General features: G+C 46.8%; 62 protein-coding genes, 1 long non-coding RNA gene, 1 other non-coding gene and 5 pseudogenes across 90 annotated transcripts in view; 31 read left to right on the plus strand and 38 right to left on the minus strand.

Moving 5' to 3' along the window:
- Positions 1 to 1516: 1516 nt before the first annotated feature.
- LOC112344318 (ethylene-responsive transcription factor RAP2-11-like) lies at positions 1517 to 2911 on the plus strand. The gene has a single exon (XM_024668778.1). The coding sequence runs from the start codon at positions 1629 to 1631 to the stop codon at positions 2787 to 2789; it is 1161 nt and encodes a 386-aa protein (XP_024524546.1). The 5' UTR covers positions 1517 to 1628; the 3' UTR covers positions 2790 to 2911.
- LOC112344312 (regulator of nonsense transcripts 1-like) lies at positions 2885 to 5721 on the minus strand. Its single transcript, XM_024668770.1, has 15 exons — positions 5709 to 5721; positions 5561 to 5650; positions 5413 to 5482; positions 5278 to 5363; positions 4655 to 5227; positions 4511 to 4589; positions 4272 to 4459; positions 4125 to 4218; positions 3957 to 4070; positions 3829 to 3905; positions 3669 to 3764; positions 3503 to 3611; positions 3354 to 3443; positions 3202 to 3297; positions 2885 to 3142 (listed from the first exon to the last, which is right to left on the minus strand). Exons 4-15 carry the CDS (start codon positions 5292 to 5294, stop codon positions 2936 to 2938), a joined length of 1740 nt encoding a protein of 579 aa, XP_024524538.1. The 5' UTR covers positions 5295 to 5363; positions 5413 to 5482; positions 5561 to 5650; positions 5709 to 5721; the 3' UTR covers positions 2885 to 2935.
- A 116-nt stretch (positions 5722 to 5837) lies between these two features.
- On the minus strand, positions 5838 to 16682 carry LOC112344305. Of its 3 annotated transcripts, none has more exons than XM_024668761.1 (36): positions 16376 to 16682; positions 16237 to 16324; positions 14174 to 16179; positions 13998 to 14112; positions 13352 to 13939; positions 12997 to 13300; positions 12551 to 12948; positions 12388 to 12508; positions 12210 to 12340; positions 11552 to 12159; positions 11401 to 11503; positions 11216 to 11332; positions 11054 to 11160; positions 10843 to 11000; positions 10732 to 10790; positions 10468 to 10678; positions 10028 to 10417; positions 9698 to 9981; positions 9566 to 9648; positions 9433 to 9522; positions 9115 to 9373; positions 8701 to 9069; positions 8556 to 8652; positions 8192 to 8502; positions 8011 to 8145; positions 7789 to 7956; positions 7615 to 7740; positions 7475 to 7564; positions 7319 to 7425; positions 7122 to 7270; positions 6985 to 7067; positions 6836 to 6931; positions 6659 to 6781; positions 6520 to 6603; positions 6002 to 6474; positions 5838 to 5947 (listed from the first exon to the last, which is right to left on the minus strand). In XM_024668761.1, the coding sequence occupies exons 1-35, from the start codon at positions 16669 to 16671 to the stop codon at positions 6013 to 6015; spliced, it is 8916 nt and encodes a 2971-aa protein (XP_024524529.1). In that variant the 5' UTR covers positions 16672 to 16682; the 3' UTR covers positions 5838 to 5947; positions 6002 to 6012. The 3 variants fall into 3 exon arrangements, with proteins under 3 accessions (XP_024524529.1, XP_024524520.1, XP_024524525.1); XM_024668752.1 differs by having other exon boundaries at positions 10028 to 10432; XM_024668757.1 differs by lacking the exon at positions 5838 to 5947 and having other exon boundaries at positions 6001 to 6474; positions 10028 to 10432.
- An 86-nt stretch (positions 16683 to 16768) lies between these two features.
- Positions 16769 to 19963, minus strand: LOC9662956 (F-box/LRR-repeat protein 3). Of its 3 annotated transcripts, XM_024676907.1 has the most exons (9): positions 19574 to 19962; positions 19355 to 19456; positions 18617 to 19289; positions 18288 to 18404; positions 18132 to 18230; positions 17686 to 18079; positions 17508 to 17634; positions 17168 to 17450; positions 16769 to 17103 (listed from the first exon to the last, which is right to left on the minus strand). In XM_024676907.1, exons 3-9 carry the CDS (start codon positions 19232 to 19234, stop codon positions 16846 to 16848), a joined length of 1896 nt encoding a protein of 631 aa, XP_024532675.1. In that variant the 5' UTR covers positions 19235 to 19289; positions 19355 to 19456; positions 19574 to 19962; the 3' UTR covers positions 16769 to 16845. The 3 variants fall into 3 exon arrangements, with proteins under 3 accessions (XP_024532675.1, XP_024532680.1, XP_024532670.1); XM_024676912.1 differs by having other exon boundaries at positions 18617 to 19279; positions 19355 to 19963; XM_024676902.1 differs by having other exon boundaries at positions 19355 to 19962.
- Positions 19964 to 22009: 2046 nt separating this feature from the next.
- On the plus strand, positions 22010 to 25255 carry LOC9641729 (annotated as a pseudogene).
- Positions 25256 to 25276: 21 nt separating this feature from the next.
- LOC112344562 (pentatricopeptide repeat-containing protein At4g02750-like) lies at positions 25277 to 27643 on the minus strand. The gene has a single exon (XM_024669511.1). The coding sequence runs from the start codon at positions 27641 to 27643 to the stop codon at positions 25277 to 25279; it is 2367 nt and encodes a 788-aa protein (XP_024525279.1).
- A 2699-nt stretch (positions 27644 to 30342) lies between these two features.
- On the minus strand, positions 30343 to 31392 carry LOC9641730 (microbial Terpene synthase-like protein 1). The gene has a single exon (XM_002960852.1). It carries the CDS (start codon positions 31390 to 31392, stop codon positions 30343 to 30345), a length of 1050 nt encoding a protein of 349 aa, XP_002960898.1.
- Positions 31393 to 32006: 614 nt separating this feature from the next.
- Positions 32007 to 32945, minus strand: LOC9662958 (EG45-like domain containing protein). 2 transcript variants are annotated; one of them, XM_024668615.1, is made up of 3 exons: positions 32691 to 32945; positions 32230 to 32611; positions 32007 to 32167 (listed from the first exon to the last, which is right to left on the minus strand). In XM_024668615.1, exons 1-2 carry the CDS (start codon positions 32923 to 32925, stop codon positions 32244 to 32246), a joined length of 603 nt encoding a protein of 200 aa, XP_024524383.1. In that variant the 5' UTR covers positions 32926 to 32945; the 3' UTR covers positions 32007 to 32167; positions 32230 to 32243. The 2 variants fall into 2 exon arrangements, with proteins under 2 accessions (XP_024524383.1, XP_024524378.1); XM_024668610.1 differs by having other exon boundaries at positions 32007 to 32611.
- Positions 32946 to 33144: 199 nt separating this feature from the next.
- LOC112344226 lies at positions 33145 to 33950 on the plus strand. Its single transcript, XR_002991633.1, has 3 exons — positions 33145 to 33197; positions 33665 to 33780; positions 33844 to 33950. It is a non-coding gene; the product is annotated as an uncharacterized LOC112344226 (long non-coding RNA).
- On the minus strand, positions 33290 to 34528 carry LOC9662959. The gene is made up of 5 exons (XM_002960854.2): positions 34310 to 34528; positions 33828 to 34191; positions 33686 to 33756; positions 33523 to 33621; positions 33290 to 33469 (listed from the first exon to the last, which is right to left on the minus strand). Exons 1-5 carry the CDS (start codon positions 34505 to 34507, stop codon positions 33344 to 33346), a joined length of 858 nt encoding a protein of 285 aa, XP_002960900.1. The 5' UTR covers positions 34508 to 34528; the 3' UTR covers positions 33290 to 33343.
- Positions 34488 to 38279, plus strand: LOC9662960 (nitrate regulatory gene2 protein). 3 transcript variants are annotated; one of them, XM_024668567.1, is made up of 7 exons: positions 34496 to 34591; positions 34664 to 35089; positions 35151 to 36149; positions 36216 to 36654; positions 36734 to 36918; positions 36985 to 37208; positions 37270 to 38279. In XM_024668567.1, exons 3-7 carry the CDS (start codon positions 35277 to 35279, stop codon positions 38084 to 38086), a joined length of 2538 nt encoding a protein of 845 aa, XP_024524335.1. In that variant the 5' UTR covers positions 34496 to 34591; positions 34664 to 35089; positions 35151 to 35276; the 3' UTR covers positions 38087 to 38279. The 3 variants fall into 3 exon arrangements, with proteins under 3 accessions (XP_002960235.2, XP_024524335.1, XP_024524346.1); XM_002960189.2 differs by having other exon boundaries at positions 34488 to 34591; positions 34807 to 36149; XM_024668578.1 differs by having other exon boundaries at positions 34541 to 34591; positions 34821 to 36149.
- A 1561-nt stretch (positions 38280 to 39840) lies between these two features.
- On the minus strand, positions 39841 to 40619 carry LOC9662961 (mitochondrial import inner membrane translocase subunit TIM23-2). Its single transcript, XM_002960855.2, has one exon. The coding sequence runs from the start codon at positions 40516 to 40518 to the stop codon at positions 39910 to 39912; it is 609 nt and encodes a 202-aa protein (XP_002960901.2). The 5' UTR covers positions 40519 to 40619; the 3' UTR covers positions 39841 to 39909.
- Positions 40620 to 40669: 50 nt separating this feature from the next.
- On the minus strand, positions 40670 to 42554 carry LOC112344222 (apical junction molecule-like). The gene is made up of 11 exons (XM_024668584.1): positions 42505 to 42554; positions 42164 to 42424; positions 41939 to 42059; positions 41748 to 41893; positions 41622 to 41686; positions 41455 to 41563; positions 41300 to 41401; positions 41121 to 41245; positions 40995 to 41068; positions 40784 to 40920; positions 40670 to 40732 (listed from the first exon to the last, which is right to left on the minus strand). The coding sequence occupies exons 2-11, from the start codon at positions 42356 to 42358 to the stop codon at positions 40706 to 40708; spliced, it is 1101 nt and encodes a 366-aa protein (XP_024524352.1). The 5' UTR covers positions 42359 to 42424; positions 42505 to 42554; the 3' UTR covers positions 40670 to 40705.
- A 58-nt stretch (positions 42555 to 42612) lies between these two features.
- On the plus strand, positions 42613 to 43861 carry LOC112347082 (zinc finger protein 830-like). The gene is made up of 7 exons (XM_024677379.1): positions 42613 to 42725; positions 42780 to 42879; positions 42979 to 43120; positions 43181 to 43325; positions 43377 to 43452; positions 43502 to 43548; positions 43614 to 43861. Exons 1-7 carry the CDS (start codon positions 42640 to 42642, stop codon positions 43780 to 43782), a joined length of 765 nt encoding a protein of 254 aa, XP_024533147.1. The 5' UTR covers positions 42613 to 42639; the 3' UTR covers positions 43783 to 43861.
- LOC9641731 (mediator of RNA polymerase II transcription subunit 28) lies at positions 43637 to 44349 on the minus strand. 2 transcript variants are annotated; one of them, XM_024677392.1, is made up of 4 exons: positions 44208 to 44349; positions 44041 to 44153; positions 43846 to 43988; positions 43637 to 43778 (listed from the first exon to the last, which is right to left on the minus strand). In XM_024677392.1, exons 1-3 carry the CDS (start codon positions 44323 to 44325, stop codon positions 43854 to 43856), a joined length of 366 nt encoding a protein of 121 aa, XP_024533160.1. In that variant the 5' UTR covers positions 44326 to 44349; the 3' UTR covers positions 43637 to 43778; positions 43846 to 43853. The 2 variants fall into 2 exon arrangements, with proteins under 2 accessions (XP_024533160.1, XP_002960902.1); XM_002960856.2 differs by lacking the exon at positions 43637 to 43778 and having other exon boundaries at positions 43809 to 43988.
- Positions 44350 to 46618: 2269 nt separating this feature from the next.
- Positions 46619 to 48850, plus strand: LOC9662962 (F-box/LRR-repeat protein 3). Its single transcript, XM_024669597.1, has 7 exons — positions 46619 to 46833; positions 47000 to 47110; positions 47300 to 47387; positions 47585 to 47663; positions 47698 to 47824; positions 47891 to 48080; positions 48227 to 48850. The coding sequence occupies exons 1-7, from the start codon at positions 46619 to 46621 to the stop codon at positions 48533 to 48535; spliced, it is 1119 nt and encodes a 372-aa protein (XP_024525365.1). The 3' UTR covers positions 48536 to 48850.
- A 1282-nt stretch (positions 48851 to 50132) lies between these two features.
- LOC9662963 (KH domain-containing protein HEN4) lies at positions 50133 to 53069 on the minus strand. Of its 3 annotated transcripts, none has more exons than XM_024675708.1 (8): positions 52416 to 53069; positions 51841 to 52338; positions 51542 to 51793; positions 51237 to 51488; positions 51122 to 51189; positions 50941 to 51064; positions 50735 to 50891; positions 50133 to 50389 (listed from the first exon to the last, which is right to left on the minus strand). In XM_024675708.1, the coding sequence occupies exons 1-7, from the start codon at positions 53040 to 53042 to the stop codon at positions 50736 to 50738; spliced, it is 1977 nt and encodes a 658-aa protein (XP_024531476.1). In that variant the 5' UTR covers positions 53043 to 53069; the 3' UTR covers positions 50133 to 50389; position 50735. The 3 variants fall into 3 exon arrangements, with proteins under 3 accessions (XP_024531476.1, XP_024531470.1, XP_024531483.1); XM_024675702.1 differs by having other exon boundaries at positions 50137 to 50600; XM_024675715.1 differs by having other exon boundaries at positions 50137 to 50891; positions 52416 to 52581; positions 52638 to 52776.
- A 176-nt stretch (positions 53070 to 53245) lies between these two features.
- On the plus strand, positions 53246 to 54369 carry LOC9641732 (protein REVEILLE 3). The gene is made up of 7 exons (XM_002960191.2): positions 53246 to 53418; positions 53472 to 53529; positions 53581 to 53704; positions 53765 to 53839; positions 53913 to 54028; positions 54090 to 54149; positions 54206 to 54369. The coding sequence occupies exons 1-7, from the start codon at positions 53282 to 53284 to the stop codon at positions 54236 to 54238; spliced, it is 603 nt and encodes a 200-aa protein (XP_002960237.2). The 5' UTR covers positions 53246 to 53281; the 3' UTR covers positions 54239 to 54369.
- A 35-nt stretch (positions 54370 to 54404) lies between these two features.
- On the minus strand, positions 54405 to 57058 carry LOC9662964 (ankyrin repeat domain-containing protein EMB506, chloroplastic). 4 transcript variants are annotated; one of them, XR_002992300.1, is made up of 10 exons: positions 56960 to 57058; positions 56303 to 56899; positions 56131 to 56205; positions 55973 to 56071; positions 55790 to 55888; positions 55619 to 55717; positions 55461 to 55559; positions 55349 to 55414; positions 55018 to 55302; positions 54405 to 54939 (listed from the first exon to the last, which is right to left on the minus strand). XR_002992300.1 is itself a non-coding variant. In XM_024674336.1 (9 exons), exons 1-8 carry the CDS (start codon positions 57023 to 57025, stop codon positions 55349 to 55351), a joined length of 1200 nt encoding a protein of 399 aa, XP_024530104.1. In that variant the 5' UTR covers positions 57026 to 57058; the 3' UTR covers positions 54405 to 55302. The 4 variants fall into 4 exon arrangements, 3 of the variants coding, with proteins under 3 accessions (XP_024530104.1, XP_024530098.1, XP_002960904.2); XM_024674336.1 differs by having other exon boundaries at positions 54405 to 55302; positions 56303 to 56903; positions 56964 to 57058; XM_024674330.1 differs by having other exon boundaries at positions 54405 to 55302.
- A 130-nt stretch (positions 57059 to 57188) lies between these two features.
- Positions 57189 to 59621, plus strand: LOC9641733 (wall-associated receptor kinase-like 14). Its single transcript, XM_002960192.2, has 3 exons — positions 57189 to 58098; positions 58194 to 58238; positions 58306 to 59621. The coding sequence occupies exons 1-3, from the start codon at positions 57579 to 57581 to the stop codon at positions 59502 to 59504; spliced, it is 1764 nt and encodes a 587-aa protein (XP_002960238.2). The 5' UTR covers positions 57189 to 57578; the 3' UTR covers positions 59505 to 59621.
- Positions 59622 to 79641: 20020 nt separating this feature from the next.
- Positions 79642 to 81151, minus strand: LOC9662965 (NADPH-dependent oxidoreductase 2-alkenal reductase). Its single transcript, XM_024677453.1, has 6 exons — positions 80877 to 81151; positions 80582 to 80771; positions 80351 to 80517; positions 80207 to 80289; positions 80020 to 80146; positions 79642 to 79961 (listed from the first exon to the last, which is right to left on the minus strand). The coding sequence occupies exons 1-6, from the start codon at positions 81093 to 81095 to the stop codon at positions 79713 to 79715; spliced, it is 1035 nt and encodes a 344-aa protein (XP_024533221.1). The 5' UTR covers positions 81096 to 81151; the 3' UTR covers positions 79642 to 79712.
- Positions 81152 to 81430: 279 nt separating this feature from the next.
- LOC9641734 (BRCT domain-containing protein At4g02110) lies at positions 81431 to 86791 on the plus strand. Its single transcript, XM_024669737.1, has 13 exons — positions 81431 to 81629; positions 83578 to 83687; positions 83743 to 83832; positions 83883 to 83987; positions 84050 to 84151; positions 84215 to 84299; positions 84354 to 84420; positions 84481 to 84525; positions 84580 to 85151; positions 85204 to 85260; positions 85310 to 85865; positions 85915 to 86131; positions 86185 to 86791. The coding sequence occupies exons 1-13, from the start codon at positions 81431 to 81433 to the stop codon at positions 86716 to 86718; spliced, it is 2739 nt and encodes a 912-aa protein (XP_024525505.1). The 3' UTR covers positions 86719 to 86791.
- Positions 86779 to 87794, plus strand: LOC9662966 (transmembrane protein 205). The gene is made up of 3 exons (XM_002960194.2): positions 86779 to 87031; positions 87107 to 87326; positions 87393 to 87794. Exons 1-3 carry the CDS (start codon positions 86817 to 86819, stop codon positions 87606 to 87608), a joined length of 651 nt encoding a protein of 216 aa, XP_002960240.1. The 5' UTR covers positions 86779 to 86816; the 3' UTR covers positions 87609 to 87794.
- Positions 87795 to 88449: 655 nt separating this feature from the next.
- On the minus strand, positions 88450 to 91390 carry LOC9641735 (oligopeptide transporter 4). The gene is made up of 6 exons (XM_002960860.2): positions 90666 to 91390; positions 90480 to 90577; positions 89773 to 90336; positions 89444 to 89696; positions 89191 to 89373; positions 88450 to 89128 (listed from the first exon to the last, which is right to left on the minus strand). The coding sequence occupies exons 1-6, from the start codon at positions 91176 to 91178 to the stop codon at positions 88508 to 88510; spliced, it is 2232 nt and encodes a 743-aa protein (XP_002960906.2). The 5' UTR covers positions 91179 to 91390; the 3' UTR covers positions 88450 to 88507.
- A 47-nt stretch (positions 91391 to 91437) lies between these two features.
- LOC9641736 (quinolinate synthase, chloroplastic) lies at positions 91438 to 94161 on the minus strand. The gene is made up of 8 exons (XM_002960861.2): positions 93471 to 94161; positions 93106 to 93390; positions 92835 to 93053; positions 92608 to 92787; positions 92058 to 92549; positions 91839 to 92000; positions 91716 to 91774; positions 91438 to 91661 (listed from the first exon to the last, which is right to left on the minus strand). Exons 1-7 carry the CDS (start codon positions 94152 to 94154, stop codon positions 91721 to 91723), a joined length of 2076 nt encoding a protein of 691 aa, XP_002960907.1. The 5' UTR covers positions 94155 to 94161; the 3' UTR covers positions 91438 to 91661; positions 91716 to 91720.
- A 1645-nt stretch (positions 94162 to 95806) lies between these two features.
- Positions 95807 to 98442, minus strand: LOC112345226 (transcription factor SPT20 homolog). Its single transcript, XM_024671563.1, has 2 exons — positions 96951 to 98442; positions 95807 to 96763 (listed from the first exon to the last, which is right to left on the minus strand). The coding sequence occupies exons 1-2, from the start codon at positions 97705 to 97707 to the stop codon at positions 95901 to 95903; spliced, it is 1620 nt and encodes a 539-aa protein (XP_024527331.1). The 5' UTR covers positions 97708 to 98442; the 3' UTR covers positions 95807 to 95900.
- A 316-nt stretch (positions 98443 to 98758) lies between these two features.
- LOC9662968 (UDP-N-acetylmuramate--L-alanine ligase) lies at positions 98759 to 101487 on the minus strand. The gene is made up of 13 exons (XM_024671557.1): positions 101060 to 101487; positions 100925 to 100995; positions 100784 to 100872; positions 100688 to 100738; positions 100512 to 100607; positions 100375 to 100451; positions 100181 to 100325; positions 100038 to 100112; positions 99694 to 99974; positions 99560 to 99629; positions 99396 to 99491; positions 99225 to 99321; positions 98759 to 99126 (listed from the first exon to the last, which is right to left on the minus strand). Exons 1-13 carry the CDS (start codon positions 101485 to 101487, stop codon positions 99062 to 99064), a joined length of 1641 nt encoding a protein of 546 aa, XP_024527325.1. The 3' UTR covers positions 98759 to 99061.
- A 596-nt stretch (positions 101488 to 102083) lies between these two features.
- Positions 102084 to 110537, plus strand: LOC9662969 (callose synthase 5). 2 transcript variants are annotated; one of them, XM_024671586.1, is made up of 41 exons: positions 102084 to 102530; positions 102588 to 102688; positions 102750 to 102871; positions 102929 to 103016; positions 103068 to 103178; positions 103233 to 103361; positions 103416 to 103511; positions 103575 to 103666; positions 103722 to 103848; positions 103899 to 104036; positions 104085 to 104161; positions 104211 to 104292; positions 104345 to 104467; positions 104520 to 104637; positions 104685 to 105019; positions 105069 to 105121; positions 105170 to 105230; positions 105314 to 105395; positions 105442 to 105491; positions 105546 to 105632; positions 105685 to 105768; positions 105819 to 105910; positions 105958 to 106039; positions 106090 to 106241; positions 106291 to 106414; positions 106469 to 106563; positions 106613 to 106751; positions 106808 to 106959; positions 107016 to 107125; positions 107179 to 107304; positions 107354 to 107422; positions 107471 to 107660; positions 107717 to 107999; positions 108053 to 108168; positions 108233 to 108316; positions 108370 to 108482; positions 108532 to 108761; positions 108811 to 109608; positions 109673 to 109723; positions 109784 to 109969; positions 110038 to 110537. In XM_024671586.1, the coding sequence occupies exons 1-41, from the start codon at positions 102368 to 102370 to the stop codon at positions 110290 to 110292; spliced, it is 5766 nt and encodes a 1921-aa protein (XP_024527354.1). In that variant the 5' UTR covers positions 102084 to 102367; the 3' UTR covers positions 110293 to 110537. The 2 variants fall into 2 exon arrangements, with proteins under 2 accessions (XP_024527354.1, XP_024527358.1); XM_024671590.1 differs by having other exon boundaries at positions 102750 to 103016; positions 107354 to 107660; positions 107717 to 107828; positions 107880 to 107999.
- A 343-nt stretch (positions 110538 to 110880) lies between these two features.
- On the plus strand, positions 110881 to 111560 carry LOC112345240 (annotated as a pseudogene).
- A 131-nt stretch (positions 111561 to 111691) lies between these two features.
- On the plus strand, positions 111692 to 113635 carry LOC112344649 (pentatricopeptide repeat-containing protein At4g02750-like). The gene has a single exon (XM_024669820.1). The coding sequence runs from the start codon at positions 111692 to 111694 to the stop codon at positions 113633 to 113635; it is 1944 nt and encodes a 647-aa protein (XP_024525588.1).
- A 101-nt stretch (positions 113636 to 113736) lies between these two features.
- On the plus strand, positions 113737 to 113809 carry TRNAF-GAA. The gene has a single exon. It is a non-coding gene; the product is annotated as a tRNA-Phe (tRNA).
- A 489-nt stretch (positions 113810 to 114298) lies between these two features.
- On the plus strand, positions 114299 to 115441 carry LOC9662970 (pentatricopeptide repeat-containing protein At4g02750). Its single transcript, XM_002960196.2, has one exon. The coding sequence runs from the start codon at positions 114299 to 114301 to the stop codon at positions 115439 to 115441; it is 1143 nt and encodes a 380-aa protein (XP_002960242.2).
- Positions 115442 to 118847: 3406 nt separating this feature from the next.
- Positions 118848 to 120713, plus strand: LOC9641738 (natterin-3). Of its 2 annotated transcripts, none has more exons than XM_024671804.1 (4): positions 118848 to 118939; positions 118983 to 119036; positions 119091 to 119236; positions 119293 to 120713. In XM_024671804.1, the coding sequence occupies exon 4, from the start codon at positions 119568 to 119570 to the stop codon at positions 120630 to 120632; it is 1065 nt and encodes a 354-aa protein (XP_024527572.1). In that variant the 5' UTR covers positions 118848 to 118939; positions 118983 to 119036; positions 119091 to 119236; positions 119293 to 119567; the 3' UTR covers positions 120633 to 120713. The 2 variants fall into 2 exon arrangements, with proteins under 2 accessions (XP_024527572.1, XP_024527578.1); XM_024671810.1 differs by having other exon boundaries at positions 118996 to 119036.
- A 350-nt stretch (positions 120714 to 121063) lies between these two features.
- On the minus strand, positions 121064 to 122155 carry LOC112344685 (annotated as a pseudogene).
- Positions 122156 to 123445: 1290 nt separating this feature from the next.
- LOC112344391 (mitotic spindle checkpoint protein MAD1-like) lies at positions 123446 to 127301 on the minus strand. 2 transcript variants are annotated; one of them, XM_024669048.1, is made up of 18 exons: positions 127020 to 127301; positions 126876 to 126963; positions 126670 to 126830; positions 126409 to 126606; positions 126262 to 126354; positions 126075 to 126206; positions 125767 to 126014; positions 125543 to 125714; positions 125334 to 125483; positions 125082 to 125285; positions 124911 to 125031; positions 124746 to 124851; positions 124629 to 124698; positions 124443 to 124580; positions 124347 to 124385; positions 124135 to 124294; positions 123635 to 124087; positions 123446 to 123588 (listed from the first exon to the last, which is right to left on the minus strand). In XM_024669048.1, exons 1-16 carry the CDS (start codon positions 127257 to 127259, stop codon positions 124205 to 124207), a joined length of 2250 nt encoding a protein of 749 aa, XP_024524816.1. In that variant the 5' UTR covers positions 127260 to 127301; the 3' UTR covers positions 123446 to 123588; positions 123635 to 124087; positions 124135 to 124204. The 2 variants fall into 2 exon arrangements, with proteins under 2 accessions (XP_024524816.1, XP_024524811.1); XM_024669043.1 differs by lacking the exon at positions 123446 to 123588 and having other exon boundaries at positions 123622 to 124087.
- Positions 127302 to 129295, plus strand: LOC9662971 (peroxisome biogenesis protein 3-1). The gene is made up of 3 exons (XM_002960198.2): positions 127302 to 127622; positions 127682 to 127738; positions 127805 to 129295. Exon 3 carries the CDS (start codon positions 128084 to 128086, stop codon positions 129188 to 129190), a length of 1107 nt encoding a protein of 368 aa, XP_002960244.2. The 5' UTR covers positions 127302 to 127622; positions 127682 to 127738; positions 127805 to 128083; the 3' UTR covers positions 129191 to 129295.
- Positions 129265 to 130947, minus strand: LOC9641739 (prohibitin-3, mitochondrial). Of its 2 annotated transcripts, XM_002960865.2 has the most exons (3): positions 130428 to 130947; positions 129424 to 129812; positions 129265 to 129342 (listed from the first exon to the last, which is right to left on the minus strand). In XM_002960865.2, exons 1-2 carry the CDS (start codon positions 130894 to 130896, stop codon positions 129436 to 129438), a joined length of 846 nt encoding a protein of 281 aa, XP_002960911.1. In that variant the 5' UTR covers positions 130897 to 130947; the 3' UTR covers positions 129265 to 129342; positions 129424 to 129435. The 2 variants fall into 2 exon arrangements, with proteins under 2 accessions (XP_002960911.1, XP_024524833.1); XM_024669065.1 differs by having other exon boundaries at positions 129310 to 129812.
- A 146-nt stretch (positions 130948 to 131093) lies between these two features.
- LOC9641740 (thioredoxin Y, chloroplastic) lies at positions 131094 to 132087 on the plus strand. Its single transcript, XM_002960199.2, has 5 exons — positions 131094 to 131327; positions 131434 to 131522; positions 131598 to 131670; positions 131727 to 131831; positions 131900 to 132087. Exons 1-5 carry the CDS (start codon positions 131148 to 131150, stop codon positions 131972 to 131974), a joined length of 522 nt encoding a protein of 173 aa, XP_002960245.2. The 5' UTR covers positions 131094 to 131147; the 3' UTR covers positions 131975 to 132087.
- A 32-nt stretch (positions 132088 to 132119) lies between these two features.
- LOC112346805 lies at positions 132120 to 134224 on the plus strand. Its single transcript, XM_024676499.1, has 3 exons — positions 132120 to 132193; positions 132252 to 132425; positions 132491 to 134224. The coding sequence occupies exon 3, from the start codon at positions 132499 to 132501 to the stop codon at positions 134101 to 134103; it is 1605 nt and encodes a 534-aa protein (XP_024532267.1). The 5' UTR covers positions 132120 to 132193; positions 132252 to 132425; positions 132491 to 132498; the 3' UTR covers positions 134104 to 134224.
- Positions 134225 to 135084: 860 nt separating this feature from the next.
- On the plus strand, positions 135085 to 137224 carry LOC9662972 (brassinosteroid LRR receptor kinase BRL1). Its single transcript, XM_024670049.1, has 3 exons — positions 135085 to 135888; positions 135996 to 136537; positions 137077 to 137224. Exons 1-3 carry the CDS (start codon positions 135085 to 135087, stop codon positions 137222 to 137224), a joined length of 1494 nt encoding a protein of 497 aa, XP_024525817.1.
- Positions 137225 to 142384: 5160 nt separating this feature from the next.
- On the plus strand, positions 142385 to 143532 carry LOC9641741 (hydroxycinnamoyltransferase 1). Its single transcript, XM_002960201.1, has 2 exons — positions 142385 to 142550; positions 142718 to 143532. The coding sequence occupies exons 1-2, from the start codon at positions 142385 to 142387 to the stop codon at positions 143530 to 143532; spliced, it is 981 nt and encodes a 326-aa protein (XP_002960247.1).
- An 894-nt stretch (positions 143533 to 144426) lies between these two features.
- On the minus strand, positions 144427 to 146831 carry LOC9641742 (annotated as a pseudogene).
- A 51-nt stretch (positions 146832 to 146882) lies between these two features.
- Positions 146883 to 147929, minus strand: LOC112346712. Its single transcript, XM_024676238.1, has 6 exons — positions 147703 to 147929; positions 147635 to 147653; positions 147350 to 147586; positions 147180 to 147295; positions 147029 to 147122; positions 146883 to 146977 (listed from the first exon to the last, which is right to left on the minus strand). Exons 1-6 carry the CDS (start codon positions 147735 to 147737, stop codon positions 146930 to 146932), a joined length of 549 nt encoding a protein of 182 aa, XP_024532006.1. The 5' UTR covers positions 147738 to 147929; the 3' UTR covers positions 146883 to 146929.
- Positions 147869 to 148883, minus strand: LOC112346711 (jmjC domain-containing protein D-like). The gene is made up of 8 exons (XM_024676232.1): positions 148807 to 148883; positions 148681 to 148758; positions 148551 to 148634; positions 148418 to 148495; positions 148296 to 148364; positions 148114 to 148239; positions 147993 to 148065; positions 147869 to 147939 (listed from the first exon to the last, which is right to left on the minus strand). The coding sequence occupies exons 1-8, from the start codon at positions 148873 to 148875 to the stop codon at positions 147932 to 147934; spliced, it is 585 nt and encodes a 194-aa protein (XP_024532000.1). The 5' UTR covers positions 148876 to 148883; the 3' UTR covers positions 147869 to 147931.
- Positions 148884 to 149309: 426 nt separating this feature from the next.
- LOC9641743 (serine/threonine-protein kinase H1 homolog) lies at positions 149310 to 151059 on the minus strand. The gene has a single exon (XM_002960867.2). The coding sequence runs from the start codon at positions 150882 to 150884 to the stop codon at positions 150156 to 150158; it is 729 nt and encodes a 242-aa protein (XP_002960913.2). The 5' UTR covers positions 150885 to 151059; the 3' UTR covers positions 149310 to 150155.
- Positions 151060 to 167743: 16684 nt separating this feature from the next.
- Positions 167744 to 170245, plus strand: LOC9662973 (DELLA protein RGL3). Its single transcript, XM_002960202.2, has one exon. The coding sequence runs from the start codon at positions 168061 to 168063 to the stop codon at positions 169999 to 170001; it is 1941 nt and encodes a 646-aa protein (XP_002960248.1). The 5' UTR covers positions 167744 to 168060; the 3' UTR covers positions 170002 to 170245.
- On the minus strand, positions 170212 to 172896 carry LOC9662974 (transcription termination factor MTERF4, chloroplastic). Of its 3 annotated transcripts, XR_002992104.1 has the most exons (8): positions 171795 to 172896; positions 171579 to 171743; positions 171433 to 171531; positions 171267 to 171373; positions 171111 to 171203; positions 170691 to 171056; positions 170388 to 170596; positions 170212 to 170306 (listed from the first exon to the last, which is right to left on the minus strand). XR_002992104.1 is itself a non-coding variant. In XM_024672753.1 (7 exons), exons 1-7 carry the CDS (start codon positions 172878 to 172880, stop codon positions 170842 to 170844), a joined length of 1704 nt encoding a protein of 567 aa, XP_024528521.1. In that variant the 5' UTR covers positions 172881 to 172896; the 3' UTR covers positions 170781 to 170841. The 3 variants fall into 3 exon arrangements, 2 of the variants coding, with proteins under 2 accessions (XP_024528510.1, XP_024528521.1); XM_024672753.1 differs by lacking the exons at positions 170212 to 170306; positions 170388 to 170596 and having other exon boundaries at positions 170781 to 170920; positions 170982 to 171056; XM_024672742.1 differs by lacking the exons at positions 170212 to 170306; positions 170388 to 170596 and having other exon boundaries at positions 170623 to 171056.
- Positions 172897 to 172903: 7 nt separating this feature from the next.
- Positions 172904 to 174281, minus strand: LOC112345621 (translation initiation factor IF-2-like). The gene has a single exon (XM_024672770.1). The coding sequence runs from the start codon at positions 174267 to 174269 to the stop codon at positions 172998 to 173000; it is 1272 nt and encodes a 423-aa protein (XP_024528538.1). The 5' UTR covers positions 174270 to 174281; the 3' UTR covers positions 172904 to 172997.
- An 87-nt stretch (positions 174282 to 174368) lies between these two features.
- On the minus strand, positions 174369 to 176089 carry LOC9641744 (mitogen-activated protein kinase homolog NTF3). The gene is made up of 2 exons (XM_024672786.1): positions 175163 to 176089; positions 174369 to 175102 (listed from the first exon to the last, which is right to left on the minus strand). The coding sequence occupies exons 1-2, from the start codon at positions 175583 to 175585 to the stop codon at positions 174416 to 174418; spliced, it is 1110 nt and encodes a 369-aa protein (XP_024528554.1). The 5' UTR covers positions 175586 to 176089; the 3' UTR covers positions 174369 to 174415.
- Positions 176090 to 176151: 62 nt separating this feature from the next.
- On the plus strand, positions 176152 to 177711 carry LOC9662975 (sphinganine C4-monooxygenase 1). Its single transcript, XM_024672796.1, has 2 exons — positions 176152 to 176623; positions 176962 to 177711. Exons 1-2 carry the CDS (start codon positions 176396 to 176398, stop codon positions 177511 to 177513), a joined length of 780 nt encoding a protein of 259 aa, XP_024528564.1. The 5' UTR covers positions 176152 to 176395; the 3' UTR covers positions 177514 to 177711.
- A 204-nt stretch (positions 177712 to 177915) lies between these two features.
- LOC9662976 (protein PIN-LIKES 6) lies at positions 177916 to 180180 on the plus strand. The gene is made up of 10 exons (XM_024672760.1): positions 177916 to 178356; positions 178433 to 178512; positions 178578 to 178702; positions 178795 to 178916; positions 178973 to 179191; positions 179250 to 179315; positions 179369 to 179469; positions 179531 to 179583; positions 179647 to 179835; positions 179889 to 180180. Exons 1-10 carry the CDS (start codon positions 178162 to 178164, stop codon positions 180011 to 180013), a joined length of 1275 nt encoding a protein of 424 aa, XP_024528528.1. The 5' UTR covers positions 177916 to 178161; the 3' UTR covers positions 180014 to 180180.
- On the minus strand, positions 180128 to 181528 carry LOC9641745 (ATP synthase gamma chain 1, chloroplastic). The gene has a single exon (XM_002960870.2). The coding sequence runs from the start codon at positions 181474 to 181476 to the stop codon at positions 180331 to 180333; it is 1146 nt and encodes a 381-aa protein (XP_002960916.2). The 5' UTR covers positions 181477 to 181528; the 3' UTR covers positions 180128 to 180330.
- A 144-nt stretch (positions 181529 to 181672) lies between these two features.
- On the minus strand, positions 181673 to 186207 carry LOC9641746 (annotated as a pseudogene).
- A 5584-nt stretch (positions 186208 to 191791) lies between these two features.
- On the plus strand, positions 191792 to 193490 carry LOC9662977 (beta-glucosidase 40). Its single transcript, XM_024672447.1, has 10 exons — positions 191792 to 191902; positions 191953 to 192019; positions 192072 to 192130; positions 192199 to 192274; positions 192327 to 192401; positions 192450 to 192534; positions 192590 to 192836; positions 192889 to 193004; positions 193051 to 193344; positions 193399 to 193490. Exons 1-9 carry the CDS (start codon positions 191792 to 191794, stop codon positions 193271 to 193273), a joined length of 1059 nt encoding a protein of 352 aa, XP_024528215.1. The 3' UTR covers positions 193274 to 193344; positions 193399 to 193490.
- A 634-nt stretch (positions 193491 to 194124) lies between these two features.
- On the plus strand, positions 194125 to 198959 carry LOC9662978 (probable phospholipid-transporting ATPase IA). The gene is made up of 19 exons (XM_024672374.1): positions 194125 to 194282; positions 194343 to 194419; positions 194477 to 194720; positions 194782 to 194929; positions 195003 to 195193; positions 195250 to 195393; positions 195446 to 195624; positions 195692 to 195860; positions 195915 to 196235; positions 196290 to 196355; positions 196411 to 196505; positions 196564 to 196708; positions 196759 to 196872; positions 196927 to 197019; positions 197071 to 197236; positions 197292 to 197434; positions 197505 to 197701; positions 197747 to 198097; positions 198167 to 198959. Exons 1-19 carry the CDS (start codon positions 194271 to 194273, stop codon positions 198858 to 198860), a joined length of 3549 nt encoding a protein of 1182 aa, XP_024528142.1. The 5' UTR covers positions 194125 to 194270; the 3' UTR covers positions 198861 to 198959.
- LOC9641747 (GDP-L-galactose phosphorylase 1) lies at positions 198851 to 201009 on the minus strand. Of its 2 annotated transcripts, none has more exons than XM_024672438.1 (8): positions 200696 to 201009; positions 200262 to 200631; positions 200062 to 200195; positions 199949 to 200008; positions 199663 to 199893; positions 199421 to 199606; positions 199124 to 199375; positions 198851 to 199066 (listed from the first exon to the last, which is right to left on the minus strand). In XM_024672438.1, the coding sequence occupies exons 2-8, from the start codon at positions 200353 to 200355 to the stop codon at positions 198869 to 198871; spliced, it is 1155 nt and encodes a 384-aa protein (XP_024528206.1). In that variant the 5' UTR covers positions 200356 to 200631; positions 200696 to 201009; the 3' UTR covers positions 198851 to 198868. The 2 variants fall into 2 exon arrangements, with proteins under 2 accessions (XP_024528206.1, XP_002960918.1); XM_002960872.2 differs by having other exon boundaries at positions 198851 to 199081; positions 200696 to 201007.
- Positions 200785 to 203709, minus strand: LOC112345518 (translation initiation factor IF-2-like). Of its 2 annotated transcripts, XM_024672413.1 has the most exons (5): positions 203600 to 203709; positions 203340 to 203509; positions 202009 to 203285; positions 200975 to 201598; positions 200785 to 200893 (listed from the first exon to the last, which is right to left on the minus strand). In XM_024672413.1, the coding sequence occupies exons 3-4, from the start codon at positions 202892 to 202894 to the stop codon at positions 201021 to 201023; spliced, it is 1464 nt and encodes a 487-aa protein (XP_024528181.1). In that variant the 5' UTR covers positions 202895 to 203285; positions 203340 to 203509; positions 203600 to 203709; the 3' UTR covers positions 200785 to 200893; positions 200975 to 201020. The 2 variants fall into 2 exon arrangements, with proteins under 2 accessions (XP_024528181.1, XP_024528173.1); XM_024672405.1 differs by having other exon boundaries at positions 200825 to 201598.
- Positions 203710 to 204654: 945 nt separating this feature from the next.
- LOC9662979 (beta-glucosidase 40) lies at positions 204655 to 207011 on the minus strand. Of its 2 annotated transcripts, XM_024672397.1 has the most exons (13): positions 206674 to 207011; positions 206549 to 206615; positions 206438 to 206496; positions 206310 to 206385; positions 206184 to 206258; positions 206044 to 206131; positions 205740 to 205986; positions 205577 to 205692; positions 205306 to 205526; positions 205223 to 205254; positions 205071 to 205173; positions 204917 to 205019; positions 204655 to 204868 (listed from the first exon to the last, which is right to left on the minus strand). In XM_024672397.1, the coding sequence occupies exons 1-13, from the start codon at positions 206800 to 206802 to the stop codon at positions 204685 to 204687; spliced, it is 1500 nt and encodes a 499-aa protein (XP_024528165.1). In that variant the 5' UTR covers positions 206803 to 207011; the 3' UTR covers positions 204655 to 204684. The 2 variants fall into 2 exon arrangements, with proteins under 2 accessions (XP_024528165.1, XP_024528158.1); XM_024672390.1 differs by having other exon boundaries at positions 206184 to 206385.
- A 112-nt stretch (positions 207012 to 207123) lies between these two features.
- On the minus strand, positions 207124 to 209212 carry LOC112345522. Of its 2 annotated transcripts, none has more exons than XM_024672426.1 (12): positions 208929 to 209212; positions 208729 to 208833; positions 208623 to 208680; positions 208489 to 208569; positions 208354 to 208428; positions 208050 to 208297; positions 207928 to 207999; positions 207743 to 207871; positions 207611 to 207692; positions 207512 to 207558; positions 207378 to 207459; positions 207124 to 207321 (listed from the first exon to the last, which is right to left on the minus strand). In XM_024672426.1, exons 1-12 carry the CDS (start codon positions 209141 to 209143, stop codon positions 207247 to 207249), a joined length of 1269 nt encoding a protein of 422 aa, XP_024528194.1. In that variant the 5' UTR covers positions 209144 to 209212; the 3' UTR covers positions 207124 to 207246. The 2 variants fall into 2 exon arrangements, with proteins under 2 accessions (XP_024528194.1, XP_024528188.1); XM_024672420.1 differs by having other exon boundaries at positions 207369 to 207459.
- Positions 209213 to 210393, minus strand: LOC112345532. 2 transcript variants are annotated; one of them, XM_024672462.1, is made up of 5 exons: positions 210098 to 210393; positions 209901 to 210048; positions 209674 to 209845; positions 209430 to 209623; positions 209213 to 209376 (listed from the first exon to the last, which is right to left on the minus strand). In XM_024672462.1, the coding sequence occupies exons 1-5, from the start codon at positions 210170 to 210172 to the stop codon at positions 209276 to 209278; spliced, it is 690 nt and encodes a 229-aa protein (XP_024528230.1). In that variant the 5' UTR covers positions 210173 to 210393; the 3' UTR covers positions 209213 to 209275. The 2 variants fall into 2 exon arrangements, with proteins under 2 accessions (XP_024528230.1, XP_024528235.1); XM_024672467.1 differs by having other exon boundaries at positions 209901 to 210042; positions 210098 to 210392.
- A 720-nt stretch (positions 210394 to 211113) lies between these two features.
- Positions 211114 to 212443, plus strand: LOC9662980 (imidazoleglycerol-phosphate dehydratase). Its single transcript, XM_002960207.2, has 8 exons — positions 211114 to 211396; positions 211447 to 211568; positions 211618 to 211722; positions 211772 to 211864; positions 211933 to 212007; positions 212060 to 212122; positions 212179 to 212288; positions 212340 to 212443. Exons 1-8 carry the CDS (start codon positions 211147 to 211149, stop codon positions 212365 to 212367), a joined length of 846 nt encoding a protein of 281 aa, XP_002960253.2. The 5' UTR covers positions 211114 to 211146; the 3' UTR covers positions 212368 to 212443.
- A 22-nt stretch (positions 212444 to 212465) lies between these two features.
- Positions 212466 to 214765, plus strand: LOC9662981 (beta-glucosidase 25). 3 transcript variants are annotated; one of them, XM_024672389.1, is made up of 12 exons: positions 212466 to 212638; positions 212686 to 212752; positions 212806 to 212864; positions 212913 to 212988; positions 213053 to 213127; positions 213174 to 213502; positions 213558 to 213673; positions 213730 to 213947; positions 213999 to 214030; positions 214081 to 214183; positions 214244 to 214349; positions 214409 to 214765. In XM_024672389.1, the coding sequence occupies exons 1-12, from the start codon at positions 212483 to 212485 to the stop codon at positions 214602 to 214604; spliced, it is 1533 nt and encodes a 510-aa protein (XP_024528157.1). In that variant the 5' UTR covers positions 212466 to 212482; the 3' UTR covers positions 214605 to 214765. The 3 variants fall into 3 exon arrangements, with proteins under 3 accessions (XP_024528157.1, XP_024528153.1, XP_024528148.1); XM_024672385.1 differs by having other exon boundaries at positions 212806 to 212988; XM_024672380.1 differs by having other exon boundaries at positions 213730 to 214030.
- Positions 214766 to 216277: 1512 nt separating this feature from the next.
- On the minus strand, positions 216278 to 218723 carry LOC9641749 (delta(24)-sterol reductase). Its single transcript, XM_002960875.2, has 3 exons — positions 218625 to 218723; positions 217129 to 218376; positions 216278 to 216911 (listed from the first exon to the last, which is right to left on the minus strand). The coding sequence occupies exons 2-3, from the start codon at positions 218374 to 218376 to the stop codon at positions 216453 to 216455; spliced, it is 1707 nt and encodes a 568-aa protein (XP_002960921.1). The 5' UTR covers positions 218625 to 218723; the 3' UTR covers positions 216278 to 216452.
- A 202-nt stretch (positions 218724 to 218925) lies between these two features.
- On the plus strand, positions 218926 to 221209 carry LOC9641750. Its single transcript, XM_002960209.2, has 6 exons — positions 218926 to 219033; positions 219095 to 219149; positions 219203 to 219268; positions 219323 to 220125; positions 220196 to 220302; positions 220357 to 221209. Exons 3-6 carry the CDS (start codon positions 219259 to 219261, stop codon positions 220985 to 220987), a joined length of 1551 nt encoding a protein of 516 aa, XP_002960255.1. The 5' UTR covers positions 218926 to 219033; positions 219095 to 219149; positions 219203 to 219258; the 3' UTR covers positions 220988 to 221209.
- Positions 221210 to 223792: 2583 nt separating this feature from the next.
- On the minus strand, positions 223793 to 227608 carry LOC9662982 (kinesin-like protein KIN-8A). Its single transcript, XM_024676776.1, has 8 exons — positions 226600 to 227608; positions 226269 to 226542; positions 226167 to 226217; positions 226014 to 226106; positions 225721 to 225960; positions 225550 to 225672; positions 224718 to 225497; positions 223793 to 224654 (listed from the first exon to the last, which is right to left on the minus strand). Exons 1-8 carry the CDS (start codon positions 227397 to 227399, stop codon positions 224619 to 224621), a joined length of 2397 nt encoding a protein of 798 aa, XP_024532544.1. The 5' UTR covers positions 227400 to 227608; the 3' UTR covers positions 223793 to 224618.
- A 5880-nt stretch (positions 227609 to 233488) lies between these two features.
- Positions 233489 to 235286, minus strand: LOC112344850. Its single transcript, XM_024670362.1, has 3 exons — positions 234223 to 235286; positions 233902 to 234093; positions 233489 to 233660 (listed from the first exon to the last, which is right to left on the minus strand). The coding sequence occupies exons 1-3, from the start codon at positions 235284 to 235286 to the stop codon at positions 233489 to 233491; spliced, it is 1428 nt and encodes a 475-aa protein (XP_024526130.1).
- Positions 235287 to 245397: 10111 nt separating this feature from the next.
- LOC9641753 lies at positions 245398 to 246855 on the minus strand. Its single transcript, XM_002960877.2, has 4 exons — positions 246016 to 246855; positions 245898 to 245957; positions 245637 to 245842; positions 245398 to 245567 (listed from the first exon to the last, which is right to left on the minus strand). Exons 1-4 carry the CDS (start codon positions 246776 to 246778, stop codon positions 245505 to 245507), a joined length of 1092 nt encoding a protein of 363 aa, XP_002960923.2. The 5' UTR covers positions 246779 to 246855; the 3' UTR covers positions 245398 to 245504.
- A 142-nt stretch (positions 246856 to 246997) lies between these two features.
- On the plus strand, positions 246998 to 249761 carry LOC9641754 (LIMR family protein At5g01460). Its single transcript, XM_024671259.1, has 14 exons — positions 246998 to 247656; positions 247725 to 247810; positions 247862 to 248001; positions 248062 to 248172; positions 248226 to 248324; positions 248377 to 248499; positions 248552 to 248614; positions 248671 to 248735; positions 248787 to 248896; positions 248948 to 249062; positions 249126 to 249191; positions 249250 to 249360; positions 249421 to 249487; positions 249549 to 249761. The coding sequence occupies exons 1-14, from the start codon at positions 247307 to 247309 to the stop codon at positions 249585 to 249587; spliced, it is 1545 nt and encodes a 514-aa protein (XP_024527027.1). The 5' UTR covers positions 246998 to 247306; the 3' UTR covers positions 249588 to 249761.
- A 1347-nt stretch (positions 249762 to 251108) lies between these two features.
- The window catches only part of LOC9662984 (protein PXR1), a 1968-nt gene continuing 761 nt past the window's right edge, over positions 251109 to 252315 (plus strand). Inside the window, exons 1-3 of the mRNA XM_002960214.2 lie at positions 251109 to 251568; positions 251640 to 251715; positions 251772 to 251986. Of these exons, the coding sequence (XP_002960260.2) occupies positions 251509 to 251568; positions 251640 to 251715; positions 251772 to 251986 (351 nt within the window). The 5' untranslated portion in view covers positions 251109 to 251508. The remainder of the gene's footprint in view (positions 251569 to 251639; positions 251716 to 251771; positions 251987 to 252315) is intronic.

The raw sequence follows: 252315 nt of genomic DNA on the forward strand, positions 1-252315 counted from the left end.
CGACACGGCTCCGGTTCACGAATAAAGTGTCAGCCACCCCTAGACTAAAATCTGGAAAATGAGAGAAAAAAAAAAGCACCTCTGCTGTTCTTGGTTGGAACGAATTTGCTTAAGTAAAGTCTCAAAGATCATAAACTGAATGGACGGATTGCTGACCTACCTGTCAACTTTTCATGAAAAAGCTTACCATCATCAAAGTTGGCAAAACTCCTTTCCAAAACCCTGCTTCGCTGACCTGAAATTAAGAATTCGGTCATGAGAATTGGTGCGCTTCTTGTAGCTTACAGTATAAAATACTCCCGGCTGGATAGTAATCTTTGTGTCTAAGAAAACCATAGACTTGATGAGTTTTTTAAGGGAAATTAAGAATTCGTTTGGTGCGCTTGTTGACAAAGCTCGTTGCATGCAGTGTAAAATACTCCCCTATGTTCACATCGTCGTCGACGCTTGCCTTTGTGTCTAATGAAAAGCATAGACTTGATGACTTTTTAAGGAGAAATCCACTTGCATTCTTGTAACGATCACCCAAATCGGATTCGCGAAAAGTTTTTATTTATGATGTTAGTAAGCAAGGAAAATATTCTCACCCAGCAGCGGCTGCCACAGGAAAGAAACAATACCGACGGAACCATCGCCAACACCCATCCTTCCGTTCTCTGCTGCAGCAAGCTCTGCCGCATTCCGAAAGATCTCGTAAAAGTAGTAATACACACCCTGGAAGCCAAACTTGCCATGGATCCACAGTGTAAACTTGACGAAAGTAATCTACCTACGGGTATAAACCCCCCCGGCCTTCTTCACTCACAACCTGGAAGAATAGACGAGAAAAAATCAGAAAGTTTAGAGACCCAAAGAGAGTTGTAAAAACGAAGAATCTAAATCACAAACCAGAAAACATCCCCGGGACGAGTGCATTTGCATCCTTTTCTTTCCAGTTCTGTTGTCTCGTGTTCACCTGGAAGAAGAAAAAAGTCATTTTTTCCTTGTACAAATGGAGAAACCTATTGAAGAGGGTATGTGAGGAGCTGGGCGACGAGACCACCGCCAGCTCCAGCCAGTCCATTGATCACAGCATCCGACATGATCAGTGCGATCGCCGACAGAACAAAAACGTCAACGGCTGACGGCCAGTGAAGGTTCCCGCCGGCCGTCAGTGACGGGGCCGCATCTTCGTGGATATACCCGTTGACTCGTTTTGACCGGTGCGACAAGCCAAAAGAAAATTCTGCCGCGTTCTTGGGCTGCGGTTCTCACACTCCCTGGGAAGTAAAATATTGAGAGAATTTATCCCGCGAGCTTCGGGGAAGGAGCGCGATTTTTCTGCATTTCCTAGCTGCCATTTACAAGACTCCAACGCGATAAGTGACAAATGCGTCTACTACGTACCTTTGAGAAAAGAGAAACGCGCTTCTCGCAGGAGATCGCTCGCCACTCGCCAGGTGGATGATGCAGGCTGATCCTTCGAAGCGGCTTATAACTAGGCAATCACTCCGTCCATCATCAGCTGCACGCTCACAATCACGCAAGAGAGCTTAGAATTCACAGGAGAGGAAAAAAAGAGGGATTTTTCTTGCTTGTCCAAGCAAGAACTTAGCGTGTGTACCTGGAGTGATCGATTCTCTCCCTGGATGCCTTCTCGCAAAGTGAGCGTCGTCTCAACGTTGTATGACGTTCGCGTCCTGCACAGACTGATCGACAAGTTTAGCATGGATCCGCACCAGTACAGCAAGGCGAGCAGCAACTTATCATCATCGCCCGAGATCGCGAATTTCCCACCGCAGCCACAATCGCAGTCGCAGTCGAGCGAGGACGACAGCTTCCCCTTCTACCGCTTGGACATCGGGAGGAAAACGCGGCAGCAGCGTCGATCAAAGCGATTGTTTGAGTGCCAAGTTCTCCAGCAGCAGCCGCCGCCGCTGCAGGACCACCACCTCTACCAAGTCTCCAGCCCCGACGAGGAGGCAACCAACGACGACAGCTTCCAGAGTTCCAAGCGGCGGAAGAAGTTCGTGGGAGTGAGGCAAAGATCTTCCGGTAGGTGGGTTGCTGAAATCAAAGACACCGCTCAGAAAGTCCGACTGTGGCTTGGAACTTACGATAATGCAGAAGATGCCGCTCGCGCTTACGACGAGGCCGCCAGCTTGCTGCGCGGAGCGAACTCCAGGACCAACTTTGCGTCCGCCGGCACGCCTTTCTCTCCGTGCCAAGAGGAGGAGCTCGACGATCACACTCCGGCAATGCTGGAGGCGATTTCCATCTACAACAGCAACCAGGAGTTTACGGTCAGTTCAGGAAATCCTCCACTGACTTCACTGTCAATGACTAAAGTACCTGAGCTCATCGTCGACTGCACAAAGTCGTCGTCGTCGTCGATGCTCGAGAATTGCATCAGCTCCATGAGCATCGCTCCTCAGGAGGAAGAGCTCATCCCGAGTCCGCTCCCGCCGGACGTGGTAGCAGCAGCAGCCTGCTTCCAAGGATTTTTCTCGGTGGCTCAGCAGGAAACTGGAAGCTTGGTGAGCAAGGACGCGGACGACGATGCGATGATACAGATCAGACGCAGGAAGTACGAGCGGCAGTCATCGGCATCACTGTATGCAATGATCGGAGCACACGAACTGCAAGCAACACTGGCAGGAACGTCACCGCTGGTGGACAACAGCAGCATCGACACGACTTGGAGCGTGACTGACAGTAGCAATCTCAATCTTTTCGCTACTCTTCCGGACGAGGTTGACGAGGTAATGGTCAGGCACGAATTACCGGAGGACAGCCTTTGGGACTTTTGAGATTTCTATGACTGACTGATACCATTCTTTCACTCATTCTTTCAATCATTCTTTTTCTGTTAGAATCAACAAGCAAGCAAGCAAGCAATGTGATAAAAACTTTGACATTTGGCAAGCATTGAAAGTTGCAAAGCATAACACGTACCTCAATGAGAGTGCGGAGCAAACAATCCTTGCTCCCTTATCTCCTTGAGCCACAGATTCCAGTGACAGCTCGACTCTAGTGTCGATGCATTGCCTACCACGACGAGCCCTCGCCTTGCTCGAGTTATAGCAACGTTCATCCGTCGAGGATTTGCAACAAATCCCAAGGCACCATGATCGTTAGAACGGACAGTGCAGAAGACAATCACCTAGAGAAACAAGAGTGTAAGCCCAGAGAACAAATTTTGAGGACCGCCTAGTCAATCACCTCTTTTTCCCTGCCTTGAAACCCATCCACGGATTTTATTTCCAGCTTGCTAAAGTCCTCTGACTGCGTAAGAAACAGGTCTTGCAGAAGTTTCACCTGTTGTCACTCATTGTCATGTCCAAAAGTTTTCCAATCTAAAATCTATTTAGTACCTGAGCACTGTAAGGTGCTATGATTCCAATTCCTGCGCATCCGCCTTCAATATCACCACCCGAAACCAAATCTTTCACGGTCTTCACCACCTTTAGAAGATCGTCACTTTGAGAGAGAAGCATAGAGACATCCAACAAGAATGCCAAACCTGGAGTGCCTCTACTTCATTCTGCCATGAGCTATCATGCCGCATAAGCTCCTTGCTATTAGAACAATTCACAAAAGCTAAGGGTTTCTCCACATTCGGCCAGTCGTAGCTATACATATTATCAACGTTAGAGCAGACAAATGTCAAGAAGCACAAGCCATCTTACCCTTTGGGTGCCATGCGCTCAGCAGGTAATGGTTGTGAGAAAAGCTTCCCTTCGTAGAAATTCCTTGACGAGAATCTAGCCAGTGCAGGATGCATTCTGTGCGAGACTTGAATATCAGTTTGGTTGAAACGAGAAACTATATAGAAAACACGACGCTTGCCTGTATTGAGAGTCAAGCAACATTGGGGTCAGTCCACAAGCTTGCATATGCTCGAACAAACTGACTTCAAGGCCACACTGTAAAGATAATCAAGTTTAGAGCAGTCTTGGAACAAACGCGCGAATCACCTTGACGGCCTCCTTCGAGACAACAGTAGGAGGAAGCTGTGCAGGATCTCCAACCAAGACAAAACAATCAGCGCCACTTCTCAACAGTGGAATGAGCGTTGCCGGTTCCGTTGCCTGTATAAGAATATCAACGTAAAACCATTGAAATGTAATTCTTTCACAACGCACCTGGGTTGCTTCATCGATGACGCATGCAGTAAATCGCAGGCCATCCAGGACTGGATCACCTGCACCGATGCATGTTGCTGCTACTACGTCGGCTCTATTCGGAAGAACAAGCTTAGTTCCTGACGAGAATAGCCAAAATTCACAAACCTGGAGATGACTTCTCGACAAGCTCGACCTTCCAACTCAGTTGCTTCCTCCCACAAGGAACCAGGGGTGTCTTTGTTTTTATTTTGCCTCCGAGTTTTCGCCATTTGTTTGATTTCAATAGCTCTCTTCAGAAGCGGATGCACAGATACCCGTGCTTCAAGAGTGACAGCTCTCAGCTCCTCTTTCACCTAAGCTCGACTTTAGAACTTGTTATGCAAGAACTAAAGAATGCTCATCACCTTAACGGGTTGGCCGATTCTTACAGCCGCTAAGCCTTCAGACAAGAGACCTTCGAGCAGGTTGTCAACCGCAATGTTACTGTAACGCGTATGTAAGAATCAAAAATTAAAAAATTAAATAGGAATCATAAGCATAGGACGCACCTGTCGGCACAAGCAAGAACTTTGCCTTGTCCAGATCGACAGTGAATCCTAACAAACTGGACCAGAGTTTTGGTTTTCCCTGTTCCTGGAGGCCCTTGCCACAACGTAACTTTTCGGCACAAGGCAGCTTCGACTGCGGCTTTCTGGCTGGTGTTGAGACCTGTCTCCTTGAGAAGTTTCCGGTACGAGCCTTTGAAAGTCCCCAGCCTGGTACCACTGATGCGATTTGGCAAACCATTTGCTACATGAACGTCGTGAGAAATGTCGTTGCTGCTGCTGGTCAGCGTGCCAAAAAGTGTCTCCGACCTTATTTCTACCTGTCCGGCACCCATTACCAAGCCTTTGACAGCACTGGCAGCCTCATTCCAACTAAAAGCTTCCACTGCGCTCGGAATTTCCTTCTTCTTGGCCATTTCTGGAGGTCGTCCTCTCTCAGTGTGGTAGGACGAGAAGTGCTCAACGGCCAAGACGCAGCGCTCGTGAGACACCGAGTTTGCTGAAATGTCTAGGCGCCATTGACCTCGAGAGCTGATATCCTGTCCAGCGTTTTTCAAAACTGCAACTCGTAGAAACCTGAAGAACGTATTATATTGTAGTTTCAACACGACGGCTTGGATGTCTACCTTTGAGCTCTTTCCATAACCACGCCCTCTACAGGATCTTCATCACCTTCTAAAGGATCTTTCTGGCTAATAGCAACAATGTTTCCCTGAAATCGCAAAAGTCAACTAAAGCCAGACTTGATTGAGGCGAAGCACCTGACTGAACTGATGGTGTCTCGGCAAAAATCCACTCCCGAAGTCCAGGAAGAAACGAAAAATCTGGTGCCTGAAACACATTTGACGGGGGTGTCATAAGAAAAAGTCGCGAGTTTTCGCACCTAAAAAGCATCTTCTCCTTACGCACCGATAGATTGAAAAGCGCGTAGCCTTCGTCTTGGAGCCTCTTCTTCGGCCATACTTTAAGTCTTTGTTTCATCTGCTGCATCTCTTCATTCTGAAAGTTTAAAGCCAAAACGTGATTGTAATAAGAAAGTTTTACAGACAAAGCCCACCATTTCTGCATCTAATGCTTTGGTGAAGCGCGTGCGATAAGATTCCAGTACCAAATGCTTGCGCTGCTGTTTCTCAGCTCTCCGCCTTGTTCCTCCTCCGTTACTAGAAATATTACTCACATGTTTGGTACTCCGCCCGGAATCAAAAGAAGCACTACAATACGAGTCGAGGCGAAGTAGCGACATTGCACAGGAAAGCCGCTATACACCCTAGAACAGGGTGTGAGTTTTATGTTTTCCTGTACAAACACAAACATGAACACGATGTCTTTCGAAAATAATAATGGACGTACCTCCGGTAGTACTATTCCACAAAACTGAGCAGAAACCCGCTCACAATTCTCCTGCCCAGCTCGTTCGGTATGTGCCGGCACAGTCTCCCATCGATGTAGGCAATTGCGCTTGATATAAAAAAGTTGCTTATCGTCCTTTTGAAGCTCGGTCTTGGCAGTTGAGGAGGTTCTTGAGTGACTACCGCTTTAGCAGGTTCAGGAGCTGCTTTCTCTGACCCTCCTTGCAGATGCAACAGCTTTCTTGTGTACTGTCTTAAGCCTCTGATTGCAAAAATCACCAGCAGCTGCTCGGATAATGAGATAACGGCGGGGACAACTTTTCTTTCACTTTCTCCACGCAAAAGTCGCATCGACCTCACTGCGGCTATCGATGCCTCTCCAGCAAGAAGGCCTTCACTGATCAAAAAGTTTTTCACGCACGCGACGATCTCGTTCAGAAGCATGCTGTTCGGTGGCAAATTTTTCAGTATCACCTGCAAAAACCATTACTTTCTCAACAGAGGAATGACTATGCATACCAGGTCTTCCATGACCTTTACTTTGAGATAGTCTTGTTTGAAAAGCGCGTCCAACATTGCTTGAATATATCCTTCAATATAAGCCTGGAAGCAACAACAAACCGTCACAACCCATTATACTCAATAGAAATTTCGGCACCTCATCTGTGCCAACGCTGCGATCTAGTTGGATACGTCTTGTAGAACCGCCTTTTATGACGGCTTTTTGAAGAACGAGTGGCTCCATCGCCACATTAAGAATCCCGCGTCGAAACCCGTTAACCTGCATGCATCGAAACAATGTCAAGTGTGTCTAAAAAAAAGCGTTTGTGTTTACCATGCCATCGAAGCCGTTTGTCTCAGCCCCCTTGAGGACGTTATCCGATAGCTCCGTCACTACAGCGAAAACAATGTTGGATCCTGCCTTCTTCACCTGAAAAGAAAGCTGTGCGTTAAGCAAGGCTGATTTTAAACACGCTTTCATACAGTATTCTCAAGATCCCCAAGGTAGCGGCTGGTCCCTCCCTGTCCTCTCTTTCTCAAGCCTCTACTTAGTAAATTGAACATGCCTGTCAAAATATGCAATTACACATGCAATGTGAGATCAAGATAACGTAGCGTACCCAAAGTAAGTCCCTGTAAATCAATTGATCCATTGGCAGGATCGAAAAACACATCAAGAGAAGAAGCTGCAGAGTCGTCAAAAAGTGATGAAAATCCAGGAGGGAGGAGTTTGCTCCCTCTTGCAATGTAGATGGCTCTCATGGCGTACCTGAAAACAAACATCTCCAGGTTATTCTTCCCATATATTGTTACGTACCATGAATAATGCTGAAAACACTTCATCACGAGCTGCTTAAAAGTCAAAAGAGCATGAGAAAGCAGGACTCCGTTCAGTTCTACAGTAGCTCCTCGAACGGATGGCAACTGCAATACCCTGGATCAACACTAGTTCCTGGTTAAAAAGAAAACCAACCTTTATGACGGTATGGAGCAATGCACGAAATGTTTCTTGAGCTGAGGTATAGTCTGCACGAGGATGACCAGGTACAAAACTTGCAACAATCTGGAAAGGCAAAAAAAAATTTGAATGTGAAACTGTTAAGTGAATTAGACCTTGATCGGATGTATTTCAAATCTCTCGAAGTAGATCTGCAAGCTACTGCCCGTTGTAGAGAGTGAGGTCCGATAGAAAGGCACGAACTTCATTAACGTGTCCTCGTCGATGTTCAAGTCAAAAGCCTGGATATCTAAGTGAATAAACAAGTTATAGCCAGCGATATGGGTTACCTGTATCAATATGGACGCATATTTCGCTTGGATGGGATTAGCTACCAAGTTCGAAAGTACAAAAGCAGCATGCAGCGCAGTCGTCGTACTGTTGAGGCGATCGTGATCGTGAATTCGAAGCATTGCGGCAAAAGGAGCTCCTTGCCATTTCATGTCAGCACCAAGGCTCTGCTTACACAAAAATGTACCAAAGTGGCAACTAAACTCGAAGCTGACACGAACCTGAACTCGAAGTTGACAAATAGCATGGTCCGATGTAACGAATGTTTCAATTGAAGAAGAGGCTAGAATGGCGCATAAAAACGGCGTAAAAGGAGAGCTGCCAGATAGCTCTTCTGCGGTTAAATCTTCGATCCTCTGCAAAAGAGCATTATCCATGGATCGCTAGTTAAAAAGGACAAACCTGCTTTGACGCCTCTAACATGATAACTTTGAAGGTTGGGATTTTCAGTTCCACCTTGCAACGTGGAATGCTCAACTCTGATTCCCAATAGCTCTTCTTTGTGCTGTCCACCTTCTGACATACTCGCAGAACACGCGTTGGTCCATCCGCATACACTTCATACCCCATATCTAGTAAGTCGTCAGGATCATTTCCTCCAGCATTTCCTTGAAATGGAAGCTGCAGCGAGAAACCTTTGCTACGATGAGAAGCGGCAAAAGATTTCCACGCTTTAACTTTGTCAAGGTTTATTTCGCTGCACGCTTGTGTTCCTATCAATGAAAAATCATGAACATTCTCCTACTGAAGCATAAATATATGTTACCTGCTATAGAGACAACAAGCCTATGAGGCAAACTTAAGTCGTCCCACACGTAATCCGCAGATGCCATTGCTGGAAGAGTATCAGGCTCGGGCATGTCCTGCATTGGCACGAGTTAGAATGCTCCTACTAAGATAATCATGCATACCTTCTGGTGAAACGTGATGGAACTTGTATGAAGCCTGTTTTCAATGCGATATGGAACAGCTTCTCTCGAGTGCAATCGGAAATGAATAATCAGCGACGAGTCTTCCTCTTCCACATAAACCACTGCAAATATCCACTTCTTGTCTTCCACAAAACCGGGGCTTGAGCTCCGAAGCTTTAAGAAAAATGACCCAAGTGAGGCAGCACATATGCGACCGGACCATCGCCATCCTGCGTCTTTAAGTCGAAAACGCAAAGACAATGTTGAGCAGTCCAATGGCTTCTCTTCTTTGTCCGAGACGTCCATTTGCTGTGCATGAACAGCTGCGTTGCACATAGGATCGATAGAAACATAATGACTCTCCTCTTCCTGTTCAACGTAGAAAGTTAAATGCAATTTCCAGAACTCACGCACCTCGAGCCCAGCTTGACAAACAAATATTGGCTTGGTAGACTCATTTGCCACGGTATATCTTGCCGCTAGCCTCACTATATGTGACGGGTCAGAATCTTTTTGGGATGGAACGTGTACTCGTATTCCCAACTGAATCTTGTCCAGTAAGTACTCTGTACGTACACCTAAGCTCAATTCTGATGATCCTGAGAGGGCGTTCAAGTCGATCCAAGATGGTTGAGAACTCTCCTCTTGTCTTTTCATCAGAAGATTGCTTGACCTGAGTTATCGAATATTAACAGCCTCAGTATCGTGAGAGAAAATGAACGCAGAACATACTTGGGAAACCAGGACATGAATGAGCCTGGAATTAAGGTATGGGTCGACGTAGATGGTGGCCACTGTAAATTTTGTACCCGCCTTCCTTGCCTGCCTCAAATGTTAAAGGCTGAAGAGAGAAAGTTACACATACCATCTAGAGGGCGCTTTGGCAGCGCAAACAAGAATCGGAACTTGACTATCATTTTGCAACATATATTTGGTAAAAATAACCAGCTGCAAGGACAAGGATGAGATTCAAGACAAAGCGTCAAAGTTTTCAAACCTCCAAAACGCCATCCTCAGCTCTGTAGACTTTCAATGTAGCCAAATGTAAGCCATCTTTAAAAGCAAGCTCGATATCAATATCCTTGACGCTTCCTCCTTTCTTTGCAAGCTCTTGAAAGCGCTTATGACCAGAGCTAATGTCAATTGGATGGCTGACAAATCCGTGGTCATCGACCTTGATGACCAAAAACAACGCATTCAAGTCAGCATACAGCAGCGCTTTCCCACCTCTCCCAGCAACTGAGACTTCGTTCGGGTTACCGTCAAGAGCTTCTTTAGTACCTACACCACGACATGTCAGACGAAATCACAACAATGAAGTGCTTACTATTAATCCGGACGTAGACTCCAGATGATAGAAAATTGTAGATTTTCAGTGTCGGCAAGAGCAGTAGTTCCTGTTGCTCTTGCCATGCAATAAGAGAGCGCTTTTGCTGTTGATCGCCACTTAATCTGGTCACCGGTACCTGTCTTCTTAGCGTTCGAATCAGGAAGTTTACTCCTGCCGTGCTGGTTCCAGAAGCATTGACAGCTTTGCAAAATACAGAGCCGAAGGATGACTCCAGGCTTTTGCTTTTGAGAGTCTTCTTGAAATTATATTGCAGCTTGTCGAACAGTCCCGAAACTCGTACAGCTTTGGCTCCCTTGACGTCTTCTGACCAGTCATACGTTGTTCCATCTGCGACACTTTCTGGTCTTATAGACAACAGAAAATTACCTGCAAAAACTCTCACTAACATAGACAATAAGAATTGCAGTTGTACTTACCAACATTAAACGACAACAAAGCTTTTTTCATCTCCCCTTCCAGATTTAGCGCATCAAATGCACCCATGGAATCGTCAATAATATCTCCATCTTTAAGGCTTACTATCGCTCCACCTTCGCCTTGCTTCGGCCGACGACATCGTAGCTGAAGCACCAAACCCGTAGCGTTGTGAATTTTCACCATGGGAGATACAGTTAAGAAAATCCCGTCCTGAGAAGAACAGTTCAAAGCTTTTGAGCTCGGTTGATGGAAAACTCATGTACCTGGCTTTGTTTAGAAACGTCAATAACAACTATTGGACCAGGCGCATTCACACGAGATCCTGCAGTATAACAAGGTCAGCGTGAAACGAAAATAACTCTAAACTTGCGGACCTTGAAAAGCCTCAAGGCGTGTTCGACCAGCAAAAACACCAGGCTCGCCCAGCGATACGTTCATACTTGAAGACAAACCAGTGCCAGCCTTTTCAAGACTAATAGAAACTGAATGAGAAACCTCCGCAGGAGTTGTACCCCGTCGAGAGCGTACATGTCTTTGAAGAGACAAAGTAAATTCAATAGAACGCTGACACAAACCCACGCATACCTCATCAAGTAAGAACTTGTTTGCCAGGAATTCACTTTTCCTTCTTCCCCTGCGCCGCTTTCACGATCGAAACGGAACAGAACGTTAAGTCCAGTCTGATTCTCGATCTACAGTCAGTCATAAGGAAGTAAGGCATTGCTACAGTCTCCTGTATAATGTTACCTGGCACCTGTTCACCAACACAGGAGAATGCTTTATAGTGTAAGGTCCAGCCAAGTCCATGACACCGATCAGAAATAAGCAAGCATCCAACGAAAGCTCACTCAACAAAACTTCCACCTTCACAAAGATGAAAATGTATCAACCATAAAGACACAAAATCCATAGCCTATCTAGAGGCTTTGTACCTTTTTAAACCGGCAAAACAAAGATACTGGAAACTTCCTTTCATTGCGTGCTAGACGAGAGCTTCCAATAATCTCCATCATGACAGGATTAACGATTGCTAGCCTGAAAAGTGGTGAGTGAGCAAGTATAATTTGCACAAAATATAATCACCATGAACTGGTTTGCGCCTCGTAGTGCTCAATAATAGAACTACATCCACCAATAATCCTAGCCTTTTGGGAAGAGGCTTGTGCCAACCCTTGTACTTCTTCCAGTCGAACTCGAACGAGAGGAAGCAAATGAATAGCTCCGGCTGCTTCATGCAGTAGCGTGACATAAATCGATCCTATGTCGAATCTTACTTCTGGTATAGTAGTAGCACTGGCGACGGCAGCTTTAGCTGTCACATTTTCTTGAACGGTGGTACGCTGTGAAAATAACACAATCGGTTCAGCGACCACCTCTATTTTGAAAGCGTTTCCCGGATAACTGGCAACTACAGGAATTCCGTCAGCCAACGCCAATCCTTGCTTGCTTTTCTGGTTAATCAGATGAACCAAATGGCTGAAGATGCCATTATAAACGTTGATCTCCTCGTCGCTAGATCGATATGGTATACACTGCCAAAGTTCCCAAGGGCTATCATTCGTCGAGGATATCTGAAGCTGCCGTGACCCCTGTTCATAATGAACCCGAAGAGGTACGCCACTAGAAGTTTTGGCATAAAGAGAAACCAAGGAAAACCATTGTATATCCTTGTTCTTCTCGTGAAATTTAACCTGCGTGAAGAGAAAATCAAGATATGATGGAGTGTACAGTTCAAAAAAACCTTAAATAAAGCTCTTTCCCCTGCCACTGAGTAATGCCAAGCACCGCCTAAATGAAACTGGCCTTGAGACGAAGAGTCCTCGACAGAAAGATAAAGATGTTCTTGAGCGTCCTTCAATGCGACAATTGCCCCTGAAATGAAGTATTGAAGCTTATGAGAACAAAACACTAAAGCTTACCATCAAGAATTGTATCACGTAGAATCTTTTCAACGTTTTGTCCACTAGGCTTATGAATATTTGCCGTTTTACTTTTGGATAATGATATATGGCTTAACGGCGTCCCAATGCTTACTAGCATCTGAAAATAAAAGTTGTTAGTGCAAAAGCGGAGTTTCTGTACCTGTAGTTCATAGGTTGTCACTGCAATATTCAATCCACTGACAGCTATCTGTCCTCGCCAAGACTTTTCCCATTTGGGATCCACACCTTTCCTGCATTGTCTATTTAACGTAGCCGAGACCGTCAAGTTATCCAATAAACAGTTCATGTCGGAGGCCTTGTCGTCGTCCTTATATGAAGTATCGCCATGAAAGCTTTCCGTATCACTAGAGCTTTCACCAGTGTCGTTGAAACCAAACTGTGGGACCCGACCATGAGACCTCTCGTTTAGACGTTTCTTGTCAGACCTCAAACTGATCGCCGTGAACTGGCTTACGGCCGCTTTGATCTTGTAAGATCCTTTTGCAGATGTGATATCTGCGTGAGCACCAACCACAAAAAGTACGCCTTCCGCGGTCTCTGCAACATAAAATTTGACTTACAATCACCAGTTAAGAAGAGACTTACGTGTGCCAGCTGCAGAAAGAACCACCGAGAGTCGAGAAACTTTGAAAGACATTAAGCCCTCCACACCAAAGTCCTCTTCCACTTGCAAAAACTCGGGAGGAGTTGATTGTGATCGAGAAGGGGCTACCACCAGCTGTCTTCCTTCAGGAAATGAATACGAACGTTCAAGCTCGCTAGCGCTTGCACTTGCGCCATCAACAGAAGTTATCACCCGTTCAAGCTTTTTCCCGACACATTCAGCATAGCTGGCTACAAAGTTGAGAACATCAACTGTAGCAATAGTCTCGAATATTGCTAGACCGGCCTGCATCAGAAATGGTTAGCTCAGACAGTAAGATAAGTAGTTTACCCGTACCTCTACTTCAACTGACAAGCCGTCATTGAATGTCAATACGACGTGCATGCTCTCTGCTGTCGATGGATGTTGCTTCGCTTTTGCAAGAATTTGCTCCAGATGACAACCTGCTGTGGATATTAATCCCACGTCAATTGTTGTTGAACAGCAAAACTTTTCAACTTCGGCAGCAGAAGCTTCGGATCCGTCGAAAGCAAGAGTAAAATGATCCGCACAAAACGTTTTGAGAGAGGATTTGCACTGTCCCTTCAATACCTGCTCGAAGTTCATATTTGTGGGAACAATGGAGATCTGCATCTTCTGGAACTTCAAGGAAATACCTGTAGAAGACCAGCTACCGGCTGTAAAATCAAGGCATAAGCTGTTTACGGCCAAAATTCCAATTCCCAGGCTCGTTTCTGTATCCCCCGATTGTCGACTGGCTTCCAAGTCGCCAAAATAAACCTTGAAGGTTTGAAGGTTGAAGCTAAGATCGAGCAAAAAGGTTTCATTTGTAGAAATTGCATCATTGTCACTTTCACTCTCGGTAGTCGAATCGTACAGGTGCGAAGCAGCATTCTTAGCAGCCTCGAAGTAACAAATAAGGATCTGCAGAAAAAAAACAGCTTTCTTTCACTTCGATGAGAAACAGGCTTAAAATAGGTACCTGGACAGCAGTTGTCGCTTTGCTGATGTCCAAGCAGACGTCAAAAGACGGTGCTGCCAAGCCAGCCGTCAATGTCACGGACTTGAGAGATTCGAAGAGCGACGTGCAGTTTTCCCTGGATAGAAGACAGACTTAGCAGGATGAAATAACAGAGAGGAAAGGAAAAACCAACATACCTTTGAAATGAAGACTCCACCGTTACGTTCAAAGGCCCAACAAAACTTTCCGACTGCGTGCTGAATCTACTGCCATTTATGTACACAAGTAGGTTGCTTGCAAAACTGTCACGGTCCAAGTCGTCTTTTCGCGTAGGCGGCTGTTCTTGTAAGCGAAGAGGCCTTATCCACTGGTTATGCTCGACCGCAGGCCAAAGTGCGAACTCGATGTAGCCGACGTCTAAAACCAACGGCTTCAATTTCACATTTTGGATTGGCAGCTCAGTTTCCGATACTTCCAACGTCAGTCGAACGTTCTCAACAACGGCCGTGAGTTGCAATCGAGTCTCGGGAACAGCTGAAAAAACCAAGCTTCGGCACAACTCCATCTGTTCCCTATAAACACTATGTGCAGAGGTGCTAGCCTTGTGTATGTCTTTAGATGACGATTGTCCAGAGTGCTCGAGTTTTCTGAGTTCCGTCAAGATCGGAAGAAGCTTGGAAAACATGGCATACCTGAAGCTCATGTCCACTTTTCCTACAGTAACGATCATACTTGTGTCTGGCAGTCGATTGTTTTCCGGCGCAGTTCCATAGAAGACCACCAGGAAAGGCCCCACCAAGCTATCCAAAGATCTCTGTATCTTCTTGTCATCGCTGTAGTGTTTCCACAACTTCGTTTGCCAGTTCCGAGTTTCCTCATAATTTCTGGAGGCGTGCTTCTCTTGAAGACCGACATTGTATTTCTGTAGCGTTCTAGCTGCTTGCTGATGTTCGAAGGGCGAACTTGAAAAGAAAAGAAACCCACTCGATGCTCTGTCATTCCAACGTAGCCTACATTCCGTACTTGTTTCGTATGAAAACTTCCCTCTGCCTTCGATGCTTTTGCTCAGTATTTCTCCGCGTAAGCTACCTAGAACAAGTACTGTTTCCCTCCGATCCTTGTTTGAACGGTAGGCCACGGACATTTTCTTCCATCTGAGGCAAACCGATACGTCTCCAGCACCTACGAATACCAGAGAACCCCGGCTAAAGTCCAACGAAAAATCCTGGCTTTTTCTGTCACTTGTCTGCTGCTCTTCCCATTTTTTCTCAACTGCATCTCTGTCATATCCTACTGCCCTTAGAAACCCGGCCCATTTTCTTTTCAGAAAACCCTGCGAAACATCGTCTTGCTTCACTGCATTGGATTCCTTCAGAAAAACTCGTCTCCGTGCAATACGACGAGCAAGAGCCACTGCTTCAACTGGTAGCTTCTTCTCAAGCTCAGCGACGGATGATGATAACTTCTTAAAATGTTCTGCCCGATCCAGACGTTGAGATTTACTGCACCAGCCAACATTCTGAAGCCAATCACCATAAAGCGAACAGTAACGCCGACGGAGGATACCAGCTTCAAAGCTATCACTTAGTCTTCGTCTTGGAGACTCGCGTAAAACCTTTGACACTGCCCATGCCCAAAGCTCTTTCGCGTTTCTACAACCGGGAGACGATATTCCACCGCTGCTCGAAGCGGACGTAAGCCTCCCTGACGGCCCTTCCAACTCAGCCAGCAGCAGCAAAACTAAATCCAGCTCGCTAGAGTCCAGTCCCCCTACTGCCTCTGGGATACTCACTGTGAGTCCACAGAAAGAATCCTCCCAAACACCAAACGAAAGCCAAACCATCACCATCAACACTGCATTTCCCTCGTCACCCCTGACTTGCTCTTGCCGGCGGCTGTCTCTGAAAGTAAGGCTTACACGCGACGCGCTGCAAGCTTTCGTAGCCTTTTTCCGACTGTATACCACCATGTTGCTCAATGACCCAAACATGCTTCCCTTGAAAAATCCGCTCGGCATTTCTTCTCCGACAACCAGCTGCGTAGACGAAATACAGGCTTCGTAGCCTTGACGAGACCTGAGAGAGATTTTCGCATCGTGTAGCTCGACTTTCACAGCTGAGAGCAAGAACGATATCAGCAAAAGTAGGAAGAAACCAGTGCGGTTTTCCTCCTTTAGTTTTGCTCTCGAGTGCTCGGTAGCACCCTGTGTTGGCCAAGAAAAAAATAGTCACTTTCGATAAAATTGAAAGGTGAAAAATACCTCTGGATCGATTGACGCGAGCTTTTCCAATCGCTGGCGAGCGCCACGATCCGCAATTGTATTTTTCCAATATGAATCCTCAGGATCTCTGTAGAACTTCAATGATTTCTCTATAAAAAAAAAAGCCTATAGCACTGACCGTGCAGAGCATTCGGCATCGAGGCCCTCGATGACAATGGCGATTGCCGGCGACCCGATGAGTGAGAATGCAAGCCTCGCAGACGCAATTGAGGCCCGGTGCAGGACGAGAGGCGAGGATAGCAGCGCCTCGGCATTGACAGCTTCCGGAATCAGCTCAAACTTACCGAGACGGAGCTCCACACCAGACAAGCTCCACGAAATATCCATCGCGCAGTCATCCGCGCCAACAATCCAGCGCCGGAGCGGCCTCAACGCCGCCCGCCGGAGGCGCTCGCGCCAGCGCCATCGCCCCATCACTCCAAAACCCTCACCGGGCGCCCATAAGCCCTAGAAAACGTGGCGCATTGTAAGCATTACATGTGGACTGGAGGAGTCGGACATAGATTTTGACGACAGAGAAGAAAAACAATTCTTGTTTGCTCGCTGGTACCAACGAGAAGAATAACAACCATACAAAAATCATAGACACTATCTCTCTGGTTTGATCATCCATCTAATTCGGCAGCCACGATCTTCCAGTTGCTGATAGCGAGCGTTGATAGAATCGTTCAGCAAGGCATTGCAGAATAGCTTTGCTTTCTTGAGGCAAACACACGAAAGGAGTGCTGCCGCGAGAACTTCGATGGAAACATCCCCGATCTGGACGAGCTTCACGTTTTGCAAGCAGCGAAGATTTCCCAGCATCACGAGTGCAGCGTTGGAGATCCGGCAATACGATAGATTTAGCTGGTAAGAGAAGAAAGACGACCGTATTAAGCTTTTGAGAAGAAAGACTTGGAAGAGTTTGAACCTGTTGGAGATTTGGAAAACAGTGGACGATGGAGGTCATTCCCCGATCGCCAATCCCGCAGTGTTTGAGATCGAGCTCTACAAGGTTCTTGAATTCCGGGAGTTTTTTCTCCAGGCCAACTCCTTTGCAACCCCGGATCTCGAGCTGCTGGAGATGGCTGAGCTGCGAAATGGAGACGATGGAAGCGTCCGTGATGTTTGGACAGTACGAGAGGTTTAGAATTCTCAACTTGCGGCAGCCAGCGGCTATGGACGCAACTCCCGCATCACCAACATTCCCCGACCTGTACGTAGATAAACAAAAAAGTGAGACTTTTATGCTGGCACTCCGGGAAATCCACCTGTATAAATCGAGCTCGATCAAGTCGGAGCAATTCCTTCCAACATGCTCGATGCCATTGTCGCTGACCTTGCAAAACCCGAGCTTGAGAGTCTTCAAAAACTTACACTTCGCAATACATTCCAGTCCTGCATAAAAAAAACCACCTCTTTACTCTCAGCTTTGAGCTACACTCATACCTGCGTCATCGATGTTGCAATCGGTCACGTCCAGTTCTTCCAAGCAGCTACACCGCTCCATCAACAGTGGAATGTTGTTCTCTGTTAGAATGCGGCAAGCTTCGATCTTTAAGCTGACAAGTCCCGCGCTCGACCTTGCGATGTTGCAAGCAGTAATCTCCGTGAGGTCGAGGCAGCAAGTAAGATCAAGCTTCCGGAGGTTTTTGCAGCCATGGAAAATGGAAGCCATGCCAGAATCCGTGACCCCTCTACACTTGCTCAAACTTAAGTCGCTCAGCTGAAGACAGCAAGAGCCCACGAAGCGAAGCCCGTCGCCGGCGATCTCACAGCCAGCCAGCTTAAGTGTTTGGATCTGTGTGAGCTTTCCAACTGCTTCCAAGAGCTGGCCAGTTATCTGCGATCGTTTTTCTCACGAGTATAAGAACCAGACTCTACAGCGAACTTACAGGCGAGCAAAACCCGAGCTTTAGAAACTGCAAGCTTCGCTTCGAGAGAAACGAGATTCCCACATTGGTCACGCTTCTGCAGCAAGAGAGATCCAGCTCCTGAGAAAAAAAAAGCAGACTAAAACGACCGTCTTTTAGAATCGTCGTCGTACATACCAGCAATGATGTACTTGTACGGGTCAATCCCGCGTCTCCAACGTTGGAGCACGCAGCCAGATTCAACACTCTCAGAGACGGCAAGTTTGATAGACACCTGACGCCGTCATCCGTGATCTGAATGAAAGCACGGAAACGGTAAGCAAAAAAAACGAACAGATTTTTTTATCAGATCAACCAAACTCGAAAGACACAAGAATCAAACCAGCAAATGAAAACAAGAAAAAAAAACAGTGAATTTTCTGGTTAGATCAACCACAGTCTATGCTAAAGGAACCAAAGATGACAACACAGGAAAAAAGAAATGAGAGAGAGCTTCCGATACAGACCTCTGTGTAGGAGACGTCGATGGTGGTGAGCTCTTTACAGTTGGAAGCAAGGAAGCAAAGCCCAGCATCCGAAATACCAACACAGCCTTTGAGCACGACGACTTGGAGCTTCTTGCAACCGGCTGCCAGGCATCCCAATCCAGCGTCCGAGATCATGTAACACCCCGTGAGATCGAGCTTTCGCAAGTTTCCCAGCTGACACACGGCCGCCAGCTCCAAGTCTCCAAGGCTGTTACAGCACCGCAAGTCGAGCTCCACCAGCGCGGAGCAGTCCCTCGCGAGAGCAACAATCCCGGCGACCGTGAATCCTCCCATGCGAGCCAGGCCGAGCGATCGTAGGCGCGTCCCAGCGAGCTCCCCGACAAGGGCGAGATCCTCGTCCGTGATCTTGATGCACGAGGACAAGTCGAGGCTCTCGATGCCGGTGTGCCGCGCGAGAGCTCTCGGGAGGAGCTCCGAGTTGAAGAGGCGCATGGTTTTCTGGGACTCGGCCCCGGCCGCGTAGAAGCGCTTGCAAGTGAGACGCCACGATTTCCTGTCCACCACCTCGTCCAGCTTCTCCAGGATCTTGACGAGGAGATGGTTGCTCAAGCTCCAGATGTCGGCCTCGAGTCTCATCTCGGGTTGAGAAAACTTTGGAGATGGAGCGATGCTGGTACAGATCTAGAAAAAACTAAGGAAGCAAATCCAGCTCCAGTTAGCTCGGGATCACGCGCGAGTATAGAAACAGGAACTTACCCGATGGTTTAAAGAGTGTCTCGCCCAACTCGTCAACTTTCTACCGAGATGCTCCAAGAATCACTGAAACCATCTATTCCTTCTTTGATTTCTTGGAGAGAACTGCGAAGAAAGAAGAAACGTAAAGAACTACTTATACGAGTGCAACACACGCGAGAGACAAGAAAAAAAAAGAGAAAACAACGAGAAAAAAATTCGGAGGAGAAGCACACAGCCTACATTTTATTTTAGCCCACGAACTTAAGAACCATCCGGCTAGGCCGAGCAAGAAGAAGAGCTAGCGATGGATCGAATAGATGCCATGATCAAGGAATCCCATTTCGCCCACCTGAGACATCGATCGAAAGGGAAAGAGGAGAGCAAAGCAAATGGATTGATTGGTGAGTGAGCTCGTTGCTCGGCCAGGGCGCAACCGAGGAAGAAAGCATCCACAACCATCCCTAAAGCCCCAAACGCGGGCAACCGTCGGATGGGGCGCATCCCACGGCCACGGTCCGCCTGCGCAGGCGCAAAGCTCGTACATGGTGGAGGCCTATGGCTCGCCTTCCTCGCTCGCGTCCTTCTTTCTCCAAAAGCAACTCGGGGGAGTAAACCACTCTTTAAAAATGGCTTAGTTAACTCAATGACTTGTGTTTCATGACAACGACCTACTTAAGAAGAGTATTCCTGCCAGTACCCGACGTGTACGTTGGCATTGGCATTTCTGCCAATTTGCCGTTACATTTGACTCTGGCTTTTTACACGTTTTTGAAATCTTTATATAAAACACAAAAGGTGGACTGAAATTATCCAAATTCCAACGTAGTGGCATTTGGGAGATCTCACCGTTTGATTGAATACGGTAAATGCCCAGAAATGTCATCTGGAAGATGCAAAGTATATCTTTGACTCTAAGTTTCTCCAAGACACTATGTCACACACCATCATGTTGGTCGCGTATGGAAGCCACAAGAAACCCGATAAGGCAAGACGGATATTTGAGAAGAGATGTAGTTCTCTGGAAAAGCATTATTCGCGCACTTGCCGGAAGCAGGCATCTGGAAGACGTAAAAGCCATGTTTGGGAAAATGCCTAGGCCTGACGTGGTGTCTTGATTCAAGTGTAAGCGGCGAACGGGCGGCTGAAAGAAGCCAAGGAGTACTTTCACAAGATGCCCGACAGGAACGTTGTTTCCTGGTCGAGATCCCAATCCCTTCCTGTGGCAGCGGCAATGATCCGCCGCAGCAAAATTTCCCTTCGCCCTTCTTGATGGCGAGGAATGGGACTTCCTCTGCGGCAAAAGAAGATGTTTGATCGAATGCTTACGTCCAAGTAGCGAAGATTCATGGAGCACAAGAAATGTTTGATGCGATGCCGGAGAAGACCGAGGCGAGCTGGAATTTTTTTTCTCGCTAGCTTGTCATGTGGATCAAGGAAAGAACTTGTTCGGTAAAACTCTCGTTTCTCGGCTTTCGCTTTGCTCAGAGCAGCGAGGAGGAGGAAGCTAGAAACGCGAGCAAATGCCGGGCCGCAAACACGATGATCACGGCCTACTCGATGAATGGAAACTTGTGAGAGGCTGCCGCTCCAGAGCTCTTCCAAGCCATGGCTCACAAGGTGGTGGTGGCTTGAACGCTGATGACACGGCCTACGAATGCTCGCATAGCCGGTAATGAAAGCATTCCACGATATCAAGTCCCTGTGGCAAACATTTTTTGGGCTCGATCCATATCGCCCACCTTTCAAAACGCGCGAAAGATCTTTGGCAAGCGTCCATGAAAGCTTACTCAAATAAACAAGTTGCCAGAGATTTCCGCGATAATTACACGCTCCCGCAAAACGAAACAGAGAGCTGGAACAAGCAAAGTTTACTTTTCCGCCAGACATGGTTTCCAGAAACATTATGATGCTACTATTGGAAAATGGATCTGGACAGGCCGGGGATTGAACCCAAGACCTCCTACACCAGGTGCTTGCCCTGGTTGTGTATGTGTGCAGCTTAGTTCTAACAGCTACGTCCAAGGCGGTCGTCTCGGAGAGGCAGAGTATATCTTCCAGAGCTCTCCAGAGATTGACAAGTTCTCATGAAACACTGCAACTCTTGAGAGGAATTGAGTTTGCATCTTCCAGATGACCTTGCTGGGCATTTTATCAAACGGTGGTAGGAACTTCGATCATCCTCTTGGCCTGGAGAAGGATCAAACGCTTGGGTTACTGGCAAGCCAATGAGCATCAAGTATTTGCTCAATGGTATGCTCCTTATGTCATGGCTGGATCGTGCTGGGGTCGAGGATAGAATCAATCAGGCCTCTCCCAGATCATTAACGTACCCAACTTTGTCAAAAGATCCCGAGATGTAACTGCAGGTGCACTAAAGTCGATAGCATTGCTGATATTGAGGGAAGATTCCTAGTGACGCAGATGAAGTATGCAAGAGCATCAAAGTCGATAGCATTGGACACTGTCGAGGAAGAAAAAATGAAAGTGACAATTACCAGACGGTAGTTTTCACGGGAGAGGCCTTTGAAACACCGTTGCAGTTGGTTGCCACTGCAGGACTTCGCCATGAAAGCAACAGGGAGAACGCACTGCTACTTAATACACGGGAGGAAGTGCTTATAATCACGGGGCTGACGTGAAGTGTCTCGGGCAAGCAGGAAAGGCAAAGTTTCTGCCATGTCAAAGTTTCTGCTCTGCAGCTTCCAACACACTGGCATCAGTGGAATCTTCAAGTCCGGCCAGTTATTTGGAAGCAATCTCAAGACCAACGCACAAATCCGGAAAGGAAGCTTAAGTAAGTTGGGCATTTTTCTTTCAAGTTTCGCACTAAACTGGCCTATTAGTGCAGCTCCCTCGATTAGGATTACCTGCTGTGCTTCCAACCCATTGAACTTTGGAAACACGAAGCCTGCTGAGGCTCCAGTAAGTCGAAGCACCATCTTTCCAAGCTTGTGGAGCTCATTTCTTCCTACTTGTTCGCAGGAGAAGCGGCAAAGGAAGCAACAGCCATACCAAGGCATTCTTCACGTCCCTGACGATCGCATCGAGGAGCTTGATTACAGAGAAACGTCGTTGCTCGTCGAGGAGGTAAAGGGATGGCAGATGAAACTCGCGAGTGGCAAGGGGGAAATCAGTCCTTCGGCTTACGACACTGCTTGGGTGGCTCGAATAGCGTCCGAGTGCGACTCCTCCCTTCCCGAGTTCCCGGAGGCCCTGGAGTGGATCATCAACAGTCAACTTCCTGATGGATCATGGGGTGATGATCGTCACTTGCAACTCTATGACAGAGTATTATCCACGCTCTCATGCCTGGTCACGCTCAAGACCTGGGACATCGGGCACAACAGCATTGCGCAAGGTGTGCTTCTACAACTTTTCTTTTCTGATCTTCTGGTTATTACATCTAATCGCCTCTGATTCTTGATCACAGGCACGAAGTTTTTGCGTGAAAACATGATCAAGCTCAAGCAAGACGATGGAGATCTCTTGTCAGGTTTCGAGGTGACGTTCCCAATGATGCTCCACGAAGCCAAGAAGCTGGGCCTTGATCTTCCGCACGAGACAGAGTTCACAAGGCTGCTGGAGATTTCCACCAAGAAGAAATTGGCCAAGTATGTGTTGAAGTTGTTTGGGGATTCCTTTGGATAAACTCCATTCCGCTCCCACGACGTTGCTATACTCTTTGGAAGGCCTTCAAGACCTTGAGATCGACTGGCAGGAGATCCTCAAGCTCCAGTCTAAAGATGGATCCTTTTTGAGCTCGCCTTCGTCAACAGCATGTGTTTACTTGAAGACCAAGGACAGGAAATCGTTGCAATATGCTATGCAAGTTCAAAACTATGCTGGTAAATTGGCTGTCTTCTTCAACCCTTCGTGCTAATCGACTTTATTTTTGCAGTTCCTTGTCATTACCCCATTGATCTTTTCGAAAGTTTATGGGTGGTCGACACCATTGAGCGGCTGGGGATTGACGTCTTCTTCAGAGATGAGATCAAAGCCGTCCTCGACTACGTGTACAGGTACAATGCCTTGGTACTTATAATACTTACGAAGCTCTTCTTTTTGTGTTTGTATCAGCTTTTGGACTAACGAAGGAATCGGATGGGGATCTACATGCTTAGTCAATGACATAGACGACACAGCAATGGCATTCCGTATCCTTCGAATGCATGGATACAATGTATCTCCAGGTAAAAATAGTTTTGTGGTGGAAGAATCTGTAATTCACTAAAGTATGAAACTCCCTACAGATGCATTTGACCAGTTCTGGCTGCCTAGAGACAAGTTTTGCTGCTTTGTTGGCGAATTGTCACACGGGGTCTCTGAAATGCTCAACTTGCATCGGGCTTCCCAGGTTGATTTCCCAAACGAAACGATTCTTACAAAGACTTTCAAGTACTCCCACGATTATCTGCTGAACGTTGAGACCGCTCACATGGATAAATGGGGCAATGAAGAAAAACCTCATGGGAGAAGTAATGAGATTCAGGTAGCTTGGAAACTTATGTGTCTGTTGTTTCTACAGGTGATATTCGAGCTAGCAAATCCATTCCATGACTGCTTGCCAAGGATTTATAATAATGCTTATATCAAGCACTATGGAATAGATGATCCTTGGATTGGTAAGATTATTTATCGGTAAGTGACATTTATATAAACCCTTGTTTATCTATCTCTCACCATCTCTCTTTTGTTTAAGGTTGCCTCTAGTGAATAACAAAGTGTTACTAGAGCTTGCAAATTGGTATTCTCAACAATGTCAATCCTATCAATCTTCTGAGCTAATAGAATTGACCAAGTAAGCTAAAACAAATTTCCTAGACTAATGAATGATTCTAATATACGAATTTGATGTGTTTTTTATTTAGCTGGTGTCATTCATTGCACTTTGAATATATCCTGTCTACCAGATCAAAAGAAAATATCAATATGGTCCCTTATATTTATTATTTAATTTATGGAACTTAGAATTTAGCCAGTTGAGAATTTTCTTTACAAAGGCATGTTGTATGGGCATGTTAATTGATGATATCCTAGATAGTGCAACAAGCATTGAAGTGATCAATTCTGTCCAAAATGTGATTGAAAGGTTGTATGCATTAACATTTTAAAAATTTTACTGACACTTTCACTTATCCAGGTGGGATATATCTCTATCGCAAAAACTTCCTCTAAAATATAAGATCCATGTTCAAGAATTATATAATACCATTCTTGTTATGACTGAAACAGCTTCCAAAATACATCAAATTTTATCTTCAAAATTCATCCACAATTATCTTTCAAAAATTGTAAGCATTTCTACTTTATTTTCCTATGACTTCATAGTGTTGTTTTTTATACTAGTACACGGATCTTATAAAATCCAGAATTTCTGCTCACTGCAGAATTCAAGGATATATTCCAAGTTTTAAAGAATACATGCAAAATGCTGAAGTTAGCATTTCCATTGGGAGTCCTGTACTTATGAGTATATTATTTTGTGGTGAGCCTCTGACAGAAGAGCTATTAAACACTATTCATGATAGCAAGCCTCTCAAACTTAATAATATAATATTTAGGCTTTGCAATGATAATATAAAAGGTAATATCTATATTTAAATTTATATACAGATCACTAAATGTGTAATTTTTTTATTGATATGAAGCATGGACAACTAGCACAAGGAGTTTGGTGTTATCATCCAGGTGAAACTGAAGAAGATGCTTTATCATATCTACAAAGTTTACTTGAGAAAAACAAAAAATAACTCAATGAAAGTTATTTCATCACTCATGACAAAGATTTACCCAAAAATGTCAAAAAGTGAAATTTTGAGATGGTGCGGATGGCTAATCACCTACAATAAAACAAGACATGAGGATTTAGTATTGAAAAAATTACAAAGTTTTCTACATCAGCTAAAAACATTAGAAGGTTAACTTTGGTCGATTTATACAGTATCAAAGCACCTCCTGTGTCATCCCACGTTTCCTCTCCAAAATGTTGGACAGCAACACATATGGGGCAGTCGCCGATGGCTCCAGTTGGAAGCTCCGGAGAGCGGTGTCGCTCCCTCGCTCTACGTCGCCATGAACTTCACAAGCACCGAGCAATGTGGAACAAATCGCCGCATCAGGGACAAAAGGCATGTTGTTCATCAGATCTTGAGCTCTCCCAAGCTGTCCTGCGCGACTGAGATTATCCACCATTCCAGCGTAATGGTCTCTCGACGGGATCAATCCATGGTCGAAGCTCATAGACGTGAAGCACTGGTGGCTCTTCTCCAAGCAGCCAACGTGACTAGATGTGCTAAAGACTGCAGTGAAACTTATCTCGTCGTAGGAGAACCCCTCCATAGCCATCTCTTGAAAGAGCTCGAGAGAGCTTTCGTGGTTTTTCTTGGAGTATGAGCCAATCATTGCATTCCATGCTGCTACGTCCAGCTCAGGCATTCGATCGAAGATAGCTTTGGCCTCCTTGAAGCAGTCTTTGGAAGCGTAAGCCTTGATCATCGAAGTCCAGGCAAGAACATCTCGATCGAAGCAAAGAGTGTAAAAGGCTTTTCTTGCGTCACTCAAGAACCCTTGATCCGCATATCCATAGATCATAGTGTTCCACGAGAACTTGTCAATCTCTGGAGAGCTCTGGAAGATTTTCTCTGCCTCTTCGAGACGACCGTCTTGGACGTAGCCGAGCATCATAATGTTCCTGGAAACCATGTCCGGCTGCGGCATGGAATCAAAAGTAAACTTTGCTTGTTCCAGCTCTCCGTTTTCAACGAAGGCGAGGATCATCACGTTTCGCGAGAGCGTGTTCTGCTCGGGCATCTCGCGGAAAACTTTGACAACCTCTTTGATCTGCCCGTGCTGCGCGTAAGCTTTCATCATGTGAACCCAGGATCCAAGGTCCCACTCGGGCATTCTCTCAAAGATCTTTCTCGCGTTTTCCACCTCTCCAATGCTCGCATAGCCGGACATGAAAGCGTTCCACGATATCAAGTCCCTGTAAGGCGCAGCATCAAACATTTTTCGGGCTCGATCCATATCGCCCACCCTCGCGTAGGCCGTGATCATCAGCGTCCAAGCCACCACCGTCTTGCGAGGCATGGCTTGGAAGAGCTCTCGAGCTTTCTCGACGAGAGCACCTTCGGCATACCCGTGGATCATTGCAGTCCACGACACTGCATCCTTGAGGGGCATGTCCTCGAATAATCTCCTTGCCTCACGCAAGTTTCCATTCATCGAGTAGGCCGTGATCATCGTGTTCCAGCTTGGGACGTCGCGCCGCGGCATTCGCTCGAATAGTTTTCTAGCTTCCTCCACCTCGCTGCTCTGAGCAAAGCCGGAGATCATCGAGTTCCAAGACACGAGAGTTTTCCTCGGCATTCTGTCAAACAAGCTCTTTGCTTGATCCACATGACCATACTGAACATAACCAGCGAGTAAACAATTCCAGCTCGCCTCGGTCTTCTCCGGCATCGCATCAAACATTTCTTTCGCTTCATGAATCTTCGCGACCTGGACGTAAGCCGAAACCATCGCGTTCCAGGAGATTACATGCCTCTCGGGCATTCGATCAAACATCTCCTTCGCCTCCGAGAAATTCCCACTCTTGGCAAAAGCTGTCAGCATAGTCGTCCAGGAAACAACGTTTCTGTCGGGCATCTTGTCAAAGTATTCCTTGGCTTCTTTCAGCCGCCCGTTCTCCGCGTAGGCTTGAATCACGGCCGTCCAAGACACCACGTCGGGCCTCGGCATATTCTCAAACATGGCTTTGGCATCTGCTAGACGCCCGTTCCCCGCAAGTGCGCGAATAATGCTGTTCCAGGAGACTACATCCGGGTTGGGTATCTCCTCGAATATCAGTTTCGCCTTTTCGGGTTGCCTGTGGCTTCCATACGCGGCTACCATGATGTTGTAAGAAATAGTGTCCTTGAGAGGTATAGTGTCAAAAATGCGTTTGGCATCTTCCAGATGCCCTTGCTGGGCATTTGCTGAGAGGAGCGTGTTCCAGCAGACAGTGCTGGGATCCTTGATCGAATCAAAGATCTTCTTGGCCTCTTCCAGATTCCCGTTCAATCCATACACCGAAACGAGCTTGCGGACAAGGATTGCGCTGGGGTCGGGGATGGAATCAAAGACGCGCTTGGCATCCCGCGGGCTGCCGCATTTGCCATACATCTCCAGCAGCAGAGTGGCGAGATGGGCGCTGTGGGAATGCGCGCTGCCGCGCACGACCGCGTGGATCCGCCGGGCCTCTCCCAGATCCTTGGAGCTCCCACACGCCCTGATCTCGTGGGCGAGCGAGTGGAGGTCGGTTCCCAGCATTGCATAGCATGGTATAAAGAATATACACAAAATATTCATGTTGCTGTTAATTTTTCGTTTGTAGTTAAGCAACATATTTCTTTGTCTTGTTTAGATTCAGTTGGAAAAATATTTTGTTCAAAGACAAGCTCCAACTCCTTGAGGTTGGCAGCAGCATGATCTTGAAGTTCTTCCACTTAGATCTCGCACAGAGGCCAGAGCCTCCAAAGGTTTTCCAGCCCTTACTGCTATGGGAAAACACTTCCAACCTTCACCTATTGGAAGATTCGACTTGATCCTCTCCCCTCCACATAGCCACTGCAACAATGCTCATTAGGTTCCAAGTTAAGTGAGTCCGGTCCATGAGCAATCCAGCCACCTTGGCAATGAGCTCTTCATCCCCAAACCATGACACGCTCTCCACATAATCCGTGGTCATGGGGATCACTTTGGAGTCACAGACACTTGCAAGCTGATCAAACTTACTTCGATTATTACTTCAAATATTGCTTTGATTCCTTGGAAGAGTAGTGCTCTCCTATGGAACTCTCAGGAGGAATCAAAGTAATCTTCCCAAGTTTGAGCAGTAAAGATCTTCTTGCAAGTAAGAAATACATGTACCTTTCAAGCCTAGTAAACTGGCCACTCCTGATCTGTGTTAGTGCATTCATCACGATTTCCTGATCCCACAGTGTAGACTTGTTCATCAACAGCTTTCCCCATGAACAATGACATCAGGCCTTTGTTCAGTTTTGAATTCCTCTTCCAAAATCTATCTGCAGCTGATTTTCCACCTTGCTTGTGAGCTGCATGCTTGTATTGAGCTCGTTATATGCTGCAATCTTGGAAATTAGCAGCTATTTGCTGTTTGAAAACAAATAGTTTTTTTAAGTTTCTATAAATTATAACCAGCCTTTTCCAATTGAAAATTCTTATAAACAGTGTATTCGTCATGAGCAAGAAAATTGAAATTCACGGTAGATGTGGTAACATCAAACACACAGCTCAAATCTTCCATGGTATGCCCAAGAGGGACAAGTTCACCTGGGATCTTTTGCTGGTTGCCTACTGCAAAAACGGGCATTTTGATGAAGAGAGGAGATACCCAACCCGCACGATGATTGTGGTCACGGGCATCTGGAGTCTTCTCTCATGCTCTTCCACGCCATGCTTGTGAGGAACTTACACTACAATCCTCTCCGGCTACGTCCACTGCGGTCTCCTGAAAAACTTGGAGCTCTTCTTCCTCAATCAGATGCCACAGCATGATCTTGTCGTCAAAACGCTGCTCCTCGCCTACACCCAAGGCCAACGCCCTGAGGAAACCAGATGCCTTCTTGATTATGTAGATGCCGTGTGTGGATATTCTCAGTGCGGCCTCCTGGACGAAACCGCGAGAATCCTCGACAAAATGCCAGCCTGGAATCTTGCACATTCCATGCAAGGGACTCTGACCGCCTTTCACGAAATGGCAGACAAGAACTTGGTGTTGTAGAATGCTCATATCTCTCTCACAAGGAGGTGTTTGAAACAATGCCCCTGTCTAATCAGAAGCTAGAAACTAGGTATATTATATTATATATTAGTTTTCTAATTTTAAAGGTAAAACTGATGGTATATTATTATTTTGCTGCGTGTAATAGTAATGTTATTTCTATTTATTAATCTAATTAATCAAATGGAAGTTTATAATTATAAACATGTTTATAATTTATAAATACAAGATTAATATCATTAAATATCAACCATTAGATGGTAAAATAAACTAGAATATACTAGGACGTATTTAAAAAAGTTTATAAATTATAAACATATTTATAAATTATAAATGCAGGATTAATTTAGCCAACCTTGCCAGGACAGCAGAAAGTAGTGAGAATGATAACCAGGAGGACGTGGACGACTATGGCAACTTGTTCATGGCCACTAGTATCCAGTAGGTTGCAAAGAACACACTTGGCATAGAAGCAGAGAAGTTGTGTTAAATGGTAAAATATTTTAGAATATTCAAATATATTCTAAATATATCCTTACCACCTTTACAGGTTTGCTTAAGCAAACTAAAAGAGAGAGTCATTGTTCTTTAATTTTAAAATTATATTAAGAAAACAGTATTTTATCTAAAATTTGATTATTTTATATTTATGGGGAAGTAATATTTAAATCTAAAATAATAAACCATAATTAATCAAATATATTCTATATATATATACATATATATATATATACATATATATATATATATATATACATATATATATATATATATACATATATATATATATATATATACATATATATATATATATATACATATATATATATATATATACATATATATATATATATATATATATATATATATATGAACACTTTAATCAAAAATTGCAAAAATATGTTTAAAATATCATAGCTAGGTTCTTGTTTTCTAGCGGCAGCACACGGCCAGTGCCATGGCCAGGCTGATGCGCCAGGCCGCAGCGCTTAGGTTTGTCAACCAGATCTGAGTTTCAGGCACGAAGATAAACCAACAGCCACAACTAGTCATAGCCAAGTGAGTGCTTATATTGCAGCCACACAGCTTGATGGACTGTGAGAGTTCTTTCAGGGCTAGGCGATGATCAAGATGTCCAGGTTCTTTATCACAAGTCTAGGCGTTGGAAATCCTTCACCCAAGAAAAGCAGCCTTTTATTATTATTTGATAGAACTGAATAACAGTCTAGAGTTGGAAGGTCCCTGATTTTTCTGGAGGAGGGATCCACCCAATTCCATGGTATCTAGCACTCAACCATCCCCATTCTGCGTTTGCGGCCATCCACACCTCTACCCCATTCACATAATCCATGACGCCTTGCTTCCTGGCAAGCCCACTTGAAATGATCTCCTGCTTTGTCCCGATGAACTCCTTCTCCAAATCCTCCACCATGCTCGCCAACATGGCAATCGCCTCGTTCAAACCACACTTGTGAATGCTGGCGAGAATGGGCACGGCGTTGAGGTAGTTCCCTTTCGCCCACTCCTTCCTGAACGAGATCAAGTCATTGTGGAGCGCAATGTGGTGCGTCCCAATCTCCTCAACCTTGCGTATGAGAGGATGATCCAGCACGCCACGCTCTTCCAGCCCAAGTTGCAGTAAACCATCAAGCATAGCAAAGCAAGGCGCAACACCAGATGTGATCTCTCTCAGCCACATGTACGTGTCCAGGTTGGGAACGATTTGCTTGTGAAGCCAGTTCGATTCAATCTCAAACATGTCGAGCACCTTGGTCATAGAATTCATGAATCGGCCGGATTTGTCCACTAGATGGAGGGACAGTTCTTTCAAAACCTCAGATAACATCTTCACTTGCCTCAGCAGCTCCTGATTCTTGACCAGAAGTGCGGCCTCGTCAAATCTTCCCTTGAAAACCATCTTGTATGCGGTTGCCACGTTCCTCATGTCCGACGAAGAGATCTCAGGGTTATCCAGAATGTCATCTGCAAGAAAGAGCCAAGCGATGAACTTTGCAACGGGAACAATCTTCTCGTATGAAATGCTCGGGTATGCATAAGCTGCGAGCAATCCAAGCCTGCTCTCTCGAATAAACACAGATTTCTCGCTTCCAGGTTGCAACTTCAGAAACTCGTCACACCACACATTGATCTCAGCGTCGGCCTTTGCATCATACAGCGGATTCAGCGCTGGAGAGGCCAGAAGTTTATTACTTGCTGGTGGAATGGAGTAGCTTTTCTCCGCTGCAAAAATGCTCACAATGGATAGAATAGCCATTAAGAAAACACAACACAATTTCTAACCACGACTTCTCGGTATATATAGAGCTATTCTCGTTAGAAGCAAATTCCAAATCTATTACAGTTGCGATGTTGCCGAATTTTGCGAAAATACCTAGGAAACATCCAAAAGTCAGGTTTGAATTGCTGATTTTAAAATATTCAGTCATAAAATGTTAAGCACATAGTATTGACTTAAATGGTAGTGAATGAAGCTAGAGTATATTACCGTCTAACCACAACTTCTGGGTATATATAAAGTTATTCCTGTTAGAAGCAAATTCCAACTCTACTATAGTACGTTTGCGATGTTGTTGATTTTTGCAAAAATACTTAGTAATCTGCTTTTCTATATTGATATATATAATATACATTTAGATTAATCTATGTTAATGTATAAACGTTCTTAAACATGAATTCAATTTAGCCCGCTGGTCTTATTCAATTTGTGTTTTGGCATGTGAAAGCTGATAAATAGGCTGCTCAAAATACTAAGCACTATGCAGAGATTTAAATTGCCCCATGCTTTTATGTAACAAAAAAGGTTGAAAAGCACTTTACTCTTTGCTAGCATCTCCACATTTTGTAACACTACCTTCTCAAGCTCAACTGTTACTGTGGACAAATACTATTTTGTTTTTAATCTAGTTTTCTATACAAATCTTTTGAACTACAATATATATTCCAGCAATTTGAAGAAGTGGGTGGTGTATGGAGGTAGTCCTACCAAACACTAGAGGAACCAACCCTCTCCCTCTCCCCCTGGACCAACCCTTTTTCATTTCGTGGAGGTAAGAATTACTAAGAGTTAGAGGTAAATGGAAAAGAAAATTACCAATTAGTGAAAATTCAGCGTTTACTGGGCTCTTGGGTGGAGTTTGTCGATCCGACCACTTGGGCGATGAATTCCTGGCCAATTCCCGCCCCATTCTTCCTCTGGGAGAAGATCCGGATTCGCCCAACATCCGGATTCGCGATGCGGGTGAAGGCTTCGTAAGAGAGATCGAAGGAATTAGCGTGACAGCCCGGGCAGAGATCCACGACCCGGACGGTGACTGTAGCGTCGTTCGACCGGCATCCTCCAGCGCCAGAGACCGCGCCCTTGCAAGTGATATCGAAGTAGGCGCCGCAGAGGCCATTGAAGATATCGGGGCTGGCTGCCGCGATCAAATTTCCGGCTGGAAAGGGCCCGCGATCGAAGCCATAGCAAGCCGATGCTGTGATCACACACAAGGGGCAATCAATCAGTTGGTCGAGAGGAAGAATTGATTGAGCGCTTTGAATCGAGGAACTCACGAACGTATTCCGTGTAGAACGTTGCCTCGCCATTTCCTCCTCCGCCGCCTCCGCTACACCAGTTACACTGGCTTTGGCACCCATTGCCGCAGTAATCCGCGGAGCATCCACAGTAGCCCCATTGGCTGCAACACATGTTGTCTCCACAAGGGCGATTGCGATCACACTGCTGGGCGGTGGCCACCATAGCCGCCGCTACCAGCAGCGAGAGGAGGAAGATCAAACGAGGACTCATACTTTTTTAGCGAGGATAGACCGTGGATATGATTTATAATATGGATGTATGTAGCTAGGCTCGCAAAGTTGGAATAGAACTCTACAACCATATATATTAATCATTCCTCTTTGATTGAAAATTTCTTTGGGCGGGAGTTCCGGCGATTATACACCGTGTTGTCCACCGTTGGATCAAGGGATTTAAAAGCTCGAGGAGAAACGAGGGTTAGGGTTTATGCGCACCCAAGTTCTACTGCAGCGTCGTCGTGCTCGCTTTGCGGCCGCGCCGAGGTACGCTGTGAGTTTTTATCAGTGCGTAGATTCACCGTCGAGCCAGCTGCTTGAGGCTGCGCCTTAGATCCATGGCGCTTTCTCCAATGATCTGGCTCACATTTCTTGCCGTAGATCGCTTTTATTACGAAGTCTTTGCTCGATCCCTATGGATTGCTTCTGTCCGTATTGTTTTCCTGCATTTCTTGCATTGCCCGTGACCGCAGCACTGCCTCCTGCTCGCTTTTTGGTAGAGCATTAAACATGAAGATAGATTTGTCCCCAATGTCATCCTGGCAGTGGTTTTTTTCTTTAGAAGATTTGAAAGGAAGCAGAGAAGGTCTACCTTTATTGGTTGTGTGAATTTCCTGCCAGCGAAAACCGCAAAGAGACCCATCCAGGCCGCCAGTAGACCTTGCTTTACGTTGTCATCCATCGCTCCCGACTGATATGCCGCAATGAGTTTTTCTTATAAGAACTTTGTGCAGGCATGAAAATGGGATGCGTACCAGGTGACCCAAGAGCAAGGATGGTATCACGAAGAAGAGGAGTGCCGCCTCTAGTTTTCCATAGCACAATCCTGACGAACGAGCCATAAGTGGTGGTGAGTTCCATTTTTTTTTTCTTTCTGAAAGGAGAGCTCAGTGTTACCTTCTTTGAAAACCAGGCCTGTGAGTGCTGCAAAGAGAGGCCCGACTGCCCAAACCGCAGCGGGATTCTCCACAACGAATTCCACCAGACCCCTGTCAGCTGGAGTGGCGAAGTTGGATGCTACAAGTATAGAACCAGCCACTCCGACTGTCCATAGGACTTGCAACGCTCGCTTCAGTGGAGTGACGTAGATGTGTATGAGCAGCAGGGACACCCCGAGTGACCCGGCTCCAATCGAAAAAAGTAAGTCTTGATAAGTTGAGATCACAGACTTGACAACATTGTCTTCCGGTAGGAACGCCGTAGACGCTACCGCGACAAATGTAGCTGCCGATGTTACTAGACCAGCTCTGTACAAGAAGACCTGGAGACACAAGGAAATCATGTCACAGTCCACAACGGGTAAAAGTCGGTGGTGATGGAAGTAAGTGACACCAAATCTCAAGAAAAAGGACGATGGTCGACGAAGATTCAGGCATTACCTCGCGCACGTCGGTCGAATCAATCGACCAGGGGCCGTAGACACCATTATAGACCTGAACAGCATCGGTCTTGGACGACGAACTCTGGGCTTTACACAGGAGAATTCTGGGACCTCTCCTCTTGGCAGAGAAGGATCGTATGGAACGAGGAGCTGTTGCCGATAGAAGTAAAGGCAGAGAGGACAACAAGAGCGCCATAGCCAGTGAGATATTATATACCTACACAACAAGAACGGCTCCAACTGGATGATTAAAGTAATCACTCCACGCAAGCGGCAAAGCGTAAGTTTCCTTCGTTTTTATCTTTATTCCTCCTTGTTTTGATTCCATTTTGCTTTTCCTGGTTTGACATAGGATCCATTCAATTTGGCTGTCAATATCTACATCTCTATTTTGCGATGTCTGGCATCTTCTGCAGCATTTACTCTTCCTTTTTAGCTAGGAGAAGCTCCCTCTTTTAAACCTCACTCACTCGCGTTCTGTTTTTTTCCTTGGAGTTTTTTACTCGCAGGTTCGGATATGGATCCGTGATGCAGCAAGATGCGTCGCTGCGTGCAAGAGCATCGTCACGGTGGTACAATCAACAATGAAAAAAACACCAAGAAAAAGCGTGGCAGGAGAAAGAGGGTGCTAGTGGGTCCTTGGCTTTGTGCTACAGCAAGAAACAACAACACAGCTCCTTCGGTTTCCCAGTCGCTTCCGTATGGCAAAGAAGCTCCTTTCCCTGCATCACCGACTAGGTGGAGACGCGAAAGCACCAATAAATGGATCCCTACTTGGGTAAGCAGGTTTCTCAACTTCCTTGGCAAGATTTTGGTGAATTCGTCGTGCTGTGCATCAGATTCAGCAGATAAGTTAAACGGAGTAGTAGGGGAAGATGAATTTGGGAGACCCCAAGAGGCAAGGAAGGCTCAGGTACTATAGAAGATAGGAATTTTGTGCGAGAAAACAGGAAGCTTTGTCGACCATGGGGTGTGCTACATCAAAGATCGAGAATGAAGAGGTCGTGGCACTTTGTAGCAGTCGTAAAAGGCACGTGAAAGAAGCTGTGAGCGCTCGTCACAATTTTGCAGCGGCTTTTTCGAACTACGTAATTGCTCTCAAGACAATCGGCTCCGCCTTCAGCCAGTTCAAGGAGGCTGAGTTCCAGGACACGGCCTCGCCAACGTTTGCTTCGTCCACTCCTATGACAACCGCAACGCCTATGAAGCCTGCAAAACCTCCTCCACTTCCTCCGCTGTACGGGCCTTCGGCAACGTCTCAGCAGAAGAATTCACCGTCACCCATGGTGCTGAATCCGATGAAGAGAACTGTCAGCTTGCCACCGATGAACTTCGAGAGGAAGAAAACCTCAGCAGCGGTGCCAAAGAACGCCGACAACTCGTCAACTCCACCGGTGAAGGCTGCTCGAAGCAGCAGCAGCAGCACGATTAAGAAAAAGAAGGAAGTTTCTCCATCTCCATCACCATCGCCTGAGCCGGAACTTCGTGAGCAACAAGCAAGTTCCGTGATGGAAGAGGAGTTGACGGAGCCGCAGAAAGACGTGAAGGAGTCTTCAAGTGTGGAGAACAACGTTAAAGTGTCGAGTGAAGATGAAGATGACTGGGTTCCACCTCCGCCACCTCCTCCAGTTCCTTCCAGCAAGGCACCTCCGCCACCACCGCCACCTCCGAGCTCGTCCTGGATGTCTGATCTGTTTGAGTTTTCGCACTCAGCCGTGCCGTTGCCAAGATCAGACGACAACGAAGAAGAATTCGATGGCGAAGATCGACGTAAGCAACAGCAACTCGAAGAGGAGAAGCGTCGGAAGCTTCAAGAGGAGGAAGAAAAAGAAGCTCAGGTAATTAGTGCGAAGCATGCACGGCAAGCTAACTAATGTCCGCTTTTTTGTTCTTTTTGTGACCAGCGAAAGGAAGAAGAGGAAAGAAAATTGAAGCTGCAACAGCAGCAGGAGATGGAACTGAAGCAAAAGCAGCAAGAACAAATGCACAGACTGCCCTCAACTGTGGATGAAGGGGACGAGGATGAAGACGAGGAGGAAGAAGAACAAGACGAGGACGAATTGGATGAAGAGGAGGAAGAAGAGGAAGATGGTGAAGAGGAGGAGGAAACCGAGGAGGCTGAGCCTGAGGAAGAACCAGCGAAAAAAACTGTGAGCTATGACCTGCCAAAGTCCGACTTGAGCATTGTGACGTCTTCAAAACGAGGAGGCAACGGTGAGCTAGTTGCTGTGCTCAAGCGCATTGTGGAACCTTTCGAGGTGGCTTATGAAAGTGGAAGGCATGTGGCTTCGATGCTCGAGGCGCAGCGTGTTTCCTTCCATCCAAATTTCATTGATGGCAGATGTAAGTTCTTCTCTTTCTTTTTTTTTTTTTGGTTCGTTTTGGTTCTGCTTTTCTAATAACAGCGGTTTTGTGTTTGTAGCTGATGAAACTCATGCAAAGAAGGTTTTGAGAGCTATTTCTTGGAGCAGCAGCAATTCCTCTTTGGCCAGAGCGGCAGCAGAGCAGTCGGTATTCGATGATGAAAGTGGTGACGCGACTGGAACCCACGCCTCCACTTTAGATCGATTGCTTGCATGGGAGAAGAAGCTGTACGACGAAGTCAAGGTCTAGTTCTCCCTTTTCAAATTATGAAAGCGCGTCTCTTTAACTCTTTTCTTTCTTCCCCTTTAGAGAGCTGAAGGCCTGCGCGTAGAGCTCGAGAAGAAGAACACTTGGATACAAAAGGAGGAATCTAGAGGAGGAAATGCCGAAGCGATCGAAAAGGCAAAAGCAGCGGAGAAATTGCTGCACACCCGTCATGTCGTTGCAATGCAAGGCGTGGACACGGCTCGCAACGCCGTGCTCAGGCTCCGGGACTCGGAACTGTATCCACAACTTCTGGAGCTCCTCAAAGGGTACGCAAACTAGCTATAAAGTTTCGTAGAGCTAAGCTAACCTTCAAAAGAAACAAAACAGGCTGTACGAGATGTGGAAGAAAACTCACGAATGCCACGAAGAACAGTACAAGGCAGTGGCGGAGATGAAGAAGCTCGACTGCTCGGACGTGGTGGAGTCGACCAACAGCCTCCACAAGGTGGCGACCGAGCAGCTCAAGGTGGCGCTCAGCCGCTGGCACCAGTACTTCGGCTCGGTGGTGAGCAGCCACAAAGTCTTCATGCAACAGCTCAACGTGTACGTCAAGGTGAGCGTCAAGTCAGTGGAGCTGGACAAGGGGATCTTCCACGCTGCGTCGCCCAAGCCCATCTCCACCCTGTGCCACGAGTGGCAAATGGCGCTGGACAGGCTCCCGGACAGGAGCGCGCTCGAGGCCATCAACACGTTCGTGGCGGACCTCCAGCTGATCGTGGACATGCAAAAGGAGGAGTCGCGGCACAGGAAGAAGGTGGAGGCGCTGGAGAAGGAGGTGAAGGCGCGGGAGATTTACGTGGAGAAGTACGAGAGGAAGCACGTCAGGAGCGCGGCGGTGAGCCGGACTGTGAGCACGGACGAGAACGGGGAGGTGCCGGTGGAGGTGGTCCGTGGGGGGAGCAACGCGCGGAGCGTCGCCATGACGGAGAAGAGAGCGCAGCTGGAGGTGCTCAAGAGGAGGCGGGACGAGGAGAGGGAGAAGGCCGAGGAGCTCGGGGAGAGGTCCAAGGCCAAGACGATTAGCAGCCTGGAGCTTGGGCTGCCGAGCATCTTCTACGCCGCCAGGGCCTTCTCCAAGCAGTGCTTCGAGGCTCACGAGCGATTGCAGGGGCTGGCAAACAGTAGCATGATCATGGACAAGTGAGAGAGAGAGAGAGAGAGAGAGAGAGAGAGAGATTGACAAACAAAGAGATTGATTCTTCTTTCTTCTTTTTAGTCGTTCTTCTTTTCAGCGAGGCCTAATGCACGCCAGCAGATGCCAAGTCGGGGAAATTTTGAGATCATTGTAGTTCTAAACTTTCATGTGTAGAAACTAATGCACTGTAATTTCTCGAGAATCTGGAAAGCTTACGTGAAATTAAAGTTCTTGAATCCTTTGCCTAGTGAAGAAATGCCAAGAAAAAGTTATGAAAACTTACTGCGGCTCTTAGAAGAGAAAAATGATCTGCGGAGAATTTACGTGAAATTTACGAACAGTTTACAAGAAGAAATCGCCAAGGAAAAAGGAAAAAAAAAATTTAATGGATCCAGTGTTTGTTCTTCAAAGGTCGCTTGTTTCTGTGCGAAGAGAGCCTACTCGCTCCAGATGGTACTTCCTGGTGACATAGATGTAGGAGCCAGCGATGAGCAAGAGGACGGCGACTATGCAAGCAAACACCACACCCGCGATTATCCCTTCTTGCTTCCCTCCTCCGTGTCTTCTCGCCGATATCGCTTGCATCAAAGGAGAGATTTCCTCCACACCATCGCCATCGCCTCTGCCATCACCGTCTTCACTACCTCCTGGATCTGATCGAGCTCGCGGAGGCTTTGGACGAGAAGTCACGGGAGCTTGAGACTTCGGATGAGCTGGAGCTGGAGCTGGAGATGGAGATGAGAGAACTCTCAAGCCCGCGCTGGAAGGAGAGATAAGATGCCAGTGATTTCTCCTGCCAGCAACTGGCGAAATCAAGGAAGAAAAAGACGAAGACGAAGACGAAGGAGATCGGTGGCCTGCTGCGGCTGCAATCACGCTCCATCGAGGCGAATCAATCAAGAGAGCCAGCACCAGCATGATCAAAGTTGTCATGATATATCCTCTCGCGCTCCCTGCTGGGACGATAAGATCTCGATCGGCCTATAAGAATGATCACTCGTATCGATCTGACAATGAAAGACGGGCGCTAGTCGCGTATCAAGATCAGCGCGATGGATACGAAATGGAGTGGGATGGAGTGCCAGCAAGAGCGACACAACCACAGAATCGCCGTAGAGCGGAAGCTCTAATCAGTCGAATGACGGCAAAACGACTGTGAAGTGGTGGTAAAGAGACGCAAGACAATGTCTGCGTGGGGTGCCTTCGTCAACGGTGGGTCAATGCGAGAAGATGCAATTGACACTTCTAGAATGAAGAACAAGTGTCCTGCTTTGCATTTCGTCAACACCGGTCGCATTCAAGAACCTAATTTCTCCCTCCTTTTTGGCTTTTGTCTATGGAAGACTGATCCAACGCTGCATGTATTTAAGTTTCCACTCGGAGATTTGAAGTTTGCTGCTATTGTCTTTAGATTACTGTATAGTAGGACTGACTAGAAAATCCACAAAGTCTGAGACTTCTCTATTATATACTTGTCTGACAAATGTTATGAAATTTTGAGCTGTGCTGCTGCTCGTGATTGATGGCGCAACTTTCAGACCAAGAAAAAACAACTGAGAATCAAAAGAGAATGTTCAGCAAATTTCATTCTCCTGGCTATGCTATCAAGAGCACCTTCCACTTTGTTTTATTATCTCTAAAGCATTAATACAGGTTTGTCTTAATATAAAATTTATATCTCTAAAATACTTGGGGCAATTTGTTAAAGGAAAACAAGACCAGACTCTTACAACAATTTGTAAACAACTGAGATGTAAGCCCTCTGGTTTTAAAAATGTTTTATTTTATTAGAAGAAAAGAATTTGTTCCTAGGCAGACAAAAAAAGCGCGTTTCAAAGGCTGGGCAAGTATCTCCTTACAATGTGCTTCCCTGCCACAACGCTCCCCGCCGCAATCCCCCCGAGCGCCCCAGCTATGGCCGCCGTCCTCGGCCCCGCCGCCGCCTTGTAGAGCGCCCCAGTCGCCAGCCCCGCCAGCACCGGGTTGAGTATATCATCCGCCCCTCGCAAGTACCACGTCCCACTCTCCACGCCCGCGTACAAGAGCCCCAGCACGCCAACCTTGTTCCCGATGCTCCTCCCCGTGTGCCCGGACGCGTTTAGAACCCGGTTGAGCCTCAGCTTGGTGGTATCGTCCACCTCCCTCGACCTTATTCCATCAAAGATCCCCTTGGCTCCGCCCAGCACAGCGCCGCCAAGGTATCCCACCCCCGTGTAGTACTGGATATTCTCGCCCAGGGACCGCCGCTGGAACGCCGCCTCCTCCGTGAAGAGGAACTCGGGCGCGCTGGGCAGCCGGTAGAGATCAGCGGCGCCGCTGCTGGCGCCGCCACTGGTGCCGTAGAAATCGTAGGGATTGTAGAGCCGGATTTCCTTCTCGGCGCCGAATTTCCTCTCCTGTGCGCTGGCGCTGCTGCTGCTGCTGCTGCTGCTGCTCATCATCTTGACTTCCTTTGAAAATTTTGATCGATCGTACCGATCGATCTGCCGCTCCTGCTGGGATTGTGGAGACTCACCTCTGCGCCCCCGCGCCTCCGCCCTTGACAAACCCTAAACGTGGAAATAAAAGAAACGGATGGAATCTTTCCTTTTGGGCATCATGCGGATATTCGGATCCGACGGTTGGAATTCAAACGGGAGATCCAGCGGCTGTGAGCTGCAGAAAGTAAAGATCAAGCGATCGTCTCGTGTTTTCTGGATGTTCTACCTCGTTGATTCTCACGAGCAGTGATTTTCTTTGCGCCTCTTCGGCCGAGAGCCGACGATACAGCGCCTGGATGAGCTCTTTATCGTTTCTTGACGAGGTAATGGCTCGTCTCTCCTCGTTTAATTGGTTTTTCTCGGCTGGACGCAGGAAGTTTTCTTGTTAATCCTCCAGATTCTTAGCAATTCTCCCTCTACAACTTGAAAATGCTTACCTTCCAGTGTTGAGCGTTCCATTAACAGCTTTTCGCGAAGGCTCTGGTATTCCTTTTCAAGTTGGTTTTTTCTCCTGAATAAAACCGATAATGTTGAAATTAGAAAAGACGATAAAGTCTGCTTACATTGCAAGAACTTCTTCTGCCTGGGAGTGAAGAAACTCCTTGAGATGGTTTGCGTCTTCTTCCCGGACCTTCACTTGCATTTCCCTTGCTTGCAAAGCCTCCTCTCTTCTCTGCCAGCCTCTCTCCTGCGATCCACGGCAGCCAGCGTAAAAAAAGCAGTGATCCATTCGTCACGCTACCTGAACTTCGGTGTCGAGTTTGAGCTTATCAGTGCGCGTACGAATATCTTCTGTGGTCTCTAGAGCTCGTTGGCGCTGTTGATAGGCCAAGAACTCAACTTCCTGGAGAGAACTTGGAAGAGGTAAGCGCTGGGAAGTCGAGTTTTGCAATTTACTCTCTGCTTGGCTTGAAACCTCTCCTCGAGCGTCGCCTCTTGTTGAGCCAATTGCTCCCGCAGCGTCCTTTGCATGTCATCCAAGTCCTTTCGAGCACTAGCTAGCTGCCTGAACAAGTCGAAGCAGTGAAACTTAAGTTGGAGTGGCGGAAAGAAGAATACCATACCGACGGTATGAAGCAGCTTCATCCATCCTGGCTTGTGCAACTTCGACCTCGCGAATTCTTTTCACCTGTGTATGTAAAACGCCGAAGCTCGCAAGCCACCAACGGGGAAGGAAGAGAAGAAATTACCTGAGCATCAACTTCAGCTCGTACTTGGTTGTCAAAATCTCGGTGCAGTTTTGTCACTCGCTCCTCTGCAGTCCTTGACGAGCTAAGCTGTTGTTCTTTCTCCAGCTTCTTTTTGAAAGCGTCGTCGATCTCCTTGAGCCAGGCATCTAAATTGTTTCATCAGAGGAATCAAAGAAGTTCTTTTGACAAACCGAGCTTCTTGGGACCAATCTCCTCAGTTTGGGTCGAGGAATCTCGAGTACTTGCAGAGGAAAGAAAATGCTGGACAATGGCGATCAACTGCTGTGCAAGACAGCTGCGTTCCCCCGAGACCTGGAAGAAATCGAAACATAAACTCGAAAGCCAAGATCAAGCGCAAAGAGTTCTCAAAGCTAAAGAGGAAGTAGCGAAACTCGCCAAGGAGGCAAAGGACGTACCTCTTTTGTGATCCAGAATGGTGCTAGATCGAGACGAAGGATTTGCACCACTTCATCGCGCGAGAATGGTGGCCAAGAGTCCAATTGGCTCTCCGGGAAGAACACCGACTGGGTGAACTTAAAGCCGTAGGCCTCGAGATACTCCACAAACGTGCTCGCTAAGATCCGATCCTGGAGCGATGGCCTTGCCCGCATCGACGGATCAAACAGCGAATGGTCGTCTCCCCGGAGCTTGTGAATCAATGCCGATCGCAGCTGGCTCTAGAGAAAGAGAAAAGGAAAACCACAAAGAATGCGGGCATTTTAGCCATCGAAATCGTGGCGATCAGCGTGACAAGAACCTTGACGCGCCCGAGAATCCCAGCGGATTGAAAGGACAAGAAGAGCTGCTCTTTGAGTTCTTCAGCTGACAAGGGCTCCATTTTTAGGGTTCTTCCCTGTGTTTTTAGGGTTCTTACAATTTCTCTGTGCGAGAAATGGACGCGACCAGGAAGGCGATGTTCCGGTCGCGGCTGCGGCAGGCGGCGGAGCGCAAGGAGAAGATCGATTCACCTCTGGCTAGGTACGAAATCATTGAGAAAGAGCGAGTATCTAGGTGATTTTCTTTCTTTCTCAGGTACAATGATCTCGGGCAGCTTGTTTGTAAAGTCTGTAACATATCGATCAAGACGGAGGCTCTTTGGGGAGCTCATCTCGCATCTCAACAGCACAAAGAAGTAAGCCGAGAGAGAAATTTCTTTCGCGTTTTAGCGTAAGTAAGTTTCTCACTGTGCAGGGTGGCTGAGAGTGGGAAAAAAATTCCTTTTCTTCTGCAGGCTGCCGATGAGTTGAAAGAGCGAGCAAAGCGATTGAAAGCCGCTGCTGCTGCTGCCGAGCCAACTCGATCGACCTCAGTAGCGCAAAAATCCGAGCAAAATGGGAATAAATCCGAGGCAGTAAAAGGTGACTCTCAGCGAGGTGAGACAAGTCTAGTTGTGATCTTTTGATGCCGTGACTGAGAGATAGCTAACTTTGCAGCCGATTCTAACCGGAAACCAAGCAATGGTGAAGCTCCTCCTGCTCAAAGCAAGGATAGGACTGGACCCTTGCCTGAAGGCTTCTTTGACAATGCGGCCGCGGACATGAAGGCCCGAGGAGTAGAAGCGCCTAAGATCAACATGCAGTACGTCTTTGCCAGGTTTTGGGTGTGGAGCTAAAAGGTTTTTGCGTCTAGGGAGGAGCTGGACCATTTCCACAAGCTTATAGAGGAGGATGTCAAGGCAGTCGATGATAGGCACCGGGAAGAGGAGGTACGTATTCTTCTGTGTGGATTTCTCTTTCGCTGATAGATTTATCCAGGTTGAAGCAGCGGAAATCCGACACGAGGAAGAAGAAATTGAGCAAAGGTAGAGCTAGACTCTTGCTCTGGGTTTTCACAGCTCTGATTTTCTTTCTCTCTGTTTTTTTCCAGCCTTTGTGTGGAACGCGTTGAGATGCTTAAGAAACGAAAGCTTGAGTTACGCGACGAGACCAAGCCGGGAGACTCAAAGTCAAAGAAGCCAGAGAACTTACTTGACGAATTATCAAGCGATGACGAGAGCGACGAAGAACCGGTTTTGGATTGGCGAGGTAGACGCTAAGCCCCAAGATCAAACTCGTTAGCAAGTATGCTCCAAGATCAAACTCGTTACCAAGTAACTTACAAATTGCTTTAGACTCTCTCGAGCTCATGAATGTGCTTGAGCTTTTGCGCTTTGAGAATGTCACTCCATCCCTGGAGCAGCCTCTTCTGCCGTTTAATCAGCTCGTCTTTCGCCCTGAGCTCGCTTTCGAGCCCAGCAATTTCCTGGAGACTAAAGTTCTAAGACAAGAAAAATCGCATGGAGGAAAAGAAGAACCTTTTTCAAGAGCTCCTCTTTGGGAGGCTGGTGTTCATGCTGTACCCGAATGAAAAATACTTGCAGCTGCTTCGCCGCTTCCATGAACTCCCGGGCATGGCGCTCCACATCCACTAGAAGCGAAAAACCAAAATCCTTTGACACCGAAGAGAAAGACGTTATGTTACCGTGGTGGGAGGGATGAGTGGAACGATCGGCCGCCTGGAGCTCTCGAGCAGGGAGGCACGGCAACAATGTCGCGTCCAAAGACGCGACCCACGACTGGACTTCGTTTAGGCTGCTCATACCAAACACAACCCTAAAAAGAAAGATGCAATAAAAAAGGTACTTTGCGATTGATTTGTGATTTTGAGAGTAGCAAGATCTACTTCCGATTTTTTTTTCCTGATTACCAAGTTTTGACACAGCATCTCTTGCGTCTACCCGTAAAACTCCTGTGTTCAATTATTGTTTTTTTCAAGATTTTGCTATGCTATTTGGGTTGAGAAAAATATTTCAAAATAAAATAATAACAGTACTTTAAATTAATATTATTTTTGGTTTGCTTAAGGCACAATTCACCAAGATAAAACTTTAAGTGGAGATACTTAGGATATATTTGAATATTCTGATCTAACAGTTGTTATTCATTTAGATTATATTTAAAATTATGAACATATTTGTAATTTATAAATTTTTATAAACATGTTTTAGTATATTCTAGTTTATTCTAACATATAATGGTTGAAAATTAATCTTGTGTTTATAAATTATAAACATATTTATAATTATAAAATTCTATTTGATCAATTGGTAGTGGTTGTACAATACTCTTCTCCAGATCCATCAGTAGATAAGTCATGTTTCCCACTCCATTTCTCCCCTCCATTAGCTTTTCCATCCATTGAGAAGTTGGTTCTTCTCATTTCTACTTCCCATCTAGCTGTTTCACTACCATTATTAAACCCTTGATGCATTTTTGACCTTAGCCCATGTCCTTTGTCTATTTCTACTATCACCATGAAAGAATTAGTTAACGAGTCTGAACCACTTCAATTGTTTGCTTTGATTGTTAATCTTATTTATCGTTCCATTGACTCAACTGTTTGCTTGTTGGTGAAGTATTAGGATTTCCAAGATGTTTTTGACAAGAGAAAAGCTAGTGGTTTGCCTCCTCATCATTTTTATGACTGTGCTATTGAGTTATAAAAGGATGCTTAGCCCCCATGGGGACCCATCTACAATCTCTCACCATTAGAGCTGGCTGCCCTTAAGGAGTATGTGGACTCTAATTTGGAATCTAGCTTCATTCAGCACTCTTAGTCACTTGCAGGGGCACTCCAAATGGCTAAAATTTATAATTTCAGTTTTTAGGAATAATAATAATCTTATTTAATCAAATGAGAATTGAGCTTGTGTCATTTTTCTGATATTAAATGTAATGCACCCTATTTTTCCCTATTGGAGCCAATTAGAAAAAATAGACAATTGTTTAATGAAAAAGCTCTTTATGACTATTTATCCCTATACATCCCCCAAAGTTCTATGAATTTACAATAATATTATATTTAAATCTCATCCTATAATAACATATATTACAGTTATGGTAATTCCACTAAGACTAAAGTGTATAATACTAAATTTATATAGAAAATGCAAGATCTTCAAAATAACTTTATGTTGTGAAAGCATGGAGGTGGTTCTTGGGGTATTTTAATTATATTTATTTTGTTCATTGTAAAGTTGTAATTGGTAAATTTTTGCCACAAAAAATAGATAAAAAATGTAAGATAAAAATAAATTATTTTCACCAAAATTAATCAAAGAATATTAATCTCAATAAACAATATACTTGGTGGTTCTTTGATTTATGAATAAGTTTATGAAAATATAAATGAGTAAATGATTAGAATTTTCTTGCCAATATTTAAGAAATTATTATGTAGTAAGATAAAGGTATAAAACACTAAATATGAGAATTAATATTAATGCAGAACATTTAAAGGATGTCTAAGTTAAATTTCGTCCATTTATTTTAATAAGAAGACAATTTTAAAATATTAGTTTATAGAAACATTAAATTTATCTTTAGTTATATAAATTTCACATGCTGCTATTTATTAGGATTAACAAAATATATAACATTTATACTAACACTAGGTTTAATATTATAAAGAACTTTTACTCCTCAATATATATATATATATATATATATATATATATATATATATTATAAACACACACACACATATATATACCTCTGTGTGTGTGTGTGTGTGAGTGCTCATATAATAGTTATTTTATTAAATATGACTTGGATGTAAAGTATATACCTATAATATCCAGCCATATTTTTAATTTAATGGTTGTAATTTTATACTCTTAAACTATCTGCAGGAAACTGTCCTTGTGGTTGTGGCCAGCCTTCTTTCCTGTGCGTCAGTTGGGGTATATTTTGTCACTCAGTTTAAATCCAAAAGTCCTAGGCTAAAGTCGCTATTTGTAAAGGTGAATGGTACTACGTTGAATAAGAGTGAAAACAACCTCTACAAATTTTCAACTGTTTTAATGTGAGCAAGAGTCAAGTTGACGAATCACCATGTACGAGAGCCTTGGCTGTGGGATGCACCCCATCCGCCGGTCGGCCACATTTGACGCTGGATTGGGATGCCTGGTAGCCGGTTGCAAGAAGCTCCAAGTCGTCGTCCTCAACGGCTGTGTTGGTATTTTGGATGCCGGGCTTTGCTTCCTTGCTTCCAACAGTAAAGAGCCCACCACCATCGACGCCTCATACACAGAGGTCTCTATCGAAAGGTCTCTCTTTGCTTTTCATTTCTTTTTCCTGTGTTGTCATCTTTGGTTCATTTAGCATAGACCGTGGTTGATTTAACCAGAAACTTCTCTTTTTGGTCCTTGTGTCTTTCGAGTTTGGTTGACCTGATAAAAAAATCTGTTTTTGTTTTTGCTTACTGTTTCCCAGATCACTGATGACGGCATCATCAAACTTGCCGTCTCTCAGAGTGTTGAATCTGGCTGCGTGCTCCAACGTTGGAGACGCGGGATTCTCGTACAAGTACATCATTGCTGGTATGTACGATGACGATTCTAAAATACAGTCGTTCTAGTCTTCTTTTTGCTCAGGAACTGGATCTATCTTGACCAATGTGGGAATCTTGTTTCTCTTGAAGCGAAGCTTGTAGTTTCTAAAGCTCTCATCTGTAAATTCCTTGTGGAGTATCAATTAATTTGGTTCTTATACTCGTGAGAAAAACGATCGCAGATCACTGCCAGCTGTTGGAAGCAGTTGGAAAGCTCACGCAGATCCGAACATGGCTGGCTGCGAAATCGCCGGCGATGGGCTTCGCTTAGTGGGCTCTTTCTGTCTTCAGCTAAGCGACTAAGTTTGAGCAAGTGTAGAGACGGATTCTGGCATGGCTTCCATTTTACATGGCTGCAAAAACCCCTGGAAGCTTGATCTTACTTGCTGCCTCCACCTCACGGAGATCACTGCTTGCAACATCGCAAGGTCGAGCGCGGGTCTTGTCAGCTTAAAGATCGAAGCTAGAACAACATTTCACTGTTGATAGATCGTTGTAGCTGCTTGGAAGAACTGGACGTGACCGATTGCAACATCGATGACGCAGATATGAGAGTGTAGCTCAAAGCTGACAGTTGCAGGACTGGAATGTATTGCGAAATGTAGGTTTTTGAAGACTCTCAAGCTCGGGTTTTGCAAGGTCAGCGACAATGGCACCGAGCATGTTGGAAGAAATTGCTCCAACTTGATCAAGCTCGATTTATACAGGTCAGTTTTGTGGACTTTCCGAAGTGCCAGCATAAAAGTCTCACTTTTTTGTTTATCAACGTACAGGTCGGGGAATGTTGGTGATGCGGGAGTTGCGTCCATAGCCGCTGGCTGTCGCAAGTTGAGAATTCTAATCCTCTCGTACTGTCCAAACATCACGGACGCTTCCATCGTCTTCAATTCGCAGCTCAGCTATCTCCAGCAGCTTTGCAAACGAGTTGGCCTGGAGAAAAAACTCCCGGAATTCAAGAACCTTGTAAAGCAAACACGATCTCAAACACTGCGGCATTGGCGATCGGGGAATGACCTCCATCGTCTACTGCTTTGCAAATCTCCAACAGGTTCAAGCTCTTCCAAATCTTTCTTCTCAAAAGCTTACGGTCGTTTTTCTTCTCTTACCAGCTAAATCTATCGTATTGCCGGATCTCCAACGCTGGACTCGTGATGCTGGGAAATCTTCGCTGCTTGCAAAACGTGAAGCTCGTCCAGATCGGGAATGTTTCCGTCGAAGTTCTCGCGGCATCACTCCTTTCGTGTGTTTACTTCAAGAAAGCATGCCATGGCCTGGAGAACAGTGGGCAATATGGATCAAGCCCAAAGAGCTTCGTGGAAAGCTTTCATGTCCGTTCAAAAACGCGCGAAAGATTCGTGAGAAAGTGGCCTTGGAGCCTGAATCCTCATGATCAAAGCTTACACCCGAGTTTTCCGTGAGATGCCCGGCCTTTCACATTGATGTTCTTGCCTGCGGTGTTTAGCACATCTAGTCACATTGGCTGCTTGGAGAAAAGCCACCTGTGTGTGCTTCACGTCGATTACCTTCGACCATGGATTGATCTCAGTCGCTCAGGACAGTTTGGGAGAGCTCAAGATCTGATGAACAACATGCTGTTTCTCCCTCATGAGGCTCCAGCCAGAAGCTCCGTCGCCATATCCTTAGAGCAATCTTGTGCAAATTGCAGCATCATCTATTACTGAGCACTTCATATCATATGTGTTTGTTAGGTGACGCAGGAGAGGGCGGTGCTCGATCGGCTGGATTGTTAAGGAAAGGAGTTAGTTTAGCGCGTAAACGATGGCAAGGACAATGACGCATCAAAGAAAATGCCAAGAACAAACAAAGAATGTGCAGGCAAGCGACAGACTTACATACGCAGCGGCCAAACAAATATTTCTTCTGCCTTGCAGCCGGACCGATCGACGAAGACTCCGTCAAATCCTGGCGAGATTTCCAGCGAGAAAACCCGATTCGCTACGAACCTGTGAAGCCAGAGAAGAGAATGCGGCCCGCCGGATGGAACGCCGCTCACCAATGATTCGTGATCGGAGAAAGAAATGGATGCCTGAATCATGAGCGGCCATAAATTTCCAAGCTTAATGTCCATTACGATCCGGCGCAGCTCTTACCTAACAGAGAGGAGAAAGCGAGCGAGAAATCGAGCCGATCGCTCGCAGCAACGCGATTCCGGGATTAGGGCTCCTCAAAAACCACTGACTATCCGAGTACTTTTGGACCAGCCCTCCTATATCTCAAACTTATTTTTAACGAAGAATATTATTTCACATTTGCATAGATAATTTTTTTGTAACAAACTCAAGTTTTAAATAAATCTGAATAGAAATATTTAACAATTTCTATATAGTTTCTTAACATATGTTTTTCGTTTTACAAAAAGTTATAATCAATAACATCCATTATAGTATTTTGTAGTAATTGTTAATTTAAATACATCCAGAAAAAAATTTGAAAAATTTAAATTAAATTTTTAGATTGGTTTAATGAATAATTTAATATTATTTTATTGAGTTGAGTATTCTACTTCTTTTAATTACAATTGTAAAAGTCAATTATTGAGTTAAAAAAATATATTGGACTTCATATATGTAAATTGTATAAATATTTTCATAAAATCTAAACATATATTGTTAGCAAAGAAAATGAGCATGAAGATTTAGTGATAAAAGAGCTTTTACATTTACTTTAGCTTACTCGCTTAGCTAAACATGAGTATATTCCTTTTTTTAAAATACACGTTCAAGATATTTTTATTTAGTTGCATGGCTATTTTATTATTTTATTTTTTATTAGAAATTTTTTCCAACTTGAACAACATTTATCCAGACTGTTTTGCATATTTAATTATAGTTAAAAAATAAATGAAAAAACTGCTCTTCACAATTAAAAAAAAAGTCAACATATTTATTTATTGAGTTGGATGAGAATATCCACTATGCATTAGTAAGTATTAACACTAAATGTAATTATATATTAATGCTATAACTAACCAAATATAAATAATAAGAGTAAATATAAATTCAATAAAAAAATTAATTTTGATAAATTAAAATTCTCCTATCTCCTCTTTCTTTTTGCTTAGATTGTTGTTTCACAAAACTCAAGTCCACTAAAACGTTAGAAATGAAAGAAAAATGAAAAACCAATGCACGACACAGTTCGTATTACAAGGTGGCCTCGGTCGGGTCGTTGTGGTTATAGGTGGCCTTTTGTCACAAGAAAACAAGCTTCTCAGAGCTTCAAGGAAGTGATATCCGGGCTTCAAAGTTCCACTGTATCATGATGGAGAAGAATTAAAAAAGCAAGAGGAGGAGACATAGACGATTAAAGGCTTCTCAAATAGCTCGGCTCTTCCTGAGTGTGTTTTAAAGGTTGAGAGGCTTCAGCATGGGGAAATGTGGCTCCTTGAAGTAGCAGTAGTAGTAGTAATACAAGTAGTAGTAGCAGTAGTAGTAGCAGTAGTGATAGTAGTATAGCTCGCAGCTGTGTGGAAGATGGTATAAGGCAAAGGGTAAGGATGTTAAACAGCCAAGCTAGTGCCTAAGCTTCTCGCCCAAAACGCCTAAAGACTGAATGCAAAGTAGCATGCAAGCAGCGAAGGGAAAGGACCACAGTACCTCAGTAGAGTCCAGTTGCTTGGGTCTGTGCCGTGAACATAAACGCTTCCAGCAGGCTTTGAGCAGCTTGCGTCTGATCGGGCGCGCCAGATATCTCGATTATGCGCTTGTCGGACCCGGGCTTGGGGTCATGAAGTTTCACTTTAGCTCCAGAGATCTATAGACAAGAAACATATAAGTTGCTCGGAGCAAAGCTTGTGAAATACCTGGCGTATCTGAGCTATATTGCTCCCCCCTTTCCCGATAATAGAGCCAATTACGGTTCCTGGAATGGTTATCTCGATCGTAGTACCTGCAACACTTGCCACCAGTCCAGATCCTGCTCTGCCACTGCCAACGAAAAAAGGAGTGTCAAAAACTTGAAGCAACTAAGAATGAAGAGCATACGTTCCAAAACTGGCAGCTGTTGGTGTTGATCCAACATATGAGAGAGCGCCAAGTCCACCAGCAGCACCCTGTCAAAAGAAGATGGAATGAAGAGTCAGTGAAAAGCTGGAGATACCTGTAGACCCCAGTTTCTTGGGGTGGCGGGTATGGAAGAACGTAGACCCTGAGAACCTAGACCGGGTAGAGAAAACATTCCTGGAGATGGTTCATGCCTTGGTTCATACGTCGATGAGACAGGCACGCTCCCTTGGACCCCAAGACCCGGATTACTCGAGACATTTTTCATGTGCTCTGAAAATATGTTTGCTCTTAACCTGGTTATGATTTCAATAACAGCATCCCTGGCCACAGTAATATCCCCTACAACCTGCACGTTGATTTGTTAGCTACTTTCTTGGAAGATCACACAGTAGTTGTTACCTGAACAAGTTCGTCGTCTTCATGAGCACACTTGGGTAAAGCTTCTTTGGACAAAACTCTAATATTCGCCCGAGTGTTCCTTCTCATGTCAGCAATAATACTACCTTTCTTCCCAAGTAAACAGCCAATATTTGCGGATGGAACCAAGAACCGGGTTGTCATAGCTCCATCCTTCTCGGCACTTGGATCAGAAATCCGGCTTTGGAGTTGTAGTACAGCTTCCAAAGCTGGAGATACCTGCTCATGAAGTACCTGGAAAAATACAAGTTGCGGATAGAAAAAGAACGTAAAAGAGTTACCTCATTAGAAGTAATGTGTATGACTCGTTCCTCTGCATTGGCCACCGCGTCCGCAATCTTGATCCGAGCACAAGTTTCCTCCCGGATCGATCTGATGATCATACCACCCTTGCCGATCACGCTGCCAATCTTCTCATTCGGACATAGCAACCTTACGGCAAATTCTCCCTCGACTGGCTCGTCTTTTACCCGACCACCACCAGGGAGTCCGTGTGCCAAAGGAAACGCGGAGGCTCCGTAAGACCAAGTCGAGCCGCCAAGACCACCTAGGTGAGGAGCGATACCGACCAAGTGCCCTCCTAGCTGACCCGGAGCAATGGAAGCATTCCCCTGGGGGAAAAACGCTCCCGGAGGAAGTAACGTACCCGGTAGAATAGTAGACTCTTGAAAAGGTCCTAAATGCCCTGCTTGAGGAGGCTTGTCTCTGGGAGGATTGTCATAGAGCCGAGTCGAGATCGTCGTGAGAGCTTTCTTCACGAGAGCCAACTCTCCAGTCAACTAAAACATGGAAACAGAAAACCAATGTGAGAACCGAGGAACGAGACAAACCAAGAGAAAGATAAGATTGTTCTTGCCTGGACGAGCTCGTCAGTGTGATACGCACACTTTGGAAGCTGCTCCCTGGGAAGAACACGAATTTGTGCCCCGGATTCCACCCTCATTTGCTCGATGATCTTCCCGGCTTTGCCGAGCAAGCAGCCAATCTGGTTGCTGGGCACCAGCAGCCGCGCAGTGACATTCCTGGAAGAATCCTCGTCCTCATCAAACTCCTCGCCCTCTACAATCCTAGCAAAAACCTTGAACAGCGCCTCCTGTGACGCTGGAAGAGGTGTGCTCTCCTCGCCATTTTGCTCCTTGTCCTTGTCCATTTCCTTGCTCCCACCCCGAGGCTTACCTTCCCGCCTCTCCCTTGGCGAGATGAAAATCACCCTCTCATCCGACCCTGGAATCCCATCCGCGACCTTAATCTTGGCGCCCGTCTCGTTCCTCAGCGATTTGATGATGCTGCCGCCCTTGCCAATGACGCTGCCGATCTTGGCCCCGGGGCAGAGAATCCTGTACACCACATCGTCGACGGGAGGAGCGGCAGCCTCGGGAGTCCGCTCGAAACCGCCTCGCCGCCTCTGCCGGACGCTGCGATCGACGGAATCCTCCTCAAACTGGGAATGCGATCGCTTGTGCGCGTAGCGCGCGCCCTCCATCCCTCACTTTCCTTAGCCGCGATAAACCCTATCCGCCATAGCCAAAGATTAGGGCAAATCCGGGTAGTTAAATTCAATTCAGCTGATCGAGTTAGGGCGCAGCAAAAAACTTAAATTTCAAACAATGCAATTCGCAAAGAAAATATCGCTCGAAAAGTGTGCCATGGATTGACAAGATATTTCCAAAATATCTCCACGTGGTGTCCTTGTGGCTCAGGTTTAGGGTTCTTGAGGACGGCATGGCGATCGCGCAGCAGCAGCGCCAAATGCAGGAGAGCGATGCCGCCAGGAAGATCCGCAAGCCCTACACCATCACCAAGTCGCGCGAGAACTGGGCGGATGAAGAGCACGACAAATTCCTCGAGGCGCTGCATCTGTGAGTTCTTCCTCTCTTCTTTACAGTTCTCGATATTTTGCTTCTCCGCGTAGCTTCGATCGCGATTGGAAGAAGATTGAGGCCTTCGTGGGCTCTAAAACCGTGATACAGGTGAGAGTTCTCTTTGTTTTTTCTTTCTGTGATCCTTCTTTTTGTTGCTAGATTCGCAGCCACGCGCAGAAGTATTTCTTGAAGGTACAGAGAAACGGCACTGGAGAACACGTACCGCCTCCAAGGCCAAAGAGGAAAGCCGCACTACCATATCCTCAAAAAGCTCCGAAAGCCGGTATAATCTTGGAAACGGTTAGCGATTCTAATCCCTTCTCGTTGTTCTTCCGTTTTGCAGTACCTTCAACTGTTGCGGTGGTCGAACGATCTCCGGAAAGTCCCAGCAGCAGCGGTAGTGATGATGCTTCTCCTGGTAAGACAAGACAATTTATCCATCGTTTCTATGGTTTAGCAAAGAGCTTTTCCTTTCCTTCTTTTCTTTCCAGCGACACCAGCACCAAATTTCGCAGCAGTCTATCAATTCCTTGGGAACGTCTTTGATCCAAATGCGTCTGGCCATCTCAACGCTTTAGGTGGAATGACTCCGATCGATCGCGAGACGGTAAGCATCTCAAAGTCCATCCAAAAAAGACCAGGCAAGTGAAAAAAAACACAAAAAACAGGTCTTACTTCTCATGAGGAACTTGACTGTCAACTTATCCACCAACGATATGACTGATCACGTAAGAGGTTCAAAGAACTCGTCACAAGCTCAAAGTTGAAAACTTTTGTGCTGCAGCTAAATTATCTTTGTCCTCCCGTTGGAGTCTAAATGGCTCGCTTTTAAATTGGATCCAGCAAAGGTAAAAGGAAAAGTCTGGGATCTGTTTTGCATGGTTTATGTAAATTCCTAACTATGCCATGGTAAATATTCTAATTGATGGTTAAAGCTTACTTTTCAAATGGTAAAGAAATCATCTGAGATTTGTTTTCGGATAAACAGAAAAAATCGATTAATTATCAGCCACCATGCCTTTTGGTAAAGGCAAAGTTGTCTCTGTAACAAGTCTTGTTCATCTCATTTCTCCACATCATCATCTCTTGCTCTTTTCTTGCCGCAAGCTCCAGAGTTTTGATTTCCATTTCCATAGCACCATCGTTCCTCTCCTGTCCAAGCTGTGGATTCCCGAACTGCTCAAAGCCCAACACCAGATCTCTCTCATCTATATCCTCCACCTTGAAATCCTTGAGAAAATTCCGTCCAAACTCCTCGTCCTGGCGTCCTTGGATCATCTCCACCCCACAATCCCGCGCCCCTTGGAGAATGTCCCTGCACCATTCTGGCCACTCTGCCTCGTCTACTTCCAGGGACTCATCGTCCATGAGAGACATGATCAGGCAGTGGAGCTCGTGGTTGACCGGCAACGACTGGGTAGCTAGTGCGTTGACCCCACCTGTCTCGCCACCTTTTGTCTTGGTCCTCTTTCTGGGGGTCCGTTTTGCCCTCGTTGTTCCACCCACGGTGTGTTGGCTCTTGATGCTCATTGTCAATTTAAAACCAAAGGGTAAAACTATAACGAAACCTAAGGTCCTATTGATATTCGCAGTTACCTTTGTGCGTGGCTTCGTACGTGATTGGACGAGATATCCAAGCCAATTAGAGGGAGCTCCGTCATCGACGAGCGCGAGCTCCATCCCTTCATCCATGAAGACGAACGATGTTGCTTCCACTGGCGGATCAAACGCGAGCGTTTGAGGTGGTGTTTCCCAGGTTGATCTGAGGTCCTGTTCGCGAGAATGCATTGTTGCTTGGCACCAGTGATCACTGATATGATACGACTAGCAGCTTTGAGACCTTCATGCCTGGACACCACCTCACTCGGCATGCGTAATGTCCTGCCAAAAGGGTGTTTGAGAAGACAACTTAAAAGCCTTTTGGTACCTATCCCGATTTTCCATCAAGTCCAGAAGTGCCATTACCGGATAAATCAAGTGGTGTATCTCCATCCTGAAAGAAAAGAATATTAAAGAGCGGGAGATGGAAGAGAGCCCACCTCGTTAGCAATTGTCCAGTCGGCTCCACGATTGAGCAAGACGCGAAGTATATCTCTCTGTTGGCAGCGAACCGCGACATGGAGCGGTGTCCAGCCCGCCTACAATCCACGAATTGAAGAACATCACATCCGGAAAAAAGAAAACCACCAGATCGGACCTTGTCAACAGAGTTTACATGCACTCCATATTTTAGCAGCAGTCTCACGACACTGGGACTCCCACTGGCGACTGCATGGTGTAAGAGCGTTGAGCCATCCTGCAAGGAATAGCAAGATATTTAGACACGACAGTGGCCCCCCAGAGAAAAGGAAGAGACAAAACCCCAGACCTTGTCCCGATAGAAAACGTTGGCTCCACCATGGATTAAATGTTTGACGATGTGAAGTCTGCCAGCTTGAACAGCTTTACGCAAAACCGTAACTCCTTCCTGCACGTCACTCCCTTGAGTGGGACACAACACAAAGACTTCCTATCCCTTTTTCTCTCTTTTTCTTCTCGCACTCTCAAGTACCTCGTTCACATTGTCTTCGTGATCATCCTGTTGCATCAGCTCCGCAACAAGAAATGGCTGCTGTGGCGAGGCCAGCGTGTGTAAAGGCATCCATTTCTCCTGCATGATCCACACCCAGTCAGTCGCGTTGCCTTCACGGTCGTTCTGGATGAACTTACACAACTTCTTTTCTCGATAGTTCGGCGGTCGCACTCCTGGAAGAGCTTCCTCTCATTTCCTTTGAGATTTTCTCCCTACAGTAACAGTAAGTAGATCATCTGTCACTTTAAAGGACGAACAAAAGAAGAAGAAGGAAGAATGGAATCGAAAAAGTAAGAAATAGTGACTTACTTTGGAATAGTTTGGTGGAGCTGGCTCGGTCACCTTCTTTGCCTGTTTCGAATTTTTCCGCGTGGCCTTGCCACAGTTGTCTAGATTTTGCGAGCGCTCGGCCGAAACAAGCTCGCCACCATTGTCATCTCCGAGCTCCAAATCATCACTGAGTTCTTCGTGGCGATAAGAAGCTCGATGAAGTTGACGACCACCTTCAAAGACAGTGTGTGCGACTTCTTCTTCTTCTTCTTCGATCTTCTCCTGTTGAATGGCCTCGTCAATGATTTCGCCAAGCTTCTCCCGCAGCTTAGCCTTTTCCTCCTTGCTCCTCGACCGTCTCCCCTTGAGAACCTCTCTCCTCTTCTGCCGCTTGGTCCTGTTGAGATCGTCTTGCAAATCCCTCCATCTCTCGGGGACCAAGCCTCTAACTGGTACCTGAGCCACAAATCTCGTCCTTGCGCCTAGTGGAGGCGCCGGCGCTGGACGCTTCACAACCGACTCGAAAATCCCCTCCTCCACCTCCGCATCCTTCCCATCCGCCGCCTCCTCGTCCCTCCACAGCGAAATCTCCGCCAGCATTCTCATCGCCCGGCCGCATTTCTTGCGATCCACGCTCTGCCTGTCCGCAATCCCAATTCAATCATCGAGCGCTCCAAATCAATATCAAAATCTTACGCACTGCTGCCGAATCACAGCAGCACCGCTCCCAGGGAGCCACACCCCGCAGGCCACGAGCGGCATAGCCCAAGAACCCTAAATCTAAAAAACGCCAGGTCACCACTGCCACGTCGGCAGAATGTTAGGTCTTTGCCGCTAAAGTTAGCTACCACTACAGTTTTAGCGAGGCTAGAAAAATGCGGGTTTCTAGATTTGGTGGAGTAGTCAAGCCATAGTGGCCCCTGTCCATTTGATGTGCTTGTTCATTCATTGGGCTAGTCAAGGGAGACCCTTCTTCGATTTTTCTCCCCTCTTGCGGCCTTCCACCGTCGCGGCGCCCGCGGCGTGAATGGATTCCAGCTGCTTGGCGGTGCTTCGCGCCAAAGATCAGGTCAGTAGACATCGCCTGGCGCCAGCACCGACGACTCATCGATGATCGGAGCTCCGGATTACCTAGATTTTGCTGGAGGCGGCGCCGATCCGCTCGGCATTGCGATAGAATCGTCAACACGGGCGAGAAATAGTTCTCATCTTCCCAGGAAATAGTGTCGCAGCTACAGTCCTTCTGGAGGATTCTTAGTTCCAGCTCTAGCACTAGCTCCCATGATTTGGACAGGATAGGGGAAGGGATAGGGGGATGGAGCAGCAGCAGCAGGGATTGGTAGTGTGGCTGGGATTGGTGGTCGTGTTGCGGGCGGCATGGTGCCTGGACGAATGCAACGCGACGTGTCTACAAATCCACACGAGAGCCTGCGAGTCTTGCAAGGGCGCTATAGGACCGTTCCAGGCGTTTAGAAACGAGGCCTTCCTCTTCATTGACGCTCCTGACGCTTTAAATTCTCCGACCAGCGTCGATTCTCCCAGTGGCAGGCCTTGCGCTGTCAACGATATCCTTTGCCAGGGGCCGCCATCGACAGAGGAGAAGCACTGCTGCGCAAGCTGCGAGGGTGAGACGGTCAAGTGTAAGCTCTTTACGTTCTCGCCGTCATTCAACAAGTCCAACCAAAACACCGTCCAAGTTTTCTTCTGGAACGAGGCGGATGGTCCGTCGACCAGGGCGGTCAGCACCACCGCTACTCCTCCACCACCGCACTCGTGTTCTTCGGCCGGTTGCAACTCAACGCTTGGATCTTGCTCGAGAAAAGCTTGCCCGCCAGGTACTTGGATACGTCGTGTTTTTTTCCTTGGTTTATAGTTTCTCTTTTGTTTGTTTGTCTGTCGTTCTTACATGCTTTTGATCATGTCCTACCAGGCTGCCGGTGTAAGAAGTCCTCCAAAAAGACCATGTTCATCATAGGTGAGCTTACATTTTGATTTAACTTTTTTTTTGTTTTTCGCGACTGAATTCCACTTTTATGAATCAGGTGGAGCATCTGGTGCCGGGCTTCTCTTCGTGCTTGTCTGCTTGATCGTCTTCGTTGCAAGGAGGAGGCATCTCTCTGCGAGAAGGCGATGCCGCAGCGACCGAGCACAGATCCTCACCGACGCAACCTGCGCCTACACTCCCATGGTGTTCACGTTCAGGGAGCTTAAAACAGCAACTAAATCCTTCGCCGAGAGCAGGCTTCTAGGAGGCGGAGGATTCAGCACGGTCTACCAGGGCAAACTCCCCGACGGTCGCATCGTAGCGGTCAAGAAACTCAACCAGGGAAACAAGCAGGGAATCCAGCAATTTCAGAACGAAGTCAACATTCTTTCACAGGTCCGGCATCCAAACTTGGTCCAGCTTCTCGGCTACTGCCTCGAAGGCCGGGACTTACTGCTGGTCTACGAATTCGTCCTCAATGGAACTCTAGCCGACCACCTACACGGCGAGAAAGGAAACGGGCTCTCTCTCGAGACTCGGATCACAATCGCACTGGAAACCGCTCAAGCACTGGCCTACCTGCACTTCTACGTCAAGCCACCGATCTACCACAGGGACGTGAAGACGTCCAACATTCTCCTGGACAAGGATTTCAAGGCCAAGGTGGCGGACTTTGGGCTCTCCCGGCTCACGCACCTGGACGCAACGCACATATCCACGGCTCCCCAGGGAACTCCCGGCTACCTCGACCCGGACTACCACGAGAGCTACCAGCTGACGGACAAGAGCGACGTCTACAGCTTTGGCGTCGTCCTCCTCGAGCTCATCTCCAGGAAGAAGGCCGTGGACATGACGCGGGACAAGAAGGAGATCAACCTGGCATCCATGGCCCTCGCTCGGATCCACTCGGGCGCGTTACACGAGCTCTTCGATCCGGACCTGAGCGTCAAGTACTGGAAGCTCTTGACGAGGCTGGTGGAGGTGGCGTTTCGGTGCTTGGCGGCGGAGAAGGACGATCGGCCAAGCATGGTGGAGGTCGTCCGGGAGCTGGAGCAGCTTAGCGGCATGACGATCAGCTCCAGCAGCTCCAAGAAATCGTCGAGATTCAAGCTGGAGCACCAAAGTTCCGGCGAGCTCCGGAAGCAGAGGAGTGTGGCCAGCACTAACATGGAGGAGGATTCTCCCACGTCGGTGCAAGTCAAGTGGCCCAGCACTCACACATCTCCCAGTAACAGCAGATCAGAGATTTATAACTGATCCGAAAACTTTGGAAAAATCTTCTTTTTTTTCTCTCTTTTCTCTTCACAAAGCCTGGGATCTGTGTTTTGTACATTATATATTTATATAATGTATATATTCCAGAGAACTTTTTTATTTGAGAGTTCTTACCTACCTAGAGAACGAAGAACCAGCAGTGGTGGTACCTGGGCCTGTGGAAACACGAGGAAAACAACACTGACTAGGATGCTTAAAATTCGAGACATTAGCTGTGATGAAATAGTGAAGCAGCTGCTCCATCCGTGGAGAATTGGAGGAGAAGTAAGCTAAGCTATGGCGTGCAATTCGTAAAGCAAGCTAAAAGTGAGTTATAAATGAAGACAAACCAAAGTGAATTCAAAAGAATTAAAATGAAAAAAAACAAATTAAAACTGTGAGTGCTTGGAATATGGAAAGGGAATATAGAAATGTGCATATCAATTAGCCCAAAAGCCCTAGCTTATATATAGGAGCGAGTGGTCCAGATTGAAACTAATCCGACGGCTACCAAAATCCCATTACGCTAATATTAGTATATGGCATCATAGCCGTACACTTGGCCCTCACATCATTCCCCCCTCTCAGGATAATGGAAGACTATCAGGGTTCTCTTGTAGACGGGCCGGGATCTGGAGGAACATCAGGAGGAGGTATCGGCGGATCTGTAGATGGTATTAACTGCTCCTAATCCCTTTGTATGAAGCATTTCAACCGCTGCACATGCACAATCTCTAGAGGATCGGCCTGCTGGACGTCATGCCGAACCTCATAAACTTGTGGTCCAACTGGCCACAACACCCGATACGGTCCTTTCCACTGTGCAAGGAGCCCCTTAGATAAACCACGTACCGTAAGATGGGGAAAACGGACTAACACCAAATCATCCACTTTGTACTCCGCAGGTGGACGATGACGGGAGTTGTAGTGCCGTTGTTGTCCCACTTGTATGCGGCCTAAGTGTTTGGCAGACTCTGCTCGGACAAGTGGAAGAATGCTTGTCAAATATTGATCCCATGACTTAGCATCCGCAGCTCGTGGCAATCGCGAAGGTAAACCCAGCTCCGTTAGTAATATTGGATCATGACCATATAGGAGTTTATATGGTGAAGCACCAATAGAACTCTGCACCCCAGTGACATATGCATACCGAAGAGACGGCAAATAACCATCCCAATCCGAATGCTGAAAGTTCACATACTTCGCAATCATCCCCTTGAACGTCCGAACGAGCCGTTCCACCAGACCGTCTGATTGTGGATGATAAGCACTCATGAAAGTGTGGCGAATCCCCAACCGAGACGTCAAAACATGAAATGCCTCAGCCATAAAAGCGGGACCATTATCCGAAAGGATCCACTCTGGACAAGAATGCTGGAACACCACTCGATTGAAGAGGAAGTATCCAATAGTAGTTGTAGAGGCACTAGCAAGAGCACTAACTTCCACCCAACGAGTCAAATAGTCAGAAGCAATAATAACATACTCATTGCCAGCAGTTGACCGTGGAAAAGGTCCCATAAGATCAAACGCCACCAATTCAAACGGATGGGAAATTGCAATTGACTCCAATCGTCCTTCCGCAGTCCGAGGGGGAGTATTACGAGCTTGGCACCAAACGCAGCTACGCACATACCGGATAATATCACGTCACATCTCCGGCCAATAGAAAGACTTGCATAACTTCTCAATTACACGATGATGTCCCATATGCCCACCTAGAACAGGAGAATCATGGTAGGCATGGAGAAACTGCGGAATAAAGATAGAAGGCACCACTAGCAGTAAATGATCATCAGGATCTGTCCCCACAAAATAAAGAAGGCCACCTTCAAGACGATATTGAGAATGTAAATGCCGGAAAGGCAAGTCATCAGCAAGTGATGCAGGATTCTTAAACCCATCTTGAAGCCTTCGAATCCATGGCTCAATCTTTTGAGCCTCGCGAACCTCATCAAGTGAAGGTAGATCTTCCTCTGCACCTTGTGGACACTGAACGTCAAGTATAGCAACCGCTGACGGCACAGAATCCTCATCTAGAAAATCCACAGATGCTGGAATGACAGGCTCGTCAGAAACATGAGAAGAGAATGAAGAAGGAAGAGGAGCTCGAGAAAGGGCATCAGCATCAGCCATAAAACTCCCTGGGCAGTGAACAACATCAAAATCATATATCTGAAGCTTCAAAGCCCACCGAGCAGTACGACCAACCAGGTTCTTTCGCTTTAATAACGAAGTAACAGCAGCATGGTCACTTTCAAGTAACGTCCGAGAACCATGTAGATATGCATGAAGTTTCTCGAAACCCCAAACTGCTGCTAAACACTCCTTCTCTGTCGTGGAGTAGTTCATCTCCGCTGGTTGTAATGTACGGCTTATATATGCAATGGGACGGTGCTGACCAGGCACACTCAAGCTCTCTTGCATTAACACACCTCCAAGACCAATGTCAGAAGCATCCACGCACAAAATAAAAGGTCGAGTGTAGTCAGGATATGCCAAAACCAGAGGAGTTGTCAATAACTTTTTGAGATCCCCAAACGCCCGATCACAATCCGGAGACTAGATGAAAGATGATGTTGATGACTTCAGCAACGCTCGCAATGGTGCAGTGCGATCAGAAAGATGATCCACAAAACGCCCGAGATACTGCACCTTGCCCAAAAAACGCTGCACATCATTCACACACTTCGGAGTAGGGAACTTTAGAACAGCCACAAGTTTGTCAGGATCAACTTGCAAACCCTCACAAGAAATACGGTACCCAAGATAAGTTGTGTCCTTGGATCCAAACATGCACTTCGACTGCTTCAGCTTTAAACCAACGTCGTGTAGCCGATCCAACACTTTACAAACATCATGAACGTGCTCCTCCTACATCCCCTCCGAGTGGATCAAGACATCATCAATGAAGTCAGCAGTCACCTCCGGCATATCGCAAAGAACCTCGTCCATCATCCGTTGAAAAGTTGCTGGAGCATTGTTCAAACCAAATGGCATCATTAAGAACTCATACAAACCAAATGGTGTACGAAAAGCAGTCTTAGGAATATCTTCTTCGGCCATCGGTACTTGCCAGTACCCAGAAGCAAGATCTAGCTTGGTGAACCAACAACTTCACCCCAGACGATCCAAGAGATCAGCAGTGTGAGGAAGAGGGTACACATCCGGGATCGTTACGTTGTTTAACGGACGATAGTCGATGCAGAAACGAATACTCCCATCAGGCTTCGTCACAAGATGAGGTTCACATGCCTAAGGACTTCGCGACTTCCGAATAACACCCTTCTCCAACATCTCCTGGACATTTGCACGTAAAATCTTGATCTCCTTTGGTGACCGATGACGAACAAGAACCTTGATTGGACGAGCATCCCCAGTTGGAATTGGATGACGTGTAGCAATCTTGGCTCCAGACGATAGGTCAAAGTCAAAGAGATCAGAATACTCCTTCATGAGCCGGTCAACTGCTGCAACACAAAGATCGTCGGAGGGATCGGAAAAGGGAAGAGCAGAACATGATGGAAACACAGGAGGAAATAATGGGGGAACAAAAGTAATGGAAGTAGAGGTAAAAGTAGAGGGACGAAGAGGTACAGATGTGAGAGGAATGGAGGAAATATAAGGAAGTATGAGACAAGGGGGAGAAGCCTCAAAGTCACACTTGGAATGAGTGCGCTGCAACCAATCCATACCAAGAATGAAGTCAAAAGCTTGACTTGGCACCACCCGCAACGACTGCAACTCAAGCTCGAGATCGCCCACATGCACAACCAGGTCTGCCTCATCCCGTGCACATGCATGTGTACGGCCGTTGCCATAAAGAATGAAAATTGGTTCCACCGCACGACACAAGTGTAGATGACAACGTGTGGCAATAGGTCGAGCAATAAAAGATAAACTCGAACCTGTATCAACCAACACTGAGAGAATAATATGAGACCTCTTGTTATAAAGATGAGCTTGAAAAGTAAACACTGGATGAACTGGTGCCGAGTGAACCCCTTGATGATACTCCCGAAAGAAAGATGAAGGGGTCACTAACTTATTCACGCAAGGTCCTTCCATTACCCGTGCGACTCCTCGTTTCCCGGATTCATCTCGGTGTCCAAACCTTCCACTGCAGCAGCACCAACGGGACATTGTTGATGCCAAGGTCTCCACCCAGGAAATGGAGGTCGCCAATCTAGAAAGCGCCGACAACGCCGATAAGTATGACCAACTTCATCACACGCCCAGCAACGAACATCACGGCCACGACCACGTCCTCGTCCTTGTCCTTGGACTCGAGTAGCAGCAGCATCAACCTCCATGGGAACAGGACCATCACTCATAGAAAGTGGAGTGGAAGGACGTGCAGCAAGAAGTGGAAGAGGCGACGTCTCACAATGTTGTGCCAAGCGAAGAGCATCGTCAAGGGTGGCAGGAGCAAGTGCATGCATAAGGCCGACAAGATCTTGACGAAGTGCTGGCTACAACATTCCTAGCTTGATCCGCTCCGACATATTGGGCTCCGCACGAAGCAAAAGACTTCGGAAACGAATGCCAAATTGCATTACCGACTCAAATGACCCTTGGCGAAGACGATGCAATTGTTGGAAGGCATCGTCACAATCGTCGGCATGTCCGAAGGCGCGTTTGAAGACGTCCGGAAGATCACTCCAATCCTCACGAGTGGCCGCACTCAATCCATTGTACCACTGCAATGCCGTCCCTTGGAGACACGTGGGAAACTCATGTAAACGTCAATCATCATCCCAAGAATGATATATGGCAATCACCGTGAAGTGATCGAACTAATGGTACACATCATCCCCGGGATTCCTACGAAAGAACTTTGGCCAAACGTGAGGATTGGCACCAAGAGCAGGAGGAGTTGGACCACGTGCCGTGAATGCCACCATCAATTGAGTTTGATTGTTCAATTGCAAGTGCATAGCATCAAGCAATTGGACCAACTGCTGCTCGAGAGTCAAAGGAGGAGATTGCTGATCTGCCATGGAGACGAATGAAAAAGAAAGAGCAAAAGAAGAGAAATGACAAAAAGCTAGAAGGAAATGGTAGATCTAGACAATGCAAAAAGCTAGATCTAAACCAAAATCCTGAAAGGAAAGAACAAAAAGAAGGAAATGGAAAAAACTAGATCTAGACAATGCAAAAGCTAGATCTAAACCAAAATCCTAAATCCAAGCACTTTTCAGGGACAATCAAAGGTGCCCCTCACCTCCACCAATGTGAGTGCTTGGAATATGGAAAGGGAATACAGAAATGTGCATATCAATTAACCCAAAAACCCTAGTTTATATACAGGAGTGAGTGGTCTAGATTGAAACTAATCCGACGGCTACCAAAATCCCACTACGCTAATATTAGTATACAGCATCGTAGTTGTACACTTGGCCCTCACAAAACGAATTAAAATAAAAACAAAACAAATTAAAACACATCATGATTACTTTGAGCAGTGTTTTAAGGTTCTGTGAGTGAATGGAATATGGAAAAGGAATATAGAAATGTGCATCTCAATTAGCCCAAAAACCCTAGCTTATATACAGGAGCAAGTGGTCCGGATTGAAACCAATCCGACGGCTACCAAAATCCACTACACTAATATTAGTATACGGCATCGTAGCCGTACACTTGGCCCTCACATCATCCCCTCCTCTCGGAATAATGGAAGGCAGTCAGGGTTCTCTTGTAGATGGGCCGGGATCTAGTGGAACGTCAGGAGGAGGCATCGGGGGATCTGTAGACGGTATTAACTGCTCCTGATCCCTTTGTATGAAGCGTTTTAACCGCTGCACATGCACAATCTCCGGAGGATCGGCCTGCTGAACGTCATGCCGAACCTCATAAACTTGTGGTCCAACTTGCCGCAAGACCCGATACGGTCCTTTCCACTGCGCAAGGAGCCCCTTAGATAAACCACATACCGTAAGATGGGGAAAACGGACTAACACCAAATCATCCACTTTGTACTCCGCAGGTGGACGATGATGGGAATTGTAGCGCCGTTGTTGTCCCACTTGTACACGGCCTAAGTGTTCAGCAGACTCTACTCGGACAAGTGGAAGAATGCTTGTCAAATATTGATCCCATGACCTAGCATCAGGAGCTCGTGGCAATCGCGAAGGTAAACCCAGCTCTGTTGGTAATATTGGATCATGACCATATAGAAGTTTATATGGTGAAGCACCAACAGAACTCTGCACCTCTGTGATATAGGCATACCGAAGAGACGGCAAATAACCATCCCAATCTGAATGTTGAAAGTTCACATACTTCGCAATCATCCCTTTGAATGTCCGAACGAGCCGTTCCACCAGATCGTCTGATTGTGGATGATAAGCACTCGTAAAAGTGTGGCGTATCCCCAACCGAGATGTCAAAACATGAAATACCTCAGCCATAAATGCAGGACCATTATCTGAAAGAATCCGCTCTGGACAAGAATGCTGGAACACCACTCGATTGAGGAGGAAGTATCCAACAGCAGTGGCAGAGGCACTAGCAAGAGCACCAACTTCCACCCAACGAGTCAAGTAGTCAGAAGCAATAATAACATATTCATTGCCAGCAGTCGATCGTGGAAAAGGTCCCATAAGATCAAACGCCACCAACTCAAACGGACGAGAAACTGCAATTGACTCCAACCGTCCTTCTGCAGCACAAGGGGGAGTATTACGAGCTTGGCACCAAACGCAACTACGCACATACCAGATAATATCACGTCGCATCTCTGGCCAATAGAAAGATCTGCGCAGCTTCTTGGTGACACGACGGTGCCCCATATGCCCACCTAGAATAGGAGAATCATGGTAGGCATGGAGAAACCGCGGAATAAACACCGAAGGTACCACCAGCCGTAAATGATCAGCAGGATCCGTCCCCACAAAATAAAGAAGGCCATCTTCAAGGCGATATTGAGAATGTAAATGCCGAAAAGGCAAGTCATCAGCAAGTGATGCAGGATTCTCAAACCCATCTCGAAGCCTTCGAATCCACGGCTCAATCTTTTGAGCCTTGCGAACCTCATCAAGTGAAGGTAGATCTTGCTCTACGCCCTGTGGACACTAAACGTCAAGGATAGCAACCGCCGACGGCACAGCATCCTCATCTAGAAAATCCACAGATGCTGGAACAACAGGTTCGTCAGAAACATGAGAAGTGAGTGGAGAAGGAAGAGGAGCTCGAGAAAGGGCATCAGCATCAGCCATAGAACTCCCTGGGCGATGAACAACATCGAAATCATATATCTGAAGCTTCAAAGCCCATCGAGTCATACGACCAACCAGGTTCTTCCGCTTCAATAATAAAGTAACAGCAACATGGTCACCTTCAAGTAACGTCCGAGAACCATGTAGATATGCATGAAGTTTCTCGAAACCCCAGACTGCTGCTAAACACTCCTTCTCCGTCGTGGAGTAGTTCATCTCCACTGGTTGCAATGTACGGCTTATGTATGCAATGGGATGGCGCTGACCAGGCACACTCGAGCTCTCTTGCATCAACACACCTCCAAGACCAATGTCAGAAGCATCCACGCACAAAATAAAAGGTCGAGTGTAGTCAGGATATGCCAAAACCGGAGGAGTCGTCAATAGCTCTTTGAGATTCACGAACGCTTGCTCACAATCCGGAGACCAGATGAAAGATGACGTGGATGGCTTCAGCAACGCTCGCAATGGTGTAGTGCGATCGGAAAGATGATCCACAAAACGACCAAGATACTACACCTTACCCAAAAAACGCTGCACATCATTCACACACTTCGGAGTAGGGAACTTTAGAACAGCCACAAGTTTGTCAGGATCAACTTGCAAACCCTCACGAGAAATACGGTACCCAAGATAAGTTGTGTCCTTGGACCCAAACACGCACTTCAATCGCTTCAGCTTTAAACCAACGTCGCGTAGCCGATCCAACACTTTACAAACATCACGAACATGCTCCTCCCATGTCCCCTCCGAGTGGATCAAGACATCATCAATGAAGTCAGCCGTCACCTCCGGCATATCGCAAAGAACCTCGTCCATCATCCGCTGAAAAGTTGCTGGAGCACTGTTCAAACCAAACGGTATCACCAAAAACTCGTACAAACCAAATGGTGTACGAAAAGCAGTATTAGGAATATCTTCTTCGGCCATCAGTACTTGCCAATACCCAGAAGCAAGATCTAGCTTGGTGAACCAACGACTTCGCCCCAGACGATCCAAGAGATCAGCAGTGTGAGGAAGCGGGTACACGTCCGGGATCGTCACTTCATTTAACGGACGATAGTCAATGCAGAAACGAATACTCCCATCAGGCTTGTCTCAACCAAAAACAAGGTTCAGGGGACTCCGACTTTGAACCCAAGGCTGCATCGGAGCCATAGATTAAATCATGCACAGCATATGGTATATGCTAGCAATTAGAACCGCTAGCATTTCAAAAGGGGGAATCCAAATTGTGGATCCCTATCTCCATTCCATTGTTTCTCTTATCAATACACAGCATTCTTTTACTCGTGCTTCTTCTCTGCCCTTGGAGATCGGGCCCTTTTCTCTTTTGTTTTCTTACTAACAATAGATTTCCAGTGAAGAGGAGTTTTCTCACCTCTTCATTTGGCGACCACGGCTTCTGAATTCCCCTTCAGGTTCACAAATTCTTCCATTTTTTCTCCATTCTCTGTGCGCAGATAGCAAGAACGATCCAGAAATCTACCCATCTCGCCCAAATTCGCCCAAATTACGCCCTAATTCGTACATTCGCCCAAATTCAACACGCAAATGCCACTGCCACCATGGATCAACGGCGTCCAAGCGGTTGCTGCCCAATGCAGTAAAGACAGAAACTTTCCAGAGGAGATCTTTGAAGAATCTGCAAGCTCTCTCTCGAGATCTGCAAGTCCAATCACCGACGGAGAACACCAATGACTCTCTTTGACAAGAAACTCCAATCTACCAGCACCTTCATCAGCAAACGCCCTCAGCAGCTTCATTGGCAAACTCCATCTCCGAGCACAAGACCACCCACTCCAAGTTCGAGACATCAACCAGCGCCCTCGACACAAACCGACACCACTACCGAAACGAACCCATCTTCTGTGCAGTCGTCGACCCAGCAATCCTAGCGTTCCGACACAAGTCCAATTCCTGCGCCCACTCCAAATACCAAAGCACATCCTCAAAACCTACACCAACGACGAACCCATCACTTTGTTACCCGGTATCGGACAACTTGTCGAGGGACAACTTCACAACGCACCGTTCTCGGAGAGAGCACCAAGTCAAAACTTCGGAAACTCAGGAAAACAATCGACAAGCTCAAGGGAAAAGCCAAGACCGACATCAAAGAATTTCGATCTGGAATTTGGTGTACTAAGTGCAAGAACGAAGGACATCCGGCAAGTGACTGCAAGCTCCAAATCTCCAAATGCCAGATCTGTACCAAAGAAGGTCATGACGCCAAGACTTGCAGATTTCAAAATTCTCCAGAAGTTCGACAAGTCTCGAACTATCCCCGACAGCAGTTTCGACAACCATATCCAAATCAATACTTGGACAATTACCAGCCACCACCTCTGACAAACTGGAGACCACCGAGAAACAACTTCCAACACCAGAGTCGACAATGGAATGATCAACCTCACTACAACAACTACAACAATTACAACAACGACTACAACAACAACTACAACGATCGACAATACCTGCCGAACTGGAACTACCCGGCAAACTGAGACAACTACAACCAAGGATACCAACAATACCCAAGATACCAAAACCGAAGATACCAAGGCCAAGGTTATCAAGACCAGGCCTACCAAGGCAACTACAACAACCGACTATGGCAACCTCAACTTCAAAACCAAGGCGGTCTGCCGAGACTTGGTCCACCGCCTCCTCGACAACAAGATCAGAACCAGCAGCAACCACCAACAACAAGGATGGTCGAGACCGACGAAATACCTTATGCCGACAATGACGACTCAGATCCTCAAGTCATGGCAGTACAAACCCGAGCACAAATTCGAGCAAAAAAACAACAACAACCGGACAGAGATTTCGGAGATAGTGAAGAGAAAGGCCCTGAGAGCCCGACAAAACTCCGGGAATGGAAAAAGAAGCAGAAGTTAGCTGCCAAGATACAGCAGCAACTCGCTCTACAACCACCCGAATTAGTGATTTTAGACTCCGACAATGAAGCTCAACCATCACCAGCTCGACAACAATGCCAAGACTCAATACCAGAAAACAGACAGACACATCGTCCAACATCGACACCGACACCAGAACACAATTCGGCAAATTTCGACAAAATCCAAGCAGTCGCAGAGACTATCCTCAACCAAAATATTCAGATCACCATCGGCCAACTGCTGAAGATTGCACCCTACCTCACCAAACAGCTCACCGATCTGACATCTGCACCGACCAACACTTTGATAGACTCGCCCACACTCAACTCGACATAGACAGCTGTTGACACATTTCGAACCGAGATTCAACCAGGTGATTGTGACAATGATGTTCTGACAATCGACCTACAACTCGACAAACATCTTGTTCGAGGAGCCATAATTGACGGCGGCTCCAGCGTTAATATTATTGAAGAAAGTCTTGTTCAACAACTCAACATCGGCCCAGTTCACCCAGCACCTTTCAATGTCCGAATGGCCGACCACCGATCTGTTCAACCCAAAGGCATCATCCAAAAAGTCAACACCACCATTCAAGGCGTCGAAATACCAGTCAACTATGTCGTCCTCAAACTACCGGAGCAGACCGACGGATACTCAATTCTCCTCGGTCGACCTTGGCTCCGAACTGCCCAAGTTTATCAAGATTGGCCCAATGACAATCTTATCCTTCACGGACCAGACGGACCAACAACTGTGTCGACAAAAGCGACTAAATTGCTGTCCAGCCACAACCGACCTATTGACTTGGAAGAATATAATCTCGAAGATGGCCTCGACGACTATCAAGAACAACAAATTCTCACAGCCTACCCCGATCTCGAACCTTTGGCCGAGATCGACCTCTTCCGAATTGTCGCCGACTTCCAACGAGAACGACCCCCAATTACATCAGCACTGAAAAATCCAGTCACTTGAGATAAAAACTCGAAGCACCACCAGCATTCACAGTCGACAACCACAACAAAGTTGCCTACATTCCGTCAATTCCAGCAGACCAAAAACTCGAAAAAGTCAGCCTTGCCGACGATGGCAACAAACACTACATTGTACTCGCCACTGACATCTCGGCAAGTTTTCGAGACAAAGGCATCAATCTTCTCCGAAAGAAGAAACACTTGTTCGCTTGGAGTTATCGAGACCTTAAGGGAGTTTCGCCAAAACTTAGCCTTCACACCATCACCCTTCTTCCAGACTCAAAACCAAGAAGACAAGCAGCCTACCGAATGAATCCGAATCTGATGGAACAAGTAAAGAAAGAACTCGACAAGCTTCTCCAAGTCGAGTACATCTACCCAATTCAGAATCCGATATGGCTTTCACCACTGGTGGTTGTACTGAAGAAAAATGGCAAACTTCGAATCTACGTCAACTATAAACAGCTCAACGACGCCACCGAAAAAGATGTCTTCCCGATACCATTTACCGACGAAGTTCTTGACGCAGTCGCCGGACACGAGATGTATTCCTTCCTCGATGGTTTCTCCGGCTACAACCAAATTCACATCGCCGAAGAAGATCAGCACAAGACAGCATTCATTAGTCCATGGGGAGCCTATGCTTATCGACGAATGCCTTTTGGACTCTGCAACGCCCCATTTACCTTCCAAAGGCTTGTTACCAACACTTTCCGAGACTACCTCACTGACTTCATGAGAGTCTTCATGGACGACTTCAGCGTTTTCAGCTCGGAAGATCAACATCTTGAATGCCTGGAGAAATGCCTCAACAAGTGTGAGGAGAACAACATAGCACTCAACCCCGACAAATGCGCTTTCTTCGTCAAATCTGGAGTACTCCTCGGCCACGTTGTCTGCAAAGATGGCATTCTCATCGACAAGGACAAAGTTGACGTCATCTCAAAACTTGAACCGCCGAAGAACCAGAAAGAACTTCGGCGCTTCCTCGGCAAAGTCAGATATCACTGACGATTCATCCACAAGTACGCTCACATTGCCAAACCACTCACCTAGTGGATTTTGGTAGCCGTCGGATTGGTTTCAATCCGGACCACTCGCTCCTGTATATAAGCTAGGGTTTTTGGGCTAATTGAGATGCACATTTCTGTATTCCTTTTCCATATTCCATGCACTCACATTGGTGGAGATGAGGGGCACCTTTGATTGTCCCTGGGGAGTGCTTGGATTTGGGATTTCGATTTAGATCTAGCTTTTGCATTGTCTAGATCTAGCTTTTTCCATTTCCTTTCTTTTGTTCTTTCCTTTTAGGATTTTGGTTTAGATCTAGCTTTTTGCATTGTCTAGATTTACCATTTCTTTCCAGCTTTTTGTCATTTCTCTTCTTTTGCTCTTTCTTTTTCATTCATCTTCATGGCCGATCCGCAATCTCCTCCTTTGACTCTAGAGTAGCAATTGGTTCAATTGCTTGATGCTATGCGCTTGCAATTGAATAATCAAACTCAGTTGATGGCGGCATTCACGGCACATGGTACAACTCCTCCTGCTTTTGGTGCCAATCCTCGCGTTCGGCCGGAGTTCTTTCGTGGGAATCCTGGGGATGATGTGTACCATTGGTTCGATCACTTCACGGTGATTGCCACATATCATTCTTGGGATGATGCTCGCCGTTTGCGCGAGTTCCCCACATGTCTCCAAGGGACGGCATTGCAGTGGTACAATGGATTGAGCGCAGCTACTCGTGGCGATTGGATTGTTCTTCCGGACGTCTTCAAACGCGCTTTTGGACACGCCGACGATTGTGATGATGCCTTCCAACAATTGCATCGTCTTCGCCAAGGGCCATCTGAGTCAGTGATGCAATTTGGCATTCGTTTCCGAAGTCTTTTGCTTCGTGCGGAGCCCAATATGTCGGAGCGGATCAAGCTAGGAATGTTGTAGCCAGCACTTCGTCAAGATCTTGTCGGCCTTATGCATGCACTTGCTCCTGCCACCCTTGACGATGCTCTTCGCTTGGCACAATGTTATGAGATGTCGCCTCTTCCACTTCTTGCTACACGTCCTTCAGCTCTACTTCCTATGAGTGATGCTCCTGTTCCCATGGAGGTTGATGCTGCTGCTACTCGAGTCCAAGGACAAGGGCGAGGACGTGGTCGTGGCCGTGACGTCCGTTGCTGGGCGTGTGATGAAGTTGGTCATACTTATCGGCGTTGTCGGCGCTTTCCGGATTAGCGACCTCCATTTCCTGGGTGGAGACCTTGGCGTCAGCAACGTCCCATTGGTGCTGCTGCGGTGGAAGGTTTGGATCCCGAGGTGCATTCGGGAAACGAGGAGTCGCGCGAGTAATGGAGGGACCTTGCACGAATAAGTTAGTGACCCCTCCATCTTTCTTTCGGGAGTATCATCAAGGGGTTCACTCGGCACCGGTTCATCCAGTGTTTACTTTCCAAGCTCGTTTTTATAACAAAAGGTCTCCTATTCTTCTCTCCGTGTTGGTTGATACAGGTTCGAGTTTATCTTCTATTGCTCGACCTGTTGCCACACGTTGTCGTCTACACTTACGTCGTGCGGCAGATCCAGTTTTCATTCTTTACGGCAACGGCCGTACACATGCATGTGCACGAGATGAGGCAGACCTGGTTGTGCATGTGGGCGATCTCGACTTGAGTTGCAGTCGTTGCGGGTGGTGCCGAGTCAAGCTTTTGACCTCATTCTTGGTATGGATTGGTTGCAGCACAATCATGCCAAGTGTGACTTTGAGGCTTCTCCCCCTTGTCTCATACTTCCTTATGTTTCATCCATTCCTCTCACTTCTGTACCTCTTCGTCCCTCTACTTTTACCTCTGCTTCCATTACTTTTGTTCCCCCACTATTTCCTCTTGTGTTTCCATCTTGTTTTGCTCTTCCCTTTTCCGATCCCTCCGATGATCTTTGTGTTGCAGCTGTTGACCAGCTCATAAAGGAGTATTCTGATCTCTTTGAATTTGACCTATCATCTGGGGCCAAGATTGCCACATGTCATCCCATTCCAACCGGGGATGCTCGTCCAATCAAGGTTCCTGTTCGTCGTCGGTCACCCAAGGAGATCAAGATTTTACGTGCAAACGTCAAGGAGATGTTGGAGAAGGGTGTTATTCGGAAGTCGCGGAGTCCTTGGGCATGTGAACCTCATCTTGTGACGAAGCCTTGAAGAGGTGAGAAAACTCCTCTTCACTGGAAATCTATTGTTAGTAAGAAAACAAAAGAGAAAAGGGCCCGATCTCCAAGGGCAGAGAAGAAGCACGAGTAAAAGAATGTTGTGTATTAATAAGAGAAACAATGGAATGGAGATAGGGATCCACAATTTGGATTCCCCCTTTTGAAATGCTAGCGGTTCTAACTGCTAGCATATACCATATGTTGTGCATGATTTAATCTATGGCTCTGATGCAGCCCTGGGTTCAAAGTCGGAGTCCCCTGAACCTTGTTTTTGGTTGAGACACTCTGCTCCCCTGACAGAACTAGACACCGTCCTCGGTGCGAACATAGTCAGTTTCCATCGCTTGTTGCTGCTGCTGCTCCAGTCGATAGAGGCGACGTTTTTGTTGTGGGAGTGTAAGCTCGTGGTTAGGGACGCTGTCTGGTGGATCTGTCCCATCTTCCTGGAGGTCGGCTACCTCAGCCAGCAGGGCGGTATGATCATCCTCGAGTTTTCGGTAGCGGGTGTTGAGCTCTTCGTATTTGAATTTGTAGGTGAATTCGTGAGCTGCTGATGGGGTTGATGGCTGCTTGGAGACGATCTTCCTGATGTCCCGGAGGTCAGTGCGGATCTGCTTCATCTCTTCAATCTGAGTATCCAGCCGGTGGTTTAAAGGCTCATAAAATTCCTTCTTGATCGCTCCCCAGGTGTATATGAAGGAGTCTTGCTTGAGAAGATGCTGTGCAATGTCGGCTGGTGTTGGGAAGTAGTTTGCTTGCTCGCGGTGCATGCGTTGATCCAAGGCTTCAAACAACTTGCGGGTGCAGTAGCTTGGGTCGCGAAGTTTATCTTCGTACTCCTTCCTGATCTCATCATAATCACGGCGTACCTGACTCTGTGGTTGAGGCATGGTTGCTGCTCCTGCTCCTGCTCGGTGATCCTGGTGTTTCTCGCTAGGGTTCGCTCTGTTCTTGGTCCCGGGAGTTGAAGTTACTGGAGGCTGAATCTGCTTCGTTGGATGTGGGTGACGTGGTTGGGCCAGATTCTTTGAGGTGGTTGGAGATGAGCTTTTCAGTTTGATGGTGGATGAACGGCCCAGATGTGGCGTTGAAATTAATTTATCCGTTGAGAAATTTTTCGCTTGGAATTTTGTTGAAGGGGCGGAATTTTTGTGAATGCTGGTCGTGGTATTTGCTGGAAGAGACATGGTTGCGTGTTCTTCAAGTGATTGGCGAAGGTAGTCAATGTTTTCTTTTGTAGAACGTGTCAAGGAGGTCGGGGCGTTGAGAATGTTGTTCTCAGCTGGTGTAGAAATTGAGTTCTGGGCGATCAGCTGACGTTTTTCTTTGGCAATGTTGATGTGTTTGTGAGAAGTTGTCGGTTTTGGGGCTGATTCGAGTGGATGCGGGTTCTGGGGTGATTGTTGATGGTGGTGTGAGTTGTGTTCCTTGTCGCTGATGATGAGGTGCTCTCGGATCAGCGGTTTGGGAGCTGGATTCGCTGGTGTTTTGCGTGTGAAGCGGCGGCGAAGTGGAGTTGAATTGTTGGAGTGTTTGTTGCTGGAGCTGGTGTTGTTGGAGTGAGTTGAGCTTGATTGTTGAGATGCTGGCTTCTGTTTCTTGTTGGGAGTTGCTCCTTCTGATTTTGAGTGTTCTTCGGAGCTGTCGCTTTGTTCTGTGGAGTTCGTTTGGGTTGTCCACGGTTGCTTGTTGGGAAGAGCTTGGTGTAGAGCGATCAGCAGTGGGAAGATTACTGTGCGCATGGTCTTCTTGTTGAGTGTGGCGAGGATGGCGCGGTCGAGAAGCTTGAGAAGGAGCTCGTGGAGATGGTGAGCCACGTTCACACGTTTGCCGTCGAGTAGAGCTCCGTAGACTTCTGCTGTGCACTTGCCGATGGTGCGATCTGTTGGGTGAAGTTCGTAGTAGAGGAGGAGGGCTTTGAGTCGATCCATATGTTGCTCGTCGATGTCCTCCCATGTGAGCTCACCGGTAATTTCTCGATTGGCTTTGATGATTTGCTGTGGAACTTCTCCTGAAAATTTGAGCATTCCCTTGTTGGAGATTTTGAAAACAGAGGCGATTCTTGCTGGGCTGAGGGTGATCTCGTTGGTGCCGTCGGTTATGGTGCTGTTCTTGGGGTTGAAGGAGGCAGCCAGTTTCCTCGCTAGTTTTTTATCAGGGTGTGTTGAAAAGGCCTTGTGGAGGAGCTCAAATCCGTGGTCCTTGAGCCAGGTGGTTGTGTCGTTGCTGGGAAGCCTAGGAATATGGTGTATGACGTATCTGAGGCATCGGGGTGGATGAGCTGGCATCTTTCTCTTCATTTTCTGCGATCGAAGTGCTCGCCCCGTTAGGGTTCTTGAAACCTATAACTGTTGGTTGGCTGATCGTGCGGCACTCGATTGCTGGTGATGAACGGTCGAGATTTGTTGACGGAATTGATGTGGTTTGATTTGGCTTGATTGCAAATCAATGGTGGATATTGGTGATGAAGTTAACTCAAGTTCAACTGTTGATATTTGCTCAGGTGGCGTTGATCCAACGGTAGCTTGGGACTTACAAATTTTTGCTGCTGTTTGTTGCTGAAGTTGGTGGATGAGTTCGTGTTGAGTTGAGTTGAGTTGTATCGAACTGATTTGAGTTAAAGTTTGTCTATTGGGGTGAGTGTTGATTGTTGGTTTTGGGGTGTTTGTCGGTTTGGGTCTGAAATTTGTTGAGGTGCTGATGTTGAATATGTTGACGTGATATGGTCAAAGCTTGTTGAGGTTGACGATCTCAGTGAAGTCTTCGGCGAGTGTGCTGACTTTGGCGGTGCCGTTGGGGTATAGTTCAATGATTTTGAAAGGTCCTTGCCAGTTGGTGTGGAGTTTTCGGCCAAGTTTGCCGATGGGTCCTCGGTACCAGAGAACATGGTCGTCGACGCTGTATTTGGGAATGTTATGCTGGGATGCTTGTCGGTCGTGCCGAGCTTTTCTCTGTTTTTGGATGGCGTGAAGTGTCCAAAGGGCATTTAGTCGGAGTTCGTCGAGATGTTCGAGTTGCTGAAGCCTTTCTCGAACTGCATGTCGGGTATCAAGATTATACTTGACGGTGACTCGCATGCTTGGGACGATGAATTCAATTGGTGTGATGGCTTCTGTTCCAAAGGCGAGTTTGAATGGCGTCATGTCAGTGGTGACTTTATACGCAGTGCGATAGGCCCAAAGTACGTCGAGAAGTTTGTCGTCCCAGTCTTTGCCGGAATCGTTGATGACTTTTTTGAGGATGGTCTTCAGTGTTTTGTTCGTTGCTTCTGCTTGACCGTTGCCTTGAGGATAGTATGGTGTTGACGTTTTATGTCGGAGTTTGAACTCGGTGGCGAGATGTTCGATTGTTTGGTTGATGAAGTGGGTGCCTCTATCGGTGACGAGTTCAAGTGGTGTGCCGAAACGAGTGATGATATTTTCGTAGATGAAGGTTGCTGTTGCTTTTGCTGTGGCATGTTGGAGAGGTATTGCTTCGGCCCACTTGGTAGTGTAATCGGTGGCAACGATGATGTACTGATTTCATCGACGGGTGCTGACTTGGGGTCCGACGAAGTCGAGTCCCCATTTCTGAAATGGTGCCATTGGGAATGTTGGGTTGAGTTGTTGAGTCTGAGTTTTCGGTGGTAATCGGTATCTTTGACATGTGTCGCAGCATTTGCAGAATTCTTCAGTGTCGTGCCAGAGTGTCGGCCACCAGAGGCCGGCTTGAAGAATCTTCCGAGTGGTTGTGTCAGCAGCGAAGTGTCCGCCGGAAGGTCCATCATGAGCTTCCTTGATGATTTGAGTTGTGTGTGGCTGCTTGATGCATCGGCAAAGAATGTTGTCAATTCCGAGTTTGTAGAGAGTGCCTCCAATGATTGAGTATCGTCGGGTTTTAGCAACAAAAGTCTTCTTTTGGTCGGACGTAGTGTACTGATCTGGAACTTTTGCTGAGTTGAGGTAACTGAAGACGTCATCGAGCTAGGTTGCTGGTATTGAAACTCGGAATAGGTTTGAGTCGGGTAAGTCGTCGGTAAGTATTTCGGGTTTGTCGCCGGTGGTGATCCGGCTGAGATAATCTGCTTGTTCATGATTTTTGCCGGGTTTGTGGACAATCTCGAAGTTGTATTCTTGTAGTAAAAGGAACCATCTTGATATTCGACCAGATAGTATTGGCTTGTTGATGAGGTAAAGGATTCCCTTGTGGTCGACGAAAATTACGACTTTAATTGACAGTATGTAGTGTCGAAACTTCTGAAGTGAGTAGATCATGCCGAGAGCTTCTTTCTCGGTGGTGGTGTAATTTCGTTCAGCTGAGTTGAGTAGTCGGCTGGCGTAGTAGATCGGTTGATCTCAGTTGTCGTGTTGAGTTTGGCTCAGAATTGCACCAGTGGCGACGTCGGAAGTGTCGACATGAATGTGGAACTCTTGGGTCCAATCGGGCTTGGCAAGGATCGGTGCTGTTGTTAGTTTGAGTCGGAGATTATCGAATGCTTGTTGCTGTTCGGACGTCCATGTCCATTGGGCATTTTGTTTTAGTCCATCCGCTAATATTAGTATACGGCATCGTAGCCGTACACTTGGCCCTCACAGTTCTAAAATATTCACTCGCATCTTAATGGGCCATAAATCGCCAACCCACATGGCATAAATTATTCTTCTTTATATCATGTTGTAATTCAAATAAAAAATTTTAAGGATAACTTTTAAGCAAAATCAAACAAGATAAACTGCCCTCCACTTGGAGGCAAATGCAAAGATATCCACTCATGAACTTCCGTTGATCCATGAAACGAACAATTTCCTTCCAAAGTAGATTGGTCAAAGAAGATTCCAAACCGTTTAAAAGCACTCCCGGCTTGATCGCCTCGATCTCACCCTTCAGTTTCTAGCTCGAGTACTTTGGATTTGCTCGCACGGCATCGCCATTTTGAGGCGCTTGTGGCCAGATCAAGAATCTGCTGCTCTCGGCGGATCCACGCAACCGGCGTTGCATGCACAGCACAAATCAGGGGCTCTACTTCCCACCCTTCACAATTGGAAAGGTATTCTTATTCCTCTTCTTATTCTTAATCTTCTTAATTTTGCTCAGCTCGCACAGTTTTCCTGTTGTAAGGTTCTCCCGGTATCGAGAGTGATTTCTTCAGACAATGTGGACTACAAAGCTGGGGATATCGTGACGTGCTTGGTGAATACTCGCTCGCTGTTGCGAGGCGGGAAAGATGGATTTTGTCCACTCAAGAGGATGGATGCGTTCCATTGGAAAATTATCTCTCCTTTCTGGTTATAGAATGCATTGACAATGTCACGAGAACTATGATACACGATCCAGGCATCCCCGGATTCACTGCTTGGATTAATCATCCCCTAATTGGGATTCGAGCGTGGCTATTGAGATGGTTGAGGGTGGCTTCCAGCATCTTGCCACCAACATTGTCGAAGTAGACGTCAGTCAACAGCCTAGAACTATATAGAAGCACTCAAGAAACTTGAGAATGGACAAGAAGATGTTCGGTTACCTTAGCATTCCAGTCCTTTCTTGTAATTGAACGAGAAAGTCAAAATCTGAGAGAGACAGACAAACACACAGAGACAGAAACGTAGCACTGAAAGTCTGGACAGTGAAACCTCGCCTTCTCGTCAGTGCCTACAACCTCAACAGCCTCGTGTTTTCGCAATTAGACACAGTGAAACCTTACCTTCTCGTCAGTGCCTTCGTGTTTTCGCAATTAGACCCGCGGCAAGCCCTGGAGAATTTGGAGAAGCTGGTGTCAAGTCGTCATCTTAAAAAAGTTGCTTCCACTGCAAGATTGTCTCCAAGCATAATGTATTGTCCCTGTTTTACTTATAAACGCATGAAAAGAGCTTAATATAATAATAATTATAATAAACCAAATTTGAAAACACAAAAGTGAATATATATAGTTGCTTTCTATGGATCTACGAGAGCTTTACCAATGTTTTCCCCTCGCATCATTCCAATAAACGCCAAGGGGAAGTTCTCAATACCTTTGGTGATGGTGTGCTTTGAGACAATCTTGGATTCGGCAACCAATGGAAGCATCTCACTCACAAACTCATCGTAGTGAGTAATGTGATCATACGCAAGAAATCCCTCCATTTTAGCACACCTCCCAACGAGGTTCATCAAGTTCCTCACACCATCGGCAAGCTTCCAGTCCTACACGAAAATAAAGACCAACGAACTAAACAGAGAGAACACAAAGTGGTGTCGTCACCTTGTTATACTGTGAAATCATCCCGCTAATTGGGATTCGAGCGTGGAGATTGAGATGGTTGAGGGCGGCTTCCAGCATCTTGCCACCAACATTCTCAAAGTAGATGTCAATCCCATTTGGAAACATCCTACACAATTTATAAAAACACTATGAGAATGAATCCAAAGACAAGAAGGTGTTTGTTTACCGTGCCAAGGTAGCGTTCCAGTCCTTCTCCTTTTTGTAGTTGAACGCATCATCAAATCCAAACTCCTCCTTGAGAAATCGGACCTGTCAATCAAGAAAATCAAAGTCTTAGTTAAAACCAGCCAATCCATCCAGATTTGCTTACCTTCTCGTCAGTGCTGACGCTTCCCACCACTCGGCAGCCTCGCATTTTGGCAATCTGGCCCGCGGCAAGCCCGACGCCGCCCGACGCGGCTGAGACAAAAACTTGCTCGCCAGATTTGGCCTCTCCAATCCGGACGATTCCAATCCAAGCAGTGAATCCGGGCAAGCCTGGATCGTATCATAGTTCTCGCGAGATTGTCAGTGCAAGAGCGCCTTCTGATCATATACTCACCCAGAAAGGAGAGATAGTTTTCCAATGGAACGTTCGGATCGATCTTCTTGAGCGGAAATCCAGCTCCATCTTTCCCGCCGCGAATCAGCGAGTATTCACTCGCGGTGGCCAAGCAGGTCAAGAAATCTCCGGCTTTATAGTCCGCATTGTCCGAGGAGATTACTCTCGACACCGAGAGGACAGGAACAGGCTGAGAACAACAAAAAGGGATAGAATCTCTCAAACTTCCCAAACCCTCTAGAAATCTTCCTCGAAGTGGAATTCATAGAAATCAAATCACGAGGAGAAAGAATACCTTTCCAATGCTGAAGGGCGGGAAGTAGAGCCCCTGATTTGTGCTGTGCATGCAAAGCCGGTTCCATGGATCCAGCGAGAGCAGCACATTCTTGATCAAAACATCGCCACTCCCGGCTTGAATCGCCTCGATCTCGCCCTCGCTCACCTCAAAGTTCTCATCACTCAGCTCCTCACTCGAGTACTTTACGAGGAGGATTTGCTTGCACGGCGTCGCCATTGAGAGACTCTTGTCGCCAGGAAAACTCCGAGTGATGGCCGGACCTAAGCACGATCAATCAGGTTAGAGACAAATTTTGTGTTTTCTTGCGGTTTGGAATCTAGTTTGACGAAGGAGGGGACATTCTTTTGTTCGGTCAGATTGTTCGTTTTGCGGGTCAACGGGTTCCAAGCTCGAATCTCTTCGTTGTGAAGTAAGTGGCCATGGAATCTGGAAGTTCATGATTGAGCACCATAGCTTTTAAGCTGTCGATATATTGAATATATATCTGCGCATTTGCCTCAAGTTATCTGTGTGGCAGCCTATCTTGTTTGCTTGGTGTGTGGAGATCGAGAATGGCGGTGGAGCAGAGGAAGAGCGCGGCGGTGATTTGGGCATTTGCATTTGCGATGGTTTTGATGATTGGAGCGGTGGCTGCTAAAGGAGGTGATGGGCATGGAACTGGAGGGCGGCCCCAAACTGGTAAATCTTCCAAGAGCACTGCTGTTGCTGCTGCGAAACTCATGCCGCAAGATATGATTCTTGGTTTCCTGGGTTTGATGTTTAGCTGGGTCTGGATGTAACTTTGGATATATCTTTGGATTTCAATTGGCCTTTTTAAAAACAGCTCGCTCAGAGTTATAAGACAATTTTTCTTTAATCAAGTCTTAACCATCTTAGGCTGATTCACGCCTCCTCTGTAGCTCCAGCAAAAATCCCTGCCATACATAAGTAGCTTGAGATGTTCTTTGGAGCTTCTAAGCAATAGGTGACAAGAGCAACTAGAAAGAAACTCCCAAACATGAGATTGTTTTTGTGGCTTGACCCAGCAGTTGCGATTTCAAACAAAAACAAGCTGTAAACTTGATATACAATGATGAAAAAACTAATTGAATCTGAGAAGATATCAAGAGAACTTCCCGATGCGATATTCACTATTTGAAACATTTGACGAATATACCATTTTATATAAAATTATATATTGTGGCTAAAAGGTTCTTTTTATAAATGCAAGGAAGAATCCAGAGTCCTTTTTAGCGACAGATGGAGTCTTATGCAATGGTGACGATGGTCATGATCGCCCTAGCCAATTGCACGGTCGAATAGTGAATGGCATGGAACTGATTGTCTATGGGGAAGTGCATTGCAGCAGATCACGTTTTTGTCAATCTAAAAACCGAGCTAAAATATCTTTTTATGGATATGATCTTGGATTTCGCTTAGAATTATAAGACAATTAAGTCTTAAACATCTTAGGCAGAATTATTGATTGATGCAAAGAGTTATAAAGCATTAGAGATTTGTGAAACACAAAAAACTTTTTGGGATTGGTTGAAGATGATGAACTCCCTGCTAGTTAGACTTCTTCAAATCTAATGAATCACTAAACTGATTCTTCCAGGAAATCTTAAGCCTCATCTGTATCTCATTAACAAAAAATAGAAACCAGGTATTGTATTTGATATTTATTAATATATAATTACATATTTTTAAAACTAACTTCATGAATATTCATGATGCCCTAAAGTTGGATTTTAGACCGGACACATCCTGGGCTGGAGCATCGGTCCACATTAAAGCGATCATGGCCATCATCCATGAGAATATCAATTCATGGAGTTAAGATTTGAGAAAATCTTTATTTTGATAAATAGCAAAATCTTAACAATCCAAAAAAACTATAAATCGATTTCTGAATATTATTTATGTACAGAAAAAGCCCCATATTTCACAATTACCACTGGTAATTTACCAGTCTCGGAGGAGTTTTGCACCCCTCCATTTTATGTTGGCTAGGTTACTATTTGCAAAACACGTACAACCCGTGAATCTTCCTGATAGTAAATACCATAACCATATATGTTCCATCTTATGGCATTGTTTGAGTTGCACAGCTCCTTGTCCCTCCTGTCAAATACGGTAAAAGTGGCAGTCTTACCGTTCCATTTAGCCGTGCACCAAAACCAAGTATCCCATCTCATTTGGAATTCCCAGCGCGTGAAAGCATTGTCGTGTAGAACAATAGGGTCACACAAGAGATTCATGTCACTGCCACACCAGTTCACAACAAACACCTGAAAGTCTTGGTAGAAATTTTTTCCTGCAGCAATCATAACCATGGGTTGTAGAAGAGCTATATAGAATCAAAACTAAGAATGCCAATACTCTGCTCCTTGACATGATCATAGCTGTGATCTCATTGCTTGTATTAAATCAAAATTGCCAATATTTTGCTTCTCATGATCATGATTGGGTCTCTGTTTATAAGGATAAAACCATAGCATTGTTTAGATTTGAGAAAGACAATGGTAGAGAAAGCTATTCTGGCTTTCTTCTGTTTTTTTGGAACTTGGGAAAAAGGCCTTTTCTTTGTCTTGATAAAATAAGAAATTAATTATTATTAGTATCCTTTAGCGTTTATAAACAGGACTGTAAATCATACTTAATTATATGTAAAGTTAGTCACATTTAAACAAACCAGTTCCAGTTTGAATTGCGCTAGGGCTTTGGGAAATGGTGGGGTCTTGTGGCGGCAACTATGCCGCCACTGCGACGCTCTTTCGCGGCGTGCGATTCTTCCTGTCCGGCTTCGATCGCGCCGAGGAGTGCCAGGTGAGTGAGATTTTTGGCGACCGCCACGATTTCTCGCCCCGCCGCTGTGGTGCAGTTCATCGATGCCCTGGAGCAGCATGGAGCGAGCAATGCAGGCCAATACTCGAGCTCTTGCAGCCATGTCATCGTTTCGCAGCATACCTATGTAGGCATTTTATCATTCCATCTCTATGATTCATCCATCGCGCTTGGCAGGACGATCCGATTTGTGCTGCTGCTAGAAAAGATGGGAAGGTTCTTGTTACCAAGAGCTGGGTCCTGGACTCTCTGGAGCAATGCGAGTTAAAGAATGCAAACAGCGTAAGTTTTTCTTCGTCATTCGCTGCCTTGTGGTCTCTAAAAAATCTTCTCACGTTGCGTAGGTTCTTTACATGCCCGTCAGGGATCTGGCTGGGATCCCAGGTGCTAAGAAAGTCTGCGTTTGTTTGACTGGATACCAAAGCGCGTCTCGGCGAGAGATTGAGGTGGAGTTCTTTGTTCTTTGTGCACGGGCATGAAACACTTCTCTTGTCCTTTTGATTTAACAGGCAATGGTAGCTATGATGGGCGCATCTTTCACTAAACCGTTAGATGCTAGGAAGGTGACTCACCTGGTCTGCTACAAGTTTGAAGGTGAAACGTTTCTAGCGTTTTGTCACTTAATCTAACTTCTGCGTTCGTAACCAGGTGACAAGTACGAGCTTGCGGAGCATATGAAATTAAAGCTTGTGAACCATCGCTGGCTTGAGGACTGGTAAGCTCGGCGATATTAGTCTGCCTGTGCATATAACTTTCTGGTAGTAACTTTCTGTAGTTTAAGGACGTGGTCCTTAGTGGACGAGGCGAATTACAGGATAAGGTGGGGCATTGTGGAAGCTTTATTATGGGGCAACTAATTTGAGTGCTACTGCAGTGCCCACGACCTGGAAATTGCTGAGGCACAAGCTAAAGACGCTCAAGTTTCTGAGCAACCAAACGAGACGAATGCTGCACCTCCCGAAATCGCTCCGGATCCACCTGACGTCGATTCAGAGGCTACAACGCAACTGTGTGAGGCTGAAGACGACTGCGTTGTGGAGGGTGAAAACGTCACCAGTAAGTTCATGGGCTCACCTATGGATACCGGCAACGACAGTGCTACTAAACAAAGGGTGATGGATACCGTCAACGACAGTGCTGCTAAACTAGCAGAGCAAAGGGTGATGGATACCGGCAACGACCGTGCTACTAAATCAGCAGAGCACAGGGTGATGCCGAGTAATGCAAGGAACGAGTCGCTGTCAGGAGGGGAAAGCGAATCTCCTAGTTTGAAGAAGAGGAAAAGTTTTGAGGCGTCCAGTGACCATAAAAAAACTGGCGAGGATTCAATCAGGAAGAGAGGCAGGCCTTTAAGTAGTCTTTCGCCGCGGCCTCGTCACTCGGACCGGACTATGGATGGCCAGAGTCCTGATGCAGTGAAACAGTCCCCGTCAAAAAGCAGTAACGGTATGAATCTGTCTCTCTTGGTCTTTTCCAACGTCGAGAAATGTTAATGCAGGATCAGGCAAAAGGATCTACATTGAGCCGGAGAGAAGCTCATTTCACTCCAAGTCAGGTACACATTTGCTGGCGTAAATTTTCTCGCTGACGGAATGTAACTTCAGGATCGGCTGCCAAAAAAAGTGGCAAACACAATGCAGCGGGTATGGGCATGGACAACAAAAAGGAGGGGAGCTTCAAAAGCCGGAGGCTGACCAGAAGCGGTTCGAAGGACAGTATCACGGACGCAAACGGACATGAAACTCGAAGAAAGTCCTTATCGGGATCAGCTGAGAAACTAACTAGCAAGGACGATGCAGTGGAGTCGAAGCATCAGCCTGCAAACGAGCCCAAGGCACAGAAGCAAACGGACGTCATAAATCTTGATGATGAGGAAGAGAAAAAAGATGAAGCTGCAAAAGAAGCTGCCGAAGTACCTGTAAAGCGGGGAAGAGGACGACCGAAGAAGTCGAAGCCGATAATCCCAGAAACAACAAAAGACTATCGGTTCGCTTTGAGTGGACATACCGAGGAGAAGAGGAAGCACAGGCTTGTCATTCGGAGCCTCCACGGCCACCTCTGCAGGGACGACCACATCTGGAAAGAGCAGACGACTCACTGCGTGATGGGCTCGCCGCTTCGGCGAACCGAAAAACTCTTCGCTGCTCTGGCTTCCGGACGGTACGTTGGTATACTCGATTCTCCCGGCTTTCTAACCTCACTCTTCCAGATGGATACTCAAGTTCGACTATCTGGAAGCTTGTGCAAAGGCCAGGAGATTCGTCGACGAGGAACCATACGAGTGGTTCGAGCCAGGAGATGCAAAAGACGGAACGATCGACCTGAGAGCTCCAAGGAAATGGCGGCTGTCTAAGCAGGAAACCGGCTGTGGTGCCTTCGAAGGACTGAGAGTGATCGTGTATGGAGAATGCATTCTTCCCTCCTTGGTAAGAGCCTTCCTTTCTTTTCTAGTTCCTTGGTTCTTAGCTTTGATCGTCAGGGTACTCTCAAACGCGCCATCAAGGCCGGAGGAGGAGCTGTGGTGGCGGTGGAGCCACCATACACAATTCCTCTAGCAACCGGGGTGGACTTCGCGATCGTCGGGCTGGGAATCCCCGAGAACGATCCACGCGTGGTGGAGATCCTCAAGCGCAAGGTGGCGTGCGTGAGGGACGAGTTCTTCGTGGAGTTCGTGTGCAATCCATCCGCGAGCTGGGAGAAGCACGTCCTCTTCAGCACCGAGGCCGCGGTGGAGAAAGCTCTCGCCAAGCTCGCCACCATCAAGTCATACTCATCGCACAAGCAGTCAGGAGGAGGAGAAGAGGATGATGGTGGCGGAGGAGCAGCGGCGGCGGTCGTGGCGGAGGAAGAAATGGATCGAGCTTGCAACGTTTGCGGTCGCAAAGATAGCGAAGAAGTGATGCTCTTCTGCGATGGAGACGATTGCGAGGTTGCGACGCATACGTTTTGCCTGGAGCCGCCGCTGGACAAAGTTCCAGCGGGAGACTGGTACTGTGCTCGTTGTTCTTCCTAAAAATGTGTTAAAAAAATGATAGTCCTCTCAAGAACCCTAATATTTGAATGTTTTAACAATGTTTTAACAGCAAGAACCCTAATTTTTTATCGCCAAGTATGTGGATCACGCGCTTCTTGTCTGTGCTAGGGTTCTTGGCGCTGGGCCTGGCGCTCTCGCCGCTTGGGGATCATCTCCGTGGCTGGGCGGCGGGCAAGAATGCGGCAGCTGGAGGCGGAGCTCTGGCGGTGCGAATGGTGCATCTCCTGGGATTTGCCACGGCGTGGGGGACGTCGCTCTGGGTGACTTTCATTGGCGGGATTATCATGTTTAAGTGAGTGCCTCGATTCTTTCTCGCTTTCTGGCTAGGAATTCTCTGACTGGAAAAAAACTTCTTTTGGATTCAAAGGCATCTTCCAAGGCACCAGTTTGGGAATCTCCAGTCGAAGCTCTTCCCCGTCTACTTCGAATTGCTAGCGGTGTGTTCCACTGCGTGTATTGGAGCGTTTTCTCTGCTACACCCTTGGGGATCGAGCACCAGTGCCGAGAAGATGCAGCTCGGAGCTCTCGTTTTCTCGCTGGTGGGGACGCTTCTCAACCTACTAGTCTTCGAGCCCATGACAATCAAGGTAACCAAAAGTCATCCATCTCAAGAGCTTTTTTTTCTCATCTCTCTTTGAAACAAACCTGTGCAGACAATGAAGGAGAGGCACAAGATCGAGAGAGAAGAATCGATCGGAGAAGAAGTTGGACTCTCCAAGAACAAGGAGGCGGCCAAGCGCAACCCGGCCCTTGCCAAGATCAACAAGAAGTTTGGCATGGTTCACGGCCTGTCCTCTTTGGCGAATCTCTTCTGTTTCGGAGGATTCGCCGTCCACTCCTGGTATCTGGCAGGAAAGTTGGCCCTGTGACAAGTTTTATCAGCATTGGTAGACAACGCCAAGATAGAAACCAACAGGCAAGGCATTTTTGCATCTCTCCTTTATCGTAAATAACGTAAGAAGGTTATGAAAGCAATCCAGGCTCATTTCTGGATTGCAATTGAATCAAACCACTCTGTCCTTCCTTACAGTGTTAACAGGAGCTTGTTGCTATTCTACTGATGCTAGAACTATCCGTGGACGATCTCCTCTCGCGCCGAAGTAGCAACATTCGTTGGCGGGTTTTCTCGGCTCTCTTGGTCACGTAGACGTAGCTCCCTGCTACTCCAAATACCACTCCCACGATCACTATCAAAGCTATCCCTGCCCTGACCACTCCTCCATTGATGGTGGCACGGCTGACACTGACGCCAGGCACTGGAGATGGAGCCGGGGACCTCTCGTGCTCGTCACTGTCTTCTTCTCCCAGTGTTGCGGGAGGCTTGACGATCGATGGCGCTTGTGCTTGCAAAGATGGGGCCGGGGACCTCTCGTGGTCTTCGTCCTCGTCCCTCTCATGATCGTCATCGTCTTCTTCTAGCAGCGCTGCGGGTGGCTTGACGATCGAGAACTCGGATGGTGCTTGTGCTTGCGGAGCTGGAGAGAGAGAGACCTGGAGACGACGACTGGAGCGTTGCTGAGCGCTACACAGCTGCAACCTTGAGAACACCATCGCCACCACCACCGCCACGACTACAATCTTCCTGCATTCTATCCGAGCCATTGCAGATCTCTCTCGATTTGCGTGTCTGGCCTGAAATACGCATGGAGTTCCGCGTTGCCGGCCAAACAGCTAGGATTGCTCTCCCGGACGGCGATTCCTACACGGATGTGCTGAAAACTTCTCGTTTGACTTGGTATGACTTAAGTCTTTGGTAGGTTCTCGAAGATTAGCTATACACAGGGCAGCCATCCACAACAATCCCAGGCTGCGTGGGACACTTTGCCAGAGGGCAGTGATCGCGATCCGAGGTCCCCCACCAGGTGAGCGAGACGTCCTCGAGGCCGAGGCTGAAGTAGAGCACCACGGCCATGAAGGCCGAGCCGGCGTCCAGCGCCGCGGACAGCACGTAGTTGTAGCGCTTCCACCACGCCTTGCGGTACTTGTAGACGAAATAGTTGAAGACGACGCCGAGTGTGATCCAGGTCGTGTAGTTCACCGACGTCGCGGGTGGCATGTACCCGGTGGCTCCCAGGATCACGGGGATGTTCACGTAGCGCAGGAACTCCACCTTGGGGAGCGCTCGCGAGAGGATCCAGACGGGAATTGGAGCCAGGATGCCGATGAGGAAAAACCAGCTCAGCTGGCTGTACTCGCCCAGGGAGCCGAAGATCCGCTTGGGACCGACAAGGCCCCAGATGACTGATGCGTCGAAGAAGACGCGATCGCTGGGGCACGTCCAGGGGCTGCTCGCCGGGAGCTTCTCGGTGTCACAGATGTTGTCGATCCCGTTTAGCAGCCACCATGCCACTCCCATGTTGACGGTGGCCGCAATGATCGTTCCTACAATCTGGGAAGCATGAAGATATCTTAGACCTTTGAAATTGATCAATGGTGGTCTGGGTGCTTTACCTGGACGGTGAACATCGATCGTGGTGGGATCTTCATGTAGTGGCCGAGCTTAAAGTCGGAAAGAAACGAGAGCGCTTGGGTCATGCTCATGTACCCATACGTCTTGAAGACAACGTTGGCGATGGGCTTCCCCGGAAGCATGTAACCCACGATATACTCGGTGATGATGTTTAGTCCCGGAGTCTGTGACCACAGTGAAGTAAGAAAGCAAACAAAAAGAGAGCTACAAAGCCAAAAGTGATGGAGTACTCACGATGTTGGTGGTGGCAGTGATAACTCCAACTGGGAGCGTGAAAGTTGCGGCAATGGCGCAGGAGAGAATCACACCCCACCACGGGAGCTGGATTTGCTCCTTAAAGCCCAAGCAAGTCGCGATGGCTACACCCAGCGAAACCAACATGAGAATCACAAACCACAAGTTGGGGATTGTTGGGTATCGCTGCATCATTCGCGCATGAACATCGGGTGGAGACTTGAGTGCGGACCGGCTCATCCTCCAAATGTCCCTATGCGCAAAGTCGAGTTTAGTGCGAGAAAAGGTGGCAAGAAACTGTGTAAAAGTTACGAGAAAAAAAAGCTTACTTTCCGTGGAAGCAGAGGACGTGGGTGATGGTTGACGCTACGGCCGCGAAGCCAAACCCGTACGTCATGGCGAAGAATGTGCTCATGTGGATGGGACCTTGCCGCTGGTATTCCGCCATGTCCAGCTCGAACTTATCATTCACCACCTTTTGTATGTCGTAGATCTGGCCCTTGGACGTAAACAGATGGCTGGAGAAGATCGGAAAGGTCTTGGCGTTGTAGATGTTGGCCCAATAGAAGGTTGGCATCATCACGTAGGCGATGAGGATGTAGCCCACGGCGACGTTGGCGATGGCGAAGAATGGAGAGACGAGAGGACTTCCGAGGTAAGAGGAGGCCGAAGCCCAGTCGAGGCCGATGGCGCCGAGTCCGAGCCCCTGGAAGCCCGACCCGAGCTGCTGTGCCAGGACCGAGTTGGGGAAGGCCCAGCAAACCCAGGAGATGGAGGAGAGGACGCTGAAGAGGTAGCCCGGGAGTGCGTAGTACGCGAAGCCGACGGTGAGGAAGATGAGGAAGAACTGGATCCTCGTCAGGCCCTTGACGCTCTCCTTGTCGTGTAAAGTCCTGTCAAATGGGTCATGGTCAAGATTAGAATCGATCACGCGAGAGATATGATCTTGGGTCAAGAGTTGCGAGAAAGTCCAAGAACTTGGGGACCAAATGGAGAGTAAACGATGGAGACTAAAGGAGCTAAGCTATGGACTTACTTGAAAAGAGAGACTTGCACGAGGTTCCCGGGCCACCACATACTCGCAGGCTCCACCAGATACTTTCGCAAAAGACCAGCCCATCCATAGCCCAAGACCTCAAGCAGTCAAATCAATCACTTGCAACTTAGCTTCTTCGAGGAAAACAAGGAAGAGAAAGCGAGAAAGAAAAGCTTGATTTGTTACCTGAGTGGTGATCACCAGCAAGAGCCCAGTGTAGAAATGGATCTTCCTCTTGTAGAAAGCTTTGATGATGTCGACGATGAAGACCGCGTAAGCCCCTCCATTCCCAAACGCGGAGCCAGCATTGGCGAAGATGGTGATAAGGACGTGCTCCTTCTTGTTGAAGGGCCCCGGATTGAGCGAGAACTCGAAGCCCGTGAAGGGGACGCGGTAGATCCTGGTGGGCAGCACCGCGGCCATGAAGCGGCCGATTGGCAGCGCCACGATCTGGGCCGAGGTGAGCGTGATCACCAGCGGCTCCGTGCGGTAGGAGAAGAACTGGTTGAGGAAGGAGAGCATTGCGCACGCAAGGATGCCAATCGCCCACATCCGGAACGTCCACACTGGCTGCGAGGGATCGTCCTCCACATCCACCGTGAGCGCCACTTGCTCAATTGGCGATTGCTCCTCTTTCGAATCGCCATGGAACTCTTCCTCTTGCTCACCTCGCTTGCCCGCCTCCATGTCGGTCGCCATAGCGGCTCTCTTCTTTTTCTCACTGGCTTGCCCCTCCAAGAAGCATGGAAGGAGAAAGAAAACTGGAAGAAATCTAGACTTTAGGAGAGCACGCAAAAGGAGACCGCCTATAAATATTTCCAGCACTTTGGCTCTTAAAATGGATCATGTGTTCCTTGTTTGGATTAAAATTGCCAACCATGGCAATGATTTTTACACATATGACGGCATTGTTAAATGATTCTTTTTCAAAGTTGTTTTCCCACTCGCACGCGGAGAATTGAATGCAACGTTGAACTTAGTGTAAATCAGTACTATAAAGGTTTTACGATATTCTAATCAGCACACGTTTAGATCGATCGATTCTTTGATATCTGACTAGTCTTTATCCGGAAAAACAATATTTGCTTTCGATGAGAAAATGCGAGAAAGGGATTTATCAGATTCTCGCGACTTTTCCACCAGATTATTCATGTTTTCATGTCGGAAATGACGAGATTAGCACTGCAAAGTGTCGAGGACAAGTTAATCGAAACTCGTAAAGAACACTTGACTTACCACGATCACGCACTGGTAATAATGCGCTGCTTGAGCTCTTCTGGTAACTTGTTCTGGGACTGCGCAAAGGAACCTCACGAGTTAAAAGCCACGTAGAGATTTAGAGATGGATTTTTCACGTACCTGGAAATGACGCATGAAGAGTATGGGAGCACATCCAAGTTGGGTCATGGATTGGCCACCGACGTCCCTTTTCATGTGCTTGATCTCGTGCGCAGATAGAAAATCTTCCTTGTGCGTCCCAGCTAGCGCACAAACTCGTAGTAGCGCATCTAGCGAATTCATCTACACCGAGAGACGTAGAGAGTTAAAAACGCAGCGAGATAAAAGCAAAGCTTTTACCTTCATGTATGGACAGGAAGCACATCCTCCACTTGGTGAGCATCCTTCGCCAGAGGAAACGCCTGGGACAATTGTGAAGGCCGAAGAGCTGAGAGAATTATCCGTGGAAGACGTTGTCACAGCATCGGAGGACACGGGAAAAACGATCTCCACTTCTATGCTTGCACTCTTGCCAGCCGATTTGTCACCCTTGAGGATGTGTTGCACGGCTGCAGCTATAGCAGTTATCATTCCGGACTCCGTTCCCAATACAAACTGGAGACGATCGTCAAAATCGCGTTCCACTGCTTCCTGGACCCGGACCCGGATGAAGTCCAGAATGTTTTGCGTCGATCCTACAATTCCCATTCCCCTTCTTTTCGCTTCCATTGCAAGAGTAAACATTTCCCCTGGAACCTCGAAGTGTGCTGTGAGATAGGCATCGCCGTAACCTTCCCGGACCCGGCTCACAACATCCTTTCCAAACATATCGTGCACGATACACGAACCATCCTGCCACGGTGCCAGTGTCAAAAAACTAATAAAGGCAATGAGCTGCGACTCGGGGCACCTGGAAGTAGTGAAAACGCGGCAGGAGGGAGGCTATTGTTTGCTTGTTGTGCAAAGGATGGACTGCTGCAATGTCATCGTCCTCCATAGCTGCAAGTTGTTGAAACAATACCGCAAGATTGGCACCCATGTAGGAATCAGGACCATACCACACAGTTAGATCGGGTATTTCAGCGAATGCCTGTTACGACAAAAGTGAGTTATCAGACAAAGCAAGAAAAGACAAACCTGTAGTACTGTCTGGACAACGTTGGACGAAGTGCACGTAATAGTTGGAACCAAAGAATGAGATCGAGCTTTTGTTTCTAGAGACGTGTTGATGTAGATGACATGCAGAGCTGGAGCCTTTACACTGCGATTTTCTAAATAGTCTGTGTAAGACGAGCTCTCTGCCGCTTCAGCAAGTGAGCATCCTATTCTTTCCTTGGACATTCGATAAACACGAACCTATAGTACCACACATTAATAACACTAACAACAAAAAAGAAAAGAAACAAACCTTTTCGTAGCCAGCCTGATCCAAGATTGCTCTTGCATTCTCGGACATAAAGTCCACACCAAGCACAGCAATGGCCTGACAGCCTTGGTCAGCCATCTTAACTGCGCGATCCGCCATGACGAGCGAGTCTGATATGTGGATGTGAGGCCATAGCTTCTGAGCAGCAACCAAAACACCCTGAACTTCGGGGTCCATGTAAAAATGTGCCACGACTCCGATGCGCTTCTTCCTGAGATAATCTGCAAGAAGCTGAACCTTAGTTGCGTCTGGCAACAGATACTTCGCCTAAGTAACAAGAAGGAAAAAAAAAAGAGAGACATGAGAACGATATAGAAAGATCTAAGTTTTATCTTTCTCGTGCCTACCTGCGCGATCGCAAAGCTTCCTTCCGGCTTGAATCCATCGGCAGTGATGACCAGCGAAGGAAAGGGATCAAACGTACGCTTTCCCTCGCGCCGAGCGAGCAAATGCCTCACGCGCTTCTGTAAAGCAAGGAGCACATTATACCATGTGTTGGATCGCGACGACGAACCACTCAATCCCATGGTTGCCAGGTCCAGCGACAGCCCCACAATCTCTTCCGCCAGTGCGCCATCGAGAGCCTCCCGGAGAACTGCACAGAATCCCCGAGTCAGCTCGGCATCACTGTCAGCTCCAAAGTGCACGGCGGCAGCGCCACTGGAATCATCATCTAGACTCGCCGTCAGCCAAACCTGTGCAGTGCAGCCCATGACCCTGTTCTCCGCCACGCGCTCCTCGTCCCCGAGCCGCGGCAGCCGCGCGGCCCGATCAAGCAGATACTGGATCCGTGCGCGAGGAGACTCCCCTGCTTGCGCCACGCCGAGCAAGGATCGCTCAACCCTAGCCGCGAGCGATGGATTATCGCTGCTACCGCGCGATTTACCTTCCTGTTCCAAGATCGTGGACGCGCGAGCGCTCTTGATCCTGATCCTGCCGCCGCAGCGATATTTCGAGCTCACCGGCTCGGGATTGTGGCGCTGGAATGGAAAAGAGAGCGCGCCATCGCGGAGGGAGAACGCGGCCGCCATAGCTTGGCAAAATTAGGGCTCTTGGAAAAGATAAATGTAAAAGAGGGAAAATACATTCAAGCGCCATTACCATTCCCAGAGGCGTCCGCCGCCGCCGCCTCCGCCGCCTCTTTGCGCTTGGCATCCATCTCCGCTTGGATTTGGGCCTCCACATCGGCGATGTTGACGAGCTTGTGCTCGTTAAATGCTGCGCCCTCGGAGAGGAGGAATTTGAAGACGTCCTCGCCCTCGATGCCCTTTGTTCTCGCGAGATAGAGCGGCGTGAGGCCATACTTGTCTTCCCGGTTGATCTTGCCGCCGAATTGGACGAGCAGGCCTTGGATCGATCAAGGAGTAGCAAAAGAAGTGGGAGAAGAAGAAGAAGAAGAAGACCATGGAAGGATACGGACAATGGGTAAGCTTCCAGCTCTGGCCGCCCAGTGGAGAGCAGTTCTGCAATGCAAGGAAACGATCATCTCATCATCTTCTTCCTAGAGAGAAAGTTTCCCCAAATCAGTAGCGAAATTTCTTTGACCATGTCTGTGACGAATCCACTCTTTGTACCTGCTCGTGTGCGTGTCTTGCGCATTGATGCTGGCGCCTAGCTTGATGAGATCCTCGCAAATCTTGAGATGGTTGCAATCGGACGCCCAGATCAGCGCGGTTCTTCCATACCGATCCTACACTTCCATTTGGATGAATCGAGACAGAGGAAGAATTTAGGCGATGCCATACCTTGGCATCGGCATCGAAATCCTTGTCCTTGGAGAACTTGAGCACCGCCCGGTGATCGCCAATCTCCGCGGCATCGAAGATGTTCTTGGGCGGCGCGCCGCGGCCGTGGAGATCGTAGATCGCAAACTGGCGCGTGGGGAGCTTGTTGGCCGCCTCGGACTTGCGCACCTGCTCCTGAGCTTGTGCCTGGAGGATCGCGGCCTCCTCCTTCTTGGATTGCTGCCGCCGCCGCTCCATGGCCCTCTCCTTATCGTCCATGCCGTCCCGAAGAACCCTAAAACGGTTGTCCCATGAAATTCAAACTGCCCGCCAAATGGGTAACGAATATGCTCAATTTTAAAGCCTTAACCCAACCCTAACCCTACATTCGCCTAGAAATTGGGGCTCTTTATAAAAGACGGCAAGGTGTGTCTTTAAGCCGGTTGACCGTGTCGAGAGTTCTATTTTCGTGGCCGAGAATGTCAAGGAAAATGTCTCAAAGTGGGATCAGCACTACGGCACTTTGTTTTTTTGTATCCATGTCATTCGTCTCTCGCTCTAGTTCAAAGGGTCAAAATTTTCAGGCTCAAAGCAGATGATTCCACGAGAACAATGTGAGACACGAAATCGCGATGAATTGCGCTCGCTCTTTCCATCTCATCTCGCGGGGGGAGGTGGAAATCGTCGACCTTTGTTTGCTGGAGGAAATGAGACAAGAAGAAGTTGAAGAAACGGACGCAAAGAACACAAGGTACACCGATTTTTTCTTTTCGCCTTTTATTTTTTTCTTTGGTGAGGAGTTTTAATTGGATTTGCCAATCAGCAGTAGCTTAGGCACTGACGTTCTTACGTCTTAGAAAGAACACGCAATATGATCCAAAAAAGCGCAGATTATTTTATCCAAGGAGAAGAAAAAACTGCGAATCGAACTCGCCAAAATTGGATTTTTAGAAACAATATCTATGCGAAGACGAATGAATGAATGAACGAACAAGAGAAAAACGATAGACAGCTTTCCTTCTCCCGGGGAGGAAGAAAGAAGAACACTGATTGCTATGACGGAGGAGGGGGACGAGGATCGCTCTCCTCCTCCTCGTCGAGTTCGAATGGATTGAAGCTCTGCTCGTGATGCCATTCTTGCGAGAACAAGTTCTCGATCATCTGCTGCTGCTGCTGCTGATGCTGATGCTGCTGCTGCCGGAGCAAATGATGCTGCAAAAGAATCTCTTGCCGCCTGCGCTGCTGCTCTTGATGCTGTGGATCCTGTTCTTCCACTCCAAATCGCGGCAGCTGGGCTAGGCTCTGCTGGATTTGTTGCTGGCGATGGATCTGCTGCTCGTGAATCTGGGTTTGCTGGGCCTGCTGGAGCTGCTGCTGCTGCTGGGAGGAGAATCCGACGGATGGCGATTGCTGGAGGAATGGCGGGCGATAGCCAAGAACCCTAAGTTGCTCCTGCTGGAGCACCGATGCGTGGAACAAGCTCTGCGCGCTCTGCGGCCATGCGAAAGACGCCGTCGCGGGAGGAGGACGAGGAGTGGGAGGGGGAGTGGTGCTCGCTTGCGCTGCCGCCGCGGCTGCCCTGGATTGGATCAGCTGCTGCGCTTCCTGCTGCTGCTTCCTCTCTTGCTCGCGCTGCCTCTGGCGGCTGTGGTACTCGTCTGGGAAGTTGAGCTTGGCCCTGTGGCCACGGAAATTGATGGCCGCCGCGTCGTACGCCCTGGCCGCGCCCTCGGCGGTGTCGTAGGTTCCCAGCCATACCCGTGCCGCCTTCTTGGGATCCCTAATCTCTGCCGCCCACTTCCCCCATGGCCGCCGGCGAACGCCGCGGTATCGCGGCCTTGGATTCTCTTGCTGTTGTTGCTGCTGGCGCTCATCGCCCGCTCCGCGCGCTTGCGCCGGCGCTAGCGCTGTTCCTCCTGCATTGAAAGAGAAAACAAAGACGAGAAGTTAGAAAGAGATCGAGCAAGAATGGATGCTTTTCTCGCGGCAAGGCTGGATTTTGAGCATCGAGCATTGCGGACGATCGTATTCGGGAATCTAGGATTTGAACAAGAGGATGGATTCGATTCGATCCGTATACGCTTTGATGTAACGTGCACATACCTCGCTGATGATCGTGAGATTGCTGCTGCTGCTGCTGCAGCTGGGCCTGTGCCTGCTGCGCTGTGATCGATGAGACCGATCGAGCTTGCCCGATTGACGCGACATGCATTGCCGGTCGATCGCCGGAGCCACTTGCTGCTAGAGCCTCCGGTTTAAACTCGTGATCATACTCGTAGCTCCAGTCTAATTGCTCCACATCTCGCTGCCGCTTGTGTGAAGCTTGCGCCTGCTCGAGCGCTTGCTGATCGTCACCGCGGCGCTGGTCCTGCGGGATGATCATCCTGGAAGAGGAATCGCCGGCAAAAGGCGAGGAGCTACTGCTAGTCGACGTACTACCCGATTGACCGACGTGAGAGAGGACGCTCACCATTAGCGACCGTTCCTGGGTCAAAATCTCACCCCTCCCATCCATGAATCCCGGTATCTGCCGCGGGTCTACATGGAAGTCGGAGCTCCGCAGTGATCGAGCTTGCTGATCGTGGTGTTCTTCTTGATGGGGATCCTGGAGCCGCGGCCTCTTGGCGGTGCTTGACTCTTCCTCCTCCTCTTGCTCCTCCTTCCCACCGCCACTGGCACCGCCACCGCCACCATCGCCACCACTGCGATCTTGCCGACGATGAAAATCACCGCCACCCCCGGGGAACTCCACCTTCGATCTCGAAGAAGCGAATTTTGCTGTGATGATCGGCTGCTTACTTGCTGACTTGATTATCCTCGTGGATGGCTGGACGGATAGTATTCTCGGCGGAGCGATCATCACAGCGCGTTTGTTGCTGCCGCTCGTCACGAGGCTTCATCCAAGTGAAGCTCCCTAGCTCTCTCTCACTCGTTCTGGAATCTGGATCGCTCTCGCTAGATTGTATTGTTTTTTCTTTTTCCTTGTGGCTACTGCTGCTTTGCTACCACTGCTCCTTGCCTGGTGTGCTCAATGGATCCTGCTCCTAGATTTCAAAAGCTACATGATTTTGTCGGCAGCGATTCAAGCCCTTTCCGATTAAAACAGTGGAGAGTGTCTGAGCTGTTGTACAACAGCACAACAGTCGGAACACGACTTCGAATTCCTCAGTATTTTGCCACTCTTTGGTTTTGATGGTTGCGTGCGCGTCCTTTGCACCGCCCACGCTCAAACCCAAACAAAGAAAAAAAAACACCTTTTCTTCCTTCTGGAAAGAGAGAGAGAGAGAGAGAGAGAGAGAGAGAGAGCGGGAGGGGGGAGCTGGAACCTCTTCGCCAAAAACCGACCTAGTGAATAATCTTCTTAGTAAATTCCCCCCAAATGAAAGAAGAAAGTTATAGAGAGTCCTATTTCATCAGCTCTAAAACTCATGCTAGATCCCCTGTAGCAATTGCTGCGCATCTGCTCGCGCGATGGCCTGATTGACAGACAAGCGAGGCCTTTTTCTCGCAACCCACACACACATTTTTCTCGATTCCTATCGCGTTCTCCTCTATCTCGAGTGGAGTGTGCGCGATATCAATTCGAGGAGCTTATCGGCCCTGGATCGCACGAAAGATCCGCAAGATAAGATCAATCTCTCGTTTGCTTGCTCTGCCGCCTTTGACGAAGCTTCGCGGGGGTCCAGGCGCATTTGCCCGGGCCTTCCTCGTCCCTTCCCGCGCGCTTTGAGGATATTCCCGCCACCGCTGCCCTAGGTTTTAAATTTGAAACGGGCGGACGCCACATGGACCCTGCTGTAGACACGTGTGCAAATTGGGCTGGCCACCGTCGACGCGACACCGACCTTGGTAGCCCACGCCAGCATGTCGGTGTGGCACGTGGCGGTATCCAAGGGCCGCGATTCTCTCGGTCACGGTCAAACCCCGCCATAAGCGGGAAAACATTCCAGGCGTCGTTTAGCGCATCAACGCGCTTACAGGATATGCGGCTGGTCAATTCAACCATTCCGTTATAAGTTGGTCAACCCCTTGGACGAAATGTTTGCCCTCTCTCTCTCCATTTTTTCTCCGAGCTTGGTAAGAACTTAGAAGAAGGGAGCTGTTTTTCCTGGGTTCTTTCTGCGCATGGCGGTGGCACGTGTTTGGACGTAAATTTTTTATCGGTGCGCCAGTGACCCACTGCTTGAATCGTTGAAATCTAATCCATGGCTCTTTCAATCCCTCTCACGGGAGGAAGCGAGGGCGTCAAGGAGCTTCGGTCCAACAATTGTTACATCACCTGATGATGCGAGCAATAAAAGCATTGTCTCGTCAAAAGATTTGAGTAGAGAGCGCAAAAAAAAAAAAAAAAAACAAAAAAATTGGAATCAAACAAACCTGCACCGAGCGTAAGGAGTACGATATTCCCCCCTTTGTTGACTTCGTTCTCCTCCAGCGCTGTGAGCTCCCAAGAGAGACGTTCTATAACTTCGTCCTGGATATGTGCATGCGTGGGGGCTTGTCAGAGGTAAAAACAAGCACGCCTCAAGGAGCTAGCTAAGCACTCACCAAGGTTGGTATGAACATCGCAGGTGGGCCTGTAATAACGGAGACCAAGTCCGCGCCGCTAAGTTTCCAAACATTGTTCTCTCTGGCCGAAAAAATCTGCCACAATGTAGGTACGAACTCAGAGCAAGCAATATTTTACAAGGACAAGAGAAAAGAATACTGGCCTCCGTCACGATCACTCTATTGGCACCGCTAAATGCCGGAGCAAAGTCCTGTAAGAGCTTGGCGATACGACTGCATGCACCATCTTGTCATACCGTGAAAAAGAAGCAACGCCAAGAACGAGGCCGAAACTTACCTGTGTGTGTGTGGCTGAAAAACCACCCAAATCGGCTGCTTATCAAATCTCTGACGAGCTGCTTGAAGAACAGCGCGGACCTCCGTCGGATGATGCGCGTAATCGTCATATATGTCACACCTTCGTACGGTTCCTACGTACTCGAAGCGCCGGCGGAGCCCCTGGAAGCTTTGCAAGGCGCTGCTGGCGGCTTGTGCAGCCACTGCCATGGCTTTCAGCTGGCCAGATTCATCACATGATCCTTTGCCTTTGAATGCCAACAGTGACACTGCCGCGAGAACCTGGACATCGAAGGTGAGCAAACGACAAAAGGATTTAAATACGCACACTCAACAAAGGCTTACCGCTAGAGAGTTGAGTACGTTGTATGTGCCCGGAAGCTTCAAGCTGACCCTGGCCATGGGCCTATTCCTGTACACCTGCATTCACGCAATATAAATCATTAGTCCCTCCCATGTTGCTGAAGTGCCGAGTGACGAAATTATACAGCAACATAATCTGTACCGCCCAAGATGTTTGGCACAAGCATGATTGCTCGCCAATCATTTTGTTCGTGAAGGCCATATGTGAGTTTCCTAGAAGCCTGTTTGGAATATTGCTCGAGGCTAGTGATCAAGGATCGCGTCCCTGCACTGAAGAGAAGGATTACGTTGGCAAAACAATGAACATCGCAGAAAGAACCTGTCGCCACAAATTATCAGGCAGCCATCCGGCTTGATCCGGGAAATAAAATGCTTGAACATTTCTCGCACGGAGGCCTGCTAGACAGCTTGATCTGTAGACAATTAAAAACAAAAAGAGAGAGACAAACACTATACCTCGTCCGGGAACATGTCGACATGCTCCCATTCCACGCTAGTGACAATTGCGAGGGAAGGCGAAACGCCCAGAAAACAGCCATCGTACTCGTCTGCCTGGAACAAAACATTCTATCAGAAAGAACAAAAACACATCCACAACTTTACATGCCTGGGATCTAGTGTGAAGAGCACACCTCTAGGACGAAACGGCCTCCTTTTCCATAAGCCATATTACCGCCAGCCAACTGCAAACTTGCTGGGAATTGTCACTACAATAGAACAACAGCTACCTGTGGGACGTCAGCACCAACGATGGCCGTAATATCATCACTGAAACTTTGAAGAACAACGGCCAGCATCGCCGTGGTGGTACTTTTGCCTGCATTCTCGAGTTTAGAGCGAAGTGTATTAGCGGATTCAAAGCGTCATACCATGAGTTCCAGCCACAGCAATAAGCTCATAATCTTCGGTGATCTCACCCAGCCATTCCGTCCGTTTGATTCTGGCAGGAAAAAAAAATTTAAAAAAATTAAAGATACGTTTCTACTGGGTGGTGCTTTACTTACACTCGTAAGCCTCGACGGCGAGCAGCTACAACTTCTTCGTTTTCGGCAGGAATCGCACTAGACACCACAACAGCATCGGGAAAAATCCCAGAGTCGCGAAGCCAACGCTCGTCATGGCCGGCATGAACGATGGCACCAGCTTCTTCCAGCGATCGCAATTTATTGCTCCATGTAGCATCAGATCCAGAAACCTTCCATCCCTGCATTGGGATGGCCACAATGCCAGTAACTACTACCAGAAATAACAAGCATACCTGCTTGAGCGCTAGCAAAGCGAGAGGGGACAATCCAGTGCCGCCAATCCCTACAAAATGCACCCATCGCGATCCTTCCGCCGATGCCGCGCACGGAAATCCAAGGCGCCGCTGCGATGGACTGCGCAGCGGCTCCGGCAGCAGCGCCCGCGGCATTCTCCAAGCCATCGCCATGAACCCTAATTAGGGATTGAGGGTTTTAACGGTCTTGGAGGGTGGAGCTTTCTCAGATCGGTCGAATTTTCCATCCACTGGTAGAGTTGATCGATAGCTATGGTTTTAGTTCTCGTGATCGTGGCGCTCTTTAACTTGGAGCTATGCATCGCCCAGCAATTCCAAGCTCTCTCTCCTCCAGTAACTAATCTTCTTCCATCTCCCGCTGGAGATTTTCATCTTCCTCTCCAAAATGGCAAGGGCGAATGAAAATCAAGACGATGAATCATCTCCAAAGGGGTAAGAGTGGGAATCGCGTTTGTTATAGTCGTCGCGGTAATTTTTGGAGTGGGAGGTTCTTACATCTACGTGACCAAGAAAGCCGATTTAACCGGGCAAAGAATGGGTAAAATTTTCAAGATCTCTTTAAAAACCATGGCATTCTTTTTGACGTATGGTTAGAAAACACGCATCGCGGCAGCCTTTTAAAAAAACACACACGAACTCCTCACGCCTGTGTGTTGTAAGAGTGAAATTTATGGAAATCTCTCTTTTTTTCTACCCCCACACGCGAAAGGCATGCCACGTCAGCTTTTGGGCTCCCTCTGGAGCACTTTTTATGCGTTTGGCCGGGCGGCAAATGGGGCGCCATGCATGGCTGATAAAGTGGGAAGGCCAAATAACCCTACATTCCTTTCTTTCTTTGTCTTGTTTCTTTCTTTCTTTCTCCCTCTCTTTCTCTCAAGGCGCTAGCTAGGGTTTTAGGTCTGTCGCAGCGCCCAGGCCGCGATTGCAATGCGGCGATGCGGATGATCGCTCTCTTGGATCAGCTCCGCCTAGCAATGCAGGTGGCCGACGCGCGCATCTGGCCGATTCGAGGCTAGCGGAAAAATATTTCGCAATGGCAACGTCGAGAGGAGACGCCGGGCGGCGCCTCTCCGGCACGCACACGAGCGGCGAGGTTCTTGACAGCGAAGTCGTACCGTCGTCGCTCGCCTCAATTGCTTCGATCCTGCGAGTCGCGAACGATGTGGAACAGGAGCGGCCACGCGTGGCTTATCTTTGTAAGTTCATCCGATAGAGCATCACGGCGCTATTTGACACTGTATCTCCGCTGCTAGGTCGATTCTATGCTTTTGAGAAGGCGCACCGACTGGATCCTACCTCCAGTGGCAGAGGTGTTCGTCAGTTCAAGACAGCACTCTTGCAGCGACTGGAAAAGGTGAGCGTTCGTTTTCTACCAGTGTCACTTTCGGGCCTGATGAGTCCGATATTTCTTTCAGGACAATGCTTCGTCGCTCGCTCAACGGGTTAAAAGAAGCGATGCAAAGGAGATCCAGTATTACTACCAGCAGTACTACGAGAAATATGTCAAAGCCCTCGACAAGATTGATCAAAGTGACCGGTACTTTCTGCTCGATCTTAATCTGCCAGCCTATTGGAATGTTTTGTGTGTCTCCAGTGCTAAACTTGCCAAGGCGTATCAAACTGCCGGAGTTCTTTTTGAAGTACTCTGTGCGGTCAACAAAACTGAGGAAGTTGCTCCCGAAGTGAGTGCATGCTACTTTCTTCAAGTGCTGGTACTAACTCCAGGTTTCCAGATCATAGCTTTGGGTGAAGATGTCAAAGAAAAAAAGGACATCTACGCGCCGTACAACATTCTTCCTCTGGATGCCGCTGGCGCATCGCAAGCTATAATGCAGTTGCCAGAGGTGCTTTAGTTCACTCGTCTTTTCCGTCGAAGGCTCTTACGTTTTTGTTCTTAGATAAAAGCAGCTGTCGATGCTTTGAGAAATATTCGAGGCTTACCTTTCCCAGCTGCTTTAGAGCATCAGCCGAACAAGTCAGCTGAGGTCGACATTCTCGATTGGCTCCAGCAAATGTTTGGGTTTCAGGTAATTGAAATAATTTTCTTGCTTGTTGGCGGGCACTTGATTTGCGCATATCAGAAAGACAGCGTGGCCAATCAAAGAGAGCATCTTATTTTAGTTCTTGGAAATTCACACGTGAGAAATTCGCAAAAGTCGGAATCCACATCATCCAAGGTAAGCTAGGTAGTTTTTTTTTCTGATGAGAGTATGAATGTTAACTCGGGCAATTTTTGTTAGCTGGATGATCGAGCTCTCAATGAAGTTTTCTTGAAGCTTTTTAAGAACTACAAGGATTGGTGCAAGTTCTTAGGCCGTAAAAGCAGCCTAGTGTAAGTTTCCTAAAGCTAACCTTGATCCTTGAAGCATACTTGATTGATTACGCAGGTTACCCGAAGTTCCACAGGAAGCGCAGCAGCGAAAGCTTTTGTACATGGGCTTGTTTCTTTTGATTTGGGGTGAAGCCGCCAATCTCCGTTTCATGCCCGAATGCCTTTGCTATATCTATCACAATGTAAGTCACTTTGCAAGCCGTTTAGGAATGCGCTCATGGAAACACTGCAGATGGCGTTGGAGTTGCATGGCATGCTAGCCGGAAATGTCAGCTTTGTCACTGGCGAGTATATCAAGCCTGCTTACGGTGGTGACGAAGAGTCTTTCCTACGAAAAGTTGTAACGCCCATTTACGATATCATTGAGAAGGTGCGTGATTAGTTTCTCGAAGAAGATACAATGACCTTGCCTTTAAAGGAAGCGAGAAACAATAAGAACGGAACAGCTCCTCATTCGGCATGGCGCAACTATGATGACTTGAATGAATACTTCTGGTATTTTGGTGTTTGTGGAAAGACGTTTTAGCCATCTTGTAAATGCCAGGTCTGCCGAGTGTTTTCGATTGGGTTGGCCGATGCGAGCAGATGCAGATTTTTTTGTGCCACCTGCTAGAAAGATTGTCAAGGTAAGCTCCAGTTTCATTATTTCAATAATTTTGTAAGCTTTTTATTTGGCAGGGGACATCTGGGAAGCGATTATCTCAGCGTTTAAATAAGACAGGCTTTGTGGAAATACGTTCATTTTGGCACATATTCAGGAGTTTCGATCGCATGTGGACATTCTTCATCTTGGCCCTTCAGGTAATTACTTGTCCGAATCACTTACAATTTACAAGAGATATTGTTGTTATAGGTGATGATCATTATCTCTTGGTCTGGAACTGGCTCTCCTTCTGACATCGTTCGCGGAGACACACTGAAACAAGTCTCCAGCATTTTTATAACTGCCGCGGTTCTTCGCTTCCTGCAAGGTATGAAGTTCCGCGTGCTAGCTTCCAACACATTCGGGTTCTCTCAGGTGTATTGGATGTTATATTCAGCTATAAAGCTTATCACAGTATGAGATTTACAAGCACGTTGCGGCTGTTCATAAAGCTTGTGGTTTCTGCTGCATGGGTGGTTGTCCTTTCGGTTCTCTACGTCCATACGTGGGAGAGTCCCAGGGGTTTGATTGGGATTATACGACGCTGGCTGGGGCACAGGTGGAAGAATCCTTCGCTCTATATTGCTGCTGTCATCGTGTATGTACTTCCCAACGTTATAGGCGCGTTCTTCTTTATATTTCCCGCTATACGACGATGGATAGAAAATTCTAACTGGCGAATCATTCGTTTCTTGCTTTGGTGGTCACAGGTAATTTTTCTTTTTCATTTGACTTATGTAAGCTTGTAATATGGTACAGCCGCGCCTCTACGTCGGACGTGGAATGCACGAGGGGCAGTTTACGCTCTTCAAGTAAGGCTTATGTTTTGTTTGATGTAGATAATTCAATTTTGGTTGCAGATATACCTTCTTTTGGGTTCTGTTAATTTGTAGTAAGCTGGCATTCAGCTATTACGTGCAGGTTTGCATCTTTCGATTTATTTATTTATTTTTCTAAAACCTTTCATTTCTTTTTCTTCTTTTTTTATGTCATATATCTATCAGATAAATCCTTTGGTGAAGCCTACAAAGAACATAATGAACACCAGAAACATTACTTATACATGGCATGAATTTTTTCCTAATGGTAATGCTTTCTCGATGTTTACGATTCTTCATGTTTACTTTTGCAGCGAAAAAGAATATCGGTGCTGTGATTTCTGTCTGGGTACCTGTCTTGCTGGTAAACTTCGCATCTCTGTTATGAGAATCCGTATGTTTTAACTTTCTTCTTCAGATTTACTTCATGGATACGCAATTGTGGTATTCTGTGTATTCCACACTGTTTGGAGGTATATCAGGAGCCTTTAGGCGTTTAGGAGAGGTAATTATAAGTCCAATTTATCTTTTCGTTCTGATCTGCGCTAGTTTTGTAGATTCGAACGCTCGGCATGTTGAGGTCCCGGTTTCAGTCTTTACCAGAAACTTTTAACCGCAATCTAGTGCCGAAGGATCGCCAGGTGAACAGCCACGAATACTGTAGTCGCAACTGATGCTTTCTCTGATTCAGGCTAGTGGAGAGCAAGAGGCATTTGCCAAGTTCGCACAGCTGTGGAATGAAGTTATCACCAGCTTTCGGGAAGAAGACCTCATTAGCAACAAGTATTTCTGTGCCTTTTATGATGTCTTTACTTAACCAGATATTGCAGGGACATGGATCTGATGCTTGTGCCATATTCCGCTTCAAATATGAATGTAAAGCAGTGGCCTCCATTTCTCTTGGCTAGTAAGGTAGGAATTTCCAATCTGTTTCTACTTCTAACATTGAAAGCTTCTTGTAGATCCCAGTAGCCATACAAATGGCGGAGCATGCTAGAAAGAAGGATGGATTGCAGCTATCAGACGATTATATGCGTTCTGCCGTCACAGAATGCTATAGTGCGTTTAAACTGGTCTTGAATACTCTGATCGCACCTAACACCCGTGAGAAAACGTATGCGTTGCAGATTTTTTGGTTTCATGTTCTTAATTGTTATTTGCAGGGTTATCGATGAAGTTTTTGAAGAGGTTGACAAGAGCATCAATGGAAACACCCTACGTCTTTATTTTAAAATGAGTGCATTACGCGCACTCAATGATAAGTTCGTTACGCTTATAGAGCATCTGGTAAGGTTGTGTTTTTAAATTCAGAAACTGATGCTATATTTGTTTTCTTCATAGCTGAATCCAAGTCCTGATTCACGACATAGCGTGAGTGTGTTGCTACAAGACATGTATGAAGTGGTATCGAAAGATATGATCGTGGAGGATTTATGGTAAGCTTGATCGCTAGTTTGGTAACTTACACAAGTGCAACACTTTCAGGGAAGAAATCGAGGAGCGTATTGCTAGTAAGGAAAACAAAACTGCAGTTCCAGTCGATCCAGCTAACCGGCAGATTGACTTGTTCGACATCAAAACTATACGATACCCGCCACCCGATACCCCTGCCTGGGTTGAACAGGTTCAGACGCAGTTTAATTTGATGCTTCACGTTGTCTTACTGCCTACATTTTGCAGATTAAGAGGCTGCATTTGCTGCTCACTGTCAAGGAAACTGCGATGGACGTACCGACAAACTTGGAAGCTCGTCGACGTCTTACATTTTTCACGAATTCTTTATTCATGAAAATGCCAGAGGCTCCACCTGTTCGAAATATGCTTTCCTTCAGGTAAATTTTTTTTCTCTTGAAATTTTTGTTATGTGCGGTTTTGATTGTTTTAACAGCGTTTTGACGCCTTACTATGCTGAGGAGATTGTATTTACAAAGGAGCAGCTGCATGAAGAAAATGAAGATGGCGTTTCTATCCTCTTCTATCTGCAAAAGATATTTCCAGGTTAGTTTTTGTCATATTTTGTTTTGATTGCAAATCAGTAACGAAGTAATCAGATGAGTGGGATAACTTCTTGGAGCGTATCGATTGCGAGTCCGAGAGTGATATTGGGCATAACGAACAGCACACATTGGAACTTAGAAAATGGGCATCTTTTAGGGGACAAACACTCTCAAGAACAGGTAATTTGACATGTTCTTATGCATCTTTTCCTACGTGTTTTGTATGTAGTTCGGGGGATGATGTACTACCGCAGGGCACTCGAACTACAAGCATTTTTAGATATGGCGTCTAGTCAAGGTATAAGTTTTATCACATATATTTTGTATTTAAGCAGCTTGCTGGCAGAAATTCTTGAAGGATATAAAGTGGTCGCCAACTCTTCTGAAGAAGCGAAGCGAAGCCAAAGGTCACTGTGGGCTCAATTGCAAGCAATAGCGGACATGAAGTTCACGTATGTAGCAACCTGCCAAAGCTATGGTATTCAGAAGCGATCGAGTGATACGCGTGCGACAGATATCTTAAATCTGATGATTAAGTACGTCTTCCAATGTTCTACTTTGATTGGGTTTTCTGACCGCGATCAAAATGCAGGCATCCGTCATTGCGAGTTGCATATATTGATGAAGTGGAACAAAGAGAGAAAGATAAGATAAAGAAAGTCTACTATTCTGTTCTTGTGAAAGCTGTAAATAAGCTTGACCAGGTAAGGTGTTTTTTTGTTTACAATCTGTCTCTTACACGTTTTTGGCTTCAGGAAATCTATCGTATAAAGCTTCCTGGACCTGTGAAACTAGGGGAGGGTAAACCCGAAAATCAAAATCATGCTATTATTTTTACGCGGGGAGAAGCTCTTCAAACGATTGACATGAACCAGGTAATCTCAGGATTTTTGTTAAATGAGCTAAATCCATATAAATTTATGTTCAGGACAATTACCTAGAAGAAGCGTTTAAGATGAGAAATCTCTTATCCGAATTTCGCAAAAATCATGGTGTTCGTCCACCGACAATTCTCGGTGTGCGGGAGCACATTTTCACTGGCAGGTAACAGTGTAACAGTCAACTGTTAAACATGGATCGGACTCCAATTTTTTTGTCACTTAAACAGTGTCTCGTCGCTTGCATGGTTCATGTCCAACCAGGAGACAAGCTTCGTCACTATTGGACAACGAGTGCTCGCAAATCCATTGAAGTAGGATTCCAAACTTCTGTTCGATCTGTTTTGTGATTCGGTGGTGCTTGCAGAGTTCGTTTCCACTACGGTCATCCTGACGTTTTTGATCGATTATTTCATATCACACGGGGTGGAATCAGCAAAGCCTCACGCGTTATAAATTTGAGCGAAGACATTTTTGCAGGTTTTATGTCTGTTTTTAACTTATCCGTTTCTGATCTTCATCTGTACAGGTTTCAACTCCACTTTGCGTCAAGGCAATGTGACTCATCATGAGTACATACAAGTTGGAAAAGGAAGGGACGTTGGACTGAACCAGATTTCGCTTTTTGAAGCTAAGGTGGCTAACGGGAATGGAGAGCAAACTTTAAGCAGAGATGTTTACCGATTAGGACATCGATTTGATTTCTTTCGAATGATGTCCTGCTACTTCACAACCGTGGGATTCTACTACAGCACTTTGGTAAGGCTCCAGTTCTCTTTATTCGTGGGTCTCTGAATTGTTCTTGCAGCTGGTTGTCTTCACAGTGTACGTCTTTTTGTACGGGAGGCTGTATCTAGCAGTAAGCGGGATGGAAAAATCCCTGATGCAGAGTGCGGACTTGAATAACGACATTCCTCTCCAAGCAGCTTTGGCTTCTCAGTCGCTGGTGCAGCTAGGTGCGCTGATGGCTTTGCCAATGGTGATGGAACTTGGACTCGAACGGGGATTCCGAAGTGCGTTCAGTGACTTCATTGTCATGCAGCTGCAGCTCGCCCCGGTTTTCTTCACATTCTCCCTTGGCACGAAGACTCATTACTATGGCCGAACTATCCTTCACGGCGGCGCGAAGTACAGGGGCACAGGAAGGTTTTTCGTTGTTCGTCACGAGAAGTTTGCCGAAAACTACAGATTATACTCGAGGAGCCACTTCACTAAAGGCTTGGAGTTACTGATGCTGCTTATTGTCTACAACGTTTACGGTTCCTCGGCCAAAGGCACAGTAGCGTATCTGATCGTCACGTTTTCCATGTGGTTCCTGGTTGCAACTTGGCTGTTTGCGCCATTCTTGTTTAATCCATCGGGCTTCGAGTGGCAAAAGATCGTGGAAGACTGGGAAGACTGGAATAAGTGGATCAACAGTAAAGGCGGCCTCGGTGTTTCGGCAACTAAAAGCTGGGAGTCCTGGTGGGAGGAAGAGCAGGAGTATCTTAATCACACGGGCATTGAAGGGAGAATTTTGGAGATCATCTTGGCACTTCGATTCTTTCTCTATCAGTATGGCCTCGTCTATCAACTGCACGTTACAGGCGGGTCAAAAAGCATTACAGTAAGTTTCCGGCTGTCTGGTGTCCACTTTGTTTATAATATGGCTGACTTCCTTCGAACTGCAGATATATGGTCTGTCCTGGCTGGTGATTGTGGCTGTTCTTACGGTGTTGAAGGTAAGCGACACATTTTTATAGTCTACGGGATTTGTGCTCATTTGTTTTCTTCTGTCCTAGATTGTGTCCATGGGAAGGAAGAGATTTAGCGGGGATTTTCAGCTCATGTTTCGTCTGCTGAAAGCCCTGCTATTCATTGGATTTCTTTCGATCATTGTTGTTCTGTTCGTGGTGGTGGGTCTCACTGTTGGAGACATCTTCGCGAGCATTCTGGCGTTCATGCCAACTGGCTGGGCACTTCTGTTGGTAAGACGGCATTTAACTTTTTCGATTGTTAGACACTGACTTCTCACGTGTTGTTTGACCTCTCCCAGATTTTCATGGCAAGCAGGCCAGTGATTGTCAAGCTCGGCTTTTGGGATTCTATCCGGGCTCTGGCGCGGACCTACGAGTTTGTCATGGGCCTTGTGCTCTTCGCACCGGTAGCAGTCCTGGCGTGGTTTCCCTTCGTCTCGGAGTTCCAGACGCGCTTGCTCTTCAACCAAGCGTTCAGCAGGGGTCTCCAAATCTCACGCATTCTCGCGGGTAGGAAAGGGAAGAAATCCAACCAGGACAAGAGCACACACTAGGAGGGGAACATACAACTCACACAACACGCAACGAAAGCTACGCGACACGGTTAGTCCGAGAGAGAGAGAGAGCGAGAGAATCTTGTATAGTATTCGTTCCATTTCGTGCGTAGAGGATTTAGTCAGCTCGATTATTCATGTGCTGACCTCTCCCTGTAGCTAAAGCGGGGAGTTCGCTGTAAGCGCTTTTATTATACGTGAGAAGAACAGAAGTTTTCCTTTGCACGAGCAAAGGCTTACGTTTTGGACAGTGACACTTGGATTCTACTCATCAAATGGTCAGAGTTTTCATTCCTTCGGTCGTACTCAGCTGTGAGGTGTTTTGGCATTGCAGGGACGCGAACGAGCACGAGCTATGCAAGTTGACAGTGACACGAGCTGCAAGTTGAGGATATCTTACCATTTTTTTCCACTCGCCCCGGCGCAAGCAAGCTTTCCTGGCGTACTTAAATGCTGGCTTTTGGGAGGAGACGAGATAACAGGGAGATGTGTTCCAGCTGATCGACCAGAGATAAAGAGAGGTGAGCGTTTCGCAGTGGAGGAGAACCAACGTGGGAGAGGAAGAATGAAGAGAAGGTCCAAGGATAACACGCGGAGAAGCTGGAAGGATGGAATGGCCGGGCCAATTGTTCGTCTTCCTCCTCTTCGTCTTCGGCTTCTAGGACACCTCGTCCCTGCGCTGCTCGTCGTTCTTGTCCAGCTCCCAGCTCCACTCACAGCCTGGCCTCTCATCTATCCATCGCCGCCGCCACCACGTCCGCCAAAACGCTGTCATCCGCCTCCGCCGTGCGTCTGCCCCGCTTATCCGCCATATTCGCCTCATCCAGCTCCGCCGCTCGATCCCCCACTACCTCCGCCACGATCTCCTCCATCGCCATCTCCACTTCCGGCTCCATCGCCATCACCAGTGTCTCCATTTCTGAATCCATACAGCACGACTCCGAGTGGCTATGGTGGCGATCACGGGCTCAGTCTTGCACAAAAAGGTGGCATTGCTGCGGGAGCGGTTTGTGGTGCTCTCTTGGCCGCACTGTGCCTGGGTTTCTTGGTCAAGAGGAAATACTACCATCGCCGCCATCCCCCTGGAAGCCAAATCCTGGAGCCTGCTGCTCCACCACCCGAGGAACCATGCTAGTTTGAATATCTCTCCCCCTTCCTTTCTGCTTCCTTTCTAAATAAATCGAGCTCCAATCCAATGTACACTGTATGCTTTTGATTGGTGGTTGCGATTGTCAATTTCAAAATAAAAACATGCCTTCAAAGAAAAATAGGGCTATCTGCCCTAAATTTATGCAACCTTTTCGCGTTGCTTAAAACCAAAAAAGTTGACCGTTGACTGTTTCTTTTTAGGCCTTAAGTTTGCCACCGAGATGTCTGTACAAAAATGACAGGTTCGAGAATGGATACGTACCAGTGGTTGCACCTTATACAGGCCTGCAAGGAGGTTTCCATGCTTGAGGAAACTGACTCTCGCATTAGGTCATCCTTGGGAGCTCCCGACACAGTAATCTACAACAGGCTGATTGAGCAGTATGGGAAGCTTGGAAGCCTAGATGGCGCTCGGAGAGCTTTCAACGACGTCAGAGAGAAGAACGGCTTCACTTGGGTGGTAATGCTGGTGGCTTGTGCCCGAAACGGGCATATGGAGGAGGCGCAGCGCGTGTTCGATCAGATGCCACGGAAGACGCCGGAGTCTTGGACAGCAATGCTAAATGCGTATGCCCGAGCTGGGCGTATCGGCAAAGCGAAGAAGATCTTCGACGAGCTGCCTCACAGGGATTTGGTTTCGTGGACGTCCATGCTGACGGCTTATGCCCGCTGCGGATATGTGGACCAGGCGAGAGAGATCTTTGACCAAATGCCAGTTTGGAACCTTGTTTCCTTTACGGCAATGCTCAGCGGGTATTCGCGAAACGCACAGACCGAGCAAGCGGTGGAACTCTTCTCCCAAATGCCAGAGCCGGATTTATTTGCGTGGACGACGATGCTAGCTTTACATGCTCAACAGGGACACGTCCATGAAGTAATGAAGATGTTTGAGGCGATGCCCTTGCGGGATCTGGTGGCGTGGTCTTGTCTCGTAGCGGCAAATGCAGGGATGGGCCTCGTCGAGCAGGCCAAACAAGTGTTCGATGCAATGCCGGAGTGGAGCCTTTTTTCCTGGAACTCGATGATAAGCATGTACGGACAGAATGGAAACTTGGAGGAGGCCAAGCGCTTGTTTGACGAGATGTTCCAGCGTGATGTGTTCTCCTGGACTTCTCTTCTTACAGCGTTCGCTCAAAGCGGGCAGATTGCTCTTGCACGGCAGACCTTCGAGACAATGCCGGAGTTTAGTCTCGTCTCGTGGAACTCCATGCTCGCTGCTTACGAGCAAAACGGAGACTTTGATCGTGCTAGAGAGATTTTCGACTCGATGCTACTGAGGGACTTGATTTCCTGGAACACCATGCTAGCCGCGACTGCTCATCATGGGCTCCTGCACCACACGAAGCTCCTGTTCGGCGGCATGCCATGCAGGGACTTGGTCTCGTGGACGACGATGGTGGCGGCTTTTGCAGAGAACGGGCAAGTGGAAGACGCAAAGGCAGCGCTGGATTCCATACCTGTGTGGAACTTATCATCAGTGAACTCCATGCTCACTGCGTTCGCGAGAGCCGGGCTCGCGAAGGACGCCAAGAGGATGTTTGATGCGATGAGGCACAAGAACATCGTCTCGTGGAACACGATGCTGGAGCTTTACGCACAGAACGGGTTCCACAAAGAGCTTGCGCGCGTGTTTGAGGACATGCCCGAGCGGGACACAATCTCCTGGAACACAGCCATCTCGGCCTACGCACAGAGGGGCCACGCCGCTCAAGCAAAGAGACTCTTCGATCAAATGCCGGAGCGGAGCTCGGTTTCGTGGAGCTCAATGGTGGCACTCTACAGCTACCATGGCCGCTCCAGCCAAGCGTTTGTCACATTCGAGGAGATGAACTTGGAGGTGGCTCCTCGCGTCGACGAGGTTTGCTTTGTGTCTCTCATGGCTTCTTGCGGCCGAGAAGGCAGGACTCTGGCCGGGAAGAAGTGCTTTGTGTCGATGAAGGAAGACTTTGGGATCTCCCACACAAAGCACCACTACTGCTGCATGGTGGACTTGCTGGCCAGGGCGGGATACTTGATCGACGCGCAAGAACTCGTGAGGGCCATGCCGTATCGTGCTACCGCGGTGGAGTGGCTTTGCTTGCTGTGTGCTTGCAACAGCCGCGGGAGTCTCAAGCACACCGCCGTGGAGATCAAGTCGGTACTGGAGCAAAACTTTGGATCCGCGTTTGTGGTGTTGGCAAACAAAACGATTTGATCGCTGTAAATATCAATCTTACTGATGTGTTCTCGCTATCAGTTTCATGGGCGAGGATCGACAGGACGATAGTTGGCATTGATTTTGATGAAATATATCAAGCGGGGATAGCTCAGTTGGGAGAGCGTCAGACTGAAGATCTGAAGGCCGCGTGTTCGATCCACGCTCACCGCACGTCTTTCGATGGCATCTTCTCAAAAACTGGTTGAATCTTTTGCCACCATTTACCAACTTTCAAGTGAAAAACTAAAGTATGCACACAAACTTACAATGACAATGAATTTGGACGGTGAGACCGCAGGAAAGATTTTGGATCTCATCAGCACCTCTACCACCCTCGCCGACGCCCAGCACGTGCAATCCATCATCCATGCGCGTTTCTCCCCGCCGCCAACTTTCCTCCTCAACAAGCTCATCGAGCTCTTCGGCAAATGCGGCAGCGCCAAGCACGCCTCTGCCATCTTCACCGCCATGCACGACGACAGGAAAGACGCCTTCTCCTGGGACCTCATGCTCGTCGCCTTCTCGCGAAACGCCCATCTCAACCACGCCAAATCCCTCTTCGATCGCATGCCGCACCGCAACATCGTCTCCTGGAACTCGATGCTCGCGGCCTACGCACAAAACGGGCATCTCCGCCGCGCCGCCTCGCTCTTTAACGAGATGCCGTACAGGGATCTCGTCTCTTATACAACGATTCTGTCAGCTTATGCTATTAGCGGGCATTTGGAGCTAACGAGACGTGTGTTTGACTCCATGCCGGTAAAGAATCTTGCAGGATATACCTCCATGCTGATAGTCCTTGCTAGCAAAGGTAAAGTTTGTGAGGCAAGGTTGGTTTTTGATTCTATGCCCATGCAAGATACCGTGGCCTGGACTTCTATGTTTGTGGCATATGCCCAAAACCGGCATTTTGATAGCGCTAGAGCCTTGTTTGAAAACATGCCCGAGCAAGACTTAGTGTCTTGGAACTCAATGCTTTCAATGCTAGTCCTTACAAGTAACCTGGAATATTTGAAATACCTTTTTGACACCATGCCTCAGCGAGACATCATCTCTTGGACCAACTTGCTTACTGCATATGCCCAAGCCGGGCATCTCGAAGAATCGAAACGAATCTTCGACGAGATGCCGGAGCACAACCTCGTGTCGTGGACGTCGATGATCTCTGCAAGCTCGCAAAACGGCAACTTGGTTGGAGCGAAACAAATCTTCGACGACGTACCTCAGAGAGACGAAGTTATGTGGAACTCGATGCTCGCTGCTTACACCCAGAACGGGCACTTGATCCGAGCCTGCCACTTCTTTTGGGAGATGCCACAGCACGACTTTGTTTCCTGGAACTCGATGCTCGCAACGTACGCCCAGAACGGGCACGTCGTCGAGGCCAAGGCCATCTTCAACCGGATCAAACTCTTGAATCATTGCGACGATGTCTGCTTTCTCTCTATCCTGATAGCGTCCAGCCACGACGGAGACCTCTACACTGCCAGGTCCCATTTTGTGTCGATGAGCATGGATTTCCGGCTGCAACAGACGAAGCAGCACTACACTTGCATGGTCGATTTGCTGGCTAGAGCCGGGCACCTCAACGAGGCACGGGAGCTCATGCTAACGATGCCGTACCTCACGGATTCTGTCGACTGGAAGTGCTTCCTCGGTGCCTGCCGAAGTCACAGTGATATCCGGGGCGGTGGCCATGCTGCACAGCGCACGCTTGAGATGGACTCGAACAATGGATCGGCTTACTCGTTACTCGCTAACATCTACTCCATGCGTACGAGAGAGACTGGGGGAAGTTTATAGCCTTGTGCTGTCCTCAGCCAGTGGTGCCTTTGTTGAACAGCTCAAGTGTCAAGTTGGCTATAAAAACAGGTATCGATTTGAAGCCCAAAAATGTCGTCATCTGTGATTCATTGTAAATATTGAATGACTTTAAAAACGACTCCCTCAGTTACCTGACGGTTGATTTCAGGCGAAGTTGTATAATCATTTGCCTTGCATCAAAAAGAGCGTTTTGAGAGGTCAACGACAGGCAAAAGCAAAAAGCATACCAGCATGTCCATTTTCTGTATACTGAAACTCAAGCTCTTGAGTAAACCGAACGGAGCTTGGAACGTAACTGCGGAATTGAGCTTCTCTATCTGCAGTACCAAGTTAAATCAAAGAAACAAGTGTGGTGCATAAATCACCTCACCAAAGATCAAACCACACGCTGTCCTAAAAGTAAAAGCCTTTTCAGCAAACACTTGCATGTATCAAGCGAAGACAGTCAAGCGAAGTTATTCTAACCTGTTTTCACGTTTTTATGACGTAGAAATCTCCTGCTCTAGCACGCCCTCTTTGCCCGTCAGCATAGCAATCTTGTCCTTGCATTGATTTTTCCGGTGATTTCACCATAAGGATACGATTGAAAACAGCTTGCTTGCGGTGAGTTTGATCCTTCCAAGACCAAAGTCTTGAGCTTGGACACTACAGAGACGTCTCACCCTTCTGTACCTGTTACCGTATGTTTGGTTATATTTGAGGCAAAAGTCAGAAAATAATACAGAAAGATTACCTTTCCTTCAAGGATTCCAACTTCTTGCCGTAATTGCAACGATTCGCGTTCCAAAGATGAAATGGTAGATCGTGCAGCTTCACGGCTGAGAGTCTATCAGAAGCGACTTGAAGCTCCTTTGACGTTCCAATGCTTTCTTTCTCTATGACCTTGATCGTCTCCTGTGTCCTAGCTAAGAGACTTTCCAGCAAAAAACATCAACTTATCATTGACATTTTTTCCTAGTCGCTTCTTAGACTTCTCAGGAGTCGCAAGTACAGATGTAGATGAAGCTGCCTTATGTTGTTGCAAAAGGAATGATTCCTCATCATCATATGAAGCAAGGATGGCTTTTACTCTGTAACCTGCCATCAACGCAGAGCCTTGAAAAAAACCACAACAAGAAATCAACGTGTCAGAATACCTGGCGTTCCAGGCGAGAGTTTCTTCCTCGAGCTTCTTCTGCATGTTCACGTAGCAGACGCGGATTCTTGTTTTTTTTCATCAGAGTCCTCCAGTGCGACTTGTAACTCCCCGACTTTAGCTTTACTGACCAGCAACTCCCTGAAATCAATAGAAAAACCTGGCAAATGTACCTCTGCAAGCTAACTAGCTTTTCTATTCAGGGATCTCATCTCGAGAGGCGTTTCCTGGGATGGCTTTGAGGGCATCCTCCCAAGCATTCAGATCGCATTCCAAAGCAGATATACATAGCTTGCTCTTCAAGCTCTCCATGTTGCACGAGCAAATAGGAAAGCTCCTCTGATACGCACTCGGTCTCCCGTCTGCATGCATCATTCTGAAGAAAATCGCACACAAGCCATTACAGCAAGCCAAAGATCCAAATAATTCACCTCAGCATTCATTTTAGACATGCTAAACTCGTTGTTCTCTCCCATCCCTTGTATGTTCCTTTCTAGACGACGAATTTCTTTAGCGGAGCTGTCACGTAAACTTGCAAGCTCGGTTTTCAGTGAGGAGACTTCGTTTTCCGCTTCCTTAGCTCTCGTCTCAGCCTCGGACTTTGATCGAATCTCTGCCTTTTCCTATGGACAACGATTCTAGAAACAAAGAAATCCAACTGCTTGCGAAATCTTATAGTGACTTCACTCCCGCTCTTTTCCACAGTACAACCTTCTAGTCCAGGGTCAATAATCCATATTTTCAATGGTCATTGCAACTTAACCACTTCTTGGAACATAACAGCTGGAATCCAGCTGATAGAAGTGGGATTACTAATCCTCCAAGAGGAGACAACCTTGCTAATTGACAAGTATAGTCATTCTTTTGTGTGGGATCACATACCAAAGTCTTAAATTTCTCAATTTCTGAAAGGATGCATGTGGTTATCCAACCGTAGGCATGTTTGTTTCCAGATGAATTATACAGCAAATGTCATTTTGAGATTATAGTAGATTATATTCTCAATTCCATTCCAATAATTTTATCATGAAAACATTTTATAATGTGTTAGATTGTGAATTCTTCAAACACCTTTGACCTGCACTGAAAGTGAGGCCTTGGTAAATAAAATTGACTTAGATTGGTAGATGGACCTGCATACCGTATTGATATTATTATCTATCATTCCATAAAGAATCACATGGATAGTTTCCTGTATCACAAAGCTTTAAGCAATATGCTAATCAAATCACTATTCATGTATATTTAAACATTATATCAGTCCGAACTGATCAATTTAACTTTACCTTCTCTTCCACTAGACACAACAGCTAGAATCAAGCTGATAATAATACATGTGTTTGAGCCAAAAGGGAGCACATTGTACACAAAGATGCCCCAGGGGGTGAGAAATGCTGTTTTGTCACAGTTGGCTAGGTGAATCCTTCTTGGACAACTGGAGGCATGAAGCCACAATACAATGAATGCAAAATTATCACTCTTGGTCCCTCTAGTTTTCAGTGTTGCGTACCCACATCCTTTGCCATTGCCAAAGTTTGTATTCATTGGCATGGAATCTACCCTAGCTTAAATATCACAATCTAGTGGAGTTGGCATTGGCAAAAGTAGGTTTTGCTTGGAAAGGAATGCCCATGCGGAAATCTCCCGTCCAGGATGGGAACTCGCTCAAAATGGAGCTCGCAGCACTCAGCAGTCGCAGCCCATGGGCGGCGCTCCTAGGAGCCCACTGCGCCCCTAACACAGGGCGCCCATGGGAGTGGAGCTCGGAAGCTTGAAGTGCTGTAGACAGAGTGTCAGTGCCGCCATCAAGTATAGTGCCAAGAGAGGAGCCCACAGCACCCAAAAACAAGAGCTCGTAATGGGCGGCCCTCCAGCAGCGTGACCAGAGCTTGCCGAGCGGCACTCACAGCCCTTACGAATTGACAGTTGGACCTACATTATCACGTGCATGTTTGCTGCTTTGGTTTTGTTTACATAGTAAAGAAAGCGATTGTGTATCATCCAGCACTATCAGCAGTTCATTACAAATGTGCTTTGACAATGTCTTAACCATGGGGCTCGTGCACTAGTTAAACTTTACAAAAATATTGATGTGAGCCACGCGCATTGAATTTTGAAAGCAACCAATAATCTGCTTAATGTCAAGATCCAAACTCGTCAACTTGCCACAGAGGTTTGATTAAGAAACAAATATTGATTGAATATATAACATCAGAAGCGCCTTATCCTCTCCTCACCTCGCTACTTCATTCTGAGCAACTCATCAAAATCTTAGGTATTCCATGGCTTCACACCGTTTGCTTCCAAAGGTTGGAGGATCCGCAAATATCAGCATAGGAAAGGTAACGACTTGAGTTTCATATGAAAATTTCTGATCCTGAACAGGACGGAATCAAAGCCTCGCTGGACAATTCTAAACAAGAAGATGCTAAGACACCTGTATGTGATTCAAGAGGTCCTGTTTCGTTCTAATGTTTGTTTGTGTGTTCGTAGGATAATAATGCTCCAGCTGTGACTCTCCTGCCCCGCTATGTAGCAGTAAAGAGCTCTGGGGGCTACTTGAGGCTCAACTTCAAGTCGAGCGGGGAGGATAACACAAAGCGTCCCTACTTGACTTTCTCGGAACAGAGCAAGTCCCGGTTAGCAACTCATCAAATCCTGTACCTGAAGAAAGATACTGTGTTCTTACGAGCAGCAAATGGAAGATTCTGGCGTGTTCTTCAGGATGGTGGCTGGGTAGTTGCTGATCGAGAGGGCACACCTGCATCCACCGATACTGACTGTCAGTTTGAGGTGAAGCAGATCGACTCAAACACCTATTCGTTCAAATCGGTGCTGAATGGAAAGTATCTTGGTGGTCATACCGTGAAAAACCTGGAAAGGGGATTCAGAGCTTCTGATGATACGTCCAAGGAGAGCTTGCAAGTGACTTCTGCAGAAGATACTGCACTCACACTTCCACGCTATGTCATGTTCAAGGGCGGCAACAACAAGTTCATGTGCGTGCATGCTGAACGTGGGCAGGAAATCTGGCTACAATTCAACCTCGAGAACAATCCGGACCTTCACGCGGCTTTTGAAGTTGTCCCCACTGTGGATGGTAATGTAGCGATGTGCAGCATCAAAAGGGACCGCTTCTGGAGGCTAAGTCCCAATTGGATATGGACCGACATCGAACGTTCCAAGGCACTTACCACTCCGGCGTGCTTGTTCGAGCCCATCAAACTCAGCAACAAAGTTGTAGCCTTCCGTTCGACAGTCAACCAAAAGTTGTGCAAGCGCTACACTGATTACTGGGTGAGTTCCCTATGTGCCATTGCCGACAGCATCAACGATAAAGAGACCCACCTGGAAGTGAGCAAGGCTGTGTCGCATACAAGCATATTTGATGTAAAGTATCTGCTCGAGTTGGCCGAAATGCGGGAGATTGAAACCCTGGTGGTTGGCCGCAGCTACCTGAAGAACGACGGTGAAAAAACGGCAGATTTACAGGCGCAGGTTACCTTGTCTGAAACACTGACCACCAGCCAAACGTGGAGCACCTCTGACACCTTTTCTATGAGCACAAGCGTGTCTTTAACCGCTGGGAAGCCTGAAGTTGCAAGTGCTACGTTTACGCTGACTATTGGGACTGAAACAACAAAGACCTACGAATTTGGTAAGGCCACTCAGAACGCAATCCAGTTTCAGTCCACAATCACTGTCAAAGATGTCAAGCCAAATGAGGAGGCGAACCTAACCTTTGAATGTACTAAAGCTAAGTGCCGAATTCCTTTCACGTACAAGACCAGGAGCACTCGACTGGATGGTGTCGATCTGCCAGCAACTGAAGAAATTGATGGTATTTTCGAAGGTGTCCTGGTATACAACGTTGGAGCAAAGATAGGACGTGGAACTAAGTTGTCTTCAGAAGCTGGAAATAAGTTGTCTTTAGAAGCTGGAGACGTTATCTCTATCAACATAGAGACTGGAGAGACACGGAAGGAGGAAGAATGGGTGCCTATGGAAGTGACAGAAACTCCTATTAATGGATAAATTACAGAGAACAGCGAAACAAATAAAGAGAAATAAAAGCTTTCCTCTGAGTGCTAATAAAACATTTCTTCATTTACTTTCGAAGAGGCTATTAGGTATTAGCTGAGGTATTTGCATCTAGGGACACGATCGATTAATCAATCTAAATTGCCTTCTGCCTCAACACTTACAACAAGACTGTCATAGCTCGTCCGAACACGCACAACAAAGAGCTGGAGAGCGCGGAGAAGTGTAGAGTGAGGCAGCGGTGCTGCTATGCTATTTTCGACCAAGAGGTCATTCTAGCATTTTAGGGCTTTCTTTTACTTCTCCTAACTTTATTCGGCTAACGTAACCCTAATCCTGACAGCTGTCCTAACCCTAACTAAGTTCTATTTTATTTAGATAGACAAAAGTTATTTTTGTGAGGGGAGCTTCATCTGCTAGGGAGATTACCGAGTGGAGATACTGATGTTGCGCAAACCTGTCTGGGACAATGAGATTGTGCGTCTTGTCAGCGTAGAATGTGGCGGAGAACTTGTCAGCAACGGATCTGAACAGCTCCTAAGTCACCAAAAGCAGACTGAAAGAAACGACTGAAAAGTTGCATCCGTTCGTTAGCTCAGAGTAAGGATGGAGGGCTTTGGTTGTCTAAACCTGGAATCTCACCCAATTGGAGTCCAACAATCACTCCCATTTGCTACATTGTATCCGGAAGCCACGGGGAATTGTCGGTGTTTTTCTTGCGGCATGATGTATTCCAATTGGATAGTTCTGATTTTTCCAAGATAGAGCTGCCAATGAATTTCCTGTCAACACTAGCGATAGAAAGGACCATATAATTGATCAGCTGCTGATTCGAATGTGAGTCAGATCGCTGAGACGTTGAATGAAGCTTCTCTGCTTGATCGTAGAGATTGTAATGAAGGTAGTTCCTTAACAGGAAATTCAACAAGGTTTCCTGGAAACAACATCAGTAAGGCACTACCTGCTCTAATTCATCATGCCGTAGAGTCGCTGGTGAAGAGCAAGAAGGTCAGAGAAAACATACAGTACATTCCGTAAACCATCCAAAAGTACACCTCTATCCCCGCAAGAGAGTCAGCAAAGTGACTAGTAGGATTACAGCCTTGATGCCAATGTCCTCCGATTCATCTGTTGCAATGTCTTGATACCTGCATCTGAGCAAGCCCTGGCCTAAAAAACAAAGTAAGCACCTGCGAAGCAAGTAGCGGATTCACCTGCCTACACTGCTTCTGGTCGATCAAGTAGATCAAAACTATGAGGTAACACAGTATTTCCAGCTCAGGTAGCACATTCTGCTTCGATGGAGAATCTCATAGTCTTGTCATCCTCCGGCTGTATGAAGTCTCTTCAGATTGAAAACAGGGATCATATACAACAAATGTACCTTCTTCACGAATTGCAGCAGTGAATCAGAATCCGACAGAATCACGAACTTGATAAATGCAGCCAAGTGATCCAGGCTTGAGCTTATGCCGTACAGCCATCACGTTGCAAACAGCTCGAACCATGAGCCCCATCTCCTTCGTTGCCACACCTTCTCCACCAAGGTGGAGCTAGGGTAAAATGCGGAACAAGCTTAAGTGAGAGGATTGACGGCCCTGTGGAATCCTTAGAGCGATGTGGAGAGGAAACAGCAGGCACTTCCTTCATTTCCACGTCGAAGGCTATGCAATACAGATCCATTGCATTGTCAGGCATTCTGCTTCAGGACTGTTCTCCTGTCTCAACTTAAAGAGTAATTTTTGTTATTGTAAATAGCCTATCAAGGTGTTCCAATCACCAAGGAGTTTTTTTGCAACCACATATAAGTGACACATTGGATGACTTCCCTTCCTTCAAACGTGCCAAGTTTCTAGTTGACAAGGAGGCCTACTTCCGCCAGTGAGCTTCTTGTTCTGCTATTTTCCGATTGTTTCAGTGATGCTTATAGCTTTGTAGGCTCGCAGCGAAGAATTTAACGCCCCTTCCTGGCCTTCCAAGGTTATGTAAGTGGATCGAGGACAAAAATCTGCGACGTGCTGCAGTGAGCAATGCTCCCAAGGTGAATGTTGAATTTATGATTTCGCAGGTGCCTTCAAAGTTTCTTCGAGACGGTGATTTTGGGAGATGCATGATAAGCTTTTTCCCAATCCGTACTTGGAGGCAATGCAATTACTTATCTCTCCGTCTGGTATTCTCGGCTCTGACTGCTTGCTTTCTTTTTGGTTGCACACGCAGGATTCACCATCTGGAATCAAAGCAGGAGCAGGCATAGCAGGATACCTTTTTAGCTCAGAACTATGATTTGGTCAGCTCCCTAAAACTTACAATGATACCACGAGGAGAATTTTGGATGTCATCAGCACCTCCACCACCCGACGCCAATCCATCATCCATGCACGTTTCCCCGCCGCCAACTTTCCTCCTCAACAAGCTCATCGAGCTCTTCGGCAAATGCGGCAGCGCCAAGCATGCCGCTGCCATATTTGCCGCCATGCACGACCACAGGGAAGACGCCTTCTCCCATCTCAACCACGCCAAATCCCTCTTCGATCACATGCCACACCGCAACATCGTCTCCTGGAACTCGATGCTCGTGGCCTACGCACAAAACGGGCATCTCCGCCACGTCTCGTCTAATGGACAACGATATTCCATTACCAGCTAAACGTGTGTTCGATTCTATGCCAGTAAAGAAACTCGCAGGATATACCTTTCATGCTGATCTATTTAGCCTGGACCTCTATGTTCATAAACCGGCATTTTGATAGCGCCGAGCGTGAATTGGTGTCTTGGATTCAATGCTAGTCCTTACAAGTAACCTGCAATACCTAAAATATCTTTTCGATACCATGCCACACCGACACGTAGTCTCTTGGACCAACTTGCTCACAACATATGCCCAAGGCGGGCATCTCGAAGAATCCAAACGAATCTTCGACGAGATGCCGGAGCACAACGTCGATGATCTCTGCAAGTGGAAACTTGGTTGGAGCGAACAATCTTCGACGACGTACCTCAGAGACACGACATTATGTGAAAATCGATGCTCGCTGCTTACACCCAGAACGGGCATGTCATCCGAGCCTTCACCTCTTTCGCGAGATGCCACAGCACGACTGTCTCCTGGAACTCGATGCTACGTAACGTACGCTCAGAACGGGCACGTCGACGAGGCCAAGGCCATCTTCAACCGGATCAGACTCGCTTTCTCTCTATCCTGATAGCCTCCAGCCACGACGGAGACCTCTACACTGCCAGGTCCCATTTTGTGTCGATGAGCATGGATTTCCAGCTGCAACCATCGAAGCAGCACTACACTTGCATGGTCGATCTGCTGGCTAGAGCCGGGCACCTCAACGAGGCACGGGAGCTCATGCTAACAATGCCGTCCCTCACGGGTTCTGTCGACTGGAAGTGCTTCCTCGGTGCCTGCCGAAGTCACAGTGATCTCCGGCGCGGTGCCCATGCTGCAAAGCGCACGCTTGAGATGGACTCAAACAATGGATCGGCTTACTTGTTACTCGCTAACATCTACTCCATGCGTACAAGAGACACTCGGCGGAGTTTGTAGCCTTGTGCTTCCCTCAGCCAATGGTCCCCTTGTTGAACAGCTCGAGTGTCAAGTTGGCTATAAAAGCAGGTATCGATTTGAAGCCTTGCAAAAATGTCGTCACCTGTGATTCATAGTAAATATTGAGTGACTTTAAAAACGACTCTCTCAGTTACCTGACGGTCGATTTCAGGCGAAGTTGTATAATCATTTGCCTTGCATCAAAAAGAGCGTTTTGAGAGGTCAACGACAGGCAAAAGCAAAAAGCATACCAGCATATCGATGCGTCCAACTGCATGTCCATTTGCTGTATACTGAAACTCAAGTGTTTCGTACTCCTTATCTCTTGAGTAAACCGAACGGAGCTTGAAAAACGTAACTGCGGAATCGGGCTTCTCGTTCATCAATATCTGCAGCACCAAGTTAAATAAAAGAAACAAGTGTGGTGCATAAATCACCTCGTAACCAAAGATCAAACCACATGCCGTCCTAAAAGTAAAAGCCTTTTCGGCAAACACTTGCATGTATCTGGAACAAAGACAGATTAACAAAATCTCAAGCGCAGTTATTCTAACCTGTTTTCACGTTTTTTTAACGTAGAAATCTCCTGCTCTAGTGCGCCCACTTTGCCCGTCAGCATAGCAATCTTGTCCTTGCTTTCAAGAATAGATGCAATTTGCTCTGCATATCACGGTGATTTCACCATAAGGACGCGATTTAAAACATATAACCGAACATACCGTGCGTGGCACTCTCAACAGGTATAGAAGTGACAACCGGGTGAGACGTTTCTGTAGTGTCCAAGCTTGTTCGCAGCTTCAAGACTTTGGTCTTGGAAGGATCAAACTCACCGCAAGCAAGCTTTGAGGCAAAAGTCAGAAAATAATACAGAAAGAAAGTACTACTATTACCTTTCCTTCAAGGGTTCCAATTTCTTGCCGTAATTGCAGCGATTCGCGTTCCAAAGATGAAATTTTAGAGCGTGCAGCTTCAAGATCGGCTGAGAGTCCATCGGCAGCGATTTGACGCTCCTTTGACGTTCCAATGCTTTCTTCTAATTCCTTCTCTATGACCTTGATCGTCTCCTGCGAGCTAGCTAAGAGACTCTCCAGCTCCTGTATGAACACAAAAAACATCAACTTATCATTGACATATTTTTCTACCTCAATTCGCCGCTGCTTAGACTTCTCAGGAGTCGCAAGTACAGATGTAGACGAAGCTGCCTTATGTTGTTGCAAAAGGAACGATTCCTCTTCATCATATGAAGCAAGGATGGCTTTTACTCCGTCTCTTTCTCGTGTCAAAGAAACAACCTGCCATTACGCAGAGCTTGAAGAAAACCACAACAAGAAGAAATCATGTGTCAGAATACCTGGCGTTCCAGGCGAGAGATTCTTCCTCGAGCTCCTTCTGCATGTTGACGTGCTGATGCAGCAGCAGACTCCGATTCTTGTTTTTCCATCAGAGTCCGCGCCAGTGCGACTTGTAACTCCTCAACTTTAGCTTTAAGCCCTCCATTTTCAGATAGTCTGACCAGCAACTCCCTGAATTCAATCATAAGTAGCCGCAATCTTCAAAAGAACTAAGCAAATGTACCTCTGCAAGCTAACTAGCTTCTCGGGGATCTGATCTCGAGAGACGTTTCCTGGGATGGTTTTGAGGACATCGTCCCAAGCATTCAGATCACATTCCAAAGCGGATATACGGAGCTTCACGTCAGCATAGTCTACCAGCTTGGCTTCTGCTTGTTCTGCGCGCTTTCTTAGAGTATCAAGTTGTTCTTCCACTGCCTGCTGCTTCACGTAATTTGCCTTCAGCTTCTTCGCCTCTGAAATTTCAGCAGACTTTAAAAGAAAAAAACAGTAAGAGAGATTTTCAATGACAAACTTCAAACTCCACTTGACCTGATGTTTTAATTCCTCTCGCAGACTGTTGATTACTGCCTCCGCCTCTTGACTGTCCGTCATACGTGTATTGGAAAGCTTACTTGACGCGGTAGCGAGCTCTCTTTCAAGGTTCATTTTTTCCTGCAGTATCTGCAATACAGAAGCAAATAAACACATGTGTGAAGAACACAAATTTCTTACTTACATTGTTAAGTTTCTCTTCAAGCTCTCCATGTTGCACGCGCAAATACGAAAGCTCCTCTGATACGCACTCGGTCTCCCGTCTACATGCATCATTCTGAAAAAATTCACACACAAGCCATTACAGCAAATCAACGATCCAATACTAAACCTCAGCATTCATTTTAGACATGCAAAACTCGTTGTTCTCTTCCATCCCTTGTATATCCCTTTCCAGACGACGAATTTCTTTAGCAGAGCTGTCACGCAAGCTTGCAAGCTCGTTTTTGAGTGACGAGATTTCGTTTTCCGCTTCCTTAGCTCTTGTCTCGGCCTCGGACTTTGATCGAATCTCTGCCATCAACTTTTCCTATAGACAACGATTCTAGCGTTAAGTAAAAAAGAAAAATCCACACTGGGTATGAAAGCTTGCCTGGATTTCGTTGCAACGAAGTAGGTGCTTGCGAAATCGTTCTTCTCCCACAGTCACCTCCTCAGCTCGCTGCGTACGTAGAGCTTCTTCTCTGCACGTAGCAGCTGCCAAACTTTGTTCTAGTGACTTCACGCGCGCAATCAGGCTTTGGTTCTCGCTTTCTGTGACAAAATCAAAGTCTCGAAAGGAGAAAGGGAGGAACTCACCGCGAGCTTTTAGCTGTTTAAATGCCGCTTCGTACTCTACAACTTGCTTTTCTCTGCGATCCAGCGTCTCGAGTAGCTCCGATTTCACCTACATTCCCGCAGAAAAACCTCTAGAAAATCGAAGAACCCTAAACCCAGACTCACCATATTTCGGCATTTATAGCTGCAGCGCATCGAATCCCAGTCGCGATCGTGATCGCCGGCATCATCGTCCTCTGGATAGGAACCGGCGAGCTCAAGATTTCGCTGATCATACGGCACCATAGCCGCCATTCCATCATCGAGCACAGGATTCCTTGCTGCCGGCGAGTGCGCCACTTCGATCTCGCGCTCCAGCAGCTCTAGAACTCGCGGCCGCTTCGCCGCTGGCGTCCTCGTCATCATCCTGGAAGCCCTGATATAACTCCCCTCAACCAAGAGCCCTAAAAACAGAGCTCTATCCAAATGGAATCCATAGCAGCGGCATTGGCGACACCGCGGATGAAAATCTCCTCCAATCTCAGGGAAAGGAGGGCCAAATCCGCAGTAATCTCTGTAAGAGCCTCGAGTGGCGGCTGCTGCGGAGGATCGGGATCATCGTCGGGCAGCTGCAGTAGCCACAACAAGATCACAATGCCGGATCTAGACTACAATCCGGGCGGGGCGAGCTCGTCGAAATCAGGGCTGGAGAACGTTGGCAAGGAATTCGAGGCTTTAGTGGCGCAGCAAACGCTCATAGAGCTAGAGAAGGATTACGAGACTACACAGGTGAGAGAGCGAACGATTTCTTTTCGAAAATTTCTCCATTGATTCGTGGATCTTGGCAGATGAGAGGCACAATCTCCAAGGAAGAGGTTCACGAGGCCATGAACAGCGTCCCAGTGGTGAGTAGTCGAGCATGAACTTCACGCGGGTTAAAAAACACTTACCTCTCCATTTTCGTCTTACAGGGTAAAACTTCCACCACGCAGGGTAACTCCTGCGTGGATATTGACGAGTTACTGTCCGACGCGGCCGACTGTAATTTCGTGTTCCAGCAGTGTGACGAAGAAATCGTCTTGGTGTAAAAAAAACATCGAGATATTTTGTGATATTTTATAGAATTTACGATTGCCATCTTACCACGCCACATGAGCCCTAATCTTTAGCTCCATTCTTTCCAATAATGCTTTTGGCGCTCGCGACGAGGAGCTGATGGAACCCTAGCGGGGCAAGAAAGAAGAGGGGCGATGACGACGCCGCTCCATATGGCGTGCTATGGCGATCTCCGGGCGTGGTTCCGGAGGCGGCGCCGCGCAATTCTCATCGCCGCGGGCGCGCTGGGCGCGGGATGCGTGCTCTACTACGGATTCACCAGGTACAGCGCCGCGGCGCTCGCTAGGGCTAGGGCGGTGGAGGAGGAGGAATCCAGGCTTAGGGCGGAGACGGAGGAGGAGCGCATCCTCCACCTCCGCCGGCATTGCGACGAAATCCAGCTCCTGGCCGATGCCACGACGCTGCCGTCGCTGCTCGCGCACCTCAGCGAGCGGCTCTTCGAGCTTGTCAACCTCTCGGAGCTCACGCGGCAGCTCATGGCGGGCAAGGAGGGGCCGCAAGCGCTCACCCCCGACGAGAAGCTCAATCTCTGGCAGAAGCTCAAGGTCTCCAGCTTCACAAGGACGCTGTGCGCCGCCTGGGGGATGGGTCTCGTCCAGCTCTTCGTCCGGGTCCAGCTCAATCTCTTGGGCAGGCAGCTCTTCATCAGCACTGCCTCGTTCGGCGATCTCCCGTTCAGCACCCAGCACAAGTTCCTCGCGTTTGGCGACTTCCTCCCCCTGCATGGGATCGCGCTTCTCGTCCAGGACGTGGAAGAAGCGGTGACCGAGGTGATGAGAGACATCTCCCTCAAGAAAGCGTACTCGTTCGACGAGCTCCGGGACTTGCTCATCCAGATCCAGGCCGCGTTCGAGAAGCAGCAGAAGGATTGGTGCCGCTACTTGCTTCCAGAGAATGACAAGCTCCCGGAAGAAGACTATCCAGTCGCCGAGAGTTCTCACAGCCGAGACGATGACGAGCAGCTGCTCGTGGCCAAAGCCCGGGACGTGATCTCGAGCGCGGAGTTCCAGCACACGCTGGGTGCTGTGCTTGACGCTCTCCTGGACACGATGGTGCAAGACTTGCTTCCATACTACCAGGGCCAGCCGGCGGTGGGACTGCCGCTCGCGAAGCTCGTCCCCGCCGTTTCCAGCGTTGGAATGCTGCTGGACAATCGCCAAGACAGCAAGTACGTTCGAGCGGTGGCCGAGCTCCCAGAGGTGAAGTCTTTCAGCGCCATGGTTTACGGTAGCGCAGCCTGACTAGTTCTTTGCGGCTTTTTCTCGAATCGCGCTGGGCGACTGCTAGATTTCGCTTGTGAATGTAAATCTTACACTTGGAAAATAATCTCGGCTGGTTCGCATCGATTTATTGGAAGATCTCAGACAAAATTCCCGGACGAGAGATTTACCTTCTGAAGTGAAAAGAAACACAAGGAAAACAATATGAAGTTCCAAGTAGAACGAACACTTGGACAAACTATTCCATGGAGTACCTGTGGGAGAGCCTAGTTGACGAGCCTGGCAGGATTGATGTTGAGCAGCATGTTGTTTCCACCGGGGAGATAGGCCAGGTTCTTGTTCTTGGAGAGGGTGTTGGCGATGTCGCGAGCAGCCTCGATGCGCCGGAGCTCGATGAGGCCAAAGCCGGCGTTGGCGGTGGCCTGGGAGATGAGCTTCGCGGCTTCTCCCTCGCCCTCGGCGCGGATGATCGCGGCACGGCGCTCCTGCTCGGCCTTTGCCACCACGAACTTGGAACGCTCGGCCTCCTGCTGCGCGACTTGCTTGGCCTCGACGGCTCTGGCGAACTCCGTGCCGTAGGAGAGATGGGTGATGGCCACGTCGTCCAGTTGGATGTTGAAATCCTTTGCTCGCTTCACAAGTCCTGCAAGCACAAGAAGAAAGCAGTAGTAAAAACTACGATCTCATTCTCATCTGGAAACCATAGCACCACCAAGTGTGAAGACAAGACAATACGAACATCCATAACGGAAAAAAAAAAGACAAAAAGAGAGAATAGTCAAGATTTCATTCTCATCTGGAAACCATAGCGCCATGCATCGACCAAAGGCAATCATTTCATTCTCATCTGGAGAGCAGCGCCATTTATCGACCAAGGGTAAAGCCCATGTCAAGAAAAAAACGTAAGAAAGAGCCCAAGCAATACGAACAAAACCAACATCCATAACGAAAAAAGAAATAAAAGAGGATGGTAAGAACTAAGATTCATTCTCATCTGGAAACCATAGAGCCATGCATCGACCAAGTGTAAAGCCCATGACGAAAAAATACGTAAGAAAGAGCCCAGGCAATACGAATAAAACCAACATCCATAACGGAAAAAGTTGCCATGGAGAAGATGAAGAACAAAACTAAACAACGAGTAAAACAATCAAGCATCCATCACGAAGGCAATTAAAAAAAGCCAACAGGCACAACAAGGCTAAATGCTTTACATCGATCGCATTCTAAAAGAAGAAAAGGAGGATAGAAAGCTTACCTTCACGGACAAGGGCCGAGACGTATGGGCGATCCGTGAGGAGCTGGTCGGCATTGAACTGCGCGACCACAGCCTTGAGCACCTCGTTCCCAATCGAGGGCAGCACGCGCTCGTCGTAATCCACGCCCAGCGTCTTGAAGATCGACGGGAGGCTGCCCACATCCGGCCGCGACAGCACCCTGAGCGTGAGATTGACCATCTGGAGATCCTTGGTGCCCGTGACCGACGAGATCGCTCTAGGGCGCGTGCGAATGTCGAAGATGTAGGGCTTCTGGAGCAGCGGAATGAGGACGTGCGTGCCCTCGCCGACGGTCTCATCCAGCACGCCGCGCAGCCGATCGAAGATCACCGCCTGCTCGCCCCCATCCACCGTGTAGAGCGACGCATTGAGGATGCTGCCGCCGATTCCCAGCGCCACGGCGACGCGCGCCACATTGTTGAGCAGCCCGGCTACCCTTGGTGCCGCCATAATCCCTTCCCTTGCCTTCCTCACTTCCAAAACCCTAAACCCTCAGCCGCTAGAGTGGGGCCACACACGGAATATTCTTGTCAAGGCTGCTCATTCTGTTAGTTTTGAAGCTAGAAAACGTATATTCTGCTAAACATTTTAATACGGGCATATTCTGGGAAGTGGCGGAGATATTTGTCTATGCCCGTTGGATTTGCTCCGTGCATTGGACGGCCACAGATCGGGCATTTTGTAGGGTTTGTATCGAAGAAATGGAGCTTGTGGCAGCGCCACAGGCGGTGCCGCTCGCCAGGATCTCCGGCGCTGCGTCCACTTCGTCGGCATTGAGCAAGGGATTGAGCGTGAGAAGCCCCGCGACGACGGCCTTCTTTGGATGCAAGCTCCAATCGCTGCCACTGCAGTTAGCAGGGCGCCAAGCGCGATCGCTACAGGTGAGATTTAGCTAGAGAATGTGGGGATTTGTGTCCATCTAGAGTGGATTCTCGTGATTCACGAAAATTTCGAGCTATATCACTACTAATGACCTTTAAATCGCAGGTATGCGCGAGTAAGAAGACCTTCTCATCCTTCGATGAGCTCCTGCAAAAGTCGGATCGTCCCGTGCTCGTCGACTTCTACGCAACATGGTATGTGGTAATGAATCCCTCGCAAGTTTCTTCGTGCCTAAAGATTGATTTAGTTGCCGTTGTCTTCTGTGAAAGGTGTGGTCCGTGCCAGTTCATGGTTCCCATCCTTGGTGAAGTCCAAACAGCAATGAAGGATGAGATCACTGTGGTAAGCCCATTCTTCTCTCTTTTTGTTCGATTGGTTGCCAAGCTTCTCATTTCCAGGTAAAAATCGATTCGGAGAAATACTCGGACTTGGCGAGCAAGTACAGCATCGAGGCTCTTCCAACATTCATTCTCTTCAAGAACGGCTCGCCTGTGGATCGTTTCGTAAGTTCTAAGCAAAAAGAGAAAACTTCTTTCAACTTCATTGCTAAAATCCATGGGTTCTTTTGCAGGAAGGTGCTCTACCGGCAGCAAAGCTGATGGAAAGGATCCGCGGGGTCTTAAGCTCTTGCAAGGCAGGCGTCTAAAACGAAAGTTCGTGCCTGGTATCCATTTTTTAAAGGATTCAATCTTATAGAAGTTTGCTTGGCTTCTCCTTCAGAAACAATAAAATAAAATGCAACAGTCGGATCGCGAGAAATTCCTATCCTGTTTTTCTGACTTCTGAGCACTGGTTTTTATTGTGATCCAGGATCGTTAGCTTCGTCGAATCGGGCTTTTTGTCCATAATGACCGGAAATTGTCAAGTGAGATCATTCCATTTTGTGCGGAGAAAAATGTCGACTGACGATTGGTGGCTTGTAGATTTGGACGTAACGGAATCGATCAGTTTGATGATGGCTGTATCTCTCCCGGAAATCAGCCCGTTGTAGTAATCCGGCAAGTATAAACTTATCTTCTTGGATCGTCGCTTTCAAATTGTCTTCTCAAAACGACCAGCTTGTTCCTGTTCTTTTCAGCCTCGGTAGCACTCAAAAGGTAGAACTTTCTTTCACCCCGACTTCTTTGCTCACTCGGATGGATCTTTTTCTTTTTCCATGCAGCTTCCAAGATGGCTTCTACAGCAGTTCTTGCGCTCCTGACAGCGACGCTACTCATCGTCTCGTGCACGGCTCAAGCTCCGGTAGAATCTCCGGCCGAAAGTCCAGAACAAGGGCCCGTCTTGCCAGTCTCTCCAGAGAGCGCTCCGGCGGAGCCCCCGGTTCCTTCTCCACAAATCTTTGGCATCCCACAGTCGCCGTCGCCGTCTCCGTCTCCATCAGAACTCCCGCCGCCGTCTTCAGCTCCCGTCTTTCTGCCTCCATCACCATCACCACTTGAAGCTTTGTCTCCAACTGAAGCTTTGGTTCCAGCTCCAGCTCCATCTCCAGCCTCCCCGCCACCTTTACGTGTTCCAACAAGCTTCTGCGCACGCTCGGTCCTCCGGAAGACATGTCCGAATCCTCCGACGTTCGACTACATCCAGCTCCCGGACTACGCCGGCAAGTGGTACGAGATTGGAGCCACCGCCACCTCCAAGCTGCTGCTCGAGGCCGGGACTATCTGCAACCAGGCCGTGTACGCCGTCCCCAACACCTCGAGCTTCGCCCAAGCGCCAAACATGTCCGTCACCAACGTCGGGCTTCACGTTGCCGGCCCGCTCACATCTCTCGGCGTCCAGCAGGTTGCGGCCGCCGCTGGAAGCGCCTGCTCGGGCGCTCGAACCATCTGCGACCGAGTCGCCAACGACAGCCACACCACCAGAGCAGCAGTGGAGCTCGCGTCCGTGGCCGCGGCCATCGAGCAAGGGAACTTCGCCGCCGAGCTGCTGGAGCTCCAAGACCAGATCTTCTCGGCCATCGGAGAAATGGAGGCGACGCTCGACCTCTTCTCGCCGTGCATGGAGAGCATCCAGCGTCTCGACGGCGACCTGAGCCAGGCGGAGATCTTCGCCAACGCCACCACCCCGGAGCAGCGCAACGCGACGCTGCTGGCGCAGGGAGCCCGCCTCGAGGCTCTGGATGGCCTCCTGGATCAAGCCAACGCGCTGGTGGACTCGCTGCGTCAGTCGGTCCACAAGATGACGCAGTGCACGCCCAAGATCGTCAACATCTCGGCGCAGCTCCTCTTCGTCGGGGACCTCGAGTCGAGCGTCCGGCTCACGTCGGCTTCCACGGACCTGAGCACCACCGGCGACGCCATCCTCTCCCAGGTCCTGGCGATGCGTCTCACGCTGAAAGGCATCGCGGCGGCTCGCGGCCTCATCGATCTCGCCATCAGCACCGCATCGCCCAACACCACCGCGCCGAGCTTCGACACCTCTGCCGGCTTTGCCATCCAGAACGTCACCTCTCCCGGCAAGCTCAAGCTCCAGCTCGCGCCATCCATCGCCGCGCCGGTGCCGCCACCCGCGGCTCCATACTGGGTGCTATCACTGCGAGGGCGGGCAATGCAGGGATACCGGGCCTCGCTGGTTTACTCGTGCTCGCAGAACAAGGTGACGGGAACGATCCACCAGGGGATGTTCATCCTTTCCCGGACTCCCAGCCTTCCGCAGAAGATCGTCGGTGAGCTGCTCCAGCTCTCGGCCGCTTTTGGCATCAACAACGACTGTGACGATCCGTTCCTCTACACTGTCCATCACGGCAAGACGTGCGCCATGCCACCCTCGGAGTGAGAAGAGAGGATCGATCTTTTTTATTCCATTTTCGTTGCTTGGAAATGTCTGTCTGCTTGTAGCTAGAAACCCTGCTAAAAACGATGCTCCCAGCTCTCTGTTTGCGCAAGCACAAAAATAACGAAATAAGACCATGCTTAAATCTGGCTCAAAGCACGTTAAATCTGAATCAAACCTCCGTACAGTGCGACACTGAAGTGAGCCACTATATTCTCTTTGAGCACAATAGTCTTTTCTACACAATATTTATATTGAGAAAAGTCTAGAAATATTCTATTTTAATTAAAATAAAAATAAAAACTGAATATTCCCATTGTAAAATGTAACATTCTGAAGTCCAAGTGTACAGTTAAGTCTCTTCTTATGCCGTGTTCAAGCTCATTTCTTAAGAACCAGCCAGTCAAAGTCATGTGTGAATACTCTCCAACTCTGACTGATGCTTGGTGGCCTTTATATGATCACAAGCACCATTCATTTATTTTATTGTTGTTGCATTCTAATGGAGCTATGTAGGCTATTTGCTTTTGTCCTGCTTGTTGTCAAACTTGTTTTTCATGGAGATGCTGAAGATTCAGAGTTGGAAGCACTCTTGAGCTTTAAAATTCTGTGGATGATCCTCTGGTGGCACTGAATAACTGGAAGGCAGGCACAGACGTTTGCCAATGGATTGGTGTAAGTTGTTCCTCGGTAGGCGGCATCACTGGCATACAGCTTGATTCTCTGTCACTTTGGGGCCTTCTTCCATTTTCTACCATCCAAGCCCTGCCTCAACTACGCACCTTGAGTGCTTCTGGGAACAACTTCACTGCGATCAAAATATCACCGCAGAAATGCTCTTTGGAGGTCCTCAATTTGTCAAGCAACGATTTCACTAGTCATTTTCTAGATATTCTTTTGGTTACTTACAAAGACATCAGGCACTTGAACCTCTCACACAACAAGCTAAGAAAAATTTCGCTGAAGGGAACAATCGGGCATGTTATGGTTTCGGTTGATTTATCTCACAACAGAATCAGTGGCTCGATACCTGCTTCCATTTTCACATTGTGTAAGAGTCTATCAGACAATCACGTATTTGGACCATTCCTCTCGGTATTTGCCAATCGAAGTTTAGCTACGGTTTTCAAGTCTCTTAAAGTTCTCCAGGCCGACCACAACAACTTTATAGGTGAACTCCCTACAGTTCCTCCAAGTCTTAAGGCTCTAGACCTGAGCTGCAACTTGTTCAGCACTGGCAACCCAAACATCTGCCCTGCAAGGTCCTCACTTAAGTCTTTGCTGCTGGTATATAACAGGTTGCATGGTCGGGTTCTGAACTCAGCCATGAACTGTGTGGAAGTGCTTGGTATCAGCATCAATTCTCTAGCAGGGCCCATGTGCAGCAGACTTCCGAAGCTTCAACATCTTCTTCTTTGGGGGAACAATCTTGAAGGCAGCATACCCGCTACAATCAGCAATTGCAGTGAGCTGGTGACACTAAATCTCAGTTTTAACAATCTCACAGGCGTCATTCCTCAGCAAATATCTAGGCTGAAGAAACTCTGCTTGCTGTTTCTGAGCAACAACATGATATCTGGAGCAATCCCGGGATCTATTGGAAGTATGCTGAGCCTTCGATCTCTTTTACTGGGTCACAACAAGCTTCAGGATAGCCTACCAAGCGAGCTGAGGAACAGCAACGGTCTGTTTTTAGTGAACGACAATCAGTTGACAGGACAAATTCCAAGCTGGATCGGCCGCTCATCAGAAGTGGAAATAACCGAAATAACCTTCCCGTTTCTGATGGTGTTTGCAATCAACATAGAGGCATCCATCTGCAAAGCTAATGAGGAGGTTTTCATACTGCAGGGGATCCGCTTGGATGACTTTGAGCACCTTCCATTTGCAACCAGATGCCGAAGTTGGCACCTCCTGGTTCCAACTTAACAACATATACTCAGGTAAACAGTCCTTTGGCTATTGATCTCTCGCACAACAGCTTCACCGGAACAATCCCAGAGGAATTCGGTGGCATGCGAGACTTAAATGTGCTAAATCTCGCACACAACTTACTTACAGGGGCCATCCCTTCCACAATTGGAAACCTCAAGAACCTGGAGTGGCTAGATTTATCACAGAACTGGCTTGAATCACACATCCCGGACTCGCTTGGCAACCTCACCTTCCTGAAATACTTAAACATCTCGCACAACAAGATTCTCGGAAGGGTTCCACAGAGTGCTCAGCTTGCATTATTCCCAGTGAGCAGCTATGAAGGAAACCCAGGCCTTTGTGGCTTCCCCCTTGGAGAGTGTGCTGGTTTGCATAATCCTTTTCATGATGATCACACAGATGAAGACGATGATGACGGTCATAGTGATCAAACGATTCTGGCTGCCATTGTTGGTGGTGGTGTTTCATGCATCCTGTGGACCTCTTCAGTAAGAGATGGGAGGCACTGCTTAAACTTTTTATTATAATCTGATTTGTTGTTTAAGACTGGCAAGAAATTAATCCTAGGAGACGAATTGTCCAGTTGAATTCCAAATAAAACTGAAGTAAAAAGTTGCGGAGAATTTGTCATGCTTGTTCATGTAAGCATTGATTAGAGTGAAACGGCATTGCTTCTATGTGACGCTCAGCAAAATCCGACATGAATCTTTGCTCGCTTAGCTCCCAAAAAGGTGAAAACAAATTAATTAATTCATTGCTAACAAGTTTTCTTCCATCCATGGAAGCATTTCAATGGAGAAAGGTCAAGAGTATGACAAATAGATTGGAGAAGATCAGCATCATATGGTAAAGCTAGTAAACGTTTTAACAAGGATAGGCAGATTTGTGGAAACCTTCTACCCCTAACACCAATGTCGAGGATTCTCAACCCCAGTTCCCAGAGAGCAATCTTCTATAAAGGCAGTAAGTTTTTCCTGGTTATTAATCATTTGATCTTCTAATTCTTTCTTATTATTGTTAATTATTTTTCCGGCTAAGCAGCATCCAGCGTGATGATCCCGAGCTTGGTCCTTCGAAAGAAGTGGAACTCGACAGAGCTACTCATGAATTCATTGTAAAACATCAATGTACTTGCCCTCGTTCTTCTGGATCGTACTTTAATCGGGTGACTCCATTGCACACAATCTGACGCATTGACATCATCGTCCACAGTGACTGGAGATCCTCCGCTAACTAGAATCCAAGAGCTGATGATCGGCTTCCATCCTTAGTTCCATTGAAATCCTTTGTTCACCACCATCCAAGCCAATCCAGATCCCAATGGAAGTAGCTTCCAATGTCCGAGAGCTTATCAAGTGTTATGATCCGGCGCAAAAAGACAAAGATCTAGTTGCCCTAGACTATGCTACGCCACCTCTTGAGGTTCCTCACCACCCAGCCACCCCCGAGCTACCTCAAAAGCTCCATTGCGCCGCCGCTCCACTGTGAGCCCTAGGGTAGGTTAGTCCCCTACCCTAACATGCCTTAATATACCCTTGAGCCTCCCTTTGACCGACATTGACCACGTAGTCAAAGTTGGCGCCTAACAATTCTTCCCCCCCAACAAAGTCCTTGTCCCAAGGACGAGTGGTTCCGGTGATCACCCTTTCTGGGGAACCCTGCTCAAGCTCCTGATCCATCGTCCACAGCCGTATACATCAAGGAGGCATTGGGCTCGTCACTCCGAGATAGTACACCTTTCAACTAGCTGACATAAAATACCGGATGAATTTTCACCCCAGCTGGCAGCCACACCCGATAAGCCGCTTTACCAATGCGCTCCAGCACTTCATATGGACCAGCATATCGATGGGAGAGTTTATCACTCTTCCCTGTCCGTAAATGCACCAAGGTGTTCTGCCGCTCACTTGACGGAAAGACCACTCACACAAAGACGAGATCACCCACCTTATATTCCCGGAATTGGCGATGCTCATTGGCAAACTTCTCCGCTCTATCTTGAGCTGCTTGCAAATTCCGTTTGCACACCACCAGAATCTCATCAAGTTCGGTGGCCAGATCAGTTGCCTCGGAATCAAGCTTATCTTGAACGTCCTTACTCAAATGCAATCCCAACTCCACCGCTGTTCGAGGATGCCTTCCAAACATGGCAAAGTAAGGACTTAGCTTGGTTCCACTGTGTTGGCTATTGTTGTAAGCAAATTGCACCAACGGAAGATATAGATCCCACTGTCCTTGCCTTTGACCAATGCTACAACGTAGCATATCCTCCACCACTTGATTCACACGCTCAGTTTGCCCATCCGTCTGAGGATGATCTCCACTCGAGAGTTTCAAAGTCACTTGCATAGCCTTTGCAAAGCTTTTCCAAAATCCACTGGTGAACTTTGAATCTCGATCACTAATGATGTCCTCTGGCAAACCAAAATCAGGAAAAACCTTCTCCAAGTAAACCGCAGCCAAGTCTGAGGTAGTGACAGTCTTCCGAAGAGCCAACAACCGCACATACTTCGTCAACCGATCCACTATGACCCATACTTGCTCCTTTTGCCTCTGTGTTCGTGGCAAACAAGTGATGAAGTCCATAAAGATACTACACCAACGGCTCTGAGGAATAGGTAAAGGTTGCAAAAGTCCCCCTGGCTTCTCCCGTGGCACCTTAACCCGCTGACAAAGCTCGCATGATTTACAATACTTGAGGATATCAGCCTTCATATTCCTCCAATAAAAGTTGCGCTTAATCAACTCATACGTCTTCTTCCCCCCAAAATGACCGGCCTCTGGACGATCATGATAGTGGAATAAAACTTGAGTAATTAACGCATCCACCCGTGGCAAATAGACACGGCCATTGTAGTAGAGAATCCCATCCACCAATGAGAAAGGAGCTTCCATCTGGTCTCGCAAAGAGGCCACCTCAACATCCTGAGCCTGAGCATGCTCAACCAATTGCCCAAACTCGCTGACCACCTTACTCAAATGATGACAAAATCGTGTTCGTAACGTCGTCACATGACGAACATGAGATAAAGCATCCGCCACTACATTTGATTTTCCCGAACGATGCTCAATAGGAAACTCCCCAAACTCCATGAGTTTGACCATCCAATGAGCTTGCCTAGTGTTCAACTCCTTCTGTGTGAAAAGATACACAAGGGGTTTGTGATCTGTCAACACCACGAACACTGCACCATAAAGATAGTACTGCCACATCCGCAAAGCATGAACAATAGAGAGTAACTCTTGCTCATATGTGGATTAGCGTTGCTCCGCGGAATTCAAAGTTCGACTCTCATATGCAATAGGCTGTCCCTCTTGCATGAGAACTCCTCCTAGTGCATAACCACTCGCATCGCATGTCACCTCATAAGGTTTCGATGGATCAGCAATGCGAAGCACTGGAGCCTTGATCAACAATCGTTTCAGCGCCACAAAACTCTCCTCTTGTGGTGTCTTCCACTCGAATGGCACATTCTTGCGTAACAACCGCGTCAACGGAATAGCCACCTCTACAAACTTATGCTGGAAACGTCGGTAGTAACTAGCCATACCAAGAAAACTGAGCAACTCAGCCACTGTAGTCGGTGTAGGCCAGTTTTCCACCACAGCCACCTTCCTTGGATCCGTCTTGACACCCTTAGATGTCACAATATGGCCTAGATATTCCACCTCCGACTTTGCAAATTCACATTTGCTCTTCTTCACATAAAGTTTGCTGTCTCGAAGTAACAAAAGAACCTTGTGCAAATGCACCCTATGCTCCTCCATATTTTTGCTAAAAAAAAGAATATCGTCCAAGAAAATCTCCACAAACTCATGAAGATAACGCCCAAATACCTCCGTCATCAACCGAGTAAATGTGGCTAGTGCATTCGTCAAACCAAACGGCATAACAGTAAACTCAAAATGTCCGAAGCTTGTGTTGAATGCCGTCTTGGAGATAGATGCATCATCCATTGCAATCTGATGATATCCACTCCTCAGATCAATCTTGGTAAACACTCGTGCTTCACTAAGCTTGTCAAGGATATCATCCACACGTGGCATCGGCATCTTGTCCTTCACTGTCTTCTTGTTTAAAGCACGGTAGTCAATACACATCCGCATTGAACCGTCCTTCTTCTTCACAAGCAAGACCGGAGCACCAAACGGAGACTTACTTGGCTGAATAAATCCAAACTCAAGTAACTCCTTGACTTGTCGTTGAACTTCTTGCTCCTCCACATAACTTAACCGAAATGGACGCCGGTAAATTGGTCGCGTCCCCGGCTCCAATGTAATCCCATGCTTCACACCTCGTAATGGAGGCAATCCATGAGGAAGTTCAGATGGAAAAACATCAGAAAACTCGTCTAGTACATCCCGTATTGCTGCTTCACCCCCACACATGCCTTGGTCCCCCAAGTCACGAACAAACAGCAAGTAACTCGAATGTGCTTTTCCATTACGACAAGCCCGCTTCAAAGATGTAGCAGAGAGCATAACAACTGGGGGTTGAACGCCCTCGCCAAACCACACATCTTTAACACCACCATACTCCAGCGAGATACGCTTAATGCTCCACTTTATCTCTGGATCCACCTTCACCAACCATGGCATCCCAAGAATGAGATCCACACAATGGATATCTGCGAGATAAAAAAGTCTCCACAAGTGTGGTTTTGCCAACCAACACTTCCAGCCCCTCGATACAAGCATCGAAATGCTGAGCAGAGGTAGCTGCACCTTCCACTGTGTATGGAAGAACTCCACGTGTGTTCAGGCGATGCTCCGCAACAAACTTTGCCGAAACAAAGTTGTCATCGCTCCCACTATCCAATAAAATCTGCACTGGATCGCACGGAACACGCCCTCCAGCATTAAAGCTGATTCACGCGTATCCTCGAGCTCCATCTTGTTCCACACACAGTTGAGTTGACGAGCAACGATCGAAAGTCTCTTCCTCCGACCAGAATGGTCGTTCTCGTCATCCTCACGCTGTAAAGCTTGCAACTTTTTAGTATCTGACTTACCGTGAGAAGATGATTGACCATTCTTCTTGTCCTGCTGCTTGTTCTTCAACTGCGGACAATCAGCCTTGTAGTGTCCAAGTTCGCCGCAATGATGACAACCCTGTCTATAATTCTTCACAAAGAACTTTTGCTTCTTGGACCCCTTTGCATCTGAAGTAGTCACCACTGACTTCAACTTGTGATACTTGTTCCCATCCTTGTGTCCACGGCGATCATCACGACGATTCTCGATAGAAGGACTCCGCGACCGCTTGCGAGACTTGTGCTTGTCATTGTCAAGTCGACGAGCCGCATCAAAGAGCTCCTCCAAACTCTTTGTAGGATGAGAATGACGCAAGTGTTGCCGCATGCTCTCACTATATAGGCCATCAATGAAGTAGGACTTGTTCTGATCTGGATCCTTCATTGGAACACGACTAATCAAGTGAGTAAGCTTCTCAATATAGTCCCCGAGCATCATTTTCCCTTGCTGGAAATGGCGAAGTTCTGTACGAGCATTCTCCACATCGTAATGAGGGGCAAAACGTAAACGGAAAGCAGCCTCAAACTCATCCATGGTAGACACTAGTGGTTTCTTATCCGCAACACGGGACTCCTCAAGCCAATTCCACCATCGAAGACCTGCATCACGCAAAACCATCGGAATAGCCACTAAAGCCTCTGCATCTAGAGTTCCTCTAGCAGCCAAGAACTTCTTCACATTGGCTAGCCAAGCAAGACACTCATCCACACCACCATCACCGGAAAAGGTTGGAATCTTGAGTCGATCTACCAAAGAAGGCTTACTTGGAGTGCTACCCCGTCCAGCCTCGAGTGCCTCAACACGCCCACACATGGTATCCATCATGCCATGCATCTCGTCTTGCATCTCTTGCTGATTTTTATTAAGGGCTCGCAGCTCATGAACCACATCTTGAATGGTCCAAATCTCCGCAGCTTCGTCGGCACCATCGTCAGCACCACCATCGACAATAGGATTCCAGTGTTCAGCTTGGTCGGCCATCGCAACCAATCCTCTGATACCAATGTTATGATCCGGCGCAAAAAAACTAAGATCTAGTTGCCCTAAACTATGCTACGCCACCTCTTGAGGTTCCTCACCACCCAACCACCCCCGAGCTACCTCAAAAGCTCCACTGCGCCGCCGCTCCACTGTGAGCCCTAGGGTAGGTTAGTCCCCTACCCTAACATGCCTTAATATACCCTTGAGCCTCCCTTTGACCGACGTTGACCACGTAGTCAAAGCTGGCGCCTAACATCAAGCCTGCAACTTCTCTCCACCACCACGACCGTCCATACTTCTCAGCTGCCTCGACCAGATTGCTCCTCGGGTCTACATGCCTTTCCTCTACTTCATTGCACGATTCAGCCCTTCCAACCAGCTCAAGCTATCCCTCTCCAAGACGCTCTCCCTCTTCTACCCGCTAGCCGGCCGCTACAAGCTTCTTCCCAATCAGGCCCTCAAGATCCAGTGTTGCGACTCCGGCATCGAGTTCTTTGCCGGTCTAAACCCTAAACGCCAGCAAATCTCTAGAAGAAGAACTCGGCAGCTTCCACGAGTTTAATCCCAGCCTCGACAGCCTAGCGTCGCGCGAGGCCTTCCCAACGCAAGAAGCCACGGAACTTCCTCTTGTCTATCAAGCTCACTCGGTTCCTGTGCCTCCAAGTAGCGACTCACCACAGCGCAGCCGATGGAGTTGCCACGGCCGATTTCGTGAAAGCCTGGGCGCTGATTTCCTCCGGCCAGGAGCATCGCGTCAATCCGCCACACTTGGAACGATCCCTGCTCCTGCAACCTGACGCAATTCCACCGGAATCCACTCCAGCGGAGTACCAGATTGAGCCTCCGCCCTTCCCCGACCCCAGCAATGTGGAGCGTGCAATCCTCTCCTTCACGAGCAGCGGCATTCGGTCGCTGCTAAAGAGCGACACCACCGCGACTCGATTCGAAATACTGGCGGCTCACCTCTGGATCGCGATCACCCGCGCCAGAACCGAGCTCTCGCTTCTTCAACTGCATGAGGAAACGAGGCTAGGCTTCGTGGTGAATGGGAGAAAACGTTTCAATCCTCCAATTCCCGATGGCAATGCGGTCTTTCTTGCAATCGCATCCTCCAGCGTCGAGCAACTTCTGGCAGGATCGATCGACGGCGCTGTTAATCTCATCCAAGAAGCCAAGTGCAGGATCACGCACCAACACATGCTATCCACAGCCGCCTGGATTGCATCGAGGAAGTGCCCGCTAAAGATTTCGCTCTCCTTCAAGCCCTCGGATCTCGTGATCTCGAGCTGGCAGCGATTGGAGATGGCTGGCGCGGATTTCGGAAGCGGCAAGCCGGTATTCGCTGGAACCATGGGAATTGTGTGGGCTGGAGTGGCCATCATTTTGCCCGAGATCGAGGGAAACGATCGACTTGTCGTCAACACGATGCTTGAGCGCGGTCAAATGGATGTCGTTCGCAGAGATCCTGGGCTCATAATTTAGGGCAACTAAAGCATATTCGCCTTCATTGACACAGAGTCAATTCTGCTTAGATGATTAGCGAAAGATGCGACGTTGGCAACCAGCCATTTTAGATTCAACTTTGATCTTTGTTTATATATCAATAAACGTTTTACAATTCTTTTTTTACATTTCAACTCCCTCGTTTGCCTTTTCGTCCCAACTTGTTTTCGTTGCACAGTTGTTCTCGGCAGCCACCAAAAATGTTTTCCAGCCATAGACATAAGAGATGTTGATGTCCGGAGAATAAAAAAAAGAAAAGCGCAAGCAAATGAAGTTAGTAATGGTGAAAAGGAAATACGAACTAGCAAGTAAAGCTTTAGTGCTGGCATTTGCATTTAAGCCGCTTGAACTCTCTTCATGACCAAGTCGTTCTCAAGGCCAGGAGCACTCCTTTTCACACCACTCCTTCACAGCTTGTCGATCTTACTGCTGCAATTTTTGACAAATCCATGGGTGTTGCAGAACCTGACTGGTCCTTGCTTGTTTGCAGCGGAGGATCTCATTTCTAAGATGTTGGCCGTGGATCCGAAAACAGAGGTCGCTCCCTGTCACATGAGATCAAATGCTTCCATCGGCTGGTATCCAGCATCTTGTATAAAATTGCTCCTAGCCCCCACACGTCGATGGCTGCCATGTAGAGCTCCAATCCCTGTTGTCCACCACCTCAGCTGCCATGTACTTCACTGTGCAATAGTTCTGTGATATCTCCTCGGGGTTATCTGTGGCAATGCCAAAGTTGCTGATCACCACTTTGTCGTGCACGTTTAGCTTGGAAAGAATGCTTGAGATCCTGGTGAACCACGCCCCTCAAATGCATCTCTTTTGAGGGTCTTTACCAGCTGCTTGATGATTCTGGCTGCTTTCTCTTCAACCATCTTCTCGCAAATATGCAATACTTAAAAGACCACGAAATAATTTACCAAGTTTGGGATAAAGCCTTAAGAAAGGAAGGCAATATTTCCAGCAACCACTCGAGGAAAAATGCCCGTGTGCTGTGCAAAAGGAGACTTGGACAACACCGCAAAGTCGGCAAACTTTCCTGGCGTCAGTGACCCAACCAGATCCTCCAATGCAGCTGCATACGCAGCCGAGGATGTGTACCTGTGAATCCAAAAACAAGGACTTCATTTCAGTTTCTCATCTGTTTTCTCTTACCCCACCACTGCGTCCCATGCAGAAACCCTTTCCTCGGGAATCCAGGGATGACTCCAGCCTGAAGGTGTTCTCTCCACGGCTGCGCGGATCCCTCCAAGTGGATTCACTGCTACCACCTTGAGACAAATCATTCACGTAACGCCAAAGAAAAAGTATTTGACAGACTTACAGCAACCACGCTACCGTTTCCGAGGAGGGACCGGAGGTTATAAGATCCGCGTGAGTGCTTCTCACCAAGTTTCTTTACGGCGTAGTAAGCATCATCTAGAAGTTGCTCTGGCTGTGCAAAAATCCAGGGTTTTGCAATGGAGGCATCATGCATTCATCTGCTTACTTGCATCGACGCAGATATCAAGAACTTCCCAAATTTGAGGTGTGCTCCAGGTGAAAGGTGTTGTGCATGCTCTACCTGCAATCCCACGAGTTAAGCGATACAAACGTAGATTTGTTCATCGTTACTCTCAATCGATGTCCTTGACGAGGATGTTTAGAGATAGCGTCAGCGTAAATTCCAAGCACATCATCGTTTGCTGCATCGCCAATCGCATGTACTGCTACCTGAAGTTCATGATTAAGCATTGGATCAAGGATCATGGAAGTACCTGTAATTTCGACTCAAAAGCAGCACTCACGGACTCGGAAAGCCAACTCAGATCGGCCACACGGAGGCCAAAATTGTTCGGATCGTCTTCGTAGTGCTGCGCCAGAAACTTTAATACCTCAGAAAAGCTACTTAATATTTACGTGACACCTGGTGAAAGAGAGCTGTTCCCGAGCCCAGCGATCCATCGGCAAAAGCTTTGACCCACCAATGTGAACCCAGTCGCTTATATGCCGTCCTCGCTCTTTTATCAGAGCCTGAAGAACAAATTCAAGTATCGTATAGTAAAATGCGACTCGCGGCCAAGTCTCGAGTGGGAAGAAAAGTGCAGACCTCACAGTCATATTCCCGAGAGAGTCCATCCATGTGTATACCTCTAGAGGAAGAATTTAGACGAGGAACATGATGTTTAAAATTGAATTACCTTCAAAATCGTTCTTGATTGATCCACCAGGAAAGTATGATCCGATATCAACTACTGAGGTGACGCCTTTAGAGACAGCATAATGGCTTGCTCTTGCCAGAGCTTCTCTACGTTGCTCCAATGACGGTTTAGGAACACAAGAAGTTAACAATATCATAGCAGCATCAACGAGTAAACCAGTTGGAACTACAAAGAAGGATGTTAGAACCAACTTCTCTATAATTCAGATAGGAGAAAAAAACTGACCACCATCTGCATCTCTTACAATGCTCCCACCAGTTGGATCTTCTTTAACGCTCTTCAAATCACAAATATCCATGGCAACTTTATTTGCAAGGCCCATGTGACCGTCCATCCTGCTCTGTGTGATACTATGAACGTCAGGTTTTTAGAACCTCAAAACTACAACAAAAACTCACCGGATTGTTTTCTGTGACACTATCAATCCAGGATGAATCTGGCCACTCACCTCCCCAGTGTTCGTTGCTCCATCCGAATCCTTGAAGCCACTCATTTGGCTCGAGCCCTTCAAAAGAAGCGATGAATATTATACACTCATGAAGAAACAAATTCAAGAGCACCATGAGCAGCATGTTGAACTTTTTGTGTGAACTCTAGACGTGTGTGTACATCATGAAAATCCAATCTTACTAGCTGCAGGTAAGACGTTAATTTCCCTTGTTGTTTAAACTTAACATACCTGCAGGCCTCCAGGAATAAAGTGAACATGAGAATCAATGAAACCAGGCACCACAAACTGCCCCTCGAGATCACGGAATTCGGTATCAGAACCGGCAACCTCGTACAAGCATGAAATTTTGTGAAAAATATCTGTAACAAAGAAAACAAACGCTTACCTTGACAAGTGAGAGAGAACCCACGCGAAGGATTCTTCCCCGTCTCACAGCCATCGATTCTGCCCATGGAACATCCTTGTCTGCAGTCCAGATACTGCAGTTCGTGATGACAAAATCAGCCGGTGCTCCTGGATTTCGTTTCCAAGATAGAAGAGCTGCTACGGCTAGGGACAGCAGCACTATCCCAAGTGAAGTTGCTAACGAACCCATCACGACTGTCTAGGGCCAGTTAGCTTTAACATTTAAAACACATGCAAAGGAGACCCGATTCGATAAAATGTACTCGAAAGGATACCTGAGAAGCGCCTTGTTTCAAAATTGATTTACAAAAGCCCATCGTCACTGAAGCTTACATCCCAGAAATTTCTCCATGACACTGTCCAAAGCCTGAGACAAAAGCACCGTTTAACAGCAGCGAAATAGCTTCAGAATCTTTACCTTTGATGCGAACGCTTCCTTCCTATCGAGGAGCGCAGTCATTGCGACACTGGAGTCGTCCAAAACACTGTAAAAGCGCTTGTAGAACTCTGCTCTGTTAAAACCAAAGCCATAACCACGTAAAATCAACAGCATCCTAAAACTTGCTTACTGTGATGCTTCAGAAGCAATCGAGTCCATCTCTTCGAACTGTTTTGTCAAAAGTTCTGCAGCAACAGGACTGAGAGCATGCAATACGAGTGCTTCTAGTGAACGAGGAAATGTAGTCTGCAAATGCACAACTTGGTAACGACAAACATAGCATACAGTGCCTGCACTTACCACCATGGTAAGAAAGATTCGACGAAGGCTTCGAGGGCTCGTATTTAGAAACACACTTGCGATAGGATCGTCCTCACAATTGCCATTGTTCACTGCGACCGCTACGCAGGATAGTATGACGTGAAGTTGTTTTGTTTCTAGTGGACTCAAGCTGTTCACGGTAAGATCTTCTGCTCCTTGCACGTCATCAAGATCACTTTCTACATCCACGTGAGGATTCCATCCGAGCATCGATCTCTGTAGAACAATATAAGTAAATTGCATTGGAAATTGTTGCTTGTTGACCTTTTCGGCGTCCAAAAGACTGGAAAACAAAAGAAGCTGTTAAAAAGCCAAGAGCAACATTTGCTAACCTCACTAAAATCCTCCGCAAATAATATGCATCCATGGGCGTGTCGAATGCGCAAGATTGTTTAGACGCCCACCAAAAGTTTACGGCAATGGTTAGAGCAGCACTGTCCACTTGGTGGAACCAACCCTCTGGTATAAAAACTGCACTGCCAGCATCGACTACGAGAACCCGACTGTCTTTTAATGCATCTCTAAAGCGTGGAAATTTTTGGTAGTCTGGTTCTACAAAGTTCACCTCGCTGCATAGAAACAAGAATAAAAGAAGTGTATCTTTTTCTATAAAAACAAATACCTATGGTTCGAAGCTTCTCCATACAGTGGCTTGGGGTACAGATATGGCGCCGCATCAGGAGGCCACAGGGTAACTGCAACAAATACAACACTGAAAAATGCCACGCATGAAAAAGCTCTACCTTCTTCTGACCCGTCACGACTCCAAGAACATTGTGGTATGGATCATAATGTATGCTTGATCGAGAAGACGTCGAACTCATCCAAAGGTTGATGTTTGAGACCGCATCCTCGTCCAGGAACTCTGGCTGAGCATGGTAAGTGTCACAAAAAAATAAAAAAGTAGGCGAAGAATATATGATACCAGGGATATCTCGGATTCCAGAGAAGCGAGCGGAGGTTTCTCGGTTGAGTCTTTCACGCGTATAGGAACCTGCAGTGATATCCTTAATATCGGCAACACAGGCAACAAGAGTAAATCTTAACCTGTGCCAGATAAAAGTGATCGTTGTGCTCTCCAGGTGACAAAACCATGTCTAGATATTCTCTAAAAGGCAACGCTACCTAGGAACCAGTTTAAGAACAAAAGAAAAGAAGGAATCAAAGAAAAAATACAAACTCTTTCATGGCTTCTAATATCACCGAAGAACGTAGAGCCATCGCTGCTCACCATTGCTTGCACTAGAGGTTCTCCTGCGATTTCCTTGAGAAGCGGTCTAATCCCTGCTCTAGGACACGAAAATTCTCACCTTAAGATGCTCGACACCGCCAGTGGCTGGATTCCACCGCTCAAATGCGGGCCATTGCCGCAGAATCCCTGGAAAAACCTGCCAGAAGCTCTAGCAATCGAAACAAATCGACGCGCCTTGGCTTACCTCGGGAATGTTTCGAGCTTCCATCTCCCGGAATTCGTCCCTCGACGGTGGGCGCCAATTTTCCTCCATAGCCAAACGTTCAAATGAAGAACCCTAGCTAGGACGTAAGTGGATTTTGAGCTAGTGTATGCGGCAATGCCAGCGCCTGTCCGATCGCTATGGCGAATGCGGCAGCGTCGGCGAGGCGCGCGAGATCTTCGATGGCATGGACGATCACAGCAAGAACAGGTTCTCCTGCATCGCGATGCTCACCGTCTACGCGCACAACGGCAGGCCTTTGGACTCCAAGAATCTCTTCGATCGCATCCCCGGTGGCAGAGATTCCGTGGCGTGGAGTTGCCTCATCGGCGCATTTGTTCAAGATCGGGGATCTTGAGCACGCAATGCACGTCTTCGATCCCCTCCCGCGCTGGACCGTCGTCACATCCACGGCATTCTCGTGGCGCTGGCGAAGCGTGGCAAGGCCGAGGACGCCAGAGCGATGTTCTTGGCGATGCCGGAGAGAGATTTCGTCGCGTGGAACGCGATAATCACCGCATATGCCCGGAATGGGAATCTCCAGGTAGCGCTGGCGATGTTCTTCCGGATGCCGGCTAGGAACTTCATCTCCTAGAACGCGATCTTCGATGGTTGGGATGAAGCACTGGCCAAGAAGGTCTTCGATTCGATGCCCCAGCGAGAGGTGGTGTCATGAGCGGGCGTTTGGAGGAAGCGCGAGCTGCCGGCCTTGAACATCGTCTGGTGGAACCTGATGATCCAGGCGTTCGCGAACAATCTCCTGGTTGACGAAGCCAAGGAGCGCTTCAATCGAGCGAGCACGACTTCGTGTCATGCACGGCCTACGCGCAGACCAGCCAGATCTTCCTCGCGAGAGCAGCCGTCGATTGAATTCCCCAGCGCCAGTCGTATCCCCAAGCATGGATCACGCGGACTCTTCCACCACTTTGAGAAGTTCCCGAATGATCTCAAGATATGCTTGGGTTGTTAGATTAACAGTGATCAATAGCCATTCTCGATTTAACTCCACTTTTGATCCTTGTTTATATATGGATAGACTTTTTTCAATTCTTTCTTGAGGGGAGAAACATTCAACTTCCCTTGTTTCTTAAAGAAGAGCGGCATAGCTTTGTGTGTAACATCTATCTCGTTTGCATCTACCTCGGCATTTGCTTGGATCTCGTTTTTGTTCCACGATTGTTCTCGACAGCCACCAAAAAGGTATTTCCAGACAGAGACACGAGAGATGTCGATGATGTCCGGAGGATACAAAAGCGAACCTGAAGTTAGGAACTGCGACTAGGAGAAAGAGGAAATGGCAAGTGTGCTTACCGGACTGACTGCTGGCACTTTTAAGCCGCTCGAACTTTCTTCACGACCAAGTCCTTGTCGAGGCCAGGAGCACTCCTTTTCGCACCACAGGGCCTCCTCCACGTCCTGTAGATCTTACTGCTGCTGCTTCTGCAAAGCTTGACAATCCATGGGTGTTGTAGAACCTGATCGACTGTCAGCCTTTGTTTCGGATCCACAGCCAGCATCTTGGCAAGGAGATCCTCCGCTATAAACGAGAAAGGACCAACCGGGGATGCCCCCTGTCGCACGCGATCAAATGCTTCACTCGGCTGATATCCTCCCTTTCCCAGCATCTCGTATAAAATCGCTCCAAGTCCCCACACGTCGATAGCTGCTGTGTAGAAGCTCCCATCCTTGTTCTCTGCCACCTCGGGTGCCATGTACTTCCCCGTGCCACAGTACTGCGACATCTCCTCAGGGTCGTCTGTGGCCATACCAAAGTCACTAATCACCACTTTGTCGCGCGCGTCTAGCTTGAAAAGTATGTTGCCCGGCTTGAGATCCCGGTGAACTATGCCTCTCGAATGCATCTCCTTGAGGGTCTCTGCCAGCTGCTTGATAATCTGAGCTGCTTCTTCTTCGCTCATCTGCCCGGAAGCGCGCAAGCGATCAGCAAGACTAGATCCACATAGTTCCATAATAATACTCCCAAAACATTGTCCTCCATCTCTCTCCTTGATGAAATCTCTAAAGGAGACAACTCCAGGGCAGCCCCGGAGCTTGGCCATGATCCCAACTTCTCTCTCTCGCTCCCTGATCGAAATGCCTTGGCTGCATATGAGTTGTGACCGTCCAGATTGTGGAGCACGAATACATGCCCCTGGCCGCCACACCCCAGCGTCCTACCTTTCTTGAAACCTCACTGCCCCAACATATGAATACTGAGAAGCTCTTTGCAATCTTCCTCCCTAAACTCACTTACCACTGCCATCGCTCTTCTCTCTCTCACAAGTTTAATAAAAAAAACCCTAGCTTCTTCTAACGAATTTAATTGATACTGTATATTAATATTAACAGCCGTACACTAATATTAACATAATGGCATTTTGATAACTGTTAAATTGGTTTTAATTTGGATTGTTTACTTTTGATATAAATTAGGGTTTTTAAGCTGATTAATATGCACATTTTGTATTTTATTTCCATATTCCATAAATTCATATTGGTGGAGAGGAGAATGCTTAGATTTGGGATTTTAGTTTAAATCTAACTTTTGAATCATCTATATCTCACTTTCTTTATAACTTTTCTAACTTATTCTCTTTTATTTTTTCTTTTTCATTTATCTTCATGGCAGAGTATCCTCCTTTAACTTTGGAGCAATAGTTAGTGCAATTATATTATATGGTTGCAATTGAATAATTAAACCTAGTTGATAGTAATATTCACAACATATGATAACTCCTTTTGTTTTTTTTGCCAATACTTGCATCTGGCCAAAGTTCTTCCATGGGAATCTTGGGATAATATGTACCATTGATTTGATCACTTTACAATGATTGCTATATATCATTTTTGGGATGATATTTAATATTTATTTGAGTTTCTCACGTGTCTCTAAGGGCTAATGCTATAGTGGTATAATAGTTTGAGTGCAGCCACTTATATAGATTAAAGTATTCTCCTGAAAGTCTTCAAACATGTATTTGGACATGCTAATGATTGTGATAATGCCTTTTATTGATTGCATTGTTTTTATCAAAGTTATTTGAATCAGTCATGCAATGTGGTATTCATTTTTGGAGCTTTTTGCTTCATGCAAAGCCAAATATATCAAAGTGAATTGAGCCTTTTACTTCGTGAGGAGCCAAATATATCATTTAGACATGCCGATGCTTATAATGATGCCTTCTATTGATTGGATTATTGTAAACCACAAATTTTTCCTTTTCAATTTACTAGATTACTTTGTTTATCTGACCACCACTGCCTTGGCCTTAGTTAAGTTCCTTTATTAAGGTTCCTGTCTATAATACCAACTCCTACTTGGTCTTACTTAGTCTTAATTATTTATTGCATGAGCAACAAAGTGTTAGCTATCTATCCATAAGTTCTCAAATTCTCTCCCAATCCCTTTTCCTAAGTTAAATTACACTTAAAGTTTAATTACACTCCTTACAAGCATAAGCAGCCAAACATACTAAGCCTCTAGATTTTTAACATCCCTTGATACACAAAACTTGATCATAGGACCTTCTAAATCCTAAACCTTAAATGCATCATTTGCTTTGGGATCTCAAGGGTAAACACCATGGCCTAATGGCCTAGTATAGGTACCCTTACTCCCCCACTTCCATCCAAAAGGGAAGGCCCAAGCTTTTAGAAAAGAGTGAGGACCAATTTACCATATGGTATTTATATGGGGCACCACTCCATATGAGCTAGAAGCACTGCAATTGGTTTGCTTTCCAGGAGTGAGTCTACATTGACGACATTTTGATCTATATAGCAAGACGCTAAAGGAGTATACCAAACACTTGATGAAGGTGTTTGAGTTGCCAGAAGTGGGGGTTGCTCTTGAGCACTTCCTTGGATGGCCTCTTTGACACCACCTAAGTTCATGCTTATTTTCACCTAAAGCACTTAACCCTCAGTCTCAACTTTAAGTCAATTCGGAAGCACCTGTAGCACATGTGATCATGAGATGAGATTTAGTATATTATCACCATGGATCCTTGAAACCTTGGGGGATAAATGGGGATAAAATAGCCACTAAAGGCTCTCTCATCAAGCAATTGCCCCTTTTTCAATTGGTTTAAGGGGAGAGAGATAAAGTGTGTTACATGTGGTATTAGAGCAAATGGCACATGTATGATTAATGGGTACTTAAAAATATAATATACCCTTAAAAAAAGTATATTCCTACTATATTTTGGAACTCCCCCCCGCCCTCCCATCCTCCCCTAAGGAGATGATCGCTTTGGGCTTTCACCCCACAACCTATATTAGTATTTGAACTTGATTTTGAACTCAATCTTGGACACAATTTCAAACCCGACCTCAGACTCGATCTTAAACTCGATCTCAAATTCAGTTTTAGACCCAATCTTGGATCTCAGACTTAGTCTCGAACTTGGTCTTGGACTCGGTCTTGAACTTGGTATCGGACTCAATCTCAGACTCGGTCTTAAACTCGATTTTGGTCAGTCTTCGACTTGATCTTAGATTCGGTCTTATTTAATAAACTCTTTATCATTCCGATTATAGTTTCAAGGATCTTTTAAGTGTACGACACCTCGGAGAGTTGGTTCCTTACAATTATCATTTCTAAATATATTAGAGTGAATTAAGTTGAGAATGTTATGGCTAACATTTTGTCAATATCTTATAAGACTTGTGTATGCACTTGCTCTAGCACTTTTGATAATACTTTTTGCTTGGCATAACATTATGAGACATTGCCTCTTCCACTCGTTACACATTCTTCAGCCATAACATTTAATAGGTTGATACTCCAGAAATTATACATATGTAATGGTTAAAACACTATGTATAAAGGAATCAAGAACCATTAGTACCACGTACAAATCCACTAGTGCCTCTTTTTAATATTCCTCCTGATGTTCTTCTAAATCCCAACCCATCAACCAAAGAAACTTAACTACTTTCCATCCTTTTGAGAGGAGGGAATGATGTGAGGTCCAAATATACATACTAATATTAACAATTATATATTATAGTAGCCATTGGATTAGTTTCAATCCAAATCACTCGTATATATAAATTAGGGGTTTTGGGCTAATTAATATGCATATTTCTATATTCCATTTTTATATTCTATAGTTGTATTTAAATATATAAAAAATTATATACAACAATATATTATTCTTTGCATCATTATTATAAATTATTGATGATGGTATGATTATGAGTGAAGAGTTATATTGGATTGCTTCAACATTTTCCATGATTTTTGCAATGAAGTTAAAGCTATAACTCAAAATATTCAAATTATTAGGAACTCATCATCAAAATAATTTGCTGCGCATTGCATGCAACAACACTTGGTTTTAGTAGTGTTATTCTTATTTATTAATCTAACTGATGAAATGGAACTTTATATTATGAACATGTTTATAATTTATAAACATAAGAATAATATTTTTGAATATCAACCATTAAATGGTAGAATAAAGTAAAATATACTAGAAAATGTTTAGAAAACTTTATAAATTTTCTACCACAAGAAAATTCTACAAGATTAATCTAAATGAGTAACAACCATTAGATGGTAAAATATATCCTAGAATATTCAAGATATTCTAGGTATATCCACTACCATCCCAAACCAAAAAGTGGTAATGACAAAAACAAGACAAAAGAAAATAAGAAAAATCATTTATAAATAAAAATATTTTGTGTTTGAAACTAACCTTAAGTTAACATAAGGACCTAATCTAGGTGTGGATTGTAGATGCTTATTTGAACCAGTGGTCACAAATATACTCTAATGAATAATAAGAGACTTCCCATTTTTTTGACTATTTAAACATATTTTTCCCCATTAAAAATTCACACCTGTTACAATGGAGCCTAGAATTGGTTGTGAGAACACTAAATTGCTCTTCTCACTACATTTGAGAACCTGATAATTGGGTAAATTCTTGAAACACCATATAAACTCAAGAGCTTCCTTGTATTCCAGAACTCTGAAGCTAAAAAATACATTCTCCCAACACCTTCAAAAATCATTCCTTCAAAAAACCAAAACTAGAATAATAGGTTACTTTTATCTCTAGTGCTGAGATCCTCCACAAACTATGTCCCTAGAATTGCCTTTGCATGCCTTCCAAGGGCAACGTCTTATCATTGAACGATTGAACACCACCTCCAAAACCATTGCCTATTGTCGCATTACATGCCTCCATGGCTTTTCGTGTAAATACAATATATATTATGGAAACTTTCAATTGTCATCAATTGTAATTTGTTAGCGAAGATCAATCCTTCTGCAATAAACAAACAAAAAATATTTCACCATGGAGTGGACAAAACCTGACACTTAGCCGAGCAGGAGGTATAAGGCCGATGGAACTCTGCTTGGAGTCCAGCAGCAGCAGTGGCGACCATGTCTGGCTTGAGATCCTGTAGACACACAGCTCGAGGAGACCGAGGACTACCACAGGCACCCGCACAAATAAACCGCTCCTGGGACGATCTCCCGAGGAAACAGCCCTGGATCACTCAGTGGCATTGCCCAACGTCTCGTCCAATAGCATAAATGCTGGGGTTGTCATCACTCCTCCACTGCCACCTTTTCACGTTTGCATGCATGGGAGGAGGATTCACCAAAGACAACCGACAGGGGAAATATGTGAAGTAGGCAAACTGGCATGTCACTGACCATGAATCCCAGCGGCAGGCTCTTCCATCGCGCAGCCCCGATCGAGGAAGTTAACAAACTTGAGTGAGTACTCCTCCCCTGCCGAGCTCCTCCTGGCAATTAAAACAATGTGGCTTCCATCGCTGCAAAACCCAAGCTTGGGAAACGATGCCAGTATCTGATTTTGGCCAGCTCCAATGCCTCCAGCTCTCCCGCTACTGCCGCACAACAGCGACGCGAACAGCAATCGTAAACGAGGACTCGAGCCATAGACCACCCAAAAGTTTGAGTCTAGGAACGCCTAGAATATGGCAATGAAAGCACTCGATCTCACAACCCAGTCCTTTGGTGGAAGTCGAGTCCAGTGGCGAGTGAGGGGATTGGTGACGATCAGCTTGTCTCGCCTGGTCTCCACTAGGAGCAAGCCCGCTGAAGTTGCCGCCCGCACGTGGAAGAGCTCCTCGGGAGGTAGCTAGAGATCTTGTTGCCATAAAAGTTGAGGGAGATCACGGCTGGTGCCAGGATTTGAAGGCGAGCTTGGCGGCCTGGAGAGGGAAGTGATCGAGAAGCTTGAGCAGCATGGTATGTACATTCCTCAAGAGGCCCTTAGGGACTATTACAAAAACCGGGCCACTTTGGCCCCTAGTGCGGCTCTAGTGTTATAGCTACGGCGGGCCAGCGATCAGGACCTGCTGCAACCGTCCTCGTTAGAGTGAGTTGATGTCCCCTCTCCTTGCGCTCGCCAAATCCTATCTGGGGGGTGCCACCTCCACTTCGGTCCCTGTGGAGGCAGCCACTGGCTCAGCCATGTTCTGGCTGGATCTGGTTTCGCTTGCCCTTCCAACTGGGCCTGCCGCGATCCAATGGCAGCTAGGGAGAGTTACCACCATGTAGAAATGATGGCTCATATCCGAGCTAGTGCTTGTTCCGTGCTTCCCAGATCACTTGGACGCCAATGGACCACCAAATCACCCATCGCTCTAACCCAACTCACTATGTTTGCTACTCCTTAACATGGTTGGTCCCGATCGTTCCGAATGCCAACCGGCCGACTGCCCGACCGTAGTTATCTATCGACGGGCTGTGAAAATGCCGAACGGCCGAACGGTTCACAAAATTTTTTTGAAAAAAAAAAAAACATTTTTAGTAAAACCACATTAATAAAAGTAGGAAAACCAAAGCATTAAACCAAACCAAACCAAACCAAACCAAAGCATTAGACTAAACTAAACCAACTACTACTCATTTTCTTCAACATCTTCGGCAAGTCCCTCGACATCTCTAGCATCTTCCTCAACAATCACATCTTCATTTGGAAGATCTTCTTTGGCTAAATCTTCTATACTAAGAGATTCAAGCCTAGATTACATCTCTACATTTGAAAGGGCATTTGCTATTTGCTCCACAAACATTCGGTGAGCTTGGTTCTGAACATGAAGAGGAACATTTGAAGCACTACATGCTTAAATATCATGCCCAAAAACTTTAGCAAGATGCGCCTTGATGCATTTCGGCAGACCGCCATACATTTTACCACAATAATTACATTTCCAATGCTCAGCTCCTTTGCCGGAAGCATAAGGAGTGAGCTTGGTAACATGGGACCATGCCCAATCGGGTGCCATCGCTCAATTGTGCCAGAATCGCTATGAATCTCTACAATCAAATCTCTGGAATCACTGAATTTCCATTTTAGGGCAAAAACTTCAAGTGTTGCGGACTGGGCGATTTGATTTGCGAGGCCTCAGTGCTGCTCCACGCTCAATCGAAAACAGAGGCAGGTATGCACGCAGCTCCTATGCCCTCCTCGCCGCAGCAGCATCAGAAATCTAGCGCGATCACCATTTTTTTTGCCGAACGGAATCATCGAACGGACCTGTCCGACCGCGTTCGGCGGCGGTCGGGGTTTCGGCCGAACGCGGTCGGGACCAACCATGCTCCCTAACCCGAGTACCCCAGCCATGCCCTCCCCAGCACGCGATCCTTTGCCATGCAGCTCCAGTACTCGGGCCTCACACATTCAAACTACTGTAGAGCTCTTGCTTCGAAGTCTTGAGTGACCCCTAGCTCTCTTGTCGCTCCCAAAATCTGTTTCCATGTTTCTTTGGCCACTTTGCAATCCCACAGGACATGAGTCATGCCGCATTCCTTCCATTTATGGGCATCCTGATTGTAAAGTGTTGCTTGTAAATCCACGTCCACTTGGATCCCATATCGTTCTCCTGGTTCCAGCCACCAAAATCCAATCGCTTGAGCTGGAGATGGAGTGGGAGATTCGCCCAGATGGATGCATTGGAGAGCTGCAATGGAAAGAACATCCCGGAAGAATCTAGGATCGAAATCGACGAATTACCTTTCAGCATTGTCAATGCCGTCTGCCGCTCGTGCGCTTCATTTCCCGCCACAGCAAACTCTTTATTGAGCCCTAAAGAGAGTTTGAATTTTAGGGTTCTATGCAAGTTTCCCTTGGAGAATGCAGGCTGCCGTGAAGCTCGAGCCATGGGAGAGAGTGCCGTGGTCGACCGTCAAATCCGTGGTGCTGCGCCTCCAATCCATGATCTACCGCGCCGCCGTGGCCAACGACACCGCCAAGGTACACGCATTCCAGTCGCGGCTGCTGGAAAACGCTCACGCGCGCCTCCTGGCCGTGCGGCGGGTCACCGAGTCGAATCAGGGCGAGGCGTCGCTGGGCGTGAACGCGCTCATCACCAGCGAGGCCCGAATCGCGCTCGCCAGGACGCTGCGCATCACTGACAAGGGCCTGCCCTTTTGCGTCACGCGGCGCCGCCGGCTGGGGCGATGCTTGCAGGACGTTGTCCGCGATCGCGCCAAGCAGATGCTCGTCAAGCTCGCGCTGGAGCCGGAGTGGGAGGCTCGGTTCGAGGATGGATCCTTCGGGTATAGGCCTCACAGGAGCTACAGAGACGCCATGGACGCCATCACTCTCTCGCTCAAAGGCAAGGAGAAGTACGTTCTCGTCGCTCACTCGTGCTACATTTTTCAGGAGTTTGAGCACCGCGCGGTGATGAGCAAGCTGAGGAACTCGCTGCCGATCATCGCGTCACAGGTGGAGGCGTGGCTGAATGGAGGGATCATGGCACTCCGGTGGCTGAATCCGGGGTATCCAAGAGCTGGGGACTTTGGAGTGATCACTCCGCTGCTGGCTAACATCGCCATGCATGGATTGGAGACCGCCTTCTACGAATGGTTCGCGAAGTTCTATCCCGGCCATCCAGCTCCGCTCTTCGTCCGCTACTGCGAGCAGTTCGTCGTGGTCAATCGCTCTCATGCCTTCATCCTCGATGCTACTGTGTTTGTCCGGGATTGGTTGCGTGGAGTTGGCATCAAGCTCGATACGGATAGATACACGATCACGGACTCGAGGTCGGGCTTCGAGTTCCTGGGATTTAAGTTCCAGCACGCCATGAAAAACGAGGAGATGAGGCTCAAGGTGAGGCCTTCCAGGAACTCTTACAGGTTGTTTTTGTCCGAGCTCAAGACGGTCATCTCCCAGTCACGGGGAGGGTCGTGCTACAATCTTATAAGTCGGATGGCTCCGAAAGTTGTGAGGTGGGGGCACTACTTCAAGTACTGCCATGCTCGAGGGGTGTTTCGGAAGCTCGACAGTATGATCTATCAGAAGCTGAGGCCGTGGGTGTTTCGGAGGCGGAGGAACATGGGACGGGCCAAGGCCAAGCTCAAGTTTTTTCCAGAGAATCAGGTTTATCTCTTTGAAGGGACTGAGCGGCGGAGCTCATGGGTGCTCACGGATGGAGGGACGGAGAGGAGAAGGCCGGTCTTTTTGCCTCTGCTTCGCTGGTTCTCGGGTCAAGGGAAACTCGCCAAAAGCCGTGATGAAATAATGATCAACCTCAATCAAGTTGCTCTTCCGGATCCGAGGAGGTACGAACTTGGTTTGTCTTTCCTTGAGTTTCAAATTGGTTTTTCTACGTAGGCGACGTCGGATTGTTCAGCTGGATACTCTGATAGATCTCTGGTCCACTGAGAATCTTCTTAAGCTGGACGACGAAGAGCTCGAGGATTTTGCACAAGTGATGAAACTGGTAAGATCAGACGTATCCAGTATTTCTGTTACCGAAAAGTGTGTGCTTGCAGGGAAACAGGGTACTTTGGAAAGCTGTTACTGATCAAGACGACGGACACTACGTTTATCTGTACGACAATCCCGTACGCTGTGCTGCTTTTCCATATTGTTTCTTTCACTCATTTGCTAAACTTTCAGGTGTTCGTGAGAATCAAGGAGGACATTTCCAGAAAACTAGACTTTATGTTCTCCGAAGCTGAGAGCGCTAAGCTGCTGACAACAGAATGCGGTGACACTACTTCGCCGCAGCATGGACACTTCAAATTTTAGCTATAGCAAGTCTCAACTAACACTTGTTGAGTACCCCTTATCATGGCTTGCGAAATAAGTTTATTATTGTATGAGAAAAAGACTTTAAGGGTATTCAAAATATATTGATGCTTAATGCTTTTAGCCAAAAGGCTTTTACTTTTAGGATGGTGTTCGTTGGTTACGAGGTGATTTATAATTCTAAGCCTAAAAAATGCATGGACATGTAAAACAGTCTATGTACATAAAGACTAATTTGTTTTTGGAGGCTTTCAAGTGTCTTTCTAGTTTGAAATTATTTATAGACATTGTCTACACGCAAACTAACAGGTGTTGGAATTTGGTAAACAGTATGTTTAGGAACCAAAGACCAACAACCTATATATGGATAAAATTTTGTCATTGTTGACTTTTAATGTCTTTCTAGTCCAAAATTGTCTATGGATATTGTTGAGGCCAAATTCTGAACCTAAAAATACTAAAAAATAAAAATCACAAAAGTAATTAATGACTTAGAGATGAATATCACCAACTCACTATGACAGCTTTGTGCACCATGGTGCATCTTACTCGTTACTACCTTGTAGAAGGCTATTGCAGTTGGCTATCCTAGATTTGTTACCCTTTGAGATAATGTCTTCAATTATAGTCCTTCATAAATTTCTTGAGTTAGGGAAGTCATCTATTAAAGCATGAGTTATGTGCAAGAATTTTTTTGGCTTCTTTAGGGGTGATGAAGTAACATTATTTGCCAATTGATGTTTACATATGGCATTTGGTGATTCATCTTCCCGCTTCTTAGCAGTGAAAAACAAACATCAAAATGTTCTTGAATTCTAACTTATGGGTCTTTAGATGCACTAACTACTGTCACCATAGATTTTCTAGTCAAGGGTGGCATTATTGGTGCCAAAGCCATTGAAGGTGGAAGGGTGGCCTTCATTTGTACAGGTGGGTTGGGGTGGAAGTCTATGTGGCTATATCATAAATATCCCAAAAAACACACTTGCTTCAAATACCTTCCCTAATTTCTTAAATGCATCTTTAACCATTTTCAGGTCCACATGGTGTGAGTCCATCTCAAGCCTCATCATTATAATTGAGAAGTATAGTGGAGGTTTAGTATTGTAAGCATGCACAAACGACATTTTGTCTTTGTGCTTAGATGTAAAAATTTGTTATACAAGCTTGAGTAGATATTTGTATTAACCATTTTTGCATGTTGGTGAAGAGGCTAAAGAAAAAATATGCCTTCAACCCAAATGTATTTTATGTAGTCATGGTGCCAAAATGTTACCAAGAACTTAGAGTTGGAGGGTGTAGCATGGATTTTGAAATCTACTACTTCCAATATATGCTTGCTAAATCAGTTTAGAACATCTTGTCTTTAAAAGCTAGGATCATTAATTTGCAAAATGAGGATGATATTTTCATTCTCCTAGGGTTAAAAAAAATTCAAATAAAAAAGACATTTAAAAAAAACCAAAAATGAAGATGCAAGAACAAGTCACAAGCTCTTTGAATTTGATTGAACTACCACAAAATGCTTTATTTCGTTAAAGTGGGACTTTTCATTATCCCACTTATGGTGTGTGGCCACATGCCATTTTTATAACAACAATAAAAAATTGAAGTTTTAACTTTATAATTTATAAATTAAAAACTTTTCATATGATTTTGTGTTATAATATTGTGAAATATAAAAAAATAAATTAAAAAACTGATAAAAATATTAATAAATATTAATTAAGTACTAGAAAATGGCATGTGGACACATGCTAATTAATGTCCCACTTTACTGAATAAGTCCCACTTTAACGAAATAAAGCATCAAACAAATAGCTTCACTGCTATATGTTCAACATAGCAACCCACAACAACCCAAGTAGGATGTAGCAACATTAATTACTTAATAGAGGGATTCATTTGCAGTCACAATCATCTCCATCTTAAAACTTTCAAGACCATGTAAACAAAATATGAATGAATTTCTTATATTCCATTATAAACTTACAGATTGCAATTATGATAATACCATGATATGTTTATTAATCTAGCAATTAATTACTAATTCATTACCAAAGTAATATTTGACAAATTCTAATATCTTACCTTATTTAAAAAGTGTGATTTTTAATTTAAACATATAGCACTTAATCTAGCAAAGTTTAGCATTACTATAAAAAACCATGAATATACCAATACAATCATAGCCATTGATTCATTTGAGCCATCCAATAGCTCAAGCCCTAACCTAAGTTTATTTAAATATTGATATAAAGTTTGAGCAAATCACTCCATTGCAGCAAAAGATGATAGATATCTTATAAAATCTTCTTGATGAAGAAATTTTTTTTATCTATGGTTGACAACAATTTAGAAATAATACAACAAAAGGTTGCAACCTTTAAAGTTAGGTTAGATAATTTTATTCTTATGGTACATCTTTGAAATGAGTAAAACTTTTAGTGGAAAGAATTACACTAAAGAGACGATAAATAACCATTTAATGCGAATTCTAAAAGTTCACATACTTCATGATTATTCTTTTGAAAGTCCAAACGAGCCATTCTACTAAACCATTTGTTTGTGAATGATAAACACTTGTGAAAGTGTGGTATATCCCCAGCCAAGATGTTAAAACATGAAATGCCTCAACCATAAATATAAAATTATTATTTGAAAGAATCCATTATAGACATAAATGTTAGAACACTATTGTGAATATGATTTTAAAAGTTACTTATCGACTAATTCTTTTGGATATTCTTTCCTTATTATTACAACAGTAGAAAATTGGTATTGCTGGACCCTTTATTAATCTCTCTTGTGCTAGTGGAGTTAACTAGGCATTTTGAGTGTACTTAAACCAAACGAGCATAAGGATAGAATTTTTATGTACTATTAACTAAGTATACTTAGTTCGGTAAGGAGTTTAAGCCATATTGTGTTCCAATTTTTTATTACATATATACATTAGAATGTTAACTATATTAAAAAATAGACTATATTCTAGTTCTATAATAGTGCTGGAGAGAATCATATGATATCTGCATTAAAAATCATATTGTGTTCTAGAAAATACTTTGATAACAATGCTCAATTGACATTTTTTCAAATAATTATCAATGAATAATAAGATCAATGGCCATTGTGAAAGATGTTGGATTTGAGTGAAAAAGTATAAGATTATTAATATTATCATGAAGGCCAAGATGGAAATGTTTCTTGAGAGATATATTCCATAAAATATTAGTGACAACTATTTGGAACTCAAATGTGTAGACAAATACAAACTTAAAGCTTTCACAGCGTGCTTGTTAAAATGGTTTTATTTCCATAGCTCTCACAAAAACCATATGGTTTTAACAAAATGAAACTTAAGTACATATTTTTTCAACCATGTATATGGTTTATATATGCATGTTCTTTCTAAAGCAATAGTTATCAATATATATAATATATTGCTCTATGAAACCTATTATGCATCTAGAATTCAACCTAGTTTCTATTATAGGTAACATATGATTGAGAAAGTATAAATTGATATGGTTTTAATTTAGTTATCTCAAGTATTATTATAATAGCAGAATATACTATAGTTTTCAATATAGATAAAGTTATGGTGTATTATATGTAAAATAAAACTCCTTATCCAACGGCCCCAATCTTAGAACAATTAACATATGAGAAAAACACAATTCTAATGAAAATTAGTCAATTCTCAATAGTGTCTTTTCAACGTGAAATGACAATGGATTAAAAACCACCTTTATATGTATTGTGGAGGTGCAAATCAACTTCAGAAATAGTATTCTTATTTGTCCTCATACTTGTACAATAGATGTTGCAGATGTACTTCCAATAAATATGAACATCCAGTCCAATTAAGGGTTGTTGGTTCCATTCCTTCTTCTTAAATTTCTAAACCTTTCTATATCATTATTCATCTTCAGTCTTCTAGTTTAAATGTTTCTTTTTAAATTTTAGACAATAGTGATATCAATGTAAACTTCATCAATTGGAAATTTGCAATTTCTCATGGCATTTTTTTTTCAACTAGAACAACATCCAAGTTATGCTGAAATGATAGATGGTCGATAAATCTCTTTTAAGCTCACCAAATATTAGATTAAGCTAGTAGAAGTGAAAGTATTTAGAATTTGTTATAGTATCACTTTCAATATTGTCTCTATACAAAAATACCTTCATCAATTTTAATCTTTCCTTGGTTTGAGCTAGTGAATTTGACAATGGATTAGAAATGGTGTGATGTTAATTAAACTATTTTCCTCTCTTCCAAGTCCTTTTCCTCTTCAATTTAAATCTATCACAATACTTTGGTTGAGTTTCGGAATGTTGGTTGTTGTGATCATGTGTTATGAGTAATATGAGTAATTTCAATATGTTATAGAAGAGATGATATAGGCAAAAACATATAAAAGTAAGATAAATTGTTCATTTAAGTTTTCCTCTTTTCTTTCTCATTTTCTTCTTTCCTTGCATTATATCTTTCTTTCTCTAAGTAAATTCTACAAGATGATCAAAGTCTTAATAGTGGTATTGAAGTGTTGATCCTTTATATGTAGCTTCATTGGAGGGGTTGGGAGAGATAAAAAAATGTGTTACAAGTGTTTATGAAGTAGTATATGAAAGATCAAATGTATGGAAATGAATAGTATTTGGCTGCAGGAATTTTTTGCTAACACTTGATTAGTGTCTCCATGGCAATTGATAACTTCTCAGCAGACTGCACTATAGTTAGATTGCCAAAATCAATTAAAAAGAATTAATTATAAAAATAAAGAACCAAAAGATTAGACTTTAAGTTTAGAGTAGCAAAATCAACTCCAAAAAGGGAGGATCACAGAGTGGTACTAAAATTTAATAGACCAAATGTTTGGAATTTAATTTGACAAGCAAGGGAAAGGGAGAACCTAGGAGGGTAACATGACCTAGCCCAAAAGGTGGTTGACTTGATATTATTTGTTTAATTAGTAACAAAGAAGCCTTTTGTTGACCATTAGAGTTAACTAAATTGATTAGTGGTTTTGGCAAAAAGGATCTTAATGTTAATGATAGCATCAATGCTGCTAGAAAATCCTTCTTAACATTCTATTGCACATCCACTTAGCTTAAAATTTTAACACCATAACTTATTATAGATGCATGTGAGACTTAAAAGCAAAAATCATAAAACTTGTAAATATATGCATCTAAAGGCAAAGTCCTTTATCTGATCTTTAGGAAATAGTTCATGAGATCAACATTTTAAAACTTCTTGATAAACAGAGCATGGAATCTTTTATCAAATCACTCTAAGAAGTCAATTTTGGATTAACTTTGAACTATGAAGAAAGATAGCCCATAAGCTTCATCATAAAAAAAATCAATTTTCATCTTGTCATTAGAAGGGTTCTGAAACTAACAACATTCTCAGAACTATAATTAATAATAAAACTTTTTGTTATTGCAAACATATAGTGATAACTTCCATTCTATAGCATGTTTGATGTACCTATGGTAATCACAGATAATGGATTGATTCAAACTTTAAACGTCCATTTGAAGTAGAAAATCCTTAATGAAATTAACAGAATCCTTCACATTCTTGATGTCACTTTAAACCTCAATAATATAACATCCTTGCCTCAAGATGATATTATCAAAAAGTCTCCTCCTTGTCATGACCATTATCACTGATGCCACACTTTTCATCAATATTAATATTCTGCTCCTCCACCATTCCCAAAAGAACATTCTTAAAAGAACATGTTGTTCTGATATCAATGGAATGAATAAGGAGTGGATTTTAAGCTAACTTCCCAACCATAAATCATCTAAGTTATAGAATATTTTAAAAATATTTTTGTGGTTCATGTCATTTTCCCCTCATTCATAAACCAGCCCTAGACAACAGCCTTGGGAGCTTCACATAAAGGGAGTCCAAGACATATGGTCATGGAGAAAAAATGTGTAAATGATAATATTAATAATATAATAAGTAACCATAAAAGAAAGAAAACAATACAACTTTCTCATATGACAATACAGTCATGGAACAACAGAATGTGAATAAAGCAATGGCTCAAATTATATAGTAATACAACTACAATTCTCCTCTTCCTTGGGATTGTTATCTAAGTTATAATGAACTTTAGAAACACTTTTTTCATGTCATTTTCAATTTTCCACATAGCCTTATCTATAGAATAGCTATTCCACTAAATTAACAACTCCTAAGTTGTTTTATAACATGTTTTCACCAACATTTGAGCAAGAATGTTAGCTAAATTAACTTTCTTAACATCAATCTCTAGGAGCTACTTTGACATCACCAAAGTGTAAACATACTTTACTTCTTCACTTCAAAGGAATAATGTCATGATTTAGTCTAGATTGTTAAGAACTTGCTATAGCTCCAAAGGGAAGAATGATATGAAGTAACCTAAAGGGCCCTTATTGCCGGTTAACTTAGAATGTGTTTAAAGTATATACTTAACTGATAATATATTTAGATTATAAATAATTACTAATTTTCAAAACCTTTATAGCACTAATTACTAAGTAAAAAAAACTATTTCATATTATTGGAAGAATTTGGAGTTGGATGACTTGTGCTGGCTGGCCAAAAGGCTGCTGCTGAAGACTGGCCACCGATCTTCCAACACATTTTCCCAAAGATCTGGGACATAAGAAAAATACTGATACCCAGTGATCTCTTTAGTCTGTGAATCCCACATTCTAAAGTAGGTGTTCTGGACTTCTCTATTCTTTACGTTAACATGCAACTCAAGCGTCTACAAGCTTGGGAGACAAAATCAAACCTTACGAATTTTTCTTTAAAGCTTAAAGGTCTCCTGCTCGTGGCCATGGACCCCCACGGAAAAGAGAGTGGAGGAAACTGGGTCTGTTCGTACAACGCTCTAGGGCCCCACGCCCAATGAGCCAGTCAAGACCCACAGGCCGTGACTGGCTCAAAGCCTGGGCCAATCACAGTGGTCCACCCGTGTGCCACTTGATGCCGTAGATTCTTCTTTTCTTTTCCCGACGCATGCGACTAGAGGAGAAGTACGGTATGGGCCACGGTACAACCATGAACGTCGTCAGAGCTTTGCATGGCCAGCATGTGCAAGAAGAGTATGCTAAAATTTTTTATTATCGGCCTTGATTTTATTGTATGGTTTTCATGACAACCTTCTTCCATCCTGCCGTATCGAATTTTAGGGATGCCCCACACTGGAGCCTAAATCTTGACCATTGCCCCCATTGACAACGAGACTCCAGCAACCCGATAGCATGCGTATCATCAGTTCAGTGCAAATGACTACTTAACCCTAAGCAGTTACTCGATGTCAGCGGCATTTTTACGGGTGACATCACCGATTGATTTTCCCGGAGTAGTAGTGGTACGGACACTATGGTCCTCACCGCGCATTTAATGGCTTCTGATGCACAGCAGGGCGCCACGTGTGAATACGACGTGTAGACGGGTAAGGGACGGGCGATGTCCGAGTCGTACGGCTGCGGCTCAAACATCGTGGCCGAAGCGATTGCTAAATCTTCGGCCGGGAGAACATTACAACAGTAAAACTGTAGTCGATCAACTTGCCTGATCGTGAAATTTTATATGCTTTCGATCCAGAAGAATGGGGTTTGGATGCATGCTAACAAGCATCTTTGGCAATCCTCGTTCGCGGAATCAAGACTATTCACAAGGCCGCAAAACCAAACAAACGATTTAACGCTAAAATGTCTTGTTAATCTTATTTTTTGGTGGCGGCCATCGCCTTCACGGCCACTGTTGCGGATGCCTATGCCAGTTGGGCCAAATTTTTTACTGGATGCCCAAACACTCCCCCGTGGAAGGACGTGTTTTACTTTCCATATTTTCTCCATTGCGCGGGTAAAATGCGTGTCGAAAACACCTAGGTTGAGGGGATGATCCAAGGCGATTGCTTAGCGAGGAGGAGGAGGGCGACGGAGCCACCACGGCACCACCATCTCCACCACCGCTCACTCCCACTCTCCCATCCCTTCTTCTCTGTCCTCTCGCTCTCCGCTACCATCGCGCGCCACTCGGTCGTCATCGGCGCAGAGGAGACGAAATCCCTCCGCGAATTCCAGCACCCAATTGGCCTCTGATCCAGCACCGCGCCTCACACCGCGGGTTTGAATCGACCCAGATAGAGGAAAACTCTCGATCATAGCAGGAGCGAGCGAGAGAATGGAGGATATGGATATGCTCGAGGCGGTCTACGAAAGGAAGAGCCGGATGATCCCGGTAGGACCGCAGCCCAGCGTCGGTGGCGGCGATTTCCAGCAGCCGATGATGCAGTGGAAGGAGGAGGAGGAATCGGCGATGGGAATGGACGAGCTGCTCGCGCACGCCGGCTATAATGTGCGGGCCAGCGATCTGACCCACGTCGCGCAGCGGATCGAGGAGCTCGACAGCCTGCTAGGGGCGGCGGCGCCCGCGGATATCCTGGCACAAGACACCGTCCACTACAACCCGTCGGATCTGGTCAGCTGGATCGAGGGCATGCTGGACGAGCTCGTTCCGCAGCAGCCCACCGCTACCTCGTCCTCCGATATGGAATCGGTGGTCACCACGATCACTCATCAGCAACAGCAGCACCTGGATTTCGGCGGTATACCGCCGCCGCCGCCGCACCAGCAGCAAGGCTACGGCGCCGCCTTCAATCCAAACGTGCTCTACGCCGACCAGATGGATCTCAGCAAGAACGAGGTAGGAGTAGTAGCATCTCACTCGCAAATTGCTGCTTCCACCACACCGAGGCCGGCATCAGGTTCGTCCTCGTCGACGTCACCCCACGGCATACCGCCACATGCCGCCGGCGGTATGACGTCAGCCGCCGCCATGCCCACCATCCAGGAGAGCGACGAATTGAGCGGTGTCCGCCTCGTCCACCTCCTGCTCGCCTGCGCAAACGCCGTCCAGCGCGGGGACCTCGCCGCCGCCGGCGACATGGTGGCGCAGCTCCGGATACTCGTCGCGCACCCCAGCAGCAGCAGCAGCGCCATGGCTCGCGTCGCCACCCAGTTCGTGGAGGCCCTCTCGAGGAGGATCCAAAACAGCTGCTACAATGGTGGCGGAGATCGCCAGTATCATCACCACCAGTCTCAGCAGCAGCAGCAGCGCCAGCAGCAATTCAAAGAAGAGAGCAGCGATCCTGGAAACACCAACAACGGCGCCATGGATGAGATCCTACATTTCCACTTCTACGAGACGTGTCCGTACCTCAAGTTCGCGCACTTCACCGCCAACCAGGCCATCCTGGAAGCGCTCGAGGGCCACAAGAGCGTCCACGTCGTGGACTTGGACCTCCAGTATGGCCTCCAGTGGCCGGCTCTCATCCAGGCGCTGGCCCTCCGCCCCGGCGGTCCGCCAACGCTCCGCCTCACCGGCATCGGCCCGCCGCAGCCCCACCGCCACGACCTCCTCCATGAGATCGGTCTCAAGCTCGCGCAGCTCGCCGACTCTGTCAACGTCGACTTTGCGTTCCACGGCGTGGTTGCCGCGCGGCTCAACGACGTCCAGCCCTGGATGCTTACCGTGCGTCGCGGCGAGGCTGTGGCCGTCAACTCGGTGTTCCAGATGCACAAAGCGCTCGTCGAGGAGCCGTCGGATGGGGGGAATCCGGCGGCTGGCGGCAATGGTGGCGGAGGCCGTCGGTCCAGTCCTATCGACGAGGTTCTCCGGCTGGTACGTAACTTGAAGCCGAAGATCGTGACGCTGGTGGAGCAGGACGCCGATCACAACAGTCCGGTGTTCATGGAGCGCTTCATGGCGGCACTCCACTACTACTCCACCATGTTCGACTCGCTCGAGGCCTGCAACTTAGCTCCCGGGAGTGTGGAACAGATGGTAGCCGAGACGTACCTGGGACAGGAGATTGGTAACATCGTTGCCTGCGAGGGTGCCGCGCGGACCGAGCGGCATGAGACGCTGACGCAGTGGCGGATCCGGATGGCGAGGTCGGGCTTCCAGCCGCTGTATCTCGGCTCCAACGCGTTCAAGCAGGCCAACATGCTACTCACGCTCTTCTCGGGTGACGGATACCGGGTGGAGGAGAAAGATGGCTGCCTCACGCTTGGGTGGCACAGTCGGCCCCTGGTCGCTGCGTCGGCCTGGGAGTGCTGCTAAAGCCGACGCCCGGAATTTCGGGCCACTGTTCTTCTTCGGTGGTGTCGTTGTCGGACTCTCCAACATCTCGGGCAAGACTTTGTCGGCGCCTTAATAGTATCTCGATATTATCTCTAGCAGAAGTTGCTGCTGCTGCGCACTGGGCTGTGGATGCTTTCCCTGTATATCGTGCTGTGCCTGGCTGCTAGCTCTGGGGGAGGCTTGAGTCTGTCCGAAAAAGTAATCCGTCGAAGTTAAATGGCTCGATCCGGTTTTTTGCTACAGGTTGCTGTGTGACACATGTCGGCAGTCAATGGATCGGACACCTGGTTGAGAGTTGAAACCAGGAAAAGAAAACGAGTCAGTCAGTGAGCGGCTAAGGAGAAGAGAGAAGAAATATAGTGTACCTGTTGCTGTTGTAAACTCTATATAATTCACTCCCCGCTAAAATAAGATGATCCATCCTGGCTACTCTGGCTCCGAGCAGCAACAGCAACGCTGTAGCTGCCGACTTTAACAGCAGTGGCTCGAAGATCCGTTTCATGTTCCCTGACAGCAGCAAGGGCCGGCGACGACAGCAACAACGCAAAGCTGTCTTAATTTCCTGCCACGGGCCCTGGAAGAAAGCATTAGACAAATGCAAGCGAAAACAAATGTCAGCGTTTGAATGAGAGCGTAATAAACGAGGATTGAAGATGCTGTGCTTGGACCTTGACGTTGATGGCGTGTGCCCGCTCGCAAAGCTTCACATGGCTCCTTGCTGCTTACAATCCCTGGTGTTGCTCTCGGGCGACTTGGACTTTTTCAAAAATTCTGCGAACCTCTCCTCGAAAACCAAGTCACTACAGCTATACACGCTACTCAGACCCTGTTCGTGAAAGTGTTTCCCCAGACGCTCGAACCGGCGTATGAGCCTCTTGTTGAGGCTGTAGCTGAAGAACTGAGGGAAATGAACGAGCTCGCGCTGAGGCCGATGCATGGCTTTCATGAAAAACTCGTACTTGGGAACCAGAAGCGTCGCGATGCTGAAGCCCAGGAGCGATGGCAATCTTTTCACCATGTCGGCAATTTCCTTTCTGCATGCAGGACCACACAAATAAAGAACGAAGAGATTTTGTTGTAACACTTGCCTTTGAAATCCAAGTTCGAGGAAGAAGCACACAGTTGGCTGTAGTTTCTTGTTGATGCTCAAAGTCAGCAAATGAGGACATCGGCTGAGCACCCTTGTCATCACGAGAGGAAAGTTATTCAGAAGTCAAGCAAGGGCCCGGCAAAGTGCTGCTTACTTGCCGATGCTTTCCGAGTCAATGCCTAGATTTTGTATGAACTTGAGGTTCGGACGGATCTTGGTTTCCACGTTCAAGCCCAGAACCATTGGCTTGGACCGCATAACCTTGAGAATGTTGAAAATCCGTTAGGTAGATGGAAACGTGAACGAATGACTGCACAAACCCTGACGACATCAACACCGAGACTCGCAAGGAAGCGCACGGTCGGTATCATGTTGTCCTTGATGTGAAGAGTCATCAGCTGCGGAGCTTTAAACAAAACCTGCAATACTTTCGACAGCACAGATACTTTAAAGAAACTATACTCACTTTGCCAAGGTCCTTGCGCACTAGGCCCAAGCTGAAGAGAAACTCAACTCTCTCCTGCATGTCATGCTTGATCGTCAGCAGTCGGGGGTGTCTTCTAAGCAGTTTTCCCATCAACAATGGTGGCACGCCCAGATTCTCGAGAGAAGACACTACTCGGCAAAGGGCCTGCGAATCAAGCTCAGGGTGATTACTAGAGAAAATGGCAGAGCTTCTCACCTCATGACTGTATCCCAGAAGTCCTGGATACAAATAGAGAATCTTATTGATGTCGTCGGCGGTGGCGTTGGTGCTCTTTAGAAAATCGACCAGGGGAGCCAGACCCTGAGCGTCCGTCTCGAGAAGAGAAAGCTTTCTGGAGATGATCCGTCCGATGCTGGTTTGCCGAACTCCAATGCTTTCCAGATAAGTTACCAGGCTTTTCAGCTTTTCCCCATCCATGAGAACCGATGGATACCGGTTGACAAGCCTTTCCGTGTCTCTGCGAGACAAGCCAATGCTTGCCATGTACGTGACACACTGAGTGAGATCATCCGCGCTTCTCGAGAGCAGCTGTGGAGCTCTCGCCACCAAACTCGAGAGGCTCATGGACGTGAAACCGAGCCGGTTGAGTACCACGACAGCGGGAGCTAGATCGTTGGGGTGATGGTGGAAAATCTTGGGCCACGCCGCGATCACTCTAGCCAAGGAGTTGTACTTGACACCAACGCCTTGGAGAAACTCCACCATTGTGTCCACTGGCTCTACGCCCGACTCTAGAACGAACGGCATCACCTTTGACACGTCCGAGGCTTTGATCCCGAGCTTGTGGAAGTAGGAAACCAGCTTGGAGAAATTCTTCTCTTCGGCACGGGCCAGCACTGTAGAGACGCCGCTCTCGGCAGCTCTCGGTGCCTGGGAAGAAAGATTGCTGCGCGGATCGTGCGTATCGGACAATGTAGCATCTTCTTGCTCCTCTTGCAAGCCGCTGATAATCTTGTCGGCGTGCCTGAGAACTTCGAAAGCGTACCGTGAAGGAATCCCATGGCGCTCCAGCAGCGCAAGCAGCGCATTCACGACCTGGCCCCTCTCCAGCCGCGGCGATTGCGATTCCTCCACCGCCAGCGCCTCGATCTCCAGAAGCGTCGGGACATTGCGCTCCTTCTTGGATTTCGGCGCCGCGGCAGCAGCAGCAGCAGCTGCCAAGGAATACCTGGATCGAAACGAACAAGCCGCTATCCCTCTCGATCGACGGAAGAACGAGCGCTGGAAGACGCCATTGGCTAGGGCCGCGCAAGAAGAGTCGAGGAGGCGAGGGACCGCCATGGCACATTGAAAATATGCGAGGATTTAGGGTTTATAACCAGTCGATTGCGATACTCACGCCAAACGAAAAAATTAGTAGTAGTATCGATCACCATAGATGATCTTCGCAAAGCATTGTCAGTGGCGCCGCCTCTTGCTATACTCGTCGCTATAATCCTCTCCTTTCTCTCTCGATTTGTAGCTATGGCTGCTGGGCTTGTTAGCGTTGTGATCCCGATCTCTACTGTCCCTGTGTTGCTGCCTCTCTTTCTCGCGATCCAAATCCTTTCCATCCTTGTGATCCCGCGAAGCTTTGCCGGTTTCTTTGCCGCTACCTCGGCCATCCTCGTCCTCGAAACCATACCCGCCACCGCCGCCCCGCTCGCTCTCCTCCCATCCGCCGCTACTCCACCCTCCAGCATTCGCGATCGCGTGCCCGTTTGCTCCGCCCCGTCCGAAGAACGCTGGATTTACGTGAGGCGGCGGCACGCCCGGGTAGTGCATCGGATACGCAGGACCCCGCGGCATGAATCCCATCCCGAAAATGCCCGGTCTCATCGGAGGAACAAAGCCCGGATCGCCAAACAGCCCCATTCCTCCTAGCGGAAGTTGTCCATTGTTACCACCACCACCACGGCCGCGTCCTCGTCCTCTACCACCGCCGCCACCACCCCCGCCACCGCCGCTATTTTTCTTCCCGGCCTGGCCTTGCTGTGGAGCTTGCGCTGCTTGCGATGGCTGGCTCTGGCTCTGGCTCTTCGCGTTTACTTGCTTGAGGACTTGGGGCGTGGCGTACTGGACGACGCAAGGGCGCCCATTGAAAATCCTGCCATTGAGCTGCTCCTTGCATTGCTGGGCCGCGAGTGGATCGTAGAACTCAACCTGGCAGTAGCCCTTGGATTTGCCACTGGCTCTCTCCTCGGAGAATTTCAGCCCCTTGTGCCGCCCGAAATCCGCCAGCGCGGCCTCCAGATCGGCGTCTGTCGTCCACCAGTGAAGCTCCGAGATGAAAATCCCCGCCTTCGCATTCGCATCCACGAACTGCTGCTGCTGCGGTGGCGGCCGAGCGAGAATCCCTGGCGAAGAATCGATAGGAGCTGCTGGAGCAGCGCTCTCGCCAGTGGCAATGGGAGGATCTTCATCCTTGCTGAAACTCTCTGGCGCCGCATTAACCCTAGCCGGCGCTGTCGTCCTGTCCTGCTCGTCCCTGGGGTAGAGCTCACCAGATCCCTTCCCTGGCGCTGCCGCTACTGGCGATGGCGCTGGACGAGCTGGAGGAGCAGCCGCTTCCTGGGGAAAGAACCCTACATTTACATCGTCGTAGAGATCCTCGTACTCCTCATCGAAATCCTCGTCGCCGCCAATGCCCGCGCTGCCGATCTCCACATCGAAATCGAGCTCCTCCACCATCGATCAAGAGAAGATAAATAACAAGAAACCCTAATGCTATCCATTCCACGTCAGCAGGGTCATCCGCGCTGTCACGCCACGTCGGACAACAGTTAGGGCTCTTGAGACCTGGAAGTTCTTGATGTTTTCTATTTCTCTTTGTTCTTTTAGCTATACTCATTGGTAGCCTCTGGGTGGTAGTAACACATCTCGTTCCATACTTTCTCTCTTAGCGCGTCCTCTCGGAGCTCCTCATCCTCGAAATCAAACTCAAACGCCGCGGATGCCGATGGCTCCAGCGCCGCGTCGTGGAGCATCGAGAGATACGGATGCTCCAGCGCGTCTGTGACCGTGAGCCGCTTCTTCGGATCAAACACGAGCATCTGGTCGATGAGGTTGAGCGCCAGTGGATTGGCTCTCGGATAGAGGCGCTCCAGCGGGATCTTTGGAGCAAACGGCAGCGAGCGGATGTAGCTCCTGGCCTTGTTGCTCAGGATGAACTGCAGGTCGTCCTCCTCGGGCGATCCAATTGTGTTGATGATGAGCTTGAGCTGGTGGATGTAGTCCTTGCCCGGGAAGATTGGCTTCCGGCCCAGCAGCTCCGCAAAGATGCAGCCCACTGACCACATATCGATCGCGCTCGTGTACTCTTCGCACGAGAGCAGGAGCTCCGGAGCTCGGTACCACCGCGTGACAACGTACTCGGTCATGAACTGGCCCTTGTCACTGCCAGTTCTCGCCAGGCCGAAGTCACAGATCTTGAGATCGCAGCTCGCGTTCAGGAGGAGATTGCTGGGCTTGAGATCCCGGTGAAGAACATTAGCCGAGTGGACATACTTCAGTCCTCGTAGCAGCTGCTTGAAACGAGCTCTTAGCACTTTGAAACAAAAGGAGCTTTTTCGCTCGCTACGTACCTGATAGATGAAGTATTGGCAGTGATCATCCGTCAATGCCTGCGAGGATCTGATGATCTGGTGTAGATCCGTGTCCATGAGCTCGTAGACGAGATAGACATCGTTGAATGACGATCTTCCCACCGGCTTCATGATGTCCTTGATCCCAATTATGTTCTCGTGGTAAAGATGGCGGAGAAGCCGGATCTCTCGCAGAGTCCTCCGCGCGTCCGTGGTGTTCTCGAACGCGTTGGTAATCTTTTTGATCGCCACCTTCTCGCCAGACTCGGAGTTTGTGGCCGAGCACACAACGCCGTAAGCTCCCTTGCCAATCGGCTTGATCGGCGCATACCTCTGATCTATCTCGAACAAGCTGCGCCAGAGCATGTAGTAGTGCTTGCCGGGATGAGCAATGCCACCGGGAGGATCTACCTTTTGAGCCATGGGGAATTTAACACTTACAAGCTCGGGGAGGAGAGTCCATTCTGCTCGCTAATGCCGCTGCCCGAGTGGATTCCAGCATCTCTCTTTTCTCTCAACGATGGATCCAGCTCCCAGTAAAGAAGAAATTCTCGAATATAAAAACCAGCTTTGTTGCTTGCTCTGGATTTGGATTCGTGATGCTTCCAAAATTTGCCGAGCGGGGATTCAACACGCTGTGGGACAAATGTAGCCCCCCAAGAATGCCCGGAACGAACAAGGAAGAGTGACGATCATACGGCCGGCATACCGCGGTCGAAATGCTGCTGCATCGCGCCAATTCGCGCCACGACAAGGCGAGGAGATCGGTCGCGCCAGGATGCGCCGGGGGAGAGGAGAGATCGGCGAGCCCTAGCTATGGCGAGGCGAGCGGGCGATGGAAGAAGAAGAGAGAAAGAAACCCTAGGGACGCAGCACCAAAGGAACGGGAATCGACGGATGGGCGTAACGCTCGCCGGCTTCGAGCCTTGGACTTGTTGGGTGTTGCGTTAGTTAAACAGACAATCTAAATAAGTTGGTTTAACCTCTCTTTCTTGACCTCCTCTAGGGTTCTTCGCTGTGGGGAGAAGGATGCGCGTGGTATTGGAGCTGAGAGCCTGCAATTTTACTCCTACAAGATCGATGCGACCCGCAGGCAGGCAATGCTAGGTGTGTTCTTGGGCGATCCGCGAGCACGGATATCGCGAATCGATGAACAGCGCCTAGAGCGGGGCTTTTAGAATTTGGGGGCGAGGCGGAGGGATTTGTGACGAATTTCAAGGATTTTCAGCAAGAATGGTGTTCTGGGAAGGCTATGCAAGCGATGAATTGATGGGAACGGTGCTGCCGTTGGTGGTCTACTGGGTTTATGCCGGTTTTTACCACTTGCTGCCGCCGCTGGATCACTTGAGGCTTCACTCACGCAAGGAAAGTAGCAGAAATCTGGTGACTATGCCGACAGTCATCAAAGGCGTGCTGCTCCAGCAGGGAATTCAAGCGTCGATGGCGATTTTGCTCTTCTCGGTGAGATCTCTATCTCTTTTGTGGAAAATGTGAGGTAGCGTTCGTTGTCGTTTGATGTCAAATTCCTGGCCATTCTCGTTAGTGTTTCGTTTCGTGAAAGTACTGTTTTTCCGAACGATTTTTTTTTCCTGTCCAAATCTTTTTTTTTTTGGGTCAAAACTTCCGCTACTTAGATAAAGTTGTGGTGGAGTTTCTCGGTAGACTTAGCGAGTTGGATGGAGTTTTTTGCTTTATTTCAAACTCTTGAAAGTTCGGTTAGCTTCTTGTCCTTGATCTGGTACTGCAAAGTTAGTTTTTTTTTCCCCGATAGTTCTAACACTCAACCTTATTCTTTGCAGATCACGTCTCAGAAGCCGAGCGACGATAAAAATCCCGTCCAGCCACCGCTGGCGATGCAACTCTTCCAGTTCGTGGTTGCGATGCTGGTGATGGATACTTGGCAGTACTTTGTCCACCGCCTGATGCATGTCAACAAGTTCCTCTACCGTCACGTCCACTCTCACCACCACCGACTCGTCGTGCCTTACGCTTTCGGCGCCCTCTACAACCATCCTCTCGAGGGCCTCTTGCTCGACACGGTCGGGGGCGCGCTCTCGTTTCTCGCCTCGGGTATGACACCACGAACAGCGGTCTTCTTCTTCTCGTTCGCGACGATCAAGACGGTGGATGATCACTGCGGGATCATGATCCCGGGGAATCCCTTCCACACCATCTTCCGGAACAACGCTGCTTACCACGACATCCACCACCAGCTCTTCGGCACCAAGTATAACTTCTCGCAGCCTTTCTTCGTGATGTGGGATAAGATCCTGGGGACTCATATGCCGTTTAATCTGGAGGAGAGAGCCGAGGGGGGATTCGAGGCCAGACCGCTCAAGCTCAAGGAATAGAACGACACGGACATCATCGGAGTTGTGAGCTCGCTCGTCCCGGCCAAGATCATATCAGGCACTGTAAATTCTATCAGAGAGTGGTGGTTTCGCTGACGAGAGGAAGAGATTTGAGGAGAAACGCAGCGTTTGTATAGAACAAAATGGACTTTCTGCCTAAAGAGTTACATGGATGGATTTGCATTTGAAGTTTTCTGGGATATACCCTTGCCTATTGTGGACCGGTCAAATGTGGGGGATGAGAATCGATCCAACAACCGGTATACGTGTAAAGGAGACCAGCAAAGAGTTGACACCTGGTTTGATCCCTATTGTCCGCTTTGGACCACCACGTAAATAAAGTAGTGTTTGGCGGTGTTATATGGTGAATTACCTGACACGTCACAAGGGCAAACGAATATTTTACTCTCCGGCTCTAAGAACTCGCGGATTTAGGTCTATTATAGAGGGACCCCTGCTTAATCGGGGGGGAGAAGAATCGTGCGCTCTCCGTTGTCCCGATTTTTGCGCATTGCCCGCGCAAAAGTCGATCGATCGTCTTCTTCTCTGGAATCGCGCTTGCGATTCTACTCTCTTCTTGTTCTCCGCGATGGCGTTCTGATTTTCTTGGAATATTTTCGTCATCGTCGTCTTTCCCTTGCTTCGGCCATGGTAGGAGCCGGATTCGCAGTGCTTCGAGCGCTCCGTGCGGGCATGGAGCAGCAGAACGAGCCGATAACGCGGCTCCTGGATTTCTCGCTCATGCCGATCGCCAAGGTCCTTGTAATGTGCGCGCTGGGAGCGATTATGGCGTCACCGCGGATCAATATCCTCACGGCGAACACCAGGAAGCAACTGAGCAAGGTGCGCGAAAAATTTTGTGTGTCCCTTTCTGTCGTGCTCTCGCCGTGCTTAACACTTTGCTTTGTTCTTAATGTAGCTTGTTTTTACTCTGTTTCTACCTTGCTTAATCTTCACGAAGCTTGGATCGGCAGTGACACTGCAGAAAATGCTCGAATGGTCGGTGTGAAGATTGTAGTTTCTTAATGTTTGATCGATACTGATATGATGATGTTGTGATGTAGGTGGTTCATTCCAGTGAATGTTTTGCTCGCTACAATTCTTGGCTGCGCTCTTGGATGGCTTGTGGCTGTCATCATCAAACCTCCTCGAGAGTTTTTCAATCTGACGATTGTTATGATCGGTGTTGGTGCGTTATACTTGCTAGCTTCACTCGAGTTTATGCATAATCTAACCTCTCGTAAGTGACTCTTTCTAACTTCTCTTTGTGACTTTTGCCAGGGAATATCGGGAACATCCCTCTTGTGCTGCTTGGAGCCGTGTGTCGTGACGACGAGAATCCTTTTGGCGACCCCGCGACGTGCAATGCGCAATCCGTGGCCTACATATCGTTTGGTCAATGGGTAATAAGTTGTTTTCATCTCTTTATTTGCTTCGCTTTCTGAGCAAACGCGTGCAGGTTGGAGCGGTGATAGCATATACGTTCGTGATGCGCATGCTGAGACCTCCGAAAGGTGACACCACCGCCATTCAAGAATGTGACTTGACGGAGCCTCTGGTGATAAAAATCAACGGCCAGACCGCAGTTGTGAATCCCCTCGAGGTTCCTGTGGTGAAAGACTACCCGCAGCTTACCGCGTATGCAGAAGATGAGTGGAAGGATCCCGCACATAACAAGGTTCAAGAGTCTTTTATGCTCTGTCAAACACGCACTGACGAGTGACGTTTCTTTGCAGCATGCACTTTTGAGGAAGTTCCTGGCAACTCTCAGGAGTGTCATGCAGCCAGCGATAAACGCTTCAGTAAGTCTGCTTTTCTTCCATCGTGCTTTCTCAAAGTCGCGAGGTGTCTTTAGATCCTGGCCCTTGTCGTAGGAGCAATACCATTTTTGAAGTACCTCTTCTTGGATGACGATGGAGCGCTGTTTTTTCTGTCTGACGCCTTGAACATAACGGGGTACGCTTCTAAATAACGCTCGTTCAGTTGAATCTAAACGCCACGTCTAAATGCCACACAGGTCGGCGATGGTGCCCTGCATGATGCTCGTCCTCGGTGCAAGCCTTGCTAAAGGTACACACATTCTAATCTTTAAGACCGTGTGTCCTTTTCCTAACTGCTGGTGTGCGATGGCAGGCCCGGGAGCGTCCAGCCTTGGCATGAAAACAACCGTTACGATCACGGTTGTGAGGCTTCTAGTCATGCCAGCGATCGGATTACTTGTCGTGGAGGGGGCAGATCGACTGAGCCTCATCCCCGCTCAGAACAAACTCTTCCGCTTCGTTCTTCTCTTGCAACACTCGATGCCATCGTCGATTCTAGCTGGTAAGTCAGTGCTAAAATTCTATCCATTCTCTAATGCGACTCGCTTTTACCAGGAACCGTGGCAAGCATTCAGGGCCATGGAGAGAAAGAAATATCGGCAGTTTTGTTCTGGGAGCACATATGCGCCGTGTTTACGATGACCGCATGGCTGGTCCTCTTCCTCAACCATCTCTTTTGAGAACTGGTACGCGAAGATACGAGAAATAGTTTTGTTGTTGTTGTTGTACAGGCTTCTCACCGAATCGTGAGAACGAAAAGACAAAGGCTGGTTCTATATTGGACACGTAAGTTATTTACTGTTATCACAGCGATGCCTTGAAATTTAATAACGGGAAATTTTTTGTCGACTGATGAGTTGTGTTTGTTTCTTCCTTGAGAATTTACATAGCTCCTCGCAAATGGCTGCTGGCCGGTGGCTAAAAATTTCCAGCACTGGACGACAAAGCGATGATCAAGGTACTTACTTGGTTCTTCCTTGAAGCTGCTAAAATTCTTTTATACTTGTGCTGTAGCTCCAGCAACGATCTCGAGGATCTCTCCAGTGATCTTGGCTTGTCGCTGCCGGTTGTAAGTGATGGACAGGCTCTTCTTGAGATCCGAGGCATTCTCACTGGCGTTGTTCATGGCGTTCATCCTCGAGGCGAGCTCGCTGGCCACGGACTCTTGCAGCGCTCGCAGGAGCTGGCTGTTGAGGTAGAGTGGCAGCAGCGCGTCGAGGATCTGGACGGGCTCCTGCTCGAAGATCATGACTCCGCTAAACGGAGTCACCTCCGTCTTGAACGTATCACGCTCGACCGTGAGCTTGCCGTCCTTGGTGGTAAGCCGGAACATCTCATCCTCGTCCGCGTCTACACAGTTTCCATTGATGTCGCAGACCTGTCCCTGTGGAGAGAGCGGCAGCAGCGTGTGGATCACTGGCTCCGACTTGATGAGCGACACGAACTTGGTGTAGAGGAGCTCCACCTTGTCCACCTCCTCGCTCACGAACAGCGCGAAGAGCTCGTCGGCGATGGCCTGGGCCTCCGAGGTTGTGGGAGCCGAGCCGGTCTGGTACGTCTTGTCCAGTGGGATGTATGGCCGCCTCGTGAAGTAAGCATTGCCTTTCTTTCCAATGCTGATCACCGTGAGCTCCACAGTGTCCTTGAGCTGCCGCATCCTCTCCTCGGCCTTCTTGAGCACTGTGTTGTTGAATCCTCCGCAGAGGCCTCGATCGCCAGTGACGACGACGAGCGCGACCTTCTTCACGGGCCTCACTTTGGTGAGAGGAGTGTCCACGTCCTCGAGCTGCAATCTCTCGTTGACGTTGTAGAGCACCTGGACGAGCGCCTCGGAAAAGGGGCGGCCGTTCACCACGGCCTCCTGGGCTCTACGCACCTTGGCCGCCGCCACCAGCTTCATGGCGTCGGTGATCTTCTGCGTGTTCTTCACCGTGTCGATGCGATCGCGGAGATCCTTGAGGCTGCACACCGCCACGGAGCGTCCCCGGCTGGCCCTGCTCTCGAGCTCGCCGCACAGCTCGCCGCCGCCGACGAAATCCGAGCGGCGCAGCTTGGAAAATTCGCAGCTGCCGCTCGGGCTGGCGACGCACCTTCTGGATCGGGAAGCTCCGGCCATCGTCATCGATGGGATCGCGCACGCCATTGCCTCTACCCCTCTCGCTAGAGAGCCCTAAATTTCAAAGTTGTGTGGTGCTCGCTCGCCTCATCCGCCATCGGACGACTGGCGTTGCTTCGATTTGCATCCGACGGCTCGACGCCACAGCCTCATCCACAAAAAAATCTTTTTGGCGCGCAAAAGTATATCCTATTTAGTTTAGGGTTATGGAAACAGCGTGAGGGCTGGCAGCCGGCGAGGACGCCGGCTGCGAATGCCTCGCGTGAAATGTATCCTGCGTGAGGCGCCACTGCTTCTTTTTTGGCATCGGTGTCGCCGCAGCTCTTGATCAGGGGTAATCCGTCCTCACAGGCCGCTCACAAGCCGCGAAGGACGCTGGAAATCTGGAAATCCGTCGTCGGGACGCTGGAAATCTGGTGTTGAAGGTATTCTCGCTATTCTTCCTCGCAGATCATTGCTGCTGGCATTGAAGCTGGCCAGGTATCCGAGGTTAGTGAGCGACGATGGAATCTCACCTTGCAAGTGGTTAGGGATTCCAGGCTTTCGAGCTGACCAAGCTCGCCAGGGATGATTCCAGAGAAGCTGTTTAAGGAGAGATTTAAGCTCCGGAGTGCGATGAGTTTACCCAGCTCTGGAGGAATGGTGCCACTCAAGTTATTTGACGACACGAAGAAGCCTCCCACTGTACGAAACACTCCTTTCCAGTCGACAAGAATGGCAGTGTCAAGGAAGGAAGCCCGGTTGCGAGCAAACTCTTGGTATATTGCATCTCCATTTGCCTGCTGTGAAACATATGATTTCCAGTCAGTCGTTCTGGGGAAGAACGGAAATGCCGGTTTGTTGCCTGGTGGAACAACTTGCAAGCCTCGGAGTCCTTGGAGCTTACTTGGAATTCCTCCTCGTAAGGCCAGGATTTGCAACGAGGACAGGTTTCCAATACAGTCTGGGATGGATCCACTGAGTGGTTGAAGGCCAAGCTGAGTATGTCCATGTTGACGAAGCCACAGAGCTCATCTGGCAAGCTTCCAGTCAGCTTGTTTCTGCTCAAGTCCATGAAGGCGAGACGATAGGTACTGTTTTCGATGTCAAGGCCTCCGGTTAAACTGCTACCAGAGAGATCCAACTTGACTAGTTTGGTGAAGATGTTCGATGGGATGGGGCCTGAGAAGATGTTATTGCCAGCGGTCCAGCAAGTCTCGCAGGTTTTCAAGTCCAGCGGGAAGCTCTCCACTGAGCGCATTGCCGAAGTTCACAAGGGATGTAGCATTGGCGATGCTCGCTGAAAGGCTGCCATGGAACTGGTTATTGCAGAGGTTGAGAACCAGCAGCCTTGGAGAGAACAAGCTACTTGGAATCGTTCCTTGGAGTTCGTTCCTCTGCGCCAGAATGCCTTCCAGTCTTGTACAGTTGGAGGAATGCTGCCAGATAGCTGGTTTTTAGCAACAGCAAGGAACCTGAAATTACCACCTCGGCAAGCATTCGCTGGTAGTGGTGAGCTACAATGGTCGACCTGGGCAGGTCGGGTGAGCTACAATGGTGAGCTTCCAAACTTGAGAGCATTGACTTGTCCAACAACAACTTTAGTGGAGGATTTCCAAAGTTGAGGTACGCAAGCTTCACGCACTCGAACTAAAGTTGTTGTTGGACAAGTCAATGCTCTCCAAGTTTGGAAGTTTGCAAAGACTGTCCATGCCACTACTGAGTTGTCCATCCAAATTCGTGTCACGGAGATGGAGCGATCCAACAGAGTTATTGCGACACACCACTCCCGTCCAGCCACAGGGATTGTTGCCATTGTTCTTCTAGTCACTTAAGATGGTACTTCCAACAGCTGGATTTAAACTTGAGCAAGACTAACTTCTCGTCTTGTTCCTGCATGCACAGTGAGAACAGCGGAAGTGAATGGAGAAGCACTGCGCACGAAACATAACATAGATTCATAGTGGAATCTTTGGGAATTGCGATTCAATTTGAAGACGGTCAGAGGTTATGGCCCGGTCGAGTCGCCATGGCAGTTCTTTGTGAAACGAAAGGTTACATGTGGATCATAAACGCAATTTTATTTGCATTACCTCCAACCCATCATATCCACAATCAGATTGAGGCTTGGTTTTACTAAAAAGATTAATTTTCTGTATCTACTTTTCCAATATAAATAACACTTAATTTCATAGTGTAGAGTTTATTCTAATTATAAAACTTATCAGTTCATCACTAAATGGTCCTTCATGGATTGGCTAAATGTTATTGTCAGTCATTAATTGTTGTGATGGCCAACTTCAAATTCCATCCTCTTCTTCAAAATCAGTTAAACATTTGTGGCTTGAATAAATACTGAGTGCTTCCAAATATTTATATTTTAAATCTAAATTCTAATATAATATATAAATATAATTTAAAGAAATAAAAAATAATTGTCCTGAATGAACAAATATCTCTATGATTTTAAGAGATAGCTTACTTCAGGCGGACAAAAACATATTTTTCTTATGGGCGATAAAAGAACAGAGTCACGGCCAGCGCGGACACGAAGCCGGCGAGGGTGCCGATTGCAAATGCCTCGACCGAAATATCTGTGGCATGTGGCGCCGCCATTTCTTCCGCATTGGTGTCGCCGCAGCTCTTGATCAGGGGTAATCCGCACAGACCGCTGTTCGATTGGAAGCACGACGCCGGAAATCTGGTGTTGAAGGTATTCTCGCTTGGGATTCTTCCTCGCAGATCGTTGCTGCTGGCATTGAAGCTGGCCAGGTATCCAAGGTTAGTGAGCGAGGATGGAATCTGGCCAGATAAGTGGTTGCTGGATACATCCAGGGATTCCAGGTTTTGGAGCTGACCAATCTCGCCAGGGATTCCTCCAGAGAAGCTGTTGAACGAGAGATTTAAGCTCCGGAGGGCGATGAGTCTTCCCAGCTCTGGTGGAATGGAGCCCGTGAGCCTGTTGGACGACACATCTATGGTCGTCGTGGTGGTAAATACATCTCCAACCAGCCGAAACGTTCCTTTCCAGTCGACAAGGATGGAGTAGCCTTGCATTTGCCGGAACAAGTTCCGGCTATCTAGGAATGCCGTCCTCCAGTCGAAGTATACCGAGTCTCCAAACATCTGAGTCCACTGCGCTAGAAAAGGCTTCCAGTCGGTGGTTCTTGGGAAGAACGGGAACGCCGGCCTGTTGCCTTGAGGGACGACTTGCAATCCTCGGAGTCCCTGGAGCTCACTTGGGAACTCTCCTCGCAAAGAGTTGTGCGAGAGGTCGAGGATTTGCAACGAGGACAGGTTTCCAAGGCAGTCTGGAATGAAGCCGTCGAGATGGTTGAAGGCCAGGCTGAGTACGTGCATGTTGATGAAACCACAGAGCTCACTTGGCAAGCTTCCAGTGAGCTGGTTCCTGCTCAAGTCCATGAAGACGAGATGGCTGCTGCTGTTGTCGATGCCAAGTTCTCCGCTGAAGTTGTTGCCGGAGACATCCAGCATGACCGGTCTAGAGAACAAGCTTGGCGGGATGGAGCCCGAGAACCTGTTGTTTCCTGCGGAGAAGTCCAGCAGATCAACCAGGTTTGCAAATCCAGCAGGAAGCTCTCCACTGAGCTCGTTGTTGCAAATTCCGAGGAAGGCAAGTGATGTAGCGTTGCCGATGCTCGCCGGAAGGCTGCCATGGAGCTGGTTACTGCAGAGGTTGAGGGCCAGTAGACTTGGAGTGAAAAAGCTGGCGGGAATGGTCCCTTCGAGCTGGTTGCTGGGTGCATAGAAGACTTCCAGTTTTGTACAGTTGGAGTATGAAGGAGGAATGCTGCCGGAGAGATTGTTTCCATCCAGACCGACGAAGCTGAGGCGATCACCTCGACAAAGATTTGCTGGTAATGGACCAGTTAAACCGTTCAGTGCTGCCTCGAAGTCTTCGAGCGCAGAGTGGAGGCCAAACTCTTGTGGGATCTCACCGCCAAGTCTGTTATCAAAGAGCGAAATGCGTCTCAAGCTGGGAAGCCTGGCCAGTTCCACGGGGATGCCACCGCTCAGGTTGTTCCCTGCTAGTCGCAACACTTCCAACCGCCTGAGCTGAGAAAATGCGAGAGGAATCCTCCCCGAAAGGATGTTCTTCCACAGCTGGAGCTCGCGGAGCCTGGACAGTCTGCCAAACTCACCAGGTATTTCTCCAGTTAGCTTGTTCTTTGCCAGGGACAACATTCTTAGATTGATCATGCTGATGTTCCAGGGAATAGTGCCACTCAGGTTGTTCCTGGAGAGATCAAGTAGTCGCAAGGTCTCTATGCTCATCATGTCCCAAGGGATTTGTCCCTGTATTCCATTCCGCGAGAGATCAAGCACCAGCAGCCGGCTAAGATTGCGGAAGCCCGACGCAGGAAGCTCACCAGAGATGCCATTGAAGCTCAAGTTGAGGTATCTAAGCTTGACACACTCGATCAACTGGTCTGGAAATCCTCCACTGAAATTGTTGCTTGACAGGTCGATGCTCTCCAAGGCTGGAAGCTGGCAAAGATTGTTGATTCCACTGAGGCGTCCACGCAAGTTCATACCAGAGAGATGGATCGATCGGACAGAAGAATTGCTACAGGCGACTCCTTCCCAGCCACAGGGACTTGAGTAATTGCTGCCACTGTTCTTCCAGTCGCTTAAGATCGTGGCATTTCCATCAAGGCTGGATTTAAACCCGAGTAAGATTTTCGTCTCCTCACGTGTGCATAGCGAGAAAGGCAGAAGGAGCAATGCGACCGAAGCATAGCAAATGATAGCATTCATGACAGAAATCTTGGATGCTGCTCGACAGCGCTGCGACGGCTGTATACTCGAATTTCAAAGTCGCGGTCAAGCCCGAGACAACGTTTTTCTCAATCACGAAAGTGAAACGTTTGAATTTTCAAAAGTTAGGGCATATTATATTACTACTTTTTACCACTTTTTGAGCCTTTAAATTTGTACTATGGAGTTTCTCTTGCTTCTGAATGGTTTAGTGACTTTTTATGAGTTTTTTTTTTCTAATATAAAGTTATTCTCAAATCTTATTTTGCTTATGACTGTAGCATTTTCTCTAAAATTTGTCAGGGCTTTTAAATTATAATGTTTAGTTATTTTAAGCTCTCTTTTTTTTTGAGAAAATTGAGCTTACACAATAATTTAGTATTTAGATCTTAACAGTCAAGTATAAAATATAAATAAAGAACTTAAATCTAATGGGTTTGATATTGCAAAAACTATAAGTAATTATTTTTATCCTTAATAAATCTATTCCATTAAGTTATCATTCCTTTAGTTGAGTGCTACACTTATAAAATATGAAAGTAAGGATTTTAATTAAAACTAAAATTTAATATGGGTAATGAATAAGGATGAATATCTCCCTTTAATATTGTAATAAATTTTCTTTATTCCAGATGATATTTTGCCTTCTAATTCTTAAATTTTCTTGATGATCCCACTACTATAAATATTTTTGTAATTTATAAAACTTCATTAAAAAAAATATTTTAGTTTTTATCTAAACTAATTTTATTTTTACTGGATTAATATATTATTATTTAACAATAAAAATCTCACAACTAGTTATGATTTTAGAAGGCTAATTTATATAGTAATGGTATATTTTGCAACTATTAAAAAATTTATAATTTTTCATAAGTGAGAAGAGTTGTTTGATTTTTATAATTAGAGGTGAGTCATGTAAAACAAATCTTTCATAAAACAACTCTATCTTCTTGTTTGTTTAAGCAAACCTGTAAGGGATGGTAATGAATATACCTAGAATATGCTTGAATATTTTAGGATATTCTATCATCCAATGGTGGTTATTCATTTAAATTAATTTCATATTTATAATTTATAAACATGTTTATAATTTATAAACTTTTCTAACCACTTTGTATCATCATGAGCATGTGTGGTTTTTGGAGCATGAGCCAAAAAAACCATGTAATGTATAGTGCATTGGTTGGGTTCTATGTCCAGAATGGCAATTGCAAGGGAGCTCTCAAAGTTCCATTGCCAAGGCCCTCAATGCAGCCACCACCATGAAGCAGAGAATCTGGAGCTCCAGGGCTGGATGGATGAGGCAGCCAGTGATCCATGTGAAGGGAAGAATGAAAACGAGGAGGAGTGCTCATAGGGGGCTCCCAGCCTCAATTGCAACAAGCATGAAGTATTGAAACCAGCTCGGAGATTTGAGCAAGGCCCCCTCGAGATCAATCATGATGCTATCGTTGTTCCTGGCCACTGTATTCTCCACTAGCTCCAATGGATTGCTCTTGTCCCTGGGAAGCATCAAGAAAATCATATTTGAACTAGTGAATTGATTGAGAATTGCCTCTCCCTGAAGGTTTGAGTTGAGAGCCATGATCCAGGATCAGAAACCCACCAAGGCAGTACTGATCCAGAATCAATCAATCAACCTGGAACACATCCATGGATGGAGCTTAGATCTTCCTCCATATGGCTGCTAGAAAACAAAGATCAGTGGAAGAAAGAGAGTCTTTTCAAAGAGGAGTCATTGGGAAGAGCAAATTGAGGCTCAATTTATGGATAGTGACCAAACCTTGAGTTTTGGAGGAAACCATGACATAAACATTGGGCTTTGACTTGGATGCATGAGTCCACACAAATGACAATCTTTCTATTCCTATTCCTTCCTCTTTTTTAAAGCAACAGATGGAAGGAGATTGTAGCAGCTGAGGAGTGGAGTCAAGTTGCTTCTAGCTTTAGCTTGGATGATGATGAGAAGTATCTAGCAAGGATGTTTACAACAAGGAGAGTTGAAAAGGTTTGTCACATGTGGAATTGGTATATTATCTACCCTAACCCTAATTGATGGATTTTAATTTTTAGCTCAAAGTTTTTTTTTGTTTAAGTGAAGGCTAGTTTATTTTTGGCTCTTTTTACTAATAAAATTAACTAAAGATAATTCTGTTTAATCAATCATATAGATATGTCAAATTTTGATTGTGCTATGGATGTTGTTCAGTTGTCACCCCCTGAGGATATGTCAACAGAAACAAATTATTATGAAGGTTTGGTTTTTCTCTTTATTCTTTAGTATTTCTTGATTTATTTCTTTTTGGTTTTGTAGTTTCACAAGCAAAGAGGACAAAGCTGACCATCCTAAAAGCCACTATTGCATCACTTAACTTTGAAAAAGTAAATTCAACCAAGATTCTTGAGTTGAAGATTTTATCTATGTATGGTTTTGAAATCCTTTTTTTTCTGTAGTTTTGATTTACTTTTTGCCTAGGTATGGAACTTATATAGTTCATCTTGCACAGAACACTCTATGAAGTGCAAAATACTTAATTTATATAATGGATTGTATAGATATGCATGGCTTGCAAACTTTAACTATATATAGTGATTCATCTATGTGTGTGTGATTATATAATAAATTTATGGTTGGCAAATGTTTCTCACTTACAAGATTTGTAATTTAAAAAAAAAATTAACAAGATTGTAATTATCTCACTTCAAATGGATTGAATGATAGAAAAACCTAATTTACCACCATGGAAGTTCAGAAAAGTTCTTTATATTACAGATTCTTCTATCATTCAAATTATAAATGATTTTGATGTTAAACTAAGATTACAGCCAACTAAAGCCAACTTCATCTTTAATGGCTACTAGAGTTTATCCACAAGCTATACATGCTGTTATAATCAACATTGGTGTTTTTCCTAAAATAAAGATTGTTTTTTCTTATAAGGACATAACTATGGTAATGTTTTTTCCTATTTAATTTTCTATTTCTAAGATATTTTTCACAGCCCTTTATGCATCTAGAGTGTGAAGAGCAGTATCATCATATTGTACCAGATTTATATGCTGGATACATGCCAAAGTTTTTATTTTTTAATATTATGAAAAGCATGAGTGTGTCAGGTGATTTAGCAACACTTGGAAGTACTTTATTTTTGCTACTAGTTGATTCAAACAAAATTCAGAGGCTCAATGAAGTTTATAGAAACACACCGTGGGCTCACTTCTAAAGACACCACCCATGGAAAAATAATTTTAAAATCTATGAACTTACTGAAATAATGAGGCAAAAATATTATATAATCTTTATAAAAGATTTAAATAAAATAAAAATAGGAGAACAAACAGATAAGAAGCTAGAATAACAAATCATCACAGATACATATAACACAAATATTATTCTATATTTGCAACTAATGAACAAGTAAAAGAACATAATGAAAAATAATACAACACATACAAGGTAAAGATATAATTATAGAAGCATAAGACAAATATGGAAATTTCTGTCCTATATATTTCACACTGCCAGATGACACAAGAAAAACACAAGGAGTACATAAAATATTACATTTTAAAAGAAAATGGCAATTGAAATAACACAAAATATAGCAACAGAAGATGGATTAATAAATGGAGCAGATGGAGTATTACAAGATGTAACCCAGATTGAAGAAGAACAAATAATGTGGATAGAATTCCCAAATATAAAAACAGGTGAAAAATCAAGAGCTAAAGAAAACATAATAATAAAGAAAAATAATGAAAAAACTGGACACCAATAAAAAAAACTAACAAGAATAATAAATATTACTAAAAATATAAATTATGTTATAAGTAGAACCCAATTTCCAGTACAACCATGTGCAGGAAGAACAATACATAGAACACAAGGATCAACAGTTATGCAATTAAGATATGACCCATATAAAATAAAATATCCAGAACAAGCATATACAGCATTATCAAGAGCATAAACACTAAAAGGTAGACATTTATATAGACCAAATGAACATAAACATATTAAAATCAATAAAGATGCAGTTAAGGAAATAATAAGAATGACAGCAGAAGCACCATGGCAAATTGATTTAATAGATTTACAAGAAGAAAAAATAGCTAACCAAATAATTATACAAATTTTAAATACAAGATCTATTACTGCACATCAAGAAGATATAAAGAGTGATTCACATTTATTAACATCCGATATAATATGTATGCAAGAAGTAAGAACCCAAAAACATGAGGATTTATATTTTAATAAATATAAATCATATATACATGAACAACCCCCACATATAGCAATATTGCATACAAATGACTACAAATCAGAAATAGTAGAACATTTTAAAACAGAAATAATGGCAATGTCATATATATCACTAGAATTTTTTTTAAAAAATTACAGATAATAAATTTACATAAAAAATCTGGAACAAATATACAAATATTCATAAAACAACTACAAAAATATATACAGAAAATATATATAAAAAACCATTAATAATTACAGAAGATTTTAATATTGACTACCAAAAAGAAGAAGCAAAACCACTTCAAATAGTAATGGAGAAAGAAGGATACATATAAATAATAAAACACAATACACGTAATAATAAATAATAGATCATATATGGATAAAAGATATAATATATACAAAAGCAGGAATTGCATATTGGACAGATCATAACAAATTATATATCGTAATAAAAAATATTTAAAAACAAAAGCAAGCCAAGCGTTGCTACAACACAATGCACAGCAATTTTATTCTTTCATTATTTTAAAATAAATAATAGAGGTTCTTTTATTCTTGTTCTTCTTCTTATTTAGAAATGAATACTTGGCCTAGTATATAAAATTCCAAATTTCCACATGAATTTCTTAAAGCTGTTAAAATGTGTCAGACACATTTAATTTAGTAGAATGGACTTTCATCTTTCTCTCATTGTTATGCTTTTGATTGCTTTGGTGAAAGCACAGGTCTTTTTGAATGAGTTTAATTTTTTTTCTATAACAAAACTATTCCCAAAATCTTATTTGGCTCAGGATTGTGGCTTCTTCTCCAGGACGTGTGGGAGCTATCAAATTACAAGGCTTGGTTACTTTTGGGCTACTTGCTTCAGAGAAAATCGAGCCTACTCAGTGAATTGGTATATCATTCTCAACTATTACGTAGAAAATGTGAATGGAGAGCTCAAACCCGGTGGCTCAGGCTTTGCACAAACATGTGATGGCCTACAAATCGTAAAATTTGACACTGAATCTTCAGATCCCAACCACAGAAGGACAGGAATTGGAGGCTATTGCAAAGATTTCAATGGAACCCAAAACTGGTCACAATTTGATGTGGATTCCCATGTAATGAATAAGGATGGGTATCTTAAATGGTGTGGTCCTTGGACATGGTAATAGAAAGCCTTTTTTTTTAAGCTTCGCGCTACGTGCATATATTAGGGCTTGCCACTTAATTCTTGGTATTGCAGATGGGCGGAATGCACGACGCCTTTGTGCTTGTCTGCTCCTCCGGGCAAGTAATCAAACAATATTTCGTGTAGATTTGAGCTAGACCGCTGAAATGCCGATGGATCGCTTGTTGATCTTGGCTATGATCGCAGGGATCGCTTGCGCTGCACTTAACAGGTGTGATTTTCCACAGGGATTTGTGTTTGGGACTGCTTCTGCTGCTTATCAGGTGATGTCTTGCCTGGATCCATGTAGAAATTTGTTTTGTTTTGCCTTTAGTATGAAGGAGCAGTGGCGGAAGGAGGACGTAGGCCAAGCATTTGGGATACATTCTCACACACACCAGGTTTTATTTTGGTTCCAGCCGAGTTGACAGCCTCCTGTTTTTATTTGTCCAGGAAAAATCATCGATGGCAGTAATGGAGACGTCACAGACGACCAGTATCATCTCTATCAGGTGATAAAAGCTTTGTTTCCACTCTTCATGCGTCTCTTTTTCTTGTTCTAACGAAGAATTTATATCAGGACGACGTACTATTGATGAAAAACATGAGCATGGACGCTTATCGCTTCTCAATTTCCTGGTCTCGAATTCTTCCAGGTTCACCTCTTCTTTTTCCATGCGGTTTATCTTTCTTTTTGGAATCTTCTAGATTTGAAAGCGTCAGCTGTGAATCCCGAGGGCATAGCTTATTACAATCGTCTCATCGATGCACTTCTAAAGCAAGGTAATGTCGCTTCAACACCATCGTTTTCTTAGCGAGCTCACCGTGCAGGAATACAACCGTATGTTACATTGTACCACTGGGATTTGCCTCAAGCTCTCGAGGATTTAGGTGGCTGGCTAAACTCTTCGACTATGTAGGTGTTTCTTCCAGAAGTTCGCTAGAAACTCAGCTCGTCTCTCGTAATTTAGTGACAAGTTCTCGGCCTACGCAGAGGCATGCTTCAATGCTTTTGGTGACCGAGTGAAGCACTGGATCACTTTCAACGAGCCACACAATTTCGTGGTAACTGGTTACGATCTTGGAGTCGAGGCTCCTGGCAGATGCTCCATCCTGGGGTGTTTGCGGGGAAACTCCGCAACAGAACCTTACATTGTCGCGCACAACGTCTTGCTGTCTCACGCAGCAGCAGTTGACGTCTACAGGAAAAAGTTCCAGGTATGTAACGTTCATTTGTCAACAATTCTTTAACACTCTTGAAATTTGGCAGTCCACACAGAAGGGGAAGATCGGCATAACTTTAGATGCCAAATGGTATGAACCTATATCGAACTCCACCGAACACACTTCTGCCGCTCAGAGAGCTCTCGACTTTGAACTAGGCTGGTATGTTTTATTTCAGAAAAACTAGCAGTAACTTCCAGAGCAACAGGTTTTTGGATCCTATTATGTTTGGCGACTATCCAAGCGTGATGCGTGAGAACGTCGGGGATCGTTTACCAAACTTCACGAATGAGGAGCGGTCCAGAGTTCTACATTCTATGGATTTCCTCGGCCTCAACCATTATACCACAAACTTCGCGTTGCCTATACCCTTTAACTTGAGCAGGGTGGATTACTACATGGACGCCAGAGTTATTGGATCAGGCAAGTAGACTGTTGCTAATTTTTCTTCCTATACTTTTGCTTTACAGGGATTTGGAATGGAGTTGTTATCGGCCCGAGCGTAAGTAGAGTTTCCAAATGTTTTCACTGTAACATTTTTCCTTCATGGTTTCAGGGAGCATCATTTTGGCTCTACATTGTTCCGTGGGGAATCCGGAAGATTGTAAACTACATCAAGGAGCGATACAACAATCCAACAATTATAATCACTGAGAATGGTTTGATCTTCTTCCTCAGTAGCTACTGCTGATTTTTCTTTTTTCCTTTCGTTCATGCAGGAGTGGATCAAAACAACTTGCTGTCCTCGAAAGAGACACTCAAAGACGACATAAGAGTAAATTTCCACGCTGATTATCTTTCCAATCTTCTCCTCGCAATCAGGTAAACATTCCAAAAACTTTCGACCAAGAGATGATCTTTTCTCTCTCTCTCTCTACAGAGATGGAGCTGATGTTCGTGGATATTTTGCTTGGTCCTTGCTTGACAATTGGGAATGGACTTCTGGCTTTACTTCCCGTTTTGGCCTCTATTATGTTGATTATAAGAACGAATTAAAGAGATACCCCAAGAATTCCAGCGTTTGGTTCAGTAATTTTCTCAATATTTCGTGCTAGAAATTCACAATATCTAATTCTATTTGAAACGTTCCACTTAGCCTAGAGCAAAAGAGATGTTGTGTTTGTGCGAGAATCCCATTACAATGCTGGTACTGTAAGTTTCTATTCTTGTATTCTTCTATAGTCAATCTCATCCGTAGGGCTAGCTCCACGATCTCTTCCAGTGCTACCATCCAGTGCTAGGATGAGAGTTGGAGAAAATCTCCATTTGATGCTTTTCAAAATTGGAATTCCCGCAATTTTTCTCTTTTAGGGTTCCTGTGCTTGAGGTTAGGTTCCGTATGCAATTGGGGGCTGCGATCTTGGAGCGCTGCCGTGATCTCCTGCGCATCGCCTGGATCGTCTGGCGCCCACATTGCAAGATGATGAGATGATGCAGCGGGTAAGTACTGCGCTCTTCCTCCTTGATTCTGCGCCGTGCTGAGGACGAAACCGCTGCCAGAGAAAGAAGAAGAGACTGCGAGTGATTCATGTCCACACCACTGAGAGCTCGCGTGCCAATGCTCTGGATTCCAAAGAGTAAGTTTTACCTCCGTGGCTTCTTTTCGTGGTTAAGGGGCATCGCTTCTTTGGCAGGTTTTGCTCAAACCGGATTGTTACGTCGAAGTACACGCTCACTTCGTTTCTCCCACGCGTTTTATACCGGCAGTTTAGCAGGGCATCGAATTTGTATTTTCTTCTCATTGCGGTGCTCGAGCTGATTCCTGGCCTCTCCGCGAGCAGCTGGATCACTACGATTGTTCCATTTCTGTTTTTACTCTGCCTTCATGCTACCAACGAAGGGATTGAAGACGTGAAGCAGCACCATTCTGATAATCAGGTAGAAAGAAATGCTTCTCTTTCTTTTCTTATTTCTTAGTTCCTTTGATTGACTGACTCAGATCAATTCGAGGACGTCGGAAGTTCTTGTAGGGGACGTGTTTGTACCGGCCGAATGGAGCGATATCATTGTGGGAGATGTCATTCGCGTAAGAAACAATTGCGAGTTCCCGGCTGACATCGTTCTTCTGTTCTCGTCGGATCTTCAAGGTATCGCTTGTTTTATCTATTCAAGCACGAAACTAAGTATTTATGTTTTTTCCCTCTCGTCTTCAAACCGAAGGTATTGCTCATGAAGAAACAGCAAGCCTCGATGGGGAAACGTTTCTCAAGTTGAAGAACGCGTTCTACAGGTCTAGATCTTCGAATCCCGAAGACGATGATATGTCGCTTCTTGCGTTAACGGCTTTGAAGATTAAGTGTGAGCTCCCCAATAATCGGCTGTATGAGTTTGATGGCGCTATCTCCCTCCAGGTGTGAGCCTATTGTTTACTAGTTTTCAGACACTGGCATCCTTTTTCATATATCAGGGTCAGGGACTAATGGCTCTCGACGACAGTCAATTGTTGCTGCGAGGTGCGACACTGCGCAACACGCATTGGATTATTGGTGCAGTAGTGTATACGGGTGAAGATACAAAGTGCATGCTGAACACGATTCCATCTCGAACGAAGGTTCAGTCCTCTTTGTTTTCTTCCTTTTATTTCTCACCAGCTGACGTTGCAGATTTCTCAACTGGAATATAACTTAAACTTCCTAGTGATGATTATGTTTGTTATTCAAGTGGCGATTTGCATTGGTCTAGCTGTCGGTGAGGCTATGTGGCTCAAAAAGCAGTCGAATCCATACTATCTTAAAGAACGTAGTCAATCCAACCTCGGTAGAGTTATTGGACAAATATTTCGGTGAGTGCTTTTCTTTCACTCCGTGACTTAATCTTTGATGTGAACATCTTGTAGGTTCGTTTTGCAGATTCATTGCGCTGCTAAATCAGCTCATTCCAATTTCTTTGTATATTACACTCGAGCTGGTTAAAGTCGTTCAATGCTACTTTATCCAGAAGGACATACACATGTATCATGAGCAATCGGACAATCCAGCCCAAACACGAACTATGAACCTTGTTGAAGAGCTTGGTCAGGTACAGAATTGCTACCATATTTCAGATTGCATTGCACTTCACTGACTGGTGCAGGTAGATTACGTTCTGTCTGATAAAACTGGCACATTAACTCAGAACGTCATGGCTTTCGTGCGGTGTTCTATTGGTGGTGTTATATATGGAGATTCAATTGATGAGGACGAGCCTGTTACAGATCCACGTCAAGCAATACATACTGTTGCTCGAGATTATAATCTTCAAGAAGCTCTTCACCAGGAGAATCATCATGGCCTGCAATGCAGACTGTTTTTTCTACATCTTGCTATTTGCCATCAAGCTGTCCCTGAAGGTGATTCTGGCTCCGGCGGTATCATATACCAGGCTGCATCACCAGACGAAGAAGCTCTTGTGAATGTGTGGTTCCGCAAAAGAATATATTTCAGGCCTTCTAATAGTTGTAAGATGCAGGGAGCAGCTGTATGCGGATATCGCCTTTTGGATCGAACGCCAAATGAAATTGTTGTCAGTTGTGAGGTAAATTCTGTAAGCTCATTTGCATCTTCGTGTATAAGATCTTCCATGTGTGCAGGATACCGGTTTTGAAAAGCAAACCGTTTTGGCAGTCTTAGAGTTTACGAGTGACAGGAAACGAATGAGCATAATCTGCAAAGACTCCAGTGGGAGGTAAAAGAATTAATATTATTTTTCTGTTTCGTCAACTGACATGGTCTTGTTGTCTCAGGATTAAACTGTTTTGCAAAGGTGCCGACACAGTCGTAATGAAAAGACTGTCAAAGAACCAGGATGCCTCTATTGAAACCACGGTAGAGCATTTGGAGAAATTCGCGTGTTCTGGTTATCGAACCCTTTGTATTGCACAGCGCGAGGTACATCTGTGCACATTTGGACTACTCATGTGATAGTGTTTCCACCGCAGCTGGACCATTCAGAGTACGACCACTGGGCAGCACGTTTTCTCGCAGCCAGTGTAGCCCTGGACGAACGAGAAGAAAAACTTGCGTTACTTGCAGACTCTATTGAGCGCGAATTGGTACATTCTTTGGACATGGATTTGTCGTGATAGTTTTATTATTATGGCAGACAGGTCCTTTTGGGTGTTACCGCTGTGGAAGATAAGCTTCAGGACGGAGTCTCTGAAACTGTGACACTTCTTGCTCATTCTGGGATTAAGATATGGGTAAGTGATTTCCTGTAAGAAGTAACAGATGGCGAAGAACGATTCATGCAGGTGCTTACTGGCGACAAGCTCGAAACGGCAGTTTCCATCGGTCTCACGTCCAACTTGCTGGTGGAATCCATACACATGTTTCTCTTATCTGAGAAATGCTGCAAATCCATTCCGCAAATGCTGACTAATATGTTGGAAGAAGCTCAAAAAAACGCGCAGGCAGTGGGTGAGTACGTTGGAGAGCCTTGCTACATAGCCTCATTGTTTTCTCTCTGCTTCAGATAGTACATATATGGCAGTAGTGATTGAAGGCGATTCGTTGGCTGTAGCTCTGGAAGAAGATAACAAGCTGGTCTTTCTGGAGTTGTGCCAATTATGCCGGACAGTCATTTGCTGTCGTGTTAGCCCAATCCAGAAAGCGAAGGTATGTAGTTTTTCAAGCTTTCTGTTGTTCTAAATCATTTTTCTTTCTCTTTTTCGTTTTTTTCCCGAAGGTTGTAAAAATCTTACGGGAGCACGGGGCTGTAACATTGGCTATTGGAGATGGCGCGAACGACATGGCCATGCTTCAAGAGGCTGATATAGGCGTAGGCATTTGTGGCCGGCAAGTTATGACCGCTGTTTATGCAAGTAACTACGCTATTGCCCAGTTTCGCTACCTTGCAAGGCTGCTGCTCGTTCATGGTCGCTGGTAAGCTCATGCTGTCATTTTCGTTAGAAAAACACGTTTTCACAGGTCTTACAAACGTAACCGCGACTCGATCATGTATGCTTTCTACAAGAATATTGTATACGTTGCTGGCAACTGCTATATAGCATTCTACTCCGGCTATTCGGGCCAGCCTCTTTACAACATATTCCTCATATCGACGTACAACTTGTTTTGGACGTCTCTACCGACAATTGCATACGCTATCCTCAACAAGGATATTTGCGAGACAACGATACTGAACAATCCTCAACTTTATCACGAAACTCAAAAGGATCGGACGTGGAAGTTTTTCAGAAGTTTCTGCCTCTGGTTTATTGCGGCGCTTTGGCACTCGTTGATAGTTTTCTTCTACCCGAGCTCAGGGATTCCTCTCGGGTCAGTGCACCGATTATTTATTTTTTTATTTGTTTGTTACTTTAGCTCACAATGTCGGTTTTCTAGCAGGAAAGGCAGGCGAGGGGGGCTTGCAAACATTGGGACAACCTCTTACTCAATGGCGGTGTTTATTGTCAACATAAAGCTAGCGACGCGCATGAACTTCTTCCCATGGGTCTCACACGCAGTTCTCTGGGGTGTTTCAATCGGTTTATGGCTCCTGTTTGCGTTCGTGCTCTCCTTCTTCTGGCGGAGATGGCAAGCCTTTGCCGAGTTGAGTGGCATTGGTTCAGAGCTGGTTGGCAGCGTAAAGTTTTGGTTCGTTCTTCTTCTTGGCTGTGGAACAGCGCTGCTACCGGATATGATCATGTCCGTCTTTCGGAGGCATTTCTTCCCACGGGATCACGAGATTATACAAGAGATGGAGCATGGCTGGCGGAGCGGTGTCCTGAAGAAGGCGTCTAGGAGAGTTGTGGAGCAAGTTACACGGAGCTTGACTGTCCGAGCTGTGTCACTCCCGCAAGCAATAATGCAGCAAGTGGAGCAGGCAAGGCAGCTATCTCACAACAGGACAGTCAAGTTGGAGAGCTCTATGGAATCCGAACCACCACCCCGAAGAATAACGTGGAGAGATGTTTTATCTGAGAAAGAGATTGAAGACATTGATATTCCAGAAACACTCAACAGGTATGGAAAGCGTAGGAGCAGCGGGTTCCAAGTTGTCCGAAAGTTCTCTGACGATGAAGGGGAAGATCAAGATTAATAGACAAATTATTTGCATATAATATTTTTCACGTCCTGAAAGTCAGGATCTGAAAGAGAAACTTCAGCGAGTAAAGCGGTGACGAATTCTTCTGTTGCATGCTCGTAGTCTTCTTTCCTCTTCAGCACAATATGCCCGCCAATTTCCCAGGCCGCTGGATTGACTTGAGTGTCCAAAACCTTCTGGGAGACTTGGTGTAACGCTTGCTTTCGTGCAAAACACTGACGTATATGTTAAAAAAGACTAACTTTTAAACTTCATACCTGTGGAAATAAGAAGACCCGTGTTCCACAGTCACATATCAATAGATTGAAGGGTATATTTCGGAGCTCCAATTCCTGACACGTACTTGCAACTGATATTGCAATCTCGTTTAGATCCATACTTTCATAAACAACTCCTTTAACAGGATAATCAACCAATTCAGATATCCTCAAGGAAGATTTAAGACTCCCTTTGTTAATTCGTGTAATAGATGCACACTCCACAGGAAATGGGTATGCAAGATAGTAAGCCTGTAAATCAATCTTGTAAATTTAACCTTTTGAAAATTATTATACCTGAAAGTGAAGGTGATTTATAGTTGCAAAAGCACCAAGACTATTATATCCAACTCGAAAGTATGGACAATCCACCTCCGCAGTAAAATAAAGAGCCAATAAAAGATCATTTGCACAGAGTCGTTGAGGAACAAAATCGAAAAGACGAGGTACAAGTAAAACATGTCCATACTCAATAGGACTTACCTGGAAATTTATAATATATGATTAGTAATGTTTTATAACAATCCATTAAAACTTACGTTTATAAGCACGAAATCAGGTGATGATAGGATAGGAGTAATATCATAATACCCAGCTTCCTCACCTTCTCCAAATTGAAATAGTACCTCGTTGCGATTAACTTTAGAAAAGTTGAATTTTTTGGGATCAAATTCTTGAAGAACTTGATCCACTCGAAATTCTGTTAGTCGCTTTTTCAAATGACGACCCTCGTTGAGCTGTGCAATAAATCCATAATTTCCAGAGAGGACCTAGGAAAATAGCAGATAAATAAAATACTTATACTCTTCACAACAATATACTCACCCGAGACTCACAAGCTGTAACATCGTATCGAAATAATCCCTGAGATGCACGCTCCTCCCACTATCAAATCCAATTTTAGATCTTCCTAGTTTATGAAAGATATATTCACATACCTTGGACAATAATAATGTGCCTAGAAATGATCTTTCAATTGTCGGTGGTGACGATGGAACTTCTTCATCCCCAAGCAGCTGCAGCTCAGTTGTCTTCATCTTCTTCGTATACTTAAACAAAGGAAGATCAAATCCTAATAACATAGAATAAAACATTAAAAATTGAAATAAAAGGGAAAAAAAATATTAAAAAAACAAACCTGTGAGAAAGCAGCTTTGAAGGCAGTCACGGCTGACAGAACCACAATCTTGGTTCACAGATACAACTGTAGGAACTCGCTTAATAGCCAGCATCTTTAGCCAATAAGATTGAAACCCCCACTATGGTGCTCCGAGAAGAAGGCCACCACCAGCAAGAAAGGTAAGATCTGAAGGGTGTCCTCCTTCCGAGGGGCTAGCCCCTCGACCACCGTGGCAAGAGAGGGAACTCAGCAGAGTCTTACAACTGGAAACACTGTGTCCATAACAAATGATGGGGTGTCGACTCAAAAGCTCAATTGAAGCCGTGGTTGTCAAAATTTTGGCACGGACTAGCCTTCTTCCAGGCTAGTCAGTGCATAAGAATAAACCCTGCAAGAAAAAAAAAAAAAAAAAACAGGAAATGTGATGGAAATCAAATTGGGAGCAAACATACCTGCAAGGAAAAAGAAAGGAAATGTGCTGAATTGGGGAGCAACCATACCTGAATCAAAAGCGTTGGAAGAAGAAAAGCAAAACCTAATCTTTTCCTATCCAACTAGCTTTATTAAAAAGAAGAAATAAGTGACTGTTTTGCATGCAAAGCTTTGATTTATCCTCTGTTTTTCCATCATGTTGGCTCTAGTGCGGTGATCTTGAAAGACAAGTGAGAAAACTCAATGATCAACGTCAAAAAGCTTCACAATAATACATGAACTTGAATAGCTTCACTCACCGCGCTTGCCAAAAACGCAGTTGAGAATGAGTCACTCCTCCGCTTCTCAGTGCTCGCTCCTGCTTGAATGCCGCCTCTTGTTGCTGTAAGACTCCTCGTCCCACCCCCGCTCTCTCTCTCTTTCCCTCTCCCTGTCCCTGTCCCTGTCCCTGTAATCGCGATCTTTCGAGTCCCTGCTGCTCCTGTCCCTGGAATCGTCCTCCTTCCGCCGCCGGCTATCTTGATCTCTCGAGCTCGGCTTGCCACTTTCTCCGCCGCCACCGCCACCACCACCGTCGTCGTCCCCTGTCTCCTCCTCAAACCTCTCGCCGCCTTCTTCGCCACCGTTCCAACCGGACCCCTGCATTCCAACGCCCCAGCCTCGAGAGTGGTCGCCACCCCCGCTACTCCCCATCCCCCGGCCAAAAAACGCTGGATTAACGTGAGGAGGAACGCCAGGAAATGGCATTGGATAGCCCCCACGCATGAAGCCACCCATGCCGTACATGCCCGGCCGCATCGGGGGCCCGAAGGAGGGATCATACGGGCCTCCCATCATGGGGAGTTGTCCGAACTGGTCGCTGCCTCCGCCTCGGCCGAACTGGTCACCCCCTCCCCCTCCTCGTCCTCGTCCTCTCCCACGGCCTGGTGCATAGCAAGGGAGCTTGGAATTAAGAAAAAAGAAAATTCGCAGCTAGCTACAGAAAAGCGACACTGCTAACTCGACTCAAGACTTCACGAGAGAGAGAGAGAGAGAGAGAGAGAGCGCACGAACTTAAAGGAAGACACTGCTCACTTACAGCAGAAGAGAGAAGGGAAAGAGAAAAGACTAACAGGTTTGCATCTTATACGTAAGAAAAATGGAGAGAACCACAAGAGAAACGATCAGAAATATCTAGAGGTAAGAGAGGGACTGAAGGCAAGAACTTAGAAGTTAAAAGACACTGCTTCTGTGGAACCGAGCCAAGGATGCGAACAAAATGAAAGGACTTCTAGCTGAGTACCAGGAAACCGCGATAGACGAACGAAAACAAAAACCGAAACTAAAGACTTACCCGATGAGGACTTCTTTCCCATTTGATTCGGCTGGCTGGGAGCGTTGTAGCCACCACCACCACCAGGCTGCGAAGGATTAGAGAGCGGGCCTCCGCCACCGCCGCCACCACCACCACCACCAGCGCCGCCACCACCTTGCCCCATCTTCATATTCATTTGCTTGAGCATCTGGGGAGTAGCGTAGGCGACGACGCAAGGTCGCCCATTGAAAACGCGGCCATGCAAGTTCTCCTTGCACAGCTGCGCCGGGAGAGGCTCGAAGAAATCCACCTGGCAGAGCCCCTTGGATTTGCCGCTGGCCCTCTCCTCGAAGAACTTGATCCCTTTGATCTTGCCAAACTCCGCGAGCGCGCCCTCCAGCTCCGCGTCGGTGGTCCACCACTGGAGCTCGGATATGACGATGGAAGTCCTCCCCCCATCCTGAGACGCGGCCGACGATGATCGAGGGGGCGGCACTGGCGCTGCCGATGCTTGCGCGACAAAATTCGGCCTCGCGGCGGGCTCGTCCAGCTGCTGCTCTTGCTGTGGCGCCGCCGCCGCCGCCGCCTTGAAACTCACTGGCGATGGCGAAGGTATCCTCGCTTCTTGCGGCGGCGGCTGCTTGATCTGCGCTGGAGCCGCCACCGCATTCTGGGGCTCCGGCTGCTTGATCGGATCGTCGTCGTAGAAATCATACCCTCCTTGCGGCTGGGCGCCCGGCTGTGGCTGCTGCTGGGGCGGATGATCCTCCTGCTGGGGCTCACCTTTGGGCGGAGGCTGCTGCTCCTCGGGCGCCGGGAAAAACCCTACATTCACGTCGTCGTAGAGATCCTCGAAATCCTCGTCCACCGCCATCTCCACGCCCGCGCCATTCTCGATCTCCACATCGTAGTCAGCCTCCTCCATGGGTGACCTAGAAAAAGCCACACACTACGAGCATATTCTCGAATAGGGTTTAGCCCCTCCTCTTCCCGCGCTATCCGATTTAAAAGTTCTATAAGCCATGCTATCTTTCTCGGCGAGCGCTCTTCTCGCCGAAACGGAGATGGTTCCACCACTGACGACGATCATCATCGACCTGTGGATTCATGGCGGCGTTGCTACTCAGCTCGATACCGTTCTCCCGCTGTAACTTCATCAATGCGGCACTGCTGGAGCTGGATTCTCCGACTTCCGAGCGTGATGTCCATGCCACACGGAGTGTTGCAAACATACTTCGGTCTGTTTGCGGCACTGGAACTACATTTTGTAGGCTCTTTTCCGGGAGTCTCTGTTCTACGGCAACCGCGAGCTTTTCCTGGTAACCCGAATCGGTTAACAGAGTTGGTAGTGCCAAAAGTACATTGCTTACATGTATGGGAGGGAGGAATCAAGCTGCCGCTGCAAATGATCACGACAATGTCCCTGCCCAAGCGCAAACTTGGTTAAGAACCATCGCAAGAGTTCTCACCTGGTACAAGAATGTAAAGCTGGCTGCATGACATAACGAAGAAAATGGAACATCACCACGAAGGTTCCATACTGAAAGAAGGGCCAGAAAACACATTCTTGTGAGTGATCAAGAAGAAAAAAACGATGAACAAATATTTGTCACCACGTTGAGGAACTCACGGGATTCTTAGTACCAAAATCTCCGCGTTGGAACGCATGACTTTAACCAGCCAGCCAGCCAGCGGCCCTCCACGATGGAGTTTTCATTTGAAGACACAGCTGACCCGGATTTATAAACGCCACCAGCCCCTCTCGGTGCTCAGGCAGTAGCCAAGAAATGAAGATAGTTCCATCGATAATGATCCTATTGCTTGCTATGCTGCTTTCCTTCGAGGTTGGCATTGTTGCTCAGACCAATTGCATGCTAGGCGTCGCGTGTCCCCAAGGCAGCTGCTGTAACTTTGTTGGACAGTGTGGCACCGGAGTTGGATTCTGCGACTCCGGCTGGTGCGTGCTCCAGTGCCCGATTCCGGAGTGCGGTGTTCAGGCCAGGGGGGCCGACTGTGGCTCTGGACAGTGTTGCAACTTACTTGGCTTTTGTGGTACTGGAGACACTTTCTGTGGCGAAGGCAACTGCCAGAGCAATTGTCCGTCGTCGCCATCTCCTCCAAGCCGCAGGAATCCGCCACCACCTCTAGAAGATGATGGATCCCTCCCGTCTGATAGAGATACGCCTAGCGGCTCTTCCCCGGACACGGATACAGGAGTTCCCAGTCCACCGCGCCAGCGTGTTTCTCCCAGATCGCCTCGACCTCGGACTGGTAAGAAAAAGAGTCAGGCCTGGATAGCTGGAGTAGTGGTGCCAATTGCATTGCTTACATGTTTCGGAGGACTTTGTTGGCACAAGAAGAAAAAGAAAGGCCGAGCTGTCACCGCAACTGCTGCCAATGGTAAAGCCAAAGCCAATGCCGCCGCTGCCACTGTTCAAACACAAACATGGTTAGAAATTATGACAGGATGGGGTGGACAGATTCTCACTTTGTTCTCAGAAAGTCCAAATGAAAATGCTGCTGCTCCAGAAGATAAAGGTAAAGATGCAGCAGCTGAGAAAAACTCCTCAAATATTACAGTGCATGAGAGCAAAGAAGAAGCTGAGCGTAATAGTGAAGTTCCTGTATTGCAGGAAGAGCCTGCACACCAGGAAGAACACTGCAATGTGTGAAAGACAGAGGACAATGTGAAAAGGTTGTAGCATTTTGAAAGAGCTATCGATAAGCACAAGTCTGATTCAAGAAGTTCGTAAACCAGGCTGCCGATGCTTTCGGACATCGCTTCAAATTGTCTCTGTAGTCCACATAATAGAGACCGAAGCGAGAAGTGAATCCCGCACTCCATTCCCAGTTGTCCAACATTGACCACACAAAGTATCCCCGGACGTCAGCTCCGTCCCTGAGATCATAAGCGTGATCCAGCTGCTAAAAAGTGTAAATCTTGTACCTGATCGCGGCGGAAAGATTTGACAGATAGTTGCTATGAAAGTCAATTCTGTGGCTGTCGTGCAAAGCGCTGCTTCGTGATAAGAAACTGGACTGGTCCATTCCTGACAGCTTTTGACGATATAGATCATGCAAAAGAATATGGAGGCACGCACCATTTTCTGTTATGATAATTGGCAGCTGATTGTAACGGTGAGTTACGTAGCTGACTAGCTTTCGAAAACCCCATGGCACGTCGTATAGCCAAACGGATGCCGCCTATCAAGGCAGCGTTAGTGGCTATAATTCACAGGAAGATTAAACTCACTCTTCGTCCAATTGAAACTCCACCACGAGATGCTGCAAAGAGAAAACTATGACAAAAAGAGCCGACCTTTGATTCCGGGGTACCTGTTCTGAATACTCTGGAATCCTGAAAATAGTCTGTCCAGTTCTTTATAAGCGGAGGAGGTAGCGCAGATGCAAAATTGGTAGTGTAGTGATTAAGTCCAAGGAAGTCAATCGATAGCAGCAAAGAAGAACGTTGCTCCTCTGTGAACATCGGCAGGCGATGTCCGACGTAATCACGCATAACTGCTGGATACTCACCATAAACGATTGGATCTAAAAACCTGGAATGAAAGAATGCTTTAGATGAACTTTAGAATTCACAAGACCTTACCACCCGAGCTCAAAATCCAGAGCTCTCTGTGCAGCTGCTATATTATTTGTGGAGTTTGAAAGCGGCTCATACCAGAACGAATTCAAGGTAATTCCAATTGTTCCACCTTGCCGGGCCTGTATAATAAGCTTTCAAGAAAATGATTTTTATGTTGCATACACACCTGATACTTCGTTCTGTAGATGCGCACTGCGGCCGCATGTGAGAGTAGCACATTATGAGCAACAGCGTAAGGCTCAGTGGCGGAGTTTCCTTTCGAACATAAAAGTATTGAGCATCTTCCTGGCGCATGAATGCCTAAGTCGTATCCTGACGTTGCAAACGACTGGGGTTCATTGAAAGTAATCCAGTACTTGATCCGATCGCCAAATGCGTTGAAGCAAGCGTCAGCGTAGGCGGCAAATCTGTTTCTGCATGTTCAAACATTGAGAGCTTGAAACTTGTCTTCGATAAGTAAAATTACTTACACAATCTCAGAACTAAGCCATCCCCCAATTGAGTCTTCAAGCGCTTGTGGAAGATCCCAATGGTAAAGGGTAACGTAAGGTTCAATATCTGCATCACTCAAGTAAGCACAAAAGACAAAAACCAATGCTTAGTCTCTGACTGTTCGCTAAGAGAGCGTTGATAAAGCCATTGTAGTGATTCACACCCTCAGCATTTACTTGCGTTGTGTTTCCATCTGCATTGCAGTAAAGGTTCAAATAACGCTTGAATGCAGCGCCATATTTACCAGGGAAAATACGAGACCACGAAATCGAAAATCGATATGCATCTATGCCAAGTTCTTTCATCAGTAATATGTCCTCCTGGGAGAAAAACTCGCAAGGCTCTAAATTATCTTTCAAGATACGAGCATACCTGATACCGGTTGTATTGATCTTCAGCAACATCGCCATTGCTGCCATCCAAAATCTTGCCTAAAATTTCCAAAAAGAATCATTCAAACTAGAAAGTATAAGCATAACGTACCGAAAGTATGAGAGAATTTGTCCCAAATGCTTGGCTTCCGTCCACCTTGCTTCGCACCCCCTTCATACTAACCACAGAGAAAGAAGTATAAACAGAAAACAGATAAAGAGAAAAGAGCAACATACTTGATACGCAGAGGACGCTGTGCCAAACACAAACTGTTTCGGAAAATCGCACCTGCTGATTCCGGTCGCTCCGCAGCCTGCTAAAAAGGCGATAAGAGATATGAAGAGCACAGAACTTTTGTTATCCATCGGGATGAACAGAACCAAGCCACAACTATGCCTAACATTTCTGGAGCAAAAGCATGGGTACCACCAAGCACAAGCAATGCATGATAAGCCACAACGATGAACAAGGAATGACAGCTTAAGAAAGGACAGATCCTTGAGTGATGGATCGGTGCAAGCAAAGAGCAACAAAAGCTGGAAGGAGCCAGTATGAACATGGTTTCCACTATGCTGTCCTAGTAACAGAGAAATTCGATTTGGGGAGAGTTATGGCATTATCGATATTGCCGCCTTGATTTTCTCTTGTCGCTTTCTTACTGTCGTTACCACGAAGAGTCATCAGAATTGAAAGAAAATTCCGATTTTACCGATCAATTCAACCAGATGCGCTCACATGTTGCAAACGAAGAAGCTGATATCAAAAGCATAGTACACTGTACCGGGTCTGCAGCTTTACTTTTCCTTTCGTCAACCTGTCATGAACCGGTGACACAGAACGGCATCTGCTATGGGCCGTTGCCGATAATCTGGATTGAGCATCGCCTGCAGTTTCAGTCTCTTAGTAGAGTGACATTATCCATTTCCGCTACCTCACTCACCTGGAGAAGTTCCCATCCTGCTTTATTATCGAGATCCAGGAATTTGACAGCCTCTTCCCACCTATCATCCATCATACAATATCTGTAATAGAAACGGTAGATTAGAAAGCTAGAATAAAGTGGAAAAAACAGACTCTCTAGTAGCAGTTAAATCAAGTCGAAATGTGCTTTCCAAAAGCCTCTGCTCAAAAGAAAAAAATATCAGAAGAATGGATGGTGGAGTGTAGCAAAACCTGAAGTGATGGAGCATCAACGCTACCAGGAACACTGAGAGATGCAAAAACAATATATGCCAGAAGCAGGCCACCAGAGAAGCTGCCACAAAAACACAGCAAATAAGCCGAAGTACGAAAACAATATCTTACATATCATCAGCAATTCCAAATGCCTTGCGTTCAAATATTGTTCGAGCACCTGCAGCGGCTGCTCTACGCCAAAGATTATCAGAAAGAGCTCCAAATTTCGGGTCGGCACCACGAAACAGAGTTTCATTACTGCAAATGTCGAAAGAGATACTAAATTAAGACTGAGATGCATAACATGAACTAACCTCACATCCACAGCAAAGGCGAGATCCCGTAAACGAGGTAAAACCATTGAAATATTTCGCTCTTCCATTGTGCTGCAGCAACAAAAACAATGACATCAAGGAAGTATGTACTCTGAACTTACTTGAGAATCACTGATGCAGGGCCAAGAGACTGGTGTAGTTGACCACGGGCATGCATGAAAGACAGACCAGTAAAGGCACCAGCAAGTAGTTTTCGAATAAAAGCATGTCTCCTTTGAAGAACCTCTGCTTTTTCAAAACGATCCCAAAAGTCCCAAACACCTACAGAAATGCCCTTCTGAGTTGCAACGCCCGCAGCCATGGCATAATCAGCCCCGGATTTGATTCCATCATTTCGAAACACAAGCCACTGTCCTGAAACAACTTGGACACTGTAAAAGAATGACGTAATGAAGTCTTGCATGCCTGTTCTCCTGTGCGTGTCTCAAATCCTCCAAGAAGTACTATTATGTTTTCGCATGTCTTTCCCATTGAAGAGTCCTGCAAGAGAAAGCTGCGTCAAGGATAACAGGAAAAAAAAGAAGAAAATTCAATATCAACCTGAAGAATGGCGTGTGAACTCAACTCATTTGCCGCCATCATATCAGCTTCATGACCACCGGCATTTCGAACCGGATAAGCCTGAGATGGTGATGTAAAGCTACTCTTTTCTTCACGAATTCAGTAAAACTTACTTTCAGTAAAATGCGTGTGCCAGTGTTCGGACCACGCCTTACTCTTCCGGAGTAGAGCCTTGAAATAAGAAGTGTACATTACTTCCAATATTCGTCGAAAGCTCACCTTGTTTCCACGTTACCAGCATCAACCTCCTGACCACCAAATCTCTTTGCATTTAAACTGGTTGTCATGCTCTCTATTCCTCCATCAAGCTTGGGCGGGTCGTAGCTGAAAAACAAAATCACACACACACACACACACACAAACAATAAAAAAAATGACCACGTCGAACATATGATACAAAGAACAAGAACTCAAGGAACCTGGAGATGCTCATGTAGCCATATGTCCCCAGTAAACTTTCCAGCACAATATCATCGGAAGAAAACACGTCCATGGTCGCAAAAACGCAATGACACCTGTGAATCTTACGCCTGCCCGAGTAAAACTTACACGCGGGTAAACCCGCTCGTTCAGATCCACAGAAGGCGGAGGCAGGCGATACCATACTGAACAAAGATTTCACACTAATTCCCATGGAACGAAACGCGAGAGCAGCGCATAGCCTGTTCTTGAGACGCCGATGTGTGCAGGATAAGGCCACGTGTAAAAGTGAACAAAATCATGGTTATATGTAAAAAGAACTCTAAAGAAAACATACTCAGCTCTATCAATGCGATGGTAGTATACGGGTTCGTTTGCAATGCCGGACCCTTTTTCCCAGAGGCATATTGTGCCCCCAGCTGGTCTTGGCACCGTGTCCACCGTATCCTGCAAAACAATGTGGTCAGATAAAATCAGAGCGCTCAGAAACACCATGCTACCATAAAACTTGTAGTGCGTATATCTGGTCACGGACGGATGTAGTGGTGCAGGAAGTCTCTCCTCGAAGCGCCTTTGCGGCTGAAGATCGAATACGTGAAATCGCGAGGGAGGAGGATAGTTCTTGTGCTCCATGTTGTACTCGGCCGGGAAAAGCTGTCTGTATCTATAAGCGTTAACAATATGCTCCATGCGCCTGAAACCAGGAGATAAGTACACGAAACAGTAGAGACCTTCTCGGCATACATTCTTTCGATATCTTGGTCCTTCTTTTTAATACGCATGAACTGCATTTCTTGCTGCACCTGCTCCTTCTGGCTCTTTCTATCCTCCTCGTCCGCTGCATGGGTGTGCCCAGGAACTCGGAGGTTGGGTATAGAAGACTGATATCTAAGCATGCCTTTGAGTGCACGACGACCTGAGGGAAAAGAATCAAAAGATTGAAGAAAAACAGGTTGTTGTTCGCTACTTACTTGGCGAACTGCTCTCGCCGGTACCCGCAGCATTATCATTTTTTGTTCGCATTTTCAGCTCGTCCAGCTTTTTCTGGCAATCCATCAGCTCCCGAGAGAGCTTCTCACACTTTCTCTCGCATTTCGAAGCGGCATCCTCGAGCTGCCGCTTGAGAAACATAGGTTGAGAGAAAGAAACAAAACACCACCCTTCTTACCTTGGCACTTTTGTAAAACCGTCCATAGTCGTTGTAAGTGGTGTCCCATAACTCGGTCGGAATCCCACCTGTCATCTCCCTCCCTTCACCATATGCTAAAACTATCACCGATCAAACGAACTAGGAGTTCCTCCGCCTACATTTTGCAATCATCTATCATCCACTAGCCAGAACCTCTCCAGCATGACGAAATGCACGAGTTCTCCCGGAAATGTCATGCTCGAAGAATGGAATGCCGCCCCTTGCGATCCCTGCGATGCTCTCTCCCCTGCTCAGAAACCCTAGGCCACACAAACCCTAGCACTGCCCGCCCAATCCCCCTCTTTTTTAAAAACCTTGGACGCCCCGGATTGACCCACGCCTTTCGATCCACTGCTCACCTAAAACCCCCGCAAAGAATCGTGTGATGCATCCATCCGCGACATTCCCCCCAATTCCACCGCCTTAAAACCTGGACCTCGATCGATCGAAATCTCCCAGTCTCTCCTCGATCGATCGATTGACCGATCACCGCGAAATTATGGCCGCTCGCAGCAGCATCAATCTCCTCCTGGCCATGGCGATTCTGGCGAGCGGCGGCGGCGGCGCTGTTCTTGGATTTCCCTCCAGGCAGGACGGTGATCCAATCCCGACCTATCGAGGGATCAATTGCAACAAATACCAGCTCTTCACCTGTCTGGCATCCAAGGGCGCCTCCATCCACGGCGATTGCTGCGAAGCGATTCGCAGCGTCCTGAGCCCGCATTGCCTGTGCTCGCCGGAGACCGTGGGACGGACCGTGATCAAGAGCCTCTTGCCGATCGCCACGACCTGCGAGGTTCTTCTCGACATCGGCGAGCCCTGCGGCGGCAACGGTAAGCGATCATCGCATCTGTGCTCCTTGCCAAAATCTTCGATCTATCATCGCGCTGTGTGCTGTTCTTGCAGATCAAAGAACTCCGCCTCAAGATCCCCCAGCGCCTACAATAGCGAATCCAAACCCCTAGACCAAAATATTTCTATGTGACCCCTTCTTTCTTGTCAATAAACCCTAAATTTTCTTTTCGGCTATGGCGATCCAGCTCTCCGCGATGTGCCGGGAAGCGTCCTTTCCATCGCTGAGAAATTCCGGATCGGCAGTAGAATGTAAGTGTAGTAGTCGTCGAATCGAGGAAAAGCAAGCGCGAGCTGCTGAGTTTTGCCCTCTCTACTCGTCTCTGCGATCAATTCGTGTCTCTAGCAGCAGCGCCACGATCCCGGCTCTTCGATCAATGGCGGCATCCAACGGCAGTGTGTCCGTCGATGATACTGCTCCTCCTGGTCTGGCACGAAATTCGTGATCTTTGCTCTTATTCGTCTTTGATTGGCAGTGAGAATAGGAAGGGAGATTCGTAACACGAAGGAGACAAAAGTGGATGTTTCGATCGGTTTGGATGGCACTGGGAATTGCGACTGTGACACCGGCATCCCATTTCTAGACCACATGCTAGACGTAAGTTTCTTTCGCTTTGGACGCCTAGACTCATATCTCCTCTTTTCAGCAAATTGCCTCTCATGGTCTCTTTGATTTGAGCATCAAGGCAGTCGGAGATACTCACATCGATGACCACCACACGAACGAGGATGTTGCTTTGGCTTTTGGAACGGTTCGTCTTGCTATCTTTGTGAACGTTTCGATTAATGGTTTTTTTTCAGGCACTCGCAAGAGCTATAGGGAATCGCTCCGGCATTCACCGCTACGGTGATTTCAGTGTTCCACTCGATGAGGCCCTTGTCCATGTCGTTGTGGTATGTTTTTTTTTTTTTTTTTTCATTTTGCATATGTAATGGTCGAGTTGAACTTGTGTTTTTTGAAGGATTTGTGTGGCAGGCCTTGTTTGAGATATACGGCGACAATCCCCACTCAGCGAGTTGGTCTGTATGATACTCAGGTAGGCTGTTGTGCTGTGGAAATCTAGCGCTTTCTAATGAAATGTCTTGTAGCTTGTTGAGCATTTTTTCCAATCGCTATGTAACACATCAGGAATGACTCTCCACATCCGACAGGTTTGATAAAAGTTCTCAAAGTATTTTTCAAACTTGTGTTCGTGTTCGTCTTCTAGCTGGATGGTACAAATAGCCACCATATCATAGAAGCCATGTTCAAAGCGTTTGCGAGAGCTCTTCGCCAGGCTTGTGAGCCCGATCCCCGTCGAATTGGCAAGGTTCCAAGGTCTGCTTGATAACATATTTCTGGATTGCATTCTTATAGTGCTCTTTGCAGTTCGAAGGGGGTATTGTCGCGAATGTAGAGATCTTTTAAGGAAGGTTTGGTTTTGTTTATAAATACATGTGGTTGCACACTAAGAAAAATTTACTGTTTCTTCATGGAATGTTATTCCTTAAGCCGACAGTCGCAATTTGGGCATGCCTGGTTTTGGTGCGATGGGCATGGTTCTAGTTTTCGTTGTCCTTGTGGCGCTATCTCGCAGCAAAGCAGTATTTGGTTCTCAAGGCGAAGCACTTAGCAGATGCAGCTTCCCTCGAGGCTTTGTATTTGGGACTTCGTCAGCTGCGTACCAGGTAGATATTTTCCTCGATCAATTCTGTGTTTATATTTTGCTCCCTAGTATGAAGGAGCAGTGCAAGAAGGCGGACGAGGACCGAGCATTTGGGACATTTTCTCTCATAATTCGAGTATGCTTTTTCCTTCTTTTTTGCACCAATGCTGTAATATGTTCGTCATTCAGCAAATATTTCAGACAGCAGCAATGGGGATGTTACAGAAGATCAATATCATCGCTACAAGGTACGGAGTAGGCCTTCTTGTCTTCAGAATATCTTTGCTGTCTTGCAGAAGGATGTACTGTTGATGAAGGAAATGTTTATGGATGCTTATCGCTTCTCCATTTCATGGTCGCGCATTTATCCTGGTATGTTATTGCATCGCAGGTTTGTAAATTACATCTAAGCTGCATCCCTTTCGTTTTCTTGTAGATGGACAAAGCAGCCCAGCGAATGGCGAGGGTATTGCATACTACAACTCGCTTATTGACAGCCTTTTAGAGCAAGGTGGAATCTTAAAAGCTTCTTAATGTTTTATTTAAACTTTGAACAGGAATCCAACCATATGTGACTCTGTACCATTGGGACCTGCCTCAGGCATTAGAAGACTCGTTAGGCGGCTGGCTTAATCCTCAGATTGTAAAAGAGTTCACGAAGTACGCAGAGACATGCTTCGATGCCTTCGGAGACCGTGTAAAACATTGGATAACGTTCAACGAGCCCCATTCGTTTGTGAGGGAAGGTTACTGTCTGGGAGTATCAGCACCTGGACGGTGCTCTGGATGCATCGGTGGAAATTCAGCTACTGAGCCTTACGTAGCAGCGCACAATGTACTGCTGTCTCATGCTTCGGCTGCTCAAGTGTACAAAAAGAAGTTCCAGGTTCTAGTTTTCGTTTTTTCTCTTGTGCTCTAATAATTTGGTTACTTGAATGCAGGCTCAGCAGAAAGGAAAAATTGGCATCGCGCTAAATGCTGACTGGTATGAACCATTCTCAAACTCCTCTGCGGACAAAGCAGCTGCGATAAGAGCTACTGACTTCCAACTAGGATGGTATGTGTCTCACATTACTTGGTTTTGGTAATGTCCCTAAAGCGCATTATGTACAGGTTTCTAAATCCTATTGTCTATGGGAACTATCCGCCTGTGATGAGAAGCTATGTAGGCAGTCGCCTGCCTCAGTTCACAGGGAACGAAGCCCGCTTATTGATGAGTTCGCTGGATTTTCTCGGTTTAAACCACTACACCTCAAACTATGCGCGGGATTCGCCAGAAGTTCCACCGAGCATGACGAACTACGACCTTGATTCCAGAGTTCGTTCGTTGGGTGAGCACTTCTCGCTTTCAAAATCATCCGTTGACGTCTTTTCATTGACAGTCAGTCGAGACGGGGTGCCAATCGGTCCCAAGGTAACGACGTGCTTGCTATTTCAACAATCTTTCTTGTGCGTTTCGAGCAGGGTTCCTCGACGTGGCTATATGTTGTTCCATGGGGTTTCAGAAAGCTCCTGAGGTATATCAAGGCTCACTACAAAAATCCAGTCATTGTCATCACAGAGAATGGTAAGAAATATGTGTTTCTCCTCTCTCGTAGTGGCTCCTAACGTAATCGTAATCCTCCAGGAATGGATCAAGCAAGCGGGCACAACCTTTCGCAGTCCCTTGGAGACAAGACCAGAATTGATTACCACCAGGAATACCTTGCAAACTTGAATCTGGCCATTACGAGGTAATCAAACACGAGTTTACTTGACAACAGCATCGATGAACTTTGTGATGAAAGTGCAGAGACAGTGTTGACGTCCGCGGCTACTTTGCATGGTCTTTGTTGGATACATGGGAATGGTCTCATGGCTTTACAGTCCGATTTGGGTTATACTTTGTGGATTATACCAATGGACTCAAGCGGTACCCCAAGATGTCCGCCCGCTGGTTCAGACGACTGCTCTGCTGGAATGTAACTTGCTTAGTAACTATTGTCTGAGAGCTCAGCTCTCGAGCCAATTTCAAGCTCATCTTGCTGTTAGTCAAGCTACTTTGGGAACGTTGTCTTGTCCAATGCAAAAGGATCGGAACTGTCACTAAGACATGTAATTAGTCGTATTTGAGAGCTTTCAACATGCAAAATAGAAAGTCATTGTTGAATCTCTCCTTTAAAACGATGAATAAAACTCGCTACACCTAGGAAATGGAAATACGCTTAATATACATTCTTGCATTTCTCATAACCACAGCATCCGGCATAACATACAGGTACACTCGAGATTACAGGTTTACGCTACACGAAGTGACTGAGCTCTTGGACAGAATCTCTGCCCTTGTCAACGAGGTCAATAATGACACGAGAATCATGATCGGTGGCAGATCAGTTCAAGAGTCACTGGCAGTTGGCGGAATCACAATCTACTGGGCAGCGGGAACTTATGGGCGAGACTTGGAGGATCACTGTTCCTCAACGATTTCCTCGACCATTACAGCCTCGCAATTCAAGGACAACATCAACAATGTCATCAACGTGGTTCGTAGCGAGCTGTGGCGATTTAGAAACGACCAAGGTCTGTATATAGTGCAGCTCATGGCAACAATGGGAGACGGTGTCGTTGAGTTTGAAATCCCAGATTGGACTCCCAAACCCAAAAGGCGAGACGAATTGCTTGAGATAGACACGGAGTTAGAGCAAGCAACTAGGGATTGCTCGGTGTCTAAGTATGAATTGGAGAGCAGTGCCTTTGCGAGTCTCTACAAAGGTGACACTCTCTTGTCACCCGACAAACTCTACATCTTCATTGTAACTTCTACTTGCAATATGATGTGCTTCGAACTGGGAGATGGTGTAAGATTTGTGTGGGCGAGTGGAACAAGCTACCCTCTGGAAAACTGCAGGCTTGCAATCTCCATCCGCGGGGTTCTTATGTTATTCGACGAAATCACCAAGATTATTCTATGGTCCACGCCGGAACAATGCAGCTCATGTTTCAGAAGCTCATCCCTTGCCATGCAAAGAGATGGAAACCTTGTGTTGTATTCCAACAGAATAGCAGTATGGAATACTATTTATTGAGAATTAAATAGTGCTTAATTACCCGTTAACCACGCGGCAGTTAAACCTCTCCCATGGATTTTCAAAGAAAGTCTTTTCATCCCGGACATCACGATGGTGTTTTCACAGAACAGCAGGGTCAACTTTGCACAATGAGCGAGCCACTCGAGTCAGCCGCTGTCAAATATACTGGGTGTTTCCACGTCCAAAACCAGCACAATCGTTTCCTTTCTACGAGGTCTAGAGCTCTAGGTAGTCGAGATTCTTCTCGCCAACGTTGCCAGCAAGCAGGCAAGCTTTTGGTGGGGGATCTAACAGTCCATACAGGGTGCACAAGAAGAACTCCACAACGTCGTCCCTGCTTTTGCAAGTAAGTGGCATTCTATCATCTCATGTTCTTCTCGCGTGAAGCCTGTTTGCTTTTGCCCCGGCTTCGAAAGTCATACGAGTAACACGATTTTGACACTTTAGCAAACTTTTATCATTTTGGGATGCCGATGCGACCCGTGGGGGAAACAACAAACACCTGGAAGTTTGATTCGTATCTCTTTATTCTTGACTTGCTTTCTTTGGGTCTGCCGTACTCATCCATCGAGACAATGCAGGAAAATGACCGAGACTCGGGGAGCAAAATTCCAGCTTTGTTTGCCGAGGCATGTGATGCCGCGGAGAAATTATTCGCAATCAGTTTTGGTGTCCCAAAGCACACAAAGAAGACAGAGGAAAAAAAAATAAAAAAGGAGAACCAAGCAAGCAAAAGAGTACTTAGAAGAGGAGCCTCACAAAAACTTATCAAGCGTCGAGTGGCCTTTCAAGATCCTTGTACCCGTTGTCGTGAACTTTTTGCTCCTCCTGCTTCACCTCCTGCTCGGTCTTCCTCCCCTTTTTGCACTTGTAGTAGACGCTCATGAACGTCCCCACTGCCCTGTACTTCTCGCGGCACGCGTTGTAGAGGGTGGCGTCGAACATCCTCCAAAAGTCGTGCTCGTTGAGCTCCGTCACGGCGTACTGCGGCTGGAAGCCGTGGTTGTCGATGAGCCACTGCTCCATCTTGCGCACCGCCGCGGCGCCGTCGTACTCCTCGCCGCGGAACACCGGCTCCGGCGTGTAGTAGACGCCCACGTCCGTGTACATCTGCGCGTAGCTCGTGTCGCCCTGCCTTTGGTACAGCTCGAAGCTCGGCTCCGGTGTGATCATCGTTTTGATTGGCGTCCGGAACAAGCGGTGTGGGCACAGCCAGATTGGATACACCTGGTGGCAGGGAGCGATGAGATTTGCAAAGAGTTGACGACGCAGGGTGACGCTATCATGCATGCATGGAAAACAAGCATGAAAAAAAAAGAACTTCGAGGATGTACGTACCTCAAAGCGAGACCTTTGCAAAGAGTTTATGAGTCAAGCAAGCAAGCATAAGCAAACAAAGTAAAAGTTCGGTGCAAGGACTGGAAAATGAGAGGAAAGTGCGTACCTCAAATTCTCTGTCCGAGAATTCCAGCGCATCCGCAACTTTGTGGAGCGGTACCAGCATGTCCTGGATGATGTGCCTCTCGTGGTAGTAGTTCCTGATAGCGTCACCCTGCGTCGCCTTGAGGAACGAGACCTTGGGAGGCATCGCCCAGCCCATGAGCCAGCGGAACCAAAACTGGTCCGCGAATGGGAGGATGAGCTTCCCCTCCCAGTACAAGCACCGGGTATGCCTGTGGTAGTACTCCCGCGTTGGAATGTACTCCACGAACTCGCCCTTGTCCAGCGCGGTCTGTGCGTGCTGGTAGAACCACGGCTTAAACCACCACCCTTGCTCGTTGATCTTGTTCCCCCGCTGCTTGGCTTCCTCCCGAGACGCGTATCGTCCCGTCATCATCACCCCTTCGTTCCGGTTGTAGATCATCGCCTCCACGAAGTCTGGAACCTTGTCAGCGCTATCCTGGTCGCCATCGGCCGGGCAGAAGCTATCAATGTATGCCTGCGCCAGATCTCGCAAGCTCCCGCGAACTGGAATATAAGTCACCTTCATGTACTCCTTGACTGGGATGAGCTTGATCTCGGCGGCCACGAGCAGCCCAAGAGTTCCCTGTGACCATGGGATGGCGTAGAAGAGCTCCTTGTGCTCGTTGTCAGCAGTAGCACGGACGAGGCGGCCGTCGGCGAGGATGATCTCGTAAGCCACCACCGTGTCGGAGAAGAGGCCGTAGATGTGGGAGCTGCCCTCGATGCCATAGCCGTTGATGAGGCCGCCCACTGTGAGATCGTCGAGCTCGGCCACCACGGCCAGGGACACACCGAGCGGCACCGTGGCTCGTGAGATCTGGCCCATGTTGACGAGAGGCTCCACTCGCGCGATCATGTTCTTGGTGTCAATGTCGAGAATCTGGCCAAAGGGCGAGAGATCCACCTCGAAGTGGCGCGCGCGCTTGTAGTCCACGTTGCGCATCCCCACCGCGACCCATGGCTTCCTGGCCGTGCAAACGAGGCCGTCCTTCTTGGGATCTCGCTCCTTGAGGCGCTTGATGACCTTGGCGACGTTAGCGTCGTGCTCCTTCTGGCGCTTCTTGTAGGATTTGGAGGCGGACCACTGCGAGCGGAGGTAATCCAGGGAGTAGAAGGTGAAGGAGCACGGCAGCACGACGAGGATGACGATGATCCAGCGGAACTGGACGGCCCAGTCCACCCAGGAGCGCGCCTTCTTGGGGCGGAGAGGCTTCTCGAGGTCGGACATCTGCGAGGAAGAGAGAGCGATGGGGGATTACTCCGGCAGGAATCGATGCGACGCCGCGAAGGACAGATTCTCGCGAGGAATGGATGCAGCGAAGATATTTCGAGACGAATCGGAGGTTTTTCACGAAGAATCCTACTGCATGCATGAAGCACTGTTCTTGTCGACAAAGATTTGGGAGGAGGAGAGGGTAATGATCATGCAATCGATGCCATTGCAAACGGAGTGGAGATTTCGCGAGAAAAACGTACCTCGATCGAAATATTGGAGCTGCGGGTCCACTCGAGATGCCGACGTGAGAGAGCGCCTCTCGCTTCTCACAAACAATGCCTAAATAAAAGAGAAGGCGATTCTACAGGACCAGATTTAATCTTCGCCGTCGGAACCGCTGACGCGTCAGATTTGTTCCTCCACGGAATGTCCACGCGATTTGTATCATAAAAGAATGCCTGGATTGATGCCAATCTCAATGCCTGGCATTTTACTTTTTTCTATAGCTTCAAACGTGGAGGGAAAATTTGTGGGCGCGGGAAGTCCGTACGCGCCATATGGCCCATCTCGTGTTCTAGATTTTCCTTCCACCCAGTGAGTGAGCTCGATAGAAGGTGCTAGGGTTAGCGCCGGGCAGTGCGAGCGGCGATGGCGCTTTGATCCACCGAGGTATGGATTGGGTTTCCGGCCGTGATTTCGAGGCTACATTGTTATGTTGATGGATTCGCAGCGCTTTGGATGAATAATCTCGCGAACTGGATTTCTCCCAAGAACAATGTCGATAGGTATTTGTTCTAACGATCTAAGACCCGCGCTTTAATTCTATTGGATGTTTCAGATGCTCCTGGGTGTCCAGCTTGTGACAATGAACTTTGGAGGTTGCTCTAGACAACAATGTCCACAGGTACTGCTTTTCTTCTTCTATTTTCCTAGAAACTCTTCTTTTGTCTTTTATCAGAGACTCCTGGCGCGCAGAGAAGGCCCGTAAACAAAAGAGTTAACGCTGAAGGTGGTGGTTTCAATGCGGCTTATCCTCACAAAGCTTTCAAAACGGTGGTGGCGATTCCTCCCACTAATGCTGCTGCTGCTACTCCTGGCATGGATGGTCAGTTGTGTACTCCGTTCCAGCAGACTTTGAAGGAGGCATACTCAACGCCGTCAACTGGACGAACACTTACACCGCTCACTCCAAAGCTTTCGGGGAAGCGAGACGTTGTCCACAGGCTTAGACAGCAGCTCAAGAACCGGGACGAGATGATCATGCAAATGCAGACTCAGATTCTAGAGCAGAGCCGGATTATCCATGTGCACCAGTTACGGATCGGTGATCTCGAGCTTCTTTTGACGGCAGCAAATAGATCGCTGTTTGTAGCAGAGCAGGAGATTGAACAGCTGCAAAAGCTGCTGGCCGAGTGCTGTAGTTGCCGGTCCGCTTCGTGCCAAGTTAGGAAACTGGGGAGCCTACATGTTGAAGACAAAGTTTTCAAGGCACAGAAGAGATGGACGTGTGAAAACCAGCACAAGGACATGAGAGATTTGGTCTCTGAAGCAAGAAGGCTAACGGAAAAACTTAAGGTCGTTGGAGAAAATAAGCGAGGTCAGGCACGAGAGTACGAGAAGGAAGTTCGAAGAGTAAGATCAGAACTGTCGGAAGCAAAAAACTTGGCATCAAAGAATGCGTCACTCTTCCAAGCTTGTGACAAGGAGCGAGCGAAGCTGAGTGGGACCTTGACCAAACTCCAGCAAAAGCTCGAGTCTCAGGTTTGTGTAGTTTCTTTCTGTGCCTCCGTGTGTCTTTTTTATATTTAACATCATGCTTTTCCTTTGACAGGCAATCAAGCTAGAGCACAGAAGAGCTAGCAGATTTTCCGAGTTTTCTGGCGATCCCGTTGCTGTTTGCACTGAAGGGCAAGAGTCGGAGAACATGGTTGATGCAAGGTACGGTCTCACTTATTTAATGTTCTTAATAATTTTGGCTTAGTATTTTCACAGTGCACCTATGTGTTCTTCTGCGAGCCACTCCTCGTCAGTTGGGACAGGCATGGAAAGTGGCGACTTCACAGCCGACTGCAGAGATATCCAGTCTCCTCCACCAAGTCAGAGGCGTTGGGAGGACGAAATCTCGCAACTTTCGTTCGAGATGAAACAGGTGGTGGTCAGAGACAAGGAGCAGGATAGTCCCAAGCACAGTACTGAAGAATCGCCCGTGGTTAGAATAGGCAGCCCGGAGGCTTACGTCCGCAGTAGAAGTAGGAAAAACAGCAGCAGCGAGAGCAGCGATGGCAGCTTCAAGAGGTTTGTGTTCGACATGAACCGCGACAGTGGTGGCGGAGTTGTGATGCTCAATCACACCGACGAGAGCTACTTTGGAACGAGGATACTTCCATCGGCAGGAGCAAGCCAGCCAGCGAGTACCGCGACTCTCTCACCGTTTTCGAAGATGATGGCCAAGCTTGATTTGCTGCAGCCATCGCCAGCGGCGTCCTTGACTGATTCTTTGATCGTCGTGGAGAAGATCGAGCGAAGTATTGGATCAGTGGACTCTGCCTTCGATAGAATTCTCTATGACAACACGTTGGACGACATGGTTAGAGTTTGCTCGCCACCCGATGGTTCCGAGTGATTTCAATTTTGGTTGTACATTTTGTTGATGCGTGACCTACCATTCCAGGTTTTTGCCGTGCTTTGGATTACCACGGTTTGTGTGAGGAGTTTTTTAAGCTTCTAGCACTACTATAAACCTGTATACAGCTTTGAAAGTTATGGAGCATTTGTTTGTATTTCCAATGTTGCTACTGTTAAAAAATGCAAGTGGAAGCGGCATGGATTGGCAAAAAAGGTAAAAGCTCTGTCAAGAACTACTATAAAAAAATGCTATAGCCAGTTAAAAAAAGTGAAAGGTGGATAGAAAGTTAAAAAATAGTTTAATAATATACTTTTTTGTGTTTTCTTGCCAATCTCTCTAAATTTATCATATTACTTTTAAACAAGTTTTAAGATTGTAATCATTATAATTCTGATTCCATTTTTGCAACTACCATTCATCTTATATAAATTTCATTTGTTATAATTAATCCCACCCTTCCCTCCAAATATGTTAGCTTTGAAGACAAGAATAAAATTAATATTTTGCCATTGCATTTACCTTATGATTATCCTATTGATCTTATGCTGGGAAAATCATCACCACTTAGTCCTATTTATAATCTTTCACTAACAAATTGGAAGCATTGCACATATTTTGGAGGGTTTTATTTGGCATCTTCTAATGCATTTATTTCTTTTATATACAAAAAGAATGGGTTAATATTTGACTATTGTGGCACAAACAAAGTCACTGTCCCTCCCAATTAATTGAAAGGGTGATGAGTGTGGAAGCCAGTTTTTTATATTTATTATGGCCACCTTCTCATTTGACTAATGCCCCATTGTTGATTTTTTTGATTATATATTTTAATGACATTTTATCTTCTCTGAGACTTAGAAGAATATAACCATCATATTCACTCTGCTTACTATCTTCAAGAATACAGTTTTTTTTACGAAGTTGAAGAAATGTTTTTTTATTTAAATTTGATAGATTGATTAGAATTCAACTCTACAGCTGTGCAATCTATAATTATCATGAATGTTTCAATATTTCTTTGTTGGTCCTATTTATGGGATGATGAGTCTAGCTAATCCCACCATGGCAGCAATTCTAACTCACAATTCTTGAAAATTTTATAGAAAATTATAAAAGTACCTTTAAGATTTCCAATATAATAATTTATAAATTGGACAATGATCCTCATCGAGTTATTCTCACTACTACTATATGTTAGAACTTGTCCAAAGATTAAAAAGGCATCATTACAAAGATGGAGAAAAGGCCTCCTATTGCGGCTTTTATGAATGTTCATTCTTTTTTCAGGGGCTGTATCAAACTCTCACTCGAAACTTGAAGATGAGGATCATAGTCTAGTTTCTACTTGTTCTAGAATTAATTACATATTTATTGGTCAATTAGACCAACTCAAAGCAAAGACTAATCAGAATTTGTGCACTAAGATTCCTGGAAAAAAGTTATTTAAAAACGTTATAGACATTTTGGTAGCCAAGGTGGCATACTACCTTTGCGAGATGGAGTGATCTGATCAAGGCTCATTACAAAAATACTTAATGAGGGACCATGAGAGTGTGAGGTAAAGTAAGTTCTATTCTCCTCAATCGGGCACACGTGGAGAGTAATCACGTTGTATTGCAAGCTTGTAGCTTTCTAAAGCCTAATCTGTCCAATATTGCATATAAATCATACAAAGAAGATATAGAGTTTGTCTAAAGCAAAGGAAGAAAGTCAGCATATAGTTATAGCTATGAAAAATCCAAATAGTTTCAAATTAGCAACTTCTATTTTGATCAGTATTTAAGTTTGGATTTATTTATGTCCCATCTAGCTTTTGCATTGGAATACAAGACAACATTCCCATCCTTCTGGATGACCAATGATGAGCTCATGACCACTGCCTAGGAGTAGACCACAAGCTAACATCTTTTCTGTCAAACAGCCCAAGAACTCCCTCAATAGAAAGCATAAGAACACAATTTGGGGCATGCATTCCACTTGCCCACACAAACCTTGCATCATTTTCTCCCAACTCGAAGCAAATGAGGTTACGTGCACCCGTCACATAGAGGGCATAATGCTTGTCATGGGACAAAAGCAAGCCACCCTCGGACAGCTTTGAGTTGAACGGACTGCTACTCTCCAATTCAAGCCCTGCAACTGAGCAATCTGTAGCTTCTGCTATTCTGATGTATGTTTCAATGTTTCTTTGTTGATTTTTTTCGTGAATCTAGCTGATATGGCCATGGCGGTGGTGCTCGTGGTGTTATCAATGGTTGATAACTAAATTCAAGGATATCTTTATCACGATGGGCCTCAAATTGACGTGGGTAAAGACCTGACTTAGGACTCCTGACGCTCAAGAGTCGAGCTCTCACCTTTCTAACGAGTACACCAAGTTGGATCTTGAAAATGTAGCCTGTGATATATGAGAAGGAGCCCGAAGAGCATCCTTGTCCACCACCAGTGGCGAGATCAGTGCCATACAGACCGCAAGCCCAATAGACGGGTTGAGACCCAATTGTATCAAAACCTTGCAGTGCTCTTGCACCAGTTTCTATCGTTGCATCATCCCTGAGCCGATTTATATGCTCAAGTATCATGTCTAGAGTCCTGTTGAACAACACCTCGACGTTGACATAGTCAGAGCCCTGTCACTGTAGTCCAACAGCTGTGGAGATTATGTAGCATGAATCCCAACATCCAATAAACTGCCATAAGGAAAATTAGTGTCTCGAGTAGAAAAAAATAGGGAGAAAGAGAAAAAAGAGAAAAGTTCTTATAATAAGGAAAGAGGAAAAAGAGATAAAGACAAGCTTATAGTTTTGTCTTAAAACGTTAATTCTAATGCAAATAATTTTCTTATCGTTATAATCCACAAATTAATAACCATGATTCTTCCCTTGGTGTTCTTCACGTCCGATCAATGGTCCCAGTCCATGCTCATGGCTACGAACTGGATGTTCGGACAGTTCCTCAGCACCGCCAAGCCATGTGACAGCCAAGAGGGAAGATTCTTCATGTGTCGGAAAGCTCTTGCCTGGCATTCCAGTAGGCACAGCATTGGCCATCCTTAGCAAATGACGGGTTCGCGAGCAGTATCACGCCGAGATACTCCCCGAAGTGATATCCTTCGCTTCATCGTCAAATACAGTAGTGAAGGAGTCCCACAGCGCCTGAGCGAGATCGATGTCTTGGTTGTCGAAGCCGCTGCAGCTCTCGGCCGTGGCATCCCGCCAAAACTCCTCGGAGGGATCCAGCAGCACGAGGGGAATGGCCAGGCGTCTTAAGGAGGCCCTCTGTAGGCGAGGTAGCGACGGCCGACGGCATTGAACTGGTATGGCTTCCATACCAGATCGCCTGGTCCCTCAGAGTCGATACCTCCTGTTGATGGGATCCGCAGTCGTCTTTAGATCGGATCAAAACTCGATGCTATGCATAACTGGGTGTTGTGTCTCGAAGCACACAAAGAAGAGTAATACAATAGGGAGTCAGTCATGTGCATCGTCTCCATGGATGAGTCCGGCAGAAAGTGAAACATAAAGAGATACGAATCAAACTTACAGCTGTTTGATGTTTGCTACGCTCGCATCGCAATCCCAAATCATAAAAAGGAGTCCTGTTGTTTTGTTACAGTGTCAAAATGGTGTCACTCGTCGGACTTCCGACGTCGGGTGAATCCCGGCTGTGGAAACAACAAGGAGGCTTCACGTGAGAACAACATTTGAGATGATAGAATACTACTTACTTGCAAAAGGAGGGACGGCGTCGTGGAGTTGCTTCTCGTGCACCGAATCCTGTCCGCCAGGGATGGACTGTTTGATCCACCAAGGTCCCAAAAGCTCCGCTTCTTGCTCGTGACTTCGGCCTTGGCGGGCGAGAAGAATCTAGACTTGGTCGCGCTTGGACTCTCGGGAGCAGCAGCTGGCTCTGGTACCCCTGGAGTTGCAAACGAGAGCTTCGATTTCCTCGCGGGCTTCATCTTCTGCTCGGAAGTGAGGGGAGCTGGCCGGCCAGATGGTGGAAGATTGGTAGCCAGGCCTCTCGGCGTCTCGCTTTGCATGGCTTTGCCTCTCGGTGTTGTGGCCACCACCCTCCCGTCCTTTTGCTGGCTTAGCTTCTTTATCATGTCGTCCTTTTGCTTCACTTGCATTGTCAACGCGGCGATGCTGTTGCTCATCTCCCCTTCCTTTTTCCTGTGCTGCCTTTGCACGCGTAGTGCCTCCTTCTCCATCATCTCGATCGCCTTTTTCAGCTCCCTTACGGTCTTCTCTGCGTCACGGTTGACACGAGGGGAGAGTAGTGCAGTAGCCTGGTACTCCGGGAACCGGTTTGGAGATGCCAGGGGATTCTTTACTGGAGACTGCAGCGGATCCTTCGTCACCGAGCTGAACTGAAGCGCTATGTACTTTTGCTGCAGGCTTGCTAGTTGGAGTCTCAGCTGCTGGTTTTGCTTTTGCATTTCTAGAAGTAACTTTGTCTGTTCCTCCTGGGACTCTGGAATTTCCAGCTCTTCCTTGGCAGTGACCTGTGCCAGGGAGTGAGTAACTTAAAATACATATAAAGATGCAGGTCATTACCTTTGTTCGAATTTCTTTGGCTTTGTCAGCCCAGTGAAGTGTGTTTTGAGTCTCACCAAAAGAGACATGGCTTGGCGTGATGTTTGCTATCATGGCAGTTTGGCATGCTCCTCCCAGAGAGTCCTATTATCGCACGGTTCGATTTCACAATTACAATTTCAACTTGTGTACCTTTAGTAGCTGAGTAAGCTTGGAGTTTCTAAAAGGAACATGCTTGTCACCCTCGACCAAAGCTTTGATACATCTGCTTAGTGCAAGCAAGGATTTGTTGATATTCGCCCCCTCTATAGACCTTAAACTTCGCTGGTCGGTAGCCAGTGCTCTTTCCGATCCTGCAAGGTCAATAAGCGAAAGCTTTCCTATCCGTGTAATGGTACTGGTCTCCATTCTCACTTTGTACTCTGCAGTAACCTGTAGCTTGTTTGAATTACGTGCTGACAAAATGGAAAAGTAAAGTAATAAACCTGCAAGATAGCGTGCGATCGAGATGATGTTTCATTGATCCGAGTCGGCTCCGTTGTTCTGTGCTGGTTTCCTCTTTGAAGCAACAGCATGACCTGGACGCATACAACGGAGAGTCATGAAATGCAACTCATCTGGTTACAGAAATCGCTCACCTCTTCCGCGGAAAATGCTTGATAGTGAGTGAGCCCCGCGGTAGTTATTCCCTGTACAACGAGAGCATGAATCGACAATTAAAAAACCAAACTGACACAGACCTTGTTGTCCTCTCGTATAATCAGCGGCCGTCCAGGCGATAGCAAATCCACGACAGTCTCGTTGTAGACCTCCAAGTAAGATAAGCTAACTAAATAATCACCGTCTTTACTTCGGTCCTTGAGCTTGGAAAAGAGGTCCTTAAGTGCCAAAACCATGACGCCGGGCTGACTTACGGTTCCCAGCATGGTGTACGTCTTTCCGGCCCCTGTTGCCCCGTAGCAAAAGACTGACGCGTTTTTGCCTTGAAGAACTGCCTCTACGAGATCAGCAGTACTGGAAACAAAAGAGCGACTTAAAACGGCAAACTAGAAACAAAAGCACCGAGCATACCTGGTATCATAGACCTCTTGCTGCCCAGTGTTCTCGTGAAACACGGCATCAAACACAAAATGGCGGCCTCGGACGCGCTTGAGCCGCAAATAATCCGTTTCCAGTTGCATCTCGGTGAGAAAGATATCCTTCTTGTCAGCAACACGCACAGAACTTCGAGCACCAGCATCCTTTTCCTTCTTGGACAGTGGACGGAGCCGAACGTAGACCATTATCCTGCCAACTTCTTCAGGATCATCGCATTTCCCTCGAAGAAAATGTGATCTCAAGTCCCTGCGCCTGGATCCCGACCTGGGGGTGGTGCTCTCCCCTTGACCCTGCGGCGAGCTCGTCTTCTTACACCCAAACTCGATGCCTGTTAGCACGGGCCGATCGTTGATATTCCGGTTTCCACACGAAGGAGGAGGAGTGCTGTACACCACAGTGGAGGAAACTGGTGGTGGACAAGCCAAAAAGCTTTCGTGCTGGATCCTTCCCTTGGACGAGCATCGCAGTAGCATCTTGCTGATTTCGTCGCTATCATCCTCTATATCCATCGGGACCACCTGTGCTTGAGCTTGCCTAGACGATGATCGAGTCATGACCCGGGGCGTGAAGAGACTCACACTGGCATGGCTAGTCTTGAGTGGCTGCTGCTGCGAGGAATTCTGGAAATTTTCTTGCGGCGGCTCAGCGTTCTCCTTGAGAACCGACTGTGGAGCGAGATTTCGCTGCTTCTCTTCCACGAATCCGGCGGCATTGCTCAGCTTGCATCCCAGTGGCGTCTTTCCCAGTGCAGACTGTGAGCGCGTCACAGGCATTTCTAGCCGCACGCATTCCCGGGAGGGAGGAAGCGAAGAACTCCCCCGGAGCGCTCGATCCCTAGAAAACCTACCTCGGAATTCGATGGCGCTGCTTGAAATTCCTCACGGCCACGCGATTTCCGTCGCACAGATCGAAAAAATTTCCTCCCTCTTCTCGTGGTATCGCTCGCTCGCTTCGCGCATACAATGCTCTTCTTCAAGCTCCCATAAATTGGAACGTTGGAGTTACCGGTTGCAGCCGGTTGCTACTACCGTCTGTAGCCGGTTCTTTGGTTTTGAAAGTAGCCCTAATAGAAAAATGTATTAAGTGTTGTTATTATTTACATTTGAATAAAATATTATTTGTAATATGTATGCAAACCTTTTCTTTTAATAATTTTATATACCATAGGCAGTTAAAAGTGCACAAATATCACAAAACATTATTTATATGTGAAACTGAAAAGGCAAGTCTAGGTAAAGTAATAGATTATATAAATTTTCCAAAAACTCACCATTATACTTTTAATATTGTTGTCGTTTGTTTAAGAAATGATTTGAAGAGGAGTTTGATTACTTAAATTTAGCTGACTTAGTTACCTCAGTTTATTTCTTTAAAAAAGAACACCCCATCTACTTTAGAGATAACAATCCAAAGCAAAAGAAGGAAGTTAGAAAATCACTATTCATAAAACACAATAAAAAGATTTTTATTGTGTTTAACGTAGCCTATGGACACATGCCATCTTCTATTGTGTAGATGTTTAAGATATTCCACTTCCTGGAATATTCCTTGATAGAATATTTTCTCCTTCTTATGACTATATGGAAGGAATTGACATTGTATTCACTTCACATCTGTAGAACTTCTCATGGCTATAACACATTAAGTGTCAACCCCCTTAACATGGCAACTATAATGGCCTAGAGAAAATTCTCATGCTCCTTGTCCCACATAAGCTAAAACTTTGCTCGAGCACCTTGAGCACTTCCAATGCCAGGCTTCGAATGCCAGTCCCTCCCACCGGCACTTGTCCGATTGGTTCTCCACGGACACAAAATCGAAATGTTAGGGCAACATTGCTGTGGCGCCACACCATAAACCCTAAAAAAAATTAAAACTTTTATGGATCGGATGGAGGTGGATCGGGCGGCAAGGGTCGAGGCGGCGCTAGCAGGTGAATGCTTCAGTGTGGATTTCGTGGGCGATGCACACCGGCAGGTTTACCGGCAAGTTCTAAAGCTTCGCGAAGATGCCAACATAAGCATGCACTACTCGCCCTACTCTCCCTTCGTGCAATCGTCCTGTGTCGGCAAGACGAGGTGTGTGCTGGAGATGTCCACACTGGGGGTCTACATTTGCTACTGCAGCCTGGCGGGCAAGGACTCGTCAGCTTATCCGCCACGGACGGAGTTCCTCGCGGACAGGCTCGCCGAGAGCTTCACCGAGCTGGAGATGGTGCTCTACTTGAATGCTTGGGTCCTAGTCCTGGCCGTGGCATTGGAGAAAGGAACTTCGGCCGTGGAGTGGAAGGACAGGCAATTACCTGGGAGCAATTCCGGCATCGCCCAAGCAGTGAGGGAGAAGTGGGAAGAGCTCATTGCTTCACATCCAGCAAAGGGCTATGAAGAGGACAAGCGTGACAGGGATCTCGTGAATGGTGAGATTATGAACGATGCATTGGAGCGGGTGCAAGAGCTCTTGGATGGTGATCACGACGATGAAGACATGGACATGGACAGGATGGATTCGGACAGCCAGGGCGAATTGGTAAATCTTCGAGTCATATTCGTGTTTGACGAGGCCAGGGGTCTGACTCTGCCATCAGACACCCCATTCTCTCAACTCCGCCGGGCGCTCAGAGTTTTTTTCGTGTGGACTGCCTACTTTGCGCTCCTGCTGGATACAACTGCGAAAGTGAGCAACATTTTGCCGAGAAAGAGCGACGAGGACAGTAGCAGGGCCTTGAAGATCGGGATCTCCTTGCTGCCTCCGATCTACTACTTGCCAACACTGCAACTAAACATGCCCAAGCCGGGCCTCAGCGTTGTCGAGTATAGCGCTCCATCAACCTGGATGAAGTATGGAAGGCCGGTGTGGGCCGCCAGAATGGCTCGGGAAGGACAGAGTGAAGTGGTTTTGAGGACCAAGTTGTTACCGTGGGCTCAGCAGAAGCTCATGGGTGGTGAAATCAGCGACGAGTTCGCCAAGGACGGGAAGATGACAGAGAGCCAAGCGATGGCATTGCTTGCTGCTGCAACAGGCCTGCAGGTGTGTCCTCGCTGCCCGCTGGCTGAGAAATTGGCAGCGTCGCATATGAACCTCGTGTTACGGGTGACGAGAGACAGGTCGCGGGTTTTTGTTGCGCTGCCGGCAGAGCCCATCCTCTCAGAGGCAGCTGCTGGGCTTCTCAGGTCCGAAAAAGTGAAGCAAAATGCTCTGATGCATATGGAGGCGGCGTGCTTGGCTGGCTACGCCACTGGGGGACCCCGTGGCGAGTTTGTGGCCAAGTTTATCTTGGCTGCTGCGGTTTGGGACTTGGCCAAGGCAAAGCAATCAGGTGGCTGGTACCTTCGACCGATCAAAGTGCGGGACTTCTTTCGGACGCTGCTTGTGAACAATAAGCGGGACATAACTACGAAGGAGGCGTTCAGCAAAGTTGTGTCCGGGCTGCCCGCAGGTGGTCTCCTGTTCTTCCATTCTTTTGTGGTGGTGGGAAAAGTCCCAGATACTGCATTGCTGTGCCGATGCTTCGCAGGAGGTCTTGCCATCATGTATCAAGCGGACAACAATATGCCCGGTGCCAATCTCATTCTTCCTATCTGGACTCCTCAGGGGATGACTTGCTGTGTTGTGTCCGTGAAGAATCAGTCGCACAAGGGCTGGTGGGAGGGACCGTCATTGGAGTTCCTCAAGTCTGAGTTCACCAAGCTCAAAGTTGGCACTAGGATACCCATTGTTATTGTCCTCATGTCAATGCGGGAGCCAGCAGTTGCTGCCCCAAACTCTTGGATTCTGTGGGATGGGGAGGATAAGAGATATCTCCAGCTGACATGCTATGGCCTTGATGGCAACTACGGTTACCTGTCCATGGAGGTGAGGGGCTTGCTCAGGAACATACTTGTAACCAGGCCGGATCCTCTTAAAGATGCAGAGGATATTGAAGCCGAATGGATCAAGAAAATGCTGCCGTATCAGTACGAGGAAGTCCCTGACTTTGTTGTGTCTTTGGCATGAGTACAAACTGAGGTACGAGTATAAAGTGAGGTTGTGTTCAAAACGCTATGGTCCAATGGTTTGCTAAGAAATTATGGAATGTTTTTATGGCATTTTGTTACTTTCCTCCAAGTTGGATTTTGATTTTTAAAAAATAGTGTGTTTACAATCCCCCTTCTTTTCCTATCTTTAAATTTATAGATAGCATGTTCTAGCACAATGGATTTGCTGAGATAGCTTCAATGAGATAGCTTGAAATAGTCAATACTTGAATGAGATAGCTTGAAAGAGTCAATACTCCACAAACCAAATGTAGTAGTGTGAAAAAACAATGAAAAATATGGTTCCAGCATCTATAATCATAGCAAGTTCTTCTTCCTTTGCCAAACGCAGCAACAAAGCAAAAGGGGTGGTACACACCTGTTATTAGCATGTAGAAATTTAAGAAAAAAGAAAATACTTACATTTACATGGTGTTAAGATTGTGCTTCTTCTGTCAAGTATGTGTTCTTTACAAAAGTTGTATTTGCCATATTCCACGAGGCAAGTTGTAGTTGTTGTTGATAGAACACCATTGATAAGTGCTGTCACTGGTGTTGCCTTTGAATATTGGAGTTCTCCAGCTTTCAACGAGCTCTCAACTGCAGAAAAATCACGAAAGTGAGCCTCAAAAAGATCTTCATACACTGGAGTAGGGATCCCAAGATTTCTCCTTTGAAAGTTTGGCATTCCTTAACAGCTTGTCCTCGTCTCGTTCAAGGTTTCCAACAAAAATTCGTACTTATGCTTTTGTTGTAAGATCACTGCCCGTGACTTTTTGAAGTTTTTGCCGTGTGGAAGAGCAATTTTCAGCTTGTCTCCAGAAAGTTGTGTCAAGTGCTCAATTATATGTTGCAGTAGAATATCCTGTTCACTATCTAGCTGCACCAACTTGGCCTTGTTCACTCGTTTCATATGCTCATTACATTGAGCATTTTGTTTTAGCTTAAGAAACAACAAACAATCAGGATTATCATTGCAACCAATTTAAAAAGATCAAGAGTGTAGTTCACAGATGGAAAACGCATCCACATTCAAGCTTGTGTGGTGCAAAATAGTTGCATGTTGACAATGCTGAGGTGGTAGTTTCGTACTGATACTTCTTGTCCTCAACGTCAAAAGCCTTCTTCAATGTTGAGCTAACAGCACAAAAAGGTTTGTACTTTGCTCGTAGTAACTTCTCCCACCTACTAAGGACCACCACCATAGAATATGAAACCTTAGATTGTTGAACAGAATCAACAGTATAGTGAAGAGTGGTTGATGGAGACTCATAAGAGATTTTCTTCCTTTTCTTGCTGCTTCTAGGTTTAGCCTCAATTTTGGTACAGGTTTTGGTACCACTAATCACCATTTTACCACTGTCACTTGTCCGACTTTTAGGTTGAGGCTCATTGTCGGAGCTAAGTTTCAACCTTGTCTTTGGACAGCACTGCTTTTCGTGGGCTTCTGCGGACCAGCTACTACTTCTTCCTTGCTCTTTTCTCTTGCATCTTCTTCAAGTTAGTCGCTCTAGAAACTGCATAGGAGTACCAATTCACTTGACCTCTTGTGAGCTTTACTGCAAATGCCCGAGCAAAGCTAATACTCACTTGCCCATTGGTAAAGTTGTCGCTCTGGAAAACTCGACGGTGAATCTGTCAAATGACTCCTTCAGCGTTGCAAATGTATTGAGCCATAACCAAGCAACTTTGTAGTCGGTTAGCAACTTTGTCTCGTGCGCAAAGACGGTCTTGATCCACTTGCGCCATGTCCCAAACTCGATCCATTATCTCTCGTTTGACATGGTAGCTGTGTCGATCAGTCAGGCAAAGTCCCACCTTTGGGAGAAGCTCGACATCATAGAACTTGTCATCAAACTTGCGGACTTTTGACATTACTGCCTGCTCCTTCCAAATGTTGGCGCCTGGCCATGGCTCCTGCCGCTGCTACTCCTCCCTGTTGCTGCCGCTGCCGTTCCCTGCTGTTGTCACTCACTGCCGCTGCCGCTGTGCCGCTCCTTGCCACTGCCTTCCACTACTCACTAACACTACAATTATTTCAAATAAGCTATGGAAATTGATTGGATTCAATGGATCAAAAACCTCTAATTTAAGCTTCTGGAGGAGCTCTAGGAGCTGCCAAAACTCCTAGCATCAGCTACTGCTCTATGTAGCACTCATGATCAAACCAATCTACTTGTGGTTGAGCCTTTTATAGTACCACCCGTCCATGTCCTAGCATGATCCCTATGCATAAGCCATGAAAACTGCTTCACAGTGCCAACATTAAGGTTGAAGATTATTTCACTGCACATGTTCATGCACACCTCAGCAGCCGCCAGAAAATAAGAAAAGCTATCTATAATAGTATGAATCCATATGTTCTATGGAGCAAACGTACACCAACCTGCAAGAGAATTCACTGGGCAAGAGAAGCATAGGAAAAAAATTCTACTTACTGTCAATATACTAAATTCTTATAGGAGCAGTGATATTGTACACTTGCTTGTTGATCACTTGTTTAAACCCCATTGCCTATTGAATAGGATCGATGATTTGTAGCGCTCAACATACATGCCAATCTTGATCCCAACATGCCTTAATATGCCATGTGTATTTCTCACTCCCCAAGTACTCCTAGCTACATCTAGTAGAAGGAGCTCTCACAAATTGGTTTTCCACCCATAGGTTTTCAATACATTCTGGAGGTAGTGCTCTAATGAAGGCCCTTGCAACCTGCTTCATACTCCAATCACACAAGACATAATCAACTTCTTTAAGGTAATGTAAACCATGGATCATGCTACTTTGGCTATCCAAAGCTGTGCTAGAACCTGTGCTAAATGCCTCACTAGAGTCACTAGACCTGTCTAACTCACAAACATAGCTCGGAACTTGATGCAGTCAAGAGCTGGTGCCTGCCAGTTGGAGTTGAGAGCTCTAAACCCTACACCAAGGCCAGGATGCTGCTGCGAGAGAGCCGTGATAGTTGCCTGAAGATTTATTCCCACAGTGTCACTACTGCCACTTCCATAGTTGCAGCTAGACGTGCAAACGTTCAAACGCGTCCACGTTTAAACGCCGTTTAAAACGTTTTTTTCAGGGCAATCAAACGTTTACATGTTAAAGCCTAAAATGATTAGGAAAACACTAATATTTACTAAATACACTTTAATCTGATATTAAGTTTATAAAACCCAACTGATAAAACAAATGAAAGAAGAAGCCGTTTTAGTCGTCTTCTGATTCCGAATCGTCTTCCATTCCTTCATCAATGCTAAACTCGTCAGCAACCTGATTTGGTTCCTCAAAAGCTTCTTGCAGATCCAAAATCCTCTTCCAATGAGGCTCCAACTCCAGCTTGTCTATATCAATCTCCAGCATCCTCAAACCTTCACTCTCCAGCTTCTGAACAACCCGCAAGTTTGTATGAATGTAAACCAGCTTCTCAGCATTTTTGGGAAGCAAGCGGGACCTGCACTTTGTTTGTATCAAGCTCCATGAGCTCCAATTCCTCTCACATGGAGAAGCGCAAACAACCTGGCTTAAAATCTAGAGAGCCATGCAACGTAGATCAGGCATCTCTAAACCAAAAGAACTCCACCAGGTTACTGGAAACTTTCTGGTCTCCCGATCCTTGGCAACAGGTAACCTCATTTGCCGTCCAAGCTGTTGCCGAAACCTCTCAAACTGTGCCTGCAATCTCAGCTGCAAGTCCAGATCACCTCCACTATAAACATGCATGTACTCCAACCAGTTCCCGCGTGCCTCATTGTCCAGCTTGTCGTTCTCTGGGTTATCCCCCAGAAACAGAGGATGAAGAGCAAAAGCAGCTCCATGAATGACGTTGTGCATTTGATACCACCTTGCCTCCTTCAGACCGTGTGATTCAAGTAGGAAATCCTTGATTTGTCCCACTTCCTCATGTGCATAAATTCCGTTTCGAGCTCCCTCGTCCATCTTCTCAATCAGCCGATCAACAGCTTCAAAGATGAGGCCTGAAGTCGCCCCCTCCCGATCAGCGAGTCGAAGAACTCGAAGTAAAGGTCCGAGCAAAATTAACAAATTCTCGCACCGCTCCCAGAACGAGTCATTGAGAACACGAGATCGCAGCTCCAGGCCCTCCAGCTTCTTAGACCAGTCAAGTCGCTCCCATTCTTGGCTCACCACCATTCTTCGAAGCCCGGAGAGATTCGTGGTCTCCAGAAGCTGAGACATCACGAGAAAAATATAAGCAAACCTCGTGGTCACAGGCTTTATCAGGTCCCGTTTGCAGAAAGTTCTATAAAGAGCTAGAACCCGTGGCTTTGAGGTGATGAAGGTAACTATCTTCGCACAGCCATCGACGAAAGGCTGCACCCAAGACAGAGCTCCAATATCTTCAAACAGCAAGTCCATAACGTGGCAAATGCAGCGAACGTGTACAATCTGTGGAAACTCCTGCTGCAAAAGCTCCCCCATGACCACGCAGTTGCTTGCATTGTCTGTCACCACCTGCACAACGTTTTCTGCACCAACCTCGGCAATCACTTGTTTCAGCTGCTCAAACAACCATGCTCCGGTTTTCTTCGCATTCTTGCTGTCCACAGCCTTCAGGAAAATTGAGCCTCTCACAGAACTAACCATGAAGTTGATAAAGAGACCGCTTCTTGATATCAGACCAGCCATCCATGACAATGGTACAACCATATGTCCTCCAACTTAGCCGCACATCTTCAAGCCGCTTCTGAATGTGTTGTATATTCGTTGTAGCTCAGTTGTCCGCAACTTCTCATATCCCATGAGGTTGTCAATCGCTGGACGCCCCACTTTTGCGGCAACTTTCAGCATTCTCTTCAAGTTGTCTCTTCAGATTGTGTTGAAGGAGATGTTCTCGGCAAAGAAGAACTCTGCAACAGCATCATCCAGTGCCTCAGCCGAAGCAGTATCAAAAAATGTCACCAAATTTCCATCCGAGGATCTACGTTTCGCTGCTCTGCTTGTCCCAGCACTGGACCAGTTCTCCGTGCTTGCCACCATAGATTCTGCTGGCCCCCCTGAACCCTGTGCGGCTTGCTGCAGCAGATGCCCATCATCAGCATCTGCTGGGTCTGCTAGCTCGAAATCGGAAAAACTGCTGCGAGCGTTTTTAAGAACTTCATAAGGGATCTCCCTCATTGCCTTGCACGTTTTCACACCTCTTGCCCGAACTCCAGCGAGATGTGCTCGCACTCGCTCTGCTCCCCCAGTGTGAATCTCATGACAATACTTACATGTCCAGTGCCGCTCTGCTCGTATCACATGCTTCCAGCTCCAGCATTCGCGGCGTCCTCCAATTCCTGACATGACCCTGAAGAAACCCTAAAGAAACCCTAAAGAAACTCTTGTCTCTTTTCGCAAATAGTGCAAACGCGTTGGGAGTTTAAAACGGCGTTTTTTAACGCGTTTAAAACGTTACGTTTTTTTAGTTTCATACGTTTTCCGGCAACTATGGCCCACTTCTGCTGAGGAAACCTATACCACCTAGCTGCTGCACTAGAGCGCTGCCACCCAAATTTTGCTAGGGCTGGGAGTTGCTCCCGCCTTGCTGCTGCCTAGCAAGTGGCCCTAGAGGCAATTGTAGCTTCAGCTGTGCTGACGTGGCTTCCATCTAGTTTCATGTGGAGGCAAGGGCGGTATGTACGAATGCCTAGAGTAGCTGCTACAGCAATGATTTCTCCCCTCACTATCACCACGATGGACAACGTGACACGTGGCAAACCACCTGGGAAACTTCAAATGAAATTGATTCTATTTCTAGCTTTCCCCATTTCTCTTTTTCTTTTCTTTGTTTTTTTTTTTTCTTTGTTCTTTCATTTTGTTTCTTCTCTTTCCAGAGTATACGCCGTGTGTAAGTTTGCAAGCAAGGATCCAGCCAGCCAAAAGCATTTTATCTATAAGATGAACAGGTAGGTTATAGGAGACTTATTGGCAGGAGAACACAGTAAGGTAGTGCTTGTTTCTAGGGTACAATTTTTTTCTTTTAGCCTTTCTCTTTGCCAACATCCTCTAAGCACCTACACATTACCGAGTAAGATGTATGTAGGCTAATAACCGTAATTGGCCAAGGAGGTGGCCCCCAAGTCTGGGCATGAGAACTGAAGAAGCTTGGCCCTGGAAGCTGGAAGGATGCCTCCAAATGAGTAGAAGGCCACTCATGTTGCTGTGCCAAGTCACATGAAGAAGTGTCGTGACAAATGCTGCAAAAGATGCCCGTGTGTGGGAAGACAAGTGAGTCCTGCTGGAAAGTGGATGAAGAGAAGTGAGCTGCACTCCTCCAAAGAGCCATGATGCTGTGAAGAAGTCGGGCTGAGAAGGTCGCAAAGCTGTGGGTCGAGTCGTCATGAAAATCCGAAGAGTGGCTGTGATGATCCGCTAAGGAAGAGTTCGTTGAAGATGCCTGTGCCATATCTTGGCCTGGACTAATATAATGAACAGGTCCTCCAGGTCCAAAAGGATGAAGTGCCCAAGCTGGAAAGTCTCCTCAAAAATGCTGGAACATAGTTTCAATCGGGGAAGTCTGATGCCTCATAAAGAGCTGCTACTGGATGAAGTGATCTGTGAGAGTAGGCAGCGGATGAAGAGTGAAAGACTCCATGAATAGAAGTTGTGCCACCAAGAGGGAAGCGTGGCAACTCATAAGTTGTAACACTCCACGATGAAGTGCACGGAGCTTGGAGTGGTAGAGCCTGTAAATACAAGATTAGTACAAAAATATAGACAATAGTGTAGATACAGGTCCCAAAGAAACGTGTGTAATCTCCCAAGGCAGCATGTGGAGCAAAGAACTTCTCATCTGCTGCAGATGCCGAGATCTGGAAAATGCTAGAATCTCTTGAATCTCGCTCCTCCAGAGGATCCTGGGCCTCCATGAGCAGGACCAACTCCAAGGGAGTTCCCTGGTGGATAGGAGTCACCACTTCTTCAAGGTTGAAATCGCTGGAAGCAGGGAAGAAGAGGTCACCACCTTCATGGGGAATATGCTGCAAAACTGTTGAATATTTATTACCCAAAATGGGATTGCTATTAGGACTATACAATAAGATAATGAGAGAACTTAATGCTATCTATTAGCAATATTAAATACCTATTTCTCAGTATTGTTAGAGTTATTGAAACTAAGTAATGTAAGACTAGTAGCCTAAGTAATATTTAACTTAGGAATTCCATCCTTATGCCCAATTTAAGTACATTTGAAATATTAATAAACATAATAAAAATGGGTTTGTACCTCTTGCGATCATGGTAGTAAGTGTTAGTGCAAGAAGTCAGGTTCACTACAAGCTCTAAGAATTAACAATAACAAATTTGCAGAATTATATACTTGGAACAGTTTCACAAATAAACACTTATTACAAGTTTGGACTAAATTGTGTGGTGAACTTTATCAAGCTTTGAGGAAGGCAATAGCAAGTTTGCTGGAATGGCTAAGCAATATAACATGATAAGTTAGACAAAAATTGAAAGATTGATAAAAATATCATTTCATTTTGTGTTTATCTTGGGCATGGTGACTCTTATCTTGGATTCCATGCTCAAGCTACATTACCGATCGTATGAAGATTCCTCTATTGGTTCCAGCTCTTGGCTTTTCCTACCATCATATACTTTCACATCATCCCACCATCTCTCACATCCAAACACAGTCACAAAATTCCATACCATGTTCTCTCCACACGCGCATTCATCACTATAAATGCCATCTCATTTTCATTCCGTTTTTCATCACCTTCAGCACTTTTTTTTGGGACATTTTGGCCATCACTTTATTTGGCACATCATTCTCTATTAGGAGAAACAAACATCACCTCTTTTGGACTTGTCCTTCACACAAGATCCAGCTGGGACTTCTCGACATCATCTATGCCATCATCTTTTGGAGCAACTCTCTTCCAGCTAGTTGAACCCGGTTTCCCCAGGCAACTTGGCAGACTATTTGGTGTGGAATGCAGCAGACACCCTCTTCCATCAGCTCCAGCATCTCAGCGGGCAAGTGCCACCTCTTCTCACGAAGTTCCAGCGAGTTTATCATCATCTACGGCTGCTTGTTCCAGATTCAAAGACATCACAATTGAGCACGTCTCAGACAATCCACATCACTTTATTACTTGGCTATGATCACTTCTCTTTCACATGATTCCATTCCATCCATCTCCAAATCTGCAGTTACCACGATTGGGCAACATTTCCCACCTTCTACCTCGCTTTCTTCTCTAGTTTCGGTCATTCCCTTCGGGCAAGGTTGGGATCAACAAGATGCTGCATGTGCATATTACCATTTCCTGAGCCAAGATCCAAGTACGTGTCCCATTCTCTTGGTACTCACAACTTTGGGTGTCTAGTTTGCGTTTAGAGTATTTCTCACAAGGTTTTCCCTCTAACCCCAAACTTACCTTTATCTTTTTTCTTTTCTATCACCTTATTATTTTATTTTCAGTTTCTCTTTTCTTTTTCTCTTTTTTTCTCCTCTACTTCTCTTGGATCCAGCAGTTTCTGTCTCTGGGCATTTGGTGCAGAACTTCACTACAACATCTTCAACATCCAAGTCATGGGTTCTTGCGACGACGAAGCCTGTCATGATCCCTCTTGGTCACCTATTGTGGCCGCTGCCAAGCATCTTAGCTAGAGTGAGAGGTTATATTCCGATCCCAGAATATTCTCTCATCTCCTTGTAGCAGACTCCGCCTGGGTCAAAGTTGGGGAGTTGCATCTAGATGGAGCTACTCAACCAACCTTACATGGATTGCTCCAGATTAATTGCAGTGCAAGTTTGACGGCACCTGAACCTCTGAGACCATTGATTAAGTGGACCTGATGATATCACTGAGAGGGAAATTGTTGCTAGAAGACTGAAGACCACATTGTTGCCGTTACAGAGCTACTGATCTGTGGTGGGACGGAGTCTATGGCCATTACCTTTTCTAGTCCAGATAATAAAAACTAAACATCTTCAACAAACGCGCGTTCAAAGTGGATGTTCTTATGTCCTTGCTCCTGTATAAGACAAGTTTGTAAATGTAATGCCAGTACAAACAAGATCTAAATAATATTTGTGTTCCCCCAGGCTCGTAGCCACACGGTGGACCAGGCAAGACCTCGCAGCTTTAGAAGGCATGGAACGTTAAGAATTGGTGAGCTTGGTGTTGCTTCTAGCTGCATCAGACAAGTTGCTCAAATCAGTGGAAGCACTGGTAAACTTCAAGTTCTTGCGACTGATTCAGTAAAGGAACAAGGATCAAGCTTTCCACAGTCTTCTTGAGCATGTTCTGGAGCATGTCGATTTGCTCTTGGTTGGCAAGTTCTGCTTGAAGGCCCCTCCACATACTCCGGAGGAACTCACTCCATGCTTTGGCGAGCCCTTGAATAAGTCTCTCAATCGGTAAGAGGTGACATTGTTGAAGGTTTTAAGGAACTGTTGGATCTGAACTTGAACGTGTTGCACAACTTGAGCATCATGAGGGCATCAGTCTTCAAGTTACAAACAGTGTCAAGCATAACATTCCATCCCACCAGAAGATCAGTCACTGCAGCAGGATTTCTTTCTTGTGCTGAAGATGTCGAGTCTGAATGTTGTACACAAGGTCTTTATGCTTCAGGTATGTCAGCGATGCTTGGGAACGATCTATGGAATCAGGGAAAAGTCCAAGGTAAGGGTATTTGCACGCGTTCGAGGTGATGCCCGTGGCATGATGCATGCGCTGGCCAAGACCGGCGATCTGGACGGCGCCAAAAAGGTCTTCAACGAGAATGTCGCCAACGAGTTCTTGTTCAAGGAGACGATGTTACATTTATCAGATTCTGGACTGTTCTTTTCTTTTTTGCTCACCCAGCAGCCCTCTTGCTATTGAAGAGTCCACACAGTGATCTTGGTGGTGGACAGCAGACCACACGAGTTCCTCTTCAAGCACGAGGACTTGCAGTCCTCCAGCGAGTTGAAAGAACCAAAAGAAATTCTTTAGGGCTTATTTGAATGAAGGAATATTCCAACCACTTCTAGCTCGCAGGGCTTTTACCTTGTCAACGCTGTGGAGCTTGACGGTCCACGCTGACTTCTTTCACAAGGAAACTCAAGACACAACGTGGGATGCCAACTTTGTCACGCTGCAAATGGAGTCAGTCGAGTACTGGACTTTGGATTTGAAAGCGCAGTGCAAGCAGCGACCAAATTCTACAACGTTCCATAATATGTGGAGACAATCAACCCGAGCAGCAGCAGCACGGGGAGCCTTCAGGTCATCCTCGCGGTGACCCTGAGCGCCCGGCTCCATGTGGACCGTGGGATACTAAGGATACTAAGGATCCCTGTCAATAGCTTAGGGCATTGCAAGATGGAGCGTGTCAGGCGCATCGTTTTCGACTGTTTTGGTTGCTTTCCGGGACGCTTGGAGAGGATCATCGGGAAAGTGCTGGGCTGCTGTGTCCGCATCCAGGGCGTCCTTGGCCGTGGCAGCTACAACCTTGTGCTCGACACGCTGCTGGTAGACAAGGGTCGGAGCGAGCGTCGCGTCGCGCTTCGCCTCCCGCTCACTCGCCGCAGCCGGATTTCTCCCCAAGAGGCGGTCTCTGGCTACGCGGCCACTCTCTTCCTGTCGCAGCTAGGCGGCCCCACGGTCGTCGCGGGGCCGATCCACGTGGCAAGCCCGCCCCTCCCTTACGCGACACGGGGGATGTCCTACCTGGCGGTTCTACCCGTGGCCGACGGTGTACGGCTGTGGGATCTTTGGGAGGACAGCCGCTCCACGCTGGCATGGAGGAAGAGGGTGCTGTCCGACCTGGCAGCCGTGACGCTCCAGCTGTACCGCCACCCGCTGGAGGGGATTGGTGACATGGCGCTCGCATCCGACGGGTCTCCATGCGTGGGCGTGCTGCACGACGGCGCCGTGGCCATCGCCATGGAGCGCGGGATGGACGTGGGCGATCGCCTCAGCCCCGGCCCCTATTCGACTTGGAAGGAGTATGCTTGGAACCAGATCCAGGGGTTGCTGCTGCTGCATGGAGACAGCCCCTTATACGGCGGATCGATCAGGGCCAACGCGGAGATCATCCTTGAGTGGCTGGAGGATTTCCAGCCCGATTTCCCGGAGAAGTTCTTCCTTTGTCACCCCGAGTTTGGCAGCGGGCAGGTATTGGTTGATCCCGGCTCGGGGCACGTCGAGAGCATTGTCGACTGGGACTGCGCGAAAACGGTGACGGTGCATTGGCTGGCGCGGGGCTTCTTTCTCCCGTTTTTCCACTATCGCGAGAAGCCTGACGAGGTGGAGGAGGAGGAGCTACTGAGGTTTTTCCGCGAGGAGCTGAGGTTGGGTGGTGCGCCGGAGCTCGTCCCGTACGTGACCAAGCACCCCGAGGAGGTGTATCCGCAAGTCATGTTTGAGGAGCACATTCGTCCTCGTGAGGTTTCTGCCGAGTGTGCAGACACCTCGCTGTGGGTGTTTTGTACAGAGATGCAAGCGCAGGGGTTCATGGATGATGAGATGGTGATACAAAAGGTTGAGGCGCCTTGGAAGAAATCGAAATCTCCGACCACTTCGTCGGCCGAAGAGGACGATGAAGAGAAGAGTGGTGAGGACGATGAAGAGGACGAGGACGGTGAGGAGGAGAGTGGCGACGATGAAGAGGAGAGCAGCGACAGCGAGGAGGAGAGTGGCAAGGACGATGAAGAGGACGAGGACGGTGAGGAGGAGAGCGGCGAGGACGAGGACGAGGAGCAGTGAAGAGGAGAGTGGCGAGGTTTCGTGAAAGTGAAAAATGCCGTACACATACGAATCTAAACCAAGCCCTATAGATTAGAATATTCGCTCATTCAAATAAACCCCACCGAATATTCGGGTCTTATCTAGGTTTATTACATGACTGCATTCCCTTCTCTCCTTGCGAAAATATGCTTAAGAGTTGGAATATTCTCTCATGCAAATAAACCCTAAAGAATATTCTGGTATTTTGAAAATCTTTCTTTTGGTTCTTTCAACTCGCTGGAGGACTGCAAGTCCTCGTGCTCGAGCAGCCGGAAGTGGAACTCGCGTGGTCTGCTGTCCACCTCCAAGATCACTGTGTGGACTCCTCAATAGTAAGAGAGCTGTCCGGAATCTGATAAGTGTAACATCGTCTCCTTGAACAAGAACTCGTTGAAGACCTTTTTGGCACCGTCTGGATCGCCGGTCTTGGCCAGCGCATGCATCATGCCATGGGCATCACCTCAAACGCACGCAAATAACCTTACCTTGGACTTTTACCTGATTCTATAGATCGTTCCCAAGCATCGTTGACATACCTAAAGCATGAAGACCTTGTGTACAACATTCAGACTTGACATCTTCAACACAAAAAAGAGATCCTGCTACAGTGTCTGATTTTCTGGTCTTGGAACCTATGGGATAGAATGTTGTGCTTGACACTGTTTGTAGCTTGAAGACTGATGCCCTCATGATGCTCAAGTTGTACAACACGTTCAAGTTCAGATCCAACAGTACCTTGAAACCTTCAACAATGTCACCTCTTACTGATCAAGAGACTTATTCAAGGGCTCACCAAAGCACGGAGCGAGTTCCTCCGGAGTATGTGGAGGGGCTCGCAAGAGAAAATCTACGCTTGAGAACATGCTCAACAAGACTGTGGAAAGCTTGATCCATGTTCCTTTACTGAATCGGTCGCAAGAACTTGAAGTTTACTAGTGCTTCCACTGATTTGAGCAACTTGACTGATGCAGCTAGAAACAACACCAAGCTCGCCAATTCTTAACGTTCCATGCCCTCTAAAGCTGCGAGGTCTTGCCTGGTCCACCGCGTGGCTACAAGCCTGGGGGAACACAAATATTATTTAGATCTCGTTTGTACTAGCATTACATTTACAAGTTTGTCTTATACAGGAGCAAGGACATTAGAACATCCACCGTTTGTTGAAGATGTTTAGTTTTTATTATCTGGACTAGAAGAGGTAATGGCCATAGACTCCGTCCCACCACAGATCAGTAGCTCTGTAACGGCAACAATATGGTCTTCAGTCTTCTAGCAACAATTTCCCTCCTGTGATATCATCAGGTCCACTTAATCAATGGTCTCAGAGGTTCAGGTGCCATCAAATTTGCACTGCGATTAATCTGGAGCAATCCATGTAAGGTTGGTTGAGTAGCTCCAGATCTGTAGCCCACATCCATATGCAACTCCCCAACTTTGACCCAGGCGGAGTCTGTTGGAAGCTTGCAAGGCCTTGTCAACGCTGTGGAACTTGGTGCTGCTGCTCGGGTTGATTGCTTCTATGGAACGTTGTCACCGCGCTTTAAGTCCAGTACTCGACACTCCATTTGCAGCGTGACAAAGTTGGCATCCCACGTTGTGTCTTGAATTTCCTTGTGAAAGAAGTCAGCGCGGACCGTCAGCTTTTAGGGATTGCGAGAGGAGTGAAGGAGTGATGGAGCGTGTCAGGCGCATCGTCTTCGACTGTTTTGGTTGCTTTCCGGGACGCTTGGAGAGGATCATCGGGAAAGTGCTGGGCTGCTGTGTCCGCATCCAGGGCGTCCTTGGCCGTGGCAGGCACCTTGTGCTCGACACACTGCTGATAGACAAGGGTCGGAGCGAGCGTCGCGTCGCGCTTCGCCTCCCGCTCACTCGCCGCAGCCGGATTTCTCCCCAAGAGGCGGTCTCTGGCTACGCGGCCACTCTCTTCCTGTCGCAGCTAGGCGGCCCCACGGTCGTCGCGGGGCCGGTCCACGTGGCAAGCCCGCCCCTCCCTTACGCGACACGGGGGATGTCCTACCTGGCGGTTCTACCCGTGGCCGACGGTGTACGGCTGTGGGATCTTTGGGAGGACAGCCGCTCCACGCTGGCATGGAGGAAGAGGGTGCTGTCCGACCTGGCAGCCGTCACGCTCCAGCTGTACCGCCACCCGCTGGAGGGGATTGGTGACATGGCGCTCGCATCCGACGGGTCTCCGTGCGTGGGCGTGCTGCGCGACGGCGCCGTGGCCATCGCCATGGAGCGCGGGATGGACGTGGGCGATCGCCTCAGCCCCGGCCCCTATTCGACTTGGAAGGAGTATGCTTGGAACCAGATCCAGGGCTTGCTGCTGCTGTATGGAGACAGCCCCTTATACGGCGGATCGATCAGAGCCAACGCGGAGATCATCCTCGAGTGGCTGGAGGATTTCCAGCCCGATTTCCCGGAGAAGTTCTTCCTTTGTCACCCCGAGTTTGGCAGCGGGCAGGTGTTGGTTGATTCCGGCTAGGGGCACGTCGAGAGCATTGGCGACTGGGACGGCGCGAAAACGGTGACGGTGCATTGGCTTGCGCGGGGCTTCTTTCTCCCGTTTTTCCACTATCGCGAGAAGCCTGACGAGGAGGAGGAGGAGGAGCTACTGAGGTTTTTCCGCGAGGAGCTGAGGTTGGGTGGTGCGCCGGAGCTCGTTCCGTACGTGACCAAGTACCCCGAGGAGGTGTATCCGCAAGTCATGTTTGAGGAGCACATTCGTCCTCGTGAGGTTTCTGCCGAGGGTGCAAACAGCTTGCTGTGGGTGCTTTGTACAGATATGCAAGCGCAGGGGTTCATGGATGATGAGATGGTGATACAAAAGGTTGAGGCGCCTTGGAAGAAATCGAAATCTCCAATCACTTCGTCGGCCCAAGAGGACGATGAAGAGAAGAGTGGTGAGGACGATGAAGAGGACGAGGACGGTGAGGAGGAGAGCGGCGACGGTGAAGAGGAGAGCGGCGACGGTGAAGAGGGAGTGGCGAGGTTTCCTCAAAGTGAAAAATGCCGTACACATGCCGTTGGTACGAATCGAAACCAAGCCCTACCAGAGGGTTAGATTAGAATATTCGCGCATTCAAATAAACCCTAGAGAATATTCGGGTGTCTTATCTTCTTGAGGTGGTTTCTATCCATGTTGTTGGGTATTACATGAGCATCGCAGCTCTTGGAGCGATTTCCACTGACTATCCTGCGAAAACCAAGAGCAGAAAGAATGTGAGGAAGAAATTCAGCAAAGAAGATTTAAGCTCTTGCTTACCAGCTGAGCGGCCTCCGCGCCAAGGGCGTGGTCCATGGTGAGGAACAAGGCCTTCCATTTGTCCATTTGAAGCTCGTACTGTCGCTTGGCCTTTGCCGGATCTTCGTGCCGGCTGAGGTCGAGGAAGCTGGATTTATCAGCCGGCATAAATATATCGTCCTTGGCAACGATGGCTGTTCTAACTCGTCTCCGGCTCCGCTTCAAGGCTGCGCAAATCTTACACTCGTGAGATTCCACGACAAGTCACAAGCGAAAGCAGACCTGAGATCCTTCCTTTGATATCCTGGTTGACAAGCTTAAGCCAGATCGCGGCAGGACCACCTGGAAAAAGAAAACCACGAACACCATTCCATCAACCCAAAGAGCGAGCCAGACTTACTTTGCTTCTGGATCATTGCGTCGCTCTGAGTCATCAAGTGATGATCATCGTCTTGCTCGTCATCCACCAGCTTGTCAATCGTAACGTCCCAGCTCTCGGTTTTAGAGCGGGAACCTTCCAAAGTCCCACAGCTAAAATCTTCCACACTGGTGGCCACCTCCGAATCGTTTGTAGCCCTGTTTTCCAAGCTTTCCAGCGCCTCCGTGAATGTAAGCATCTCCTCTAAGTTGGCTTCTGGACGCTCGCGCTTCACTTGCTTGCAAGCCACAACCGCCGGCTTCGCAACTCCACGATTTTCATCAGCAAACTCCCGGCATCGCTTGCGGACCAAAGTCCCGGACTTTAGAACAGCTCCAATCGCCGAATGGACGTACTTGCTATCGTGAACACGGCCAATTATCCCCGGTTTGAGCTCGCCCAAGACTCCAGACGGGGGAACGGGCTCCTGCGGCTTCTCATCCTCCGGAAGAACACTGGGCCTGACGATAACGGTCGGCTGCTTGGGCCTCCTCGTCCTCCTCTGCCACTGCGATTGCGCATCTAGGCACGAACCAACTGTGCCGATCTCGATTTTTGTAGGGAAAGTTCCCAGCTTGGCATCAGAATCGGCGCCCCAGCCCTGGCAGGCCGAGAGATTGTGGACGAACCTGGGCTTGATGTCAACGACGCCGGGTCCATTCAGAACCTTGAGCGGCGCCCTTGCCGGCGCATTGGCCTTGCTCTCCAGAGCTCCCGACGCCAGTAGATCCTTGAGAACGCCCATCTGAGATCTAGGAACCGCGAAATCTTACATGAATCGCGCGCGCGGTCGCGAAACCCTGCCCGGGGAGGAACCCTAGCTCGTCGCGCTCGCGCCGTCGATCTGTATAAAGAGGAGAGCTGCCAGCGAGCGCGAAATTCAAACACTCTCGTTAGAGCTTTGACGGAATCTTTTCCCCAACGGAATATGCGAAGCTACCAGAATATGACGCCCAGTATGTTTTCAATGGCTGGATATGGCGAACAGAGTTACAAGCGCGTCGTCGAGGGCTAGGGTTTTGGATGCGCGGGAGCTCCGGAGCGTGCTTCTGGCGCCAGATTCAGGGGCGCTGCCTCGTGCTCGTCGCTGGCGACGAATGTAAGTAGCTGAATCCTCGTCGGCAGCGCAGGGAAGCTAGATCTGGCTCTCCAATTTGTCTCTCCGGGTTCTTCTCGCGGAATCTAGGACAGGGCCAGCTGCGAGCTCGCCGCGCGCCGAAAATGCGCTTGGGGCACAGGTGATTTGGAAGGAAAGAAGTGTCGAGCTCCTGCAATGTCGGACTTCAATGTGATCCTCCTGATCATAGTCATCGTCGTGACGGTTCTAGTTTTCCTCTTCAACACCTATCTTCTAGTGAATTACCAGCACCCGGATGATCACAATCAGGCGTACTTCCCAAAGGCGGTAGTGGTTTTCGGTTTGTCCGTAGCACAGCTCTCGATTTTGATGCTTCCGGCGGACGTCGCAAACCGGCATGCTTGTCAGCGTGCCTTGTACAATGGGGCGTGTGATCTTACGCTTCCCATGAAGGACCTCTGGTATGCCGTCTACATCATCGACGCTGTGCTCGTCTTCTTGGTAATTCCTTTTACGATGTTCTACTACGAAGGTGACCAAGAGAAGTAAGTCATTACTAGTTTCTTCGATTGGCTTGAGTTCTCATTGTTTGTGTTTATTTTTCCTTTCACAGGAGTGTAGCACGAAGAGCAGTAGGCGCACTTATGTGGGTGATCGTGATCGCCATTGTCGTCGGGCTCGTTCTTGGGATCTTATATGGTACTGAGATCTTTGTTTGTTTCCGGGTGACCTTATCTTACATTGACACAGGACTCATTGGAAAGGTTGATTTCACTGTGCGGCATTTGTCCTCCACTACCATCGGTTTCACTACCGATTATTCTCAATTGACTTCTCGGAGTCCTTGCCTTGTTCCCACTAATTCTCCGAACGCTGTCAGGAGCATTCAGGTGACGGAATTTAGGATCTCTTTCGAAGATTATACTGTTTGCTGACACGTTCTTGTCTAGTGTTCGGCGTATAATGCCGGCTATGGAGCGGAAGCTACCTGGTCAATGCGAACGACTTTCCCACAGTACCTGATTGCTTTGACAACAATAGTTGGATCGGTTTTGTTTACCGTAAGCGCCGCGACTTGAGCGAATATCCATTGCATAGTACTTTTACTTTTCAGATTTTTGGAGGTGTTGGAATCGCCTGTTTGCCACTGAGCTTGATATTCGCTTTTTTCAAGCGTCCAACGGCAGTAATCACAAGGTCGCAATATATAAAGGTCTGTTCTGAGTGACTGTTCTTCGGCTTTTCACTACCATGTTACGTTTCAGGAGGCAACTATTCTAGGAAAGCGTGCAAGGGAGCTCAAAGAAACGACACTGGCCCTTCAACGCGAAGAAAGAAGCTCGGGAAAGGGGAGAAAGTGGAGAAAGGAAATGAAGAAAGTCCAGCAAGTATGGTTAAATCTGCAACGTTTCTGCTAAAGTGACTTTCTCTCTTAAACAGGAATTGCTGTACCTGGAAGAGGACGTGCAACGCCTTGAAGAAGCTTATCCGCAGGGGGAAAAGGTGCGCTTGCTTTTCTAGCTTCTTTTCTTTCTTTCTTGGCTTACAGAGTGGTTCAGGCTGATACGACTTGGGCGTTAACAGTGCTGGGCTATCTTTCCAAACTTCTACTTGGCCTTGTTGGGTATGCTTAGCCGAATGAGCTTTCTGTAAGTTCTAATGTGGTATGGTGCAGCCTTGTCGTTTCAGGAGCATGGGTGGCACATATAATTGTCTACATGCTCATCAAACCGCCTTTCTCTTCATTCTTAAATCAAGTTTTCATCAAGCTTGATGACGTTTGGGGTATACTTTTCTTCTTCTAGTTAAACTAATCAATGACGTACAATCTTGCAGGACTACTTGGCACAGTGGCGTTTGCGTTTTTCTGCCTTTATTTGATTCTGGCAGTCATATCTGGTGAAATGCACCTTGGCCTAAACTTTGGTTTGATAGCAATTCACCCGATGAAGTAACTAGTAACTCATGCTAGATGGTTCTTGCGTTTCTAAGTTGTTCACTTTCTTTTGTCAAGGTATGGCGGGACGCTGATGAACTCGTTCCTTTTCAACGTGGGCCTTATTCTTCTCTGCTCTGTCAGGTATGCACTATCAAGATTCTTAGCTTTCAAAACTCCAACTTGGATACAAACTCTCCAGTGTGATCCAGTTCTGCTCTAAAGCATTTGCATTGTATGCGCGTGCAACCACAGCTCAAGAAATATTTGGTCTTACACTTGAGTCCCTTCGTGGAATCAAGTACTTGTTTAGGTACGGTTTGGCTGTTTGAGTTTTCTCTTGTTTCGATGCTAAACCCTTGTGTAAGCGCAGGTACAACGTCTTTCAAATTGCTTTCTGTGTATTATCGGTGGTGACTTTGGTTTATTACCTGGCATTTGTAAGTCCAAGCCGCAAGGAATGAGGCTTTTGTGTGCTCACTCTTGTGGTTTCTCCTGCAGGGATGGAGAAGGAAGAAGAGAACAGCCGCTGGAGTATAACTCTTCTTCACAAGTTCCATCAGGCTTGCTTGCATTCTTTTGATTCTCCTTCCATATTTTTTCCTAGGTAGCTTGTGGAATGGCCTCGTATATGTGTGGATGATGGTAGTGAAAGTAATGAAGCAGTTAGTAATTATACCGTAATAAAATGTTAAAGAAAATGTTTGGAACAAATGGTTGATTATTCATTGTCACTAATCTCTTGCCGGTGTAAAGCCTACGTAAACTTGGAGAATTTCGAGTCGATTCGAGCGCCATCAACATCTGAGCTTGTTTCCGTTTTCCAGCTCAGGCACACCAAAAGGTGACGCCACTGCTGACACTACTCTTGGATTTGCAAATGCAACTGAGCTGAGCGGTGATTGAAATTTGCGGCCTTGTAACAACGACCGCAGTTCTTTTCTTTATCACCTTCTTTTCCACTGCCAAGTCTTCCAGTACCAGCTTCTGTTGTAAAAAGTAGCATATACAGGCTTACACATGCCCAGGCTCTCTTTGCGAGCGATGGAAACCTCCCCGCAGGGTTTCCAGTTTTCTTCTGTAGGCTGCAAGAATTGGGAGACTTTAAGAGCCAGGACTAAACGAATTATCCTTTGTGCCAATGGCAGCATCCCCATTTGCAGGATCCAAGAGGTAATGTCTCTTACAGTCCTTGGAAACTCTTGGAGTTTCTGAAAAGGTCCCATGGATCTGCTGGGTACTCCAAGGCCCCGAGTATAATATATAGTAGGTACATATTTTTGTATGTTTCAAGTAGCTAGTATAGTATAGTATACTGCTTCGAGAAGAAAAAATGGAGGGATCTTTGCAAATTATGCAAGTGTGTGTGTGTGTGTGTGTGTGTAACGTAGGGATAAGTTCTTCGTGCTTGCATGCGTGAGCAAAGAACTTTTGCGGTACCACGATTCCCGGGGGTCCTGAAATCGTCATCTTTCCTGCGAAGATAAAATAGAAAGGGAGTTAAAAAAAAGGAGAGGAGGAAAAGAATGGCGTCCCTATCTACCTTTAGAAACACAATACGAATTTGGAGGTAACATGGCGGGCTCCCAGAAACTGAAAACTGGAATACCCCAAAGTATATAAAAATCAAAGAATTTGATCCAATGTCGACATCAAGAAGAGCTACAAAACAGTGAAAATTGGATTCATCCGCAGCAGAGAGATCAATCCAAATGAATCGAAATCATCGCCAGCTTTCATATGCTGTCAAAAGGTGTTCCAGGGGAGAAGTTGAAGGTTGAAATGTTAAATTTGCTTCGATCAACACAAGAGTTCGGATGGAAATTGTGGCTGGTCTCGATCGTATGCGCTGATTCACAGAAGCTTCGGACGAAAAAGCTTACGCGCAAAGTTCTCGTGGTGCCCTCTTTTTCCTCCTCAAAAACTTCCATTTCATGCACCGCAAAAGTTGACGCTCGAAAGGAATGGAATCATGGCCTTTTTATATAATACATACAGAAAACCAAATATTCTAATGGAGCAAGAGATTGTATTGCCAAACCCTAAATCTGCCCTAAATTTTGTATCGGCTAACTTTACTTTTGGGTACTTTGACCAGAAATGCCCAGTGGGGGCATTTTGGGCGGGGCCCTTAAGCATTGGCAAATACCCCAGCCGTATAATTATCTTTAGTTTTTTTCGTCCGTTAGTCGGCCGCCATAGCCAAAGCTTGTCGACCTCCACCAAGAACACACTACGCGCTCTCTCTCTCTCTCTCCCTCATCTCTTCTTGTCCAATTCGATGTCACGGCGCATCGCCAGCACCGGCGCGGCCGCCAGATGCCAAATGCGGGTGTCGGATTCGCGCGGCCGATCTGTTCTTGGGGGATTCTGCTGTTAGGTCGGGGTAGATCCAGGGCAATTTGGTGCCCGGAATTGCTGAGGAGCAATCGGAGCTGCGGTTGAATCGAATCGGTCTGGAATGGGGGACGGGGAGAAGAAGGAGGAGAAGAAGGAGGATGCGAAGCCGCTGGAGCCCGTGGTGAGTGAGTGTTTATGTTTCTGTGAGGGGTTTTGGCTGGATTTGGAATCCAATTCATCTCGTGCTCGCAGACTGTGGTGCTCAAGGTGAAAATTCACTGCCTGGGATGCGAGAAGAAGGTGAAGAAATCGCTCAGCAAGGTGAAAGGTATGGAAATTTATCGCGAATTTCGCGTGTTCCTCGATCTGATGGTGTGTTCTCAGGGCTTATGTCGCTGGACGTGAATCGCAGCGAAGGAAAGGTGACGGTTAAAGGGTTTGTGGATCCCAAGGAGGTGCTCAAGAGGGCCAAGAAGACGGGAAAGCAGGCGGATTTCTGGCCATCTCCTCCTCCGCCACCCAAAGAGGAGAAGAAATCATCCGACGAGGAGAAATCCGAGAAGAAGGAAGAGAAGAAGGAGAAGGAGGAGAAGAAGGAGGAGAAGGAAGAGAAGAAGGAGGAGAAGAAGGAGAAGGAGGAGAAGAAAGAGGAGAAGAAGGAAGAGAAGAAGGAGAAGGAGGAGAAGAAAGAGGAGAAGAAGGAAGAGAAGAAGGAGAAGGAGGAGAAGAAGGAGGACAAGGGCGAGGAGAAGAAGGACAAGGAGGTGAAGTTCAAGGAGGAAGAGAAGGGAGAGAAGAAGGAGGAGAAGAAGAAGGACAAGGAGGTGAAGTTCAAGGAGGAAGAGAAGAAGGAGGAGAAGAAGGACAAGGAAGAGAAGAAGGAAGAGAAGAAGGACAAGGAAGAGAAGAAGGAAGAGAAGAAGGACAA

Source organism: Selaginella moellendorffii, unplaced genomic scaffold (assembly GCF_000143415.4).
Source record: "Selaginella moellendorffii unplaced genomic scaffold, v1.0 SELMOscaffold_0, whole genome shotgun sequence".
NCBI lineage: Eukaryota > Viridiplantae > Streptophyta > Lycopodiopsida > Selaginellales > Selaginellaceae > Selaginella > Selaginella moellendorffii.

Excerpts from the sequence above, each read along its gene's own strand:
- LOC112344318 (XM_024668778.1), top strand. The coding sequence starts at position 1,629 with ATGCCTTCTCGCAAAGTGAGCGTCGTCTCAACGTTGTATGACGTTCGC.
- LOC112344312 (XM_024668770.1), bottom strand. Across the intron at positions 4,071-4,124 it reads TCATCGATGAAGCAACCCAG|GCAACGGAACCGGCAACGCT; the intron begins GTGCGTTGTGAA and ends ATTCTTATACAG. Across the intron at positions 3,612-3,668 it reads GAGCGCATGGCACCCAAAGG|CTACGACTGGCCGAATGTGG; the intron begins GTAAGATGGCTT and ends TAATATGTATAG.
- LOC112344305 (XM_024668752.1), bottom strand. The coding sequence starts at position 16,671 with ATGGGGCGATGGCGCTGGCGCGAGCGCCTCCGGCGGGCGGCGTTGAGG. Across the intron at positions 12,341-12,387 it reads ACGTGATACAATTCTTGATG|GGGCAATTGTCGCATTGAAG; the intron begins GTAAGCTTTAGT and ends ACTTCATTTCAG. Across the intron at positions 7,741-7,788 it reads ATGCGTCCATATTGATACAG|GCTTTTGACTTGAACATCGA; the intron begins GTAACCCATATC and ends TTAGATATCCAG.
- LOC9662956 (XM_024676912.1), bottom strand. The coding sequence starts at position 19,234 with ATGAGACTCGAGGCCGACATCTGGAGCTTGAGCAACCATCTCCTCGTC. Across the intron at positions 18,231-18,287 it reads GTACAAGTACATCATTGCTG|GAGCTGGATCTCTCTTGCTG; the intron begins GTATGTACGACG and ends TTTTTTTCTCAG. Across the intron at positions 18,080-18,131 it reads AGCTCGGGTTTTGCTCGCCT|ATAACTGGCCAGCTCTTGGA; the intron begins GTAAGTTCGCTG and ends AAACGATCGCAG.
- LOC112344562 (XM_024669511.1), bottom strand. The coding sequence starts at position 27,643 with ATGCTGGGAACCGACCTCCACTCGCTCGCCCACGAGATCAGGGCGTGT.
- LOC9641730 (XM_002960852.1), bottom strand. The coding sequence starts at position 31,392 with ATGGCTATTCTATCCATTGTGAGCATTTTTGCAGCGGAGAAAAGCTAC.
- LOC9662958 (XM_024668615.1), bottom strand. The coding sequence starts at position 32,925 with ATGAGTCCTCGTTTGATCTTCCTCCTCTCGCTGCTGGTAGCGGCGGCT. Across the intron at positions 32,612-32,690 it reads GTTCTACACGGAATACGTTC|CATCGGCTTGCTATGGCTTC; the intron begins GTGAGTTCCTCG and ends GTGTGATCACAG.
- LOC9662959 (XM_002960854.2), bottom strand. The coding sequence starts at position 34,507 with ATGGCGCTCTTGTTGTCCTCTCTGCCTTTACTTCTATCGGCAACAGCT. Across the intron at positions 34,192-34,309 it reads ATTCGACCGACGTGCGCGAG|GTCTTCTTGTACAGAGCTGG; the intron begins GTAATGCCTGAA and ends TTGTGTCTCCAG. Across the intron at positions 33,470-33,522 it reads AATTCACACAACCAATAAAG|GATGACATTGGGGACAAATC; the intron begins GTAGACCTTCTC and ends AACCACTGCCAG.
- LOC9662960 (XM_002960189.2), top strand. The coding sequence starts at position 35,277 with ATGGGGTGTGCTACATCAAAGATCGAGAATGAAGAGGTCGTGGCACTT. Across the intron at positions 36,919-36,984 it reads AGCTGTACGACGAAGTCAAG|AGAGCTGAAGGCCTGCGCGT; the intron begins GTCTAGTTCTCC and ends CTTCCCCTTTAG. Across the intron at positions 37,209-37,269 it reads CTTCTGGAGCTCCTCAAAGG|GCTGTACGAGATGTGGAAGA; the intron begins GTACGCAAACTA and ends GAAACAAAACAG.
- LOC9662961 (XM_002960855.2), bottom strand. The coding sequence starts at position 40,518 with ATGATGAGCAGCAGCAGCAGCAGCAGCAGCAGCGCCAGCGCACAGGAG.
- LOC112344222 (XM_024668584.1), bottom strand. The coding sequence starts at position 42,358 with ATGCGGGCAAGGCCATCGCTCCAGGATCGGATCTTAGCGAGCACGTTT. Across the intron at positions 41,564-41,621 it reads GAAGCTGCTTCATACCGTCG|GCAGCTAGCTAGTGCTCGAA; the intron begins GTATGGTATTCT and ends CGACTTGTTCAG. Across the intron at positions 41,069-41,120 it reads GCAGAAGAAGTTCTTGCAAT|GAGAAAAAACCAACTTGAAA; the intron begins GTAAGCAGACTT and ends GGTTTTATTCAG.
- LOC112347082 (XM_024677379.1), top strand. The coding sequence starts at position 42,640 with ATGGACGCGACCAGGAAGGCGATGTTCCGGTCGCGGCTGCGGCAGGCG. Across the intron at positions 43,121-43,180 it reads AAAAGGTGACTCTCAGCGAG|CCGATTCTAACCGGAAACCA; the intron begins GTGAGACAAGTC and ends CTAACTTTGCAG. Across the intron at positions 43,326-43,376 it reads GCGCCTAAGATCAACATGCA|GGAGGAGCTGGACCATTTCC; the intron begins GTACGTCTTTGC and ends TTTTGCGTCTAG.
- LOC9641731 (XM_024677392.1), bottom strand. The coding sequence starts at position 44,325 with ATGAGCAGCCTAAACGAAGTCCAGTCGTGGGTCGCGTCTTTGGACGCG. Across the intron at positions 44,154-44,207 it reads CACTCATCCCTCCCACCACG|TGGATGTGGAGCGCCATGCC; the intron begins GTAACATAACGT and ends TTTCGCTTCTAG. Across the intron at positions 43,989-44,040 it reads AAGAGGAGCTCTTGAAAAAG|GAAATTGCTGGGCTCGAAAG; the intron begins GTTCTTCTTTTC and ends TTTAGTCTCCAG.
- LOC9662962 (XM_024669597.1), top strand. The coding sequence starts at position 46,619 with ATGTACGAGAGCCTTGGCTGTGGGATGCACCCCATCCGCCGGTCGGCC. Across the intron at positions 47,664-47,697 it reads TTGCAACATCGATGACGCAG|GACTGGAATGTATTGCGAAA; the intron begins ATATGAGAGTGT and ends TGACAGTTGCAG. Across the intron at positions 48,081-48,226 it reads TCCCGGAATTCAAGAACCTT|CTAAATCTATCGTATTGCCG; the intron begins GTAAAGCAAACA and ends TTCTCTTACCAG.
- LOC9662963 (XM_024675708.1), bottom strand. The coding sequence starts at position 53,042 with ATGGAGGGCGCGCGCTACGCGCACAAGCGATCGCATTCCCAGTTTGAG. Across the intron at positions 51,065-51,121 it reads ACAGCTGCCAGTTTTGGAAC|TGGCAGAGCAGGATCTGGAC; the intron begins GTATGCTCTTCA and ends TTTCGTTGGCAG. Across the intron at positions 50,892-50,940 it reads ATATAGCTCAGATACGCCAG|ATCTCTGGAGCTAAAGTGAA; the intron begins GTATTTCACAAG and ends TCTTGTCTATAG.
- LOC9641732 (XM_002960191.2), top strand. The coding sequence starts at position 53,282 with ATGGCGATCGCGCAGCAGCAGCGCCAAATGCAGGAGAGCGATGCCGCC. Across the intron at positions 53,705-53,764 it reads TCAAAAAGCTCCGAAAGCCG|TACCTTCAACTGTTGCGGTG; the intron begins GTATAATCTTGG and ends TCCGTTTTGCAG. Across the intron at positions 54,150-54,205 it reads CCAACGATATGACTGATCAC|CTAAATTATCTTTGTCCTCC; the intron begins GTAAGAGGTTCA and ends TTTGTGCTGCAG.
- LOC9662964 (XM_024674336.1), bottom strand. The coding sequence starts at position 57,025 with ATGCCGCTCGTGGCCTGCGGGGTGTGGCTCCCTGGGAGCGGTGCTGCT. Across the intron at positions 55,718-55,789 it reads ACGTTTTCTATCGGGACAAG|GATGGCTCAACGCTCTTACA; the intron begins GTCTGGGGTTTT and ends TATTCCTTGCAG. Across the intron at positions 55,415-55,460 it reads ACTGGACAATTGCTAACGAG|GATGGAGATACACCACTTGA; the intron begins GTGGGCTCTCTT and ends CTTTTCTTTCAG.
- LOC9641733 (XM_002960192.2), top strand. The coding sequence starts at position 57,579 with ATGGAGCAGCAGCAGCAGGGATTGGTAGTGTGGCTGGGATTGGTGGTC. Across the intron at positions 58,099-58,193 it reads GAGAAAAGCTTGCCCGCCAG|GCTGCCGGTGTAAGAAGTCC; the intron begins GTACTTGGATAC and ends ATGTCCTACCAG. Across the intron at positions 58,239-58,305 it reads AAAGACCATGTTCATCATAG|GTGGAGCATCTGGTGCCGGG; the intron begins GTGAGCTTACAT and ends TTTATGAATCAG.
- LOC9662965 (XM_024677453.1), bottom strand. The coding sequence starts at position 81,095 with ATGGCGACGCCGTGCAAGCAAATCCTCCTCGTAAAGTACTCGAGTGAG. Across the intron at positions 80,147-80,206 it reads TGGAACGCTACCTTGGCACG|GATGTTTCCAAATGGGATTG; the intron begins GTAAACAAACAC and ends TAAATTGTGTAG. Across the intron at positions 79,962-80,019 it reads TGATTTCACAGTATAACAAG|GACTGGAAGCTTGCCGATGG; the intron begins GTGACGACACCA and ends ATTTTCGTGTAG.
- LOC9641734 (XM_024669737.1), top strand. The coding sequence starts at position 81,431 with ATGGCGGTGGAGCAGAGGAAGAGCGCGGCGGTGATTTGGGCATTTGCA. Across the intron at positions 83,688-83,742 it reads ATCGCGCCGAGGAGTGCCAG|TTCATCGATGCCCTGGAGCA; the intron begins GTGAGTGAGATT and ends GCTGTGGTGCAG. Across the intron at positions 85,152-85,203 it reads CCCGTCAAAAAGCAGTAACG|GATCAGGCAAAAGGATCTAC; the intron begins GTATGAATCTGT and ends ATGTTAATGCAG.
- LOC9662966 (XM_002960194.2), top strand. The coding sequence starts at position 86,817 with ATGTGGATCACGCGCTTCTTGTCTGTGCTAGGGTTCTTGGCGCTGGGC. Across the intron at positions 87,032-87,106 it reads GGCGGGATTATCATGTTTAA|GCATCTTCCAAGGCACCAGT; the intron begins GTGAGTGCCTCG and ends TTGGATTCAAAG. Across the intron at positions 87,327-87,392 it reads TCGAGCCCATGACAATCAAG|ACAATGAAGGAGAGGCACAA; the intron begins GTAACCAAAAGT and ends AAACCTGTGCAG.
- LOC9641735 (XM_002960860.2), bottom strand. The coding sequence starts at position 91,178 with ATGGCGACCGACATGGAGGCGGGCAAGCGAGGTGAGCAAGAGGAAGAG. Across the intron at positions 90,578-90,665 it reads TGCTGGTGATCACCACTCAG|GTCTTGGGCTATGGATGGGC; the intron begins GTAACAAATCAA and ends TGACTGCTTGAG. Across the intron at positions 89,374-89,443 it reads TCACTGCCACCACCAACATC|ACTCCGGGACTAAACATCAT; the intron begins GTGAGTACTCCA and ends CTGTGGTCACAG.
- LOC9641736 (XM_002960861.2), bottom strand. The coding sequence starts at position 94,154 with ATGGCGGCCGCGTTCTCCCTCCGCGATGGCGCGCTCTCTTTTCCATTC. Across the intron at positions 93,391-93,470 it reads GAAGCTTTGCGATCGCGCAG|GCGAAGTATCTGTTGCCAGA; the intron begins GTAGGCACGAGA and ends CTTGTTACTTAG. Across the intron at positions 91,775-91,838 it reads TCTTCATGCGTCATTTCCAG|TCCCAGAACAAGTTACCAGA; the intron begins GTACGTGAAAAA and ends TCCTTTGCGCAG.
- LOC112345226 (XM_024671563.1), bottom strand. The coding sequence starts at position 97,707 with ATGATCGCTCCGCCGAGAATACTATCCGTCCAGCCATCCACGAGGATA. Across the intron at positions 96,764-96,950 it reads ATCTCACGATCATCAGCGAG|GAGGAACAGCGCTAGCGCCG; the intron begins GTATGTGCACGT and ends CTTTCAATGCAG.
- LOC9662968 (XM_024671557.1), bottom strand. The coding sequence starts at position 101,487 with ATGGCGATGGCTTGGAGAATGCCGCGGGCGCTGCTGCCGGAGCCGCTG. Across the intron at positions 100,996-101,059 it reads CGCCGTCGAGGCTTACGAGT|AATCAAACGGACGGAATGGC; the intron begins GTAAGTAAAGCA and ends TTTTCCTGCCAG. Across the intron at positions 100,113-100,180 it reads GCGGTACAGATTATGTTGCT|GTGTACAGGAATAGGCCCAT; the intron begins GTATAATTTCGT and ends GCGTGAATGCAG.
- LOC9662969 (XM_024671590.1), top strand. The coding sequence starts at position 102,368 with ATGGCAACGTCGAGAGGAGACGCCGGGCGGCGCCTCTCCGGCACGCAC. Across the intron at positions 106,564-106,612 it reads ATGATCGTGGAGGATTTATG|GGAAGAAATCGAGGAGCGTA; the intron begins GTAAGCTTGATC and ends CAACACTTTCAG. Across the intron at positions 108,169-108,232 it reads GAGCACATTTTCACTGGCAG|TGTCTCGTCGCTTGCATGGT; the intron begins GTAACAGTGTAA and ends TCACTTAAACAG.
- LOC112344649 (XM_024669820.1), top strand. The coding sequence starts at position 111,692 with ATGGATACGTACCAGTGGTTGCACCTTATACAGGCCTGCAAGGAGGTT.
- LOC9662970 (XM_002960196.2), top strand. The coding sequence starts at position 114,299 with ATGCCGTACAGGGATCTCGTCTCTTATACAACGATTCTGTCAGCTTAT.
- LOC9641738 (XM_024671804.1), top strand. The coding sequence starts at position 119,568 with ATGTTCAAGGGCGGCAACAACAAGTTCATGTGCGTGCATGCTGAACGT.
- LOC112344391 (XM_024669048.1), bottom strand. The coding sequence starts at position 127,259 with ATGATGACGAGGACGCCAGCGGCGAAGCGGCCGCGAGTTCTAGAGCTG. Across the intron at positions 125,484-125,542 it reads TCTCTCGCCTGGAACGCCAG|GTTGTTTCTTTGACACGAGA; the intron begins GTATTCTGACAC and ends GCGTAATGGCAG. Across the intron at positions 124,699-124,745 it reads TTAAAAAAACGTGAAAACAG|ATACATGCAAGTGTTTGCCG; the intron begins GTTAGAATAACT and ends TCTTTGTTCCAG.
- LOC9662971 (XM_002960198.2), top strand. The coding sequence starts at position 128,084 with ATGACGACGCCGCTCCATATGGCGTGCTATGGCGATCTCCGGGCGTGG.
- LOC9641739 (XM_002960865.2), bottom strand. The coding sequence starts at position 130,896 with ATGGCGGCACCAAGGGTAGCCGGGCTGCTCAACAATGTGGCGCGCGTC. Across the intron at positions 129,813-130,427 it reads CTCGGCCCTTGTCCGTGAAG|GACTTGTGAAGCGAGCAAAG; the intron begins GTAAGCTTTCTA and ends TTGTGCTTGCAG.
- LOC9641740 (XM_002960199.2), top strand. The coding sequence starts at position 131,148 with ATGGAGCTTGTGGCAGCGCCACAGGCGGTGCCGCTCGCCAGGATCTCC. Across the intron at positions 131,523-131,597 it reads GTCGACTTCTACGCAACATG|GTGTGGTCCGTGCCAGTTCA; the intron begins GTATGTGGTAAT and ends CTTCTGTGAAAG. Across the intron at positions 131,832-131,899 it reads GCTCGCCTGTGGATCGTTTC|GAAGGTGCTCTACCGGCAGC; the intron begins GTAAGTTCTAAG and ends GTTCTTTTGCAG.
- LOC112346805 (XM_024676499.1), top strand. The coding sequence starts at position 132,499 with ATGGCTTCTACAGCAGTTCTTGCGCTCCTGACAGCGACGCTACTCATC.
- LOC9662972 (XM_024670049.1), top strand. The coding sequence starts at position 135,085 with ATGGTTTCGGTTGATTTATCTCACAACAGAATCAGTGGCTCGATACCT. Across the intron at positions 135,889-135,995 it reads TAACCTTCCCGTTTCTGATG|ATGCCGAAGTTGGCACCTCC; the intron begins GTGTTTGCAATC and ends ATTTGCAACCAG. Across the intron at positions 136,538-137,076 it reads TCTTCAGTAAGAGATGGGAG|CATCCAGCGTGATGATCCCG; the intron begins GCACTGCTTAAA and ends CCGGCTAAGCAG.
- LOC9641741 (XM_002960201.1), top strand. The coding sequence starts at position 142,385 with ATGCCTTTCCTCTACTTCATTGCACGATTCAGCCCTTCCAACCAGCTC. Across the intron at positions 142,551-142,717 it reads CGGCATCGAGTTCTTTGCCG|CGACTCACCACAGCGCAGCC; the intron begins GTCTAAACCCTA and ends GCCTCCAAGTAG.
- LOC112346712 (XM_024676238.1), bottom strand. The coding sequence starts at position 147,737 with ATGGATGCATATTATTTGCGGAGGATTTTAGTGAG. Across the intron at positions 147,123-147,179 it reads ATTGCTTCTGAAGCATCACA|AGCAGAGTTCTACAAGCGCT; the intron begins GTAAGCAAGTTT and ends TGGTTTTAACAG. Across the intron at positions 146,978-147,028 it reads AGGAAGCGTTCGCATCAAAG|GCTTTGGACAGTGTCATGGA; the intron begins GTAAAGATTCTG and ends CTTTTGTCTCAG.
- LOC112346711 (XM_024676232.1), bottom strand. The coding sequence starts at position 148,875 with ATGGAGGAAAATTGGCGCCCACCGTCGAGGGACGAATTCCGGGAGATG. Across the intron at positions 148,635-148,680 it reads GCGGTGTCGAGCATCTTAAG|GAAATCGCAGGAGAACCTCT; the intron begins GTGAGAATTTTC and ends CCGCTTCTCAAG. Across the intron at positions 148,496-148,550 it reads ATATTAGAAGCCATGAAAGA|GTAGCGTTGCCTTTTAGAGA; the intron begins GTTTGTATTTTT and ends ACTGGTTCCTAG.
- LOC9641743 (XM_002960867.2), bottom strand. The coding sequence starts at position 150,884 with ATGGCCAAGCTCCGGGGCTGCCCTGGAGTTGTCTCCTTTAGAGATTTC.
- LOC9662973 (XM_002960202.2), top strand. The coding sequence starts at position 168,061 with ATGGAGGATATGGATATGCTCGAGGCGGTCTACGAAAGGAAGAGCCGG.
- LOC9662974 (XM_024672742.1), bottom strand. The coding sequence starts at position 172,880 with ATGGCGGTCCCTCGCCTCCTCGACTCTTCTTGCGCGGCCCTAGCCAAT. Across the intron at positions 171,744-171,794 it reads TTCTGGGATACAGTCATGAG|GCCCTTTGCCGAGTAGTGTC; the intron begins GTGAGAAGCTCT and ends CTTGATTCGCAG. Across the intron at positions 171,532-171,578 it reads TGCGCAAGGACCTTGGCAAA|GTTTTGTTTAAAGCTCCGCA; the intron begins GTGAGTATAGTT and ends AAAGTATTGCAG.
- LOC112345621 (XM_024672770.1), bottom strand. The coding sequence starts at position 174,269 with ATGGTGGAGGAGCTCGATTTCGATGTGGAGATCGGCAGCGCGGGCATT.
- LOC9641744 (XM_024672786.1), bottom strand. The coding sequence starts at position 175,585 with ATGGCTCAAAAGGTAGATCCTCCCGGTGGCATTGCTCATCCCGGCAAG. Across the intron at positions 175,103-175,162 it reads GCCAATACTTCATCTATCAG|CTGCTACGAGGACTGAAGTA; the intron begins GTACGTAGCGAG and ends CGTTTCAAGCAG.
- LOC9662975 (XM_024672796.1), top strand. The coding sequence starts at position 176,396 with ATGGTGTTCTGGGAAGGCTATGCAAGCGATGAATTGATGGGAACGGTG. Across the intron at positions 176,624-176,961 it reads TGGCGATTTTGCTCTTCTCG|ATCACGTCTCAGAAGCCGAG; the intron begins GTGAGATCTCTA and ends TATTCTTTGCAG.
- LOC9662976 (XM_024672760.1), top strand. The coding sequence starts at position 178,162 with ATGGTAGGAGCCGGATTCGCAGTGCTTCGAGCGCTCCGTGCGGGCATG. Across the intron at positions 178,917-178,972 it reads ACATATCGTTTGGTCAATGG|GTTGGAGCGGTGATAGCATA; the intron begins GTAATAAGTTGT and ends AAACGCGTGCAG. Across the intron at positions 179,316-179,368 it reads AGCCAGCGATAAACGCTTCA|ATCCTGGCCCTTGTCGTAGG; the intron begins GTAAGTCTGCTT and ends AGGTGTCTTTAG.
- LOC9641745 (XM_002960870.2), bottom strand. The coding sequence starts at position 181,476 with ATGGCGTGCGCGATCCCATCGATGACGATGGCCGGAGCTTCCCGATCC.
- LOC9662977 (XM_024672447.1), top strand. The coding sequence starts at position 191,792 with ATGGATCGCTTGTTGATCTTGGCTATGATCGCAGGGATCGCTTGCGCT. Across the intron at positions 191,903-191,952 it reads CTGCTTCTGCTGCTTATCAG|TATGAAGGAGCAGTGGCGGA; the intron begins GTGATGTCTTGC and ends TTTTGCCTTTAG. Across the intron at positions 192,837-192,888 it reads TCTACAGGAAAAAGTTCCAG|TCCACACAGAAGGGGAAGAT; the intron begins GTATGTAACGTT and ends GAAATTTGGCAG.
- LOC9662978 (XM_024672374.1), top strand. Across the intron at positions 196,506-196,563 it reads TGCAAAGACTCCAGTGGGAG|GATTAAACTGTTTTGCAAAG; the intron begins GTAAAAGAATTA and ends TTGTTGTCTCAG. Across the intron at positions 198,098-198,166 it reads AGCTCAGGGATTCCTCTCGG|GAAAGGCAGGCGAGGGGGGC; the intron begins GTCAGTGCACCG and ends GTTTTCTAGCAG.
- LOC9641747 (XM_002960872.2), bottom strand. The coding sequence starts at position 200,355 with ATGCTGGCTATTAAGCGAGTTCCTACAGTTGTATCTGTGAACCAAGAT. Across the intron at positions 200,009-200,061 it reads GCACATTATTATTGTCCAAG|TGGGAGGAGCGTGCATCTCA; the intron begins GTATGTGAATAT and ends TGGATTTGATAG. Across the intron at positions 199,376-199,420 it reads TAAATCACCTTCACTTTCAG|GCTTACTATCTTGCATACCC; the intron begins GTATAATAATTT and ends ATTGATTTACAG.
- LOC112345518 (XM_024672413.1), bottom strand. The coding sequence starts at position 202,894 with ATGGAGGAGGCTGACTACGATGTGGAGATCGAGAATGGCGCGGGCGTG. Across the intron at positions 201,599-202,008 it reads GGGAAAGAAGTCCTCATCGG|GCCGTGGGAGAGGACGAGGA; the intron begins GTAAGTCTTTAG and ends GCTATGCACCAG.
- LOC9662979 (XM_024672390.1), bottom strand. The coding sequence starts at position 206,802 with ATGGATAACAAAAGTTCTGTGCTCTTCATATCTCTTATCGCCTTTTTA. Across the intron at positions 206,497-206,548 it reads CAAATTCTCTCATACTTTCG|GCAAGATTTTGGATGGCAGC; the intron begins GTACGTTATGCT and ends TGGAAATTTTAG. Across the intron at positions 205,527-205,576 it reads CTGGATTTTGAGCTCGGGTG|GTTTTTAGATCCAATCGTTT; the intron begins GTAAGGTCTTGT and ends CTTTCATTCCAG.
- LOC112345522 (XM_024672420.1), bottom strand. The coding sequence starts at position 209,143 with ATGGGAATTAGTGTGAAATCTTTGTTCAGTATGGTATCGCCTGCCTCC. Across the intron at positions 207,693-207,742 it reads TTTGGAATTGCTGATGATAT|CTTCTCTGGTGGCCTGCTTC; the intron begins GTAAGATATTGT and ends TTTTTGTGGCAG. Across the intron at positions 207,322-207,368 it reads AACTTCTCCAGGTGAGTGAG|GCGATGCTCAATCCAGATTA; the intron begins GTAGCGGAAATG and ends CTGAAACTGCAG.
- LOC112345532 (XM_024672462.1), bottom strand. The coding sequence starts at position 210,172 with ATGACAGGTGGGATTCCGACCGAGTTATGGGACACCACTTACAACGAC. Across the intron at positions 209,624-209,673 it reads GACCAAGATATCGAAAGAAT|GCGCATGGAGCATATTGTTA; the intron begins GTATGCCGAGAA and ends TCCTGGTTTCAG. Across the intron at positions 209,377-209,429 it reads TACGCACTACAAGTTTTATG|GATACGGTGGACACGGTGCC; the intron begins GTAGCATGGTGT and ends ATTGTTTTGCAG.
- LOC9662980 (XM_002960207.2), top strand. The coding sequence starts at position 211,147 with ATGGCGATCCAGCTCTCCGCGATGTGCCGGGAAGCGTCCTTTCCATCG. Across the intron at positions 211,865-211,932 it reads CCCTTGTCCATGTCGTTGTG|GATTTGTGTGGCAGGCCTTG; the intron begins GTATGTTTTTTT and ends TGTTTTTTGAAG. Across the intron at positions 212,008-212,059 it reads TTGGTCTGTATGATACTCAG|CTTGTTGAGCATTTTTTCCA; the intron begins GTAGGCTGTTGT and ends AATGTCTTGTAG.
- LOC9662981 (XM_024672380.1), top strand. The coding sequence starts at position 212,483 with ATGCCTGGTTTTGGTGCGATGGGCATGGTTCTAGTTTTCGTTGTCCTT. Across the intron at positions 212,639-212,685 it reads CTTCGTCAGCTGCGTACCAG|TATGAAGGAGCAGTGCAAGA; the intron begins GTAGATATTTTC and ends TTTGCTCCCTAG. Across the intron at positions 213,503-213,557 it reads TGTACAAAAAGAAGTTCCAG|GCTCAGCAGAAAGGAAAAAT; the intron begins GTTCTAGTTTTC and ends ACTTGAATGCAG.
- LOC9641749 (XM_002960875.2), bottom strand. The coding sequence starts at position 218,376 with ATGTCCGACCTCGAGAAGCCTCTCCGCCCCAAGAAGGCGCGCTCCTGG. Across the intron at positions 216,912-217,128 it reads TCTCGGACAGAGAATTTGAG|GTGTATCCAATCTGGCTGTG; the intron begins GTACGCACTTTC and ends CCCTGCCACCAG.
- LOC9641750 (XM_002960209.2), top strand. Across the intron at positions 220,126-220,195 it reads AGCAAAAGCTCGAGTCTCAG|GCAATCAAGCTAGAGCACAG; the intron begins GTTTGTGTAGTT and ends TTCCTTTGACAG. Across the intron at positions 220,303-220,356 it reads GAGAACATGGTTGATGCAAG|TGCACCTATGTGTTCTTCTG; the intron begins GTACGGTCTCAC and ends GTATTTTCACAG.
- LOC9662982 (XM_024676776.1), bottom strand. The coding sequence starts at position 227,399 with ATGCCTGTGACGCGCTCACAGTCTGCACTGGGAAAGACGCCACTGGGA. Across the intron at positions 226,107-226,166 it reads AAGCATTTTCCGCGGAAGAG|GTCATGCTGTTGCTTCAAAG; the intron begins GTGAGCGATTTC and ends GTATGCGTCCAG. Across the intron at positions 225,498-225,549 it reads CCAAAGAAATTCGAACAAAG|GTCACTGCCAAGGAAGAGCT; the intron begins GTAATGACCTGC and ends TCCCTGGCACAG.
- LOC112344850 (XM_024670362.1), bottom strand. The coding sequence starts at position 235,286 with ATGGCTGGTCTGATATCAAGAAGCGGTCTCTTTATCAACTTCATGGTT. Across the intron at positions 234,094-234,222 it reads AGAAAGTTTCCAGTAACCTG|GTCCCGCTTGCTTCCCAAAA; the intron begins GTGGAGTTCTTT and ends AACAAAGTGCAG. Across the intron at positions 233,661-233,901 it reads CCAAATCAGGTTGCTGACGA|CTGCAACTATGGAAGTGGCA; the intron begins GTTTAGCATTGA and ends TTGCACGTCTAG.
- LOC9641753 (XM_002960877.2), bottom strand. The coding sequence starts at position 246,778 with ATGGGCGTTCTCAAGGATCTACTGGCGTCGGGAGCTCTGGAGAGCAAG. Across the intron at positions 245,958-246,015 it reads CGCAATGATCCAGAAGCAAA|GTGGTCCTGCCGCGATCTGG; the intron begins GTAAGTCTGGCT and ends TTCTTTTTCCAG. Across the intron at positions 245,843-245,897 it reads TATCAAAGGAAGGATCTCAG|CCTTGAAGCGGAGCCGGAGA; the intron begins GTCTGCTTTCGC and ends AGATTTGCGCAG.
- LOC9641754 (XM_024671259.1), top strand. The coding sequence starts at position 247,307 with ATGTCGGACTTCAATGTGATCCTCCTGATCATAGTCATCGTCGTGACG. Across the intron at positions 248,736-248,786 it reads CTTCTACTTGGCCTTGTTGG|CCTTGTCGTTTCAGGAGCAT; the intron begins GTATGCTTAGCC and ends GGTATGGTGCAG. Across the intron at positions 248,897-248,947 it reads CAAGCTTGATGACGTTTGGG|GACTACTTGGCACAGTGGCG; the intron begins GTATACTTTTCT and ends ACAATCTTGCAG.